At 38.8% G+C, this 282,191-nt stretch overlaps 2 protein-coding genes, 2 long non-coding RNA genes and 2 pseudogenes across 11 annotated transcripts; 2 read left to right on the top strand and 4 right to left on the bottom strand.

Annotated features, from left to right (window-relative positions):
* The first annotated feature begins 59,559 nt into the window (after positions 1-59,559).
* Positions 59,560-220,653, top strand: LOC114288856 (uncharacterized). Of its 6 annotated transcripts, none has more exons than XR_014357351.1 (4): positions 59,560-60,129; positions 65,433-65,492; positions 217,871-218,131; positions 220,331-220,653. It is a non-coding gene; the product is annotated as an uncharacterized LOC114288856 (long non-coding RNA). The 6 variants fall into 6 exon arrangements; XR_014357350.1 differs by lacking the exon at positions 59,560-60,129 and adding an exon at positions 64,545-65,275; XR_014357353.1 differs by lacking the exons at positions 59,560-60,129; positions 217,871-218,131; positions 220,331-220,653 and adding exons at positions 64,545-65,247; positions 75,097-78,090 and having other exon boundaries at positions 65,356-65,492.
* On the bottom strand, positions 130,758-144,089 carry LOC145813811 (uncharacterized; annotated as a pseudogene). The gene is made up of 4 exons (XR_014357190.1): positions 144,059-144,089; positions 143,710-143,858; positions 143,486-143,595; positions 130,758-130,955 (listed from the first exon to the last, which is right to left on the bottom strand). The product of XR_014357190.1 is annotated as an uncharacterized LOC145813811 (transcript).
* On the bottom strand, positions 165,303-167,347 carry LOC114289023 (F-box protein At1g47056 pseudogene; annotated as a pseudogene).
* On the top strand, positions 178,837-202,477 carry LOC145813924 (uncharacterized). Of its 2 annotated transcripts, XR_014357357.1 has the most exons (4): positions 178,837-179,004; positions 200,257-200,367; positions 201,728-201,785; positions 201,997-202,477. It is a non-coding gene; the product is annotated as an uncharacterized LOC145813924 (long non-coding RNA). The 2 variants fall into 2 exon arrangements; XR_014357356.1 differs by lacking the exon at positions 201,997-202,477 and having other exon boundaries at positions 178,846-179,004; positions 201,728-201,895.
* Positions 220,654-222,936: 2,283 nt separating the features above from the next.
* LOC145813218 (disease resistance RPP8-like protein 3) lies at positions 222,937-223,828 on the bottom strand. Its single transcript, XM_082908500.1, has 2 exons — positions 223,776-223,828; positions 222,937-223,687 (listed from the first exon to the last, which is right to left on the bottom strand). Exons 1-2 carry the CDS (start codon positions 223,826-223,828, stop codon positions 222,937-222,939), a joined length of 804 nt encoding a protein of 267 aa, XP_082764626.1.
* Positions 223,829-224,097: 269 nt separating this feature from the next.
* On the bottom strand, positions 224,098-250,197 carry LOC145813217 (putative disease resistance protein At1g50180). The gene is made up of 5 exons (XM_082908499.1): positions 249,786-250,197; positions 248,242-248,334; positions 246,078-246,695; positions 224,528-224,677; positions 224,098-224,414 (listed from the first exon to the last, which is right to left on the bottom strand). The coding sequence occupies exons 1-5, from the start codon at positions 250,195-250,197 to the stop codon at positions 224,098-224,100; spliced, it is 1,590 nt and encodes a 529-aa protein (XP_082764625.1).
* Between the last annotated feature and the right edge of the window lie 31,994 nt (positions 250,198-282,191).

The raw sequence follows: 282,191 nt of genomic DNA, 5'->3' as shown, positions 1-282,191 counted from the left end.
TGAAAATGGAACCTTTTTGTGAATTATGGTAATTTGCCCTAATTGGTTCAATTAATTAATGCCTATACTTAATTGAAGAAAGCGAGGAATAGAATTGAGAATGTTGAAATTGGGAATGTATGGGATTAAAGAGTGTAGACGAATCTTCTATTGCTCGTCTAGTTGTAATGTTGATATATTATTTGTGCATTTATTTCCTGTTTAGAAATAATTGCTTTGGGCTACCGGTGGAGGGTAGTGTTGACTGTTGTAGACAATGCATGATGATTAGGCAAATTAAAACTAATCAATCAGATGTGTCATAGAGTATGACGGTTGATAGAATGCATTAACTTTATGTATTGAGTGATTGTGTATATGACCAATGTGCTTATATGCATTATGTGTAGACGTACGTATTGATCGATGTGTGTATGATTCTGTGTTTATATGCATTGCTTGTTTAGAGGAGGAGATGGGGGATGTACTCCGCGGTTTAGGGGAAGATGGGGGATGTACCTCTAAACCGGATAGGATTGGGAGGAGATGGGGGATGAACTCCGTAGACACAGCTCATATGCTTGTCTAGAGAAGTGAAGATACAGCTCATATGCTTATCTTTGTGAAGTGTAGATATAGCTCATATGCTTGTCTAGAGAAGTGAAGATACAGCTCATATGCTTATCTTTGTGAAGTGTAGATATAGCTCATATGCTTGTCTAGTGAAGTGTAGATATAGCTCATATGCTTGTCTAGTGAAGTGTAGATATAGTTCATATGCATATCTGTTGGGAATGTGGGTACAGCTTATATGCTTATCTGTGAATGTGGGATATAGTTTTTATACATATCTGTTGAGATGATGATAGAGCTAACATGCTTATCTGTTGAAAAAGGGAAAATGATAGGTAACTTGGACTCATGAGTTGTATGACATAAATATGTGATTTATGTGAAAGTATCAGTGTTGGCCATCTATCAATTGCTAATCTTTTAGTCATTGTTCATGGTTGGTTTAGTGTATTTCTACTGGGCTGTGGCTCACCCTATATGGGAATATCATTTTCAGGTACAGGTAGCATGCCACCTCCAAGGACATAGCTTGGGAGGCTAGAGGCGGACATACTTTTGCCGTTTTACTTTTGATGTATTACATGTAAATTCAAGCCAAGGGCTTAATGTGTAAACGAGTTAGTACTCTTTTGTTGTAACCAAGTGTTAACTTGGAAAGCTGTAAGCCCGTAGGGCATTTTGCTTTTGTTGTTAGCATGTAATACTTCTGTAATGAAACTCTGATGAATAGAAGAATGTGGTTATTTCATATGTTAATGAATGTCTTACTTGATGGGTTTAAATGTTATTTTTTTGAGGGCGTTACAACTTGGTATCAGAGCGTACCGGGTTCGAATACTTTGGGTACGTGGGAAGTGATTAGTATCACAATGGGTTTGTCTCGCTTGATAGAGATTTTGATGTAGTGTCATATGTTATGTGTTTAACTGATACCATGTTCATGTGTTTATTTGGGTATGGGATTTAGTTTCTCGGATGTTGATTGGATCCTTGGGTTTCTGGGAGTCTTGTTGGAAAGGCACTTGATCAATGCTGTTTCTGACCGGAGCTCTAGTAACGCCTCGGGACTATCATTATCCGGAAATGAAATTCGTAAGTGCTTATGTGTTTATGTGCTTACGTGGAATGAATTACAGTTGTCCATGTATTAGGACGTGAGTGTTTAGCTTCGGCACATGTATGAGTGCGCTAACGTGTCTCTGTTACTTTTACTAGGATGCCTAGGCGAGGAAGTTGTGATTTCCCTCCTTCCGCTCGGGAAGAGTTGCGGAAACAGTTTGTGGAGTTACGCCAAGGTACTACACCTTTGGTGCGATTCGAAAGATGGTTTGCTAACCTGTCGAGGTTTGCTCCAGAATTGGTGGAGACGGAGGACTTGCGTTGTTTTGAGTTTGAGAGTAAGTTACGTGACGACATCCGTGTGAGGATAGCGGGGTCTTGGCAAAAAAAATATAGTGTGCTTGTTGAGGCGGCTGCTCATGTTGAGGCAGCGGTGTTAGCTATGGGACAAGATAGGGAGGAGCCCAAGGTGATGGGTGTTGGCCAGGTTAGGAAGGAAACCATCGTGGGGACTCCTACGGTTTATAGGTATTCTAGGCCCAGTAAGAGGCAGAAGGGTTTTAACCCACTACAATTTCAGAGAGCTCAGTCTGGCTCTACTCTTCTAATACCAAGTCCAGATTCGGGAAAGGGTGAACGAAAGGTTGTTGCTTGCTTCAAGTGTGGTCAGCTGGGCCACAAGGTTACGGATTGCCCACAGAGGAAGGGGGCAGGGTTAACAGTTCAACCAGGAGTTGTACCACCAGGATCATCTCACCAGCCGGATTTTGGGCCGATCAAATGCTTAGTGGGGAGGCAGTTGTTGGGGTCTTCATCAGCCCAGAGTCTGAACTAGTCTCGTGCTCAGGCACCGCCTATATGTTGGATGTGTAATCAGCCGGGTCATATTCGGCGTTTCTGTACTCAGCCGGGGGCTTCTTTAGGGGTTTTACAACCTAGCCAGGCTCAGTTTCATTCGACTGGGCAGGAACAGTATCATTTTGGTGGACTAGCAGGCCAGATTGCGAGGGCCTCGGTAGGGTCGAGTTCCCAAGCCCTAGTTGGGGAAGTTTGTAGTTGTTCCAGGTGTGGACAGAGGGGGCACATCAGTAGTTCTTGTCCGTGGTTAGTAAACTCGTAGGTTGTCTTGTGTTTGGAGATGACCAGTTTTGGCGGTCCAGCGAGGGACGGCAGTGGTGGTAATACCGAGGGGTTGGTTTCTTTTTGGCTAATCCGTTTTGTAATTGGTGAATTATCGTTTGTAATCATTGGGATCTGTTGTGTAACCAACGTGTTTTGGGAATGTTGAAACATCTAAACTGTTTGTTTATATATATGTATACATATATGCTTGGTCTGTTAATTTCCTCGGATTGGGTGACTTGGAGCATTGTGTAGCTTTAAAGTTTTATTGACGTGATAAGTTGCTGTTATACCATAAAATCTTTGGTAAATGCATTCTTGTGCGTGTGTTTTGGTTTGGGAAAAGTGAGGACCGTTGAGCTGTGTTTTTACATTTAGAAGGATCACAGAGGGATGTATATCTTAACCAGAAGTGCAAGGAGGGTGAGATTAAACTAGATATAGTATGAACTTAACATGGTGTTTTGCAAGGGCATAGCGCATAATCTTGTTAGAATTAGACTTGTATTTTCGTGGTGGGTAACGTTGCCAAATTGGCATGTGTTGTGATTGGTCATCCGATAGAGGGAGTGTTAGTCCCTATATAAGGGTGTGACTGTTAACATCGGGAGTGGTGCGTTTTGAGCAGCTGGTGCTATATCTCGAGTAGTAGCTTGGGTGCTTCCTAAGTTTCTGGACTTCCTTACTTTGATCGAAAGTGGTAGGTTTGTACCTTAACACTGGTTGGGTCGGGAGGTGCTGTCGTGAGGATTGATTGGGTGTATAACCCGTAGTTTGGGTGTGGACCGTGAGTCGAGTCACCGTAGTAAAGTCTTTGCGGAAAAAGGTTTGGAGATATTAATGAGAGGGCTGGGGGCTTTTGCTCCTCTGGGAATTTAGAGTAGTGCATCTTTGGAAGCCTTGTCGACAACATGCGGCAGTGTCGGGATTGGTTCATGGTGGTTGTCTAGTGGTAACATTGGCTAGTGGCGTGGCACGGAGACTGGGTGTCTTGATGGTACTCTCGAGATGAGTGACGAGTAAGATGTAGAGTAACGAGTGGACCCTATGAGTTATTGAGGAACTCGGTGTGGGAGTGAGAGGGCTTGCAAAATAAGGAGGTTTTACCTAGTATGGTTGAATGTGTTAGATGTGATGGTTTCGAGAGTTGCGCGGTGTTGGTAAGACTATGTGAGATTTGTATCTCGGGTTAGTAGAAATGGTACCGGTACGTTGGTTCGTGTTTTAGGTCTTGCTAGTCAGTGAGCCCGTGGTGACCCCATCGGTTGTATAGGGGTAGTGTTCGTATTATGATTGGTTATCAATTGTTGCGTTTGGATTGTGAGTGGATGCTTGCAGCATTCATTGAAGGTAGAGCAGTTCGTGTTCTAAAGTAATGAGTATAGCGTTGGTCAAAGTGGTCTTTCGTGTTTGGGTTGTTGTGATTGAGGGTGACCATGTCGGTCTTTGGTCAAGGAAGTGAGCAGGCATGCTAGATAGCCATGGTGGGGGATGGTGATTCCCTTAGACGCAGTGTTGATGTGGTTCGATTTTTGGGAGGTCCGGTGAGATTCCAAAATTTGTGGTTTGTGTAGAGAACTCCGTGATTGGAGTCAGTGGCTAGAGTGGCACATCAGTGTGTGGATTACTGAGTGTAGAGTTTATTGAGTTGATTAGTCAGCTTATCGGTAACGGGTTTCGGGTTGGCATTGGTCACCTTGAGTTTAGTCTCGTTGGTTGTAAACTTTGTATGTTGATTAGAGAAAACTGAAACTAATCAAACATGTTTTGTCGTTGAATCTGACGGTTGGGATAATACATCCAATATATGTGTTGATTGATCATTGTGAATGATTGGCCTTTATACATTCTGTATGTATGATGTTTGGTTTGATATTGATACAGCACTAAAATGTATATCATTTGTGTGTTAAAGGGGGGTATTGTGGGGATGAGATGTGATCTCATTTGGTTGTTGGCCAGGTCCTGAGCCGTATTTATGACCTTCTTTTTGTAAAGGGAGGCGGGATAAAATTGCAAAATCATGAATTTCTTATACCTTATGTGTTGATAATACTGCTATTATTTCTATTAACTATTATTATAGAAATGTTGTGTTCCATGTTGGTTGTGGCATCACCATGTGAGTTATGGTTGTTGATAGTGTTATTTTGGAAAGAAATGGAAAACAAAATCTTCCTAGTGTTTGGGGCCATCTAAATGCATTGTTGAAAAGTTGATTCAAATTCAAGGATTTTAAAGAATTTCAGATTAATCTTTTTGGCAAATAAACTGTGGATAACTCCGCATTCTGGGTAACACCGTATTTGTGACAAAGGTTTACAAAGCTTTTGAGTTTTCGTGTGAAAAATGCAAGATTTACTCTGGAATGTTAATGTTGAAAATTTAAACATCTTTGAGAAATGCCTCTTGAATAAGAAAATGTTTTCTTATTATCTACTCTAAAGATTTGCTTTGGTCGTGTTGTTGAGTAGTGACTTAGCTTGGGGTGCTAGTCGGTTGTTGGTGAATTGTTTCGGGGGAGATTTGGTTTGTTGAGGCTTGCGTACCTAAGGTGTAGTCGTTTAGAATGTGTTCCCTTGGTTAGTATCTCTTCCTTAGTAACAGTGAGTTGGAGGTTGTTGTGAAAGTAATTTCTTTCCTTGGGGCTCGGTCGTTGAATGCTCTGTGATCAATTAGCCTTCTGTTGTGGCGTATCCTCAATTTCGGGACGAAATTCTTTAAGGGGGGGAGGTTATAGCGATCCCGGGTTTACCCTTGTTGTACAGTGATCCGGACATGTGTCCGGAGATGATAGTAGTTGATTATTACCTGGTGTACATCCTTTCTTACTTTGTATTTGAGTTATAGGATGTGTTGGGCAGATTTGTTACAGGTTGGTTAAGACTAGAAACCAAAACTAGTTGCCCAGATTTTGGCCTGTCCGCTCGAGCGGGGGTTTTGGCGCTCGAGCGGGAGTTTCACCCATCCAGTATTTCCTGTGCAGTGTTTGACGCTCGAGCGTGGGATTGGCCGCTCGAGCGGGATTGTGTGAGTGCCGCTCGAGCGGGGAGTTGGAAGCTCGAGCGGGAGACCTGTCTGCAAAAGTTCAGGGAGCGTGCATCCGCCGCTCAAGCGGGATTGTTGACGCTCGAGCGGGAGTCTGTGAGTGACGCTCGAGCGGGGAGTTTGATGCTCGAGCGGGGCGACTTTTATATAAATCCGAGATCCGACTTTTGGATCACTTTTTCAAGATCTTTTCTCTCTCCTACTTTTCCAAAAAGCCATTTTCAGAGCTTCTCACTCTAAAACCGGTCCTTCTCTCTTAGATTTGATCTAGTAGGAGATGTTTTCTCACCTTGGGCCTTTACAAAAGTTGTGTTGATCGTTGAGGGCTATCTTTTAATCTGAAAATTTTGAGTTTTGGAGCACGTTGGGTTTTGTCATCTTCTCCTTTGGGGCTCCGAATTTGAGGTAGGGATATCCTACTCCTCTCTATGGGTTTTGTCTTTAAATTTTAGTATTTTGAGATGTTGGGTTGGTTTGGTAATTTTGTGAAAGTTCGGGGCTTTTGTGTAATTTTACAAAAGTTGGGGTTTTATTCATAACAAACCTAGATGCATGTTTGGCATAGAGAAATGGAGTAAATATTGAATCATTGATGAAAATGGAACCTTTTTGTGAATTATGGTAATTTGCCCTAATTGGTTCAATTAATTAATGCCTATACTTAATTGAAGAAAGCGAGGAATAGAATTGAGAATGTTGAAATTGGGAATGTATGGGATTAAAGAGTGTAGACGAATCTTCTATTGCTCGTCTAGTTGTAATGTTGATATATTATTTGTGCATTTATTTCCTGTTTAGAAATAATTGCTTTGGGCTACCGGTGGAGGGTAGTGTTGACTGTTGTAGACAATGCATGATGATTAGGCAAATTAAAACTAATCAATCAGATGTGTCATAGAGTATGACGGTTGATAGAATGCATTAACTTTATGTATTGAGTGATTGTGTATATGACCAATGTGCTTATATGCATTATGTGTAGACGTACGTATTGATCGATGTGTGTATGATTCTGTGTTTATATGCATTGCTTGTTTAGAGGAGGAGATGGGGGATGTACTCCGCGGTTTAGGGGAAGATGGGGGATGTACCTCTAAACCGGATAGGATTGGGAGGAGATGGGGGATGAACTCCGTAGACACAGCTCATATGCTTGTCTAGAGAAGTGAAGATACAGCTCATATGCTTATCTTTGTGAAGTGTAGATATAGCTCATATGCTTGTCTAGAGAAGTGAAGATACAGCTCATATGCTTATCTTTGTGAAGTGTAGATATAGCTCATATGCTTGTCTAGTGAAGTGTAGATATAGCTCATATGCTTGTCTAGTGAAGTGTAGATATAGTTCATATGCATATCTGTTGGGAATGTGGGTACAGCTTATATGCTTATCTGTGAATGTGGGATATAGTTTTTATACATATCTGTTGAGATGATGATAGAGCTAACATGCTTATCTGTTGAAAAAGGGAAAATGATAGGTAACTTGGACTCATGAGTTGTATGACATAAATATGTGATTTATGTGAAAGTATCAGTGTTGGCCATCTATCAATTGCTAATCTTTTAGTCATTGTTCATGGTTGGTTTAGTGTATTTCTACTGGGCTGTGGCTCACCCTATATGAGAATATCATTTTCAGGTACAGGTAGCATGCCACCTCCAAGGACATAGCTTGGGAGGCTAGAGGCGGACATACTTTTGTCGTTTTACTTTTGATGTATTACATGTAAATTCAAGCCAAGGGCTTAATGTGTAAACGAGTTAGTACTCTTTTGTTGTAACCAAGTGTTAACTTGGAAAGCTGTAAGCCCGTAGGGCATTTTGCTTTTGTTGTTAGCATGTAATACTTCTGTAATGAAACTCTGATGAATAGAAGAATGTGGTTATTTCATATGTTAATGAATGTCTTACTTGATGGGTTTAAATGTTATTTTTTTGAGGGCGTTACAATTATTAATAAGGATGGAGAGATTGGAGATGATGTGGCTCATAAACTAAAGTAGGTTGGTTAGAGTGGAGGAATACTTTTGACATATTATGTGATTGACGTGTACCGACATATTTGAAAAAAAAAATTATAGAACAGTTATAAGGTCAACAATGCATCATGAGACAAACGTTAAGAAACTAAGAAATAACACATAAGTAAAATGAATGTAACTAAGATGAGAATGTTGGAGGTAGATGTGTGGTAAGACCATGAAGGGTAGAATCAGAAATAAATTTGTTTGTGAAATGGTAAAAGTAGCACCAACTGAACATAAGTTGAGAGGGAACAAATCATAATGGTTTTGTCATGTATAATCGAGACCGATGGAGGCAACAGCGGGGATGTTTGATAGGATCATGGTTCATGGAAACGCTTGGGAGGAGGGAAAGACCTACGTTGACATGTGATAGCATCGTAAATAAGGATAAGAATTTACTTAATTTAAGAGAGCATATGGCCCTTGATAGAGTATAACAGAGAAAAAAGATTCAGGTAGGTCACCTAATGTCATGACATTGAAGTCCAATCACTACCAAGATTACCAATATAGTATCTGAATTTTCACCAATCAAATAACACCTAGTCTCAAATCTTGTAATCATAAGTAAATGCTAGATGAAAATATCCCAGTTCATAAGAAACATTACTAGCAATTATAGCAATATGAGGAATTCTACCTTCATAAAAACATATCTCTGTGTGAACATTGTCACTTTTAAAATTAAAAAAAAAAAGAAAAAAGAATGTCCTTCACATCTAATAATTGCCACATTCAATAACTACTAAATGGTTTTTTTCATTCATCAAACTGCCCAAAATTGCAAAACAATTTACTTCATTCATCTGTCCAAAAACTTAAATTTAAAATTATAATCGCATAGCATTTGCACCTACCACTAGTATATATGTATATATACATCTAGCCCCCAAATTACAAGTTATTCCAGTATCCAGAAATGCCCAAATCCCAAACATTTGGTCACTTTGGACAGTTCACTTCATTCCATGAATTAGCATAGGAAAAACATAGCCAACAAGTAATCCAATTTAACAAAATACACAAACAATGACAAGCTTTCTCATAGAAAAAACATATGATGCAAATCAAATCACACAATGGAAAATGGAAATGGAAGAAAAAGGGTAGAATTCAGAATCAGTGATGAGATCAGTGAGTTGGGCCTTTACCTTTTGATTCGATTTTACGGTTCTGGCAAGAAAGCTAACACCACAGCCACACGAGAGCTATGTCGTCCACCAAGAACTTGATTCATCTCCCTCCATTCAAAGCTCAAATTGTAGATTTGCCCTTCGTCTCTTATTCTTATGTCCTTCATTCACACTGCAGTATGGTTTACCAACGTATATATTTTAGGGTTTATAAATTATGGGTACATTAGTATTGATTTATTTTTTTATTACCAATATAAGGATATAATTAATGAAGGTAATTGGTGAAAAGTCCACTATCATATGTTTTTTGATTTTTATTTTTTGTTTTTGGTTATTTGTTTGTTTGTTTTTTTTTAAGTTGGTTATAAAACAACATGAGTTTGAAAAATTACCAAAAAAATTGTCAACGATTGAAAAGCTATTGAAAAATCATCAAAAAGTGACTGGTGGCCGGCAGACAGATGATAGTGGGTGGTTTGTGGAGATGAGTGAACACAAAGATGAATAGATAGGTGATATAAGACTACAAAAAATAGACATTTGGACAGATAATTGAACAGACGTGTATAAATAAGTAATATTTGGATAAGTAAGTGCTTTAAACAAATAAATATCCTTTTAGAAATATAAATGTTCTTTTAACTCAAAAAGATTTAAATTTGAACATGTTGATCTAAAAGTTTAAAAAATGAAACTCTGATGTGTTTTTAATAATAAAATATATATAAATTTTTTAAAAAATCCATTTTTTAAGCACTAATAAAAATTCAAATTTTAACAATAACGTATTGTACGGGCATGAAATATTCTTCCCGTATAATCCTGTTGATCAAGTCTGCGCTCCTCCGTACGTCGTCGCTTTACTCCCTGAAAACACAAACGTGAGCTAGCCGGCGGGTGTGTGCCGGATACCTCTCCGATGCCTAAGTCAATAAAACAAATAAATAGATAAAAGCTCTGTGTATTTGGGAATCAAGGTTGTGTTACCTCTCCATAGGTGATGTTATGAGCTTTTATAGGTTCCGCGTGGCACAATCCTAATAGGATTCTTACTCCTCCATGTAGAGTCCTCCTAGGATTCATACTCCTGAAAGATAATGCTTATCCTTTAGCACCCCCCTCATTGCTTAAACCAAGTGAGATGGTTTTACCATGGCCAGACTCCAACATGACCGAGGTAAGCATGGCTATGCTAAGCCGCAGACTAGACCGAGATAACACTACCTCGGTTCTTCCATTCACTGCTCCTACCATGGTTTTCCCAGCATTGACCATAGTATTGCTTAGACCGTGCTAACCATTAGCTAGGTCCGATAGAGCTGGCTGCGCTATACCGTGACCGGGCTAACTCTGTGTGCGGCATCCTGGCGACCGAGCTACCCGTAGTACTCTCCCGGACCGAGATAACAATAGGTTCTCTAGGTCCGGATTAACTTTAGGGCCATCTGGAACCGGACTAACTTCAAGGCTCTGGGATCGGACTAATCTTCAAGGCCTTTTTACTCTGCCCTTCGTATTGTGGCCCACAACCCAGCTCGGCCCACTTTTCATAGAAGTTTCCCTCTCAATTGCCCCTTAATTCCATCTGCGCAGCATGATAGGGATTACCTTGTTCTACGAGCCGAGCTAAAAACTTTAATCTTACTACTGAGCTAAGCTTTTAAGCTTTTCCAGCCGAGCTAAAACTCTTTTAGCCTTTCCAGTTGAGCTAAATTCATTCCGGGCTGTAGCCGTCCGGACAAAACGTCTCTTCAATCACAGTAACTGAATCGCTTCTCATTTCTATGACACATGGCCCCCTCTGATTGGCCCAATGCAGCTGTCACGTCGTCTTCGCACTCCGTGAATTTTGAACAGTTCCCGCCTCTGGTCCTTGCATCAAAACAAAACTCTTTGTTTTTTGAATCACTCACCACACTATTCATTTCCTCTTCTCTCTCTCTCGTTCCTGAGCTTCTTCAACCCTGAACTTGCTGAGCTCGTGTTCTTCATTGCCGTTGCTGCCATCCCTGATTTCTTCCTCTTGACCTGGTAAGTTTACTTAAATCTACCTTGTTTTTGTTGTTTTCGCATTTTCTTTTACAATACATTTATTTTGTGTGTTTTTTCAAAACACATACCTTTCTTTCGTGTAATAGAACCTCTGGCTTTTCACAAATAAACTGAAACATTGATTTTGATCCAAAATCACAGTATAACCGAACCAAAAAGTCGTTTGTAGTTGATGTCACTCTAGCCAGACCATTCAACCGAACTAACACTTCACGTTATAACAATAGTTTCAACAAGTCAAACCACCTTTTGTTTTAACTCAACCGAGTTAGCAAACCGCACTAAGTCTGCATAATAGTGCATCTGTTAGTCTCAACCACGGCCGAGCTATAACTTGGGGCTAACCCAGCCTTCGTAGTTAAAACCGAACTAAGAGCGCTGCCCCTAGAGGTTCAACCGGGCTAACACTAACCTTTGCAAAAACCAAGATACCAAATCCCTTGTGCAAACCGAGATAACGAAACCCTTGCTCAAACCGGGCTAAGACACGTAGCATTTCACATAGCTGAGCTAAGACTTGATATATCTTGCCTTTATTTCTTTTTAGCACGGTCCAACAGTCTGCTTAACACCTTTGTTTTTTCACTTTGCAGACTTTAGGTTGCCCAAGCACTCCTTTGAGCGCTCAACCGAATTACTCAGCACCTTTCTCTGACCGAGCTATCGCAAGCTTAATTTATTCATAACTTAAAAGAGAATGGGTAAATATAGGTTCTTAGTAGATACACCTGGTGGCTTGGCCGAATTCCGAAGGGAGTATAATATCCCGGACGATGTCCATCTCACCTTAGCCAAACAAGATATCACACCATGGGGAAACCGTGGCTTTGTATCCTTTACCCTTTTGTCCATAATAGAAACCGGACTAAGATTCCCTATGCAGCCTTTACTTTGTGAATTCCTTAGGCAAACTAGGATATGCCCTACCCAGCTTTCCACGAACTCATACCGTATAATAAATGGCATAGCCGAGCTAAACCGCCGGGCTGGCATTAACCTCGACTTGGCCGAACTATTCCACCAATACTCCATAGGATCAAAAGAAGATGGTTGGGTCTATTATCTAAGAATACGCCGCCGTTGAGAGAAAATAATAAAGGATACACCGGACAAAGACTTGAATGACGATAATTTTTTCTGGGTATCTGGGAATTTTGAAGACCACCAAGCCCAGATCCCTGGTGACCGAATAAACTGAAAAAAAGGAACCCCCGGTATAATTATCTCGGCTCTTTTGCATGCTTCTCTTTATTTTGGTCTCCTATTTCTGAACCGAACTAATAGTTGCCTTCTTTATGCAGATTCAGCCCACCTTAAGTCATTATACAGTTACCCCAACCTAGACACAATTCGCGCCGCACTACGATACCCTGAAAGAAGTTGGGCCAAACTACTGAATTTTGAGCTGACGTATAGATATAGCAGCCGACGAAAAGCCAGAGTAACAAATTTTTTGCTAGAGGCCTCTCCTGAACCGGACCCGACCTTGCCACAAATCAACCTAGTTCGTACTACTGTTGAAGAAGAAATGGCGAAGAGGAACAGAGTGAGGGCCCTCCTAACCGAAGCACACCCAGCCGAAGTACCACCAACCACCCAGATTCAAGAGACCGTGGTGGCTCTTCCATCTCAACAACCCTCCTCATCTCGCTCCAGCAAGCGTGCCTGGACTACCCAAACCGAGCAACGCCTTGTTGATGAAGATGAAACCACTCTTCCACCGAGCCCTCAGCCGGAGCGTTCTAACCGGGCTAGCTCCTCCAAGTGGGCTCCAAAAATGTCTTTCCAAAACCGCGCTATCCGTGATACTGACTCAGTGGTGGCTGACAAAGACCATATGCTAGCCTTCAATCTAGCTAAGAGTATATGTCTGCCCCCTGATATGGAGCATCACAACCATTTGACCGAGCTCAAGGCCATTCGGTCTGCAACGAAATCGATGATCCTGGTAAGCAGCCCCTCTGGTTTCTCTAATTTTTCCAATTTTTTGCACGGTTTTGTCATTAGTTTCTTTCCATTCTTCTTCAGGCCATGCAAAAGAGTCAAATTACCCACAAGCGTGTGTTGGAGCTCCGAAAATCAGCCAGGTAAGCCGTGGCTGAAGTAATTGAAAAAACTACCGAGCTAGAAGAAACTAGGAAGCAGCTAGCCGAGCTAAAATCTGGGAACGGTCGTCTGGCCGGTCTTGTTAGCTCGGCTGACACAGAAAAACAAAAAGCTACAGCCGTGATCAAAGACAAATATTTGCGCGAACTTGCTAAACTAGAAGGAAAGAAGAAAGCCGAAATTGAGGAGATGAAGAAGAAGCTGGAGGGTGCTGAGACCCGTGGTTTTAAGGAAGGTGAAGCCCTTTATATTAAGCAATGTGAAGCTGCAAAGGACCTTTTCTTCAAGTGCGGTTGGAGGGCGGCCGTGACTCAGCTTGGTCATCAACCAGAGACCGAGGTCTACAATCCTTCGCCATATTTCATACCGGGCTCAATGGCGGAGTATGCTGCGACCGTTCAACAACAATTTCTTGAAGAATCAGATGAGGAAGAAGAAACTGTGCCCAACGATACCTCGGTCGTCAATGACCCTGCTGATCAGCAAGCTCGGCTGGAGCCAGTGGTGGAAGACCTGACTGACGAGCTGCCTACTGAAACCGTGCTCGTAACCGGGACTGTGCTGCCAGCTGAAACCGGTCTTAGAGTTGATCTTGACGCCGATCTAGACGCCGAAATAGATGATCTGTTTAACTGACTTTGTATTTTCTCTTCTTTTCTGCTTTTGGACAATTGTAACTCGGCTGAAGTAACATCCTTCTGTACTTGTGAACTTTGAATGAATGCTTCTTTTTTGTTCAAACTCTTGTTTCGGTTGATCTTTATGCTTATACCTTTGCTTTCTAATTGATGTCTTGCATGAGGTACAACATTCTCTTGCCGAGATACTTTATCTCAGTCTTGATCATTGTATCTATAAGTATACCTGCCAATCATTCTTTAGCCGAGATCCCTACCTCGGCTAAAGAATACTAAAAGTTGGTTTAATCCAGCCAACCACTCTTTAGCCGATGTCCTTACTTCGGCTAAAGAGTACCAAGAGTTAGTTTAGTCCAGCCAACCACTCTTTAGCCGATATCCTTACTTCAGCTAAAGAGTACTAAGAGTTGGTTTAATCCAGCCAACCACTCCTTAGCCGATATCTTTACTTCGGCTAAGGAGTACTAAGAGTTGGTTTAGTCCAGCAACCATTCTTTAGTCGATGTCCTTACTTCGGCTGAAGAGTACCAAGAGTTGGTTTAGTCCAGCCAACCACTCTTTAGCCGATGTCCTTACTTCGGCTGAAGAGTACCAAGAGTTGGTTTAGTCCAGCCAACCACTCTTTAACCGATATCCTTACTTTGGCTAAAGAGTACTAAGAGTTGGTTTAATCCAGCCAACCACTCCTTAGCCGATATCCTTACTTCGGCTAAGGAGTACTAAGAGTTGGTTTAGTCCAGCCAACCACTCTTTAGTCGATATCCTTACTTCGGCTAAAGAGTACTAAGAGTTGGTTTAATCTAGCCAACCTCTAAATTGGTTATTCCTGCCAATTTAGAATAAAATATTTGGTTATTCCGACCAAACGTCCTGCAGCCTGGATCCTTATCCTGGGCTTAGGAGGGGTGTTGGTTTTTCTAGCTAACCTCTAGATTGGTTTTTCCAGCCAACCTAGAGTAAAGTGTTTGGTTGTTCCGACCAAACGTCCTGCAGCCTGGATCCTTATCCTGGGCTTAGGAGGGGTGTTGGTTTTTCCAGCCAACCACTCTTTAGCTCATATCCTTACTTCGGCTAAGGAGTACTAAGAGTTGGTTTAGTCTAGCCAACCACTCTTTAGCTGATATCCTTACTTCAGCTAAAGAGTACTAAGAGTTGGTTTAATCCAGCCAACCTCTAAATTGGTTATTCCTGCCAATTTAGAATAAAATGTTTGGTTATTCCGACCAAACGTCCTGCAGCTTGGATCCTTATCCTAGGCTTAGGAGGGGTGTTGGTTTTTCCAGCCAACCTCTAGATTGGTTTTTCCAGCCAACCTAGAGTAAAGTGTTTGGTTGTTCCGACCAAACGTCCTGCAGCCTGGATCCTTATCCTGGGCTTAGGAGGGGTGTTGGTTTTTCCGGCCAACCTTGCTGTTGATGTCCTTAACTCACTAATACAATCTCGTTTTACAGAATAAAACATTTATGCTGAAAAGAAAACTACTTGTTTTATTGGGGAAAAGAGAAAATTACAAGTATTTTGAAGAAAAGCTAAAAATAAAATAGTTTGAGATTGGCAGTGTTCCATGGCCTGGGAATTGCTTTGTTGTCCTTATCTTCTAAGTGGTATGCCCCCTTGCCAGCTAATCCGGCCATTCTGTAAGGTCCTTCCCAATTAGACCCTAATTTGCCATCTCCTGGGACCAAGGTGTTTCCCATTACTTTGCGCAGTACCCAATCTCCGATTTTGAATTGTCTTGGATGTACCGTCTTGTTGTATTTCCTGGATAACTCTTGTTGGTATAAGGCGATGTGAACCAGTGCTTTTTCTCTTCTTTCGTCAGCGAGGTCGAGTTCTAATGCTATGGCTTCTCCATTCAAGTTTGGATCAAAATTTTCGCTTCTAATTGTGGGGAGGCCAACTTCCAGTGGGATTACTGCTTCCATGCCGTAGGCTAAGGAGAATGGTGTTTCTCCTGTTGATCGTCGAGGTGTGATGCGGTAAGCCCATAAAACATGAGGAAGTTCCTCAGCCCACTTGCCTTTTGCCTTCTCTAACCTTTTCTTCAGTCCATCAAAAACTACCTTGTTTGATGCTTTTGCTTGGCCATTTGCCTGAGGATATGCCGGTGTAGAATTGTAGAACTCTATCTTGTATTCTTCACAAAAGCCTCTAAAGATTCTGCCATCAAAGTGAGTGCCGTTGTCTGATATTAAGGCTTTAGGTATGCCGAACCGAGTAATGATATTCTGCCAGACGAACTTCTTCACATCCTTTTCCTTGATTGATGCCAATGCTTCTGTTTCCACCCACTTTGTGAAGTAGTTTGTTGCTGCGAGAAAGAACTTCCTGTTTCCGGGTGCTGTTGGAAGTGGTCCTACTATGTCCAAGCCCCACATTGTGAAGGGCCATGGGCTGGTTAATGGTAGGAGCTCTCTGGCTGGCTGATGTATTTGGTGTGCGAACTTTTGACATTTCTCGTACTTCTTCACATACTTCTCCGAGTCTGCTTGCATGTATGGCCACCAGTATCCTTGTGAAATCGCTCTGTAAGCCAACGATCTTCCTCCTTGGTGGCTGCCGCACACGCCTTCATGTATTTCGAACAAGAATGCTTCTACTTTGCTGAGATGGACACACTTTAGATAAGGTCCTGAGAATGACTTTTTGTACAATGCCATAGATGGGGAGAGCCAAAATCGCTGCGACTTTGCTCTAATTTTGTTGGCTTCGTTTTTTTTTCTTCCGGTAAGATGCCGTCTTTTAAGAACAGTATGATGGGATCCATCCATGAGGGGCCTAGTTCGGCGCAACACACCTCTTCTACTTCGGGGTCCTCAATGCTTGGTCTTGGTAGGTAGTCAATTAGTAGTGGATGCGGGATGGATGTATTTGCCATTGACGTAAAGCCTGCTAGTTCGTCTGCTCTGCTGTTTTCCTCCCTGCCAATTTGTTCTATCCTTACTACTTCAAATTTCTTGATCTCTGTTCTGACCAATTCTTGGTACTTGGCCATCCTGTCATCCTTTGCTTCATAGTCGCCAGAAATTTGGTTTACCACCAGCTGTGAGTCGCTGTAGACCATTAGTTCGGTGGCCTTCATGTAGAATGCTGATTTGAGTCCTGCAAGAAGTGCTTCATACTCCGCATCGTTGTTTGATGCTGGGAAGCCAAGGTTGATTGCTTGCTCCACAACTAGGCCGTCTGGTGAGATGAGGACTATGCTAAGTCCTGCACCATGCCGGTTGGATGCTCCGTCCACAAAGAGCTTCCACATTTCTCCAACGAACAATTTCCAGCAAGTTGAGGGATCAGATGATGCCGTGGGGTCAAGAATGTTGTGGGTGTTTTCTTCAAGGTTCATGCTTGTTGTTTGTCCTTCGCTATTTGATTGAATCCAGTCTTTATTTGTTGGTGAGTCTTGGCTTGGTGTAGCATGGTTCGCTTCTTCCTTGCTTTCTTTACTTCGGTCTGCCTTGGGATCTAACTGAGTATTCTGCACCGGGGGTTGTGCTATTCCTGCGTCAACTTCTATCCCTAGTTCGGTTGTGTCGGTCAGGTCGACTGGGCAAATGTAATGACTTCCTGGGGTGAATTCTGCGACAAAGTCTGCCAAAGTTTGAGCCTTTATTGCGGTTCTGGGCTGAAACTTGATGTCGAATTGTCCCAACTCTACTGCCCACTTCAAGATTCGCCCAAAAAAGTTCGCCCTCTCAAACAATGCTTTTAATGGGAAAGCTGTGAGGACGACTATGGTGTGGGCGTGAAAGTAGTGTGATAACTTCCTTGAGGCCATCATCAAGGCCAATGCCAGTTTTTCCAGTGGCAAGTACCTTGTTTCGGCGCCCAGCAATGTCTTGCTGACATAATAGATGGGCAGATGTTGGATTCCTTCCGCACGGACCAACACTGCGCTAATTGCGTGCTGAGAGACTGCCAGGTACATGAAGAGTTCTTCTCCAGGTATTGGGGTGACAAGCAGTGGTGGAGAAGATATGTATTCTTTCAAGTTTTCCAGAGCGCGGTCGCATTCTTCGTCCCACTCGAACTTGGCTTTTAATGCTCGAAAAAATGGTCGTAGTCTGTCTGATGACTGGCTAATAAATCGTTTGAGTGCAGCTGCCATGCCGGTGAGATGCTGTACTTTTTTTACTAAGTTTGGCCTCTCCAGATCCTAAATAGCTTTGATCTGGGAGGGGTCTTCCTCTATACCCCGGTTGGTCACCAGGAAGCCTAGGAATTTGCCTGATCCTACGCCAAACACACACTTGGATGCATTAAGACGCAACTTGTGCCTCTTCAGAATCTGGAACATCTCACCTAGGTCCCTTAGATGGTCATTCTTATCCTTGCTCTTGACCACCATGTCGTCGATGTAAGCCTCCATTGTTCTGCCTAACAACGGCTCAAATATCTTGGTGACCATTCTCTGGAATGTTGCCCCTGCGTTCTTTAGGCCAAAAGGCATGACCTTGTAGCAATACAATCCTCTTGGAGTTGTAAAGGACGTGACCTCCTGGTCTGGTTCGTGCATGGCGATCTGATGGTAGCCTCTATACGCATCAAGAAAGCTAAGTCGGTGGTGTCCCGCCGTTAGGTCTACTAGTTGATCTATCAGTGGTAGGGGAAAGCTCTCCTTTGGGCATGCTTTGTTGACTGTGTTGTAGTCGACGCAGACACGCCATTTGCCATTCTTTTTTGGCACCACTACTGTGTTAGAAATCCATCTGGGGTAGTGCACCTCTCTGATAGCTCCTACCTCTAGCAGATTTCCCACTTCTTCTGCCACTATCTCGGCGTGGTGAAGTGCTAATCTGCGGGTGCGTTGAATGATTGGTCTGGTGGATGGGTGGACATTGAGTTGGTGACAGATGAAGTTTGGATCAATGCTTGGCATGTCGTAGGGTGTCCAGGCAAACACTTCGATGTTAGAGGTTAAGAATTCCAAGACCTCTAATCTCTCAGTGCTGGACAATGACGAACCGAGCAAAAAGAACTTATCCGGGTTCTGTTCATCTATTCTTACTTCTACCAAGTCTTCCACTGCTTTTTGATCAGCTGCTTTGCCGACATCTGCGAATAGTTCATTGCTCTCAGGTTCTTCCACCGAGTGAACATATCCCTTGGTAGCGTGGCTGCCATTAACCGTGACGAAGCATTGCTTGGACATAATTTGATCTCCCAAGACCTCTTCAATTACTCCGGCTTCATTGGGGAACCGCATTACTTGATGGTAGGATGATGCTACTGATTTCATGGCATGGAGCCATGTTCTTCCCAAGATTATGTTGTAAGTGGAAGGGACCTTCAACACCCAAAATTCCACTTGTTTTGTCATGCTTCCTGCCCTGACTGGTAGGATAATTTTGTCGACTGGTCATTCTGGCATTAAGTTGAATCCGATCGGGGGGGATACAGCTGGTGCTAGGTCTTTGTCCTCCAACTTCAGTTGTTTGAAGGTGTCGTAGTACATTATCTCACACGAGCTACCTTGGTCTATCAGAATTCGCTTGACGTCGTAGTCCTTGATGCGGAGGGTGACGACTAGTGTATCGTTGTGAGGGCAATATATTCTTTCCAAGTCTCTATTTGAAAAGGTCATGACGTTCGTGGCCTCTGTTCTCCCCTTTTTGATGGTAGGTTGGGCACTTAACACCTCTCTTAAGTGCTCAGCCTTCTTTATCATGCCCTTGAGCTCGCATACGCGTTTAGGTTCGAATACTCTATGTATCACATTGATTACGCCTTGAGGTGGGGCGTCAATTGACGTCCCGTTGGGGTTATTGTGGTCCTGGGGGGCTGGTTGCGTCCCTCCTTCAATGTATTTATCCAGGTGACTGGCTGCCACCAACTCCTCCAGATGCTTTCTCAATGGCGTGCAATTTTCAGTGCGGTGCTCCTTTTCTTTGTGGAAGGTGCATCGCGATCTTTCGTTGTAGTCCTTCTGTGCTTCTCCTAGCTTAGCTGGCCATCTGACGAAAGGCTCATCGTGTATTTCGCTTAAAATCCGATAGATTGGTTTCTTGAATACCGTGGTTATGGCAGTGCGGACTCTCAACCATCTTTTATCCTGGTCCTCTCCGTTGTCTCTCCTGCCTCGTTCGTTTCTGCTCGGACGGTCTACTGCGTTGACCTTTGTCGATGCCTTTTTCTCTGGTACTGCGGTGGTGCCAGATTTTGTTTTGGCACGGGCGCCATCCTCTTCCATGCTGATGTGCTGATGCACTCTTTCCATCAAGGCCTCCATGGTGAGGGGCGGTGTCATGGTGATTGAGTCCCTTAGTCTGTTCCCGACTAGAAGGCCTCTTTTGTATTGGGCAATGGCGAGATTGGTGGGGCAGTCCCCAATCTGGTTGAATGTCTCCCAGTAGTGACTATTGTAGGATCTTAGTGTCTCCTTTTCGCCCATGTCGATGGAGAGTAGCTGGTCAATCTCCACCGGGGTTTTGGTGTTTGTTCTGAACCTTGTGACGAATGCCTCCGCCAATTGCGCCCAGGAGGCTATGCTGCCTTCTGGAAGTTTCTCGAACCAAGTCAAGCCTAGCTCGCCAAGGCTTGACGGGAAGAGGATGCACATCAAAGCCTCGTTTCGCCGATATATTGCCATAACCTGACGAAAGTAGCTTAGGTGCATGTAAGGGTCTATCTTCCCTTCATACGTGGTAAATTTAGGCTCGATGAAGCCTGAAGGTAACGGTGCGTTCTCAATCGCCGGAACGAATGGCGAGCTATGTAGTCCTGCCAACGCTTTATCTGTTGGTTCGTAGGTAAGATGTGGTATTGGCATTCCAACCTCGACGCTTCCATGCGACCGAGGAGCCAACCGCCGAAGGGCTGAAACTCTGTGTGGGTCGCGTGCCCTAGCATTCTCCTTCTGTCGCGCCCTTTCTTCAAGTACAGTCCGTAAGTCGAACGATCTAGGCAACTCCGTTTTCCTGGATGATGAATGGTGCGTGTGTGCGGGCCGATAGGTACTTCCCTCTGTGTAAGACCTCAATGATCTCGTTCTCTCAGACCTGGAGTAACGAGTTCTGTAAGTCCTTGATTGAGTGTCGCCTGTTCTGAGGCTCCTACTCTCTGCCAGTGATGGCGCGGTATGCCTACTGCGATCTTCTGGGTGGCGAGGGGGCGCATTGCCTTTGCGCCCCTCTCCTGTCGCCACCCCTTCCCCCTTGATCTGTCGTTTCATGGCCTCCATGTCCGCCGCCATCTTCCTTATTAATTCATCTTGCTCCTTCACGCGGTCCTCTAGAACTTGAGGATCAATCCTCCGCCTTTGTCTTTTAGGATTTCGTGAACGAGAGTGACGGGGGCTGTTAGTCCACCTCCTCCCCCTTGCATCCCTCCTGGGATTTTGTCGCTGGGGCTCCAAGTCCGCCATGGGAGGGATAGAAGGTAGGCCTTCGCGCCTTGCACCCCCCTCTGGTGTTTGTCCGTCGATGGTAGACTGCGGCAAATCTTCGTTGTGCGCCATTGCTTCTAAAGAGGAAAAGCTTGATCAAGAGGTTTTGTTCTAGTCTGATTTTCCCATAGACGGTGCCAATTGTAAGGGCAGGAAATATTCTTCCCGTATAATCCTGTTGATCAAGTCTGCGCTCCTCCGTACGTCGTCGCTTTACTCCCTGAAAACACAAACGTGAGCTAGCTGGCGGTTGTGTGCCGAATACCTCTCTGATGCCTAAGTCAATAAAACAAATAAATAGACAAAAGCTCTGTGTATTTGAGAATCAAGGTTGTGTTACCTCTCCATAGGTGATGTTATGAGCTTTTATAGGTTCCGTGTGGCACAATCCTAATAGGACTCTTACTCCTCCATGTAGAGTCCTCCTAGGATTCATACTCCTGAAAGATAATGCTTATCCTTCAGCACCCCTCTCACTGCTTAAACCAAGTGAGATGGTTTTACCATGGCCAAACTCCAACATGACCGAGGTAAGCATGGCTATGCTAAGCCGCAGACTAGACTGAGATAACACTACCTCGGTTCTTCCATTCACTGCTCCTACCACGGTTTTCCCAGCGTTGACCATAGTATTGCTTAGACCGTGCTAACCATTAGCTAGGTCCGATAGAGCTAGCTGCGCTATACCGTGACCGGGCTAACTCTGTGTGCGGCATCCTGGCGACTGAGCTACCGGTAGTACTCTCTCGGACCGAGATAACAATAGGTTCTCTGGGTCCAGATTAACTTTAGGGCCGTCTGGAACCAGACTAACTTCAAGGCTCTGGGACCGGACTAATCTTCAAGGCCTTTTTACTCTGCCCTCCGTATTGTGGCCCATAACCCAGCTCGGCCCACTTTTCATATAAGTTTCCCTCTCAACTGTCACATCAATTAACAAAAACAATTATAATTAAATATTTGCTAATGTTGATATTAATAATTTTTTATTTATTTTTATAGAATTTTTAAAAATTATAAACAAAACTTGATTTGTTTTGGTTTTAAAAAATTATAAATAGTTTACAAAATTTACTAAACACAAAAAAAAAATCACTTATTTATTTTAAATTTTTTTCTCTTCCTTCTACTTTCCCCCCCCCCCCCAACAACCAACTATTGCTCATTGATACGAGCTACGTTATTGATAAACTTCACTGTCAATCACTTCCAACCATTATCTTCCACCACCACTAACCACATTTTGGCCACCAACTCTTGTTGAATACCACCTTTAGCTACCACTTTAGGCAACCAATCAGCCATCATTTTTTACTATCGACAATCACTTTCGCCCACTACTTCTGTAGCCAACAACCACCTTCGATTACCACCAACCACCTCCTATGGCCAACAACTACCTCTGGCCACCATTTTTAATTGTCAACAACTACCTCCTATAATCACCTATTTTCACTTGTTTTCAAAATATATTTTTTAAAATCTTGTGTACCAAATATATTTTTATTTTTGTTTTTAATCAAAATTAATATAAATATATTTAATATTTTTTATAAACTAAAAACAAGAAATTATAAATGTTATCAAACAGCACCATACATTACTCAAATAAAATTTTTCAATGGAGTCTATAATTTAAGCATGTCCATTCAATTACACAATTATGTAATTATTTTAGAGAAATATTATATATTTATAATTTAGACTCACAAACTCGGGAAGTTATTAGTTGGTTTTGGGACACCGCCATGTGGTATTCCAATGGTGTTGTAATTGGTGAAGGGAGTGGAGTCCATGAATTTGCATTTGGTGATTGGAGAACTTGAGGAGATATGATAAATTATGATTGATGTGAGACATGGCAATGTGACGTCCCAAAGCCAATCAATAATTTTTCCATAAATTCACCCACAATGATGAGACAAGAAAGTTGGGCATTATATAATTAGGTATGTGACAAATCAAAAACTGGCACTTATTATGTCATTTCATTGTGGATCAAATTTAAAAAACTTTTTTAAGAATCTTAAACATTTTCTATTACTTTATTCTATTTTTTTTTACTATATTCTTTAATAAATAGAGAGATAACATTTGATGTTTATAAAAGAGCTCACATTAGGCAATCTTTAGCTTTTCCTCAAAATTTTATTCAAATTTATAAATTTGAGTCACACAACAGTCCTGAAAATTTTAGTTAAACATTTGAGTCTCTTTGTTTTAAAGCAAAAATTTGAGTAAAATTTTATTTGGTATAAATTGAGTCCATGAGTAAAGGATATATATATACATATATATATTTTTAAATTTATTTAAATTTAAGTTTAATATAAATTTAAGTAAATGAAAATGTTCAATTTCTGCATAATAAAAAATAAAAATAAAAATTTGGCAAATTAAAAATATACCTTTTGAGGTTTATCAAAAATATAGATTATTGCATTCGGAAAATTACATCAAATCTCTTGAGATTTTCAATCATATAACAAATAACATTTTTCATTAATCAACCTTTCACTAACCGTATCTATGATATAAGCAACAATTTTTTATTTTAAATACTTATATTAACTTTTATGAAGTTAAAAAATTTATTTTATTTTTTATTTGTCCTACTCTACCTTCATTATTCCTCATTTTTTCTCAACTAGTAACCCTATTCTCTCCTACTCTCAATTAACACTATTGCAATTATTGCCTATAAATAATTGGTGCATCAACGGAAAGAGTTGAAGACTATCATAATGGCATGAAGAGAATGATTTGGTGAATTGTGGATTGAAATGAAAGTAGTATAATAATTTTCATTTTGTTACTCGAGGATATTTGGGCAATGAGAAATGCTAAAGATTCACAATAATTCACCCATAATGATATAACAATAGAGTTGGGTTCAATATAGTTAAGTGTGTTGAAAAACCTGAGTGATTCATTATTAGATTAAGATTTAATTGTACCAGTTTCCAAACAATTAAAACTAACAATCTAAATCATCAAGCACGTACGAACGTGATTTAAATTGTTGTTTCAAAAAGTAATAAATCGATACAAACGATTTTTACGTGGAAAAACCACAATTGGAACACTTCCAATAGTGATAAAAAAAACCACGGGCGAAACACCGTAAATCAATCCACTATTGAAGAAAGAAAGATTACAAAGATACCAAACAAATTACCCAAACGCTTCCAATTTGTCTTCAAATCTTCTGTATATCTTTCACCGCAACTTTTGTAACGCCCTCAAAATAAACCCAAAAAAACAGACATCCATGATACAAGAAAGAGATATCACATTTCATAAATCAGAGTATTCTTACAGAATGTATTACATGTTGACAACAAAAGTAAATGCCCTACGGGCTTACAACTTTCCAAGTCAACACTTGGTTACAAAAAGGAGAGTACTAACTCTACACAAAATAAGCCCTTAGCTTGATATACATGTAATACAAAAAGTAATCAAAAAGGTCTCTTAGCCACTAAGCCTCCCAAGCTACGTCCTTGGAGGTGGCATGTCACCTGCACCTGAAAATGATGTCCCAAATAGGGTGAGCCAATGCCTAGTAAAGATATGCTAAACATAATATGAGCAATAACTAAAAACTTAGCACTTGATAAATGTTTAACTCATATAAACCAGCATACAGTACAATCCAGTTCCATAATCCTTTACTTATCCAATTCTCAACTTATAAACACGGCTCAAAACCTGGCCAAACAAGTTAGATGAGACTATATCTCATGCCAACAATACTCCAAACTACCATTTTACGGAAATTGCATCTGCGGGATTCAGCACCCATGTGTAATTATTTTCTTGTGGCCATTTTACGGAAATTTCATCTGCGGGACTCGACACCCATGTATAGATAATTTCGAATTGCCATTTTACGGAAATTTCATCCGTGGGATTCGGCACCCATGTATTCAAATACTAAATGACATACTCAAATTGATTAGTTTTAATTCACCTAATCATCATGCAGTGTCTACAACAATCAAGACTATCCTCCACCGATAGCCCAAAGCAGTTATTTCTAAATAGATAATAAATGCACCAACAGATAAATTATCAATACTTCTCGAAGGTGAGTGATTATTAAGTCCAACTCCACCATTCTACTACATAATGAGCCAATTTCATTATTCCCAACTCAATTTCATATTTCTATAACATTCCCAAATTAATTATATAAATTAATTCATAACAAAAATTAGGGCTTTCTCCAATTTTTCTCAACATTGACCAAAAGGCTTGAATATCAACAATGACCTTACTTGAGACCCAAAATACACATGTAATGGCCCAAAGAACAAAACCCCTCTTTAAACAATTGAAACCCTAATATCCATAGTTACCCAACTTCAACATCATATCAAAATGACTAAAAGTTTATATCAAAGACCATAAAAATGAGTAGTTATCCCTACCTCAAATTCGGAGCTCAAAGGAGGAGGTGAAGAAAATCGAAAGTGCTCCAAACCCCAAGATTTTCGGATTGATAGAAAGCCCAAGCCAAGCTTTACACTTTTTACAAAGGGACAAGGCTAGAAACACACTAGAACTAGATCAAACCTTAGAGAGAAGGTGAAATGTAGTGAGAGAAGCTCTCAAAATAGGTTTTTGAAAAGTAAGAGAGAGAGTGAGAGTTGAGAAAGTGATCTAAAATGACCCAGCTGCCAACTGATATACGTATGACCCGCTCGAGCAGAGGATAGGACGCTCGAGCGTCAAACACAAAAAACTGGACCCGCTTGAGCTCAAGAATACTCGCTTGAGCGCCAAGACACAACTGCAAACTCCACCCGCTCGAGTGCAAAAGAGCACCCGCTCGAGCGTAGATTACACTCTTTCAATACTTTTACAGACATCGAACACCCGCTCAAGCGCAAGGATACCCGCTTGAGCTCGACCCGCTCGAGCGTAAAGAAATCAGCTCGAGCGTGAAAAACGCATCTGCAGTATTTTTGCAGATGGACAAACTACTGAAGGTATGCAAACTCTGCTCGAGCGCAAGAAGACCTGCTCGAGTAGATCACTAAAATCTGGGCAACAAGAGTTGGGACAAAAACTCAACCAACCTGTTTGAAACACGTCCAAGACAATTCTAAACTCAAATGCAAAGAGTTAAAGAACGAAAATGAAGTACAGACAACAACAACTATCAACGGAACCGAGTTCGGAATACAGTAAACATGAGAGGGAAAACCGGGATCGCTATAATCTCCCCCTCTTAAAGAATTTCGTCCTCGAAATTAGATACAAGTTTCAAAAACATGTTTTTCTTTCTCAGTTATCAACAATATTACAATTCAATATATATCAACCTGACCCATCACCGGTCATACCATCGCTTCTCAAGGGGCAAATTGCAACATATTCTACAACATGCATTATCAACATGCATTTCCTTGAAATTCATCAATTTCAACGCATATTTCACAATTCAATTACATACCCAATGCCAATAATATATTTGCATTTCTAAAACAGAATTAACATATGCAATGTTAAAATAAACTTCCATTTCCCAAGCATATTCAACAATGCTTCCATAAATTAAAACATATGCCATGTTTTACAACTTAAGAAATATTCAACACTCCTAAGGTTTATCAATACAAAACAAAACTCCCATTACATAATTAAATGCTAACAAACAAGTCCGGATATTTTTCTTGGACCTCCAACTCACGTTCCCAAGTGGCTTCTTCTACTCCGTGATGTTTCCACAAAACCTTTACCAAGGGTATCGTCTTGCCTCGCAAGACTTGGTCCCGCTTATCCAAGACCCGCACCGGTCTCTCCTCATACGAGGCATGCTCATCAACCTCTAAGTCGGTCCAATCCAATACATGTGATGGATCCGGCTCGTACTTCCGAAGCATACTAACATGAAACACGTCATGTATCCTGGACAACTGCGGCAGTAAAGCTAAACGATAGGCGACCTCACCAATCCTCTCAAGGATCTCAAAAGGGCTTATAAACCAAGGGGACAACTTCCCACTCTTCCCAAACCTCATCAAACCCCGCCTAGGTGATATTTTTAGAAAGACATGATCACCCGCCTCAAATGCCAAAGGCCTCCTCCTACGGTCGGTATAACTCTTTTGGCGACTCTGGGCTGTAACAAGCCTTCTACGGATAAGCTCAACTTTCTCCGTCGTTTCCCTCACTAACTCTGGGCCCAACAAAGGTGCATCACCCACCTCGGCCCAAAAAACTGGAGACCTACACGGTCGGCCATACAAGGCCTCAAACGGTGCCATACCAATACTGGATTGAAAACTGTTGTTGTAGGCAAATTCCACCAAGGGCAAGTGCCTCTCCCACGACCCACTAAAGTCAAGGACACAACCTCGAAGCATATCCTCAAGGATCTGAATAGTACGCTCGGACTGCCCATCAGTCTGAGGGTGATAAGCCGTGTTAAAGGTCAATCTAGTGCCCAAGGCACTCTGCAAACTTTGCCACAACCTAGCAGTGAAACGCGAATCTCTATCTGAGACGATCGTCACTGGGACACCGAATCTCTATGTCCCGAATATACAAGTCGGCAAGATGATCTACCGAATCTCTCACGCGCATAGGAATGAAGTGCCCCGACTTAGTCAACCGGTCTACAACCACCCAAATAGCATCACTACCTCGCTGAGTCCTCGGAAGACCTACAACGAAGTCCACAGTGACATGCTCCCACTTCCACTCGGTAATAGGCAAGGGTTGCAACAAACCCGCTGGCCTCTGATGTTCGGCCTTCACTTGCTGACAAGTAAGGCACTTAGACACAAAAACTGCCACATCTCTCTTTATACCCTGCCACCAAAACTGGCGACCCAGATCACGATACATCTTAGTGCCTCCAGGATGCACCGCAAGGCATGAATGGTGAAACTCTCGGAGTACTTCCTCTCGGCAAGACTCCGGCACAAACAGACGGTCTCGATATCTCACACTTAGGTCGGGATACACAGTCAAACCTTTCTCAGCCTTCCCGTTGGAGATCTTCTCTCGGAGGGATTCTACCTCAAGGTCACTTCCTTGTGCCTCTAACGCTCGATTCACAAGTGTAGGCTGCGCAACTACAGAAAACAAGGCCGCAGCCTCAACGGATTCGCTTAGAAGCAAATCGAACTCGCCAAGTACACCCAACATCTCCCACTCCCGGATGGCTATACAAGCTACATCACTAATGAATTTCCTGCTAAGGGCATCGGCCACAACATTGGCCTTTCCTGGGTGATAGTGCAACTCAAAATCATAATCCTCAATAAACTCCATCCAGCTCCTCTGCCTCAAGTTCATGTCTCTCTGAGTAAATAGATACTTCAGACTCTTATGATCCAAGAACACCTCGAATCTCTCACCATACAGGTAGTGCCTCCAAATCTTCAAGGCAAAAATCACGGCTGCTAACTCAAGGTCATGTGTAGGGTAGTTCCTCTCATGTATTTTCAACTGACGTGAGCCATAGGCTATCACTTTCCCCTCTTGCATTAACACACAACCCAAACCCTCTCGTGAGGCATCACAATAAACCGCATAACCCAAACCTCTCTCCGGAATAATCAACACTAGAGCGGTGGTAAGTCTAACTTTCAACTCCTGGAACGACTTTTCACAAATCTCACTCCACACAAATTTGATCCCTTTCCGCGTCAATCTAGTCAACGGCGAAGCTAGCCTGGAGAAATCCTTCACAAACCGACGGTAGTACCCAGCTAATCCTAGAAAACTGCGGATCTCAAAAACACTCTTAGGCTATACCCAATCCTACACTACCTCTATTTTGGATGTATCAACAGACACCCCTTCCCCGGAGACCACATGGCCTAAGAATTTGACCTCTCTTAGCCAGAACTCACACTTCCCAAATTTGGAATACAGCTTATGGGCTCTAAGCAACTCAAGCACCACTCTCAAGTGTTCCTCGTGCTCCTCCTCAGAAGGTGAATAAATGAGGATGTCGTCCGCAAAAATGACCACAAAGCGATCTAAGAATTCTCGGAAGATCCGGTTCATCAAATCCATAAATACTGCCGGTGCATTGGTGAGCCCAAATGGCATCACCAGAAACTCATAGTGGCCATACCGCGTACGGAATGCCATCTTCGAAATATCCTCCTCCCTGACCCTCAACTGGTGGTAACCCGATCTCAAATCTACCTTGGAGAAACAACGGGACCCCTTCAACTGGTCAAACAGATCATCTATACGGGGCATAGGGTATTTATTCTTAACCGTAGCCCGATTCAATTTCCGATAATCGATACAAAGTCTCAAGACACCATCTTTCTTTTTAGCAAAGAGGGTTGTGCTTCCCACGGCGAAACACTAGGGCGAATAAAGCCCTTATCTAGCAACTCCTGGAGTTGGATCTTCAACTCACTCAACTCGGCTGGGGCAAAATGATAAGGTGCCATGGAAATCGGTGCCGTGCCAAGCACTAAGTCAATAAAGAACTCGATCTCTCGATGGGGTGGCAAACTAACAAGATCCTCGGGAAAGACGTCCGAGTACTCACACACCACTCTCGGCAATACAGTCTGGGTCTCATCACACTCACTACTCATAAAGCTAGCGAGAAGACCACTAAGCTCACTCCGCCCTCGCGGGTTATATACTGGTGGTAACACACTACCAACCCGATCCCCTAAGAAATGGAAACAATCCCCGCTCAAGGTACAAACAGTGACCCTCTAGCGGTAACAATCAATAACTGCCCGGTATGACGATAACCAGTCCATACCCAAAATCACATCAAAACTCGACATAGCCATAACTACAAAAGAGAATGGAAGACGGTGGTCGGCGACCTCTATGTCACAACCTCTACATCCTTGTTTCAAAATCAATTCGCCCCCAACAGGCGATACAACACAAATAGGAGATGCTAACTGTGCTAACTCCAATCCCAAAACAGATGCAAATGCAACAGATATAAAGGAATGAGATGCACCCGTATCAATCAACACATTGGCAATCGAGTTGCAAAACAAAAAGGTACCTCTCACAACAGATGGAGCCGGTACAAGATCCTGCGCGGTAACAGCACACACGCGCCCAGTAGGTCTCTGGTCAACCTGCTCAACTCTCGGAGCAAAAGGCTGCTGCACAGACTAAGACGATGAAGCCCTCTGATTGGCCCTCGAGGCCTGAACAGACTATGCTGGCTGCGAACTCTGCGTCTGTCTCGAACCAGACGCACCGGGTGTACCACCCAACTATGGGCAGAACCTCTTCAGGTGCCCCGCCTGCCCATACTGGTAACAGGAGGACGACCGGCCTCTGCCCTGACTTTGGCTCTGAGGTTGAGCCGAAGATGAAGCTGCTTCTTGACCTCCTCCCCTCTGCGGGCAAGCTGGAGACTTGTGGCCCAGCTGACCACACTTGAAACAGGTAAAGTCTCCCTAGCTGCCTCTTCCAGAACCCGAACTCGGTACTAGAAAGGTAGATCTCACCAAAGCACTCTGGGACTGCTGAGGGTTAGAATCCCTCTACCTCCTACCATCTCCCTGGCCATCCTGACTCCTCTTGGAGCCCCTCATCCTCTCCTCCTCCTGCTGCATCATAGTCTCCATATGGGTCGCGGCATCCACAAGATGCCCATACTCCCGGGTCATGGATCCCCCAACTCTGGTCTTGAGCCCATGCCTCAACTTCTTCTCGAACTCAAGACAACGACGTTCCTCAGACGTTACAAACTTAGGAGCAAACCTGGATAAACTGGTAAAAGTGGCCTCAAACTCGGCCACTAGCATACTCAGTTGCTTGAGCTGACAAAACTGGTCCCTCAGCTTCTCCCTAACAGCTGGAGATAAGAACTTCTCCTGGAAAGCATCTACAAAGGCCTCCCACGTGCCACCAATACGACCCCTCATGAACTTCCACCACTGACCAGCATCCCCCTTAAGCTGGAAAGATGCCAAGGTCACCTTCAATGCCCCATCTTCGATGCCAAGCATCTCAAACATCTTAGTCATCTGTTTCAACCACTCATCAGCCTTAAGTGGCTCTTTCGGATCACCGACAAACTCATCCGGATTTGACTGGAAAAACTCCCTCTTTAGAAAAGAAGGCCCTGCCTCAACAACCTGGGCTGGGACTTGATTCTCAGCTCTGGGAATGCCCATAGATTCCCTCAAAGCTCCTACTATCTCGCAGGCTAAGGCGCCCATGGCCTGCTGCCCTACTGGCTCGGCCACATTGGCCTGACCAACACCCTCCTGCTGCGCCGGAATCTCCTCCGGTATAGGCATCTCCTGCCTCCTAGGCCTACCTCGCCTACCACCACGTCCTCGTTCTGACATCCCAATAAAGGCAACGAAGAACATTAGCACATTCACAAATGTGCCGAAGCAATAACACTCGCGTCCTAATGCAATGGACAACTGTAATTCACTCCACGTAAGCACATAATCACATAAGCACTTACGAATTTCATTTATGGATAATGATAGTCCCGAGGCGTTACTAGAGTTCCGATTAGAAACAGCATTGATCAAGTGCTTTTCCAACAAGACTCACAGAAACCCAAGGATCCAATCAACATCCTAGAAACTAAATCCTATACCCATATAGCCACATAAACATGTTATCACATAAGCACATAACACTACATCTAAGTCTCTAACAAGCGAGACAAACCCATTATGATACTAATCACTTCCCACGTACCCAAAGTATTCAAACCCGGTACGCTCTGATACCAAGTTGTAACGCCCTCAAAATAAACCAAAAAAAAACAGACATCCATGATACAAGAAAGAGATATCACATTTCATAAATCAGAGTATTCTTACAGAATGTATTACATGTTGACAACAAAAGTAAATACCTACGGGCTTACAACTTTCCAAGTCAACACTTGGTTACAAAAAGGAGAGTACTAACTCTACATAAAATAAGCCCTTAGCTTGATATACATGTAATACAAAAAGTAATCAAAAAGGTCTCTCAGCCACTAAGCCTCCCAAGCTACGTCCTTAGAGGTGTCATGTCACCTGCACCTGAAAATGATGTCCCAAATAGGGTGAGCCAACGCCCAGTAGAGATATGCTAAACATAATATGAGCAATAACTAAAACATTAGTACTTGATAAATGTTTAACTCATATAAACCAGCATACAGTACAATCCAGTTCCATAATTCTTTACTTATCCAATTTTCAACTTATAAACACGGCTCAGAACCTGGCCAAACAACTTAGATGAGACTACATCTCATGCCAACAATACTCCAAACTACCATTTTACGGAAATTGCGTCCGCGAGATTCGGCACCCATGTGTAATTATTTTCTTGTGGCCATTTTACGGAAATTTCATCCGCGGGACTCGACACCCATGTATAGATAATTTTGAATTGCCATTTTACGGAAATTTCATCTGCGGGATTCGGCACCCATGTATAATTATTTTCGAATTGCCATTTTACGGAAATTTCATCCGCAGGATTCGACACCCATGTATTCAAATACTCAATGACATACTCAAATTGATTAGTTTTAATTCACCTAATCATCATGCAGTGTCTACAACAATCAAGACTATCCTCCACCGATAGCCCAAAGCAGTTATTTCTAAATAGATAATAAATGCACCAACAGATAAATTATCAATACTTCTCGAAGGTGAGTGATTATTAAGTCCAACTCCACCATTCTACTACATAATGAGCCAATTTCATTATTCCCAACTTAATTTCATATTTTCATTCCCAAATTAATTATATAAATTAATTCATAACAAAAAATTAGGGCTTTATCCCCTCTTTCTCAACATTGACCAAAAGGCTCGAATATCAACAATGACCTCACTTGAGACCCAAAATACATATGTAATGGCCCAAAGAACAAAACTCCTCTTTAAACAATTGAAACCCTAATATCTATAGTTACCCAACTTCAACATCATATCAAAATGACTAAAAGTTTATATCAAAGACCATAAAAATGAGTAATTATCCTTACCTCAAATTCGGAGCTCAAAGGAGGAGGTGAAGAAAATCGAAAATGCTCCAAACCCCAAGATTTTCAGATTGATAGAAAGCCCAAGCCAAGCTCTACACTTTTTACAAAGGGACAAGGCTAGAAACACACTAGAACTAGATCAAACCTTAGAGAGAAGGTGAAATGTAGTGAGAGAAGCTCTCAAAATAGGTTTTTGAAAAGTAAGAGAGAGAGAGAGAGTGAGAGTTGAGAAAGTGATCTAAAATGACCCAGCTGCCAACTGATAAACGTATGACCCGCTCGAGCGGAGAATAGGACTCTCGAGCGTCAAACACAAAAAACTGGACCCGTTCGAGCTCAAGATGTAACGCCCTCAAAATAACAACATTAAACCCATCAATAAAGATATATGCATTGATATGTAAAAGTTCCACATTCTTCCATTTTATCAGAGTTTCATTACAAAAAGTATTACATGTTAACAACTAAAGCAAATGCCCTATGGACTTACAGCTTTCCAAGTTAACACTTGGTTACAACAAAAGAGTACTAACTCATTTATACATTAAGCCCTTGGCTTGAATTTACATGTAATACATCAAAATAAAATGACAAAAGTATGTCCGCCTCTAGCCTCCCAAGCTATGTCCTTGGAGGTGGCATGCTACCTGTACCTGAAAATGATATTCCCATATAGGGTGAGCCACAGCCCAGTAGAAACACACTAAACCAACCATGAATAATGACTAAAAGATTAGCAATTGATAGATGGCCAACACTGATACATTCACATAAATCACATATTTATGTCATACGACTTATGAGTCCAAGTACCTTTTCATTTTCCCTTTTTCAACAGATAAGCATGTAGCTCTATCATCATTTCAACAGATATGTATAAAAACTATATCCCACATTTACAGATAAGCATATAAGCTATATCCACATTCCCAATAGATATGTATAACAACAATATCCCACATTCACAGATAAGCATATAAGCTGTATCCACACTTCACAAAGATAAGCATATGAGCTCTATCTTAACTTTTCTAGACAAGCATATGAGCTGTATCTACGGAGTTCATCCCCTATCTTCTCCCAACACTATCCGGTTTAGAGGTACATCCCCCATCTCCTCCTCTACACATAACGTATACAAACACATTGGTTCTATATACAATCACTCAATACATACAGTTAATGTATTCTATCAACCGTCAAATTCCATGACACATTCCATTGATTAGTTTCCGTTTGCCTAATCATCATGCATTGTCTACAACAATCACGACTATCCTCCACCGATAGCCCAAAGCAGTTATTTCTAAACAGAAAATAAATGCACAAATGGATATTCAATCAACATTTCTATTCGGTGAGTGATAAATAATTCAACTACACCCTTTAACCCTTTGCATTCCCAATCTCAACAATCTCATTTCATTTTCTCATTTCTTACAATTAATTATTCCAATTAATCAAACAATGTAATTAGGTCATTTTTCATAATTAACATTTCAACCCTTAGGTTCCATTTTCATCAATGATTCAACATTTATTCCATTTCTCTATGCCAAACATGCATTTAGGTTTATTATAAATAAAACCCCTACTTTTGTAAAATTACTCAAAAGCCCCGAACTTTCACGAAATTACCAAACCAAGCCCAACATCTCAAAATACTAAAATTTAAAGACAAAATCCATAGAGAGGAGTAGGGTATCCCTACCTCGAAGTTTGAGCCAAAAAGGAGATGAAGACTCGAAGATCAATGTGCTCCAAATCCAAACTTTTTCAGATTAAGTCGAAGCTCTCAACACCCTCTATCTTTTTAACAAAGGCCCTAGGCTGGATTCACACTCTAGGGAGATCAAATCTTAGAGAGAATGTAAGTTTAGAGAGAGAGAGAGTCTCGGATCTAGGGTTGGAAAGAAAAAGAAAGTGAAAAACTGATGTTCAAAAACGCTACTGTCCGCTGATATAAAACACGCTCGCTCGAGCGAAGCCTTTGTCGCTCGAGCGACCAGACACAGAAAACTCTCGCTCGAGCCAAGAAGTTCTCGCTCGAGCCGAAAACTCAGAAGTGCGCTCGAGCGAAAGAATGCTCGCTCGAGCCAACAACTCAAACCCTCAGGTCCAGAACTAGACGCAATCGCTCGCTCGAGCGAAGCCACTCTGGCTCGATCCACCAGACATGAACTCAACTTTCGCTCGAGCGACTAACTCCTCGCTCGAGCGAAGGTCCAAAAATCTGGGCAGCAGCACTAGGCTCCCACACAACCAACCTGTAACAAACCTGTCCAACACATCCTATAACTCAATATACAAAGCAGTAATAGATGTAAACAAGACAATAATCACTTACTATCATCCACGGACACATGTCCGGATCACTGTACAACAAGGGTAAAACCGGGATCGCTATAACCTCCCCCCCTTAAAGAATTTCGTCCCCGAAATTAAGCACAAGTTTTCAAAAAAAAAACAGGTTTTCCTCCATTTTAGATAATGTTACATTTTAACATTCAACTATTCGACCCATTACCGGTCATCCCATCCCTTTAACAAGAGGCATTTCACAATATGTAAACAACATATGTACTTTCAACATGCATCAACATTATGCACAATCTTTCCAATTTCAACAATATATTCAACATATATAATGTTACATTCAACTTCCATATAAGGCAAGTTCCAATAAACCAAACATTTTCAATGTTCCACAACTTAAGACATATATAAAAGCTCTTAAGTTCAACAATAGTTCAAAATCTAAATACAAGATTACATATCAACAAACAAGTCCGGATATTTCTCACGGACTTCCAACTCACGTTCCCAAGTGGCTTCCTCCACTCCGTGATGTTTCCACAAGACTTTCACCAAAGGAATGGTCTTGCCACGCAGGACCTGATCCCGCCTATCCAAGACCCGAACCGGTCTCTCCTCATACGAGGCATCCTCACCTACCTCTAAATCGGTCCAATCCAACACATGAGATGGATCTGGCTCATACTTCCGAAGCATACTCACATGAAACACGTCATGCACTCCGGACAATTGCGGCGGTAAGGCTAATCGATAGGCAGCCTCGCCAATCCTCTCAAGGATTTCAAAAGGCCCAATAAATCGAGGGGATAACTTCCCACTCTTCCCAAACCTCATCAAACCTCGCCTAGGTGATATCTTCAGAAAGACATGATCACCTACCTCAAACGCCAAAGGCCTCCTCCTACGGTCAGCATAAGATTTCTGACGACTCTGGGCTGTAACAAACCTCCTACGGATAAGCTCAACTTTCTCCGTCGTCTCCCTAACCAACTCCGGACCCAACAAAGGTGCATCACCCACCTCGGCCCAACAAACTGGAGACTTACACGGCCGGCCATACAAGGCCTCAAACGATGCCATACCGATGCTAGACTGAAAACTGTTGTTGTAGGCAAACTCTACCAAGGGTAAGTGCCTCTCCCACGTCCCACTGAAGTCTAGGACACAACCCCGAAGCATATCCTCAAGGATCTGGATAGTACGCTCTGACTGCCCGTCAGTCTGAGGATGGTAAGCCGTACTAAAGGTCAACTTAGTGCCCAAGGCACTCTACAAACTCTGCCACAACCTAGCAGTAAAACGAGGATCTCTATCTGAGACGATCGTCACTAGGACCCCGTGCAATCTCACTATGTCCCGAATATACACGTCGGCAAGATGATCTACCGAATCTCTCACGCGCATCGGAATAAAGTGCGCCGACTTAGTCAACCGGTCTACAACCACCCAAATAGCTTCACTACCCCGCTGAGTCCTCAGAAGACCTACAACGAAGTCCATAGTGACATGCTCCCACTTCCACTCGGCAATAGGCAAGGGTTGCAACAAACCCGCTGGCCTCTGATGCTCGGCCTTCACTTGCTGGCAAGTAAGGCACTTCGATACGAAAACAGCCACATCTCTCTTCATACCCCGCCACCAAAACTGGCGACCCAAATCCTGATACATCTTAGTACCTCCCGGATGCACCGCAAGGCGCGAATGGTGAAACTCTCGGAGTACCTCCTCTCGGCAAGACTACGGTACAAACAAACGGTCTCGGTATCTCACACTCAGGTCGGGATACACCGTCAAACCCTTCTCAACTTTCCCACTGGAGATCTTCTCTCGGAGGGATTCTACCTCAAGGTCACCTCTCTGTGCCTCTAACACTCTAGTCACAAGCGTAGGCTGCGCAACAACAGAAAACAAGGCCGCAGCCTCAATAGATTCGCCCAATAGCAAATCAAACTCGCCAAGTGCTCCCAACATCTCCCATTCTCGGATGGCTATACAAGCTACATCACTAATGGACTTCCTACTAAGGGCATCGGCCACAACATTGGCCTTTCCCGAGTGATAGTGTAACTCAAAATCATAGTCCTCGATGAACTCTATCCATCTCCTCTGCCTCAAATTCAAGTCTCTCTGTGTAAACAGATACTTCAAACTCTTGTGGTCCGAGAACACCTCGAACTTCTCACCATAAAGGTAGTGCCTCTAGATTTTCAAGGCAAAGATCACAGCCGCTAACTCTAGGTCGTGTGTGGGGTAATTCTTCTCATGTATTTTCAATTGACGTGAGCCATAAGCTACCACTTTCCCCTCTTGCATCAACACACAACCCAAACCCTCTCGTGAGGCATCACAATAAACCGCATAACCCAACCCTCTCTCCGGAATAATCAACACCGGAGCGGTGGTCAATCTAACTTTCAACTCTTGGAATGACATTTCACAAGTCTCACTCCACACAAACTTGACTCCCTTCCGAGTCAGTCTAGTTAACAGTGACACTAACCTGGAGAAATCTTTCACAAACCGACGGTAATACCCAGCTAATCCCAGAAAACTGCGGATCTCAAACACACTCTTAGGCTGTGCCCAATCTTGCACTGCCTCAACCTTGGATGTATCAACAGACACCCCTTCCCCGGATACCACGTGGCCTAAGAATTTGACTTCCCTCAGCCAGAACTCACACTTCCCAAACTTGGCATACAGCCTATGGGCTCTAAGTAACTCAAGCACCACTCTCAAGTGTGCCTCGTGCTCCTCCTCAGAAGGCGAATAGATAAGGATGTCGTCCACAAAAACGACTACAAACCGATCCAAGAATTCCCGGAAGATCCGGTTCATCAAGTCCATAAAGATTGCCGGTGCATTGGTAAGCCCAAATGGCATCACTAGAAACTCGTAATGGCCATACCGCGTACGGAATGCCGTCTTAGGAATATCCTCCTCCCTGACCCTCAACTGGTGGTAACCCGATCTCAAGTCTATCTTAGAGAAACAACGGGAACCCTTCAACTGGTCAAACAAATCATCTATACGGGGCATAGGGTACTTATTCTTAACCGTAGCCCGATTCAACTTCCGGTAGTCAATACACAATCTCAAGGCACCATATTTCTTTTTAGCAAAGAGGGCCGGTGCTCCCCACGGTGAAACACTAGGGCGAACAAAACCCTTATCTAGCAATTCCTGGAGCTGAACTTTCAACTCAACCAACTCTGCTGGAGCAAAACGGTAAGGTGCCATAGAAATCGGCGCCGTGCCAGGCACTAAATCAATAGAGAACTCTATCTCTCGGTGAGGTGGAAAACTAACAAGATCTTCGGGAAAGACATCCGAATACTCACAAACCACCCTCGGCAACACAAGCTGGGTCTCACCACTCTCACCACTCTCAAAGCTGGCAAGTAGACTACTAAGCTCACTTCGCCCTCGCGAATCATACCCCGGTGGCAACACACAACCAACCCGGTCTCCCAAGAAATGGAACCACTCCCCGCTCAAGGTACATAACGTGACCCTCTGGCGGTAGCAATCGATAACAGCCCGGTATGACGATAGCCAGTCCATACCCAAAATAACATCAAAACCCTTCATGGGCATGACAACAAACGGAAAAGGAAGCCTATGGTCGGCGACCTCTATATCACAACCCCTAACACCTTGTTTCAAGATCAACTCACCACCCAAAGGCGATACCACACAAATAGGAGATGCTAACTGTGCTAACTCCAATTCCAAAACAGATGCAAATGCAGCAGATACAAAAGAATGAGATGCACCCGTGTCAATCAACACACTAGCAACCGAGTTGCAAAACAGAAAAGTACCTCTCACTACTGATGGAGCCGGTACTAAATCCTGCGCGGTAACAGCATACACGCGCCCCGTAGGCCCCTGGTCTACCTGCTCACCTCTCGGAGCAAAAGACTGCTGCACAGACTGGGATGACGAAGCTCTCGGATTGGCCCTCGAGGCCTGCACAGACTGAGCTGGCTGAAAATCCTGCGTCTGCCTAGAACCAGACGCTCCCGAAGTGGCACTCAACTGCGGGCAAAACCTCTTCAGGTGCCCAAGCTGTCCACACTAATAACAAGACAAGGGCTGCCCCCTGCCCAAACTCTGACTCTGCGGTCTAGCTGAAGAAGAAGCAGCTCTCTGACCCCCACCCTTCTGCGGGCAAACTGAAACCTTGTGACCCAGCTGGCCACACTTGTAACAAGCAAACTCCCCCTGATTGCCTCTCCCCGAGCCTGCACTCGGCACTGGAAGGGTCGATCTAGAAACTGCTCCCTGAGACTGCTGAGGGTTATAACCCCTCTGTCTCCTGCCATCACTCTGACCATCCTGGCTCCTCTTGGAGCCCCTCTGTTCTTCCTCCTCTTCCTGCATCATAATTTCCATATGAGCGGCAGCATCTACTAGGTGTCTATACTCTCGGATGTAAGACCCACCAACTCTCAACTTGAGGCCCTGCCTCAACTTCCTCTCAAACTCATAGCAACGGCGTTCCTCGGACGCCACTAGTTCCGGTGTAAACTTGGACAGACTGGTAAAAGTAGCCTCAAACTCGGCCACTGACAAGCCCTGCTGTTTAATCCGGCTAAACTGGTCCCTCAGCTTCTCCCTAGCTGCTGCAGACAAAAACCTCTCCTGAAAAGCATTCATAAACGCCTCCCAAGTACCACCAACACGAGCCTTCTCGTATTTCCACCATTGACCCGCATCTCCCTTCAGCTGGAAGGATGCCAAGGTCACTTTCAGTGCTCCGTCCTCGATGCCAAGCATCTCGAACGTCTTACTCATTTGCTCTAGCCACTCATCAGCCTTTAGTGGCTCCTTCGGATCCCTGATAAACTCATCCGGATTAGACCGGAAAAACTCCCTCTTCAAGAAAGAAGGCCCTGCCTCCGCTGCCTGATTCCCAGCTCTAAGAATACCCAAAGCTCCTGCTATCTCTCTGGCCAAGGCACCCATAGCCTGCTGACCTGCCGGCTTGGCCACATTGACCTGGCCAACCCCCTCCTGCACTGCCGGAATCTCACCCGATAACAGTACTTCCTGCCTTGCAGGTCTACCACGCCTAGCACCTCTTCCTCGTCCTGACATCCTAATAAAGGTAATACAGAACGTTAGCACATTCACAAATGTGCCAAAACTAAACAATCACGTCCTAATGCATGGACAACTGTAATTCACTCCACATAAGCACATAAACACATAAGCACTTACGAATTTCATTTCCGGATAATGATAGTCCCGAGGCGTTACTAGAGTTCCAGTTAGAAATAGCATTGATCAAGTGCTTTTCTAACAAGACTCCCAGAAACCCAAGGATCCAATCAACATCCTAGAAACTAAATCCCATACCCACATAGTCACATAAGCATGTTATCAATTAAGCACGTAGCATATAACACTACATCTAAGTCTCTATCAAGCGAGACAAACCCATTGTGATCCTAATCACTTCCCACGTACCCAAAGTATTCGAACCCGGTAAGCTCTGATACCAAGTTGTAACGCCCTCAAAATAACAACATTAAACCTATCAATAAAGATATTCATTGATATGTAAAAGTTCCACATTCTTCCATTTTATCAGAGTTTCATTACAAAAAGTATTACATGTTAACAACTAAAGCAAATGCCCTATGGGCTTACAGCTTTCCAAGTTAACACTTGGTTACAACAAAAGAGTACTAACTCATTTACACATTAAGCCCTTGGCTTGAATTTACATGTAACACATCAAAATAAAACGACAAAAGTATGTCCGCCTCTAGCCTCCCAAGCTATGTCCTTGGAGGTGGCATGCTACCTGTACTTGAAAATGATATTCCCATATAGGGTGAGCCACAGCCCAGTAGAAACACACTAAACCAACCATGAATAATGACTAAAAGATTAGCAATTGATAGATGGCCAACACTGATACATTCACATAAATCACATATTTATGTCATACGACTTATGAGTCCAAGTACCTTTTCATTTTGCCTTTTTCAATAGATAAGCATGTAGCTCTATCATCATTTCAACAGATATGTATAAAAACTATATCCCACATTTACAGATAAGCATATAAGCTATATCCACATTCCCAACAGATATGTATAACAACAATATCCCACATTCACAGATAAGCATATAAGCTGTATCCACACTTCACAAAGATAAGCATATGAGCTCTATCTTAACTTTTCTAGACAAGCATATGAGCTGTATCTACGGAGTTCATCCCCTATCTTCTCCCAACACTATCCGGTTTAGAGGTACATCCCCCATCTCCTCCTCTACACATAACGTATACAAACACATTGGTTCTATATACAATCACTCAATACATACAGTTAATGTATTCTATCAACCGTCAAATTCCATGACACATTCCATTGATTAGTTTCCGTTTGCCTAATCATCATGCATTGTCTACAACAATCACGACTATCCTCCACCGATAGCCCAAAGCAGTTATTTCTAAACAGAAAATAAATGCACAAATGGATATTCAATCAACATTTCAATTCGGTGAGTGATAAATAATTCAACTACACCCTTTAACCCTTTGCATTCCCAATCTCAACAATCTCATTTCATTTTCTCATTTCTTACAATTAATTATTCCAATTAATCAAACAATGTAATTAGGTCATTTTCCATAATTAACATTTCAACCCTTAGGTTCCATTTTCATCAATGATTCAACATTTATTCCATTTCTCTATGCCAAACATGCATTTAGGTTTATTATAAATAAAACCCCTACTTTTGTAAAATTACTCAAAAGCCCCGAACTTTCACGAAATTACCAAACCACGCCCAACATCTCAAAATACTAAAATTTAAAGACAAAATCCATAGAGAGGAGTAGGGTATCCCTACCTCGAAGTTTGAGCCAAAAAGGAGATGAAGACTCGAAGATCAACGTGCTCCAAATCCAAACTTTTTCAGATTAAGTTGAAGCTCTCAACGCCCTCTATCTTTTTAACAAAGGCCCTAGGCTGGATTCACACTCTAGGGAGATCAAATCTTAGAGAGAATGCAAGTTTAGAGAGAGAGAGAGTCTCGGATCTAGGGTTGGAAAGAAAAAGAAAGTGAAAAACTGATGTTCAAAAACGCTACTGTCCGCTGATATAAAACACGCTCGCTCGAGCGAAGCCTTTGTCGCTCGAGCGACCAGACACAGAAAACTCTCGCTCGAGCCAAGAAGTTCTCGCTCGAGCCGAAAACTCAGAAGTGCGCTCGAGCGAAAGAATGCTCGCTCGAGCCAACAACTCAAACCCTCAGGTCCAGAACCAGACGCAATCGCTCGCTCGAGCGAAGCCACTCTGGCTCGATCCACCAGACACGAACTCAACTCTCGCTCGAGCGACCAACTCCTCGCTCGAGCGAAGGTCCAAAAATCTGGGCAGCAGCACTAGGCTCCCACACAACCAACCTATAACAAACCTGCCTAACACATCCTATAACTCAATATACAAAGCAGTAATAGATGTAAACAAGACAATAATCACTTACTATCATCCACGGACACATGTCCGGATCACTGTACAACAAGGGTAAAACCGGGATCGCTATACAAGAATACCCGTTCGAGCGCCAAGACGCAACTGCAAACTCCACCAGCTCGAGCACAAATGAGTACCCGCTCGAGCGTAGATTACACTCTTCCAGTACTTTTACAGACATTGAACACCCGCTCGAGCGCAAAGATACCCGCTCGAGCTCGACCTGCTCGAGCGTGAAAAACACATCTGCAGTATTTTTGCAGATGGACAAACTACTGAAGATATGCAAACTCCGCTCGAGTGCAAGAAGACCCGCTCGAGCGGATCACTAAAAATCTGGGCAACAAGAGTTGGGACAAAAGCTCAACGAACCTGTTTGAAACACGCCCAAGACAATTCTAAACTCAAATGCAAAGAGTTAAATGACGAAAATGAAGTACAGACAACAACAACTATCAACGGAACCGAGTCCGGAATACAGTAAACATGAGAGGGCAAATCGGGATCGTTATAACATTCGTCTTGGAATTGATTAGACTGATGTTGAATCCATAACATCCATTGTCGAATTAACAACTGCACACAACATCAAACTCCTTTGATTACTCTGTGCTTGAATCTTCGGATTCCACCGAAGAAGAATACTCTTAAAGAAGATCAACCAAACTCCTTGATGTGTGCTTATCAGAACATGAGTTCAATACTCAATCAAATATCAAGGAAAACCAGAAAAACATCCCCAAACAAAAACCCTAAAACCCTTGAAGAAGATCTAGAAAATGTAACCTAAGATTTGGAGCAACCTGCAGCTTTATAGCTATTGAAGTCGCAAGGTCCACTCGAGCGTAGGAATGGATGCTCGAGTATGCTCGAGCGGGGACTCTACAATGCGTGTTCCAAACCAGGGTTCACGCTCGAGCTTAAAATCACACCACTCAGTATATTTTGCAAACAAGCCAAAATACTGCAATGGTGGAAACTCCACTCGAGCGGGAAGAATAAAAGCAAAGGAAAATTACAACTCAATGAAACCCAAGTTTGTTCACAGAATTTGACAATAAGTAGGGTCGCTCAAAGGTAGCGACCATTTTTTGAATGATCAAGGTGGCAAGGTCGATAGATCGGTGGTGAGCAGTGCAATAAAGGACAAAACCTTCTTCTTGATTTATTTCAGAGCTGTGATTGGTCACTATGATGTTGGCACAAACAATGAGGTTGAGTAAACGGAACTGGAGAAGAAGCTCATTTTGTCTGATCAAAGAGCCCTGGATCCACGAACGAGACGTACCACACAAAGCAGTGGCCAACTCGTTGAAATCACAGGTGGGTCAAACGGGAAAAGGATAAAAACAAGGAAAGACTTGACCAATACCCAAAAGCTCATGAATAAGATCAGGTGTAATAGTGATAGACTTAGACCTGACCCAGGTCTTGAAAGAAGGGCCAACATCGTTAATCCCCTCAATATTACAATAAAATTCCCTCACCTAATCAAGATTTTGACGGCCGGAGAAGAAAAGAACCAAATCTCCCTCCAAAGGATCAAACAAAGGGCGAATGTGGATGGACTCAAAAGTGTTTGGCTGTACATTCCACTCTAAATGAACTATCCTAGAGGGGTAAGACTCTCTAAACAACTTGGCTTTGTCTGCCGAAGGAAACCGATCGATATTATAGGAGAGGTGAGTGGTAGTTGACTTCTTACGTTTAGAGATGGACATGACTAAACCAAGGATAACCAAAGGAGACAACCACAAACCCTCCCGACCCAAGACAAGAACCAAAACCAAAACACACAAATAAACCATTAGAAGCAGAGGTCATATAGATAAAGATCAGATAGCCAAGATTAGTAACCAAATCATTAGTAAATAAATAAAAAAAGACAAAATCCAATGAGTAACATTTAGTAACAAAATCCAAATAGGCATAATGAATAGCACAAAAGAACAGAGATCAGTGGGAAAACCAATCCGTACAGCCCAATATCCCACAACCCATTAGAGCATAAAACCAAAGAACCAAGAGAGTGACAAAATAGAATCACATTGCATACAAAAATGCCCAAACCAACCCCATGAGAAACTCAACAGGTACAACCTACTGTGAAAGTGTGTAAACAAGTGGAGAACAACAACTAAACACATAGATAAAATTACCACACCCAATGCCTCAATCAGTTGAGAGAAAAACAAATACCTAAAAAAAAAAAAAAAAACAAAGTACCAAAGAGGAAGAAGGAGACAAACCTAAGATGGAAGAAGAGCACACAAAAGCAAGGAAAGGCACGCACGCAAAGCAATCCAAGTTGCCAGAGGAAGGCAAGGCACCACTGACGAAGCCCTAGGAGAGAGGAAGTGGTTTTGGGGAAAAATGGACTGAAGAGTCGAGGGTTGAGATTTTAAAGCAAACCGGTCCGCTTGAGCGAGGGTTTGAACGCTTAAGCGTGAGCCTCAACACGCGTAGCTACGCTCGAGCAAGGAATCATGTGCTCGAGCGTCAAAAACAATCGCTCAGAAGTTTGATAACTTTGCAAAAATGCTAGAAGAAGGAAATCTACACTCGAGCGGGGAAGAAAAAACAACAATGACCAAAAAACCACATTTTCTGAAATAAAACCAACTCGTACTGGGAAGTATGACTTGAAACAAGCAGAGGTAAGCATAATAGCAAGAATGTGACACTAAGATGGGATGATCCACAAACCATGAAACCAGCAAACTTGCAAAGCTGACATTATGAAGCACAAAATATGAGCAAATCAAGAAAAAATTAATCAACGATCATAAGCTACATGGGAATGCACAACTCAAAAACAAACATGGGAGCTCACATAATGAATGTGTGTGTGTGCAATCCTTGAGAGGCCACAGAGCTAAAGTTAATCCTCGTAGTGATCGGATGGCTAGACCTCCGGCAAGAGTAACGAAACATCACAGAGAAAAGTCAAACCACTAGGAATCAAGAGGTATTTGTTGAGTAAACGCGGCCGACTCCCCCTCAATCAATGAGTCCTTTTTTTCTTTTGTGACTTTTCTTTTCTGTGGGCACTCACTGGTGGCTTGCACGCTCAAGAGTATGGAGAGCAAACTAGAGAAGCATGAAAATCAGAAAGGATGGCCTGGTTGGTGCCTCTGAGGTAGCCTTTTTCTAATGCCCGGACTTCAATGAACTGAAGGAGGAACCGTGAAAGTGAAAAACGATGATAGATGGTTAAGAGACTCAACATCACCCACGGTATGCTAGTATAGGTCAATTCCTCCAATAATGTAAAAGATACACTGTTAGTGGTCCATAGAGAACTTTGATCACTTGTGCGGAAACCCCTGCAATAGTTTATCTCAAGAATGTATACAGAATGAGATCATGAAGTCAATGAGCATGGGCATTCAAAATGAGCTATGAACAAAGAAGAATGAAATCTTGCAAGCAGCATGAGAGGTGTTCATATGAGTCTAAATGTAGGGATGACCGGAATCAATGAAAATGAGATTGTAGCATCTAAGTACACATAAAAACAATTACTCACACCCTCTCAAGTAACAGGTAACACTCTAGTAATTGAGCACTACACCCAAGGTCTTTCTAAGGAACTCAAACCTAAGAAGATCAAGGGGTTTTGTAAAAATATCAGCATTTTGATGCTCAGTGGGTACATGTTCAAGAACAACAAGGCCTTCTTCCACTAACTCTCGAATAAAATGATGACGAATGTCAATGTGTTTGGTGCGAGAGTGTTATACAGGATTTTTAGAAATGTTAATGGCACTTGTGTTATCATAGAAAAGAGTGAGAGTGTTATGGTCTATTCCATAATCATGAAGCATTTGTTTCATCCACAACATTTATGCATAACAACTCCCTGCAGCAATGTACTCAGCCTCAACAGTCGAAAGAGAAATGGCATTTTGCTTTTTGCTATGCCAGGCAACCAAATTATTCCCAAGGTAAAAACACCCCCCAGATGTGCTCTTACGATCATCAGCACACCCTGCCCAGTCGACATTAGAAAAACCAGTGATTTCAGCTGTAGTGTCGGTGGAGAACCAAATCCCATAACCCAATGTCCCATTCACATACTTAATGATGTGTTTGATTGTAATCAGATGAGACTCTTTAGGACAGATTTGGTAATGGGCACAAACACCTACACTAAATACAATGTCAAGACGACTAGCTGTGAGGTACATGAGACTCCCTATCATACTCCTATAAAGGGTAGGATCAACATCAGTACTAGATGAATCTTTAGAAAGGTGAAGACTGGTGCTCATGGGAGTGCGTGCATGTTTGGTTGACTCAAGACTGAACTTTGACATAAGGTTTTTGGCATACTTAGTCTGAGAAACAAACATACCTGAAGGGGGCTGTTTAATTTGAAGACCTAAGAAATAAGACAACTCTCTCATCATGCTCATCTCAAACTCATGTGTCATGCAATCCGAAAAGTATTTAACAAGAAGATCAGCAGTGGATCCAAACACAATATCATCAACATAAATCTGAGCAACAAGTATATGAGACTTAGTATGTTTCACAAATAAAGTCTTGTCCACACTACCCCTTTGAAATTCATTATCAAGTAGAAATGTAGTAAGTCTATCATACTAAGCCCGATGGGCTTGTTTCAACCCATACAAAGCCTTATCTAACTTGTAGACATGGTTTGGACATTTAGGGTCCTCAAACCCTTTTTGTTGCTCAACATAAACCTCTTCTTTCAAGTACCCATTCAAAAAGGCACTTTTCACATCCATTTGAAACAATTTGAAACCAAGAAAGCATGCAACACTAAGTAAAATACGAATAGATTCAAAACGTGCAACTGGGGCAAACGTCTCATCATAGTCAATGCCCTCTACATGAGTATAGCCTTGAGCAACCAACCTAGCTTTATTTCTAACTACAGTACCATTCTCATCAGATTTATTCTTAAAGATCCACTTGGTACCTATCACATTCATGTCTCTAGGTCTGGGAACAAGAGTCCAAACATTGTTACGTTCAAATTGACCTAATTCTTCATGTATAGCATTGACCCAACTATCATCTATTAAGGCCTCTTTTATATTCTTAGGTTCAATTAATGAAACATAACACATATGAGATACCTCCTCCCGAATTTGTCTTCGGGTTTTCATTCGATCAGAGACATTTCCAATCACCTGTTGAGCTGGATGATTCAGTTTCACCCTTGCTGATGGTTTGAACTCTGAACTTGTGGTGACAGAGGCATCAGGAGTGGTGTCTCTTTGTGCACTCTTTGGACTCTAACTTACCTGAGAAGTTGGTGCTGTCTCACCTTCTTGTGCTTAGACCTCAGCTTTTCTTTGACTTTGTGGTTTAGTATTCAGGATTGGAGACTCACAATTTTCTTCCTCATTTATCACTGAAGTAAGAGAACCTGTGTCATCTATAACCACATTGATTGATTCCATTAAAGCTAAAGTTCATGGGTTATAGACACGAAATGTTGTACTAGTGGTTGAATACCCTAGAAAAATACCTTCATCATTTAGGGAGTCAAATTTGCCCAAAGGCTCTCTATCTTTGAAAATGTAACATTTACTCCCAAAAGTTTTGAAGTATTTTACATTAGCTTTCAATCCCTTCCATAATTCATATGGAGTTTGTAAAGTGCCGGGCCTTAAATACACACGATTTATGACATAAATAACAGTATTTAAGGCTTCAGCCCAAAACTTTGGAGGAACTTTCTTACTAAGGAGCATGACCCTAGCCATCTCTTAAACAACTCTGTTCTTCCTCTCAACAACTCCATTTTGTTGTGGAGTAATCGGTGCAGAAAATTCATGCTTAATTCCATGCATATCACAAAAATCTGAAAACAAACTATTTTCAAACTCATGACCATGATCAATTCGGATTCTTATGAAACGCCCAATAGAAACACCCTGTTCAATTTGAATTTTAAAGACTAAGGCCTGGAAAGCATCAAACGTATCAGATTTTTCTCTTAAAAAATTTACCCATGAAAAACGAGTAAAATCATCAACGGTTAAAAAAATGTATCTTTTACCTCCAATGCTTTCAGTGCAAGTAGATCCCATAAGATCCATATGAACCAATTCAAGAGGACGTTTGGTTATAAAGATGTTCACCTTTTTATGAGGGGCACGGGTTTGCTTCCCAAGTTGACATGATCCACACACATGGTTTATATTCTTACCCAGTTTAGGTACTCGTCTCACAAGCTCTTTGTTGGCTATCTTAGTTAGGTCTTTGAAATTAATGTGACCTAATCTTTTATGCTACAGATCAATATTACTTATGATGGCTGAGTGGCAAGTGAGATTATTAGTGGTAATAGTCCCATAGCAGTTATCAGATGTGCGAACCCCATGCATAACATTATTTCTCTTTTTATCTAAAATTTCACATTTATTTTTTGAAAATAATACTTCATGGTGGGAATCACGCATTTGACTGATGCTCAGAAGATTTGCTTTAAGACCATCAACAAGTAATGCATTTTCGAGCTTGGGAAGACTAGCCACACTTATAGAGCCCTTACCAATGACTCTAGAAGTGCCACCATCACGAAAGGTAACAATTCCTACTTCATATTTTTCAAGGGAGGTGAAGTAGCATTTGTCACCTGACATGTGATGAGAGCACCCACTATCAAGGTACCACATGTGTGAGTCACGTGCTTTTAGAGCAGTGTGAACAACAAAGCAAGTCAAGTCACCCTTTCTCACCCATATCTTTTTGGTCTTAACAAACTCAGGACTGGCGGTCTTGGTAAATGTCTTAGCGTTGTGAACACTCTCTTGAATCTTGGTGTTCCACCTAGACATGTAAGGTTGTCTCTTAACCCAAAAAGTATTAGAATTTCTACCCTTTTGAGACACTTTACTAAACAACTCAAAGCAATAAGGAAGAATGTGGCCATACCTACCACAATGATGACAAACAAAAATAGGTTTTACCTCCCTTTTGTTGATCTTACCCCCGTTAGGTAGATGAAGAGAGAGATCACCCTGTTGCATCTTCAGCTTTCCCTTTGTTTGAGTCTTCAGGTCATGTGATGTGGAGGCCTGTTGTAACAAGCCCGTGGGGGACCTCGCTACAGCTCGGACTCGATTTGTGTCGCGGTTCTTAAACTTGAACCAAAGAGTCCAAATCTGGCAAATCGTTTTTGAGAAAACTGATTTTTGAAAGAAGTGCCAAACATGGACTGCTTTGCCAGAATACAGAGTCGCCACCTAAATATTTTATTTTGGGAAATTTAGGAAACCCTGACTCGATGCCAAGAGGCCACGTGTCCGTCATCACCAAAGTTGCCTCGGCTCGGGAACTTGGGTACGATTGGGGAAGGTCACTTCGTGAGCACCCCCGCTCGCCCGGTCATAGACCGGCCTCTACTAACCATGATATCAATTTTTGAAAACATTGTGAGTTCTTATTCCGGTTTATTAGCCTAGGTTACTATGTGATGCACACAGCATATAAGTATAGACTGGATCGTCTGAATTGGGACGGAACATTTTCATGAATTATTCCAATTCAGATAACCCAACCTTCACCCACAGGCATTCAGACAGATATATCATATAAGCACATAGCCTCATGGTAAGCATGCTATTCGTGGCAGCACTCACACGCATGCAAGGATGCTAAAGCATAAAACTTACCTAGTACTCCAAGCCAAAATAGACATTCATTAGAAATCCATGCATGAATCCTAAGTATACAGAAGTGCTTAATGCAACACATGCAAAATGCAATTATAGCAGGCTCGGCTATTCTAAGATGGTATATGAAATGCTACAACTATCATGTATTCAATTTGGAATTGAAAATACAATGCAGTTAGTATGATGCGCCGAGCCCGGCGCATGCAATACAGATGAATGAATGCAAACATGCTGTCATACTGTATGCTATTTTAAATATGCCCTAATCTAACCATCAAAAGCGGATAAATAAAAGGGAGAAAGACGTGGGGTTGGAAGACATACATCACACTCACCCACACTTATTACAGTTGTGCCCTCACTCGGAGGGTCCGAATAAATAATACAGTCCAAATATTACAGTCCAAATATTACAATCCGAAAAATATACAAATTCTTACTTAATTAACTAAGAAAGCAAATAAAACTGGCGTGCAAGCCAGGGACTGCCTTGCTTCTGATGGATGATGCATGTCCGGGTTGTCTTGCGCGGAAATCCACCGGAATGCCCCAATTAGCCTCTGTTTAGCAGTTATCCTTGAAATGCGTGTCGAATCCCGAAAAATTGCTGATTCCTGATTTTGCTGCAACAGAGAGCAGGAAAGGGGCACAGCAATGTATTTGCACAGATATATGCATGTCTCGATCCTCGTGCCACCAATCACGCATACCGAGGCATGATGGCCGAGGAATCGAAATGCACAACTCAATATAGGATGAATGCACATGAAACTACAGCTAAAACCTAACTCCATCATGGATGATCCGGAGTGTCGGCGACTGGGGAATTGAGACACATTCCGTCACTCGGAGTACGAAATGTACCTCGTTTCCCGTGCCCGGGCTAACTCCTATTCCGGACACGATGCAATATGCATGATATGTATGAAATGCAACTAAGATACAATCCTGACATACATAATGCTATGAAAATGAGATGCCTCGAAATGCGTGCACACGGGTACGCAAACCGAGAAAATGACAGAATGTTATGAAAATGAAATGCCTCGAAATGCGTGCACACGGGCACGCAAACCGAGAAAATGACAGAATGCAATCTAAGATACAACCTAGTATGCACAATGCTATGAAAATGAGATGCCTCGAAATGCGTGCACACGGGTACGCAAACCGAGAAAATGACAGAATGTTATGAAAATGAGATGCCTCGAAATGCGTGCACACGGGCACGCAAACCGAGAAAATGACAGAATGCAATCTAAGATACAACCTGGTATGCACAATGTTATGAAAATGAGATGCCTCGAAATGCGTGCACACAGGCACGCAAACCGAGGCAATGGCATACGCGATGCAAATGACATGGAAATGCAACATGGACTTACACTAACATGAGAGAGCCTCAGCCACACTCACATAAGAGGCCGATGAATGAAAATGAAGTGCCTCGAAATGCGTGCACACGGGCACGCAAACCGAGGCAATGGCATATGCAATGCAATATGGCAAAAATGGCATATAGAATGCAACATGGACTTATACTAACATGAGAGAGCCTCAGCCACACTCACATAAGAGGCCGATTGATGAAAATGATGTGCCTCGAAATGCGTGCACACGGGCACGCAAACCGAGGCAATGGCATACGCAATGCAAATGACATGGAAACATGATATGGACTTATACCAACATGAGTGAGCCTCAGCCACACTCACATAGGATGCCGTCGGATAAAAAATGAGGTGCCTCGAAATGCGTGCACACGGGCACGCAAACTGAGGCGATGATAAAATGCGATGGAATGGCATGGAAATGACAAATGGGCTTATACCAACATGAGTGAGCCTCAGCCACACTCACATAGGGTGCCGTCGGATAAAAAATGAGGTGCCTCGAAATGCGTGCACACGGGCACGCAAACCGAGGCGATGATAAAATGCGATGGAATGGCATGGAAATGAAAAATGGGCTTATACCAACATGAGTGAGCCTCACCCACACTCACATAGGGTGTCGTCGGATAAAAAATGAGGTGCCTCGAAATGCGTGCACACGGGCACGCAAACCGAGGTGATGATAAAATGCGATGGAATGGCATGGAAATGACAAATGGGCTTATACCAACATGAGTGAGCCTCAGCCACACTCACATAGGGTGCCGTCGGATAAAAAATGAGGTGCCTCGAAATGCGTGCACACGGGCACGCAAACCGAGGCGATGATAAAATGCGATGGAATGGCATGGAAATGACAAATGGGCTTATACCAACATGAGTGAGCCTCAGCCACACTCACATAGGGTGCCGTCGGATAAAAAATGAGGTGCCTCGAAATGCGTGCACACGGGCACGCAAACCGAGGCGATGATAAAATGCGATGAAGATGACAAAAATGATATGCAAGCATGCTAATTGAATTTCAGCAACAAAATATGGGGGAAAACAGTCCCGAAATGAAGCAAAATGATATGAAATGCAAGGAAATGTCCCGAAATGCAACATTAGGCACCCGAAATGGCCTATAGCTATGCTAAACATGCACAATATGGACATGCAATGCAGAGACAGAAGCTAGAAAGTCCCAAAATAAGCACTTTTCCAGTTTATAGCATGGCCAAACAGTAAGTATAGATATGGCAAAAATGGCATATAAGAATACGGTATTTTCAAGGGGTAATGAAGCAAGTAATATAAACAAAACCCAAACTGAAAAATTTCCTTCTACAACACTGAGGATGGACCAAAAATATGAACATTTACAGTATATGGAAGCCTCAAAATCAGTATACAAATATGCTAAAAATGTGATGCAAAACAAGGCTCAAAAGGTGCTATATCATGAAGTATACAAAATAATCACCAAACAGAAAAAAAGTGTTAATGAAACTTGAAGTATAGGCCAAAATAAGACTATCTCTAGGCCTGTAAAATGGCCGAAAACAAAAGCATGGTAGGCTAACAAAACATGCAAGAAAACGAACCGAAAGTGAGATATAACATGAAGTGGCTTATGGAGGTCTCAAAACATGAAAGACCCTAAACAAAACATGAAGAATGGACCAAAATAAGGAATTTTTCAGAACTGTAAAATGGCCAAAAACCTAAGCATGGTAGGCTGCCATTGCATGCAAGAATGGGGAATAAAAAAAGATAAAGGGTAGGTATAACATGGAAGTCGCAAATGGTGTTGAGCCCTTCTTCAATGTTGGAGAGGGGCTCAAAATAAGCCTATTCACAGTTTATAACATGCTCGAAAACAGATTGCTCATGGGCCAAAAATAGCATGCAAGAAAACGGTATTTTCAAGGGGTATTGAAGCAAGTGTATTATGGAGGGCTCAAACAGGGTTGAGCCCTTAATGAAAAGTGAAGATGAGCTCAAAATATGGCCCTTTTCAGTTAGGGCCGGAGCTTGAAACCCAAAACAAGTGGGGCTTAGAAATATATCAAGAAAAAGGTTCAAAAGGGTAAAAGTGTTACTTACCCTTGAAGATTCAAATTTTTGTTGCTTCTTGGATGGATTTGCAGCTTCTTTAGCCTTCAAGAATCCTTCCTTGTTGCTGGAAATGAGATGGGGGTGGTAGAGCTTGGTGGTGTAGAAGGAATGATGGTTAGTGACTTAGGGTTTTTTGAAGAATTGAGAAGGAAGAAGATGGAGATGGCTATGGAAGCTTGGAGGTGAAACTTTCTAACACCAACAAAGAACAAGGTTTGCTTGCTAAATAGGCCAAAGAAGGGGTGTAATGGTGGGGGAAAAGGAGAGTAAAACTCCCCCACAAAATATCCCCCGGATACAGAAAATATCTGGGGGATATTGCCCCACAGCTGTAAAGTGCACAGTGCAAGGAAGCAGGCCGGCCTATCACTTTTGCTCGAGGTGGCCGGCCGGCCACACCAACTAGCCGGCCGGCTAGGGGTCAAAAGGGTCAATGTGATTTTCTGGCCGGCCAGCTACTGGAGAGGTACCCCTATGTGTGTACAACACAACCATGTGGTTAAAAGTCCGAGAAAGTGGGTCCAAGGGGTTCAACATTGGCTCGGAAAGAGGGGGTCAAAAGGGTCAAGTTGAATTACTGGCCGGCCATGAACTTTTAGGGGCCTCTCAGGTGTGTACATCACAGATATGTGGTTCAAAGTTCGAGAAAAAAAAGTCCAAGCGGTTCAACATTAGCCCGGAAGTGCGAAAAACGGGCGCCGGGAGGCTCCGGAGGAGAGATAACTGGCTGCTGCAACAATTGCTGGCCTCCCACCCTTCAGTGACCTTCCTTATGATAAAACAGAGGTACCTGCCAAAAATGAGCAAAAACCGTTGCAAAACGAATGTTCCGGGGCCAAAACACGCAGTTCGGGGTCCCGAAAATGGGCTGTTAAGCACCGAAAATGGTATTCGACCTCGAAGTGGGTTTCTCAGCCCCCAGTGTCCCTCAAAAGGGAGAAAAAAGGAAGTATGCCAAAAAAACAGAGCAAACGGAGACGGTTAAGCGGTCCCGAACCGAGGCACACGGCCTGACGGCTCCGAAAACCGGGAACCGGACTCCGAAATGGGCAAAATGGCCTACGGCCACCAAATGTAGCCTACGGACATTGAGAGATGGTCTACGGGACCTCTCCCTCCCCTCAGGAGAAGAAACAGATAAAATCGAGTCTGGTTCGCAAACCGAGACAAAGTATAGAAAAGGGTTCGGAAGTCCGGAGGTAGGGCTCACGGCGGCGACTCTGAAACTTCTGAATGAGCACATTATGCAACATCACCAAGCGCTCAATTAGTGACGTCTGAGTCTTAAGGTCGGTCAAAAATGGGGTGTCTACACCTGTCCCTTATGAACTGTCACATCACCATAGCCTAGACCACTTTTGTCACAACCCATTTGTTGAGACCCGAGGATGTCTTTTAATGTCTCGAAACCTTTGTTCCACATGGCAATTGTGGCTCTAGCATCTCTGAGTTTTTCATCTTTTTGACCAACCATCTCTTCCAATGTAGCTTTTGACATCTCAAGGTTTTCAATCTTCTCTTCATATGTGGCATATATTTTCAGAAGTTTATTCCTTTTAGTCTCACAAGATAGAAGTTTCCCACATAGGTCTTGCCTGTCATTAGAGATCTTGATGACATTCTGTTTTGCTGTTGCAATTTCTCATTTTAGCTTGACATTCTCGCTTTCACATGCTTTGAGCTTGAGAGTGAGTTTGTCATTGATCTTGGACAAATTTAGGGATTCATCATGAAGCTTTTCATAAGCTTGTTATAGGTCATCACCATCAATCTTATCATTGTCTTCCGAGGTCGCATCATCTTCTTTTTGCTCCTCTTTCTTTTAGACCTCATCTAGTTGAGCAACTAAAGCATGAAGATAGATAGATGGTGGTGAAGATGACTCGCCTCTTTCATGAAATTGACTCAGAATGTCCCATGCATCTTTGGCCTTTGTGTAGTGGGCAATCTGTTGCTGTTCTTCATCAGAAATTGCTTCACGAATGGTAGACAGAACTCTTTGATTGCTCGGATTGTTAGTGCTCTCAACATCCTCTTCAATGACTTGCCAACCCTCAAGGTCGTTAGCTCTCAAAAACATTCTCATTCTGATATTCCAGAACAAGTAATTACTCCCATCAAAGGTAGGAGCATGGTGCAGATTATGACCACGAGCAAATTCCACTAGCTTTGAAGGAGGTTAAGTGAGAGTGGAACAGAATGTCATGTAAGTACTATCTCCGTCTTCACCGAACTCGGTTGCTTCGGGTTCTTCCTCTGACTCGCTTTCATCATCCCAAGTCATTGTATAGACTTTCTTCCAATTCTTTTTCAATGGACATTCAAGAGCAATATGTCCAAACCCCTGACATTCATAACACTTGACCTCTTGCCCCTTCACAATCTTCTTTTCAGTTTTTGGAGCAAGTTTTGGTGGAAAAGTTTTGAGTTTTTCATTACTTTTATCTTTTGAAATAGGGTCCTTGAAATTAGGCTTCTTTTTCTTTAAATTTTTTTTGAACTGTTTAGTAAACATAGCCGTCATCTCAGACTCTAGATCAAACTCAGTCTCTGGAGTTTTTGTAGTCTCATGAGCATTAGTGAAAGCTACACTATCTTTTTATTTTTTCTTAGAAATCTGGTGGGCTTCATAAGTTTGGAAGTTTCCAACCAACTGATCAAGCTTGCGGGTATCAACATTCTGAGCCTCCTCAATAGCTGTCACTTTTGATTGGAACCTCTCGGCTAAGACCTCAAAATTTTTCCAACAACTTTAGCTTCAGGGATTTTTTCATCGAGTGTGAAACAGGAATTCACGATGTCACTAAGTTTAGCATAAAAATCATTAAACGTCTCATTATCACGCATAAAAAGAGTTTCAAAGGCTGAGGTGAGACATTGAAGTTTTGACCTTTTAACAGAAGTAGTACCCTCGTGAATTGTTTCAAGAATGTCCCAAGCCTTTTTTGTTACCTCACATGTGAAAATATGATGAAACTCTTCAGGTGTGACGGAGGAAAAAAGGGAATTAAGACCCTTACTATTTCAACTTGAGTTTTGATAGTCGAATGTGTCCCATTTATCAAGGGGTTTGGAAATATCAACACCATCAATGGTGACAATAGGTTCACTCCATCCATAGATCACACAGTGCCAAACTTTCTCATCGATAGATTTTAAAAATGCTCTCATATGAGCTTTCCAATAAGAATAGTTTGTACCATCAAGTAACGGAGGTCTATGGGTCGAGTAACCTTCGCGAATTGAATCCATATCACCAATCACACAAAATCACACTCCTATAGTTTTGATAAAAACAAAGAGTAACCTGCTCTGATACCAATTGAAAAACCTAAGTGATTCGTGATTAGATCAAGATTTAATTGTACCAGTTCCCAAACAATTAAAACTAACAATCTAAATCATCAAACACGTATGAACATGATTTAGATTGTTGTTTCAAAAAACAATAGATCGACACAAACGATTTTTACGTGGAAAAACCACAATTGGAACACCTTTAATTGTGATAAAAAACCACGGGCGAAATGCCGCAAATCAATCTACTACTGAACAAAGAAAGATTACATTGGAATTGATTAGACTGATGTTGAATCCACAACATCCATTGTCGAATCAACGACTGCACACAGCATCAAACTCCTTTGATTACTCTGTGCTTGAATCTTCGGATTCCACCGAAGAAGAATACTCTTAAAGAAGATCAACCAAACTCCTTGATGTGTGCTTATCAGAACATGAGTTCAATACTCAATCAAACATCAAGGAAAACTAGAAAAACATCCCCAAAAGAAAACCCTAAAACCCTTGAAGAAGATCTAGAAAACGTAACTCTAGATTTGGAGAACCTGCAGCTTTATAGCTACTGAAGTCGCGAGGTCCGCTCAAGTGTAGGAATGGACGCTCAAGCAGGGACTCTACAATGCGTGTTCCAAACCAAGGTTCACGCTCGAGCGTAAAATCACATCGCTCAGTATATTTTGCAAACAAGCCAAAATACTACAATGGTGGAAACTCCGCCCGAAGCCACAATCCCTGCTCGAGCGGGAAGACCAAAAGCAAAGGAAAATTACAAAACCCAAGTTTGTTCACGGAATTTGACAATAAGTAGGGCCCTAACATGTGTGATAAATCAAAAGTTTACACTTATCATGTCATATCATTGTAACTTAAAATTAAGGGACTCTTTTAAGGATCACAAATATTTTCTGTTGAGTAATTTTATTTTTTTATGTTAGATTAGTTGAATTGAAGGATAAATTCTCATAATGAGACATTTGTAATTTTCAAAATATAAGGAGAGAATCTGTATTTTTGACAAATCTTTGGAGACATAAATTTATAATTTATCGAAGGAAACTCAGGTCATAAGTCAAATTTTAAAACTTTTGAAATAATTTGACCATATTATTCTTACCTATCTATATATATTACTATCAACATCACTTATTTATTCAAATATTATCCATCTGTCTACATATTCATCCACGTGTCATCGTCATATTTGTTCATATACCACCTATATATTCAACTAGTTTGTCTATTTGTCCATTTAATGTATTTATATGTCCAAATAACCACAACCAACGATTGCCGCATCAACAACTTTACAGCGCCTTGTCAATGACTTTTTCGACCATTTTCCAGAGGCATTCTGACGATCTAGCGGCAATAGGATACTCATAGAAAAAATATTTTTTAAAGCAATAATTTGTCACTAAATTTCATTATTATTATTATTATTATTATTTACTCACGGGCTGGAATTTTGGTTACAGGTAGAGACTAGAGAGACGGAAAACAAAAGCATCAAACTTCCTCTCACTACCTAACCGTTAACGCCTCACCCACCCATTCTTGTGAGAGAACGAAAGATTTTTAGATAGAGAATGGCAACAGCTTCGTGGAGTTCGTCAACTCTTGTCCAGTCCCAGATTATTGGGTTTAGTGGAGGTCTTAGGCAATCCCGTTCTCATCCCAAATTCTCTCACCTTTACAAGGTACCATATTGGGTATTTCACATTTTGATGATATCTTGATGCTCCTAGTTTACATACATATATATATATATACATATATATATATATATATATGTTTGAATCCTTTTTTGAATTTTGCTGAGAAATTTGAATATATTGATGTACAGGAGTTTTTTTTTTTTTTTTTCTTATAGCGTAAAACATGGGGAGCATCCCCTTGAGAGTATATGAATCTAGTTGTGTTCTGGTGTCCTTGGACATAAAAGGTTTGATGAACTTGATAGTTCAACACATGCAGGCACCTGATACCCGTTTCAGAGTGCATGTAACATAGCTTTGAAGTTATATGAAGATATAACTATGTCTATATTCCTATGCCTATAATACATACCTGTTGGGATATATTTACATATACATGTATAACACAACCCCAGATTATACATTCTAAGATTTTGTGAATCTCCGTTCCTTATTTTGGAGCTGGGTTGTGATGCCCGTGGCTATTCTCGTGCTGGAAATGAAACAGCGATTTGGTACTGTGTTATTCTAGCAGGAAGATCAACCAGAACTCAACAAAATGCATGCAGTGAGTTTGTTTGGCCTGCTTGTTATGTTAAATTAAATCCCTACTTGGTAGTTATTTCCTAGAAATGATTTAGCTACTTTGTTGGGAAATCATTGTCTAGTGATATCAGCTCATTTTTCTAAACTTTGAAGACAAATTTTCATAAATTAATATAGACAACTACCTAAGAAAGAATAGAAAAGGTAACTCGAAAAAAAAATTAGTAGAGAAAGCGGTTAGAAAGAAAACACAGAATGTGAAAGAACTTTATTTGTTGAATCCTGGCAAAGATCCTGATGTTCATTCGAAGTTATGACACAGAATGCATGCCCAAATTCTAGTATATTCTTCTAGTTTACTAAGTGGAGTAAATTACTATGATAAAGACTCTGCGCAGGATCCAAGAAGCACTGTCCACAGTTGATAAAGATCAGCCGTCATCGCTAGCGGCTGTTGCATTGAAGGAAAAGCGGTTGATATTTACCTGGCTTGATGGGGAAGCCCAACAAGTGTCACCTTTTGTTTGTCAGGCATGTCAATGTTTTCCAAGTTTAGTTGTAGTTCAATTCACATTTGTCGTAGTGAATGGATTAATTAATTTGAGGGTCATGTATGTGATGTGTATGGTACTTGGTCACAATTTATTCTGAAATATTATTCTCTGTCAAACTTAGTTGGAATTACTATTGGCATTGGAATATTTTTGCCAAAGTGCCAGTATCTTAATCCAAATGGTGGCCTAAGTTGGAAAAGGTAGTCAGTGATTATTTCTATTATAAATTCTGACAGTCTTATACTGCCATAAAATAATGTGAAATTATTTACATTATAAATCATTCAATCTAATAGCAGGATTAATTCTGAAACATAAAATGCTAAAACCACATGTGACCTTTGGCCTTGCAAATGCAGGGTATCAAAAAACATGGTCACAACTTCCTTATGCGCTATACACTCGTGCTGTAAGCAGCTGGGAATTTCTACTTGAAACTTTTGGAAATGTCCAAGAATCCGATTGCATTCATAAACCTTTTGACATCTGCATATGGTTTTTTTAGAAGATTAGAGAGGCTTGTCACTGATTTGGAATTTTAAGATGTAATTCTCATTTTCATGGCTCTTTTATTTTCCTTTTCTTTAAATTTTTTTTAAAAAAAATCAAGTACTTTTTAATAATCTTTCAAAATATGTGTTATTAATCTTAGAAAGCTAACGTATGATTTGAGCCTCAAATCCTACAATATGTCATGTTTATATGGATATATTGTGTATTTAAAAGATGTATAGCTCATTTCGAGGCAAGGCTAAGGTAAAATGCATTGAGTTTTTTATTTTTTATTTTTGGGCCAAACTCTCCAAAGACTTGCACATCACAGTTTGAGGCGTGCAACTCATGTGCACCTTGTACTTGTTTTGCACATAAATATGACGAGCTGTGTTACATGGACTCTTTTATTTCCCCCATAGTACTCGTGGCCACTAGATATGACATGGGTAAGGGTGTAGGATATGTGTTCGACACTCGTACCCAATTTAAACACCCAGATCCTTTAATTTGCGACAATACATAAAGAAAAAAGTGACATTTGTTAGTAAAGCAATATTTTTAGCCTCTCACATAAATTAGATATAGAAATTTCATATGCTTCCTGTATCCTATTTAATTTCTACTATATTTCTACACAATTTACAACATCTCACCCGAGAGTATCATATAATATGCAATATATATGTGCATATGACGTGTTCCCATACCCATATCCAATTATCCAATTTTGGATATGTATCTCAAGATTCAAATTTATGACGGTCTGACGCTTGGATACACACCTGCACCCAATACTCATACATGAGTCTATGTAACTGTACGTATATGGGGAGCTTGTCTTGGGTTGTTATTAAGCTTATTATAATACCTAGTGTTTTTATTTTTTTTTATTTTTTTTTTATTTTTTTTTATTTTATGATCTAATACCTAGTTTAAATTTAAACATAAAAATAAGAACCTCTTTTGTAACAATCAAATTCCGGGGAAAAAACCAAGAAAAAAATATAAAGTTAAGACTCAAGTAAGAAGTTCAATAATTGAAACGAAGAATGTCAAGTTCATCTTCGATGAGGGCAAGTTTCATATTCTGTAATGAAATGTTCAACAACACCTTGAGGAGAAAAGTATTTATACATACATTTATATTTAATTTTAAATAACTTTTTCTCACTATATATAAAAATTTTAAATTTTAAATGCTTGTGTGTTGATTCTTGGTCATTTTAAAAACTTACACATTCACATTTGAAAGCTTTGGTAAATACAAATTTAGCCACGACTTGTCTAGTGCAAAGCATATCAATTGTTTGGTGTATTAGACAATGTTCTCCATGTGAGGCATGGCCAATTAAAAGTATTCATCATTCCTTGCTATCCTATTTGAGTTCAAACCAACTTTTGGAACTCAATATTGTTTTTGAGTTTTTTTGTTTTGTTTCATTTTGTCTTTAGTGAATTTTTTTCTTCATATTTTAGTTTTTTATTTTTTATTTTTTTTAGATCTGCCTATTTTAGATGCACTTAAAATTTAAAATATTTATAAAAAAATCTGAAAAAAGTTAATTGAAGACAATTTCAAATTTTTGTACAAATATTTTATTTTTTTAAGTGCATCTAGATTAGACGCATCTAATACACCAAAGAACCCCCCTCCCCCCCTCCAAAAAAAAAAAAAAAAATTGAAAAACAAAAAATCTCAAAAGCAATTCATAAACTAAACCAAAGAAGGTGAAAGTTTGTCATTATGATTCTTGATCATTTTAAGAACTTTGGAGGTTATCTTTCACAAAAATTTTGTACTCTTGTTGGTTGATTCTATTCTGTGGATCGAGCTATATGTACAGGATTCATCTCAAAGAATGAAATTGTAACGCCCTTAAAAATAAACCCATCATAACATACATTCACGATAAATAGAAGAAATTTTATATTATAATCATCAGAGTATTCTTACAAAAGGTATTACATGTTGACAACTAAAGTAAATGCCCTATGGGCTTATAACTTTCCAAGTCAACACTTGGTTACAAAAAGGAGAGTACTAACTCTACACCAATAAGCCCTTGGCTTGATATACATGTAATACAACAAAAAGTAGTCTGACAGCCTCAAGCCTCCCAAGCTACGCCCTTGGAGGTGGCATAACACCTGTACTTGAAAATGATGTATCATATAGGGTGAGCCAACGCCCAGTAGAGATATGCTAAACACAATATGAGCAATAACTAAAACATTAGCACTTGATAAACGTTTAACTCATATGAACCAACATACAGTACAATCCAGTTCCATAATTCTTCACTTAACAAAACTCACTTACAAACACGGCTCAGAACCTAGCCAAACAACTTAAGTAAGACTATATCTCATGCCAACAATACTTCAAACTGCCATTTCACGGAAATTGCGTCCGCGGGATTCGGCACCCATGTGTGATTATTTTCTTATGGCCATTTTACGGAAATTTCATCCGCGGGACTCGGCACCCATGTGTAGATATTTTCGGATTGCCATTTTACGAAAATTTCATCAGCGGGATTCGATACCCATGTATAATTATATTCGATTTGCCATTTTACGGAAATTTCATCCGCGGGATTCGGCACCCATGTATAATTATATTCGAATTGCCATTTTACGAAAATTTCATCCGCGGGATTCAGCACCCTTGTATTCAAATACTCATCATATACAATGACTAACCAATACACAAATTCGTTGTATTATTCCAACCGTCATACTCAATGACATACTTAAATTGATTAGTTTTAATTCACCTAATCATCATGCAGTGTCTACAACAATCAAGACTAACCTCCACCGATAGCCCAAAGCAGTTATTTCTAAACAGATAATAAAGGCACCAACAGATAAATTATCAATATTTTCAAAGGTGAGTGATTAATTAATCCAACTCCACCATTCTACGTCATAATGAGCCAATTTCATTATTCTCAACTCAATTTCATATTTCCATAACATTCCCAAATTAATTATATAAATTAATTCATACCATCAAATTAGGGCTTTTCTCCCTCTTTCTCAATATTGACCCAAAGGCCCAAAATATCTTCAATATTATCAATACCCTCATTTTATGACCCAAGATACACAAGTGTGGGCCAAAATAACAAAACCCCTCTTTCTCATTTGAAAACCCTAACACCCAAAATTACCCAATATCAACATTATATCAAAATGACCGAATGCTTATGTTAAAGATCATATACATGAGTAGTTATCCCTACCTCAAATTTCGGAGCTTAACGGAGAAGATGATGAAAACTCAAAGTGCTCCAAATCCCAAGATTTTCAGATAGAAATGTAGCCCAAGCTAAGCTCTACCGCTCGAGCGTGGAACTCCTCGCTCGAGTGTCAGACACAGACTCACGCTCGAGCGTCAAAAGCGCCGCTCGAGCGCCGGATGCACACTTCCAGAAGTTTTGCAGACCATGGTCCCCGCTCGAGCGTTAGACTCCCCGCTCGAGCGGAGGAACAAAATCAAAGGGCCCACTCGAGCGTCAAAACTCCTGCTCGAGCGCACGACGACCTGCAGAGCAAAAATGCTGAGAGATGAAAAACCACACTCGAGCATCAAAACTCCCGCTCGAGCGGAGAAACAAAAACGAAGGGCCCACTTGAGCGTCAAAAGCCCCGCTCGAGCGTGAAGGCCAAAATCTGGGCATCAACTCTAGGTTTCTAAACACAACCAACCTGTTTCAAACCTGCCTAACACAACCCAAGACTCAAATACAAAGAGTAAAGGATGTAAATGAGAATAAGACAACAACATAACCACGGAACCAAGTCCGGAATGCAATAATCAAAGGAAAGGAAAACCGGGATCACTATAGAAATACAAAGAAGTGTAGAAAGTACATAGAATGAATTTCTGTGATCAAGCCATATGTACAAAGAATGTGATTCCTCTCCAGCTATACAAATAATGCTATTCTGTAGGTCAAGCTATTTAGTGTAGGAAACGGAAGGTGGTATATAATAAAAATTAAACAAAGTTCACCAGGTACCGTATGTGAGGCATGTAATATTATATTGCAAAGGCGAAAATTATTCATAAACTCCAATAGTAATTGTGTAAGATGTCATTGCAGCAACATTGTACATATGATTAGAGGTTGTTTGCTTCTGCTTTATGCAGTTGAAGGAATGATCTTTCTATCTCTCCACTACTATTTCTAGAACCATTTGTAGGTTTTTTATTTTTTATTTTTTATGTAGAAGTATGTGTGCTTACTAATTATGGATTATAATATTTTAATTAATAATGATCATGATGGACTATTCTATGCTGGAACATTTAACAAATGATCTTTTGCAACTGTATTAGTCACTAAATTTCTCTTCTCCAACGATATTGTTTTTCCACACTCAAAAGGAGAACAACTATGAAACATGTGAACCTAGGAGGGATATAACAAATGTACCATAGTTAATTATTGTACGTTACAAAAGGAATGCTACCGAAGATAGTATTAAAATTGAGGGGAAAAAAGCCAAAAAACATGTTGGAGGCATTTCTGAATGACGATGTGGATCCTGCATCACAACTTCTTGTGAGGTACAATGGTTTTGAAGAAAGTTTAGAGGTTTGGCCTTCGATCTGTTGTGAGATGGATTTTACTACATGTTTTAATTATTGAGATATGTTCCACTCTGTATTGAGCAGTTAATGCAAATGCAACATTCTTTGTGGTTTAGTGCACCTTTTCACATTGAGTTGTTTCTATTTTATTTGGTTGGCAGATCATCAAGTGGATCTCTCAAATAATCGAAGATGGTGACTCTAGGGAGCTCCCCTTTTTTGTAAGTTAACATAGACAAGTTTTTTTTAGAATTAAGCTTCCTTTTGGTGCTTGAATAGATGAATTTGTATATTTTGCTGAGGGGTTTAATTACCTTCACTCCATTATGTTGGATTTATTTTTCAAGTGTGGCCCAATAGCCTACATATTTTCTACATTTTTTAATTTATTTGGACTCCACAAATAGATAAAGCCAATATTTGAGATCAAGTTCAGTAAATAGAATTTTAATATAATCACTCTTCTAAGATAAGAAGGAAACCTTGATGGATTAGGAATTCTTCTGATAGAGTTTATCTGGCCCTCTTCTCTCCTCTATATAAGGATGGGTGACTCCCTTTCATATCATGAGTATTTTTCCATCACTTTAAGTTTTATAGTCATCCTAATTAAGAGAGACAGAGAGAAGAAGGTGAGCCAAAATTAAAGGTTCAACTCTAAGGGGTATTTTCTCAACTTCTCTAATTCAATGACTGACAAATGTATATTCGTTTTATTCTTGAGTTGTATTTAATTCAAGATCCTGTAAAGTTTAATTTCGCATTATTATTATGGTTACATGTATTATTAAATCTTACATGTGGTATCAGAGCTTTAGTTTGTGAATCAATACACCTTGGAATAATAATATATTTATGAATATTGTTATTATATTATAATTATAATTATTCATAACAACATATTTTTTGTTCATAAGGTTTGAACTCTCGGCATGTGTTGGTTATCTTGAATATACGCTGTATGTTCAACCTTGTAAGCTGCATGCCATATTTATTAGGCAGTGTCTGAATGGTACATCTAATCTCGTTCATATTCATTTTGCATCAAAGAAACTCTTTTTGTGTTGTTAAAAGTCAAAGGTTGTGTGAAAGAAGATTTCATTCCTGATTTCTAAATCGTAACTAAGTATGCACATCATGGACTCCCTCACTCACTTTGTTTTGTGATATGTTAGGTGCAAACTTTTATGTAATTCTATATGCTGTTCATATGCATGTTTTGATTTATTATCAATTTTAGTGATAATAATTTTTATAATCATCATAATATGTTATTAAATTGAGTGTATTGCTTGCCGTTATGATAAAGTGCATAGATTAAAAGCAATTTTAGAATTTTGCTGAATCAATTTTGCTGAATCGTTCGGACTATTAAATAAATATATTTATTTAATTGTATCACATTAGAGGATTATGTTTTTGCTTTGTTTAAATTATGCACACTTATTGTCTATTATTGTTAAATATTTATATATTTTCATGATTTAAAATTGATATCATGATATAATTTTATGACATTGAATATTAAATATTAAAGTGGTTAATTCATATTAGGTGTAATTCTTATTAACCATTATTTTAGATATTCATGATTGTTATAATACATATATAAATATTCCTGTTCATCCAGAGTTATTATTATTATATTGGTAATAGCAATCACATAAAAGAAATTTTAGAAATCATAAAAAATAGTGATCTCATTAAAATTGTGATTGAATTAATGATAATTAAATAACTCAAAATTAATGAATAGAGAATATTGTTGGTTAGTTCCGTATTCATAGGGTTTACTAATTTAGTAGCTGCCAAAGTGGCCTAGATTTGTAAAACTTATGAATATAGAACTACATAAAAGAATTGTTAAAAAGGGTAACATTAAGGTCGATAATATTCTCAATTGCAGTTATAATTAGGAGATTGAGACTAGCCCAAAGGAGAGTCACTTTCAAATAATTATAAACTAGGTAGGATAATGTAACTTATGTAATTTGACAGATTAGAATTAAATACCTAAAGGTAACATGACTAACTGAAAAAAAATTGCATAAATTACTTTAGACCTACATAAGTGATTCTTGACGAGTGGACAATAGATATACCTAAGTTTTGCCCAAAGGAAAAACTTATGTGATATCAATAGTTCATCATAATTCTCAAAGCTTTAATATGTATATTGTTTATGCCTTTTTCCGTGTTACTTATGAGATCTTGTGTTAATACCTCTTAAGATCTGTCAAAAAGATAGCTTGCTATCTAAGGTGGTTGGACTTAGAAGGGAGGCTATATTGACTCCTCCGACCTTCCTGGGATCTTACTTGGTTATTGACCAAAGGACTCTTTAGTGACATTACCCTAACGCTTAAAGTAAAATTTGGTTAAAGGCTGTTGAAGATCGACAAGCCACTTGCTGGAATTATTATGGCTGAATTGACAACAATGAAATATAATGGCCACCGAGGAGTTTATGATCACATCCTCAATATGGTGACAAAGCTACAAAGCTTACAACTTTAGGAATGCAAGTTGATAAAACTTTCCTCGTGCAGTTTATTCTCAACTCACTTCTATCACAATACAGCGCATTCAAAATTCACTATAACACCAATAAGATAAGTGGAATTTCAATGTGCTGACTAATATGTGTGTTCAGGAGGAAGTGAGATTGAGGGAGGAAGGACGTCAAACTGCATTGGCTGTAACTCATGGAGCTATAAAGAAAAAGATGGGTAAGGTTGTAAAATCAAAGAAAAATCCACCAAAGAGAATGAATGAACCTGGGGAAGAAAATCAGGCTCAGAATGGTTTCACTGTCAAGTGCTACTTTTGTGGTAAGAAAGGACATGTGAAGAAAGACTGTAGCAAGCGAAAGGCTTGGTTCGAAAAGAAATATAAGAAATTTTCTTTTGTTTGTTATGAATCAAACCTTGCTGAAGTACCTTCTAATATGTGGTGGATTGACTCTGGGCCACGACCCACATTACAAATGACATGCAGGGATACCTCTCAACCAGGAAACTGAAGAAAAGTGAAAGATTTGTTTATATGGGGAACCGTCTCAAAGCTGAAGTCGTAGCTGTAGAAACTTATCGACTGATCTTAGAGACGGGTCATCAGATGGATCTAGAAGACACTTTTTATGTTCCTTCAATTTCTAGGAATTTAGTTTCGTTATCCAAATTAGATCGTGTTGGATATTCAGTTTTATTTAATTGTGAAAAACTCAATTTAATGTTTTTGGTTTTGGTAATTTATGTGATGGTTTATATAAAATTACCTTAAATCATGAGTTTGCACAATCATTAGCAACTTTGCATTCGAATATTGGTTTAAAACGTGGTCTAATTAATGAAAAAATCATCAATCTTGTGGCATAGACGGTTGGGGCATATCTCTAGAAATAGAATTGAAAAATTGGTGAAGAATGAGATTTTGGAAAACCTAGACTTCACTAATTTTCAGATATGTGTGGATTGCATTAAAAGAAAGCAAACCAAACACACCAAGAAAGGTACCACAAGAAGTAATGAGCTTCTTGACATAATTCATACAGATATTTGCGGGCCACTCAACATCCCATGTCTTAGTGGTGAAAAATATTTTATCACATTTATAGATGACTTCTCACGTTATGGATATGTGTATCTAATTAATGAAAAGTCTCAGGCTGTTGACATCCTTGAGGTGTACATAACTGAAGTCGAGAGACAATTAGATAGAAAGGTTAAAATAGTGAGATCAGACAGGGGTGGTGAATATTATGGTAAATATGATGAGTCAGGCTAAAATCCTGGCCCATTTGCCAAATTCTTAGAAAAGAAAGGCATTTGTGCTCAATATACAATGCCTGGTACGCCACAGCAGAATGGAGTTGCTGAAAGGCGTAATCGTACACTTAAAGATATGGTTAGGAGTATGTTAAGTTACTCAATTGTACCTATTTCAATGTGGGGTGAAGCTTTAAAAACTGCAATGTATATCTTAAATAGGGTTCCTAGTAAGGCGGTCCCAACAACTCCTTTTGAGTTGTGGACTGGTAGGAAACCTAGTTTGAGACACTTACATATTTGGGGTTGTCCAGCAAAGGCAAGAATCTTCAACTCACAAGAGAAAAAGTTGGACTCAAGAACAATATCTGGATATTTCATTGGTTATCCAGACAAGTCTAAAGGGTACAAATTTTATTGTCCTAATCACAGTACGAGGATAGTGGAGACTGGTAATGCTAGATTCCTAGAGAATGGTGAAATCAATGGAAGTGAGAAAACACGAGTGGTGAATTTCGAGGAAATTAGGGTAGATGTGCCAACATTTGACCCTTATCGAAAAGTTGTTGTTCCTCAGACTATTCCACAGGCTGAGGAAAACGAACAACATGATGAAAATCCTTCACCACCTCATGTTTCACCACTTCATGAAGATACCACCATTGAAAATATTGTAGAACCACCACAACCGGCAGTTCTGAGAAGATCTCAGAGGGAAAGAAAGCCTGCCATTCCAGATGATTATATGGTGTATCTAAAGGAATCTGATTTTGATATTGGGATTAACAAAGATCCAGTCTCATTTTCACAAGCCATGAATAGTGATGATTCTTCTAAATGGGTCAATGCTATAAATGAACAGTTAAAATCCATGGAACAGAATAGTGTTTGGGATCTCGTCGAATTGCCTAATAACTGCAAAAAGGTCGGGTGTAAATAGGTCTTCAAGACCAAGCGTGACGCAAAAGGCAATATCGAACGATTTAAAGCCAGACTTGTTGCCAAAGGTTTTACTCAAAAAGAAGGCATAGACTATACAGAGACCTTCTCTCCAGTATCTAAGAAGGACTCGCTTAGAATCATCCTAGCATTGGTAGCTCATTATGACTTAGAGTTGCATCAAATGGATGTGAAAACTGCTTTTTTAAATGGGAATTTGGATGAAGAAATTTATATGGAGCAGCCCGAAGGATTTGCAAAGAAAGGTAAAGAATATTTAGCTTGCAAATTAAAAAAATCCATATATGGCCTTAAACAAGCTTCTAGGCAATGGTATTTAAGGTTTAATGATACCATTACCTCTTTCGGATTTAAGGAAAATGCAGTTGATCAGTGCATATATCTGAAGGTTAGTGGGAGCAAGTTCATTATGTTGGTGCTATATGTGGATGACATTTTGTTAGCTAGTAATGACCTTGGCTTATTGCATGAAACCAAGGAATATCTCTCCAAGAACTTTAAAATGGTCGATATGGGTGAGGCTAACTATGTTATTGGCATAGAGATCTTTAGGGATCAATCTCGAGGATTGCTAGGACTATCTCAAAAAGGATATATTGATCGTGTTTTGGAGAGATTCAATATGCAGTTTTGTTCAGTCGGTGATACACCCATCACGAAGGGTGATAAATTAAGTGAAAAACAGTGTCCAAGAAATGACCTGAAAAGAAAACAAATGAAGGACATTCCATATGCTTTGAGGCTACAAATCATGCTTTATGGTTGCGAAATTTCATCTCAGGACTTGGTGTTGTTGACTCAATTGCCAGGCCGTTGAAGATATATTGTGACAATACCGTAGCAGTTTTCTTCTCTAAGAATGGAAAGTACTCCAGTGATTCCAAACACATGGAAGTAAAGTACTTAGCTATTAGAGAAAGAGTCCAGAAACAACAAGTGTTAATTGAAAACTTAAGCACCTCTCTTATGATTGCTGATCCATTCACAAAGGGATTGCCACCAAAGACATAGAAATAGCATGTTATCAGGATGGGTCTTTTAAGCAACCCTTGATGTGTATGGTTAATCATGAGTGCTTATTTTTTGACACTATTTGCGCAATAATAATTTTGTTTCTGTTTTTCCTGTTTCTAAAAGTGTGTGTACACATTATTTTGAATATTGATAAACAGGAAATGTCTTAACAAGACAAATTACAGGGGCCTTTCAGGCAAATAATTATATATCCCAATAAAGGACTGGGTTGGTGAAGGTTATCAATGGTGTAGTGCATAGAAGGAAATATGACATAAATGTTCTATAACCGCTATGACTCACATTGGTGGTCTGAAGTAATCACAGTATTATAGTTTCTAATATATCTGAACTTATTGGCTATTTTTTTAAAATTCGTGATCATGTGTCAAAGTTTTTAGTGTGGAATCCAATGAGTCAAAATTTTTTAAGTTGCATATTTTTGAAAAAACTCATAATTGCATCATAATCGGCTTAATGGGCTAAGTGGGAGAACGTTGGATTTATTTTTCTAGTGTGGCCCAATAGCCTACATATTTTCTACATGTTTTAATTTATTTGGACTCCACAAATAGATAAAGCCAATATTTGAGATCAAGTTCAGTAAATAGAATTTTAATATAATCACTCTTCTAAGATAAGAAGGAAACCTTGATGGACTAGGAATTCTTCTGATAGAGTTTATCTGGCCCTCTTCTCTCCTCTACATAAGGATGGGTGACTCCCCTTTCATATCATGAGTATTTTTCCATCACTTTAAGTTTTATAGTCATCCTAATTAAGAGAGACAGAGAGAAGAAGGTGAGCCAAAATTAAAGGTTCAACTCTAAGGGGTATTTTCTCAACTTCTCTAATTCAATGGCTGACAAAGGTATATTCGTTTTATTCTTGAGTTGTATTGAATTCAAGATCCTGTAAAGTTTAATTCCGCATTATTATTATGGTTACATGTATTATTAAATCTTACACATTATTGATACCTGAGAAGCACAAACACGTGACATGACATTGATGCACCGACATGTAAATTTTTAAAAAATGTAGGACACGACACGTTCAGGACTATAGCGACCCCGGTCTTTTCCCATTTGATTATTGTGTCCGGACTTAGGTTCCGTATATTCTGTCATTGTATAATTGTTGTTGTCGTCCTTTATTTTCTCATTTGGAGTTATAAGATGTTTTGGGCAGGTTTGTTTCAGGTTGGTTGGGTTCGTAAACCAAGTGTTGCTGTCCAGTTTTTGGGTTGGTCGCTCGAGCGAGGGCTTGGTCGCTCGAGCGAGGGTTGTATTTTGTGTCTGGTGGCTCGATCCAGCTTTTCTTCGCTCGAGCGAGCGATTGCGTCTAGTATAGACCTGAGGGCAATGTTTCTTCGCTCGAGCGAGATTTTCTTCGCTCGAGCGAGCGAGGTGTTTGTTTTTCGAGTTCCTAGCTCGAGCGAGAATTCTGTCGCTCGAGCGTGCTCCTGGGTTGCAGACCTAAAGCATTGCATTCTTGGCTCGAGCAAGATTTTCTTCGCTCGAGCGAGGTTTTCGTGTGTCTGGTCGCTCGAGCGACCAAGTGTTCGCTCGAGCGAGCCTGTCGGGTTTATATACGCAGCAGCGGTTTTTAAAACGTTTTTTTCACATTCTTTTGATCCTAAAACCCTAGTTCCGAGTTCTCTTTCCCTCTACTCACCTTCTCTCTTAGGTTTCATCACCTTTTAGGGTGTTTCTACCCTAGTTGCTTTATTAAAAAGATAGAGTGAGTCGAGGGCTTCCATTTAATCTGAACGTTTGGTGGTTGGGAGCACTTTGGAATTTGGGTCTTCATCTCCGTCTTCTCCATTCGGGTTATTTTCTTCGAGGTAGGGAATTCCTACTCCATTTTATAAGTTTTGTTCTAAGTTTTGGTATATTGATATGTTGGGGTTACTTTGGTAATTTTGGGAAAAACCCTAGTCGTGTTAATAAATTAATTTGTATAATTAATTTAAGGAAATTGGGGAATTTAGTTAAATTCATGAAATTGAGGAATTCATTGATTAAATGGTGTTGGACAATTCAAATCACCTGCTTATTGAATTGTTGATATATTTATTTCCAGTCTAGAAATAACTGTTTTGGGCTATCGGTGGAGGATAGTCGTGTTTGTTGTAGACATTGCATGTGGATTAGGGAAAATTGAAACTAATCAATTTGTTTAAGTCATAAATTTTGACTATTGAATTAATACAGAAAATACATGTATTGATTGAGCATTGCATATGCATATTGTTTGGGAGGAGATAGGGGATGTACTCCACGGTTTAGGGGAAGATAGGGGATGGACCTCTAAACCGGATTTTGTTTGGAAGGAGATAGGGGATGGACTCCATTAGCATCACTATTATGTGTGCTTATTATATTGAAGTGTTTTTACATGTCATTGATACAACACTAAAATGTGTATCAAACGGGAAGTATGAAGTGTTTTGATATGAGCCTGAGTCTCATTTGTTTGTTTGATATTGGAAGTAATGGGAATATAACATATATAGTTCACTGTTGTAAGTTTGGCCAGGTTTTAAGCCATATTGATAATAAAGAAAAGTGAAACGTGTCATAGACATTAGTGTCATGAAACTGTATAATGATGTAATTGATTATCTTGGTTAACCATCTATTGAATGCTATAGCTTTATTCAATGCTTATATTTGGTTTAGTATTTTTCTACTGGGCTGTGGCTCACCCTTTATGGGAACATCATTTTCAGGTTCAGGTGATAAGCTACCTCCAAGGACTTAGCTTGGAAGGATTTGGCTTTTGGATTTGAAGAAGACTATCTTTAGTTAACTGTTTCTATTTGTTAGTACATGTAAACATTCAAGCCTAGGGCTTTACTTGTATTGAGTTAGAACTCATATTTTTGTGTCCAAGTGTTGGCTTGGAAAGATGTTAGCCCATAGGGCATTTAATTTGATGTTACATGTAATGCTTTTATTTAGTAATACTCTGATGAATGAATTAATAAATTGTTTTCCTTAAATAATGCATGTCAATGATATATATATATATAATGGGTTTATTTTGAGGGCGTGACAAGGACTTTTGCAAAATATATGATTTATTTATTTATCAACCCTATGTCATATATAATGATAAATAATTATCATGTCATATATATGAATATTTAAGTAAAATATATTCATTTTTGAAGTATAAAGGAGGAGAACATGTATAAATTTACTTAATTTTTGTTGTATCATTATATTCCAAGTTATTTATTCAAACTCGTAGTATGTTTCATTAGTGTCTAAGTGTTGGAAAGTGTCTGGCTATAAAGCAAGGGTACTCCGAAAATATTGCCATACTCATACCAAGTACTTACAGGGTACTGGTACGTGTACTATTAGGGTTGCATGCGTATTAGGGTACTTGAAATACTTACTGGGTTTGTAGGTACATGATGGGTACATCGGGGGTACACCAAGCTATGGGACATTGGTGGTGATACATTTAATTTATTAGAGAGTTATGATTTACTTGAAATTGCAAATCTTTTACTTGATATGTCAAAGATGAAAGATATAGTATTCAATGATGAGGTTAATGAAAGTGTAAATTGGTGTTTCAAGTTTCCAAATTTTCGTAGTTTGCTTTTGGAATGAAACTTTGTTTTGTAATTTCTCATATTTAATGGCATTAAAATAGCTTATAGACTTTGCTTTGATATTGGTATAGTTGAATTGTGATTTCTCTTTTGGTTTTGTAATTTCGCTTTTTAGTTTTGGTATTAAACTTTGATTTGTAGTTGAATCTCAAACTATAAATTATGAAAAATAAAAAATTTGTTGACGTACTCCAGCCGTACCCGTATTCTTTTTTTTTCTTTTTTTTTTTAAGGTTTTGCCATATCAGCATACCAGTACCCGCACCTGTGCTACTTAGGTGTCCGGTGAGTGTCGGAGACGGCACGCTACATTCTTAGAAGTGTCCGTGCTTCTTAGATTGATACTCATTGAACTTTGTAGTTTTTTTAAGGAAGTATACACTCTGGAGCTTAGAGTTGCATCTCTTTCATACAAGATGTCTGCTCAAACCTTTTCTGTTTATCTCATCGTAGAGAACAAAAACTCCTGCACTTGTTCCTGAAGATGCAGATCCTATTTGGTAAGTAGGTGCCAAACCATTCTATCTAAAGGGACAGGAATGAAATAGAGAATTGGTAGCATCATGAATGGAATTCACAATCATGTGGGAGATCCAAGGATTGGCCCAGTCTTCCTCTTGGAAGCATTGATGTCTTTTGGTAGCATCTGGCTGCGAAGGAGCCAATCAACTCACCCAAGTCAATTAAATAATGAAACTCAACTGAGCAAAAAAGTAAGTCATGGCATATTGTGCTCCTAGGAGCATTGTTATTGTTTTTTTTTTTTCCCAGCCATTATCTTCATCTCCAATCCAATGAGATTTCATTGATATTCTTATGACTCATGATTAGTCCTTTCTTTTATTTCCCTTTTCTACTTTTCAGCATCATTTTTTTCCTTCTAATTATTTTTTATATATGTGATGTCTTGGTTGCATAATATTTTACTTGATTAATTTAGTAACTTCTATTGATATTCTGTTAGGATAAGTCCACCCATGTGATATATGTGGGTCCCATACATTTGTTAGGTTAGTTTAAACATGTATTTGGGTTAGGATAGTAGAGTCCGGAATCCATTGGGGATCCCAATGCGTAGGTTTTGGTTACTTAATTTTATGGAACTAGTTTTTTTGTGGATAGACTATTATAAATAGTCAGGGAGACTATATGTTTTGGCGAGATTAAGAGAAGGATAAAATAGAGATGTAAGGGATGACAAAAAATACCGTGAAGGCACTGGAGTGATCAAGGGCTCAACTACTCTTGACCATGGGGTTCTAGTAGTGATATGGGTTTTGAGTGTGTTGACCATCTCACATGTATTATCTATTTTTTATTCACAGTGGAATCTCTCTTCCATTGATGTTGGCAATTGGCGCCGAACTACAAAAATCTGTGTCTAATTGTTTTTCTCTTTGGTGTTTGCATTGTGTGCTTCCATTCACATTGATGGATGTGGTATAAATCCCATTCCCAACATTTTCTTCAAAGTTTCCCTTCATTTAGTTCAAATGCAGTCACATATACCTTGTAGGTAGCAGCCTTTTTTGTTTTTGTTTTTGTTTTTGTTTTTGTTTTTGTTTTTATATTTATTTTCTTGGCAGCCATGTTATTGCCTATTGATTGTCATTTTATTTCAGCCCCTAACAGATTATTGTACTAAGTGATAGCTTTGAGCATATCTCTGAATCATCTCATTGAACAATTCACATTTTCCAGCTTTGCAATTTCTAGACTTGTCATTCTCATTGAAAAAGCTACACCCCACCCCAAACTCATAGACACTAAATAAGAAAAAAAAAAAAAAAAAACAAAACAAAAACCCTAAAGAAGGATTTTTCTGTCTCCCTCACCACAAATTCATTCTTGTATGATTGTTCCTTTGTTGGGAATCTATTGCTTGCTAGTTGAACTTGTTTCCCTTACCACCAATCATTCCTGTATGATTGTGTTCCTTCATTGATATTCTCTAATAATTTTCTTTAACAGTTATCCCCCACCATTTTTCAAGGACATATTGATTCAATGGCTCCTTTGGAAAATGAAATTGTGTTTCACTTTGTGTTGAACTTCCTGGAGGCTATTGATATTATGTGTTATATAGTTCCCAACCTCAAAACCTGAATAATTTTGGAAAATACTGCCAACATTCCTCCTTTTGGCACCTCTTACTATTACTTACCAAATTTTTTAAAGGCAAATGCGTAGCGTGAGGCATTTTTTCCCTTGTGAGGAGAGGCATAACCCTCAAGGCATTGAGTTGAGGCATTAGAATTTTGAATTTTATATTAAAATAGTAAAAAAAATATTAAAAATTAAATATGATGTAAATATTTTCGTCAAAAACTTTCATTGTAGAGATGGAAGCTTGCCCTCATCAAAGGTAAAATCGGCATTTTTAAGCTTAAGTTATTGAGTTTTTCACTCTTAGTAGCAAAAAAATTTCCTTCTTGGTTGACGTTTCTTACTCAGAAATGCGATTCTCTACTCCCAAGGAAGAAACCTGTAAGAAACTCGCTTCCATTGAGGAAGAAACTCACACCCAACTGAGATAGAACCTCTCAAATGTATAAATTTCATAGAAATGAAAGAAAAACTACTCAAATTTTTTCTCGACTTCTTATTTATACTTAGTAAAGGCAATTTACAGTTGACATCAATCTCCGATATTAATTCCTATTTTAACACATAATTACAACTAATAAACATAAACATCAGTGATCTTAATTTTGGTATGCATACATGACTGCCCAATTCACTGTAGGACTTGCATAAGCATTTTGTACGTTAAAAAGTATTTATTTTATGCATTTTTATTTTCCTAAGCTTTCTATATGTTTTCTCAATCACCATATGAAAATTTCCAAAGATGATCAAGATAGACCAAATCAAAGACACAAGAAGAGAGCGGTGTCAAACCAAGATCGTCCTCCTTCCATCACTGACATAGAACCAAAAGAAGCTTACCAGATGCCACTATCAGATTCTGACTCCGAGTAATCGATGGTGTTCAAAGGAATCAAGGTTTGACATTAAGCAAATTAAGCACATGGGGTTTTCGAAGTAAAGATCAAAGTTTTATCTCCATTGTGATTATACTGATTTGCTCACAGGGTGTTACAAATAACTAGCAAATGGCTGCCCAACATATATGCATTGATCGTTTAGAAATTATACCATGAATTTTGGGAACCTATTTGAATTGATAGTTTGTCCGTTTTAGTCTCAATGTGTGACTAAATCATAACTTTGGGATAATTTTCGATTTACTTACAATTGTGTTACCTCCAGGAGCTGCTTTACCTTTCTTATCTGGAAAAAGAAGCACATATGTGATTGTATCACTAAATTGTAAAATTTTAGTGAAAATTTTCTCATGAAGATTAAGGAGATATGTAAAATTTTAGAAGGTTAATTCCCATTAAAGAAAATTTTCAACAAGTTTAGATTAATATATTGTTCAAACTTAACAGAGTCTTGAGGTTAATTTCATATTCCTCCCTGAGATTTGGAAAGATAATATCTAGCCCCCAAAGGTTTCTAAGTAGGAAGGTTGACCATAGGTTTCTCCATTGAGTCTTGTTAAAATATTAAAGTTGTCTTTGGATCATAAAATTGAAAAAGGAACGAGAAAAGGTGGGTGAAAGTAAGTAAAATGTAATTATATTTTATCTAGTTTTTCATTCTGTCTGTTCAAAATACTAACCCAAGTCCATGATCCAAACACAGCTTAACAAAATAAATATGTTCCTTTCATGATTTGGAACAAGGACCTCTTAACCAAAATGGCCACACATTGAAATTTTGATTTACCAAGTTCAATTGAATGTTGATTTATCTGTTAGAAGGGTTGTGTGACACATGCATTACATGTGCACTGATTGGTAATTTAAAAAAATATAAAAAAAATTTCGTTCAGTTCTTTTATGATACTCTCTATATACACATATATGTATGTACATAATAACGTGGATATCAGATTGTTATCAAGTCCTATTCTTCATGGCTATCCAACATCTATCTATTCTAATATATAAAAAGGAAGGCTATTGTAACGCCCTCAAAATAATAACATTAAACCCAACAAATAAGACAAGCGTTAATAGATAAACTAACCACCTTCTATCATTCATTAGAATTCCATTACATAAGTATTACATGTTAATCTCATAACAAAATGCCCTACGGGCTTACAGCTTTCCAAGTTAACACTTGGTTACAACAAAGAGGTCTAACTCGTTTACACATTAAGCCCTTGGCTTGAAATTACATGTAATACATCAAAAGTAAAACGACAAAACTATGCCCGCCATTAGCCTCCCAGCTATGTCCTTGGAGGTGGCATGCTTCCTGCACCTGAAAATGATGTTCCCATATAGGGTGAGCCACAGCCCAGTAGAAATACACTAAACCAACCATGGACAATGACTAAAACATTAGCAATTGATAGTTGGTCAACACTGATACAATCACATAAATTACATATTTATGTCAACGACTTACAAGTCCCATTTACTTTTCATTTTCCCTTTTTCAACAGATAAGCATGCTAGCTCTATCATCATTTCCACAGATATGTATAAAAACTATATCTCACATCCAGATAAGCATAAAAGCTATATCCACAATCTCAACAGATATGTATATCAACAGTATCCACAGATAAGCATACAAGCTGTATCCACATTCTACAACAGATATGTATATCAACAATATCCACAGATAAGCATACAAGCTGTATCCACACTTCACAAAGATAAGCATATGAGCTCTATCTTCACTTCTCTAGACAAGCATATGAGCTCTGTCTACGGAGTACATCCCCTATCTCCTCCAAATACCTATCCGGTTTAGAGGTCCATCCCCTATCTTCCCCTAAACCGCGGAGTACATCCCCTATCTCCTCCTCTACACACAACATATATAAACACATTGGTTCTATATACAATCACACAATACATACAATTAATGTATTCCAGCAACTGCCAAGTTCCATAACACATTCCATTGATTAGTTTCAGTTTGCCTAATCAACATACATTGTCTACAACAATCACGACTATCCTCCACCGATAGCCCAAAGCAGTTATTTCTAAACAGAAAATAAATGCACAAATGGATATTCAATCAACATTTCATTTCTCACCAATTAATTATCCCAATTAATTAAACAATGTAATTAGGCCATTTTCCATAATTACCATTTCAACCCTTAGGTCCCATTTTCTTCAATGATTCAGCAATCATTCCATTTTTTCATGCTAAACATGCATCTAGGTTTATTATGAAGAAAACCCCAACTTTTGTATAATTGCACAAAAGCCCCAAACTTTCACAAAATTACCAAACCAAGCCCAACATCTCAAAATACCAAAATTTAAAGACAAAACCCATAGAGAGGAGTAGGTTATCCCTACCTTGAAGTTTAAGCCAAAAAGGAGATGAAGACTCCAAGATCAACTTGCTCCAAATCCAAACTTTTTCAGATTAAATTGAAGCTCTCAACGCCCTCTATCTTTTTAACAAAGGCCCTAGGCTAGATTCACACCCTAGGGAGATGAAATCTTAGAGAGAGTGCAAGTTTAGAGTGAGAGGGTGTCGGATTTAGGGTTTAATCAAAGAAAAGGACTGAAAAAGTGATGTTTTAGACGCTGCTGTCCGCTGATATAAAACACTCTCGCTCGAGCGAAGGATTGGTCGCTCGAGCGACCAGACACAGAAAACTCTCGCTCGAGCCAAGAAGTTCTCGATCGAGCGAAGAAAAACCCAGACCGCTCGAGCCACGAAAAGCTCGCTCGAGCCAGAAACTACAACTCTCAGGTCCAGAACCGGGGCAACACTACTCTCGCTCGAGCGACAAACTCCTCGCTCGAGCGAAGGACCAAAAATCTGGGCAGCAACACTTGGTTCCCAAGCACAACCAACCTGTAACAAACCTGCCCAACACATCCCAAAACTCAAAATACAAAGTAAAGAGGATGCAAACTAGGAAATAAACAACTACCAACATTCACGGACACATGTCCGGATCACTGTACAACAAGGGTAAACCCGGGATCGCTATAACCTCCCCCCCTTAAAGAATTTCGCCCCCGAAATTAAGCACAAGTTTTCAAAAACAGGTTTTCCTCCATTTTGAACAATGTTACAATTTAACATTCAACAATTCGACCCATTACCGGTCATCCCATCCCTTTAACAAGAGATATATCACAATATGTACACAACATATGTATTATTAACATGCATCAACATTATGCACTAACTTTCCAATGTCAACAATATACTTAACACCTATAATGTTACATTCAACTTCCATATGAGGCAAGTTCCAAACATACTTCCAATAAACCAAACATTCTCAATGTTTCACAACTTAAGACATATATAAAAGCTCTTAAGTTCAACAACATGCAAAATTTAAATACAAGATTACATATCAACAAACAAGTCCGGATATTTCTCTCGGACTTCCAACTCACGTTCCCAAGTGGCTTCCTCCACTCCGTGATGTTTCCACAAGACTTTCACCAAAGGAATGGTCTTGCCACGCAGGACCTGATCCCGCCTATCCAAGACCCGAACCGGTCTCTCCTCATATGAGGCATCCTCATCTACCTCTAAATCGCTCCAATCCAGCACATGTGATGGATCTGGTTCATACTTCCGAAGCATACTCACATGAAACACGTCATGCACTCCGGACAACTGCGGTGGTAAGGCTAACCGATAAGCAACCTCACCTATCCTCTCAAGGATCTCAAAAGGACCAATAAACCGAGGGGATAGCTTCCCACTCTTTCCAAACCTCATCAGACCTCGCCTAGGTGATATCTTCAGAAAGACATAATCACCTACTTCAAACGCCAAAGGTCTCCTCCTACGGTCAGCATAAGATTTCTGCCGACTCTGGGCTGTAACAAGCCTCCTACGGATAAGCTCAACTTTCTCCGTCGTCTCCCTAACCAACTCCGGACCCAACAAAGGTGCATCACCCACCTCGGCCCAACAAACTGGAGACCTACACGGTCGGCCATACAAGGCCTCAAACGGTGCCATACCGATGCTAGACTGAAAACTGTTGTTGTAGGCAAACTCTACCAATGGCAAGTGCCTCTCCCACGTCCCACTGAAGTCCAGGACACAACCCCGAAGCATATCCTCGAGGACCTGAATAGTACGCTCGGACTGCCCGTCAGTCTGAGGATGATAAGCCGTACTAAAGGTCAACTTAGTGCCCAAGGCACTCTGCAAACTCTGCCACAACCTAGCAGTAAAACGAGGATCTCTATCTGAGACGATCGTCACTGGGACCCCGTGCAATCTCACTACGTCCCGAATATACAAGTCGGCAAGATGATCTACCGAATCCCTCACGCGCATAGGAATAAAGTGCGCCGACTTAGTCAACCGGTCTACAACCACCCAAATAGCATCACTACCCCGCTGAGTCCTCGGAAGACCCACAACGAAGTCCATAGTGACATGCTCCCATTTCCACTCGGCAATAGGCAAGGGTTGCAACAAACCCGCTGGCCTCTGATGCTCGGCCTTCACTTGCTGGCAAGTAAGGCACTTCGATACAAAAACAGCCACATCTCTTTTCATACCCCGCCACCAAAACTGGCGACCCAAATCCTGATACATCTTAGTACCTCCCGGATGCACCGCAAGGCGCGAATGGTGAAACTCTCGAAGTACTTCCTCTCGGCAAGACTCCGGTACAAACAAACGGTCTCGGTATCTCACACTCAGATCGGGATACACCGTCAAACCCTTCTCAACTTTCCCACTGGAGATCTTCTCTCGGAGGGATTCTACCTCAAGGTCACCTCTCTGTGCCTCTAACACTCTAATCACAAGTGTAGGCTGCGCAACAACAGAAAACAAGGCCGCAGCCTCGACAGATTCGCCCAGTAGCAAATCAAACTCGCCAAGTGCTCCCAACATCTCCCATTCCCGGATGGCTATACAAGCTACATCACTAATGGTTTTCCTACTAAGGGCATCGGCCACAACATTGGCCTTTCCCGGATGATAATGCAACTCAAAATCATAATCCTCGATGAACTCCATCCATCTCCTCTGCCTCAAATTCAAGTCTCTCTGTGTAAACAGATATTTCAAACTCTTATGATCCGAGAATACCTCGAACCTCTCACCATAAAGGTAGTGCCTCCAGATTTTCAAGGCAAAGATCACAGCTGCTAACTCTAGGTCATGTGTGGGGTAATTCTTCTCGTGTATTTTCAACTGACGTGAGCCATAAGCTACCACTTTCCCCTCTTGCATCAACACACAACCCAAACCCTCTCGTGAGGCATCACAATAAACCGAGTAACCCAACCCTCTCTCCGGAATAATCAACACCGGTGCGGTGGTCAATCTAACTTTCAGCTCTTGGAACGACTTTTCACAAGTCTCACTCCACTCAAACTTGACTCCCTTCCTAGTCAGTCTAGTCAACGGTGACGCTAACCTGGAAAAATCTTTCACAAACCGACGGTAATACCCAGCTAATCCCAGAAAACTGCGGATCTCAAACACACTCTTAGGCTGTGCCCAATCTTGCACTGCCTCAACCTTGGATGTATCAACAGACACCCCTTCCCCGGATACCACGTGGCCTAAGAACTTGACTTCCCCCAGCCAGAACTCACACTTCCCAAACTTGGCATACAGCCTATGGGCTCTAAGTAACTCAAGCACCACTCTCAAGTGTGCCTCGTGCTCCTCCTCAGAAGACGAATAGATAAGAATGTCGTCCACGAAGACAACCACAAATCGGTCTAAGAACTCCCGGAAAATCCGGTTCATCAAGTCCATAAAAACTGCCGGTGCATTGGTAAGCCCAAATGGCATCACCAAAAACTCATAATGGCCATACCGCGTACGGAATGCCGTCTTAGGAACATCTTCCTCCCTGACCCTCAACTGATGGTAACCCGATCTCAAGTCTATCTTAGAGAAACAACGGGAACCCTTCAACTGGTCAAACAAATCATCTATACGGGGCATAGGATACTTATTCTTAACCGTAGCCCGATTCAACTTCCGATAGTCAATACACAATCTCAAGGCACCATCTTTCTTTTTAACAAAGAGTGCCGGTGCTCCCCACGGTGAAACACTAGGGCGAACAAAGCCCTTCTCGAGCAATTCCTGGAGCTGAACTTTCAACTCAACCAACTCTGCTGGAGCAAAACGGTAAGGTGCCATAGAAATCGGCGCCGTACCAGGCACTAAATCAATAGAGAACTCTATCTCTCGGTGAGGTGGCAAACTAACAAGTTCTTCGGGAAAAACATCCGAATACTCACAAACCACCCTCGGTAACACAATCTGAGTCTCAACACACTCGCTACTCTCAAGGCTAGCAAGTAGACTACTAAGTTCACTTCGCCCTCGCGAATCATACCCCGGTGGCAAAACACTACCAACCCGGTCTCCCAAGAAATGGAACCACTCCCCGCTCAAGGTACACAATGTAACCCTTTGGCGGTAGCAATCAATAACAGCCCGGTATGACGATAACCAGTCCATACCCAAAATAACATCAAAACCCTTCATGGGCATGACAACAAACGGAAAAGGAAGCCTATAGTCGGCGACCTCAATATCACATCCTCTAACACCCTGTTTCAGGATCAACTCACCGCCCAAAGGCGATACCACACAAATAGGAGATGCTAACTGTGCTAACTCCAATTCCAAAACAGATGCAAATGCAGCAGATACAAAAGAATGAGATGCACCCGTGTCTATCAACACACTAGCAACCGAGTTGCAAAACAGAAAAGTACCTCTCACCACCGATGGAGCCGGTACTAAATCCTGCGCGGTAACAGCATACACGCGCCCCGTAGGCCCCTGGTCTACCTGCTCACCTCTCGGAGCAAAAGACTGCTGCACAGACTGGGATGACGAAACTCCCGGATTGGCCCTCGAGGCCTGCACAGACTGAGCTGGCTGAAAACCCTGCGTCTGCCTAGAACCAGACGCTCCCGAAGTGGCACACAACTGTGGGCAAAACCTCTTCATGTGCCCAGGTTGTCCACACTGATAACAAGTCAAGAGCTGCCCCCTGCCCAAACTCTGACTCTGCGGTCTAGCTGATGAAGAAGCAGCTTTCTGACCTCCACCCTTCTGCGGGCAAACAGAAACCTTGTGACCCAGCTGGCCACACTTGTAACAGGTAAAATCCCCCTGACCACCTCTCCCGGAGCCTGCACTCGGCACTGGGAAGGTCGATCTAGCAACACCACCCTGCGACTGCTGAGGGTTAGAACCCCTCTGCCTCCTGCCATCACTCTGACTATCTTGGCTCCTCTTGGAGCCTCTCTGCCCCTCATCCTCTTCCTGCATCATAAGCTCCATATGAGCTGCAGCATCCACCAGGTGTCTATACTCTCGGATATAGGACCCACCAACTCTCAACTTGAGACCCCGCCTCAACTTCCGCTCAAACTCATAGCAACGGCGTTCCTCAGACGCCACCAGTTCAGGTGCGAACCTGGACAGACTGGTAAAGGTAGCCTCAAACTCGGCCACTGACAAGCCCTGCTGATTAAGCCGGCTAAACTGATCTCTCAGCTTCTCCCTAGCTACTGCAGACAAAAACCTCTCCTGAAAAGCATTCACAAATGCCTCCCAAGTCCCACCAACACGAGCCTTCTCGTACTTCCACCATTGACCCGCATCTCCCTTCAGCTGGAAGGATGCCAAGGTCACTTTCAGCGCTCCGTCCTCGATGCCAAGCATCTCAAACGTCTTCGTTGTCTGTTCGAGCCATTCATCTGCCTTAAGCGGCTCTTTAGGATCCCCAATAAACTCGTCCGGATTACACCGAAAGAACTCCCTCTTCAAGAAGGAAGGCCCTGCCTCAGCTGCCTGATTCTCAGCCCTAAGAATACCCACAGCTCCTGCTATCTCTCTGGCCAAGGCACCCATAGCCTGCTGACCCACTGGCTCAGCCACATTGGCCTGACCAACTCCCTCCTGCACTGCCGGAATCCCACCCTGTAACGGTACTTCCTGCCTCGCAGGTCTACCACGTCTAGCACCTCTTCCTCGTCCTGACATCCTAATAAAGGTAACACAGAACGTTAGCACATTCATAGGTGTGCCGAAACTAAACACTCACGTCCTAATGCATGGACAAGTGTAATTCACTCCACATAAGCACATAAACACATAAGCACTTACGAATTTCATTTCCGGATAATGATAGTCCCAAGACGTTACTAGAGTTCCGGTTAGAAATAGCATTGATCAAGTGCTTTTCCAACGAGACTCCCAGAAACTCACGGATCCAATCAACATCCCAGAAATTAAATCCCATACCCACATAGTCACATAAGCATGTTATCAAGTAAGCACATAGCATGTGATACTGCATCTAAGTCTCTATCAAGCGAGACAAACCCATTGTGATACTAATCACTTCCCACGTACCCAAAGTATTCGAACCCGGTACGCTCTGATACCAAGTTGTAACGCCCTCAAAATAATAACATTAAACCCAACAAATAAGACAAGCGTTAATAGATAAACTAACCACCTTCTATCATTCATTAGAATTCCATTACATAAGTATTACATGTTAATCTCATAACAAAATGCCCTACGGGCTTACAGCTTTCCAAGTTAACACTTGGTTACAACAAAGAGGTCTAACTCGTTTACACATTAAGCCCTTGGCTTGAAATTACATGTAATACATCAAAAGTAAAACGACAAAACTATGCCCGCCATTAGCCTCCCAGCTATGTCCTTGGAGGTGGCATGCTTCCTGCACCTGAAAATGATGTTCCCATATAGGGTGAGCCACAGCCCAGTAGAAATACACTAAACCAACCATGGACAATGACTAAAACATTAGCAATTGATAGTTGGTCAACACTGATACAATCACATAAATTACATATTTATGTCAACGACTTACAAGTCCCATTTACTTTTCATTTTCCCTTTTTCAACAGATAAGCATGCTAGCTCTATCATCATTTCCACAGATATGTATAAAAACTATATCTCACATCCAGATAAGCATAAAAGCTATATCCACAATCTCAACAGATATGTATATCAACAGTATCCACAGATAAGCATACAAGCTGTATCCACATTCTACAACAGATATGTATATCAACAATATCCACAGATAAGCATACAAGCTGTATCCACACTTCACAAAGATAAGCATATGAGCTCTATCTTCACTTCTCTAGACAAGCATATGAGCTCTGTCTACGGAGTACATCCCCTATCTCCTCCAAATACCTATCCGGTTTAGAGGTCCATCCCCTATCTTCCCCTAAACCGCGGAGTACATCCCCTATCTCCTCCTCTACACACAACATATATAAACACATTGGTTCTATATACAATCACACAATACATACAATTAATGTATTCCAGCAACTGCCAAGTTCCATAACACATTCCATTGATTAGTTTCAGTTTGCCTAATCAACATACATTGTCTACAACAATCACGACTATCCTCCACCGATAGCCCAAAGCAGTTATTTCTAAACAGAAAATAAATGCACAAATGGATATTCAATCAACATTTCATTTCTCACCAATTAATTATCCCAATTAATTAAACAATGTAATTAGGCCATTTTCCATAATTACCATTTCAACCCTTAGGTCCCATTTTCTTCAATGATTCAGCAATCATTCCATTTTTTCATGCTAAACATGCATCTAGGTTTATTATGAAGAAAACCCCAACTTTTGTATAATTGCACAAAAGCCCCAAACTTTCACAAAATTACCAAACCAAGCCCAACATCTCAAAATACCAAAATTTAAAGACAAAACCCATAGAGAGGAGTAGGTTATCCCTACCTTGAAGTTTAAGCCAAAAAGGAGATGAAGACTCCAAGATCAACTTGCTCCAAATCCAAACTTTTTCAGATTAAATTGAAGCTCTCAACGCCCTCTATCTTTTTAACAAAGGCCCTAGGCTAGATTCACACCCTAGGGAGATGAAATCTTAGAGAGAGTGCAAGTTTAGAGTGAGAGGGTGTCGGATTTAGGGTTTAATCAAAGAAAAGGACTGAAAAAGTGATGTTTTAGACGCTGCTGTCCGTTGATATAAAACACTCTCGCTCGAGCGAAGGATTGGTCGCTCGAGTGACCAGACACAGAAAACTCTCGCTCGAGCCAAGAAGTTCTCGATCGAGCGAAGAAAAACCCAGACCGCTCGAGCCACGAAAAGCTCGCTCGAGCCAGAAACTACAACTCTCAGGTCCAGAACCGGGGCAACACTACTCTCGCTCGAGCGACAAACTCCTCGCTCGAGCGAAGGACCAAAAATCTGGGCAGCAACACTTGGTTCCCAAGCACAACCAACCTGTAACAAACCTGCCCAACACATCCCAAAACTCAAAATACAAAGTAAAGAGGATGCAAACTAGGAAATAAACAACTACCAACATTCACGGACACATGTCCGGATCACTGTACAACAAGGGTAAACCCGGGATCGCTATAAAATCACTTCTAAAGACACACCAAAAATAATTTACAAAAATAAATATTTTTCTCATCACACACCACAAATTTATATATTTACCCGTACTCACACACCTACCCACAACAATATATGCACAAAGTTCCATCTTTTCCCCCACACAGCCACACACCCCACACCTACGATATTCATCACCGCCTCCATTCTCTATTCACACCGTTGAACACCATTGCTGAATACACTCATCAAGACGTCGTCGGTGGTGTTGCTCAACACAGTTGGAACTTCACATTGGAGATTTATTAGGTGAGTTATTATTTATTTTAGGGTTTTATGCACTTATCTCCATTGGCATGAAGTTTGCATTTGAGTGAATCGTTCAACACTGGGTATTCGGACATGAGACTAATTTTCATATTTGAGACTACCTCATTAGTAATAAATTGACTCGTGTAGTCAACAAGACCCCCAGATCCAACATTATTGCATTCTACGGATGCGCAGTTCTGAGGAAAAAAAAAATTATAACTGTTCGGCAGTACAGAGTTCAATTAAATGAAAAAGTTCGACCGTAGTAATCTGAACAAATTGCACTTGTTCGATTGTAGTCTGTTGGACAGATGTAAGTTGTTCGATTGTAATCTGTTGAACAGATGTAATTTGTTCGATTGTAGTATGTTGAACAGATATAAGTTGTTCGATTGTAGCCTGTTGAATAGATGTAATTTGTTCGATTGTAGTTTGTCGAACAATGATATATCATTCGCCTCTGGTTAACTGAACAACGATTTACCACTCATAAATGAAAACAAAGACGAAAACAACAACAACAAAAAAAACCTTTTCATTGCTCCATTGTTCCGAATGAGAATTGTTAGATGCATCCTTCATTGAATCCAATCAAAATCTTCAATAATACTATATTTTTGATTATTTGTTGAAGGGTTTTTTATTTTGGTTTTAGGGTTTTTGGATTCTTGACAGAGAAGATACGTAAGGAACAAGTTTGAAATTGATGATTTATATTATATTGATTCTTGTCCTTCATGGTAAATACACGAATGGGGAGTATCATAACTTGTCCTTTATAGTTATTTCACTTAAGGTTAAAATTGTAATAAAAAATAAATTAATTAATAGTTTACCTTGAGAGGGAAAGTGGTGTGCAAATAGAATGACCCATATATCTCTCTGCTTTTTTGCCTTTATATTGGTTTAGGGGTGGACAAATTACCATAGAATTAAAAAACTAAACCAAACCGACATCTTTAGATTGGGTTGGTTTTTTTTTTTTTTTTTTTTTGAATACATTAGTTTAGTTTTGAGTCTTCAATTTGTCAATTTGATAGGATTGGATTGATTTTTGATTTACCCTTTATCTAAATAGAACAAACTTGATAACCCAATATTTATATATATATATATATATGTATATTATGAGATTCAATTTATATCGGCATGCTTTTGCCTAATTGGTTTATTCTAATGGACTTGATTGCAACTAATCATTTCTCTCTATTTATTTTGATTTTCAGTCAATATGAAGAAAAAGAACGGGAAGTGAAAGAAATTTTCTGTCGATATGAAGAAGAAGAATGGGAAGTGAAAGAAGAAGAAGAAAAATGGTAAGTGTAAGAAGAAAATACTGGAAGTTAGAGTTGGAATTCATGGTACTTAATTTTATTTTATTAGTTATGTTACTAGTTTTGATTTGCGTAGGTTGTATTTAGTCTTCGTTTGGCATTGGCTTTTGCAGCTGGTTTTTTTGTGTTGGGACTTTTTTAGCTTGGTTTCTTTTAGCCTCGTTTAGGCTTTTTTTTGGATTTTTTGACTTTTGTGAGAGAAAAAGTATAATGATTATGGTTTGGATGTGATATTTTGTCTTGTTGGCTTATGTAGACAATTTTGTCTTTATGTGCTTTTTTAGCCAAAAATCTAAAACCGAACAAAGCTTTAAGCTTTCTGATTAAAAAAAAAAAAAAAAAAAAAAACAAACAAACAAACAAACAAACAAACAAAGCTTTAAGCTTGAGTTAGATTTCACTATACTATTCACAGCTGTTGACTTGTATTAAACAATATTTATTTTATGTTTGCGTTATATTTAAGTATTAAAGACTTATTTATTTTAATTATTTATTATTGATTAATTCATTTTTTTGAATTGAATTGATTTGGTTTCATTTAAATTGGTTCTAAATTTAATGTCAACTCAAACCAAACCGGTCCAATCACACCCCTATATTGGTTCATATCCATTGAGATTTTTTTAATACATGACCAGAGCAATAAAAGTTGAGATTTTTATAATAGACCTCTTATAATAAGATTTTTTTATAAGAACACAAACGAGCCCATAAGTTTTACTGTGAGGCGGACAACACGTGCAGAAAACACAACCCAATTACTGAATAGCTAATTTTATTTTTTAAACTTTTAAATACTAACTATTAACTTAAATTTTTATTTTTTTAAAGTATTTTTTGGAATATTCTTATAGCGATCCCGGGTTTTTCCCTTTATGTACAGTATTCTGGACTTAGGTTCCGCGGTTGAGTATTGTTGCATTTGTTTCATTTCAGTCCTTTAATTCCTTATATTTGAATTTTAGGATGTGTTGGGCAGGTTTGTATCAGGTTGGGAGTGTTTTGAAACAAATGGTTGCTGCCCAGATTTTGGTGTCTTTGCTCGAGCGAGACTTTTGTCACTCGAGCGAGCTTTGTGTTTTAGATCCTTCGCTCGAGCCAGGGTTCCTTCGCTCAAGTGAGAATTGGGTGATGTGTCTGGTGGCTCGAGCGAGAAGTCTTGCGCTCGAGCTTGCGTCTGCGTCTGGTTCTAGACCTGAAGGTTGCAATTATTCGCTCGAGCGAGCTTTCCTTCGCTCGAGCGAGCTTTCGAGGTCTATGTTTTGGGTTTCTTCGCTCGAGCATGCTTCTGGGTTGCAGACCTGAAGCTTCGATTTGTTGGCTCGAGCAAGGCTTTCTATGCTCGAGCGAGGTTTCTTTGTGTCTGGTCGCTCGAGCGACCACTCCTTCGCTCGAGCGGGCCTCGAATATATCAGTTGGCAACAGCGGGTTACACTTCACTTTTTCATCATCTTCTTTTATACAAACCCTAGACCAGCTGCTCTTTCTCTCTCTACATACCTTCTCTCTAGGGTTTCATCTAGTTCTAGTGGTCTTCTACCCTAGTCCCTTTGGAAGAAAGGTAGAGCTTCGTGAGGGCTTCGCTTTAATCTGAAAAGTTATGGATTTGGAGCACTTTGAGTTTCACCTCTCTTCTCCTTTGAGCTCTGAAAATTAAGGTAGGGATAACCTACTCTATTCTATGAGTTTTAACATAAATTTTGGTCATTTTGATTAGATGGTGTTGCTTAGTCATTTTGGGAAAGTTAGGGTTTGATTTGAGGTTATAAAAAGGGGGGTTTTCACATGTTAAAACCTATGTGTGTATGAGACATTGAAAAATGAAATTGTTGTTGTTAAATCGATGAAATTGAGCCTTTGGGCTAATATTGAGAAAAGGGAAAAAATGCCCTAATTATGTTGAATAATTAATTTGGGAAAATGTGAAATTGAAGTGAAATTCATGAAATTGGAAAATTGTGGGAGTAAATGGTGTAGTTGGATAATTTAATCACTCACCTATGAAAATGTCGATATTTTATCTGTTGATAAACTTATTATCTGTTTAGAGATAACTGCTTTGGGCTATCGGTGGAGGATAGTCTTGATTGTTGTAGACATTGCATGATGATTAGGGAAAACTAAAACTAATCACATTGAATATGACGGTTGGAATAATACAACAAATGTGTGTATTGATTGATCATTGTTTATGATAAGTGTTTAAATACATTATATATGTATATTGTTTAGGAGGATATAGGGGATGTACTCCATGGTTTGAGAGGAGATAGGGGATGGACTCTCAAACCTGTTTGGGAGGAGATAGAGGATGGACTCCACTGATACAACAAATCTGTGTATCACTTGAAATATGGAAGTGTTGAAGTATGGAAGTGTTTTAATATGAGTTATATTCTCATGTGAATTGTGAAGTATGGAAGTGTTTTAATATGTGTTATAGTCTTATTGAATTGTTTGGCCAGGTTCTGAGTCATAATTATGAATCGAAACTGTATAAGTGAAGGAAACTAAAATGAAAAATGGATGTGCTTGATGTTGAATTGAAAAGTGTTGTAATTTGGTTTATAAGTGTCAACCATATATCAAATGCTATTGTTTTAGTTATTTCTCATACTTTGTTTAGTATATCTCTACTGGGCATTGGCTCAGCCTATATGGGACATCATTTTCAGGTTCAAGTGATATGCCACCTCCAAGGACATAGCTTGGGAGGCTTAGAGGCTGAAGATCCCTTTTTATTGTTTACCTTTTTGTGTATTACATGTAAATGCAAGCCGAGGGCTTAATGTGTATGAGTTAGTACTCTCTTTTTTGTAACCAAGTGTTGGCTTGGAAAGTTGTAAGTCCGTAGGGCATTTACTTTTGTTGTCAACATGTAATACTTTTGTGATAAATACTCTGATAAATAGATGTACACTTTATTCTCTTGAATATATTGTCAATTTCTTATATCATGAATGTATGAATTATGAGTTTATTTTGAGGGCGTTACAATTCTCGTTGAAATCTATTTAGTAGGAGTTCATATTGAATATGCAATATTGAAGAAAATGTTATTTATTTTCAAATAATGAAATTTTTATTATTTATAAATTATCTTATATAAATAGAGAAATTTCAAATTAAAAGCTAAAAATCAAGAATTAAATGCTACAAAATGAAAAACCATATCTCATTGTTTGTAAATTAGAAAAAAAGTTCACTGTCTAGTGACATCAAATAGAAAATTTTAAACTAGAGGCAAAATTAGCATTAGTTGTTAAAAAGATTGCGATAAAAAGACGCCTCATGCTCACTATCAAGGAGAAACTTTTGTTATGTATGGTGTTCTTTTCTTTTTTGTTTTGTTTCCTCCTATGCTCATAGTTATTTGTTTTTTACGAGCAATAAATATAAGTGATGGACTAAAAATATATATATATATATATATACTAGCAATCTGCACATGCAATGCGTGTGCAACTCGAAAAAAAAAATATATATATATATATATTATAAGAATAATGATAAAAAAAAATGCACATGCTTTACTCAAGTGGTGAGAGCATTTATTATTAAATCCATGGTCATGAATTTGAGACTTGTCCTCTTTACTTAATTTTTATAAAACTCCAAATATAGGGGTATTTTGAAAAAAAAGAATCAAAATATGTGACAAAAAGTGTCAACACCACTAATAGCTATAGCGATCCCGGGTTTACCCTTGTTGTACAGTGATCCGGACATGTGTCCGTGAATGTTGGTAGTTGTTTATTTCCTAGTTTGCATCCTCTTTACTTTGTATTTTGAGTTTTGGGATGTGTTGGGCAGGTTTGTTACAGGTTGGTTGTGCTTGGGAACCAAGTGTTGCTGCCCAGATTTTTGGTCCTTCGCTCGAGCGAGGAGTTTGTCGCTCGAGCGAGAGTAGTGTTGCCCCGGTTCTGGACCTGAGAGTTGTAGTTTCTGGCTCGAGCGAGCTTTTCGTGGCTCGAGCGGTCTGGGTTTTTCTTCGCTCGATCGAGAACTTCTTGGCTCGAGCGAGAGTTTTCTGTGTCTGGTCGCTCGAGCGACCAATCCTTCGCTCGAGCGAGAGTGTTTTATATCAGCGGACAGCAGCGTCTAAAACATCACTTTTTCAGTCCTTTTCTTTGATTAAACCCTAAATCCGACACCCTCTCACTCTAAACTTGCACTCTCTCTAAGATTTCATCTCCCTAGGGTGTGAATCTAGCCTAGGGCCTTTGTTAAAAAGATAGAGGGCGTTGAGAGCTTCAATTTAATCTGAAAAAGTTTGGATTTGGAGCAAGTTGATCTTGGAGTCTTCATCTCCTTTTTGGCTTAAACTTCAAGGTAGGGATAACCTACTCCTCTCTATGGGTTTTGTCTTTAAATTTTGGTATTTTGAGATGTTGGGCTTGGTTTGGTAATTTTGTGAAAGTTTGGGGCTTTTGTGCAATTATACAAAAGTTGGGGTTTTCTTCATAATAAACCTAGATGCATGTTTAGCATGAAAAAATGGAATGATTGCTGAATCATTGAAGAAAATGGGACCTAAGGGTTGAAATGGTAATTATGGAAAATGGCCTAATTACATTGTTTAATTAATTGGGATAATTAATTGGTGAGAAATGAAATGTTGATTGAATATCCATTTGTGCATTTATTTTCTGTTTAGAAATAACTGCTTTGGGCTATCGGTGGAGGATAGTCGTGATTGTTGTAGACAATGTATGTTGATTAGGCAAACTGAAACTAATCAATGGAATGTGTTATGGAACTTGGCAGTTGCTGGAATACATTAATTGTATGTATTGTGTGATTGTATATAGAACCAATGTGTTTATATATGTTGTGTGTAGAGGAGGAGATAGGGGATGTACTCCGCGGTTTAGGGGAAGATAGGGGATGGACCTCTAAACCGGATAGGTATTTGGAGGAGATAGGGGATGTACTCCGTAGACAGAGCTCATATGCTTGTCTAGAGAAGTGAAGATAGAGCTCATATGCTTATCTTTGTGAAGTGTGGATACAGCTTGTATGCTTATCTGTGGAAATTGTTGATATACATATCTGTTGTAGAATGTGGATACAGCTTGTATGCTTATCTGTGGATACTGTTGATATACATATCTGTTGAGATTGTGGATATAGCTTTTATGCTTATCTGGATGTGAGATATAGTTTTTATACATATCTGTGGAAATGATGATAGAGCTAGCATGCTTATCTGTTGAAAAAGGGAAAATGAAAAGTAAATGGGACTTGTAAGTCGTTGACATAAATATGTAATTTATGTGATTGTATCAGTGTTGACCAACTATCAATTGCTAATGTTTTAGTCATTGTCCATGGTTGGTTTAGTGTATTTCTACTGGGCTGTGGCTCACCCTATATGGGAACATCATTTTCAGGTGCAGGAAGCATGCCACCTCCAAGGACATAGCTGGGAGGCTAATGGCGGGCATAGTTTTGTCGTTTTACTTTTGATGTATTACATGTAATTTCAAGCCAAGGGCTTAATGTGTAAACGAGTTAGACCTCTTTGTTGTAACCAAGTGTTAACTTGGAAAGCTGTAAGCCCGTAGGGCATTTTGTTATGAGATTAACATGTAATACTTATGTAATGGAATTCTAATGAATGATAGAAGGTGGTTAGTTTATCTATTAACGCTTGTCTTATTTGTTGGGTTTAATGTTATTATTTTGAGGGCGTTACAACTTGGTATCAGAGCGTACCGGGTTCGAATACTTTGGGTACGTGGGAAGTGATTAGTATCACAATGGGTTTGTCTCGCTTGATAGAGACTTAGATGCAGTATCACATGCTATGTGCTTACTTGATAACATGCTTATGTGACTATGTGGGTATGGGATTTAATTTCTGGGATGTTGATTGGATCCGTGAGTTTCTGGGAGTCTCGTTGGAAAAGCACTTGATCAATGCTATTTCTAACCGGAACTCTAGTAACGTCTTGGGACTATCATTATCCGGAAATGAAATTCGTAAGTGCTTATGTGTTTATGTGCTTATGTGGAGTGAATTACACTTGTCCATGCATTAGGACGTGAGTGTTTAGTTTCGGCACACCTATGAATGTGCTAACGTTCTGTGTTACCTTTATTAGGATGTCAGGACGAGGAAGAGGTGCTAGACGTGGTAGACCTGCGAGGCAGGAAGTACCGTTACAGGGTGGGATTCCGGCAGTGCAGGAGGGAGTTGGTCAGGCCAATGTGGCTGAGCCAGTGGGTCAGCAGGCTATGGGTGCCTTGGCCAGAGAGATAGCAGGAGCTGTGGGTATTCTTAGGGCTGAGAATCAGGCAGCTGAGGCAGGGCCTTCCTTCTTGAAGAGGGAGTTCTTTCGGTGTAATCCGGACGAGTTTATTGGGGATCCTAAAGAGCCGCTTAAGGCAGATGAATGGCTCGAACAGACAACGAAGACGTTTGAGATGCTTGGCATCGAGGACGGAGCGCTGAAAGTGACCTTGGCATCCTTCCAGCTGAAGGGAGATGCGGGTCAATGGTGGAAGTACGAGAAGGCTCGTGTTGGTGGGACTTGGGAGGCATTTGTGAATGCTTTTCAGGAGAGGTTTTTGTCTGCAGTAGCTAGGGAGAAGCTGAGAGATCAGTTTAGCCGGCTTAATCAGCAGGGCTTGTCAGTGGCCGAGTTTGAGGCTACCTTTACCAGTCTGTCCAGGTTCGCACCTGAACTGGTGGCGTCTGAGGAACGCCGTTGCTATGAGTTTGAGCGGAAGTTGAGGCGGGGTCTCAAGTTGAGAGTTGGTGGGTCCTATATCCGAGAGTATAGACACCTGGTGGATGCTGCAGCTCATATGGAGCTTATGATGCAGGAAGAGGATGAGGGGCAGAGAGGCTCCAAGAGGAGCCAAGATAGTCAGAGTGATGGCAGGAGGCAGAGGGGTTCTAACCCTCAGCAGTCGCAGGGTGGTGTTGCTAGATCGACCTTCCCAGTGCCGAGTGCAGGCTCCGGGAGAGGTGGTCAGGGGGATTTTACCTGTTACAAGTGTGGCCAGCTGGGTCACAAGGTTTCTGTTTGCCCGCAGAAGGGTGGAGGTCAGAAAGCTGCTTCTTCATCAGCTAGACCGCAGAGTCAGAGTTTGGGCAGGGGGCAGCTCTTGACTTGTTATCAGTGTGGACAACCTGGGCACATGAAGAGGTTTTGCCCACAGTTGTGTGCCACTTCGGGAGCGTCTGGTTCTAGGCAGACGCAGGGTTTTCAGCCAGCTCAGTCTGTGCAGGCCTCGAGGGCCAATCCGGGAGTTTCGTCATCCCAGTCTGTGCAGCAGTCTTTTGCTCCGAGAGGTGAGCAGGTAGACCAGGGGCCTACGGGGCGCGTGTATGCTGTTACCGCGCAGGATTTAGTACCGGCTCCATCGGTGGTGAGAGGTACTTTTCTGTTTTGCAACTCGGTTGCTAGTGTGTTGATAGACACGGGTGCATCTCATTCTTTTGTATCTGCTGCATTTGCATCTGTTTTGGAATTGGAGTTAGCACAGTTAGCATCTCCTATTTGTGTGGTATCGCCTTTGGGCGGTGAGTTGATCCTGAAACAGGGTGTTAGAGGATGTGATATTGAGGTCGCCGACTATAGGCTTCCTTTTCCGTTTGTTGTCATGCCCATGAAGGGTTTTGATGTTATTTTGGGTATGGACTGGTTATCGTCATACCGGGCTGTTATTGATTGCTACCGCCAGAGGGTTACATTGTGTACCTTGAGCGGGGAGTGGTTCCATTTCTTGGGAGACCGGGTTGGTAGTGTTTTGCCACCGGGGTATGATTCGCGAGGGCGAAGTGAACTTAGTAGTCTACTTGCTAGCCTTGAGAGTAGCGAGTGTGTTGAGACTCAGATTGTGTTACCGAGGGTGGTTTGTGAGTATTCGGATGTTTTTCCCGAAGAACTTGTTAGTTTGCCACCTCACCGAGAGATAGAGTTCTCTATTGATTTAGTGCCTGGTACGGCGCCGATTTCTATGGCACCTTACCGTTTTGCTCCAGCAGAGTTGGTTGAGTTGAAAGTTCAGCTCCAGGAATTGCTCGAGAAGGGCTTTGTTCGCCCTAGTGTTTCACCGTGGGGAGCACCGGCACTCTTTGTTAAAAAGAAAGATGGTGCCTTGAGATTGTGTATTGACTATCGGAAGTTGAATCGGGCTACGGTTAAGAATAAGTATCCTATGCCCCGTATAGATGATTTGTTTGACCAGTTGAAGGGTTCCCGTTGTTTCTCTAAGATAGACTTGAGATCGGGTTACCATCAGTTGAGGGTCAGGGAGGAAGATGTTCCTAAGACGGCATTCCGTACGCGGTATGGCCATTATGAGTTTTTGGTGATGCCATTTGGGCTTACCATTGCACCGGCAGTTTTTATGGACTTGATGAACCGGATTTTCCGGGAGTTCTTAGACCGATTTGTGGTTGTCTTCGTGGACGACATTCTTATCTATTCGTCTTCTGAGGAGGAGCACGAGGCACACTTGAGAGTGGTGCTTGAGTTACTTAGAGCCCATAGGCTGTATGCCAAGTTTGGGAAGTGTGAGTTCTGGCTGGGGGAAGTCAAGTTCTTAGGCCACGTGGTATCCGGGGAAGGGGTGTCTGTTGATACATCCAAGGTTGAGGCAGTGCAAGATTGGGCACAGCCTAAGAGTGTGTTTGAGATCCGCAGTTTTCTGGGATTAGCTGGGTATTACCGTCGGTTTGTGAAAGATTTTTCCAGGTTAGCGTCACCGTTGACTAGACTGACTAGGAAGGGAGTCAAGTTTGAGTGGAGTGAGACTTGTGAAAAGTCGTTCCAAGAGCTGAAAGTTAGATTGACCACCGCACCGGTGTTGATTATTCCGGAGAGAGGGTTGGGTTACTCGGTTTATTGTGATGCCTCACGAGAGGGTTTGGGTTGTGTGTTGATGCAAGAGGGGAAAGTGGTAGCTTATGGCTCACGTCAGTTGAAAATACACGAGAAGAATTACCCCACACATGACCTAGAGTTAGCAGCTGTGATCTTTGCCTTGAAAATCTGGAGGCACTACCTTTATGGTGAGAGGTTCGAGGTATTCTCGGATCATAAGAGTTTGAAATATCTGTTTACACAGAGAGACTTGAATTTGAGGCAGAGGAGATGGATGGAGTTCATCGAGGATTATGATTTTGAGTTGCATTATCATCCGGGAAAGGCCAATGTTGTGGCCGATGCCCTTAGTAGGAAAACCATTAGTGATGTAGCTTGTATAGCCATCCGGGAATGGGAGATGTTGGGAGCACTTGGCGAGTTTGATTTGCTACTGGGCGAATCTGTCGAGGCTGCGGCCTTGTTTTCTGTTGTTGCGCAGCCTACACTTGTGATTAGAGTGTTAGAGGCACAGAGAGGTGACCTTGAGGTAGAATCCCTCCGAGAGAAGATCTCCAGTGGGAAAGTTGAGAAGGGTTTGACGGTGTATCCCGATCTGAGTGTGAGATACCGAGACCGTTTGTTTGTACCGGAGTCTTGCCGAGAGGAAGTACTTCGAGAGTTTCACCATTCGCTCCTTGCGGTGCATCCGGGAGGTACTAAGATGTATCAGGATTTGGGTCGCCAGTTTTGGTGGCGGGGTATGAAAAGAGATGTGGCTGTTTTTGTATCGAAGTGCCTTACTTGCCAGCAAGTGAAGGCCGAGCATCAGAGGCCAGCGGGTTTGTTGCAACCCTTGCCTATTGCCGAGTGGAAATGGGAGCATGTCACTATGGACTTCGTTGTGGGTCTTCCGAGGACTCAGCGGGGTAGTGATGCTATTTGGGTGGTTGTAGACCGGTTGACTAAGTCGGCGCACTTTATTCCTATGCGCGTGAGGGATTCGGTAGATCATCTTGCCGACTTGTATATTCGGGACGTAGTGAGATTGCACGGGGTCCCAGTGACGATCGTCTCAGATAGAGATCCTCGTTTTACTGCTAGGTTGTGGCAGAGTTTGCAGAGTGCCTTGGGCACTAAGTTGACCTTTAGTACGGCTTATCATCCTCAGACTGACGGGCAGTCCGAGCGTACTATTCAGGTCCTCGAGGATATGCTTCGGGGTTGTGTCCTGGACTTCAGTGGGACGTGGGAGAGGCACTTGCCATTGGTAGAGTTTGCCTACAACAACAGTTTTCAGTCTAGCATCGGTATGGCACCGTTTGAGGCCTTGTATGGCCGACCGTGTAGGTCTCCAGTTTGTTGGGCCGAGGTGGGTGATGCACCTTTGTTGGGTCCGGAGTTGGTTAGGGAGACGACGGAGAAAGTTGAGCTTATCCGTAGGAGGCTTGTTACAGCCCAGAGTCGGCAGAAATCTTATGCTGACCGTAGGAGGAGACCTTTGGCGTTTGAAGTAGGTGATTATGTCTTTCTGAAGATATCACCTAGGCGAGGTCTGATGAGGTTTGGAAAGAGTGGGAAGTTATCCCCTCGGTTTATTGGTCCTTTTGAGATCCTTGAGAGGATAGGTGAGGTTGCTTATCGGTTAGCCTTACCACCGCAGTTGTCCGGAGTGCATGACGTGTTTCATGTGAGTATGCTTCGGAAGTATGAACCAGATCCATCACATGTGCTGGATTGGAGCGATTTAGAGGTAGATGAGGATGCCTCATATGAGGAGAGACCGGTTCGGGTCTTGGATAGGCGGGATCAGGTCCTGCGTGGCAAGACCATTCCTTTGGTGAAAGTCTTGTGGAAACATCACGGAGTGGAGGAAGCCACTTGGGAACGTGAGTTGGAAGTCCGAGAGAAATATCCGGACTTGTTTGTTGATATGTAATCTTGTATTTAAATTTTGCATGTTGTTGAACTTAAGAGCTTTTATATATGTCTTAAGTTGTGAAACATTGAGAATGTTTGGTTTATTGGAAGTATGTTTGGAACTTGCCTCATATGGAAGTTGAATGTAACATTATAGGTGTTAAGTATATTGTTGACATTGGAAAGTTAGTGCATAATGTTGATGCATGTTAATAATACATATGTTGTGTACATATTGTGATATATCTCGTGTTAAAGGGATGGGATGACCGGTAATGGGTCGAATTGTTGAATGTTAAATTGTAACATTGTTCAAAATGGAGGAAAACCTGTTTTTGAAAACTTGTGCTTAATTTCGGGGGCGAAATTCTTTAAGGGGGGGAGGTTATAGCGATCCCGGGTTTACCCTTGTTGTACAGTGATCCGGACATGTGTCCGTGAATGTTGGTAGTTGTTTATTTCCTAGTTTGCATCCTCTTTACTTTGTATTTTGAGTTTTGGGATGTGTTGGGCAGGTTTGTTACAGGTTGGTTGTGCTTGGGAACCAAGTGTTGCTGCCCAGATTTTTGGTCCTTCGCTCGAGCGAGGAGTTTGTCGCTCGAGCGAGAGTAGTGTTGCCCCGGTTCTGGACCTGAGAGTTGTAGTTTCTGGCTCGAGCGAGCTTTTCGTGGCTCGAGCGGTCTGGGTTTTTCTTCGCTCGATCGAGAACTTCTTGGCTCGAGCGAGAGTTTTCTGTGTCTGGTCGCTCGAGCGACCAATCCTTCGCTCGAGCGAGAGTGTTTTATATCAGCGGACAGCAGCATCTAAAACATCACTTTTTCAGTCCTTTTCTTTGATTAAACCCTAAATCCGACACCCTCTCACTCTAAACTTGCACTCTCTCTAAGATTTCATCTCCCTAGGGTGTGAATCTAGCCTAGGGCCTTTGTTAAAAAGATAGAGGGCGTTGAGAGCTTCAATTTAATCTGAAAAAGTTTGGATTTGGAGCAAGTTGATCTTGGAGTCTTCATCTCCTTTTTGGCTTAAACTTCAAGGTAGGGATAACCTACTCCTCTCTATGGGTTTTGTCTTTAAATTTTGGTATTTTGAGATGTTGGGCTTGGTTTGGTAATTTTGTGAAAGTTTGGGGCTTTTGTGCAATTATACAAAAGTTGGGGTTTTCTTCATAATAAACCTAGATGCATGTTTAGCATGAAAAAATGGAATGATTGCTGAATCATTGAAGAAAATGGGACCTAAGGGTTGAAATGGTAATTATGGAAAATGGCCTAATTACATTGTTTAATTAATTGGGATAATTAATTGGTGAGAAATGAAATGTTGATTGAATATCCATTTGTGCATTTATTTTCTGTTTAGAAATAACTGCTTTGGGCTATCGGTGGAGGATAGTCGTGATTGTTGTAGACAATGTATGTTGATTAGGCAAACTGAAACTAATCAATGGAATGTGTTATGGAACTTGGCAGTTGCTGGAATACATTAATTGTATGTATTGTGTGATTGTATATAGAACCAATGTGTTTATATATGTTGTGTGTAGAGGAGGAGATAGGGGATGTACTCCGCGGTTTAGGGGAAGATAGGGGATGGACCTCTAAACCGGATAGGTATTTGGAGGAGATAGGGGATGTACTCCGTAGACAGAGCTCATATGCTTGTCTAGAGAAGTGAAGATAGAGCTCATATGCTTATCTTTGTGAAGTGTGGATACAGCTTGTATGCTTATCTGTGGATATTGTTGATATACATATCTGTTGTAGAATGTGGATACAGCTTGTATGCTTATCTGTGGATACTGTTGATATACATATCTGTTGAGATTGTGGATATAGCTTTTATGCTTATCTGGATGTGAGATATAGTTTTTATACATATCTGTGGAAATGATGATAGAGCTAGCATGCTTATCTGTTGAAAAAGGGAAAATGAAAAGTAAATGGGACTTGTAAGTCGTTGACATAAATATGTAATTTATGTGATTGTATCAGTGTTGACCAACTATCAATTGCTAATGTTTTAGTCATTGTCCATGGTTGGTTTAGTGTATTTCTACTGGGCTGTGGCTCACCCTATATGGGAACATCATTTTCAGGTGCAGGAAGCATGCCACCTCCAAGGACATAGCTGGGAGGCTAATGGCGGGCATAGTTTTGTCGTTTTACTTTTGATGTATTACATGTAATTTCAAGCCAAGGGCTTAATGTGTAAACGAGTTAGACCTCTTTGTTGTAACCAAGTGTTAACTTGGAAAGCTGTAAGCCCGTAGGGCATTTTGTTATGAGATTAACATGTAATACTTATGTAATGGAATTCTAATGAATGATAGAAGGTGGTTAGTTTATCTATTAACGCTTGTCTTATTTGTTGGGTTTAATGTTATTATTTTGAGGGCGTTACAGATTTGCCTTGAGAGGGAAAGTGGTGTGTAAATAGAGCCTCCCGAGATATATGTATATATCAATAAATTTTATGATGAGAATTAATGAGGGGGATGTGAAAGAAATGATCAGAGACCCAACAGTTGTTTCATCTCTTGTGAAAGGATTATCTAGAATTGAAAATTTTACCCAATAATGTTGAGGGAAGACATATGTCGCACTTTGTAAAAATCTTCTCCTTCTTCACCATTGACCCATCGAAGCTTGTTATTGAATTTATCGTCCGCTCATCTAATTGTAAATCGTTGGAGGGTAGCAATGAATCTCAGTCCCTCTGGAACCATTTCTAATCCTTTGCAATAAGCGATTTTTAAATTAGGGAGATTAGGCATCGCTCCTTTTCCACCTCCCACTCTTTTAAGAGTATCAACTGATAGAGAGATAGGGTTTTGAGTTGGGGGAAACCATTAGCTGAGCAAACCATTTTGTCCCCCATAAAGGCACCACTACCTAAATAGAGATATTGTAGGTTAGGTAGCCTCTCCAATGTTGGCATAGGGTCTTCTTCAAGTTCACATCTAAACAAAATTAACTCGATGAGGTTGGGAGAGAAACCCTGGCAGTACTCTGGTAACTCGGGAATAATTCCACTAATACTCAATTTGTAAAGATGGTGACACCCTAACAGTTGTTTTTTGAGAAGAGTCAACTCTTCTTGTTTTTTGTAAAATTCAACTGATAAGGATGTATGTTGAAGGTGGTTGGCACTGATGTTTAGGTAGTTGATGAAAGCCGCTAAGTCCTGATTGTCCTCCTCGAAGAAAGTTGCATCTTCTAGTTGCCGAAGATTGATCAATTTACACAGATCATTGACACCACAAGATCTTGTGTCAAACCCTCCTAATGTTTTGAGGTTGCTTAACCCATCAAATTTGAATTTAGCATTGCGAGGAATATACAAATGCCTCAATTGTTCCATTCCATGTAAGACTATTACTTCACCTGGGTTGAACTCGCAATGTTGTAAATCCAAGGTTTGCAAGTATTTCAACTTGCAGATAGACGAATGCCACTTAGGTATGAAACAACTTCTAAAACTCAAGTACCTCAAGCTAATTAGGTTACCTATTGATTCGACTGACTTTTCATCAAACTCAATTCCTTCAAGATCCAAATTCCTAAGCAATTTGAAGTACTTGACATGGAAGTTCAACTCTATTGAAGACTTTTCGTCACTAGATAAAGGCCACAAGTGAATTCTTGGATCGTACAACAATATTGATCTTAGCTGTTTAGTTGTCTCCAAGTCAGGGAGGACAACTCTTTCGACATCCCTACTCAAATGAATTACAAGTTTGCGTATTTTAGGAGTAGTGGTTGTTGATGTGGTGGGAAAGCAATAAGCTAGATCAGTTTCGCGTTGGAGATGAATGATCTCGAGAAAATCATTCATTTTTGCCTTTGATAAACACAAATCCAGCATAAGGTCATGAATGCGGCAATAATTGATCCTTTGAGTATACATGTCTACATGTACTTTAACCATGCACCTCTGTGCAAGTGCACCCAAGCAACGTTTTGCCACATCCATTATTATTTCATCCCCCACTGTAACGCCCTCAAAATAATACATAAAACCCATTACTTTAGACATGCATTGATATAAAAGAAACCAACAATTTCTATTCATCAGAGTAATTCTTACAACTGTATTACATGTTAACAACAAAAGCAAATGCCCTATGGGCTTACAACTTTCCAAGTCAACACCTGGTTACACAAAAGAAGAGTACTAACTCTATACAAAATAAGCCCTTGGCTTGATATACATGTAATGCAAACAAAATAAACAAAAAAAAGAGTCTTCAACTCTCATCATCATCCAAGCTATGTCCTTGGAGGTGGCATACTACCTGTACCTGAAAATAATGTCCCATAAAGGGTGAGCCAACGCCCAGTAGAGATATGCTAAACGCAGTATGAGCAATGACTAAGACATTAGCAATTGATAAATGTTTAATTTCTATAAACCAATTCATAATCCATTTCCATTTCATGACCACTATGTTCATGTTTCATTTCAACTTCCATTTCTTATCAATTTCACAATCTACATCAACGGCTCAGAACCTGGCCAACCACTTATATGAGACAGTGACTCATATTAAACATTTCCCATTTTACAATAGATAAACATACTAGTTGTATCAACATCTCAACAGATAAGCATACAAGTTGTATCCACATTTCAACAAATATGTATATTAGCTATATCAACACTTCCAATGATAAGCATATGAGCTATATTAACACTTCCAAAGATAAGCATATGAGCTATATCAACACATTATCTGACAAGCATATGAGCTGTATCAGTGGAGTCCATCCCCTATCTCCTCCCAAACAACATCCGGTTTAGAGGTCCATCCCCTATCTTCCCCTAAACCGTGGAGTACATCCCTTATCTCCTCCCACTCACACAACGTATATACACTAAGGTCATATACATAATCAATCAATACATAACGTTAATGTATTCTACCAACCGTCATACTCTATGACTTATCCAATTGATTAGTTTTAGTTTGCCTAATCATCATGCATTGTCTACAACAATCAAAACTACCCTCCACCGGTAGTCCAAGCAATTATTTCTAAACAGATAATAAAAGCTCCAACAGATAAAATATCAATGTTTTCAAAAGTGAGCGATTAATAAATCTAACTCCACTATTCTACCATATAATGAACCAATTTCATTATTTCCAACACAATTTCATATAGCTACAATTTTCCCAAATTAATTACACCAATTAATTTTAAACAACAAATTAGGGCTTTTACCCCCAACTCTCAATATCGACTCAAAGGTTCAAATATCACCAACCAACAACTATATCATCATTTTGAAACCCAAAATACATATTATGAGCCAAAATCACAAAACCCTCTTTAACACATTTTGAAACCCGAAGTCCCAAAATCAACCATTTAAACAATAAGCTCAAAATCTAGGTTAAAACCCATAAGAGTAAGTAGGAATCCCTACCTCAAATTCAGAGCTCAAGGAAAGAAGATGAAGAAACTCAACGTGCTCCAAAACTCAATATTCTCGGAACAATGTGTAGCCCTTGACGATCAACCCAACTTTTACAAAGGCCGAAGGAAAAAGGAAACACTCTAACTAGATCAAACCCTAGAGAGAAGGGAGTTTCTAGAGAGAGGAACTCTCAAAATGGCTTTTTAGAAAGTAAAAGAGAGAGAGAGAAAGTAAAAAGTGAATTTAAAACGCCCAGCTGCCAACAGATATACGACATTCCTGCTCGAGCGGAGAACACAACGCTCGAGCGTCAAGAACAAAAACTAGGTACGCTCGAGCGCAAGAAGACCCGCTCGAGCGCCAAGACACAAGAATAAAGCACATCCGCTCGAGCGCGAAAACCAGTCCGCTCGAGCGTAGATTTCCCCCTCCCAGAACTTACACCAAAAAGGTACTACCCGCTCGAGCGCCAGAGTACCCGCTCGAGCGCCACCGCTCGAGCGCAAAGAAACCTGCTCGAGCGTGAAAAACATGCTTGTAGAAGTTCTGCAGAGCACCAAAATACAGGGAGCGTGCAATCTCCGCTCAAGCGCAAGAAGACCCGCTTAAGTGGACCTCCAGAAAACTGGGCAACAAAGAATTGAAACCAAAGCCTAACCAACCTGTAACAACTCTGCCCAATACATCCTAAAACTCAATCAAGCGGAATTAAAGGATGACAACAAGATAGATACAACTACCAACTTCACGGAACCGAGTCCGGAATACAACAGAATAGTAAAGGGACAACCGCGATCGCTATAACCTCCCCCCCTTAAAGAATTTCGTCCCCGAAATTAAACACAAGTTTTTCAAAAATAGGTTTTCTCCATTCTCAACAATATTACAACATAATATTAAACAACCCTACCCATTACCGGTCAATCCCATCTCTTTTCAAGAGGCATATCACATTATTCATAACAACCTGCATTATCAACATGCATTCTTTTGAAATTTACCAATTTCAACTCATTTTCCACCATTCCATAATACATGCAACATTAACTACATGCCTGCATTTCCACAATACATTGAACATATGCAATGCTATAACAAATTTCCATTAACCAAAACACTCACAATGTTTTACAACTTAAGACACATATAATGTTCTTAAAGTTCAATGATATTACAAAATTACCAATACATGGTTGCACATCAACAAACAGGTCCAGATATTTCTCGCGGACTTCCAACTCACGTTCCTAAGTGGCTTCCTCCACTCCGTGATGTTTCCACAAAACCTTCACCAAAGGAATGGTCTTGCCACGCAGGACTTGATCCCGCCTATCCAAGACCCGAACTGGTCTCTCCTCATACGAGGCATCCTCATCTACCTCCAAGTCGGTCCAATCTAACACATGGGATGGATCCGGCTCATACTTCCGAAGCATACTCACATGAAACACGTCATGCACTCCGGACAACTGCGGCGGTAAAGCTAAACGATAAGCAACCTCGCCTACCCTCTCAAGGATCTCAAAGGGACCAATAAACCGAGGGGATAACTTCCCACTCTTCCCGAACCTCATCAAACCTCGCCTAGGTGATATTTTCAAGAAGACATGATCACCTACCTCAAACGCCAAAGGCCTCCTCCTACGGTTAGCATAACTCTTTTGGCGACTCTGGGCTGTAACAAGCCTCCTACGGATAAGCTCAACTTTCTCCGTCGTCTCCCTAACCAACTCTGGACCCAACAAAGGTGCATCACCCACCTCGGCCCAACACGCTGGAGACCTACACGGTCGGCCATACAAGGCCTTAAACGGTGCCATACCGATGCTAGATTGAAAACTGTTGTTGTAGGCAAACTCCACCAAGGGCAAGTGCCTCTCCCACGTCCCACTAAAGTCAAGGACACAACCTTGAAGCATATCCTCAAGGATCTGAATAGTACGCTCGGACTGCCCGTCAGTCTGAGGATGATAAGCTGTACTAAAGGTCAACTTAGTGCCCAAGGTACTCTGCAAACTCTGCCACAACCTAGCAGTAAAACGAGGATCTCTATCTGAGACGATCGTCACTGGGACCCCGTGCAATCTCATTATGTCCCGAATATACAAGTCGGCGAGATGATCTACCAAATCTCTCACGCGCATAGGAATGAAGTGCACCGACTTAGTCAACCGGTCTACAACCACCCAAATGGCATCACTACCCCGCTGAGTCCTCGGAAGACCTACAACGAAGTCCATAGTGACATGCTCCCACTTCCACTCGGCAATAGGCAAGGGTTGCAACAAACCCGCCGGCCTCTGATGCTCGGCCTTCACTTGCTGGCAAGTAAGGCCCTTCGATACGAAAACAGCCACATCTCTCTTCATACCCCGCCACCAAAACTGGCGACCCAAATCCCGATACATCTTAGTGCCTCCCGGATACACCGCAAGGCGTGAATGATGGAACTCTCGGAGTACTTCCTCTCGGCAAGACTCCGGCACAAATAAAAGGCCTCGGTATCTCACACTCTGGTCGGGATACGCCGTCAAACCCTTCTCAACTTTCCCACTGGAGATCTTCTCTCGGAAGGACTCTACCTCAAGGTCACCTCTCTGTGCCTCTAACACTCGAGTCACAAGTGTAGGTTGCGCAACAACAGAAAACAAGGCCGCAGCCTCAACAGATTCGCCCAGAAGCAAATCAAACTCGCCAAGTGTACCCAACATCTCCCATTCCCGGATGGCTATACAAGCTACATCACTAATGGATTTCCTACTAAGGACATCGGCCACAACATTGGCCTTTCCCAGGTGATAGTGCAACTCAAAATCATAGTCCTCAATGAACTCCATCCATCTCCTCTGCCTGAAATTCAAGTCCCTCTATGTAAACAGATATTTCAAACTCTTGTGGTTCGAGAACACCTCGAACCTCTCACCATAAAGGTAGTGCCTCCAAATCTTCAAGGCAAAGATCACTGCTGCTAACTCTAGGTCGTGTGAAGGGTAATTCTTCTCGTATATTTTCAACTGACGTGAGCCATAAGCTACCACTTTCCCCTCTTGCATCAACACACAACCCAAACCCTCTCGTGAGGCATCACAATAGACTGCATAACCCAACCCTCTCTCTGGAATAATCAAAACTGGAGCGGTGGTCAATCTAACCTTCAACTCTTGGAACGACTTTTCGCAAGTCTCACTCCACACAAACTTGACCCCTTTTTGCGTCAATCTAGTCAACGGCAAAGCTAACCTGGAGAAATCTTTCACAAACCGACGGTAATACCCAACTAATCCCAGAAAACTGCGGATCTCAAAAACGCTCTTAGGCTGTGCCAAATCTTGCACTGCTTCTACCTTGGATGTATCAACAGACACCCCTTCCCCGGATACCACATGGCCTAAGAATTTGATCTCTCCTAGCCAGAACTCACACTTCCCAAACTTGGCATACAGCCTATGGGCTCTAAGCAGCTCGAGCACCACTCTCAAGTGTTCCTCGTGCTCCTCCTCAGAAGGCGAATAGATAAGAATGTCGTCCACGAAAACGACTACAAATCGATCCAAGAATTCCCGGAAGATCCGGTTCATCAAGTCCATAAAGACTGCCGGTGCATTGGTAAGCCCGAATGGCATCACCAGAAACTCATAATGGCCATACCGCGTACGGAATACCGCCTTAGGAATATCCTCCTCCCTGACCCTCAACTGGTGGTAACCCGATCTCAAGTCTATCTTAGAGAAACAATGGGAACCCTTCAATTGGTCAAACAGATCATCTATACGGGGCATAGGGTACTTATTCTTGACCGTAGGCCGATTCAACTTCCGGTAGTCTATACACAATCTCAAGGCACCATCTTTCTTTTTAGCAAAAAGGGCCAGTGCTCCCCACGGTGAAACACTAGGGCGAACAAAACCCTTATCTAGCAATTCCTAGAGCTGAATCTTCAACTCACTCAACTTGGCTGGGGCAAAACGATAAGGTGCCATAGAAATCGGCGCTGTGCCGGGCACTAAATCAATAGAGAACTCTATCTCTCGGTGAGGTGGTAAACTAACGACATCCTCGGGAAAAACATCCGAATACTCACAAACCACCCTTGGCAATACAATCTGAGTCTCATCACACTTACCACTCATAAAGCTAGCAAGTAGACCGCTAAGCTTATTCCGCCCTCGCGAATCATACATCGGTGGCAACACACTACCAACCCGATCCCCCAAGAAATGGAAACACTCCCCGCTCAAGGTATAAACCGTGACCCTCTGGCGGTAGCAATCAATAATAGCCCGGTATGACGATAGCCAGTCCATACCCAAAATAACATCAAAACCCTTCATGGGCATGACAACAAAAGGAAAAGGAAGCCTATGGTCGGCGACCTCTATATCACAACCTCTAACACCTTGTTTCAAGATCAACTCACCACCAACAGGCGATACTACACATATAGGAGATGCTAACTGTGCCAACTCTAATTCCAAAACAGATGCAAATGCAGCAGACACTAAAGAATGAGATGCACCCGTATCAATCAATACATTAGCAACCGAGTTGCAAAACAAGAAGGTACCTCTCACAACTGACGGAGCAGGTACAAGATCTTGCACGGTAACAGCATACACGCGCCCTGTAGGCCCCTGATCTACCCACTCACCTCTAGGAGCAAAAGACTGCTGCACTGACTGGGATGACGAAGCTCCCGGATTGGCCCTCGAGGCCTGCACAGACTGAGCTGGCTGATAACTCTGCGTCTGCCTAGAACCAGACGCTCCTGAAGTGGCACTCAACTGTGGGCAAAACCTCTTCAGGTGCCCAGGCTGACCACACTGATAGCAAGACAAAGGCTGGCCCTTGCCCTGACTCTGGCGCTGAGGTCTAGCTGAAGAAGAAGCAGCTCGCTGACCCCCTCCCTTCTGCGAGCAAATCGAAGACTTGTGACCCAGCTGGCCACACGCAAAACAAGTCAAGCCTCCCTGACTACCTCTCCCAAAGTCCGCACTTGGCACTGGAAAGGTCGATCTAGCCAAACCTCCCTGAGACTGCTGAGGGTTAGAACCCCTCTGTCTCCTGCCGTCACCCTGACCATCTTGGCTCCTCTTGGAGCCTCTCTGGCCCTCGTCTTCCTCCTGCATCATAATCTCCATATGAGCAGCAGCATCAACCAAACGTCTGTACTCTCTGATAAAGGACCCTCCAACCCTCAACTTAAGTCCACGCCTCAACTTCCGCTCAAACTCAAAACAACGGCGTTCCTTTGACGCCACCAGTTCAGGTGCAAACCTGGACAGACTAGTAAAAGTAGCCTCAAACTCGGCCACTGACAAGCCCTGCTGTTTAAGCTGGCAAAACCGCTCCCTCAGCTTCTCCCTAGCAGCTGAAGATAAAAACTTCTCCTGGAAAGCATTCACAAACGCCTCCCATGCACCACCAACACTGCCTTTCTCGTACTTCCACCATTGACCCACATCTCCCTTCAGCTGGAAGGATGCCAAGGTCACCTTTAAAGCCCCGTCCTCGATGCCAAGCATCTCGAACGTCTTCTCCATCTGTTCCAACCACTCATCAGCCTTAAGTGGCTCCTTCGGATCCCCAACAAACTCGTCCTGATTGGACCGGAAGAATTCCCTCTTTAAGAAGGAAGGCCCTGCCTCAACAACCTAGGCCTGAACTGGAGCCTGAATTGGATTCTCAGCTCGGAAAATACCCACAGACTCCCTCAAAGCATCGGCTATCCCTCGGGCTAAAGCGCCCATAGCCTCCTAACCTGCTGGCTCGGCCACATTGGCCTGGCCAACCCCCTCTTGCTGTGCCGGAATATCATCCGGTAAAGGCATCTCCTGCCTACCACGTCTGCCTCGTCTACCACGTCCTCGTCCTGACATCCTAATAAAGGTAATGAAGAACGTTAGCACATTCATAAATGTGCCAAAACTAAACACTTGCGTCCTAATACATGGACAACTGTAATTCACTCCACGTAAGCACATAAACACATAAGCACTTACGAATTTCGTTTCCGGATAATGATAGTCCCGAGGCGTTACTAGAAATCCGGTTAGAAACAGCATTGATCAAGTGCTTTTCCAACAAGACTCCCAGAAACCTAAGGATCCAATCAACATCCTAGAAACTACATTCCATACCCACATAGTCACATAAGCATGTTATCAATTAAGCACATAGCATATGACACTACATCTAAGTCTCTATCAAGCGAGAGAAACCCATTGTGATCCTAATCACTTCCCACGTACCCAAAGTATTCGAACCCGGTACACTCTGATACCAAGTTGTAACGCCCTCAAAATAATACATAAAACCCATCACTTTAGACATGCATTGATATAAAAGAAACCAACCATTTCTATTCATCAGAGTAATTCTTACAACTGTATTACATGTTAACAACAAAAGCAAATGCCCTATGGGCTTACAGCTTTCCAAGTCAACACCTGGTTGCACAAAAGAAGAGTACTAACTCTATACAAAATAAGCCCTTGGCTTGATATACATGTAATACAAACAAAATAAACAAACAAAAAAAAGAGTCTTCAACTCTCATCATCATCCAAGATATGTCCTTGGAGGTGGCATACTACCTGTTCCTGAAAATAATGTCCCATAAAGGGTGCGCCAATGCCTAGGAGAGATATGCTAAACACAGTATGAGCAATGACTAAGACATTAGAAATTGATAAATGTTTAATTTCCATAAACCAATTCATAATCCATTTCCATTTCATGACCACTATGTTCATGTTTCATTCCAACTTCCATTTCTTATCAATTTCACAATCTACATCAACGGCTCAGAACCTAGCCAACCACTTATATGAGACAGTGACTGATATTAAACATTTCCCATTTTAAAATAGATAAACATACTAGTTGTATCAAAATCTCAACAGATAAGCATACAAGCTGTATCCACATTTCAACAAATATGCATATTAGCTATATCAACACTTCCAATGATAAGCATATGAGCTGTATCAACACTTCCAAAGATAAGCATATAAGCTATATCAACACATTATTTGACAAGCATATGAGCTGTATCAGTGGAGTCCATCCCCTATCTCCTCCCAAACAACATCCGGTTTAGAGGTCTATCCCCTATCTTCCCCTAAACCGTGGAGTACATCCCCTATCTCCACCCACTCACACAACGTATATACACTAAGGTCATATACACAATCAATCAATACATAACGTTAATGTATTCGACCAACCGTCATACTCTATGACTTATCCAATTGATTAGTTTTAGTTTGCCTAATCATCATGCATTGTCTACAACAATCAAAACTACCCTCCACCAGTAGTCCAAACAATTATTTCTAAACAGATAATAAAAGCTCCAACAGATAAAATATCAATGTTTTCAAAAGTGAGCGATTAATAAATCTAACTCCACTATTCTACCATATAATGAACCAATTTCATTATTTCCAACTCAATTCCATATAGCTACAATTTTCCCAAATTAATTATACCAATTAATTTTAAACAACAAATTAGGGCTTATTTTGTATAGAGTTAGTACTCTTCTTTTGTGTAACCAGGTGTTGACTTGGAAAGCTGTAAGCCCATAGGGCATTTGCTTTTGTTGTTAACATGTAATATAGTTGTAAGAATTACTCTGATGAATAGAAATGATTGGTTTCTTTTATATCAATGCATGTCTAAAGTGATGGGTTTTATGTATTATTTTGAGGGCGTTACAACTTGGTATCAAAGCATGTCTATAAGTGATATAGTCAGTTTGGTATCCTCATCTACAATTATACCGTCAGCTATCCATAAGTGATATAGTCTTTCAGCATCCCATAATCCTCCGGAAAGTGACCAAAATATAGAAAACATGGCTTCAATTGATAAGGCAAGTCATGGTAGCTTAAAGCTAACACCTTTGATACTCCATTGTCATGTTGTGTTGGGTCGTCATTCCATTTATGCGAATGAACATTTTGGTATACCATCTCCCATTCCCTTAATGTATGCTTTCTTGCCAAAAGTCCACCAGGCACAATGATTGCTAACGGTAAACCAGCACATAGATATACCATTTTCCTCCCTAATGCCTCCATGTTTGTGTCAAGCACTCTGGAGTCTACAACAACAACAAAATGCAAAATTTAAAAATAGCAAAAAAAATAGATTATTGCCTAGATTCTATAAAACAGCAAAAATAAAAATTCTAATGAATGCTTGCGTGAATAAGCAATAAAAAAGGGAAATTTGCCGACTTTTTTGAGACCCAAATCAAGTTTTTAATATGGGCCTTTTATACATATATAGATAGATAATTCTAAAGCAAGCTTGTAATGTGAATTGATTTTTAAAGCTTTTTTTTTTTTTTTTGGCAAAATCAAATCGGTTGGTAATTTAAATTTTATTTTAAAAATTTTGAACTTTTGTATTCTCAAGTATAAAACTCAAATTATTAGTTGTGAAATTACTAATCAAACTTGCATAATTCAATTTAACAATCAAATCTATCGAATCTTTTTTGTGACAAAGTTGACCAAAGGTAAGATTTAATCAATTTCAGTTTTAATAAGTTGATTTCCCCAAGAACAACTGTAACAGGGATAGTATATAACATTTTATACGCAAACTATATATTTAGAAATTAATCATCCATTAGTTTTAAATAATTTACTACATCAACAAGCTTTTTTGTTTCTATTTAAGGGATAATTTTTTAGAACCCTTTTTTTCAACCAATTTTTGAATTCCAAAATAGCCGTTTCCTTAACTTTGCCTCAAAGTCAGCACTGTTTACACTAATACTTGAATCATCCATTAGTTTTAAATAATTTACTACATCAACAAGTTTTTTTGTTTCTATTTAAGGGATAGTTTTTTAGAACCCTTTTTTTCAACCAATTTTTGAATTCCAAAACAGCCGTTTCCTCAACTTTGCCTCAAAGTCAGCACTGTTTACATTGATACTTGCATCTTTTCAATCAAAAGTTCTATATCAACAAAGAAGAAGAAAAAGGATTTCTCAAATTCATGCATACATTTGGTGCAGAGAGAGTGATGTTAAGGGCAAGAAGTGGACTGTGGCCCCTTTTGGAAATTTGCTATTTTAGTTGATTTTTAACTTTTTATAAAAAGGCATACAAAAACGTAGAAAGAGTGATGTATGTACCCGTAACCTTCTTTCAGATTCCATTCTCTAAGCTAGTATTACAAAGTCGTCATGCATGACATAAGTCATTCAAATTTTAATGAATAATTAGTGACTAGTCTTAGAATATTATGTGTCATTGTCTATATGGTGTTTCAAATTATTTGCATAGCAAAAAATTTTATGAATGAAACATGTTAAGTCATCTTTGTAGGGTAGTTAGGAGACAAATGATGACTATTTAGTGTGTTGCGGTTTCTCATTGGCCGATACTAGATCATGTAGATAATATAGTACTTTGGCAGTATCTAATATTTGTGTAAAATTATACAGATGCAAGTGAAAAGTTATGGAGATGCAAGCATGTTTGTGTAAAATTTTATTTTCTGTCTCACTGTAAAGTAATCCCTAAGTTTTCAATTTTATGTAGTTTTCGTAAATGGATATTCTAAATACATTTGATACGACCCTATGGCCAGTAGAGCTAGAGTATTTTCCATATCTTTCCCAAATTTCAACCCATGGGTCATTAATCTTTTTGGATGATAATAGACCACACAGATGATATGAAAACTAACATTGAAATAATTTAATTTTTATCAAGATATATAGCATTGTGGACTAATTAATATTACCTTTACCATCTCTTCTTAGTAATGATTTTTTTTGAAGTAGATACCAACTTTCCTTGTCATTTAAACACTAGGGTTCATGGATGATAGGGTATGGATCTATCTATGAAGGCAATATTTTATTACGAGTCGTTAGCGATATTTTGCTACCTGTGTTTCCATTTGGAAAGGTCGGTTCCAAGCTCTTCCAAGCCTCTATTGACCAAATATCATCCAGTACAACTAAGCATTTTTTACTCTGCTGGACTTTATAAAGTTGCTCAAACAACTCTTTATTTGTCATCGTAACAACATCTTCCTTCCTCTCTAGAACAAGATTGATGAAGATTTCTTGCAGAATATCTCTTCTTTTAAACTGTCGAGATATGCACACCATGCCAAACCTTCAAAGTGACTCTGGACATCTTTGTGATGATATACTTTTTTAGCTGGAGTGGTCTTCCCCAAACCACCCATGCCGCAAATAGAGACAACTCTACTAGGAGTATAGTCATCAACTTGCACCAAATGTTTCATAACCTTGTTCAAGTCTTCCTCAAACCCAACAAAATCCTCTTCAACAACATGCTGATACGATTGCCTCAATTCTTGTTGCTTCTCAATTGCCAAACTTCTTATGCCTTCACCTATAGCAATATTAGTTTAGTCTTTCTAGCGGTTGATATTCAATAATAATGTTCTAGAAATAGAATTTTCATACAAAAAACTCAAACAAAATGATTTTTTTTTTCTTTTGTGACCATTTTGAAGAGGAAAAAAACACTCATTTATGGTCCAAAAATAACAGTGCCACATAATTTGTATGAATTTTGTATATAAAAATTCTATTTTATGAATCATTTTTCACCATATAACAAAACATCCTTTATAAAATATATATTAAAAAAAAGTGGAGGTCAAAATTGTGAAATATTATTTTTATATGTTTCTATAAACTTACAGGATTTTTTGCTTATTATTTCTAGTAATATTTTTTTTGAAGAATAAAGACAACATAATTTTTTATAATAATAATATAGGTCCTCGAAAATATACAGTGACAAAAATACTCCCACTATACCGCTTCATGTATCACCTATTACTTTTTTAACTCATTTAAAAATTTCAAAATTATGCAACTTTTTTTTTTTATTTTTTTTTATCAGCAAATGTTAGTTGTTAGTTGTTAGTTGTTAGATTAGTACCTATGGCAGAAAATCTCCCCACCCTTGGCAAAGCACCTAAGTGCTTGCACTCTCTTAATTCAATCCTCCTAAGGGGAATTGAACCCATGACCTCCTTGGGCAAAAATATGCAACTTTTGATCTATACTTTTTTTATTTATAAAATTTGTGTTTTTGAAATCGTTTCATCAAAATCTGTAAAATAAGATCCATGATGAATACAAAATTTTAAAAAACAAAAAAAAAAAGTTGATGAAATTTTATTGACATGAGATAGGCTGGTAAAATTTTGGTTAGAGAAATTTCGATAACCAAGTCAGACTATGTTAATGAAATTTCTAAAAATATAAATTTTACAAAAAATTTGAGATATAAATCAAAAGTTATTAAATTTTAAAATTTTGATATCACTTCAACAACGTAAGAAGGTCACACGAAAGAGAAACGACGTTCTGAGAAAAATTAGGATTTTTGAGATCATGAGGGCATTTTGGACTATATATGTTAGAGTTGTCATTATTATTTTAAGATTTCAAATCTCAAGAATTTTAACTAGTAAGCAAATTGTTGTTATCCTTAAAGGGTGAAGCACCAATAAATCTCAAAATATGATTTTTTGAACTGTTTAGTCTTCTCTTTTTCCTTATGAATCAAAAGATCCCATTAAAATAGAAAAATCTAAGTTATATGTTTGGGTTTAATTTTTCAGAGATAAAAGTAAATTTTTTCAAATGTAAAATTATACATTTGGGCAATTCGCACCATAGAAGTTTTGAATTTTCCCTTATTTTGGAACAAATCTCACATTACGAACAAAAACGTAAAACTCTAACATAACACTTCAATATAACATATTAAAAATTCATTGGTGTACTTTTCTTAAACGTAACAACATAATACTAAAAAAAACTCCTTAGTGTATTTTTTCCAAACGTAACGTACTCCAATGTAATACACACAAAATATTCAAAACTCTTTAGTGTACTTTTTCCAAATGTAACACTCACGGTTTGAAATTATACATTTGCCTAAATTTACTAAGAAATTTTTATACTCATTTTTGAACAGTTTGAAAAATCTTTCATCCTTTTGAAATACTTTGAAGAATCCTACATATTTTTTTGGAGTGTTACGTTTGATAAAAGTGTTACACTACGGAGTTTTTTTTGTGTGTTACATTAAAGTGTTATACTAAGAAGTTTTTTCAGAGTGTTATATTGAAATGTTATATTTGGAAAAAATACATTAAGAAGTTTTTTTGTGTGTTACATTAAAGTGTTACACTAAGAAATTTTTTTGTGTGTTTGTTACATTAGAGTGTTACATTAAGAAGTTTTTTTAGAGTATTATATTAGAGTGTTATGTTTGATAAAGGTACACTAAGATGTTTTTTTATGTGTTAAATTAGAGTGTTACACTAGTTTGAGAAAAACACACTAAGAATTTTTTTTTTTTTAGTGTTATATTGGAATATTACAGTTTGAAATTATACATTTGTTGAAAGCTTACTAAGGAATTTTTGTACTCCTTTTGAAATGTTTGAAGAATCTCACATCTTTTTGAAATATTTGAAGAATTCTATATTTGAAGTCATTTTTGTACTCCTTTTGAAATGTTTTCCAAATAAAAAAGATTTTCATACAAAAATTTATCCCAAATTTAATTCTCATAAATTGTATACCTCCCCTTTCTAGCACAAAAGAAGAAAATAAAAAAGAAAAAGAAAAAGATAAGGAAACATAATAAAAATAAGAGTATAACTGTAAATTCAATTTTCAAATGATATATTAAATTTACATTTCCAAAATCAATGAAACTAATTGGTCTATAAAAAAAATCTTGGGATTAAATAGATCACCATTCCTCAAAAGAAAATTTATAAGTAAATTTTCCATCCTAAAATCTTACACAAACTTATAGAGACGTCTTTTAAATTTTCCCTAAATTTAACTGAAAAATTAAAATATAAAATATTATCCTTTCCTAAAATTGGTTAAAACTGGTTATGTCAAATAAAAGATTAATGGAATATATTAACACAATTTAAATTTCAAATTTTAACTAGTAATAATTTTGCATATCAAAAGAGAGAAAAATGTACTTTAAATAAAAAATTTTATAACAATAATTGAAATTATTAATAAATCAATAAATAAAAACTTAAATTTAAAATCATAACTTGAAATGGCTCACCGATACTTTTCAAGCCGTAAGTATGTAAACTAGCGGTGAGGTGAGTGATCTTGTTTATAATGGCACCGATCTCACTTCCGACCTTGTGAAGGTCTAGCCATTCGTTGAAGATGCATGCGAATCTTTTAAGGGTGTTTCGGAAACCCCTTTTGTTCCTTTTAGATGAAACTTTGATGACATAAGTTTCGAGGATGTCTTCGATTTCATAAGCAAGTTTTCTGATTTCCGCAACCCAGTTGTTGACCCTCGCATCTACATGATGATCAGATTGTATTTCATAATCTGCGTCTTGTAAGAAGCATTGCATTCGCTTTAACTCGGCTTGGATTTGTTCAACTTGTCCGCTTACTCCGTCTAAGAATTTAGCTTCTTCAGTTAACAAAACTCCGAGTCTGTTTACAATGAAGGATACAACAGGCATTTCCATTCTGATCTGAGGTCAATTCAATTGAACTCACACCAGTCTCCCTCGACAAAAAAATGTGTTCAAAAGGATGAGTGGATGAAGGGTGGAGAAGAGGTGCCTTTGGGGTTGGAGACTGGACTGAACTGATTGAGAATCTTGATAAAATGGTGGTTGCCAGTTGGGTTAAGACTAGAGAGAGAGAGAGAGAGAGAGAGAGAGAGAGAGAGATTGATTTAATTAAGAGAGACAAGAGAGATTGATAAATGTGTGGAATCATTCTCATTTTATCTACTTTGTCTATGATTAATAAATCATCCGCACAATTTTTGTCACTAAATATTTTCGAATGAAATGTTTAATTGAGATATTTTGAAAGGTAAAAACAAATAAGTAAAATATAACTAAAATATATTTATATTTTATTTAATTTCACATAAATTTTTTTTTTTTAAAAATTTCTCCTTAAATTTCTCAATCAAACGCAACCTTATTAATAAGAGTCTAATTTCTTACCTGTCATGCCCCAACATTTTAATTAATCTAAAACATTATCAAAGCCTTTAAATTAGGTCCATTTTTTTATTTTTTTTTATTTTTATATATCTATTACCCTTGGGTGATAGAAACATAATAATACATGTTCTCTCTCTCTTTGAAAACAACAATGTAATAATGCATGCCAAGCTTCTGCCGCGGAGCTACAAATAAATAATTACAAACCACATGATACATTTTTCATTCCTTTAACATCTTTGCTAAAATTATATACATAAGGTACAAAGAATCCATACTCTTCAACTAATGAATCTGAAATTCTCTTCTTGAAAAAGAATAAAACGAGGGGTGAGCACTAATGCCCAGTAGGAATCTCATAGGTCTACTACAATAGCAGCCACATAGATAGAAATGATCATGCATGCAGAGTGATATCATATAGTAAGATGGCATTTTGTAAGCTCAAAATATTATACTGAAAAGTATCTTTTCTTAAAATTTCGCTTGAACCTTTTAAGAAAACTCCTTGCCATAAATGTAGTCTCTCATCATTAAGAAGCCATAAATTTTCTTTGAAAACAAGTACACTTAAGGAAGAACATCATCTTAAATTCATTAACCCAATTCCAAATTATTCCTCATTTTGTTTCCATTTTAATATTCCACATTTTGTTTCCATTCTAACATTACACATTTTATTTCCATTTCTAATTACCATACTCCATAACATCAAAATCCAAAGGATTAGAGTTCAAACATAACACAAGAATCACAAACCCTTTTTAATTCAATTTCCCAATTACTTACAAAACAAAGCTCATAGTCTTCCCTTTTGTCACGAGCAATTTGAAAAATCTAGAAATCCTTTAGATGTTGATTTGTGATTATGTATCAATTTTAAGCAATATAACAATCCCAATCAAACAATCAAGACAAATCGACACAACAATTTTAACGTGGAAAAACCACAATTGGACACCTCCAATTGTGATAAAAAACCACAGGTAACAACCACAAAACAATCCACTAAGAAGATATAAAGGAATTACACAGGTATACTTTCAATTACCTAGCGAATCCACGCCCGAATTGAACCAACCTCTATGTGTCTCTTCCAACCCCGTCTTCACCTCGGAATTGTCTTGAGGATGAGCCACTCCGGAATCCACCAAAGCTTCAGGCTTGAATTCTTTAGAATCCACCGAAGAACAACTCTCTCTTTTGTGTAGAATTAAACAAACAATCCTTTGATGTAAACTTCTAAAACCATGAGTTGAATACTCAATCAAAACATCAAAGAAAACTAGCAAAATATCCCCAGATATAAACCTTAGAATCCAAAAAGAAGATCTGGAGGACTTGTCCAAGTATAGGGAGAAACCCAACTACTTATAGAAAAACCAAAGCAATCCTAGTTTTGGAAGAAAACCAATTCCTTATAGAAATCCACGAATCTGTGTTCGCGCGGTCCGCTCGAGCGTGAGACTTCCCGCTCGAGCGGAGGCTTCAAAATTGTGTGATTCATATAGGCTTCACGCTCCTTCCCGCTCGAGCGGAAGTTTCCACGCTCGAGCGTTGAATCACACCATCCAGTACTTTTTCAAGCGAAGCAGAGATGCTGTGAGCTTGCAATACCCGCTCGAGCGTCACTGTCCCCGCTCGAGCGGGACGACCAAAATTGGAAAATTTGGAAAACTAGATCCTGTTACAACCTCGGTTTTGATCCATGGAAATTGACAAAGGCACGATTCGGGTTGGATTCGCATCTAATAAACTCATAGCCTCACTGAAATAAAAGGTGCGAAAACAAATACAACTGAAAGGAGTTTTGTCAAACGGGGTTGCCAAGAATAAAACCTAACACAATCCATTGAGTTCATCATCACTAGCCCTTAATCCAATTACCCACATAATGCCAATTTCAATCCTTAATCCATTTTCCTTCAGTTCATTTTCAATTCATTTATTCTTCTCAATTCATGAGTAAATTTCATTATTTCACAACAACCAAACCGAGACTACACCTCAGTGGTTTTCCCAATCATACAAAATATACATAAATACTTCAAATTGTCATTTTACGAAAATTTCGTCCGCGGGATCGGCATCCATGTATAAATTTCGGGACTTTCACCCAGGACACTCCGGCCAACTTAGTTATAATGGAGTCCATCCCCTTTTTCCTCCCAAACAATGGAGTCCATCCCATTTCTCCTCCCAAACAAACATACATATACAATGTATTTAATCACACAATCACACATGGAGTACATCCCCTTTCTCCTCCCAAACAATCATACATATACAATGTATTAAAACACATAGTCATATTCAATAACAACCATTTCTTAGACTTATCATATTATTTACTCTTTTCAAATAGCACAATACATGTGATCCAAAATATGATTTACAATGCTCATAACAAATTTCATTCGCAAATTTTAAACATAATTTTCAAATATAACCAAATTCCAACTAAACTTGTACATATATAATTCAACCTACCAATTTCATGATTCTACTTTCAATTTGGGCCAAATCATTGATTATCATCATGAATCAACCTAGGGTTTCTAGAAAACCTAGAAATTTCAAGAAAAAATTCAAATTTCTTAACCTATTACTTTTTATTCCAACTTTCCCATTGATTATACACCTAGGATTCATAATCCACCATTTTAACCCATCAATTGAACTCCCAACATCTCAAACCCTAAACCCCCAATTCTCATAATATACTCTAGATGCCCAAAAATGTAGGTTTTGTATGTATATAATCAAAATACCACAAATCTATCTATTTATGGAAGTATTGAGGAAGAACAAGAACCCCTACCTCAAGAATCAAGAAAAGGAGCGAAGCTTTGATGAGAATCTGTCACAAATCCGAGCTTCAATCGGTTGAAAATGTTGATCTTCTCTTGTTCTCCATCCTTGATGCAAGATCCATGGTGGATTTGTTGATAAAAGTGGAGGAAATCAAGGTTTTAGGGCTAGGTTTTCGGACCTAGAATGAGAGGAAAGAAGAGGGGAAAAGAAAATGTAAGAAATGATCTAAAAATAATGTTTTTAAGCTGCTGAACTCACGCAGTCCGCTCGAGCGTCCCTTTTCCCGCTCGAGCGTACCTACTTCCAAAACAAATTCCGAAACTTCGAACAGGTATAACTTTCCCATCCAAACTCCGTTTTAGGTCGTTCTTATGTCCAAATCGAAACCCAAAAAATAAGCTTTCCAATGGTTCTAGCCTCATACCCAAATTCAAAGTGTGGAATAATAAAAGGGCAAAAGAGTGACGGTTGTTCGTAGGAAGATTATTCGATTTAAAGTTTTTGGTCCAATCTTACTTTACCATCATGTTACCACTTCAATCAATGATCCAAAATAAAATATGGAGGCTCCAAACATAATAATAAAAGGTCAAAAACAATCCCACTAGCCTCAGAAATTCAAACTCAACCAGGCAGACCACTCGAGCGCCTGATCTCGCACTCGAGCGTGCAGACCAACAAAGTCGGCCGCTCGAGTGACCACTCCTACGCTCGAGCGGGAATTCACAACTCTCAGAATTTCGGACAAACTGCAAAAATACTGGAAGCCTCACAAGTCCGCTTGAGTGTCAACTCCCCCGCTTGAGCGGAAGGAAAAATTCTAGATTGCTACATTACCAGTAAAAATCTTGTTTGAAAGGATTCGAAAGAAAAAAATTGTGCGAATGAATCATTGCTATTTTTCTATCTAGTTAAATCTTATTACTTTTATATAAAATTACTTTTTTGCATATGTGTATATCCTATTTAAATTATGAATTTAAATAAAAATTTAAAATGAATATAATAAAAAAATTATTTTTTATTTTATTTTATTTTAATATTTTTTAGCCCTCATTTGAGAAAGGATTATTTTAATTTACTTTTTTAGTAAAAACTACCCTTGCCAAATTGGGGCCTTAGGCCTCATTTGGCAAGTGGCTGTTTTAGCTTAAAAGTCAAAAAGTTATTAAAAAAATCAAAAAGCTAACAACTTATACCAAAAAGTCAAATATTTTACTTTCTCTCTACTTTTTGCACATCTTTTCGTAAAAAGTCAAAAAGTTATCCCAAACATACTAGTTTTTTTTTACCTCATATTTTAGCCAAAAAGTCAAAAAATTACTAAAATAGCATGTTCCCAAACGAGGCCTTAATTTTAATTTTGGATCAATTACTTGTCAGTTAGGTCAGATAAAAAATATATATAAATTAATAAATAATTTATAATATTAATTATTAATATTTATTATATTTTTTAATTTTACGATAGATAAGTTTTGATGACACATTGTCAGTGTAGTTCTACATTTAATTTTTTACCAGAATTTACTATCCAATCACACCTGTAAAGTGTTATTTGTACGTGCGATGACGAGGGGAATCAATGGCAATAAAGAAATTGCCTTTAACGGTCATCTGTATGAGAATGGAGGAATTATGGGACTGAAAAAAAAAATTTACACAAATATAAAAGTGTATGAGTCAGACTTTATATCCCAGCAACACTTTATTTACAGTAATGCCATGTAGCTCGAATCTGTCTTTCCCCGAATCCCTCCGAAATCAAAACGACGTCGTTTCGTCGTTTTGATTTTTTTTTTTTCAGAAGAAGAAAATCAAAAAAGAAGAAGGAAGAAGAAGAAGAAGAAGAAGAAAATTAGGCTGGGCATCAACCATCAACCATTTCAGATCCAAAAAAAAAAAACAAAACAAAATCGGGCTGGGCATCAACCATTCATCTTCATCATCAACATCATCCACCATTTCAGATCCAAAAAAAAAAAAAAAAACAAAATCGGGCTGGGCATCAACCATTCATCTTCATCATCAACATCATCAACCATTTCAGATCCAAAAAAAAAAAAAAAAAAAAAACAAAACAAAATCGAGCTAGAGGCTCGATCGGCGGAGGTGGAGGCGGCGGCGGCAATCGGCGACGGCCTCGCTCCATTCTCTCTTTCTCTTTCTCTCCCTCTCTCTCTTTCTCTTCCTCTCTGCGTTTCATACAGAAAGGAGGGAAGAAAAAAAAAATGGAAACTTCCTAAAATGACGTCGTTTTGGGCAGTCGGGGGGATTCAGGGAAGAAAATTTCGGGGGAAAAATCATTTTCCCTTTACTTATTCCTATCACAAAATTATTTACACTTCTTATATCTTTATAATTTTTTTTTCTGTCCTACTGTAAAATAATTCCCCCTATGAGAAAAATGATTTATTGATTAGTTTATTCTTATGAGTTTGGAACCCAACTAATTTTGATTTTCAATATTTTTTATTTTTATTTTAAGGATATGGAGGAGTGCCATTCCTCTCTCCTAGAACATCTTGGCGTAATTTAATATTGGAAAACTTAATGGTGTGTATCATATGTATCCTATTACAATTGGCATAATTTTATTACAAAATTTATAATATCAATTACAAAATGCGTAATTTCGTCACAAATAAGCGTAAGAAAATGTTTAAAATTTTATGGTTCATGTAATAAAAGTTTATGGTTTAGTTACGATATTTTTTATTACATCAGTTTGTGGTGAGGTTATGTATTTTATGGTTAATGTTACTAAATTTTGTAGTAAAATTATGTCAATTTATGATAAGGTGCATATGGTACACACTATTGCAGTGGTTTTTGAAAATAAATAATCTTTTGAAATGGGGGATAGTTCACGTGCTAGTGCATTAGAAGACAGTTTAATTATACTTTACTCCCTTCAACTATATTGTCATGTATCACTTTATGCCCCCTGCCCCCCACAATTAAAAATAGGGGAATTAATTGTTAATAGGATAAGGAAAAAAATTTACTAAAACATGGAGGGTGCAAATTGTTTTGTGGTGGGGTATAAGTGAAAATATGTGAAGTGTAGACTTTCACCCCTTCATGTTTGTGTATATTTTTTTTGGATAATTCCATTTACACACCGCACAACCTCTCTGTACATACCATTTTCTCGATACACACAATGCAGATTTTTAATACTTTGATTTTTTCTCACTGCATACCATTAATTTTTGAAAAATCCTAAATTACCCTTATCTTCTTCAACTCTGTAACGCCCTCAAAATAAACCCATAATAACCATAACATTAACATGCATTTATAAAAGAAAACGAATCATTTGAGTTATTCATCAGAGTATTCTTATTGAAAGACATCACGTGTAACATCCTGCAACATCAAAATAAATGCCCTAAGGGCTTACATCTTTCCAAGCTAACACTTGGACACAAAAGGATGAGTACTAACTCATTTACAAGTTAAGCCCTAGGCTTGAATGTTTACATGAAATCTCAAAATAACAAAATAAAACATATAACTAAAGACAAGTCTTCAAAATCCCAAACATCAAATCCTTCCAGGCTAAGTCCGTGGAGGTAGCTTATCACCTGAACCTGAAAATGATGTTCCCATAAAGGGTGAGCCACAGCCCAGTAGAAAAATACTAAACCAAATATAAGCATTGAATAAAGCTATAGCATTCAATAGATGGTTAACCAAGATAATCAATTTTATCATTAAACAGTCTCATGACACTAATGTCTAAGACACATTTCACCTTCCATTATTATCAACATGGCTCAGAACCTGGCCAAACTTACAACAGTGAATTATATATCATATTCACATTACTTCCAATATCAACAAAACAAATGAGACTCATGCTCATATCAAAACACTTCATACTTCCCATTTGATACACATTTTAGTGCTGTATCAATAATCATGTAAAAACACTTCAATATAATAAGCACACATAAAAATGGTGCTAATGGAGTCCATCCCCTATCTCCTCCCAAACAAAAATCCGGTTTAGAGGTCCATCCCCTATCTTCCCCTAAACCGTGGAGTACATCTCCTATCTCCTCCCAAACAATATGCATATGCAATGCTCAATCAATACATGTAATTTCTGTATTAATTCAATAGTCTAAATTTATGACTTTAAACAAATTGATTAGTTTCAATTTTCCCTAATCCGCATGCAATGTCTACAACAAGCACGACTATCCTCCACCGATAGCCCAAAACAATTATTTCTAGACTTGAAAAATAAATACACTATCAATTCATTAGGCGAGTGATTTATATTATCCAACTACACCATTTAATCAATAAATTCCCCAATTTCATGGATTTAACCAAATTCCCCAATTACCTTAAATTAATTACTCAAATCAATTTAGCAATTCAACTAGGGTTTTCTTTTCCCAAGATTTTCAAAGTGTCCCCAACCTATCAAAATACCAAACTTAGAACAAAGCATATAAAATGGAGTAGGAAAATCCCTACCTCGAAGAAAATAACCCGTATGGAGAAGATGGAGATGAAGACCAAAGACCAACGTGCTCCAAATCCCAAGTTTCTCAGATTAAAACGAAGCCCTCAACTCACTCTAACTTTTTAATAAAGGATCTAAGGTAGAAACTCACTCTAAGTAGATCAATCGAAAGAGAGAAGGTGTGTAGAGGGAGAGAGAGATAAAAAAACACTCCAGGGGCGGTTTTTAAAAAGTTATGAAGGAAAAGTAGGTCAAAAAGTGATCCAAAAAGTGAAATCACGGACTGATATAATCGACTCTACGCTCGAGCATAGAAATCCCCGCTCGAGCGTAAGACACAGAATCATGCTCGAGCGTGAGAAAGCCGCTCGAGCGTCGATTGCACCCTTCCAGAAGTTTTGCAGGCGCTGCACCCGCTCGAGCGTCAAACTCCCCGCTCGAGCGGAGGAGCAAAAACAAGGGATCACGCTCGAGCGTAAAAACTACCGCTCGAGCGGAAGAACTGCAGAGCAAAATACTGGGAGATGGAAAATCCCGCTCGAGCGTCAAAATTCCCGCTCGAGCGGAGAAGCAACAACGAAGGGACCGCTCGAGCGTTAAAACTTCCGCTCGAGCGTGAAGACCAAAATCTGGGCATCACCTATCGGCATCTAAAATCAACCAACCTGTAACAGACCCGTCCAACACAACCTATACTTCAAATACAAAGAGATTAAAGGACAACAACAACCAATAAGTAATGACAGGATCCACGGAACCTAAGTCCGGATACAATAATTTAAAGAGAAAAGACCGGGGTCGCTATAAACTCTCTATTCCAAACCGTCGGCCACCACTCTATCTCCAGTCGTCTGCCTTCCTCGCTATCACCTACTCAAAGAGATGAAAAGTTAAGAATCAATTCTCCCTCTGCGATAGAAGAGCAAAGAATTGATTTAATGATTCGAGATGAAGAAGAAGAAGAAGACGGATTTGTCAAAGACCAATTAGATTGAGAAAAATGAGAAAAGAGCCTGAATCGACGAAGTTGAACCAGTCTTGATAGATTTTCTGGTGTTCTCTCCGCCACCCACCTACAATCTCTCTCACACTTTCTCTAACCCACTTGAAATTTCTCGTACTCCCTCTTTCTCAATCGTGATTGTGAGATCGCGATCTACTCTCTTCGTCAGGCTGTGGCAACGCTAGAAAACGGCTCACGGAGGGGTGTGGAGAATGAAAGGGGTGGAAGAAGGAGAGTGCTAGAGAGGGAAGGTAGTTGGTAGAGGTAACAGAGAGGGTGGGAAGGTGATGTGAGGGTTGTAGATGACGTTTTTTTTTTTTGAACAAGGGTTGTAGATGACGTTGCCGGTGCCAAATTTGTAGAGAGAATAAAGATGTGTAGGGTTTAGAAATATGTTCAAAATGGTAATTTGATAAAGGGATATAAGTGTAATAAAAAAAATTATGAAAATGGTGTATATTGAGAAGTTTGGTGGTGTATAAATAGAATCACCTTTCTTTCTTTTTTTTTTTTTTTCTTCTGTTCCATTATAAAGTAATTCCCCCATTAAAAATTGTAAAAACTGACCATCCTCATCTATTAATTTTTTAAATTTTTTTTTTTTAATTTGGACTGTCATGACTAAAATACGTCAATTGGATAAATTACACTCTATCTGCTTAAACTATCACCTCATATCACTTCACTCCCTTGAACTATCACATAATATTTAATTTAGACTTTCTAATTTTTTTTTTCATTTTATAATTTTTAATTTTTTAGAAAAACAAATTGAAAACCAAACATCAAAATATTTATGATTAAATTTAATAAATGTTCACTAAAGCTAAGAAATAGAAAAGCATGTCAATTTTTTTTATGTTTTTTAATTTTTTCATCTTTAGTGATTTTAAAAAAAAAAATTCTTCACAAATATTTTTTTAATATTTTTTAAATTTAATATTTTTTTTAAATTTTAGGTGCATGTAAAAATTTAAATTTTTAAACTAAAATATGAAAAAAATTACTCAAAATAAATTATATGAAAAATTATTTTTTTAAAAAAGCTAAAAATTGTATTTTAAATTAAAATCAAACATTTTTTTGAAATTGATTAGTAGAATGATATTGAGTGATAATTTCTGACTTTTGCAGTCTTCTTTTCTCCATGTTCTGAGGCACAACTTTCTTCATTCTTTTACCAGACAACCATCCTCCTCTTTTGTTCAACTATCTGCAAATGTCAACCATCCTCTTCACAACAAAACAAAACACAAACCCATAAACCAAGAAAGATAGTTCATTTGACCAATCACATGACAAGATCCCAAATAGATATAGCAAAATCAGTATGAGGTATGCTTTGGTATGTGTTTTCAAATGATGACATTTTCTTTTTCAAACATAATCTCAGGGAATCATGATAGAGAAAACAGAAGAAATAAAAGAAGTGGTTTTTGTTAAGAAAGGAATTTGCCAAACAAAACACGTAGGATAAGAATCCTAACAAGACGGTTTGATTAATTAAGGAGCATCCACAATGGATGCGTTATTGAGTGTGTTAGTGTTAGGTGTTAGTTTTTGGCTAGCCAAAAACACTGTTGGGTGCTGCAACGGATGTGTTAGTGGGTGCATTAGTGTTGTATGTTAGTGTCAGTTGTTAACTTGTGTGTTAACTGTGACCAGCCTTCTAGCCAACCAAGAAAGAGAGAGAAGAGAAAGACGAAACACTTTGTAAAGCAGTAGGTCGACTCCCAAGTTGACCCCCAGTCTACTGGCCAAGGGCAATTTTTTTTTTTTTTACTTGTTGGGCATTTTTTCTGCGCTTAAAATTTTTGATTAAATTAAATTATTTATTTATTTCTTTTTATTATATATATACATATCCACACTTTACCACACATCTTAACACACTCCTTAACATATCCATTGCACCACCACTCACTCTCTAAAATTAACAAACTCTTAACACACCTTAACACACATTTTTGGGCCCTACTTTTTATCACTTTTTGTCATATAACACACCTTAACACACTTTTTTAGCCATCCCATTGTGGATGCTCTAATGTGTGTGTGTGTGTGCGTGAGAGAGAGAGAGAGAGAGAGAGAGAGAGAGAGAGAGAGAGAATTCTGTATACTCTGGAATGTGCATAAGGTGTTATGTTCCCCTTATCATGTTTGTAGAATTTTAAGGATCAGTGGATTGCATGCCCAACCTTTGATTATCAAGTGATTTTTAACAGAAAGTATACTACAATGAAGACCAAAACCAATATCTAAGAAGGTGAAGCATCATCAAGTCAATTATGTTCTAAATGCCATGCCAACATCAAGCCAAAGTCTCGAATAGAAGAATACAAAATGCTTACTTCGATTTCATGGTTGATAATCCAACAGAGCCTAACTTCGAATGCCAAGTTCTATAAATTCTTCCTCCCTTCGGACAATCCATGCCTGTACCATCAATAGTGTAACAGAGTTAGCTGGTCTGAGCAACATGAACATCATAAGATAGAGCTTAGCACATGGTTAGCAGGTTTGCAGAGCAAAAATCAGGAATTAAAATAGCATACGTTGATTTAAACGGTGCACTGGTAGCTCCAACAGGTGTACTAAAGGCAACATCCTGAAATGGACCAGCCATCTTGCCTCGCTGAAACCATCCCAAGTCTCCACCCTTCTTCCCTAGTGGACACTCTGAATATTCTGCTGCTAGCTGGAAGAAAAAGACAAAAAATGAGCACAAAGATGTCAGTGTTATGTATAGCGATCCCGACTTTCCCTTTCGTGTTTAACTATAGTCCGGATTCGATTTCGTAAGGGTGCCGTTGTCTTATCCTCTTTCCATCCCTTCCTCTATGTGTTCGAGCTTTGGGTCGTGTTGGGCAAGTTGGGAATAAGTTGGTTGTGTTTTAAAACGTAAAATCTTCGCCCAGTTTTTAGTCTCTCCGCTCGAGCGGTGATTTTGACGCTCGAGCGGGACTCTGTTGTTGCTTGTCCGCTCGAGCGGGGGTGTTGGCGCTCGAGTGGGGAAACCAACCATCCAGTATTTCGTTCGCAGTGGTAGACGCTCGAGCGGGGGATTGGCCGCTCGAGCAGGAGTTTGTGTCTGACGCTCGAGCGGGGAGTTTGACGCTCGAGCGGGAACCACGTCTGTAAAAGTTCTGGGAGCGTGCATCCGCCGCTCGAGCGGGGCGACTTTTATATAAAGCCGAGATCCGACCTTTTTGTTCACTTTTCAACATCCTTTCTCTCTCTTACTTTTCCAAAAAGCTGTTTTGAGAGTTCCTCTCACTAAAACCCTAACTTCTCTCTTAGGATTGATCTAGTAGGAGTTGTTTTCTCACCTTGGGCCTTTACAAAAGTTGTGTTGACCGTCGAGGGCTATCTTTTAATCTGAAAATTTCGGGATTTGGAGCATTTCTGTTTCTTCACCTCCTTCGTTGGGTCCCATTACTTGAGGTAGGGATAACCTACTCCATCTTATGAACTTTGTCTTTGAATTTTAGCATTTTGATATTTTGGGGGTTGTTGGGTAAATTTTGAGAAAGTTTGGGCCTTTGTGAAATTTTACAAAAGTTGGGGTTTTAGATATATAAACCTATATGCATGTTAGGCATAGAGAAATGAGATTTATGTTGGGACATTGATGGAAATGAAACCTTAGGGTTGTTTTGTGAATTATGATAATTTGCCCTAATTGGTTTAATTAATTAATGCATTTAATTAATTGAAGAAAACGAGGAATTGAATTGAGAATGTTGAAATTGGGAATGTATGAGACTAAAGAGTGTAGTCAAATCTTTTATTGCTCATCTAGTTGAAATGTGATATATTATCCATTTGTGCATTTATTTCCTGCTTAGAAATAATTGTCTGGGCTACCGGTGGAGGGTAGTGTTGATTGTTGTAGACAATGCATGATGATTAGGCAAACTAAAACTAATCAATTGGATGTGTCATAGAGTATGACGGTTGATAGAATACATTAATTTTATGTATTGATTGATTGCGTATGTGATTCTGTGTTTATATGCATTACTTGTGTATGGGAGGAGATGGGGGATGTACCTCTAAACTGGTTAATGGTTTAGGGGAAGATGGGGGATGTACCTCTAAACCGGGTATTGGAATGTTGATACAGCTCATATGCTTATCTATTGAAGTGTTGATACAGCTCTTATGCTTATCTATTGAAGTGTTGATACAGTTCATATGCTTATCTATTGAAGTGTTGATACAGCTCATATGCTTATCTGTTGAAGTATTGATATAGCTCATGTGCTTATCTGTTGTAGTAGTGATATAGCTCATATGCTTATCCATTGAAAAGTTTGTTTGATTTGATATAGCACTAAAATGTATATCATCATTGTTTGTGAAGTATGGAAGTAATTTATGTGTTATTGATACAACACCAAAATGTGTATCCACCTTAGATTTTGAAAGTGTTCTAGTGATGAACTATAATCTCATCAAATGTTTTGGCCAGAGTACTGAGCCTTGTTTTCAAAATGAAAAGTGAATTGTAACATAGACTTGGCTGTCATGGAATTTTAATAAGATGTAAATGGAAGTGTAAGTATTGACCATCTATCAGTTGCTAATCTTTTAGGCATTGTTCATAGTCGGTTTAGTATATTTCTACTGGGCTGTGGCTCACCCTATATGGGAACATCATTTTCAGGTACAGGTAGCATGCCACCTCCAAGGGCATAGCTTGGGAGGCTAGAGACGGACAGAATTTTGTTGTCTTATTTCCTTTTGGATGTATTACGTGTAAATTCAAGCCAAGGGCTTAATGTGTAATTGAGTTAGTACTCTCTTTTGCAACCAAGTGTTAACTTGGAAAGCTGTAAGCCCGTAAGGCATTTGCTTCTGTTGTAACAATGTAATACTTCTGTAATGAAATACTCTGATGAATAGATGAATGTGGACTTTTATGTATCAATGCATGTCTCTATATGGATGGGTTTAATGTTGTTATTTTGAGGGTGTTACATTATGACTCCTTCAAATGTTCCTGAGACAATATCTTGGCCAAAAACTCTCTTTGGAAGAATGTATAGAGAACACTCGAACCATTTTCTTATGCTCCATTTATTTCAGCGGAAAACATTTTCTATGTTTGGTAGCTTCCTTGAAACTAGTGTACTAAAAGGTTGTACTAGTGATCTAAAAGGTTGTACTAGTGATGGTGGGGTGGTGGTGGCAGGGTGTAGGGGAGGTGGTAATGTGGTGGAGGTTATGGCAGTGGCAGTGATGGTGGCGGTGGTAGTGTGGTGGTGCTAGTGCTAGTGTGGTGGCATTGGTAATATAGCGATCCCGGGTTTACCCTTGTTGTACAGTAATCCGGACATGTGTCTGTGGATGTTGGTAGTTGTTTATTATCTTGTTTGCATCCTTTTTACTTTGTATATTGAGTTATGGGATGTATTGGGCAGGTTTGTTACAGGTTGGTTGTGTTTGGGAGCCTAGTGTTGCTGCCCAGATTTTTGGACCTTTGCTCGAGCGAGGAGTTGGTCGCTCGAGCGAGAGTTGAGTTCGTGTCTGGTGGGTCGAGCCAGAGTGGCTTCGCTCGAGCGAGCGATTGCGCCTGGTTTTGGACCTGAGAGTTGCCTTTCTTGGCTCGAGCGAGATTTCCTTCGCTCGAGCGGTCTGGTTGCTCTTCGCTCGAGCGAGAAGTCTGTCGCTCGAGCGTGCTGGTTGCAGACCTGAGGGTTTGAGTTGTTGGCTTGAGCGAGCATTCTTTCGCTCGAGCGCACTTTTGAGTTTTTGGCTCGAGCGAGAACTTCTTGGCTCGAGCGAGAGTTTTTTGTGTCTGGTCGCTCGAGCGACAAAGGCTTCGCTCGAGCGAGCGTGTTTTATATCAGCGGACAGTAGCGTTTTTGAACATCACTTTTTCACTTTCTTTTCTTTCTAACCCTAGATCCGAGACCCTCTCTCTCTAAACTTACATTCTCTCTAAGAATTGATCTCCCTAGAGTGTGAATCTAGCCTAGGGCTTTTGTTAAAAAGATAGAGGGTGTTGAGAGCTTCGATTTAATCTGAAAAAGTTTGGATTTTGAGCACGTTGATCTTTGAGTCTTCATCTCCTTTTTGGCTCAAACTTCGAGGTAGGGGTACCCTACTCCTCTCTATGGATTTTGTCTTTAAATTTTAGTATTTTGAGATGTTGGGCTTGGTTTGGTAATTTTGTGAAAGTTTGGGGCTTTTGTGTAATTTTACAAAAGTTGGGGTTTTATTCATAATAAACCTAGATGCATGTTTGGCATAGAGAAATGGAATAAATGTTGAATCATTGATAAAAAAATGGAACCTAAGGGTTGTAATGTTAATTATGGGAATTGACCTAATTACATTGTTTGATTAATTGGGATAATTAATTGTGAGAAATGAGGAAATGAAATGTTGATTGAATATCCATTTGTGCATTTATTTTCTGTTTAGAAATAACTGCTTTGGGCTATAGGTGGAGGATAGTCGTGATTGTTGTAGACAATGCATGATGATTAGGCAAACGGAAACTAATCAATGGAATGTGTCATGGAATTTGACGGTTGATAGAATACATTAACTGTATGTATTGGGTGATTGTATATAGAACCAATGTGTTTGTATACGTTATGTGTAGAGGAGGAGATGGAGGATGTACTCCGCGGTTTAGGGGAAGATGGGGGATGTACCTCTAAACCGGATAGTATTGGGAGAAGATAGGGGATGAACTCCGTAGATACAGCTCATATGCTTGTCTAGAGAAGTGAAGATAGAGCTTATATGCTTATCTTTGTGAAGTGTGGATATAGCTTATATGCTTATCTGTGGATGTGGGATATAGTTTTTATACATATCTGTTGAAATGATGATAGAGCTAACATGCTTATCTGTTGAAAATGGGAAAATGAAAAGTAACTTGGACTCATAAGTCGGATGACATAAATATGTGATTTATGTGAATGTATCAGTGTTGGCCATCTATCAATTGCTAATCTTTTAGTCATTGTTCATGGTTGGTTTAGTGTATTTCTACTGGGCTGTGGCTCACCCTATATGGGAATATCATTTTCAGGTACAGGTAGCATGCCACCTCCAAGGACATAGCTTGGGAGGCTAGAGGCGGACATACTTTTTTCGTTTTGTTTTTGATGTATTACATGTAAATTCAAGCCAAGGGCTTAATGTGTAAATGAGTTAGTACTCCTTTTGTTGTAACCAAGTGTTAACTTGGAAAGCTGTAAGCCCGTAGGGCATTTTGCTTTTGTTGTTAACATGTAATACTTATGTAATGAAATTCTGATAAATAGAAGAATGCGGTTATTTCATATGTCACTGAATGTCTTATTTGATGGGTTTAATGTTATTATTTTGAGGGCGTTACAACTTGGTATCAGAGCGTACCGGGGTTTGAATACTTTGGGTACGTGGGAAGTGATTAGGATCACAATGGGTTTGTCTCGCTTGATAGAGACTTAGATGTAGTGTTATATGCTACCTGCTTAATTGATAACATGCTTATGTGACTATGTGGGTATGGGATTTAATTTCTAGGATGTTGATTGGATCCTTGGGTTTCTGGGAGTCTTGTTGGAAAAGCACTTGATCAATGCTGTTTCTAACCGGAACTCTAGTAACGCCTCGGGACTATCATTATCCGGAAATGAAATTCGTACGTGCTTATGTGTTTATGTGCTTATGTGGAGTGAATTACAGTTGTCCATGCATTAGGACGTGAGTGTTTAGTTTCAGCACATTTGTGAATGTGCTAACGTTCTGTGTTACCTTTATTAGGATGTCAGGACGAGGAAGAGGTGCTAGGCGTGGTAGACCTGCGAGGCAGGAAATACCGTTACCGGAGGAGGTTCCGGCAGTACAGGAGGGAGTTGGTCAGGCCAATGTGGCCGAGCCAGTGGGTCAGCAGGCTATGGGTGCCTTGGCCAAAGAGATAGCAGGAGCTTTGGGTATTCTTAGAGCTGGGAATCAGGCAGCTGAGACAGGGCCTTCTTTCTTGAAGAGGGAGTTTTTCCGGTCTAATCCGGATGAGTTTATTGGGGATCCGAAGGAGCCACTGAAGGCTGATGAGTGGCTAGAGCAATTGAGTAAGACGTTCGAGATGCTTGGCATCGAGGACGGAGCACTGAAAGTGACCTTGGCATCCTTCCAACTGAAGGGAGATGCGGGTCAATGGTGGAAGTACGAGAAGGCTCGTGTTGGTGGTACTTGGGAGGCGTTTGTGAATGCTTTTCAGGAGAGGTTTTTGTCTGCAGCAGCTAGGGACAAGCTGAGGGACTAGTTTAGCCGGCTTAAACAGCAGGGCTTGTCAGTGGCCGAGTTTGAGGCTACTTTTACTAGTCTGTCCAGGTTTGCACCTGAACTGGTGGCGTTTGAGGAACGTCGTTGCTATGAGTTTGAGCGGAAGTTGAGGCGGGGCCTCAAGTTGAGAGTTGGTGGGTCTTATATCCGAGAGTATAGACACCTGGTAGATGCTGCTGCTCATATGGAAATTATGATGCAGGAAGAGGAGGAAGAACAGAGGGGCTCCAAGAGGAGCCAGGATGGTCAGAGTGATGGCAGGAGGCCGAGGGGTTATAACCCTCAGCAGTCTCAGGGAGCAGTTTCTAGATCGACCTTTCCAGTGCCGAGTGCAGGCTCGGGGAGAGGCAATCAGGGGGAGTTTGCTTGTTACAAGTGTGGCCAGCTGGGTCACAAGGTTTCTGTTTGCCCTCAGAAGGGTGGGGGTCAGAGAGCTGCTTCTTCTTCAGCTAGACCGCAGAGTCAGAGTTTGGGCAGGGGGCAGCCCTTGTCTTGTTATCAGTGTGGACAGCCTGGGCACCTGAAGAGGTTTTGCCCGCAGTTGAGTGCTACTTCGGGAGCGTCTGGTTCTAGGCAGACGCAGGGTTTTCAGCCAGCTCAGTCTGTGCAGGCCTCGAGGGCCAATCCGGGAGCTTCATCATCCCAGTCTGTGCAGCAGTCTTTTGCTCCTAGAGGTGAGCAGGTAGATCAGGGGCCTACCGGGCGCGTGTATGCTGTTACCGCGCAGGATTTAGTACCGGCTCCATCAGTAGTGAGAGGTACTTTTCAGTTTTGCAACTCGGTTGCTAATGTGTTGATAGACACGGGTGCATCTCATTCTTTTGTATCTGCTGCATTTGCATCTGTTTTGGAATTGAAGTTAGCACAGTTAGCATCTCCTATTTGTGTGGTATCGCCTTTGGGTGGTGAGTTGATTCTGAAACAGGGTGTTAGAGGCTGTGATATAGAGGTCGCCGACTATAGGCTTCCTTTTCCGTTTGTTGTCATGCCCATGAAGGGTTTTGATGTTATTTTGGGTATGGACTGGCTATCGTCATATCGGGATGTTATCGATTGCTACCGCCAGAGGGTCACGCTATGTACCTTGAGCGGGGAGTGGTTCCATTTCTTGGGAGACCGGGTTGGTTGTGTGTTGCCACCGGGGTATGATTCGCGAGGGCGAAGTGAGCTTAGTAGTCTACTTGCCAGCTTTGAGAGTGGTGAGAGTGGTGAGACCCAGATTGTATTGCCGAGGGTGGTTTGTGAGTATTCGGATGTCTTTCCCGAAGATCTTGTTAGTTTGCCACCTCACCGAGAGATAGAGTTCTCTATTGATTTAGTGCCCGGCACGGCGCCGATTTCTATGGCACCTTACCGTTTTGCTCCAGCAGAGTTGGTTGAGTTGAAAGTTCAACTCCAGGAATTGCTAGATAAGGGCTTTGTTCCTTGAGATTGTGTATAGACTACCGGAAGTTGAATCGAGCTACGGTTAAGAATAAGTACCCTATGCCCCGTATAGATAATTTGTTTGACCAGTTGAAGGGTACCCGTTGTTTCTCTAAGATAGACTTGAGATCGGGTTACCACCAGTTGAGGGTCAGGGAGGAGGATATTCCTAAGACGGCATTCCGTACGCGGTATGGCCATTACGAGTTTCTGGTGATGCCATTCGGGCTTACCAATGCACCGGCAGTCTTTATGGACTTGATGAACCGGATCTTCCGGGAATTTTTGGATCGGTTTGTAGTCGTTTTTGTGGACGACATTCTTATCTATTCGCCTTCTAAGGAGGAGCACGAGGAGCACTTGAGAGTGGTGCTTGAGTTACTTAGAGCCCATAGGTTGTATGCCAAGTTTGGGAAGTGTGAGTTCTGGCTGAGGGAAGTCAAATTCTTAGGCCACGTGGTATCCGGGGAAGGGGTGTCTGTTGATACATCCAAGGTTGAGGCAGTGTAGGATTGGGCACAGCCTAAGAGTGTGTTTGAGATCCGCAGTTTTCTGGGATTAGCTGGGTATTACCGTCGGTTTGTGAAAGATTTCTCCAGATTAGCGTCACCGTTGACTAGACTGACTCGGAAGGGAGTCAAGTTTGTGTGGAGTGAGACTTGTGAAAAGTCGTTCCAAGAGTTGAAAGTTAGATTGACCACCGCTCCGGTGTTGATTATTCCGGAGAGAGGGTTGGGTTATGCGGTTTATTGTGATGCCTCACGAGAGGGTTTGGGTTGTGTGTTGATGCAAGAGGGGAAAGTGGTAGCTTATGGCTCACGTCAGTTGAAAATACACGAGAAGAATTACCCCACACACGACCTAGAGTTAGCAGCTGTGATCTTTGCCTTGAAAATCTGGAGGCACTACCTTTATGGTGAGAAGTTCGAGGTGTTCTCGGACCACAAGAGTTTGAAGTATTTGTTTACACAGAGAGACTTGAATTTGAGGCAGAGGAGGTGGATGGAGTTCATCGAGGATTATGATTTTGAGTTGCATTATCATCCGGGAAAGGCCAATGTTGTGGCCGATGCCCTTAGTAGGAAATCCATTAGTGATGTAGCTAGTATAGCCATCCGGGAATGGGAGATGTTGGGTGCACTTGGTGAGTTTGATTTGCTACTGGGCGAATCTGTTGAGGCTGCGGCTTTGTTTTCTGTTGTTGCGCAGCCTACACTTGTGACACGAGTGTTAGAGGCACAGAGAGGTGACCTTGAGGTAAAATCCCTCCGAGAGAAGATCTCCAGTGGAAAGGTTGAGAAGGATTTGACGGTGTATCCCGACCTGAGTGTGAGATACCGAGACCGTTTGTTTGTACCGGAGTCTTGCCGAGAGGAAGTACTCCGAGAGTTTCACCATTCGCGCCTTGCGGTGCATCCGGGAGGTACTAAGATGTATCAGGATTTGGGTCGCCAGTTTTGGTGGCAGGGTATGAAGAGAGATGTGGCTGTTTTCGTATCGAAGTGCCTTACTTGCCAGCAAGTGAAGGCCGAACATCAGAGGCCAGCAGGTTTGTTGCAACCCTTGCCTATTGCCGAGTGGAAGTGGGAGCATGTCACTATGGACTTCGTTGTAGGTCTTCCGAGGACTCAGCGGGGTAGTGATGCTATTTGGGTGGTTGTAGACTGGTTGACTAAGTCGGCGCACTTCATTCCTATGCGCGTGAGAGATTCGGTAGATCATCTTGCCGACTTGTATATTCGGGACGTAGTGAGATTGCACGGGGTCCCAGTGACGATCGTCTCAGATAGAGATCCTCGTTTTACTGCTAGGTTGTGGCAGAGTTTGCAGAGTGCCTTGGGCACTAAGCTGACCTTTAGTACGGCTTATCATCCTCAGACTGACGGGCAGTCCGAGCGTACTATCCAGATCCTCGAGGATATGCTTCGGGGTTGTGTCCTGGACTTCAGTGGGACGTGGGAGAGGCACTTACCCTTGGTAGAGTTTGCCTACAACAACAGTTTTCAGTCTAGTATCGGTATGGCACCGTTTGAGGCCTTGTATGGCCGACCGTGTAGGTCTCCAGTTTGTTGGGCCGAGGTGGGTGATGCACCTTTGTTGGGTCCGGAGTTGGTTAGGGAGACGACGGAGAAAGTTGAGCTTATCCGTAGGAGGCTTGTTACAGCCCAGAGTCGTCAGAAATCTTATGCTGACCGTAGGAGAAGGCCTTTGGCGTTTGAGGTAGGTGATCATGTCTTTCTGAAGATATCACCTAGGCGAGGTTTGATGAGATTTGGGAAGAGTGGGAAGTTATCCCCTCGGTTTATTGGTCCTTTTGAGATTCTTGAGAGGATTGGCGAGGTTGCTTATCGGTTAGCCTTACCGCCGCAGTTGTCCGGAGTGCATGACGTGTTTCATGTGAGTATGCTTCGGAAGTATGAGCCAGATCCATCACATGTGTTGGATTGGACCGATTTAGAGGTAGATGAGGATGCCTCGTATGAGGAGAGACCGGTTCGGGTCTTGGATAGGCGGGATTAGGTCCTGCGTGGCAAGACCATTCCTTTGGTGAAAGTCTTGTGGAAACATCACGGAATGGAGGAAGCCACTTGGGAACGTGAGTTGGAAGTCCGTGAGAAATATCCAGACTTGTTTGTTGATATGTAATCTTGTATTTAAATCTTGAACTATTGTTGAACTTAAGAGCTTTTATATATGTCTTAAGTTGTGGAACATTGAAAATGTTTGGTTTATTGGAACTTGCCTCATATGGAAGGTGAATGTAACATTATATATGTTGAATATATTGTTGAAATTGGAAAGTTAGTGCATAATGTTGATGCATGTTGAAAGTACATATGTTGTTTACATATTGAGAAATGCCTCTTGTTAAAGGGATGGGATGACCGGTAATGGGTCGAATTGTTAAATGTTAAAATGTGTAACATTGTCTAAATGGATGAGAACCTGTTTTTGAAAACTTGTGCTTAATTTCGGGGGCGAAATTCTTTAAGGGGGGGAGGTTATAGCGATCCCGGGTTTACCCTTGTTGTACAGTAATCCGGACATGTGTCCGTGGATGTTAGTAGTTGTTTATTATCTTGTTTGCATCCTTTTTACTTTGTATATTGAGTTATGGGATGTGTTGGGCAGGTTTGTTACAGGTTGGTTGTGTTTGGGAGCCTAGTGTTGCTGCCCAGATTTTTGGACCTTCGCTTGAGCGAGGAGTTGGTCGCTCGAGCGAGAGTTGAGTTCGTGTCTGGTGGGTCGAGCCAGAGTGGCTTCGCTCGAGCGAGCGATTGCGCCTGGTTCTAGACCTGAGAGTTGCCTTTCTTGGCTCGAGCGAGATTTCCTTCGCTCGAGCGGTCTGGTTGTTCATCGCTCGAGCGAGAAGTCTGTCGCTCGAGCGTGCTGGTTGCAGACCTGAGGGTTTGAGTTGTTGGCTCGAGCGAGCATTCTTTCGCTCGAGCGCACTTTTGAGTTTTTGGCTCGAGCGAGAACTTCTTGGCTCGAGCGAGAGTTTTCTGTGTCTGGTCGCTCGAGCGACAAAGGCTTCGCTCGAGCGAGCGTGTTTTATATCAACGGACAGTAGCGTTTTTGAACATCACTTTTCACTTTCTTTTCTTTCTAACCCTAGATCCGAGACCCTCTCTCTCTAAACTTACATTCTCTCTAAGAATTGATCTCCCTAGAGTGTGAATCTAGCCTAGGGCTTTTGTTAAAAAGATAGAGGGTGTTGAGAGCTTCGATTTAATCTGAAAAAGTTTGGATTTTGAGCACGTTGATCTTCGAGTCTTCATCTTCTTTTTGGCTCAAACTTCGAGGTAGGGGTACCCTACTCCTCTCTATGGATTTTGTCTTTAAATTTTAGTATTTTGAGATGTTGGGCTTGGTTTGGTAATTTTGTGAAAGTTTGGGGCTTTTGTGTAATTTTACAAAAGTTGGGGTTTTATTCATAATAAACCTAGATGCATGTTTGGCATAGAGAAATGGAATAAATGTTGAATCATTGATAAAAAAATGGAACCTAAGGTTTGTAATGTTAATTATGGGAATTGACCTAATTACATTGTTTGATTAATTGGGATAATTAATTGTGAGAAATGAGGAAATGAAATGTTGATTGAATATCCATTTGTGCATTTATTTTCTGTTTAGAAATAACTGCTTTGGGCTATAGGTGGAGGATAGTCGTGATTGTTGTAGACAATGCATGATGATTAGGCAAACGGAAACTAATCAATGGAATGTGTCATGGAATTTGACGGTTGATAGAATACATTAACTGTATGTATTGGGTGATTGTATATAGAACCAATGTGTTTGTATACGTTATGTGTAGAGGAGGAGATGGGGGATGTACTCCGCGGTTTAGGGGAAGATGGGGGATGTACCTCTAAACCGGATAGTATTGGGAGAAGATAGGGGATGAACTCCGTAGATACAACTCATATGCTTGTCTAGAGAAGTGAAGATAGAGCTTATATGCTTATCTTTGTGAAGTGTGGATATAGCTTATATGCTTATCTGTGGATGTGGGATATAGTTTTTATACATATCTGTTGAAATGATGATAGAGCTAACATGCTTATCTGTTGAAAATGGGAAAATGAAAAGTAACTTGGACTCATAAGTCGGATGACATAAATATGTGATTTATGTGAATGTATCAGTGTTGGCCATCTATCAATTGCTAATCTTTTAGTCATTGTTCATGGTTGGTTTAGTGTATTTCTACTGGGCTGTGGCTCACCCTATATGGGAATATCATTTTCAGGTACAGGTAGCATGCCACCTCCAAGGACATAGCTTGGGAGGCTAGAGGCGGACATACTTTTGTCGTTTTGTTTTTGATGTATTACATGTAAATTCAAGCCAAGGGCTTAATGTGTAAATGAGTTAGTACTCCTTTTGTTGTAACCAAGTGTTAACTTGGAAAGCTGTAAGCCCGTAGGGCATTTTGCTTTTGTTGTTAACATGTAATACTTATGTAATGAAATTCTGATAAATAGAAGAATGCGGTTATTTCATATGTCACTGAATGTCTTATTTGATGGGTTTAATGTTATTATTTTGAGGGCGTTACAGGTAAGACTTCAGTCTAGAAAACGTTTTGCACCTTTTAAAAGTGCCAACATTTTTCGCCAGATTAGATTTATTTTTACCACATAAAACATTTTCCATTGATTTTCATTTTTGCATTGTAACAAATGCCAGAAAACGAAGAAAACAATTTCCCGCCCAAACAGATAGACCAATAGTTAACTTATGAGCATATTGTCATTAAGCTGAAGAGATCATGATTAATTAGCACATTTTAGAAACCAAGTAGCTAAGTGAAAATGACGAGCCAACTAAATACAATTGAATCAGGTTCACCATCAAGATCATTAATTATTCAAAAAATATGAAAGAGTAAACAATGATCCCCTCAAAGGTCAAAACCAGAAATTGCTACTTGCACAACCTTGCCCAACAATTGTAAAATTTTTAAATAAAAGAAGAAAATGGACAATGAAATAGGGAAATCACCTTTGCGAACTCAGCAGGTGGAACCTTATCTCCATTACTTTTCCAGCAATCTTGTAGCTTCTTGTATGCTTCATTAATCTTCCCTTGCTTCTCACATAAGATATGCCTTGCTAGAAGCAAAATCCAAAACCCAGAGTCAAATCAGGAGACTTAACATACTAGATAAATTGTAGTTAAAATAACATAGAAGCTCCTGAAAAACAACATTAAGGGGAAGAAACAACCTTTGACATATGTGCAGGTGCCAAGCCCATCTGTCTTCGCACCTTTTCCTTTACTTTTTGAAGCACTATCGTCACTCCTCCCACTGCCTGTTTTCCCTTTCCCTTTCCCTTTCCTCCTGACTCCTTTGCCTTTGAGTCCTTACCTGTGACTGTTTAACCTTCTACATAAAACCACAATATGAAGACCTTAATGAACAGGGAATGAGTACTGCAAGAGCATAAAATCACACTCCACAAAACAACAATTGCTTAAAAGCAAGCCAATTAAGAGGACCATTATCACATACAAAACAGATATGTTTAAAATAAAGTAACATTTGCTTGATCTCAATCCTAAGAAATATATTACCTTTGGGCAATGTTCGGATTTTGTATTCCATGTGGATTTATAATTTTGGACCAACACCTTGCATGCTGTTTGGATTGCTGAAAGCCACATGGATTGGAAATTCAAACAAATCTCTCTCTCACTCCCTCTCTCTATATATGTATGATTTTCTACAAATCCACAACCCTAGCTCAAACATTATATACCTATATGTATGTACATATTGTGTGTGTATGTTCCCAAATTCATCTACTAATTCTTAGCATTGAAAGAAAAAATTTAAAATCTAAGAATTTTCACTGTTTAGATTTTAAATCCTTAGAATTTAATCCACATCCAAACTCAAATCCATGTTTCTAGTGCAATCTTAGGAAAATGGATAACAAACTACAAGAAAGAATGGGGTAGGAAATATGGAAGTGCCTGAGCTAGCAAGGTAACAAAAATAAGTATAAGAACAATCTATGAAAAACAAAAAATAAAAATAAAAAAGAGTGCATTTTACTACAAACAATAGAACAATGAAAAACTTTGCAGTTGAGCTGGCCAAGATATTAACACTTTTGAGGTAATTTATGATCTTTGATTTCTAATAATGAGGAGAAGTAAGATTGAAAATCAAGAGATAGTTAAAGAGTAAACAATTCCGCTATCTAGATTTGATTATTAATAAAGATGGAGAGATTGGAGATGATGTGGCCCATAAAACTAAAGTAGGTTGGTTAAAGTGGAGGAATGCTTTTAGCATTGACATATACTAACATAATTGAAAGAAAATTTTATAGAACAGTTATAAGGTCAGCAATGCATAATGAGACAAATGTTAAGAAACTAAGAAACAAGAAGTAAGTAAAATGAATGTAAATGAGATGAGATGAGATGAGACAAGGATGTTGAGGTGGATGTAGGTCACCCAATCTCATTGTCATGACATTGAAGTCCAATCACTTTCAAAATTTCCAATACATTATCTGAATTTTCACTAATCAAATAATACCCAATTTCAAGTCCTGTAATGTAATCATAAGTAAATGCTAGACAAAAGCATCCCAGTTATTAAGAAACATTACTAACAATAATAGCAATATGAGGAATTCTACATTCATAAGAACACCTCTGTGTGAACATTGTCATTTTTTTTAAATTATTCAAGAACGCCTTCACATCTAATAATTGTCACATTCAATAACTACTAAACAATTTTTTTATTAATCAAACTACCCAAAATTGTAAAACAATTAACCTCATTCATCTGTCCAAAAAACTTACATGTCAAATTACAATCACATTGCGTTTATAGATACATGTTTTTCTTGTTGTCTTCACAACTAGCCCCCAAATTACAAGTTATTCCAGTACGGATAAATGTCCGAATCCCAAACATTTGGTCACTTTGGACAGCTCACTTCACTCCATGAATTCTGTAATGCCCTCAAAATAAACCCATAAACCATACAATCTTGACATGCTTAGACATAAGAGAAAAAAGCATAATTTCATTCATCAGAGTATTCATTACAAAAGGTATTACATGTTGACAACAAAAGTAAATGCCCTATAGGCTTACAACTTTTCAAGTCAACACTTGGTTGCAAAAGGAGAGTACCAACTCTACACAAAATAAGTTCTTGGCTTGATATACATGTAATACAACAAAAATAAACAAAAGAGTCTTCAACTCCCACAGCCATCCAAGCTAAGATCTCGGAGGCGGCATAATACCTGAACCTAAAAATGATGTCCCATATAGGGTGAGCCAACGCGCAGTCGAGATATGCTAAACATAATATGAGCAATAACTAAAACATTAACATTTGATAAATGTTTAACTCACACAAATCAATTCATAATTCATTTCAATTACATGACAAATATGTCCATGTTTCATTTCTCTTTCCTTTACTTAGCCGATTCTCAATTCATAGATATGGCTCAGAACCTGGCCAAACAATTCCCATGAGACCACAGCTCATGTTAGAAATTGGGCACCCATGTGGCATGACCCTTAGAACCTTTTGAACCTCATCCAAATGGGTTTTGAATTTGAATTCAAACCTATTTGGATAGCCACTCAGGATATATATCTATCATATCATGATATGGATAGATGATATAGATATCAGATATTATCTCATTTAACAAATGGATAAATGAGATAAATAGATTATATATCTAATATATGGGATATGGGTGATTAAGTGGGAAAACAACGTATGTTTGTTTCTTTTTTTCCAAGATATTGGCTCTCTCCCAAAATAACGATCAAAAGCCATTTGCACTGTGGTTTGTGTAGGTGATATTCAATATTGTAATATCACTTCACTGCTGGGTTGATTGACTAGATTCAGGAAGCACGTGATTTATCCACGAGGTTTTAGATCAATAAAGGTATGATCTAAACATTTTATTCCGCTGCATGTTTTTATACTTTGATTTACATTGGTATCAGAGCCATTGATGGATATTTTCGTGTTTCCTTTAATCATGTGTATATTTTTACATGTGTATGTTTACAATATATACATGAATGTTTGTAAAAAAAAAAAAAAAAATCTACTTTGATTAGATTAAGAGCATAAATATTTTTTTTATGTTCATTAATGTCTTTTTTAAGACCATAAACGGTTTTATTTTGAAAAAAAGAGTCCGGCAGTACAAAAATCGGACCAGAAAACACCCGGGAAGGCGGCACGTGTGATACACGCGCTGTATGACGCCTCCCAGCGGCGCCACGCGCCACCACGCGCCGGATGCCCTGCTAACGCGCCTGCACGCGCCATCACGCGCGCGTCGGCGGCGCTGTCCACGCACGCGCGTCGTCCGCGCCTCGCACGCACGCCGCGTGCTGGAGCCGAGCACCGAGCCGCGAGCTGAGCCGCGCTCTGAGCCGCGCCAAGCCGCTCGTTGAGCCGACTCGTGCCGAGTTGCGCTGAGCGGCGGCGAGCCGAGTCGAGCCGTTTTTCCTGCCTGGCTTGGCTCTAAGGCTCTGTTTGTTTGTTTTTAATTCTGAATTGCGTTAATTGGCCATAATTTATTCGTTATAGCTTTGTTTTAAGTATGGTTGGTACCGTTACACTCAGAATTAAATTTTATATCTTCTGTAAAATTTTGAAAATTTTACGAAAATAAAAAATATTTTTTCTGTGTTAATAATTCATTTTTTATGCTTTAAAATGATTCTGGTATTGCATAATTAATTTTCTGGGGTTGAAATTTTTATTGTGGACTTCTGAAATGTTTTACTATCTACTGGTAATATTGTTTCAGTTTATCAGTTTCTGGATTTTTTATTTCTAATTTTATGTGTGTTTATTAGTTATTTAAAATTCCAGAATATTTCAGAAAAATTCCAGAAAATTCCAAAATGATGTACACTTTAATTATGGCATAATCTGAATATTGAATACAACATATTTTTTTTTTGGATTTGTAATATGTTGTAATTAGAAGAGCATGATTATTTATTTATTTATTAGAATTCCATTATTAAATAAATATAGCATGAGTTATTTGTAGATTTGCATTAAAATGCTATTGTATGGAATTTATCATGCTTTGTATATGCCATAGTCAGTGGGAGGTTATTCGGTTGAGAGAAATCTTTGTAGATTAACTCTCGAAAACCAATATTTTGCGCATAAATTAAACTAAATTTTGGATAATTGTTACTTGTGGCGCAAGAGATGATTACGAGCATAGCGGATTTTCGATCTTGCGACTTGTGTAATATTGTTACTATTTAATTTAGATTTTTGCGGCAAAATTATATTATGCTAATCAAATTAATCCCAATGCGAATTTCTCTCTAAATTGATTTAGCTTATGGAAGTTAATTTGGTTGACCTAGACTTAGTAGAGATGTTCAAATGTGAACAAACTAATCCCCATTCTTTAGATGAGCAAAAGTCTTGGAGACTTTAGGTCAAACCTTAATTGAGCCAAAGTAAGGAAACATGACTCAAAGTCGCCGTGGTTTTGTTGCCTTGTTTGGCACAATAAAAACTAATGTGTGCGCTATAGTTAGCGGCACGCTACATAGTTTTGGTTGGCGAGTTTTGGAGTTATAAAATTAGTAAGCCCTCAATAGATCTGTATATGATCTTGACTAATGAGCTGCGCGGATTGACTTTGTAATTTGACTTGTAAATAATGTTACATCATTGGATGAAGTAACATTCAAGAGTCACGTCATCCAAGAAATGCGAGCTTAAATAAATTAGTCATTAAGTGTAAGACGAGTAGCCAGTACGAGCAGTGTTTTGCTCTCTACCCAATTATTGGGAGTGGATTGAGCGAAATTTCATGCACTATAATAGTGTGCGTTGAAATATCACGTGAAGTTAAAAGATTAGCGCTTAGAAGCTGCAAAATCTATTAACACTGAGTGAAAAGATTAGCGCTTAGTGGCTGCAAAATCTATTAGCATTGCCAACTTGTCTAAGTCTGGACACTTACTGCTTCCACACTTGAGTGTGAAACATGGATGAGGTGCTTCTTTGTGTGATTCCTTTACTAGGCTAACGTTTTGAATAACATTTACCACTAAGCGCAAACGTTGCAGCATAGTAATGAAAAGGTTAAGGCTGACAAGGTTGTTATGACTCTAAGAATTTAACGCATCGCTTGTAAGAGCATTGTGTTGAATTAGACTCTTTAGCCTAATTCGCGCTTAAGTTACTTCAGGAGCTGTCATAGTTGATAGCTTATTCTCTCCTTCTTGTGGATAGTAGAATTAATTGCAAGTAACTGTAACGCCCTCAAAATAATAACATTAAACCCATCAAATAAGACATGCATTGACATATAAACTAACCACATTCTTTTATTCATTAGAGTCTCATTACATAAGTAGTACATGTTAACATCAAAACAAAATGCCCTACGGGCTTACAGCTTTCCAAGTTAACACTTGGTTACAACAAAAAGTACTAACTCGTTTCACATTAAGCCCTTGGCTTGAAGTTACATGTAATACATCAAAAAGTAAAGCGACAAAAGTATGTCTGCCTCTAGCCTTCCAAGCTATGTCCTTGGAGGTGGCATGCTACCTGTACCTGAAAATGATGTTCCCATATAGGGTGAGCCACAGCCCAGTAGAAATACACTAAACCAACCATGGACAATGACTAAAATATTAGCAATTGATAGATGGCTAACACTGATACATTCACATAAATCACATTTTATGTCACACGACTTAAGAGTCCGAGTTACTTTTCATTTTCCCTTTTTCAACAGATAAGCATGTCAGCTCTATCATCATTTCAACAGATAAGTATAAAACTATATCCCACATTTACAGATAAGCATATAAGCTATATCCACATTCTCAACAGATATGCATAACAACAATATCCCACATTCACAGATAAGCATATAAGCTATATCCACACTTCACAAAGATAAGCATATGAGCTCTATCTTCACTTCACTAGACAAGCATATGAGCTGTATCTACGGAGTTCATCCCCTATCTTCTCCCAACACTAACCGGTTTAGAGGTACATCCCCTATCTTCCCCTAAACCGCGGGGTACATCCCCTATCTCCTCCTCTACACTTAACGTATACGAACACATTGGTTCTATATACATTCACTCAATACATACAGTTAATGTATTCTATCAACAGTCAAATTCCATGACACATTCCATTGATTAGTTTCCGTTTACCTAATCATCATGCATTGTCTACAACAATCACGACTATCCTCCATCGATAGCCCAAAGCAGTTATTTCTAAACAGAAAATAAATGCACAAATGGATATTCAATCAACATTTCATTTCCTCATTTCTCCCAATTAATTATCCCAAATTAATTAAACAATGTAATTAGGCCATTTTCCATAATTACCATTTCAACCCTTAGGTCCCATTTTCATCAATGATTCAACATTAATTCCATTTCTCTATGCCAAATATGCATTTAGGTTTATTATGAATAAAACCCCGACTTTTGTAAAATTACACAAAAGCCCCAAACTTTCACAAAATTACCAAACCAAGCCCAACATCTCAAAATACCAAAATTTAAAGACAAAACCCATAGAGAGGAGTAGGATATCCCTACCTCGAAGTTTAAGCCAAAAAGAAGATGAAGACTCGAAGATCAACTTGCTCCAAATCCAAACTTTTTCAGATTAAATCGAAGCTCTCAACGCCCTCTATCTTTTTAACAAAGGCCCTAGGCTAGATTCATACTCTAGGGAGATCAAATCTTAGAGAGAGTGTAATTTTAGAGTGAGAGGGTCTCGGATCTAGGTTTAGAATGAAGAAAAGAAGTGAAAAAGTGATGTTTCAAACGCTGCTGTTCGCTGATATAAAACACGCTCGCTCGAGCGAAGCCTTCGTCGCTCGAGCTACCAGACACAGAAAACTCTCACTCGAGCCAAGATGTTCTCGATCGAGCGAAGAAAAACCCAGACCGCTCGAGCGAAGGAAGCTCGCTCGAGCCAAGAATGGCAACTCTCAGGTCCAGAACCAGACACGAACTCAACTCTCGCTCGAGCGACCACTCCTCGCTCGAGCGAAGACCCAAAATTCTGGGCAGCAACACTAGGCTCCCAAACACAACCAACCTGTAACAAACCTGCCCAACACATCTTGTAACTCAATATACAAAGAAAAAAGGATGCAAACAAGATAATAACAACTACCAACATCCACGGACACATGTCCGGATCACTGTACAACAAGGGTAAAACCCGGGATCGCTATAACCTCCCCCCCTTAAAGAATTTCGTCCCCGAAATTAAGCACAAGTTTTCAAAAACAGGTTTTCCTCCATTTTAGACAATGTTACAATTCTAACATTCAACAATTCGACCCATTACCGGTCATCTCATCCCTTTAACAAGAGACATTTCACAATATGTAAACAACATATGTACTTTCAACATGCATCAATCATTATGCACCATCTTTTCCAATTTCAACATTATATTCAACATATACAATGTTACATTCAACTTCCATATGAGGCAAGTTCCAAAACATACTTCCAATAACCCAAAACATTTTCAATGTTTCACAACTTAAGACATATATAAAAGCTCTTAAGTTCAACAAAATTTCAAAATTAAATACAAGATCACATATCAACAAACAAGTCCGGATATTTGTCGCGGACTTCCAACTCACGTTCCCAAGTGGCTTCCTCCACTCCGTGATGTTTCCACAAGACTTTCACTAATGGAATGGTCTTGCCACGCAGGACCTGATCCCGCCTATCCAAGACCCGAACCGGTCTCTCCTCATACGAGGCATTCTCATCTACCTCTAAATCAGTCCAATCCAACACATGTGATGGATCTGGCTCATACTTCCGAAGCATACTCACATGAAACACATCATGCACTCCAGATAACTGCGGTGGTAAGGCTAACCGATAAGCAACCTCGCCAATCCTCTCAAGGATCTCAAACGGACCAATAAACCGAGGGGATAACTTCCCACTCTTCCCAAACCTCATCAAACCTCGCCTAGGTGATATCTTCAGAAAGACATGATCACCTACCTCAAACGCCAAAGGCCTCCTCCTACGGTCGGCATAACTCTTCTGTCGACTCAGGGCTGTAACGAGCCTCCTACGAATAAGTTCAACTTTCTCCGTCGTCTCCCTAACCAACTCCGGACCCAACATAGGTGCATCACCCACCTCGGCCCAACAAACTGGAGACCTACACGGTCGGCCATACAAGGCCTCAAACGGTGCCATACCGATACTAGACTGAAAACTGTTGTTGTAGGCAAACTCTACCAAGGGTAAGTGCCTCTCCCACGTCCCACTGAAGTCAAGGACACAACCCCGAAGCATATCCTCGAGGATCTGAATAGTACGCTCGAACTGCCCGTCAGTCTGAGGATGATAAGCCGTACTAAAGGTCAACTTAGTGCCCAAGGCACTCTGCAAACTCTGCCACAACCTAGCAGTAAAACGAGGATCTCTATCTGAGACGATCGTCACTGGGACCCCGTGCAATCTCACTACGTCCCGAATATACAAGTCGGCAAGATGATTTACCGAATCTTTCACGCGCATAGGAATAAAGTGCGCCGACTTAGTCAACCGGTCCACAACCACCCAAATAGCATCACTACCCCGCTGAGTCCTCGGAAGACCCACAACGAAGTCCATAGTGACATGCTCCCACTTCCACTCGGCAATAGGCAAGGGTTGTAACAAACCCGTTGGCCTCTGATGCTCGGCCTTCACTTACTGGCAAGTAAGGCACTTCGATACGAAAACAGCCACATCTTGCTTCATACCCCGCCACCAAAACTGGCGACCCAAATCCTGATACATCTTAGTACCTCCCGGATGCACCGCAAGGCGCGAATGGTGAAACTCTCGGAGTACCTCCTCCCGGCAAGGCTCCGGTACAAACAAAAGGTCTCGGTATCTCACACTCAGGTCGGGATACACCGTCAAACCCTTTTCAACCTTCCCACTGGAGATCTTTTCTCGGAGGGATTCTACCTCGAGGTCACCTCTCTGTGCCTCTAACACTCGTGTCACAAGTGTAGGCTGCACAACAACAGAAAACAAGGCCGCAGCCTCAACAGATTCGCCCAGTAGCAAATCAAACTCGCCAAGTGCTCCCAACATCTCCCATTCTCGGATGGCTATACTAGCTACATCACTAATGGATTTCCTACTAAGGGCATCGGCCACAACATTGGCCTTTCCCGGATGATAATGCAACTCAAAATCATAATCCTCGATGAACTCCATCCACCTCCTCTGCCTCAGATTCAAGTCTCTCTGTGTAAACAGATACTTCAAACTCTTGTGGTCCGAGAACACCTCGAACTTCTCACCATAAAGGTAGTGCCTCCAGATTTTCAAGGCAAAGATCACAGCTGCTAACTCTAGGTCGTGTGTGGGGTAGTTCTTCTCGTGTATTTTCAACTGACGTGAGCCATAAGCTACCACTTTCCCCTCTTGCATCAACACACAACCCAAACCCTCTCGTGAGGCATCACAATAAACCGCATAACCCAACCCTCTCTCCGGAATAATCAACACCGGAGCGGTGGTCAATCTAACTTTTAGCTCTTGGAATGACTTTTCACAAGTCTCACTCCACACAAACTTGACTCCCTTCCGAGTCAGTCTAGTCAACGGTGACGCTAACCTGGAGAAATCTTTCACAAACCGGCGGTAATACCCAGCCAATCCCAGAAAACTACGGATCTCAAACACACTCTTAGGCTGTGCCCAATCTTGCACTGCCTCAACCTTGGATGTATCAACAGACACCCCTTCCCCGGATACTACGTGGCCTAAGAATTTGACTTCCCTCAGCCAGAACTCACACTTCCCAAACTTGGCATACAGCCTATGGGCTCTAAGTAACTCAAGCACCACTCTCAAGTGTGCCTCATGCTCCTCTTCAGAAGACGAATAGATAAGGATGTCATCCACAAAAACGACCACAAACCGATCCAAGAATTCCCGAAAAATCCGGTTCATCAAGTCCATAAAGACTGCCGGTGCATTGGTAAGCCCGAATGGCATCACCAGAAACTCATAATGGCCATACCGCGTACGGAATGCCGTCTTCGGAATATCCTCCTCCCTGACCCTCAACTGGTGGTAACCCGATCTCAAGTCTATCTTAGAGAAACAACGGGAACCCTTCAACTGGTCAAACAAATCATCTATATGGGGCATAGGGTACTTATTCTTAACCGTAGCCCGATTCAACTTCCGGTAGTCAATACACAATCTCAAGGCACCATCTTTCTTTTTAACAAAGAGGGCCGGCGCTCCCCACGGCGAAACACTAGGGCGAACAAAGCCCTTATCTAGCAATTCCTGGAGCTGAACTTTCAACTCAACCAACTCTGCTGGAGCAAAACGGTAAGGTGCCATAGAAATCGGCGCCGTGCCGGGCACTAGATCAATAGAGAACTCTATCTCTCGGTGAGGTGGCAAACTAACAAGATCTTCGGGAAAGACATCCGAATACTCACAAACCACCCTCGGCAACACAAGTTGGGTCTCACCACTCTCACCACTCTCAAAGCTGGCAAGTAGACTACTAAGCTCACTTCGCCCTCGCGAATCATACCCCGGTGGCAAAACACTACCAACCCGGTCTCCCAAGAAATGGAACCACTCCCCGCTCAAGGTACATAACGTGACCCTCTGGCGGTAACAATCAATAACAGCCCGGTATGACGATAGCCAGTCCATATCCAAAATAACATCAAAGCCCTTCATGGGCATGACAACAAACGGAAAAGGAAGCCTATAGTCGGCGACCTCTATATCACAGCCTCTAACACCCTGTTTCAGAATCAACTCACCACCCAAAGGCGACACCACACAAATAGGAGATGCTAACTGTGCTAACTCCAATTCCAAAACAGATGCAAATGCAGCAGATACAAAAGAATGAGATGCACCCGTGTCTATCAACACATTAGCAACCGAGTTGCAAAACAGAAAAGTACCTCTCACTACTGATGGAGTCGGTACTAAATCCTGCGCGGTAACAGCATACACGCGCCCCGTAGGCCCCTGGTCTACCTGCTCACCTCTCGGAGCAAAAGACTGCTGCACAGACTGGGATGACGAAACCCCCGGATTGGCCCTCGAGGCCTGCACAGACTGAGCTGGCTGAAAACCCTGCGTCTGCCTAGAACCAGACGCTCCCGAAGTGGCACTCAACTGCGGGCAAAACCTCTTCAGGTGCCCAGGCTGTCCACACTGATAACAAGTCAAGGGCTGCCCCCTGCCCAAACTCTGACTCTGCGGTCTAGATGAAAATGAAGCAGCTTTCTGACCCCCACCCTTCTGCGGGCAAACTGAAACCTTGTGACCCAGCTGGCCACACTTGTAACAAGTAAACTCCCCCTGACTGCCTCTCCCCGAGCCTGCACTCGGCACTGGAAAGGTCGATCTAGAGACTGCACCCTGAGACTGGTGAGGGTTATAACCCCTCTGTCTCCTGCCATCACTCTGGCTATCCTGGCTCCTCTTGAAGCCCCTCTGTTCTTCCTCCTCTTCCTGCATCATAATTTCCATATGAGCAGCGGCATCTACCAGGTGTCTATACTCTCGAATGTAAGACCCACCAACTCTCAGCTTGAGGCCCCGCCTCAACTTCCGCTCAAACTCATAGCAACGGCGTTCCTCAGACGCCACCAGTTCCGGTGCAAACCTGGACAAACTGGTAAAAGTAGCCTCAAACTCGGCCACTGACAAGCCCTGCTGTTTAAGCCGGCTGAACTGATCCCTCAGCTTCTCCCTAGCTGCTGCAGACAAAAACCTCTCCTGAAAAGCATTCAGAAACGCCTCCCAAGTACCACCAACACGAGCCTTCTCGTATTTCCACCATTGACCCGCATCTCCTTTCAGCTGGAAGGATGCCAAGGTCACTTTCAGTGCTCCGTCCTCGATGCCAAGCATCTCGAACGTCTTACTCATTTGCTCTAACCACTCATCAGCCTTCAGTGGCTCCGTCGGATCCTCGATAAACTCGTCCGGGTTAGACCGGAAGAACTCCCTCTTCAAGAAAGAAGGCCTTGTCTCAGATGCCTGATTCCCAGCTCTAAGAATACCCAAAGCTCCTGCTATCTCTCTAGCCAAGGCACCCACAGCCTGTTGACCCACTGGCTCGGCCACATTGGCCTGCCCAACTCCCTCCTACACTGCCGGAATCTCACCCGGTAACGGTACCTCCTGCCTCGCAGGTCTACCATGCCTAGCTCCTCTTCCTCGTCCTGACATCCTAATAAAGGCAACACAGAACGTTAGCACATTCATAAATGTGCCAAAACTAAACACTCACGTCCTAATGCATGGACAACTGTAATTCACTCCACATAAGCACATAATCACATAAGCACTTACGAATTTCATTTCCAGATAATGATAGTCCCGAGCCGTTACTAGAGTTCCAGTTAGAAACAGCATTGATCAAGTGCTTTTCCAACAAGACTTCCAGAAACTCAAGGATCCAATCAACATCCTAGAAATTAAACCCCATACCCACATAGTCACATAAGCATGTTATCAATTAAGCACATAGCATATGATACTACATCTAAGTCTCTATCAAGCGAGACAAACCCATTGTGATACTAATCACTTCCCACGTACCCAAAGTATTCGAACCCGGTACGCTCTGATACCAAGTTGTAGCGCCCTCAAAATAATAACATTAAACCCATCAAATAAGACATGCATTGACATATAAACTAACCACATTCTTTTATTCATTAGAGTCTAATTACATAAGTAGTACATGTTAACATCAAAACAAAATGCCCTACGGGCTTACAGCTTTCCAAGTTAACACTTGGTTACAACAAAAAGTATTAACTCGTTTCACATTAAGCCCTTGGCTTGAAGTTACATGTAATACATCAAAAAGTAAAGCGACAAAAGTATGTCCGCCTCTAGCCTTCCAAGCTATGTCCTTGGAGGTGGCATGCTACCTGTACTTGAAAAAAAGTTCCCATATAGGGTGAGCCACAGCCCAGTAGAAATACACTAAACCAACCATGGACAATGACTAAAATATTAGCAATTGATAGATGGCTAACACTGATACATTCACATAAATCACATTTTATGTCACACGACTTAAGAGTCCGAGTTACTTTTCATTTTCCCTTTTTCAACAGATAAGCATGTCAGCTCTATCATCATTTCAACAGATAAGTATAAAACTATATCCCACATTTACAGATAAGCATATAAGCTATATCCACATTCTCAACAGATATGTATAACAACAATATCCCACATTCACAGATAAGCATATAAGCTATATCCACACTTCACAAAGATAAGCATATGAGCTCTATCTTCACTTCACTAGACAAGCATATGAGCTGTATCTACGGAGTTCATCCCCTATCTTCTCCCAACACTAACCGGTTTAGAGGTGCATCCCCTATCTTCCCCTAAACCGCGGAGTACATCCCCTATCTCCTCCTCTACACTTAACGTATACGAACACATTGGTTCTATATACATTCACTCAATACATACAGTTAATGTATTCTATCAACAGTCAAATTCCATGACACATTCCATTGATTAGTTTCCGTTTACCTAATCATCATGCATTGTCTACAACAATCACGACTATCCTCCATCGATAGCCCAAAGCAGTTATTTCTAAACAGAAAATAAATGCACAAATGGATATTCAATCAACATTTCATTTCCTCATTTCTCCCAATTAATTATCCCAAATTAATTAAACAATGTAATTAGGCCATTTTCCATCATTACCATTTCAACCCTTAGGTCCCATTTTCATCAATGATTCAACATTAATTCCATTTCTCTATGCCAAATATGCATTTAGGTTTATTATGAATAAAACCCCAACTTTTGTAAAATTACACAAAAGCCCCAAACTTTCACAAAATTACCAAACCAAGCCCAACATCTCAAAATACCAAAATTTAAAGACAAAACCCATAGAGAGGAGTAGGATATCCCTACCTCGAAGTTTAAGCCAAAAAGAAGATGAAGACTCGAAGATCAACTTGCTCCAAATCCAAACTTTTTCAGATTAAATCGAAGCTCTCAACGCCCTCTATCTTTTTAACAAAGGCCCTAGGCTAGATTCATACTCTAGGGAGATCAAATCTTAGAGAGAGTGTAATTTTAGAGTGAGAGGGTCTCGGATCTAGGTTTAGAATGAAGAAAAGAAGTGAAAAAGTGATGTTTCAAACGCTGCTGTTCGCTGATATAAAACACGCTCGCTCGAGCGAAGCCTTCGTCGCTCGAGCTACCAGACACAGAAAACTCTCACTCGAGCCAAGATGTTCTCGATCGAGCGAAGAAAAACCCAGACCGCTCGAGCGAAGGAAGCTCGCTCGAGCCAAGAATGGCAACTCTCAGGTCCAGAACCAGACACGAACTCAACTCTCGCTCGAGCGACCACTCCTCGTTCGAGCGAAGACCCAAAATTCTGGGCAGCAACACTAGGCTCCCAAACACAACCAACCTGTAACAAACCTGCCCAACACATCCTGTAACTCAATATACAAAGAAAAAAGGATGCAAACAAGATAATAACAACTACCAACATCCACGGACACATGTCTGGATCATTGTACAACAAGGGTAAAACCCAGGATCGCTATAGTAACTATGAAGCGAGAAATAGAGATGGCAAGAGGAGTATCGTCATCTTTCAACTAGCTGTATTAAAGTGTATGGAGAATAAAATTGACTTGAAGGTGCAGGGGATTAGCACTTACTAGTTAAATTTGCGACTTAGGCGCAGTTGATATCTCCATGACATCCTTTTTATGATCTAGTGAATATGACTTAGTCGTGAGTCATTACCTAGTTGGGCCTAAACCTTTAAAACTTGTCTTCGAGAACTCACACATTAAGATGATAGGAATTAGTTTATGACATTGGTCATGAACCAGTGGCTTATTATACTTAATCACATTAATGAGATGATGACACGATGGTTTGAGTAGGCCTTCTCGGGCCCACTCGCTTATGACATCCTGCTCTCATGTGAATGTGTAACTTTGTTCGCAATGGGTGCGCACAAGTAAGTAGGAAAGCCATAGAAGGTCATTTGTATTGGCGCATTTAGTCCACTATGATATTTGTGACTAGATATGTGTGAGGGTATGATAGCTAAGCCTCAATCTCGACACATTTATAGATTACGATACGCATCTGAGTCAAGACTATTTGATCTCCCATAAGTCAAAAGTTTTGAGATGATTTTTGACATTGCACATATGAGGTTGAGATCAATTAGATAACAACATTCATGCTTTTAGTTTTGACCAAGGTGGCGAGTATCTATTTGAGTTATTTTTAGAAAACTCTGTGAAGAGAGATGGATGCTTAGAAAATTGATTATTCCTAGTACTCAACAACACAATGGTGTAGTAGAGAATAAGGAATTAAATATTGTTAATGTTAGGTGGATAATGGCGCAAAATGTTTCCCAATTGGAAATTGCACTAGTTTGTTGCCTATATCCCTAACTAAGTGCCCTCCATATCAGATTTTACACTCCAATTTTGAGTAATAGGTTAGTCGAGAGCCATCTATGGGCGATCTGTAACCGTTAAGCAGCTTATCTTTATGTTACTTCTCATAAGATTGTGAAGTCAAGACAAAGGGTCGTATGGCGCATTATTGTATGCGGTCATACAAATCCTCCGGGTCATATGCATATAGGTAAGCAGCTTTGTGGTAGTGTAACTAAGTCACATAAAGTTTTATTAGTAAAGGTGACGTGAATAGAGTTTTCGAAACTCTATAAGATGGAGAATTCCAAGCATAGCGCTCTATGTAGCCTAGTTGAGAATGGAAAGAAATTTCCAATATCCTAGGGACAGTGGGAGCGATGTGCCTACTAATGGATTACTCCATTAGAGAAGAATGCTCTACATTCTTAGTTGCGTGGTAGCAAATGTGAAAATTTTCCACGTCATCACTGGGTGATTGAGAGGGAAAACATTCATGATTGCTCCGCAAGATAATAAAGAGCCTAGGATAATGCCCAAGGCTCTAGTCCCCTATTTTAAAAAAAGTGGATCAATGTTGCGCAGTTTAAGACAAAGTCTTTGAGGATTAACCATTTTTTATAATTTGGTTGACTTTCCATTGTGACGCAAAACTGTTATAAAGTTATGCGTAATTTGGATAGTCATTGTTGAGGCATAAGGCTCGCTAGATACCGAAAAGTCGCACCATTGAGGAAAGTGTAGACCATGAGAACACTTCCTCCTGGGGAGTGAGGTTATTTTGACTTAGGCTATAATTGACATAAGTTCGGAACATTGATTTGTGGACATTGTGACCCGATTTCTCATTAGAGAATTGGATAAGTAGATCCGTAGGGATTTACCTTCTGCTTTTATGGTGAAAAGTTAGGAGTGCAAAAAGGTTGCTAGTTCCAATAAATCTTTTACAGCCTAAAGCAGTTATCCAAACAGTGGTTCTTAGATTTCGTCAAGCCATGATAGGGCAACGATGATCGATGAAGACCACTGAGGCATGATCAATGGTCCAAAAAGAAGTTTTTCCTTACTTAGTCATTATGAGCCAGGAATTTATAAGGTTGTCGCCACCTAGGGTGGGCAGTCCTCTATTTTAGATATGATGGACATGGGTGATGTAATTTTATATGCTCGGATGTACGATCCTTAGGGATTGTTTTAGGAAAATTCTCGGTTTGTCTTTGATGACTTACATAGAAAATATCCTAGAATGATTCTAGATGCAAAATTACAAATCCATTGACTTACCTATCGGTAAAAAGCTAGAGCCTTAGCTATTGAGTGAATCCACGGATTGTCTTTGGGAGGACCTATATTCCTTGATTTTCTTTGTTGTGGGAGCCTAAAGTATGCTATGTGGGCGTATTCGGCATGATAAGTGTTAGCTTTGGTAAATGGTCAACTGAGTTGTTTAGACATTGACCTTGCTCATTAGACTGCGGATAAAATGCTTTATTAGAAGCATATTAATTTGCTCATTGTAAAATTCAATGCGCTAGTTGGGCGCATTAAGAATGAACGCAAATTGGTCACCAAAAATATCTTTAGAGAGGTTATTGCGCAAGAGGTAGTGATCTTAAATCATTTCATGTGAGGTGCACATGGTGGATTCCGTTGTATATACTTATCGCAAGAGGTGCTGATAAGGCTTATGTTTGGAATCTATAATTGCGCAAGCTGTGGTCATTTTTTTTTTTAATCGATCACTTATTTTGAGATGATGGGATGTTGACACTATTATGGTTTGTGTCATAATGATTAGCAAATGATGATGTCAGCAGGCAAGATTGGCTCACTCACACGAGCAATCGCCCTTGGCGCTTGGGAGCGAGCAAGGATGAGACTGGTGGTTTATTTTTATTCGGAGCCAAGAGAGGCTTAAATCATCCACTATGTATGTCGCCTCGGTTATAACCAAGATGAGGTCGTGTTAAGGACCAAACATGGATGTTAGTACCCACTTTCCATGTTGTGCCTGTTATGATTAGCCAGATTCGAGATCTCATTTGGCGCCTAGAAGGCGAGCAAATAGAGAATTCGGGTTAGGCGCTAGAAAGCGACTAGACTAATATATGTACGGTGTATCGAGTATGACGTCACTCTTTATGGAAGAGTTACTCCACCGTAGCATGTATTCATACTATATGTGCTTGGCGACCGAGTAATGAGGTGAGAGAATGGATCCCTGCGTCCTCACCGTGTGAGTCTTACATGTCATTATTGATATGACTTTCATTTATGTACCCTTTTGTGACTTTTGACAATGTCATAAGGTAAGGGGTTGATGTTCTGCTACTTTGGTATGTTGCCTGCGGTCATGTATGATTCGGCCTTAAGGGACATCACTGGGAAAGCGGTCAATCCTAAACTAAATGGCATGAGGGCAAAGGGAAGATCATCTAGTATTACACCACTGCTGTATATTCACTGCCGGCAACTCACATCGCTCTGTATGAGAGGCGAATTGAGTGTGAATATATTGCAAGAATTGAGAGGGTCAAACATGCTCTTTTTTAGGGATTAGAGATGTTTTTTTTTGGACCGGTGTAATTAGATGGGTCTGGGGTATATGAGACACTATTTCTTTTCTTTTTGGGTTGATGTCTCTATGCTGGCTCATTTTGAGTTTCTAGTATAGAGCTCCCACATGCAGGTGTTCTCAGCAGTCGCACGGTGCAGTGGCTAGTATGAGATTGTTTATTTTTGGGGAGATTGAGATTGAGACGTGGCAGTGTCATGCCAACTCATGTCCGAGTGGGAGATGTTAGAAATTGGGCGCCCATGTGGCATGACCCTTAGAACCTTTTGAACCTCATCCAAATGGGTTTTGAATTTGAATTCAAACCTATTTGGATAGCCACTCAGGATATATATCTATCATATCATGATATGGATAGATGATATAGATATCAGATATTATCTCATTTAACAAATGGATAAATGAGATAAATAGATTATATATCTGATATATGGGATATGGGTGATTAAGTGGGAAAACAACGTATGTTTGTTTCTTTTTTTCCAAGATACTGGCTCTCTCCCAAAATAACGATCAAAAGCCATTTGCACTGTGGTTTGTGTGGGTGATATTCAATATTGTAATATCACTTCACTGCTGGGTTGATTGACTAGATTCAGGAAGCACGTGATTTATCCACGAGGTTTTAGATCAATAAAGGTATGATCTAAACATTTTATTCCGCTGCATGTTTTTATACTTTGATTTACAGCTCATATAAACAATACTTCCATAATTCACAATAGATACACATATTTGTTGTATCAATAACGCATTTAAACACTTCCATACTTCATAATAGATACACATATTTGCTGCATCAATGGAGTCCATCCCCTATCTCCTCCCAAATAATATCCGGTTTAGGAGTCCATCCCCTATCTCCTCCTAAACCGTGGAGTACATCCCCTATCTCCTCCCACACAACACAATGTATATAAACACATATCATATACATAATCAATCAATACATAAATTTAATGTATTATTCCAACCATCATATTCAATGACATATTCTATTGATTAGTTTTAATTCGCCAAATCATCATGTATTGTCTACAACAATCAAGACTATCCTCCACCGATAGCCCAAGGCAATTTATTTCTAAACATATAATAAATGCATCAACAGGTAATTTGACAACAATTTCAAAGGTGTGTGATTAATGAATCCAACTCCACCATTCTACCCCAAAATGAGCCAATTTCATTATTTCCATAATAAATGTCATTAATTACACTAATGACCCAAATATACCCAAACATGGCATTTTTCCCCTTTCCTCTACATTGACCCAAAGGTCCAAAAATTACCAACAACATTAATAACCTCCTTTTTAGACCCAAAACACAAATGTTTGAATCAAAAGAATAAAACCCCTCTTTCCAATATAACACATCTCAAACCCTAACTTCCCAAATCAAACCATTTATACAAAAAGCTCAACATTTAGGTTAAAGCTCATAAAAATGAGTAGTTATCCCTACCTCAAGAGATGAAACTCAAAGGAGATGATGAATAAATCTCGAAATGCTCCAAAACCCAAGATTTTCGGATTGATAGGAAGCCCAAGCCAAGCTTTACACTCTTTGCAAAGACACTAAGGGAGTAGATCACTCAAGCTAGATCAATCCCTAGAGAGAAGGTATATTCTAGAAAGAGGAGCTCTCAAAAGAGGGTTTAGAAAAGTAAGAGAGAGAAAGGAAATGTGAAAAGTGATTCAAAATCACCCAGCTGCCAACTGATATACGACTATCCCGCTCGAGCGGAGAATAGGACGCTTGAGCGTGAAACACAAAAACTGGACTCGCTCGAGCGCAAAAAGACCCGCTCGAGCGCCAAGACACAAAATCAAAAAGCACCTGCTCGAAAGCAAAGGGAAACCCGCTCCAGTGTAGATTACCCTCTTCCAGTATTTTTACAGACATTGAACACCCGCTCGAGCGCCAAGAGGCCCGCTCGAGCGTGACCCGCTCGAGCATAAGGAAATCCGATCGAGCGTGAGAAATGCACCTGCAGTAGTTTTGCAGAGGAACAAAATGCTGAAAGTGTGTAAACTCCGCTCGAGCGCAAAGGGACCCGCTCGAGCGGACCACCAAAAATCTGGGCAACAAGGAATGGGACTAAAGCTCAACCAACCTGTTCGAAACACGCCCAATACATCCTAAAACTCAAATATATGGAATTAAAGGATGACAACAAGACATATACAATAACCAACTCCACGGAACCTAAGTCCGGATACAACAATCAAAGAAGGAAGAACCAGGATCGCTATAAATTCCATACTAAGTTAGCATAGGATAAACACGGCCAACAAGTAATCCTATTAAACAAAATATACAAACAATGATAACTTCTCTCATAGAAGCATTTTATGCAAATCAAATCACACAGAGAAGGTACATATGACTGTGTTCAAACATAGCCAAACAAAGAACCCAGAATTAAAATCGAACACAGAATTGTTCAACCATATCAAGCACACACCCATGTATTATACATACACATACAAGGCTTAGAGAAGCGAAACCCAGAAGAAGAATTTAATCACAGTTACTAATTCAATAATCATAACTCTGCCTTTTTTATTGGGTAAGTACATTTTCCGTCTGCCTGGCGGTCAGTCCCTTCCTTCGACCTTCGGTTGTGCTAAACCTGATGATTAACTAATTACGGGAATCAGGTAGCGTCTTTTTGGTGTAAAATATCTGCCCTCCTCTCTTAGTCCGTTCTTCATTCACACTGTAGTATGGTTTACCAACGTATATATTTTTAGGGTTTATAAATTAGGGGTGTTGTGTATAGCTATTAATAAGTTGATTTATTGTTGAATAGATCTTATAATAATTAATGATATTTTTTATTAAATATTATTAAAAAATGTTACTAATTATTAATTTTCAGTAACAGTTTAAAAATTTTGTCATAAAAAATATCACTAATTATAAGTTTTAGCGATAATTTAAAAAAAAATTGTCACAAAAAAACTAAACTTTCAGAGACAGTTTGAAAATTTTCTCATAGAAAAATGTCACTAATTATAAGTTTTAGCGACAATTTATAAAAACCGTAACAAAAAAGTTATTAATTAACAATTTTTAGCGACATATGCAAAAAATCGTCACAAAAATTTATTTTTAACAACTATTTTATTATAACTTATTTTGAATAGGACTTCATGGAAATTAAGTCAACTATTAGGACCTATTGGTATTTTACCTTATAAATTAGGAGATGTTTTTTAGGGTCCTTGATATTAAGATTTTATTGCATAAAGGCTATCCAATACTTTCATAATATCTAAGGTCTCTTAAATCGATCCAGAGAAAATTTGATTCAGAAAATTTCTCGGGACATTCCAGAAAAATTCTCTCTAAACCAAAGAAATTTGCCTTATTACATGCAGAGAATTACTCTAGGTTCAAACCAGAGAAAATTAAAATTTCTCTGAATTCAAACTAGAGAAATTCATAGAAAATTGAAAATTTCTCTGGCTTTATTTAGAAATTTCTCTAGCTTTGTTCAAAGAAAATTGAAATTTCTCTGACGTTGTTCACAAAGAATTTCTCTGGCTTTCTTCACAAATTTCTCAGTGAAGAAAGCCTCTGTCTTAGCTTATCCAACAATTCTACTCCAAAATTTATACCTATCAAAACAATTCACACAATAACCAACTAATCACAAAATTCAAAGGCCATCCATATAGTGAAACAAATTGAAAGTAATATCTTCTAGAACTCAGTCATATGATCAAAGTCACAATTCGAAATAGCCAAAAGACCAGCATCACTCACCTGAAACCTCTCTAAATGGATTTCAACCAAAGAGTTATTTCAATTTGCGATCATTTCCAAAAGCCTATCCCAATCACCTAAACATCGCAACAATTTCAAAGTTTTCAGACTCTTCGCTCCTACGATGAGCGGTCCAAAGCATTGTCCATTGTAGAGCTCCTTGAGACATATGGTTTTCAGAGACAAAACAACGATGCCGGGACCAATAGGCTAAGCAGCAGTGGCCACGCCTCCGCTGTTGTTGATACCACGGAGGCGCTTGACAGAGAGCTCTTCAAGAGAGGTGTTTAGCCCCAAGGTTATGCAATTCTAAATTTCTATTGATTTTGATTATGACAAATATTTTGAACTTATTTTGTTATTTGAAGTTTTCAAAATAAAAATATAAAAAATTGTGCTTCATAAATTCTAGAAGTCATATGACTCAAAAGTATCATTTTTAATGATTTTTGGGGCTTCAAAACATGAGCATCAAAACTTGGTTGCAAAACTCTATCTATACTTAAAACAAGTCTAAGGGTCGACACCAAGATGGCAAAGGTCGACACCAGAATGAGGCTCAAAATGCACAAGTGTTCTAGCTGCAAGAATCGACACCAAGATAGCAAGGGTCGACACCAAATTTCAGAATGCAATTCAGCAGCAAGGGTCGACACCAAGAACTGCAAGGGTCGACACCAAGAACTGCAAGGGTCCACACCAAATTTCAGAATGCAATTCAGTAGCAAGGGTTGACAACAAGAAAGATAAGGGTCCACATCAGAGACATTTGAGACTCAACACAGAGAAGAGAGAAAAGCAAATGGTCGACACCCAAATCTGCAGGGGTCGACACCTGTAATATCTGGGTTTAAAAATTCAACCTACCAAATTAGATCCAAACTGCTGCAGATCATTTCTCAGTCACTTTTTCAGAGTTTTGTGTGTAATATGTCATCTTTTCTGACCTCTGAACAGATCTTCTGGAACCATATCCCCTCCAAGAAGTTGACCTATGAAGAAGAGCATTAAATAAAAACCATGTGCATTAAATGATCCTTCCCTTCCCAAGACCTATCCACAGTCTACAACTCACCATACTCTGATCAAACAACAGCTGGAATATATCATGCTTAATTTTCTTCAACAACTAGAAATTTCAAAACCTCTCTCTTTCCAACGATGAAGCCATTAATGCTATAAAGATGAAGCTCTTCCTGTTCATTCAATACACTCTTTGAACACAACAAGCCTAGTGCATTTAAGAGCTTTTATTATACTCCATTTGTACTTCCACTTTCATATTTGAGTGAGACTTAAATTACTTGAGAGCTTACATTTTCATATCCATCTCTTGTGAGAGAATATTTGTAAAAGATGACAGTTGTACATCTTATTCTTGCTCCTTATTTTCTGAGTGACACACCTGTAAGGTAAGGCATTTAGTTAAGAAGTCCTCAACAGATTGAAGTAAGTCCTTGTAAAATCCACAAGCTAGGGGAAGCTTGGTGGTGCATCTATTCAGAGTGAAGAAATTCTCAAAAAGGTGTCTTGAAGAGTGGACGTAGGCCGGTGAGCCGAACAACTATAAAATCCTTGTGTCAAGCTCTTGTTTCCTTTTCTTTCATTTTCTATGCATTCATTTATCATCTTTTTAAATTAGTCTTTGCTAATTTATTCTTGGACCAAAATTTTAAATTATCCAATTCACCCCCCCTCTTGGGTTGCCTACCTACATAACAAGAGGAACAGTGATCGAGCACTGCGTTTATGCCTTTGACTCTGAACATGCAGGATCCAAACGAGAACTTCTTTAAACCCTTGTCTTTCTTGGCAAAAACGGCCATGCCGAGGTCGATGCGCTCGCGGTAGCCGCGAAGCTTGAGGTGCGTGAGGTTAACGCAGCAGAGCAAGATGAGAATCTGGGCATTGTCATCTAGGTTGACGAATTACCGGTCGCATCAGAGAGCGAGCTTTGTGATGGCGTCAAAGCAAGAGAAGAGAAAGGGAATGAGAGGAAGAGAGAAATGAGGTTTGATTTGAGAGAGTCAAATTTCTCTATGATATATAGGTGTAAGGTTGAGGGACCTTAGACATCACAAAATAATATTGTGAATCTCTTTCATTACTAAAAATGGGAAAAGGGATCTTAGACTAATTTTCTCTATAAATTATGGGTAAGAAATACATTAGTATTGATTTTTTTTTTTTTTTTACCAAGATAAGGGTATAATTAATGAAGTTAATTGGTGAAAAATCAACTATTATCATCGTATCTTATTTGGTTTAACAAAAAAAAAAGGTTTAGTACACTTTCTACTCTTAAATTATTGTTAAATTATTTATTTGGTCCTTAAATTATCAATTAAATCTATTTAGCCCCTAAAGTATATAAATTAAAATCTATTTAATCCTTAAACTATCGATTGAATTTATTAAATCTCTAAAATATTTAATTCAAATCTATTTAGTCCGTAAAAGGATTACAAAAATAAAATATATACCCATACGTATTATAAATTAATAAAAGACCCTCCCCAATTAAGATTTTGTTATAGAAAAATCTTTTAAATTTTTATTTTGTTTTTAAAATGTATATTGTTTCGTTGTGTGTTCAAATTAATATTATAATCTAATTTTTTAGTCTTGCAAATTAAATTATATGAATATTAAATATATTGAAGAAGTAGAATTAGATAATTTAAATAATAACACTTCTCTACAAATAGTAATAGAACAAAACAATACATTAATTAAGTGACAAAGAGAATTTAGCAAAAAATTTAAAAACAATCAATTAAAAATTATAAACGAAATCTGGCATATAATATTAGATAAAGGCAAGCACGTATTCATTGTAAAAGATAAAAAAGAAAATATTATAGATAATTATCTTTATCCTTATAAAAAAAATTCAATATATGGATTGATGCCCACTTTTGAAAAACAGAATCAAAATTTAAGGTTTTTTTGAAATAAAATTTTAACTAGATAGAATCATTTACTAATGTATAATATTTATGGGTTTATATTTTATTTTTATAATCGTTTTATGGACTAAATAAGTTTGAATTAAATACTTCAGAGACTTAATGGATTTAATCGATAGTTTAGGGACTAAATAAATTTTGATTTGTATACTTTAAGGATATAATAGACACAATCGAGAGTTTAAGCATTAAATAGACAATTTGACGATAATTTATGGGTATAAAATGAATGAATCCCAAAAAAAATTGGTGGTAAATGACATGAGTTTGAAAAATGACTGAAAAAGTTGTGACACTTCAAAGGTTAATGAAAAATTGTTGAAAAGTCACTAGTGGCCGGCATATGGCAGTTGGCCATTGGTGGAGATGAGGTGAACAAAAAGATAAATAGATAGGTGATAGGACTACAAAGAAGTGACATTTGGACAAATAGTTGGACAAACAGATGACATGTGTACAAATAAATAATATTTAAATAGATAAGTAAGTTTTAAACTAATAGATATCCTTTTGAACAGATCAATATTCCTTTCACTCAAAAAGATTTAAACTTAGAACCTATTAATCTAAAAGTTTAAAAAATGGAGCTCTGGTGTGCTTCCAATAATAAATTGTATATAAATTTTTTTTAAGCACTAATAAAAATTCAAATTTTGACAATAGTATTATAATAATATACATGTGTTTAGTTTCAATTTTTTAGAAATTAAAATTTTTGTTTTTCGCATTTTTTTATTTTTAGTGAATATTTTTATAATTTTACACAATTTTTTTTTTGGATACACCTTACTTAGATGTATCTAAAATATAAAATATTTGTAAAAAATCAATAAATACACAAGAATACGAAAAATGTATTGAATTCTCTTTTTTTTTTTTTTTTTGCATTTTTTGATATTTAGTGAATTTTCTAGAGATTTTTTTTTCCACAAATATTATACTTTTTAAGTGTATTTATGTTAGGTGTATCTAAAAATTAAAAAAATTGCTTAAAATATTAAAAAATTCAGTGAAAACAAAAAAATACGGAAAACAAAAAATTTTAATTTTTTGAAAAATGAATTCTGAAAATCCAAACCAGACAATCTGATAACAACTATGAACAAAAAAAAAATTTATAAACCTTACTTACACATGTTGGTTACGTTTATATTAACAAATTTTTATTTATTTTATAAAATTTTTAAAAATTATAATAAAAAACTTGTTTTTGTTTTTGTTTTAAAAAATTGTAAATAGTTTACAAAATTCACTAAACACAAAAAAATAGTTTCACTTATTTAATTTTTCCATATTTATTTTTAAATTTTTTTCTCTTTCTCTTACCTTTTTTTTTTCAACCACCAACCATTACTCATCTCTATAGGCTACATTACTGATAAACTCCACCACCAACCACTTTCCGCCATTACCTGTACCACCAATAATCATATTTGGCCACCACCTCTTGTTGAAAACCACATTTAGCTACCGCTTTAGGCGACCAACCAGTCACCATTTCCGACCATCGACAATCACTTTCGCCAACTACTTTTGTAGCCAACAACCACCTCTGGTTACCACCAACCATCTCCCATGGCCAAAAACTACCTCTTGCCACCATTTTTAATTGTCGACAACCACCTCTCATAATGATCTATTTTTATTTGTTTTCAAAATATATTTAAAAAAAAAACCTGTGTATCAAATATATTTTTATTTTCGTTTTTACTCAAAATTAATATAAATATATTTAATATTGTTTTATACACTAAAAACAAGAAATTATAAATGTTATCATACAGCACCATAACATTACTCAAATAAAAATTTTCAAGTTTATATATTTTAGGCATGTCCATTCAATTACACAGTCGTGTATTTCAGAGAAATATTATAAATCTAATCACAATAATGTGACAAGAAAGTTGGGCATTATATAGTTAGGTATGTGATAAATCAAAAGTTGATATTTATTGTGTCATTTCACTGTAGATCAAATTTAAAAAACTTTTTTAAGAGTCCTAAACATTTTTTATTATTTTATTCTTTTTTTTTTTATACTATATTCATTAATAAATAGACAGATAACATTTGATGTTTATAAAAAACTCTCACATTAGTCAATCTTTAGTTTTTCCTCAAAATTTTATTCAAATTTATAAATTTGAGTCACAAAACAGTCATGCAAAGTTTTAGTTAAACATTTGAGTCTCTTTGATTTAAAGCAAAAATTTGAGTAAAATTTTATTTGCTACAAATTGAGTCCATGAAATATTTAAATATAAGTTTAATATAAATTTAAGTAAATGAAAATGCTCCTTTTCTGCATAATAAAAAATAAAAATAAAAATTTGGCAAATTAAACATATACCTTCTGAGGTTTATCAAAAATAGAGATTATTCCATCACACTCGGGAAATTCTATCCAATCTTTTGAGATTTTCAATCATGTAACAAATGACATTTTTCGTCAATCAACCTTTAACTAACAGAATCTATAATATAAGAAACAATTTTTTTATTTTAAATGTTTATATTAATTTTTATGAAGTTAAAATTTTTATTTTATTTTTTATTGGTTCTACTCTGCTTTCATTATTCCTCATTTTTTCTCAACTAGTAACACTATTCTGGCCCCGTTTGGTAGAGTTATGGAAAATGATTATAGATTATAGCTTAACATATTATAGCTTAACAGATTATAGCTTATAGCTTATAACTGTGAACATAAGCTGTTAATCTGTTTGGTGTAATTGTAAGATTATCGATTTAAGCAGCAGAGTAGTTTTGGTTGATAAGCTGTAAAATAACTTTTTGCTATGTAATTGTCCTTTTTGCCCTTATATGATATAAAAATGATTATTTTGCCATTTTTTCAGTTTTAATTTTAAAAAAATTATTTCATTAACAAAAGTTAATATAATTAGTATTACAAAAATTATTATTTTCATTTTTTCATTATAAATTAATTAGTATAAAATTATTTCATTTTTTCATTATAAATTAATTAGTGTCAATTAATGGCTTATTTTCATTTTTTTATTATAAATTATTATTTTCATTTTTTTCTGTATAAATTATTATTTCCACTTTTTCATTATAAATCAATTAGTATAAAATTATTTCATTATAAATTAATTAGTGCCAATTAATGGCTTATTTTCATTTTTTCATTATAAATTATTTTTTTCATTTTTTCATTATAAATCAATTAGTATAAAATTAATTCATTATAAATTAATTAGTGTCAATTAATGGCTTATTTTCATTTGCTCATTATAAATTATTATTTTCATTTTTTTCATTATAAATTATTATTTTCATTTTTTCATTATAAATCAATTAGTATAAAATTATTTCATTATAAATTAATTAGTGGCAATTAATGGCTTTTTGTAATCAATTAATACTAAAATTATTAATTAGTATTAATTAATATAAAATTTATTTTAGTAATGGCTAAAATGCTTAATTATTATTTTTTTTTATTAAAAAAATACTGAAAACCTCGAGAAAAGAGAAAAAAAAAGGTGAAAACTGTAACGCCCCAAATTTCTAGCCCAAATGATAATGCAACAATCATGACTCTCTTAAAGGAAAACTAAATATAATTTCCCATACTTGCATTACATAATAATAATAGTTCCTCATGCAATATTACATTGATTCAACAAGTAAATAACCAAATAAGCACCCCCAAGGGTTTACAATCTTCCAAGGCTTAAGCTGTAACGCCCTCAAAATAATACATATAAACCCAACATTCATGATATACAAAGACAAGAGAATAAAACATATTTCCATTCATCAGAGTATTCTTTACAAAAAATATTACATGTTGACAACAAAAGTAAATGCCCTACGGGCTTACAACTTTCCAAGCCAACACTTGGTTGCAAAAAAATGAGTACTAACTCGAATACACATTAAGCCCATGGCTTGAATTTTCATGTAATATAAAAAAGACAATAGAAATAATCACAAGAGTCTTCAACTCCCAAGACCTCCCAAGCTACGTCCTTGGGGGTGGCATAACACCTGAACTTGAAAATGATGTCCCATATAGGGTGAGCCAACGCCCAGTAAAGATATGTTAAACATAATATGAGCAATAATTAAAACATTAGCATTTGATAAATGTTTAACTCATACAACAAACATATATATATCTCTGTCCACTCCATTACCCAAACCAATTCAAAGATATGGTTCTCAATTCATCCAGACAGTTTATAACGAGCCTCCAACTCATATGAATAACACTTCAACAATTTAATTTCAAATGAGACTACAACTCATATTATGATCATTTCAATACTTTAATTCATCTACGTTATGCAAACGCAATTAGGATTTCGGGACTTTCACCCTGGACACTCCGACCAACTTAGTTATCACTGGAGTCCATCCCCTATCTCCTCCCAAATCCGGTTTAGGAGTCCATCCCCTATCTCCTCCCAAACCGTGGAGTACATCCCCTATCTTCTCCCAAACAACATACTTATACAATGTATGTAAACACTTATCATATACAATGATCAAGCAAAGCACATATTCAATGTGTTATTTCATCCGTCATATTCGATGACATACTCATATGATTAGTTTTAATTCACCTAATCATCATGCAGTGTCTACAACAATCAAGACTATCCTCCACCGTTAGCCCAAAACATTTATTTCCAAACAGATAATGAATTATCCAACAGATAAATTATCTACAATCTCAAAGGTGAGTGATTAATTAATCCAACTCCACCATTAAATCTCATAATTACTCAATTTCATTATTTCCAACTCAATTTCATATTTTCATAACTTTCACAAATTAATCATACCAATTAATTCATTACAAATAATTAGGGCTTTTCTCCCCCTTTTCTCAACATTGACCCAAATGTCCAGATATCATCAATAACATATATAACCTCATTTTAAGACCCAAAATACACAAGTATGGGTTAAAAGAACAAAACCCCTCTTTATACATTTTGAAACCCTAACACTCAAAATTTCCCAACTTCAACATTTAATCAAAATGACTACAAGTTTATGTCAAAGACCATAAATATGAGTAGTTATCCCTACCTCAAATTCCGGAGCTCAAAAGAGAAGAAGGAGAAAACTCGAAGGTGCTCCAAACCCAAGGATTTTCGAATCAAAATGTAGCCCGCACCAAGCTCCACACTTTTTACAAAGGGACTAGGGTAGAAGATCACTAACACTAGATGATTTCTTAGAGAGAAGATGTATTCTAGAGAGAAGAGCTCTCAAATGAGGGTTTTGAAAAGCTAGAGAGAGAGAGAGAGAGAAGGTAGAAAAGTGATCCAAAAATGGCTTTTCTCGGACTGATATATCACACAGTCCGCTCGGGCGTGGAACGCCCCGCTCGAGCGTCAGACACAGACTCATGCTCGAGCGTGAAAAGCGCCGCTGGAGCTTCGAATGTATACTTCCAGAAGTTCTGCAGACGAAGGTTCCCGCTCGAGCGTGAAAGTGAACGCTCGAGCGTCCGACGACCTGCAGGGAAAAAATACTGAGGGTTGAATAATCACGCTCGAGCGTCAAAATGCCCGCTTGAGCGGAGGAACAAAAGCAAAGGGCCCACTCGAGCGTCAAAAGTCCCGCTCGAGCGTGAAGGCCAAAATTTGGGCATCAACTCTTGGTTTCCAAACACAACCAACCTGTTTCAAACCTGCCCAACACAACCCAAGACTCAAATACAAGAGTAAAGAATGGGAACGAGTATAAGACAACAACCAACATCCACGGAGCCGAGTCTGGAATACAATTAAACAAATAAGGAAAAATCGGGATCGCTATAACCAGCCCGATACACAAAATGGTTATTCAAATCCACACATACATAGCCCTTGCTTACAAATAGGATCACAGCAAATGAGAACTTTAGTGCTCTCAACACACACATTTCCACGCCCTCAATTAGGCGGATTCACCACATCTTTTCCTGCACAAAAATCCGGTAGGGTGAGCATAAAGCCTAGTAGGAAATCCTTAACAAAGTATATACATTTTATATAGATCTCAAGAGATGAATGCACATGTCATGCTATGCCTTTTTGAAAATAAAACACATCTTCATCTTTTGAAAACCATCATGCTCAATGATGTTATGCAACTTCAACTGTTCAAAATTTATCAATTTAATTAAAGGGGGCAGTAAATACAACTCTGGTAATCCCTAGATCGGTGTCTGCAAGTAGACTATATGAGTACTACCAATTGTCATTTTTACCGGTATTAACCGGAAGGCTCGACACCTATCCACACGACTTTTGGGTCTTTCACCAAGGACACTCAGGCCAACTTAAACAATTTCATCTGCACCACCTATCAAGACTTACCACCGTATTTACCCCAAACCATTTCATGAAAACCCATTTCCGAACATTCTTTTCTCAATGCAAATTTCCAAAGCTTAACATGGTCCAATGAATTGAAATGCCAATGTATGCTTAATAATGCAATGCAACATTACTTCCATATTCAATTGTTTCACACAATATACCATTGTGATCCAAATTCCCAATCCTTTTTTCAACACGATTCCACAAGATGTATATATATATATATATATATATACTTTTATACCCAATTCATTCAAGAGAATAACGTAATTCCCACATTTCGAGCAATCTCAACAATTTAGTCAATTCAAGACTAAATCAACATTTTGACAACAACTTCCAAAATAAACAACATTTCTCATTTTTTTCACAAAATTCGTCATTTATATATAAATAAACAATTTTCAAAACATCCATTTATTTTGGTACACAAAATAAATATGACAACATCTTTCAAAGAAAAGACCCAATTTCTAGGTTTTCTTACCAAAACCATTCATCTCCAAGATATTTAGAAGAATCTCCCCAAAATCATCTTTCTTTAATCAATATGGTTCAAAACCTTCAATTTCTATTTTAAAAGGAAAAGAAATTAAACCCTCTTTCAAAATCACTCATCTTCTTGAAATCAACAATCAATTTTTCAAAGCTAATCAAAGGATGATTTCGAAAATCATCTAGATCTTGCAAAAATATATATATAACTCTAAGAAAATCCCTACCTCAAGTTTTGAAGAAGAAATGAGATGAAACCCCCAAAATCAACGGTGTCGAAACTCGATCTTCACCACACACAACGAAGCCCTCGAGATGATAACCAACTTTGGTGAAGAACTTAGGTCTAAATCTCAATGGATTTGGAGAAATCAAAGAGAGAAGATGATTTCTAGAGAGAGAAACTCCCGATCAGGAATTCTGGAGAGTTTTAGAGAGAGCGAGAGGACTAAAAAAGTGATATGAAATATCAGAATCACGAACTGATATAATGTGGTCCGCTCGAGCGTGGAATGTCCCGCTCGAGCGTCAAACACACTAATCCAGTACTTTTGCTAACAGGGCAAACTTCTGGAACCAAACATTCTCCGCTCGAGCGGACAAGCAACTTCGAAAGCATTTTGCATTTTTGTTTTTGGGGCGTTGTCCCTCAACCCCGTCAGGGCTCTGCCCTAGGACTTGCCAAGGGGCACTGCCCCCTGGATCCTCGCGAGCTGACCAGGTAGCTCAACCCCCGCCAGGGCACTGCCCTTGGATCCGCCAAGGGGCGCTGCCCCCTGGACTCCCATGAGCTGACCGGGTAGCTCGACCCCCGACCAGCCCAGTCAAAGTGGCAAAATATGAAAGAAGGATCGAAATTGGGATCGCTACAAAAACCCTAGCTCGGGCAATCACAGCGGCGACGTGGCGATGCTAGGGTTTTGTCACGCCGGTAGCCCCTTCTTTTTCTCTCCCTCATCCTCTCACTGCCGGCAGCCTTTTGCAAAACCCTAGCCGCAATTGCGAAGAGAGAGAGCTGGAGTTTTGTCACGCCGTCGATTGTGAAGAGGGAAAGAGAGCTAGGGTTTGTCACGCTGTCGATCTTGAAGAGAGAGAGAGAGAGAGAGAGAGAGCTAGGGTTTTGTCACGCGATCGTCACCGTCAGGCTATCTCGTAACGCCAGAGATCGCGGAGAGAGATACATAGAGAGAGCTAGGGTTTAAGAGAGCTAGGGCTTCACTGCCTCTGGTTCGTGGGAGAGAGAAGAGAGAAGAGAGAGAGCTCTGGTTCACTAGTTCGTGCAAGAAAGAGAGGAGAAGAGAGAGAGAGCTTTGGTTCGCCGGAAATCACCTCTCTTTCGCCGGAAATCGCCTCTCAGAGACGTACGGAAGACAGAAATGAGTTGTGTTTGGTTTATATACATGGCACACTTGTAATAACTTGAAATTATGAGGGGCATTTAAGTAATTTTGCCCTTCAAATGGCAGCTGCGCGCTTAAGCTGTTTGGAAAAGCTTCTCCTCTCCCACTTAAAGAAAAAGCTGATTTTTGGCTTAGAAAAAGCTATAATCTGTATTATTAAGCTGAACCAAACACACCAAAATAGCTTAAATTAAGCTAAAAGCTAAAATAAGCTGAAAATAAGCCCTACCAAACAGGGCCTCTCTCTCACTCTCAATCAGCACTATTACAATTATTACCTATAAGCATTTGGTGTGTCATCCAAAAGAGTTAGAGAATATTATAATCGCGTGAAGAGAATGATTTGGTGAATTGTGGATTGAAAAGTAGTATCATAATTTTCATTTTGTTACAAGAGAATATTTGGATAATGAGAAATTCTAAAGATTCACAATAATTTACCCACAATGATATAGCAATAGAGTTGGGTTCAATGTAGAGTTAAGTGAATGACAAATAAAAGATTGACACTTATCATGCCATATCATTGTGGGGTTGCAAATATTTTCTTTTGAGTAATTTTATTTTATTTTTTTCTGTTAGATCAGTTGAATTGAATGATAAATTCTCACAATGAGGCATTTGTAATTTCCAGAATATAAGGAGAGAATCTATATTTTTGACAAATCTATGAAGACATATTTGTTATTTATCGGAGGAAACTCCGGTCACAAGTCAAATTTTAAAATTTTTGGAATAATAGCTCCAAATTCTATATTTTTGAGGGTCAAAAAAACAATAATTTGAAAGATCATATTATTCTTATCTATATATCTATCTGTTACCGTCAATATCACTTATTTATCCAAATACTATTTATTTGTCAACTTATTTGTCCACATGTCATCGTCATATTTGTTCATATATCACCTATATGTCCAACTGATTTGTCTATTTTTTCCATCTAATCTATCTATTTGTCTGTCCAAATTGCCACCACCAACGGCTACGTTAATAACTTTATGATGACTTTTCCAACCATTTTCCAGCAGTAGTCTGATGATCTAGCGGCAATAAGATACAAATAGAAAAAAATAAATAAATTTAAACAATAAATTTTCACTAAATAATTTCATTATCATCCTTATTATTATTTATAGGGTAAATTACAAACACACGCCCTAAGGTTTACTTAAATTACAAATTACCCCTGTGGTTCTAGAAATTACATTATGCCCCTTAAGGTTTCTAAATTTATAACAAATAGGTCCTTTTATTAATAAATCATCAAGTTAATTAACAGTTTTTAATAATGTTAAAATTTTATTTCAATTAATTATTTAGATAATTTTATTATTATATAGGTGAACAGTTAGAAATTTCATTATTTCAATTAATTCTGTTAAATAAAAATTTTTAACAGAGAGGTATTTGTAATTTTTCAAATTATAGGGGTTAATTCGTATTTTAAGCAAATTTCAGAGGGTGTATTTATAATTTACCCTTATTTATATTAGGGGTGTTTGGAAAGATGGTTGAACTAAAATAGCTCACTAAAAGACAAAATATGTTAAAATAATTAATAAAATAAAATGTCACATATAACTCATAATCATTTCATTTTTTCTCTCACAACTATCAAATCAATTACAGAAAAAACGGCCAACTAATACTCCAAATACAACTTTTTTAACCAAATTAAAATAACCAAAAAATACCCAACTAAAATAATCAACTATCCAAACAAGGCCATAATTTATTCGGGGGCTGAAATTTTGGTTACTAGAGAGACAGAAAATAAAAGCACCAAGGTCTCGTTTGTTTTGGAAGATAGAGGTGAGATTGAGATTGAGATAGAGGTGTGGCCCACTATATGTTGTGTTTGTTTTGGGAGATGGAGAGGGGATTCATAATCCTATGGGATTAGGAATGGACGTTGGTGTTAGGATTGAGATGAAGGAGGTGGAAATAATATTAAGAAATTAGTCCCATGAGATTAGGTTTTTTTATTTTTTATTTACCTATTGGATATTTTTTTTAACATTAATGTTAAATATTTTTGTATTTTTTATTAAGTAAAATCTTAATTTTATTTATTTTAATATTTTTTATTTCTTTTATAGGGTAATAATTTAACAATCCCTACATTAACAATTACCATTAAAATAAATATAATTTTACTTAATCCCTTCGCTAACCATTGCCGCTATCAATCTCTCCCATTCTATTTTGAAAACAAACGGGCCCACAAAAAAAAAAAAAAAAATTTCTAACTACTGCCTAACCGTTAACGCCTCACCCACCCATTGTTTTGAGAAGAGAGAGGTTTTTGGAGAGAGTGGCAAGCTTCGTGGAGTTCGTCAACTCTTGTCCAGTCCCAGATTAGCGGGTTTGGTGGAGGTCTTAGACAATCTCGTTTTCATCCCAATTCTCTCTCATTTACAAGGTACTATATTGGGTTTTTCACATTTTGATGATATCTGGATGCTCCTTGGATTTTGATTCCTAGTTTATATATATACATATATGTATTCATATGGATACTAGTCCTATGGAGTTTTGAAGATTGAAACACCATATTGATTATGTTCTGATTTTCAAAACCCCAGTAGAGAAATCAAATGGGTTCTTTTGACCTTGCGTTGAATTGATTGGATTATCCAGCTGATTATTGCAGTATGTAATAGTATTAGGTAATAATCAATGAAGGTACTCTGCATTTTTGGGGATTAATGGGTTTGTTCTTAATGAATTGTAATTTATCATTGAGTAAATTCTGCTCTGCCCCCTTGTGGTTTTACCTTAAAAGCACTTTACCTATGCATAAATTGAACTAAAATAACAATGTTTTCAAAAAATTGCAAAAAGAATTGAACACCCTCAACTCAATACTATAACACTGTCTTACTCCCTAGTACCCATTGTAACACCCAGCCAAAATCATGGTTTTAAGATCCAGCAATCCCACTGCATCACATGATACACATTTGATTTTGGGTTTGAATTTCAACCCACTATAACAACCAGCCTAAATCATGGTTTTAAGATCCAATAATCCCATTATATCACATGATACACATTTGAATTTGATTTTGAATTTCCAATTTAAATTTGAAATTCAAACCAAGGAAATTATGTATATATATGTTTAATGTATATATAGAGTGATCTGTATGTAGATATGCATGTGTGTTGTTTATATGTATATTGTTTACTTCGAAATCCAAATAACTTGAAGAGATTGGTTGAAAAAAGAAAAAAGGAAAACAAAGATGATTCAGGTGCAGTGATCTACACTTTGTTTTGTTTTGTCGATTCTTTTCCTTAAAAAAAAATTTAAAAAAAAAAAAAAAGAACAAAATATTTCTTTGCTTCAAGCTCACCTCCATTTTGTCAGAACTTGCTTACGTTTCTATAATTAGTGATTTTGAGACAATTTTTGCAATGAATGTTGTAAATAAATGAAAGTTATTCGTGAAAGAAATTTGTGAAACCCGAGTAGTGCTGGAGAGGAGGTGGTGGGCGTGGTAGAGAGGTGGGGGATGGTGGGAGAGATGGGGGGGATAGTTCTGATGTAACGCCCTCAAAATAATTCATAAATCCAACATCTAACAGTTCTATATAAATGAAAGATAGGTCACTTTTCCATACATACATCAGAGTTAATATTACAAAAGAGTATTTCATATAAGTAACAAATGTTTACAACAATAATAAAATGCCCTACGGGCTTACGTCTTTCCAAGTTGCTACTTGGTTACACATAAGAAGAGTTTTAACTCTTTTACCAGTAAAGCCCTCGACTTGCATTTATATGTAATCAATAAAACAAATAGCAAAGTGGTTCAATTCCGAAAACTTCCTAAGCAAAGATCTTGAACTTGGCACGTCTCCTGCACCTGAAAATGGTGTCCCAAGAAGGGTGAGCTAAAGCCCAATAGAGATAAACTAAACCCAATATGAGAAATAACTAAAACATTATCATTCGACAAATGACTAACACGTGCAGACCAATTCATACCCTTCTCATCTCCTGACAACAAATACATCCATGCCACCATCCACTTCCCTTATTTATCCAATTCAATTCCTCAATATGGTTCATTATCGAACCAAACAATTTAGGTGAAACTACAGCTCGACTCATTAATACTGTAACGCCCTCAAAAAATAACATTTAAACCCATCAAGTAAGACATTCATTAACATATGAAATAACCACATTCTTCTATTCATCAGAGTTTCATTACAGAAGTATTGCATGCTAACAACAAAAGCAAAATGCCCTACGGGCTTACAGCTTTCCAAGTTAACACTTGGTTACAACAAAAGAGTACTAACTCGTTTACACATTAAGCCCTTGGCTTGAATTTACATGTAATACATCAAAAGTAAAACGACAAAAGTATGTCCGCCTCTAGCCTTCCAAGCTATATCCTTGGAGGTGGCATGCTACCTGTACCTGAAAATGATATTCCCATATAGGGTGAGCCACAACCCAGTAGAAATACACTAAACCAACCATGAACAATGACTAAAAGATTAGCAATTGATAGATGGCCAACACTGATACTTTCACATAAATCACATATTTATGTCATACAACTCATGAGTCCAAGTTACCTATCATTTTCCCTTTTTCAACAGATAAGCATGTTAGCTCTATCATCATCTCAACAGATATGTATAAAAACTATATCCCACATTCACAGATAAGCATATAAGCTGTACCCACATTCCCAACAGATATGCATATGAACTATATCTACACTTCACTAGACAAGCATATGAGCTATATCTATACTTCACTAGACAAGCATATGAGCTATATCTACACTTCACAAAGATAAGCATATGAGCTGTATCTTCACTTCTCTAGACAAGCATATGAGCTATATCTACACTTCACAAAGATAAGCATATGAGCTGTATCTTCACTTCTCTAGACAAGCATATGAGCTGTGTCTACGGAGTTCATCCCCCATCTCCTCCCAATCCTATCCGGTTTAGAGGTACATCCCCCATCTTCCCCTAAACCGCGGAGTACATCCCCCATCTCCTCCTCTAAACAAGCAATGCATATAAACACAGAATCATACACACATCGATCAATACGTACGTCTACACATAATGCATATAAACACATTGGTCATATACACAATCACTCAATACATAAAGTTAATGCATTCTATCAACCGTCATACTCTATGACACATCTGATTGATTAGTTTTAATTTGCCTAATCATCATGCATTGTCTACAACAGTCAACACTACCCTCCACCGGTAGCCCAAAGCAATTATTTCTAAACAGGAAATAAATACACAAATAATATATCAACATTACAACTAGGCGAGCAATAGAAGATTCGTCTACACTCTTTAATCCCATACATTCCCAATTTCAACATTCTCAATTCTATTCCTCGCTTTCTTCAATTAAGTATAGGCATTAATTAATTGAACCAATTAGGGCAAATTACCATAATTCACAAAAAGGTTCCATTTTCATCAATGATTCAATATTTATTCCATTTCTCTATGCCAAACATGCATCTAGGTTTGTTATGAATAAAACCCCAACTTTTGTAAAATTACACAAAAGCCCCGAACTTTCACAAAATTACCAAACCAACCCAACATCTCAAAATACTAAAATTTAAAGACAAAACCCATAGAGAGGAGTAGGATATCCCTACCTCAAATTCGGAGCCCCAAAGGAGAAGATGACAAAACCCAACGTGCTCCAAAACTCGAAATTTTCAGATTAAAAGATAGCTCTCAACGATCAACACAACTTTTGTAAAGGCCCAAGGTGAGAAAACATCTCCTACTAGATCAAATCTAAGAGAGAAGGGCCGGTTTTAGAGTGAGAAGCTCTGAAAATGGCTTTTTGGAAAAGTAGGAGAGAGAAAAGATCTTGAAAAAGTGATCCAAAAGTCGGATCTCGGATTTATATAAAAGTCGCCCCGCTCGAGCGTCAAACTCCCAGCTTGAGCGTCACTCACAGACTCCCGCTCGAGCATCAACAATCCCGCTCGAGCGGCGGATGCACGCTCCCAGAACTTTTGCAGACAGGTCTCCCGCTCGAGCTTCCAACTCCCCGCTCGAGCGGCACTCACACAATCCCGCTCGAGCGGCCAATCCCACGCTCGAGCGTCGAACACTGCACAGGAAATACTGGATGGGTGAAACTCCCGCTCGAGTGCCAAAACCCCCGCTCGAGCGGACAGGCCAAAATCTGGGCAACTAGTTTTGGTTTCTAGTCTTAACCAACCTGTAACAAATCTGCCCAACACATCCTATAACTCAAATACAAAGTAAGAAAGGATGTACACCAGGTAATAATCAACTACTATCATCTCCGGACACATGTCCGGATCACTGTACAACAAGGGTAAACCCGGGATCGCTATAACCTCCGCCCCTTAAAGAATTTCATCCCCGAAATTGAGGATACGCCATAACAGAAGGCTAATTGATCACAGAGCATTCAACGACCGAGCCCCAAGGAAAGAAATTACTTTCACAACAACCTCCGACTCACTCTTACTAAGGAAGAGATACTAACCAAGGGAACACATTCTAAACGACTACACCTTAGGTACGCAAGCCTCAACAAACCAAATCTCCCCCGAAACAATTCACCAACAACCGACTAGCACCCCAAGCTAAGTCACTACTCAACAACACGACCAAAGCAAATCTTTAGAGTAGATAATAAGAAAACATTTTCTTGTTCAAGAGGCATTTCTCAAAGATGTTTAAATTTTCAACATTAACATTCCAGAGTAAATCTTGCATTTTTCACACGAAAACTCAAAAGCTTTGTAAACATTTGTCACAAATACGGTGTTACCCAGAATGCGGAGTTATCCACAGTTTATTTGCCAAAAAGATTAATCTGAAATTCTTTAAAATCCTTGAATTTGAATCAACTTTTCAACAATGCATTTAGATGGCCCCAAACACTAGGAAGATTTTGTTTTCCATTTCTTTCCAAAATAACACTATCAACAACCATAACTCACATGGTGATGCCACAACCAACATGGAACACAACATTTCTATAATAATAGTTAATAGAAATAATAGCAGTATTATCAACACATAAGGTATAAGAAATTCATGATTTTGCAATTTTATCCCGCCTCCCTTTACAAAAAGAAGGTCATAAATACGGCTCAGGACCTGGCCAACAACCAAATGAGATCACATCTCATCCCCACAATACCCCCCTTTAACACACAAATGATATACATTTTAGTGATGTATCAATATCAAACCAAACATCATACATACAGAATGTATAAAGGCCAATCATTCACAATGATCAATCAACACATATATTGGATGTATTATCCCAACCGTCAGATTCAACGACAAAACATGTTTGATTAGTTTCAGTTTTCTCTAATCAACATACAAAGTTTACAACCAACGAGACTAAACTCAAGGTGACCAATGCCAACCGGAAACCCGTTACCGATAAGCTGACTAATCAACTCAATAAACTCTACACTCAGTAATCCACACACTGATGTGCCACTCTAGCCACTGACTCCAATCACGGAGTTCTCTACACAAACCACAAATTTTGGAATCTCACCGGACCTCCCAAAAATCGAACCACATCAACACTGCGTCTAAGGGAATCACCATCCCCCACCATGGCTATCTAGCATGCCTGCTCACTTCCTTGACCAAAGACCGACATGGTCACCCTCAATCACAACAACCCAAACACGAAAGACCACTTTGACCAACGCTATACTCATTACTTTAGAACACGAACTGCTCTACCTTCAATGAATGCTGCAAGCATCCACTCACAATCCAAACCCAACAATTGATAACCAATCACAATACGAACACTACCCCTATACAACCGATGGGGTCACCACGGGCTCACTGACTAGCAAGACCTAAAACACGAACCAACGTACCGGTACCATTTCTACTAACCCGAGATACAAATCTCACATAGTCTTACCAACACCGCGCAACTCTCGAAACCATCACATCTAACACATTCAACCATACTAGGTAAAACCTCCTTATTTTGCAAGCCCTCTCACTCCCACACCGAGTTCCTCAATAACTCATAGGGTCCACTCGTTACTCTACATCTTACTCGTCACTCATCTCGAGAGTACCATCAAGACACCCAGTCTCCGTGCCACGCCACTAGCCAATGTTACCACTAGACAACCACCATGAACCAATCCCGACACTGCCACATGTTGTCGACAAGGCTTTCAAAGATGCACTACTCTAAATTCCCAGAGGAGCAAAAGCCCCCAGCCCTCTCATTAATATCTCCAAACCTTTTTCCGCAAAGACTTTACTACGGTGACTCGACTCACGGTCCACACCCAAACTACGGGTTATACACCCAATCAATCCTCACGACAGCACCTCCCGACCCAACCAGTGTTAAGGTACAAACCTACCACTTTCGATCAAAGTAAGGAAGTCCAGAAACTTAGGAAGCACCCAAGCTACTACTCGAGATATAGCACCAGCTGCTCAAAACGCACCACTCCCGATGTTAACAGTCACACCCTTATATAGGGACTAACACTCCCTCTATCGGATGACCAATCACAACACATGCCAATTTGGCAACGTTACCCACCACGAAAATACAAGTCTAATTCTAACAAGATTATGCGCTATGCCCTTGCAAAACACCATGTTAAGTTCATATTATATCAAGTTTAATCTCACCCTCCTTGCACTTCTGGTTAAGATATACATCCCTCTGTGATCCTTCTAAATGTAAAAACACAGCTCAACGGTCCTCACTTTTCCCAAACCAAAACACACGCACAAGAATGCATTTACCAAAGATTTTATGGTATAACAGCAACTTATCACGTCAATAAAACTTTAAAGCTACACAATGCTCCAAGTCACCCAATCCGAGGAAATTAACAGACCAAGCATATATGTATACATATATATAAACAAACAGTTTAGATGTTTCAACATTCCCAAAACACGTTGGTTACACAACAGATCCCAATGATTACAAACGATAATTCACCAATTACAAAACGGATTAGCCAAAAAGAAACCAACCCCTCGGTATTACCACCACTGCCGTCCCTCGCTGGACCGCCAAAACTGGTCATCTCCAAACACAAGACAACCTACGAGTTTACTAACCACGGACAAGAACTACTGACATGTCCCCTCTGTCCACACCTGGAACAACTACAAACTTCCCCAACTGGGGCTTGGGAACTCGACCCTACCGAGGCCCTCGCAATCTGGCCTGCTAGTCCACCAAAACGATATTGTTCCTGCCCAGTCGAATGAAACTGAGCCTGGCTATGTTGTAAAACCCCTAAAGAAGCCCCCGGCTGAGTACAGAAACGCCGAATATGACCCGGCTGATTACACATCCAACATATAGGCGGTGCCTGAGCACGAGACTGGTTCAGACTCTGGGCTGATGAAGACCCCAACAACTGCCTCCCCACTGAGCATTTGATCGGCCCAAAATCCGGCTGGTGAGATGATCCTGGTGGTACAACTCCTGGTTGAACTGTTAACCCTGCCCCCTTCCTCTGTGGGCAATCCGTAACCTTGTGGCCCAGCTGACCACGCTTGAAGCAAGTAACAACCTTTCGTTCACCCTTTCCCGAATCTGGACTTGGTATTAGAAGAGTAGAGCCAGACTGAGCTCTCTGAAATTGTAGTGGGTTAAAACCCTTCTGCCTCTTACTGGGCCTAGAATACCTATAAACCGTAGGAGTCCCCACGATGGTTTCCTTCCTAACCTGGCCAACACCCATCACCTTGGGCTCCTCCCTATCTTGTCCCATAGCTAACACCGCTGCCTCAACATGAGCAGCTGCCTCAACAAGCACACTATATTTTTTTTGCCAAGACCCCGCTATCCTCACACGGATGTCGTCACGTAACTTACTCTCAAACTCAAAACAGCGCATGTCCTCCGTCTCCACCAATTCTGGAGCAAACCTCGACAGGTTAGCAAACCATCTTTCGAATCGCACCAAAGGTGTAGTACCTTGGCGTAACTCCACAAACTGTTTCCGCAACTCTTCCCGAGCGGAAGGAGGGAAATCACAACTTCCTCGCCTAGGCATCCTAGTAAAAGTAACAGAGACACGTTAGCGCACTCATACATGTGCCGAAGCTAAACACTCACGTCCTAATACATGGACAACTGTAATTCATTCCACGTAAGCACATAAACACATAAGCACTTACGAATTTCATTTCCGGATAATGATAGTCCCGAGGCGTTACTAGAGTTCCGGTCAGAAACAGCATTGATCAAGTGCCTTTCCAACAAGACTCCCAGAAACCCAAGGATCCAATCAACATCCGAGAAACTAAATCCCATACCCAAATAAACACATAAACATGTTATCAGTTAAACACATAACATATGACACTACATCAAAATATCTATCAAGCGAGACAAACCCATTGTGATACTAATCACTTCCCACGTACCCAAAGTATTCGAACTCGGTACACTCTGATACCAAGTTGTAACGCCCTCAAAAAATAACATTTAAACCCATCAAGTAAGACATTCATTAACATATGAAATAACCACATTCTTCTATTCATCAGAGTTTCATTACAGAAGTATTACATGCTAACAACAAAAGCAAAATGCCCTACGGGCTTACAGCTTTCCAAGTTAACACTTGGTTACAACAAAAGAGTACTAACTCGTTTACACATTAAGCCCTTGGCTTGAATTTACATGTAATACATCAAAAGTAAAACGACAAAAGTATGTCCGCCTCTAGCCTCCCAAGCTATGTCCTTGGAGGTGGCATGCTACCTGTACCTGAAAATGATATTCCCATATAGGGTGAGCCACAGCCCAGTAGAAATACACTAAACCAACCATGAACAATGACTAAAAGATTAGCAATTGATAGATGGCCAACACTGATACTTTCACATAAATCACATATTTATGTCATACAACTCATGAGTCCAAGTTACCTATCATTTTCCCTTTTTCAACAGATAAGCATGTTAGCTCTATCATCATCTCAACAGATATGTATAAAAACTATATCCCACATTCACTGATAAGCATATAAGTTGTACCCACATTCCCAACAGATATGCATATGAACTATATCTACACTTCACTAGACAAGCATATGAGCTATATCTACACTTCACTAGACAAGCATATGAGCTATATCTACACTTCACAAAGATAAGCATATGAGCTGTATCTTCACTTCTCTAGACAAGCATATGAGCTATATCTACACTTCACAAAGATAAGCATATGAGTTGTATCTTCACTTCTCTAGACAAGCATATGAGCTGTGTCTACGGAGTTCATCCCCCATCTCCTCCCAATCCTATCCGGTTTAGAGGTACATCCCCCATCTTCCCCTAAACAAGCAATGCATATAAACACAGAATCATACACACATCGATCAATACGTACGTCTACACATAATGCATATAAACACATTGGTCATATACACAATCACTCAATACATAAAGTTAATGCATTCTATCAACCGTCATACTCTATGACACATCTGATTGATTAGTTTTAATTTGCCTAATCATCATGCATTGTCTACAACAGTCAACACTACCCTCCACCGGTAGCCCAAAGCAATTATTTCTAAACAGGAAATAAATGCACAAATAATATATCAACATTACAACTAGACGAGCAATAGAAGATTCGTCTACACTCTTTAATCCCATACATTCCCAATTTCAACATTCTCAATTCTATTCCTCGCTTTCTTCAATTAAGTATAGGCATTAATTAATTGAACCAATTAGGGCAAATTACCATAATTCACAAAAAGGTTCCATTTTCATCAATGATTCAATATTTATTCCATTTCTCTATGCCAAACATGCATCTAGGTTTGTTATGAATAAAACCCCAACTTTTGTAAAATTACACAAAAGTCCCGAACTTTCACAAAATTACCAAACCAACCCAACATCTCAAAATACTAAAATTTAAAGACAAAACCCATAAAGAGGAGTAGGATATCCCTACCTCAAATTCGGAGCCCCAAAGGAGAAGATGACAAAACCCAACGTGCTCCAAAACTCGAAATTTTCAGATTAAAAGATAGCCCTCAACGATCAACACAACTTTTGTAAAGGCCCAAGGTGAGAAAACATCTCCTACTAGATCAAATCTAAGAGAGAAGGGCCGGTTTTAGAGTGAGAAGCTCTGAAAATGGCTTTTTGGAAAAGTAGGAGAGAGAAAAGATCTTGAAAAAGTGATCCAAAAGTCGGATCTCGGATTTATATAAAAGTCGCCCCGCTCGAGCGTCAAACTCCCAGCTCGAGCGTCACTCACAGACTCCCGCTCGAGCATCAACAATCCCGCTCGAGCGGCGGATGCACGCTCCCAGAACTTTTGCAGACAGGTCTCCCGCTCGAGCTTCCAACTCCCCGCTCGAGCGGCACTCACACAATCCCGCTCGAGCGGCCAATCCCACGCTCGAGCGTCGAACACTGCACAGGAAATACTGGATGGGTGAAACTCCCGCTCGAGCGCCAAAACCCCCGCTCGAGCGGACAGGCCAAAATCTGGGCAACTAGTTTTGGTTTCTAGTCTTAACCAACCTGTAACAAATCTGCCCAACACATCCTATAACTCAAATACAAAGTAAGAAAGGATGTACACCAGGTAATAATCAACTACTATCATCTCCGGACACATGTCCGGATCACTGTACAACAAGGGTAAACCCGGGATCGCTATAAATACTTCCGCTATCCATGATTCAAAATGAGACTACATCTCATGTAATTAATACTCCAATTAACAATTCTATTCATGCACTTCAATTTATAAGGTTTCGGGACTTTCACCCCGGACATTCTAGCCAGCTTAGTTATCTATGGAGTCCATCCCTCATCATTCCCCAATCAAGGATACATACGCAATGTATTTAAGCATATAACCACATATGGAGTACATTCCCCATCTCCTCCCAAACCAAGATACACAAACAACGTGTTAAAATATATGAACACATATGGAGTACATCCCCTATCTCCTCCCAAACAAAAATACATAAATAATGTGTTAAAGTATATGAACACATATGGAGTACATCCCATATCTCCTCCCAAACAAAAATACATAAATAATGTGTTAAAGTATATGAACACATATGGAGTACATCCCTTATCTCCTCCCAAACAGAAATACATAAATAATGTGTTAAAGTATATGAACACATATGGAGTACATCCCCTATCTCCTCCCAAACAAATATACATAAATAATGTGTTAAAGTATATGAACACATATGGAGTACATCCCCTATCTCCTCCCAAACAAAAATACATAAATAATGTGTTAAAGTATATGAATACATATGTATGTGGAATGCATCCCCTATCTCCTCCAACACACTGGAGTACATCCCCTATCTCCTCCCTAACAAATATACATATATAATGTATTTCAGCACTTCATCACATACAATAATCAATCAATACACATATTTGCTGTGTTAATCTAACCATCATATTCAATGACATAACAAGTTCGACTAGTTTCAGTTCTCCCTAATCAACATGCAGTGTCTACAACAATCAAGACTATCCTCCACCGATAGCCCAAATCAATTATCTCTAAACAGATAGTAAATTTATCAACCGATAAAATGTCGACATTTTCATGGATGAGTGATTAAATTATCCAACTACACCCTTCAATATCATAATTTTCCCAATTTCATGGATATCAACTCAAGTTCATATTTCCACATTTTCCCTAAATTAATTATATTTCAAAAATTAGGGCATTTTCCCTTTTTCTCAAATATTGGTCCTAAGACCAAATTTCACCAATTTAAATCTCAAACTCAAATTTCCAAGTCTGTAAATACACGTGGAGTTATTAAACACAAAACCCCTCTTTTATAAATTACAAACCAAACCCTAACTTTTCCAAAATTACCCAACAACACCAACAAATCAAAATGACAAATATTTAAGTCAAAACCCATAAGAAGGAGTAGGATATCCCTACCTCGAAATTAGAAGCCCAAAGGAGTAGATGAGGAAAAACTAAAGTGCTCCAAATCCACTATTGTTCAGATTAAAACAAAGCCCTCGCGACCCTCTACCTTTCTTACAAAGAACTTAGGGTAGAAACACACTAAAAATAGATGAAACCCTAGAGAGAAGATGTATATATAGAGAGTGAGAGGTCAGATCTAGGGTTTGAGTGAAAAAAGAGATGAAAAAGTGAAGTGTAATCCCGCTGCTGTCTACTGATATAACACAGGCTCGCTCGAGCGAAGGATTGGTCGCTCGAGCGACCAGACACAAAGAACCCTCGCTCGAGCGAAGAAAGTGTCGGTCGAGGCAACAATTCAAAGTTTCAGGTCTGCAACCCAAAAGCACGCTCAAGCGACAGAATGCTCGCTCGAGCGAAGAAACCCAAAACATAAACCTCGCTCGCTCGAGCGAAGAATTGTAACCTTCAGGTTCAGAACCAGATGCAGATGCAAGCTCGAGCGAAGGACTCCTCGCTCGAGCCACCAGATACAAAACTCAACTCTCGCTCGAGCGAAGGAACCCTGGCTCGAGCGAAGGATCTATAACACAGAGCTCGCTCGAGCGACAAAAGGCTCGCTCGAGCGAAGGACCAAAATTCTGGGCAGCAACCATTTGCTCCCAAACACACCCAACCTGTAACCATCCTGCCCAAAACATCCTATAACTCAAATACAAAGTATCGAAGGACGAAAAGAAACAAATACAACAACTGACATCTACGGAACCAAGTCCGAATTACAATAACCAATGGAGGGAAAACCGGGATCGCTATAGGTGAGAGAGAGTGGGTGAGTTAGGGTTAGGGTTTTCAAACAGGGAAGAAGAGAATGAAATGAAAATTTTGTCTTTTTACACTAAAATTTGACTTTTGACTCTTTGTTTTTCATGCCAACTCTTAAAATAGGCTCGTGTGACACAAAATCTGTCAATTTGGACAAAATTAGTAACAGTAGGGAGGTAAAGTACAAACTGGGTCAAAATCACATGAGGGCACTTTGCATATATTTAAATGTCAGAGGATAAAAATGCCGTAAGCCAATACCATAAATAACATTTAACTCTTATAATTTTTACTTAGCTAAAACCCAAAAAGTAGAATTGATGTATTGAATTTAGGAAATTTCAAGTGGAAAGCTTTGTGCTTAAAAGAGTCACGTTGGTGGAGTGTGTTAGCCTCTTACTCGTTTAACATGTTTGTGTCAAATTGATGAATGGTAATTTTTGAGTTTTGCTCATTAAATGTTTGTTAATATACTATACTAAACTGTACTTCAGTGTAATAGCTGGTTAGGCCATGATTTTCCTCAAGAGCTAGACAAACATTGCCATAGGGCTTGATCCACGTAATAGAGCTGCATAACCCAATACAACCATACTTGCGTTGCGTGCATTATTAACCACTCAGATTGAATTTTACTTGAAGTCATTAACAAATTCTTAGGGCTCTTTAACCATTTTATGGTTTTTTTAAACATATTAAAAAAAATTAGAGGTATATCGAACTTACTTCTCAAACTATTTGAAAATATAGTTTCTAAACATGTTTTTCTTGAAAGCATGTTTAGTAACCATGCGTTTTAGTTTCCTATTTATATTCAAACTCTGGTGGAAACATGATTACTAACCACGTTTCTAATAAAAAGTGTGGTCAGCAACCACGCTTTCTCTACACTTCAATTATTAGCACACTTCTCCAAATCTAATTTCAAATGAGGAAATTTAAAAGCATGTTTAGTAATGGCGCTTTCACATAGTTTGGGACTTAATAGCACAAAACTCCTATGGGGGCCTTGCTCATCATTCGGAACCCTGCTCCCACCCCCGTCCCGGCCCCCCACTACTGCCCCGCTTCTGCTCCCAACAAAAAACTCTTCTATAGGGCCTTTGCTCCTCCACTCACATTCCTGCCCCCGCCCAAGCCCTCGCTTCGGCTTTGTGCAACTATGGTTTGGGAATAAACTGCAAAAGATCCCTAGTTTTTTAAATAAAGTTTTGGAAAAACATAAAATTGTTAAAAAGCCAATTCTTAGCTGCATGATGAAGTAAAAAAATAATAATGTTGCTCCCTTGAATTTACCTTTTATTTCCATTATTTTGGTGGTTGAAAGCGCTATGCAAAACAATATTTTAAAATTTTCATTGAACATTTGCCCAACTTCAGTTGGCTGTTAAATTTTTTCTTTGTAATGAATTCCTAAAATCCATAAAATTACACTTAAATATTATCAGAATCAAAGATCCATTGATTTTGATAATATCATAACCTTAAAATGTAGATTGGTGATTTAACCAAAGTTATACCTTGAAAGAGTGGAATGGTTAAGTGGAACTTACATACCCATCCGACACAAATGGCACAAGGCTTTGTTGAGTTGGATAAGTTGAATTGAGTTGTGTTTGAGAGGGGGTTGGGGGGAAACCTGAGGTGGTACTTGAAATAGTGTCTCACATATCAACCAAGGAGTTGAATGCTACTAAAGGAGTGCCCTTTCATGTGGATGCCCTTTTTACCATTTGTCCATGGTTCTTGTATAACATCATATCAATTATCAATGTTCAATCCAACATCCATACACATTTTTGCTAACTATTCTACAACATAAAAGAGAGAAAATATGAAAGAATTCCTTGGCGTCATTCGGCTTTTTCCTTTAATTGGGAAAGAATCAATGAGTTGCTCTGTTTCAATCCTAATACTATGATATGATTTTCTAGAAGGATATAACTTGAGGATAGGAGATTATTTCACGTTATGGTGTTTGGCACAACAAACATAACATGAAATAAGGCAAGTAAAATTCTTGATACAACTCAATGCATATTATATAATTGGACCACTTTGAAATTAGGAATTTTGAAATTTTTTAAGGTTCATGCAGAAGTTGATTGCTATGGAAAACCAACCTGAATTGGCAGGTCATAGTGTCTCATTTTGTGTTTATGAAAATGGCCTAGAAGGGGGTGATAGGACAGTTCTTTTGTTTTTTCTTCACTAGTCCTCAATGACCAATCTCAATTTTTCTAACTATTCAGTATGTTTAAACTTAGAAAGTGATTCAATGTGTCTTACACCCCATGAGTTTATTACTTACGCTTATGATATCTGATTGAATTATAGAAATATATCTATCAAAGGGTCAAGTTGTGCTTACTTTTCTAATTAATTTATCTCAAATATCTTTAATTTGCTTTAGTTGATTAATTAGAGCTAGGTTTTATTGTTAAGTCTAATGTAAAAGTACTTATGTGAAATCAAGTTCAGTGGAAGGATGCTGACTCCATTCTGAATTGATCACAATTGTACACACACATGATCTTTTGAAATATATGATCATTCACATAAATAATTATAGAGATTTATATGATGGCTCAAATGCATACATTCATCTCATACATAGAACATATTTAAAATAAAGAGCAAGATTGTAAAGATATCAACAAATAATATATAGTGGTTTGGCCACTCTTCTCCAACCTTCTTGGGTGAAGCATCCATGATTTTGTAAGATTTCTGAATGTTTTCTGTATATTCAATTGACTCAAAAAACAAAGGATACATCTGATTATATAGTACTCCTAACCCTAAGACTAAAAAGGAAACGAAAATATTCACCTAATCTCAATATATGCACACTACACTACACTACCATATATATATATATATACATATATTCACAATATTTTCACACTCTCAAGGTGTTTTAGCAGAAAATACGGACGGTTTACCGAGAAGAAATTGAAATCGGGCAGCAGTGTGAGTCTTGGTAAAGAAGTCAACAAGTTGCAGAGCCGAAGTGACGAAAGAAAGTGAGATAGAGCAAGACTATAGATGCTGACGAACAAAGTGACAATCAATCTCAATGTGCTTGGTTCGCTCATGGAAGACATTGTTATGTGCATTTTGAATAGCACTGTGGTTGTCACAATAGAGGAAGGTCGGAGAAGACTGAGGGACGCCTAAGTCAGAGAGAAGACAACGAAGCCAGACAACTTCAGTAGTAGCATGAGCCATAGCACGATATTTAACTTCGGCAGTGGAGCAAGCAACAACAATTTGTTTCTTGCTTTTCTAAGAGATCAAGGAATCGCCAAGAAACATACAGAAACCAGATGTGGACTTGCGATCAGTAACATCACCAGCCCAATCAGGATCAGCATAGGCCATCAAATCCAGAGAGGAAGTAGAGGACAATAGTAAACCTTGAAATATAGTACCTCAGAGATAGCAAAGAATCCGAACCAACGCAGCCCAATGTGTGAAGCGAGGAGCAAAGACAAACTGGCTAACCACATGAACAACATAGGCAAGATCAGGACGAGTAACCGTTAGATAGACTAAGCAACTCACGAGCTCTCGATATAAAGTAGGATCATCCAGAAAAACACCATCAATAGTGTTGAGCTTGACATTAAGCTCAATGAGAGTATCAGAAATCTTAGTGTCAGTAAGATCGGCCCGATGAATAACCTCATTAGCATACTTGGGCTGAGATAGAAAGTAGCCCTTAGGAGAAGAAGCGCCCTCAATACCAAGAAAATACCGCAATGGGCCCAGATCCTTCATTTTAAAGGTACGAAAAAGATGTTGCTTGACCTTAAATATAGCAAAAGAGTCAGAACCAGCGATGATCATATCATCCACATACAACAATAACGCAACAAATCCAGCAGAGGTGTGGAGAAGAAATAAAACAAAGTCTTGGGCACAAAGATGAAACCCCAGCTCAGTACTAGCAGTCTGAAAGCGATCATACCAAGAACGAGGAGACTGCTTCAGACCATACAGAGCACGCCGAAGGTGACAAACTTGTCCGGCTAGAGAGAGGACGCATGTAAACCTCCTCAGTGAGATGGCCATTAAGAAAAGCATTCTTAACATTTGTCTGAGAAAGAGGCCAAGAACAAACAGTAGCGACAGAGATCAAAGTATGAATAGTAGTTATCTTGGCAACAGGAGCAAAGGTCTCTTCATAATCAGTACCATACTCCTGTGAGGAGCCTTTGGCAACCAGACGAGCTTTGTAGCGCTCAACAGAACCATCAAAATGAGTCTAGACTTTGTAGACCCATTTGCAACCAACTAGATTCTTACCAGCAGATAAAGGAACCAACTTCCAAGTACTAGTTTTCTGTAAAGCAGACAACTCATCCTCCATAGCTTGAACTCAATGAGGATCCTAACAGGCCTCCTTATAAGACTGAGGTTCTGAAAAAGAGTGAATAGCAGACAAAAAAGTACGATATGAAGCAGAAAAATATGTATTAGACTAACTCAACCTGTTTGGAGGATGACGCGCTCAAGTAGGATATCGGGGTGCAGTAGGATCAGAGTCGTCAGAAGCAGAAGGATCAACAGTAGGGGCAGAGACAACTGGTGGAGGAGGAGCTTTGCTATGAGAATAAACTAAAAACAGAGGAGGAGGAGAAACCAAAGAAGGAGAAGCAGCCAGAGGTGAAGCATGAGGAGAAGATGGAACAAGTTCAGGAGGAACGGTGGAGATGTACTCATCAGATGGGACCTCAGAAGGAAACAGATCAATATGAACCAAATCCTTTTTGGAAACTGGGGCGGTGAGCGGAGGAAGCTAAAAGTAAGGTAGACGTTCGAGAAAGGCAATATGGCAAGAGACATAAAGGCGATGGGAAACAGGGTCATAACAGCGATAGCCATTCTAAGTGAGATTATAACCCAAAAAGATACATAGGACAGACCGGACACTAAGTTTGGTCCTATCCTTACGGGGTAAAAGGACAAAACAAGTAGACCCAAACATGAAGGAGGGAGTAATTAGGAAGTTGAAAAAATAGAGCCGTATAAGGAGACCGACCAAAAAGAAGAAGGGTAGGCATACGGTTGAGAAGAAAAGCAGCAGTAAGAACTGTCTCACCCCAAAACGGAGCCGGAACAGAGGCAGAGAGAAGGAGAGATCTAGTTGTCTCAAGGAGATGACGGTGTTTACGCTCCGCTTGACCATTTTGGGCAGGTGTGTCAGTACAAGAAGTTTGGTGAATGCTACCCAATTTGGCCAAATATTCACAGAGTTCAGTTTTAAAGTATTCGTCGCCCAAGTCAAACCGCAACAATTTAATAGTGGACCCAAACTGTGTAGTGACCATAGACTGGAAAGTACGGTATATCTGGTAGAAATCTGACTTATGAGTCATAAGATAAACCCAAGTGCAACGGGTGCAGTCATCAACAAATGACACATAGTATGCAGAACCCCCTTTAGTGAGAATAGGTGAAGGGCCCCAAACATTAGTATGAATTAAAGAAAATAGTGTATCAGATATAGAAGCACTTTTATGAAAAGATAATGCTGTCATGTTGGTAAGTTTACACCCCGACATTCAGTAAGTTCACTAGGAGAAACTTTACCCAATATACCAGACTGAGTTAAAGACCGTAAATGATCAATAGATAAATGCCCTAATCTAGAATGCCACAAGTAGAAAGGACTAGATAAAGAACCTAACTAAAATGAGGAAAAGGTAGTCATAGACAGATGCAAGCTCTCCACCACATAGAGGTCTTTAACTCTACGGCTAGTCCCAATTTGCTGCTTAGACATCCAGTCCTGCACAGAACTGATAGATGAAGAAAAGATAACATCAAAACCGAAGGTATCAAGCTGATTGATAGAGTCGGAGCAGATACAATATAAACGACGAAAGGAGCTCGGAAGTGGTTCTGAGATTGCTGAAAAGACGAGGTAGGCATACGTCCCTTCTTGGGACAGTGGTACTTCCAATGGCCCCTCTGATGGTAGAAGGCACACTCATCTAATGCTAGTGGCCCCTTCTTGGGCTTTGCAAAAGATTGAAGCTGATGGGTAGATGCAATCAATGACAGTGGAGGCTGAGTAGAAGCCAATAAGACAAATGAAGAAAGAGCTTGAATCTTATCATTTGACATCTTCATGAACCAAAAACAGAGAACCAATTGGGCTAAGTGTAATAAACAAGAGACTGATGGGTCAAACTCTAATAATCCAAAACTAGAACTGGAAAGGTCACAGTGTAATAAACAGAAAGCTTATAGGCCATAACGTAATAAACTCAAAACAAAGTTGATGGGTCAACCATAATATAAGCAAAACAAAACCTGATTTAGATGGTCAAATATGACCATAGAGAGAAGGGAGAAGCAGTCACGAATCAGAGGAGTGAGGAGTCGACCAAGACGGAGACACGATGAGCTGCGAGGACAAACTGCGAGGAGGAGTTGACTAGATGAGTCGAGCAGCTCGATGGGTCCACTGAGACGACTCACTCGCGAGACGAAGAATCCAGACGAAGCACTCGTAGACGAAACAAATGGATCACCCAAGTCATGAACAAAGATCGAACCAAAGGAGTTTGATCATGTACTAGACCAATTGAGAAAGAGAGAACTCGATCAAACAAATGAATCATGAGCAAGTTGAACCAGTTCAAGTGTAACCCTAGCCACCACAAAATCAGAAACTGCAAAGCTCTGATACCATGTATGATTTCTGAATGTTTTTTGTATATTCCATTGACTCAAAAAACAAAGGATACATCTGATTATTTAGTACTCCTAACCCTAAGATTAAAAAGGAAACGAAAATGTTCACCTAATCTCAACGAAAATATTCACCTAATCTCAACGAAAATATTCACCTAATCTCAATATATACACACTACACTACCATATATATACGTATATGCACAATATTCTCACAGATTCATCCAAACAACTGGTGACTTACAATGGGCATGTTAGCACCCACCTAATTTCTCCTCATAAAGGCAATCTCTAGGATTTGAAGAATGTTTCTCCTAGCCTAATCTAAAACCCACTAATCTACCTATTGTCTCCTATTCAAGTACTACACTAGGATTTGATGAAGGTTTCTCCTAGGCTAACCTACAACCTACTAACCTCCCTAATATTTTGTCTTGAAGAACAACACTATGATTTTTTCTAGGTTTTCACACAAAGGGCTCACCTAAAACCCACTACTTCAAGTCTATACCTAGAACCCACCACATTGGGTTTTACAAGGTCACCCTGAGCCTCTTCCTCAATTCAGAATTCAATAAGTTTCTAGGATCACCTACAACCTCAACCACAATCCTTAATTCACAATGGGTTCCCCCACAACCTTTTTCACAATGCACAACTCACAATGGGTAGCCTACTACCAGAAACTATAAGAGTCAAACAAGCATTCCAAGTCTTACCCCCAACCTTTGCAATTTGCAAAATAAATATCAATGTGTGGTAAACTTGTCTCAACAATACACTAACAGGAAAAATTTATACAATCCCAAGGGGTTGGCCTAGTGACAAGGCCTTGGGTCTTGGGGGTGTGCTCTCTCCCCGGTGCCAATCAAAAAAAAAAAAAAGAAGGAAGAATTTATACCTTAAATTGAAGCCCAAAAGTTGTCCAAAGTTTGGTTTTCAAGATTCTCAAGCTTGGGCCAGTTGTTGATAGTTAGTGCATGATGAATACTTTTTCTAAGCTCTCTCAAATCTCTTAAGATATGTTCTAATTTATATACATAATATTAGGTCTCAAATCATCAAGTTCTGTGTTTAAAATGAAAGAAACTTATGTATGATGCGTGCATTCCAATGGCTAGATAATGACTAGTTTATTTTTTTCAAATTGCACCCAGTTTGGCTGGCCAGAATAGTTCATCATTCAAGTCGGTTGGATTTTTACCACCAGCAACATCGGGCCAACTTCAAAAGACTATTAACTCGCTTATTTTTAACAATGTTTTGGGTGAAAATTGTGCTCAAATTGAAACTCCGTAAATGTAGTTTCATTTGAAATTGGTCTTACTCAAGGATTAAACTAGAACCTAAGTTATGGTTTTTGGAAGGCTGGGAGATCATACTTCATTTACCAAAATGGTCACCAATCTTGACCAAGACCAGCATAAATGTCTTCTAAAGTCTTGACCCTAGGTGGTTCTATTTAATACATTTTGGTCTTCTTGTCACTTGGACATCCTTCTTGTTGATGACTTGAGTTCATCCTTCCTTGACTCTTTGATGCCTCTTTGAAATTGTCAAGTTCTTGAGGCTTGTATGTGTTTTCCCTTTCCAAAACCCTCTATGGATATTGGATTACACTTCATCCTTGCTACAATATAAGTCATGAAATTGCCAAACCCTATGGTTCTAGACTTAACTGTTTCTCCATGTTATAGATTGGAAGTTAGCGTTGTGATTGGAAAGCATAAAACGAGATCAACATGTTTAAAAACAATAAATTATGATCATTGATTTAAAAGAATGCCAACGCAGTTCTTGACTTTTTTTTTTCTGATGCAAGTTTGGAAGCAAAAGCATATGCATTTCGTCTTTTGTACTTGTGAACATTGAGAAAGGAGTTGTTCTGCTATAAGAATCTAAGTAACAAATTACTTACCTTGGTTATTTTGCTATAAGAATATAAGTAACAAATTGCTTACCTTGGTTGAATGTTTGTTTTCTTGTATCATTCTTTATTCTTCTCTCTCTCTCTCTCTCTCTTTTCTTTTTCTTTTTTTCATGTTTGGACTGATCAACTTGGTTCTATTTCATTTTCTCTATGATTTTTTATGTTTCTAGATACCTTGTTGATAGAAGTGGTATTTGTTTCTTTGTTCAGCTTCTCTGTTGGATGGGATGGCAAATACTGGAATGGTTGAACTTGGAGAAGTTCAGCTTGCTACTTACCTTTTCGAGAAGACATTTATAGGGTAGCCTTCGTTTCACAATGGTAAATATTTTATCAGATATTTTTAATTTCAATTTCAGAATAATTACCAAGAAACTAAAAAAAACTAGGACTCTTTGCCTCTATACACCTCCAAAATAGTGCATTGAGCAATCTATGGGATTTTACAGCACAAAATCTCACCCAACAGATATTGATATCCTAAGCTATGGACCAAATATTTGCTATCTTCCATATAATGTACACAAGTTATATGCAATATGAAGATGATTAAGCACTGCAAACTAAATTTTCAAAAAACTGCAAATGAAACCCAAAAAGATAAGACTACATCCTGACATAAATGAGTTGCACAAAAATATACTGAGTTAATTGTGAGGGCTTGGGATGTAGAAGTATTTTTATGGCCGAATTTGGGATGGTTAGATTAGGCCTGAGGTTGGGCGGGCCTTGGGATAATACATATATTCTTACCATAAAGTGCAAGCCTATCCCAACCCAGTTGATGCCCATCCCTAGTAGAACGTAAATCTGGATATATGGCTGAAATGATTGTCATGTGATTTTCTCCCTAGTAAGAACTTTCTCTCATTTTCTAGAATCTAGTCATGCTTTCAATTGAATGAAGTCAATAAATTTCTCAGATACATTATCTTATCAGTGTTGTCAGTATCTTACAATTCACGATATGTATCTTACGATTCAATACCTTTCAGAAGGAAATCGATAATATCATCAATACGTACCTTAAGTTAAATGTATCTTATGACACATATACGATACGTGATGCAATATATGATATGCGATACATAATGCGATGTGAATGTTACATAAATACTTAAATTTCTTTAGCAAATTAGAAAAAAAAAAATTCAAATTATTTGAAGTAAATTAACGTTGCCGAAAATTTTCATTAACTTACTAAAAAAAAAAGCTATTTCTGAGATGTAGTACCTTTTAGTTTATTTCTCTACCTTTTTGACATATCTATTATGTGGTTTTAGAATCTTGCATTATTAATCTATGCCTTGTGAAGATAATATGTATTTTTCCATGTATATATTTAATTTAAGGAACTTTACTTTTACAATTGATAGAATTATACATTGTCTAGTGTTTATTCTCATAAGATATTTGTTTTTTATAACTATATTTATTTTTCTACCTATTTCTAAAGGTATTAAACTATCTTACGCTACACGATATGATACAATACGCGATTCAAAAAAATTAAAAAACAATACATGATTCGGATCCTGATTTGACAACAATGTATGTTATAATTTCTTGTTCGCCATTTATATTGTTTGATTATGCTTGTTAAAGAGTAGGGAGAACAACTATTATTGTTATAAGCACTTGACTTCTTCCCCTATTTTAACTTCATTTGATATGCTTACAGGCTTGCCTTCACTCATTGCATTTCCCTCTGGATGCAACACTGCAAATTGTCTAATTAGGTGAGTTTCCGCTTGAGGTTTAAATTTTGAAGCTGCGCTCATGCTGCATTGTGAGTTTTAAAGTCAACACACAAGCTTTATAAGCTTTGCACATTTCTATTATGCCCAATGCAATCTATATATATTATATATTTTGTGGGATTTGTCTTCTAATTTGCTACTTGATGGATTCTATAGGAAATTTTAACATCGTGTTGATTGTTTGATGCAGGTATGAGGGAGAGCTTTACGTTGATGCTGTTACTAATTGGTTTGCAACCATAAGTTTTCCTTGCATTCTATACTACTCAAAGGATTCAATGGTAACAAACACACTCTTTGCTGGGTCCATATACACATTTTTTTATGACTAAATTATGACGTAGGATAGTTTGGGAAATGTGGATGATGCTGTCCACACTTGATTTTTTACCAGTTTTAGGACCAAGAAAGGTTGTGGATTTAGAGTTCAATAAGGTTGGATGGTTCTAGTGTTTGTGACCGTAATGGATTATAACTGTCTTGCATTTTGAAGTTAATTTGTGGAGAATAAGGTAGAAGGAATGAACTTTTGTTAGGAACAATTGACTAGGCTTGCTTTACATTGTAATGCTGGAGTGGAATTTCATATATTGATCCATTGAAAAAGCAACATGAAAAGAAATCATTATTAAATTAGGAGTCTTTTCTAATAGACCAATTATTTATGTTCATTTTGCTTTTCTGGCATTGGACCAATTGTTAGAATATGTTAGAATATGAAATAATATTTGCCATATTTTATTCTTATTTGATTTTATTTTCCCTTGATTGATGTAATGGGCTAACCCATAATTTATGCCTATTGGCACTCTTGTTGTTACGTATTATTATCAATATAAAAGGGGATGAGGTCTCACTCATTCCCTATCTCTTTCTCTTCTCTAAACTTACATGGTATCAGAGCCACAATAAGAGGACCCTACCACCAATCACAGATTCACAGCCACCTCACTTCCACCGAAGGCCACTCAAACCCAAACCTTAGACTGCCCAGGCTACCCAAACCCTTGTCTGGGTCAGTCGGACCCCACCCAGCTTATCTGAAGGTTAGTCGGCCCTCTACCAGGGCAGTCGAAGCCTCATCTGCTCTCCTCTAGGTCTGTCGGCAGCCCTAGCCTGTCCTTATAGGTCTGTCGGTACTTCTGGAGTCTCTGTAGACTGCTTCCAATCGACTTGGTTGGTTGATTGGTGTCTCCTGGTTGGTCGACTGGTGTCTAACGAATGGATTGAACTCTTGTTGTGGTACATACAGCTATAACACCTTCTTCTCTGTTCTCTTTTTCTTAATATATATATAGTAGTAAAAAAAAAAAATCTATATGAGTTCTTAGTCTGATATGCTTTCATAGTGGTAGTTGTGTTTTTCCTTCCACTATTATCTTCCGAGTTTGTGATTGGCATTGTGTTTGAGAGTTACATAGGAGAATCCATGGTAGATTCCCTTAGTGAGTTCACTACTTCTCAGCCACCTAAGAGTGAGAGTTCCATTATGCCTCCTACTATGACTGATAACCTCAACCCTAACCTAAAAATTACCACCTCTCTATTCAATGGTCAGAACTATCTAGGGTGGTTGTAAAGTTTGACTATTTTTTTGAAGAGCAAAGGGAAGATGGGGTATGTTGATGGAAGGATACAGGCATCCAGCACTACGTAGTTATGATCAGTGGGAGATCACCAACTCCTTAATCATAGGTTGGTTGATACATTCTATGGTCTCGGAGATTGGAGAGGGCTATCTATCTATGGACATTGCACAGGATATTTGGGTGGCTACTACTTACTCTTGTAAGGGGAATTTCTCTCAGGCTTTCGAGTTGTGCCGGTCCATTGAAAGGTCAGTACAAGGTGAGATGTCTATCCTCAAGTATGTTACCTTCCTTAGCAATAGGTGAAAGAGAGTTCACCATCACCGGGATTACAAGCCTGTCTGTCCCACAGATTTTGCTGGTTACTAGAAGTTTGTGACGTAGGAGCGGGTCTTCAAGTTCTTGGAAAACCTAAATGTGGAATATGATCTTGTTCGAAGTAGAGTACTTGGTATGGACGTGCTTCCTTCTCTCCAGGAAGCCTTCTCTTATGTACAGAATAAGGAGAGTCGCCGCTCTACGATGTTGCCTTCTACCACCACTGATCGTTCTGCCTTGGTTTCTGCACCTCCACAAGATAGTGAGCATGTGTCTCGTGGTTCTCGTCCTTCATCTGAGAAGGATAATCTCTTTTGTAACTACTACCGTAGACCTCGACACACACGAGAGACTTGCTGGAAACTGCATAGGACTCCTTATGGTGGTTGAGGAGACCGTTCTGGTACTCGAGGAGGTAGGTCAAGCCAGTCTTAAGGCTGAGGGACCAATGCTTGGGCCCATCTTTCTAACATGGTTGAGCCACCATTTTCAGTTCCTGTTGTCGCACCGGTTGCTGAGGTTTCTGGATTATTTGCTTCAGAGTTTGAGATTGTTGTTTGCCACTTGCTAGACCACCTAGCCTTTGCTATTGTCTCAGGTGCATTCTCTTCTTCCTTTGCCAAATCAGGTAACTTGGCTTCCTCTACAAGTGCATTGCTATCTCATAAGACTGTGCCTTGTATTATTGATTATGATGCGCCCGACCATATGTCTGGTTCCTCTAATTTGTTCTCAGAATATATACCCTCCTCAGGTCAGGAAAAAGTGCATATTGCTAATGGCACTATTTCATTTATGTCAGGGAAAGGTTTAATCCATGCCACCTCTTCCCTTCCTTTATCATCTGTACTTCATGTTCCCAATTTTAGTGTTAAATCTGTTGTCCTTGAGTCGTATTACTCGTGATTTGAATTGCAGTGGTGACATTTTTTCCTGATCATCGTTTTTTTCAAGACCTTCTCACGAGGAAGAGGATTCGTAGTGATAGAGAGGAACATGGTCTTATATCTTGGATCAAACAGACAAGTTGGCTCATACATCCCTTTAGTTACCATCCACCAAGGAAGACCTTTGGTTGTGGCACCGTTGCTTAGGACATCCCTCTTTTTTGCTACTTAAGCATCTTTTTCCTTATGTTTTTGAGAAAAATAATGTGTCTGATTTTTAGTATGAGTCATGTCAACTTGGAAAACAACACAGCTACATTTGCTCATACTTTGAATAAAAGTTTAGTTCTATTTTCTTTGATTCGTTCTGATGTATGGGGTCCCTCACGTTTGTGTCTTTAAAGGGTCAAAGATGGTTTGTCATTTTCATAGATGATTGTTTTAGGGCCACTTGGGTGTATCTTATGGAAGACAAGAGTGAGGTGTATTTTATTTTTCAAAATTTTCATAGAATGGTTTGCACCCTGTTTGGGGCGGTTGTGAAAATCCTGCATTCTGATAATGGGAGGGAATACATTGATTCTGGTCTTGCTAGTTATTTTGTTACTCATGGTATTATTCACCAGACTTCATATTCTAATGCCCCTCAACAAAATGGTGTTGCTGAACGCAAAAAACGCCATCTTCTTGATGTGGCTCATTGTTTGTCTTTTGAAATGCGTGTCCCTCGTTCTTATTGGGGGGAAGCTGTTCTCACTGCAGCTTATTTGATTAATTGCCTTACCACCCAAGTCCTTCACAAACAAACCCCTCTTCAGGTTTTGTTCGGGTCTACATCTTCTAGATTCTCCATTTCACCTAAGACCTTTAGATGTGTTTGTTTTGTCCAAAATCATTCTCCCACTTGTGGGAAATTGGATCTTATGTCTCTTAAGTGTGTTTTTCTGGGTTACTCTGCAACCTAAAAGGGTTATAAGTATTATCGTCCTCCCACTTGGAAATGGTTTGTCTCCATGGATGTCACCTTCTTTGACTCTCAGTCTTACGTTCTACTCTCCCCAGTGTCACAGTCATCCTTTTAGGGGGAGCCTTAGTGTGAAGAGATTCATGTTTCACTACTGCCAGTGGTTGAACAGATACATGATGATGAGGCAACGGTTGTTGTGGAAAAGGAAGCAGGAAAAGTTTATGTTAGGGACAAGGATAGACTGAAAGTCACCTGGATTCAAGAGACTACTTTCCCTCATTTACTGCCAACTTCTTCTCTGGATGAGTGTCCAGCGTCACCATCCTCTTCTGAGAGTCTAGGTAATTCTGATCCTAATGCTCCTATTCTTGAGTTTTCAGATCTTGATGTTCCCATTGCTAATAAGAAGGGTCATATACTCAACATCCTATTACTAATCATGTCTCTTATTCTAATCTGTCTCCCTTATATAAAGCTTTTTTGTCCAAGATTTATTCTGTGAGTCTGCCTAACAATTTTCAGGATGCTCTCTTTATTTCTGAATGGATACATGCCATGATGGAGAAGATGAGAGCTCTCAGCAAAAATGGCACTTGGGAGTTAGTGGAGTTACCTAGAGGTAAAAATCCAGTTAGTTGTAAATGGGTGTACATTGTAAAACACAAAGCAGACGGTTCCATAGAACGGTACAAAGCAAGACTGGTTGCTAAGGGCTTCACTCAGACTTATGGGGTAGATTACCAGATACGTTTGCACCGGTTGCTAAGATGAACTCTGTGTGAATACTACTTTCTCTTGTAGCAAATTTGGATCGGCCACTTCATCAGTTTGATGTGAAGAATGCCTTCCCTCATGGAGTCCTAGAAGAAGAGGTCTATATGGATATTCCCCATGGTTTGAGAATGCTAAGTCCAAAGGTAAGGTGTGCAGGCTCCGGAAGTCACTTTATGGGTTAAAGCAGTCCCCTAGGGCTTGGTTTGAAAGGTTTGCTCAAGCTATACTGAGATATGGGTTCAAGCAAAGTGAAGCTGATCACACCTTATTTGTGAAACATTCCTCACACGGTAAGACCATAGCTCTTATTGTTTATGTTGATGATATTGTTCTGACAAGGGATGATGGTGAGGAGATCCCTTGGTTGAAGGAATAGTTAGTCAAGGAGTTTGAAATCAAAGACTTGGGTAATTTGATGTATTTTTTGGGCATCAAAGTAGCTCAGTCCAAGGATGGCATCTTCATATGCCAGAGGAAGTATGTACTTGACTTGCTAAAGGAAACTGGAATGCTTGGAAGTAGACCATGTGATATACCTTTAGAACCAGGCTAGAAACTAAGTGAGGATCAAGGGGGAGATCCAGTGGACAGGGGGAGATACCAGAGCCTAGTGGGTAAGCTCATATACTTATCCCACTCATGTCCAGACATTGCCTTTGTAGTGAGCATGATTAGCCAGTTTATGCATGCTCCTAGACATTCCCACTTAGAGGCGGTTATGAGAATCTTGAGGTACTTGAAGTCTTCTCTTGGAAAGGGTCTCTATTTATCAAAACATGGACATCTCAGTGTGGAGGAATTTACTGATGCGGATTGGGTTGGATCAGTCACTGACAGACGATCAACTTCTGGATATTACACATTTATTGGAGGCAGCCTAGTCACATGGAGAAGTAAGAAACATAATGTGGTTGCTAGATTTAGTGTTGAGGCAGAATTTAAGGTTGTGAATCAGGGTGTATGTGAGTTGCTATGGATTAGACTATTGTTGGGAGACTTGGGGATCCGTCAGACTAATTCCATGAGACTGTATTGTGACAAAAAGGCGGCGATCAATATAGCTCATAATTCAGTTCAACATGACAGAACCAAGCATGTGGAGATTGATAGGCACTTCTTCAAGGAAAAGCTCACTACCGACACCATATGTACTCCATTTGTGAAGACTTGGGACCAACCAGCAGATGTTCACACCAAAGGAATAGGGAGCAAACTATTTCATGGCATTCTCAACAAGCTGGGCATGAGAGTTATCTTCGCACTAGCTTGAGGGGGAGTGTTAGAATATGTTAGAATATGAAATAATATTTTCCGTATTTTATTCTTATTTGATTTTATTTTCCCTTGATTGATGTAATGGGCTGGCCCATAATTTATGCCTAATGGCACTCCTGTAATTAAGTATTGAAAAATCTAGAAATCCCCTATATGTTGATTTGTGATTATGTATCAATTTTAAGCAGAATATAACAATCCCAATCAAACAATCAAGACAAAGAGACACAACAATTTTAACGTGGAAAAAAACCACAATTGGACACCTCCAACTGTGATAAAAAAACCACGGGCAATAGCCACAAAACAATCCACTAAGAAGATTTAAAGGAATTACACAGGTATACTCTCAATTACCTAGCGAATCCACGCCTAATTGAACCAACCTCTATGTGCCTCTTCCAACCCGTCTTCACCTCGGAATTGTCTTTACGATGAGCCACCCCGGAATCCACCAAAGCTTCAGGCTCGAATTCTTCAGAATCCACCGAAGAACAACTCTCTCTTTTTTAGAACAAACAAAACCTTTGATGTATATTCTTTAAAACATGAGTTGAATGCTCAATCAAAACATCAAAGAAAACTCACAAAGTATCCCCAGATATAAACCCTAAAAGCCAAAAAGAAGATCTGGAGTAGTTATAGTAAAATCTGACCCAACACGCGAATTTATAGAATCTGTCCCGCGATCTCCGCTCGAGCGCCCAACAGCCCGCTCGAGCGGCTTCAGCAAAATATGCGCGTGATATAACAAAGGTCCGCTCGAGCGCTAGATAACCCGCTCGAGCGCGAAATCACACATCTCAGTACTTTTGCAGGCGACCAAAACTGCTGGAACCAGGGATTCTCCGTTCGAGCGCTGGTATGTCTGCTCGAGCGGACAGGCAATTTTGAATCCCAGTCATAATCAGCGAAGTGGCAATCTTGAAAGCATTAGCATCACAAACTTCTCTGAAAAGGCACAATTCGGGTTGGATTCGCATCTAAACACTCATAGCCTCACTGAAATAAAAGTGCGAAAATAAATACAACTGAAAGGAGTTTTGTCAAACGGGATTGCCAAGAAATAAATCCTAACAATCTCCCCCTTTGGCAATGCCGTGACAAAACACACCTAACAAATAAAATCCTAAACACCCCAACCCATTACAGCCAACAAAAGCCAACTTCTTTCTCAAGGTCATGATCTGCAAAACAGTTATTAGTGCCACAATCTCCAAAACAACTATTAGTCCCACAAGAGAAAAAAAAAAACAATAGACATATGACACGATTATCTTGAAACATGAGATGGAAAACATGAATAGATGAAAACTAAGACTCATGAAAAACAACTCTCAAACAACAAAAGCAAGATCATAAACCACACAAGCAATGATATGACAATGTAAATACCATGAACATACAAGAAGATAAAATAGTGCATAGCAACATGCAAAACATATAGCTAATCTCCCAAACATATCAAAGTGTTCATGCTAACAAACTCTTGCAATGATAAATCAAACTCCCTTACCAACCCAAATCAAGATGAACCAAACTTCCCCTTACTAAAAGCAACCACAAACACTGAAAACAGTGAACAACAAGAAACCGACAAAAATGATATGGTGGAGCAAGCAAGGAATTTCAGATAAGTACCTTAAAACACATAAGATTATCCAAGAAGCACCATTACAAGAAAACACAATGTGCACAGTCTGTAGAAAATTCCTCATGAAAGAAAGTGATGCATTTGTGAACAGCATAGATCCCATGAGAAAAGTGTGTGTGTGAAACTTGGAGTTCGACAAACACTAGATTCAATCCTAGTAGTGATATGAAAGCTGGACCTCCGACAAGAGAATCTTAAGCACGACAAAGGAAAGTCAAACCACTAGGAATCAAGGGGTATTTGGTGAGTAAAGGCGGAGGCTCCCCCTCAATCAATGAATCTTTTCCTCTTTTTTTTCTTTTCTTTTGCACATTTTTTTTTTCTTTCTTTTGCATATTTTGTCTTCTTCTCTTTCTTTTTCTTTTTCCTTTTTTTTTTCTTTTTCTTTTTTTTTCACAATCATTGGTGGCTGACACGCTCAAGAGTATGGAAACCGAACTAGAGAAGCATGGATATAATAAGGATGGCCTGGTTGGTGACTCTGAGGTAGCCTTTTCCTCATGGCTAGACTGCAAAGAATTAAGGGGAAAGCCATGGAGATGCAAAAGGATGATAGGTGGTTAAGAGACTCAACATCACCCAAGATATGCTAGTATAGGTCAATTCCTCTAGAAAAGCAAAAGATACAATGCCAGAAGTCCATAAAAAAATAATCACTAAGGCGGAAGACTCCAAAATTTGCTAATCTAAGAGTGTGTACAGAATGAGACATACTAATCAAAAAACACACACTCCAAAATGAGTAATGACCACAGAAAGCACACATATATTAACATGTAATGGATATTCTCAACAAATCCAATATGCACCAAGGACCACTCAAAAAATTTCAAGCTTGCAAAACCATACTAAGAAAATCTTTTTGGGATTTTTTTTTTTTTTGTCAAAAATAAAGCAAGACAAAAAAATGAACAAGCACACATGCTTTTTTTTTTTTTTTTCATTAAAAACACCACACAAAAATCCGAAAGCTAAAACAAATAAGCAAATTAACACAAGTCAAGTTTTCTCACCCAAACTGCTTTAGTACGTACAAAGTTGTGAGATTTGCAGTTCTTGGGTGGTGTCTTGACGTTGTGGTTCCTTTCCCCTACAATAGGAACCTGTCTCGACATGGTTTCCAACTTTCTATTCCTAGGTCTAGGCAAATACACTCTCCCATGCAACTTATAACAATAAGGGCGAATATGACCATGCATACCACAATGATGACAAATAAAAACAGGGTGTACCTTCTTTTCTTTTACCTTACCAACTCTAGAAAGTTTGAGAAGTCCATCCTTATGTTGAATTTTTTGTTCTCCCTTTCCTTGAGTTCTTGTATCATGAGATGTTGAAGCACTCTGTTTTTGCTCTTTCTTACCACCAAAGCCAATGCCACTCTTGTCACAACTCATTTGTTGAGACCCAATGATATTCTCCAAAGTCTTTGATCCTTTGTTCCAAAGACCAATGGTAGCCATAGCACACTTGAGCTCTTCCTCTTTCTTGATCATTAGTTCTTCCAAAGTAACTTGTGACATCTCGAGAGATTCAATCTTTTCTTCATACATGGCATGGGTTTGCAGCAGCTCATTCCTCTCTGTCTCACAAGTCAACAGTTTTGCACAAAGAACTTGTCGATCATCAGCTACCTTGATGGCATTAATTCTGGCCTCAGAAATCTCCTCCTTAAGTTTGACATTCTCACTTTCACATGTTTTGAGTTTCTTTGTGAGTTTGTCATTCAATTTGAATAAGTTAAGAGATTCCTTATACAACTTTTCATAAGCTTGCTCAAGCTCTTCATGATCACTCTCCGAGGATTCATCATCAGTGATATTCTCAACTGACCTCTTCGTAGAATCTGATTGTCCTTCAGCTTCGGAAGCCGCCATGAAAGCAAGAAATTGTTTATGTCCCTCTTCACCTTGATCTTCATTGTCACTTTCATCTTTATCAGATTCTGATTCATCATCCCAAGTGATAGCGAGGGCTTTCTTCTTCCTCAACCGAGTGGGGCATTCTTGAGCAAAGTGGCCAAATCCTTGGCATTCATAGCATTGGAGTCTTTCAGAGTTTCCTTGTATCTTTCCTTTCTCCTTCTTGGCTATAGAATTAATTTTGAGTTTATCTTTGCCTTTAGATTTATGAGAATGAGTAGATTCCAAAAGATGAGGATTCTTTTTCAAAAAAGATTTTTTAAATTGTTTAACAAAATCAGCCGTAATCTTGGAATCTATATCACAATCCTCATCAGAATCCTCTCTAACTTTATGAGCACTAGTAAAAGCAATATCTTTTTGTTTCGTTTTGAAATTCCTGTGTGCCTCATAAGTTTGGAGATTTCCAACCAATTGATCCAACTTGAGGTTGTCAACATCTTGAGCCTCCTCAATAGCCGTAACTTTTGGTTGGAACCGATTGGGCAAGGATTTCAAAATTTTTCCCACAACTTTGGATTCTGGTATTTTTTCACCTAAATTGAAGCTGGAATTTACAATGTCACTCAACTTCGCATAAAATTCATCAAAGGTCTCATTATCTTTCATTGAAAGGTTTTCGAAACTAGACGTGAGCCTTTGAAGTTTTGAGCGTTTAACCGAAGGAGTACCCTTATGAATAGTTCGTAAGATATCCCAAGCCTCTTTTGCGACTACACAATTGCAAATACGACTAAACTCTTCAGGTGTGACAGCGCAAAAGAGAGAATTGATGGCTTTACTATTCCAGCTACTATTTTGGTAATCAATTGTGTCCCACTTATCAATTGGTTTGGGGATTGTAACTCCATCAATGGTAATTGTTGGTTCAGTCCACCCATTCATAACGGATTGCCAAACTTTTTCATCAATAGATTTTAAAAAAGATCTCATCCGAGCTTTCCAAAAAGAATAATTGGATCCGTCAAGTAGGGGTGGTCGTACCATAGAATTTCCCTCACGAATTGAATCCATTATCACAAATCAAACAAGATCTCGTTCTAAAAGAATTTTTTTAAAAGAAAATAGAACGACCTGCTCTTATACCAATTGAAAAATCTAGAAATCCCCTAGATGTTGATTTGTGATTTTGTATCAATTTTAAGCAGAATATAACAATCCCAATCAAACAATCAAGACAAAGAGACACAACGATTTTAACGTGGAAAAAAACCACAATTGGACACCTCCAACTGTGATAAAAAAACCACGGGCAACAGCCACAAAACAATCCACTAAGAAGATTTAAAGGAATTACACAGGTATACTCTCAATTACCTAGCGAATCCACGCCTAATTAAACCAACCTCTATGTGCCTCTTCCAACCCGTCTTCACCTCGGAATTGTCTTTACGATGAGCCACCCCAGAATCCACCAAAGCTTCAGGCTCGAATTCTTCAGAATCCACCGAAGAACAACTCTCTCTTTTTTAGAACAAACAAAACCTTTGATGTATATTCTTTAAAACATGAGTTGAATACTCAATCAAAACATCAAAGAAAACTCACAAAGTATCCCCAGATATAAACCCTAAAACCCAAAAAGAAGATCTGGAGTAGTTATAGTAAAATCTGACCCAACACGCGAATTTATAGAATCTGTCCCGCGATCTCCGCTCGAGCGCCCAACAGCCCGCTCGAGCGGCATCAGCAAAATATGCGCGTGATATAACAGAGGTCCACTCGAGCGCTAGATAACCCGCTCGAGCGCGAAATCACACATCTCAGTACTTTTGCAGGCGACCAAAACTGCTAGACCCAGGGATTCTCCGCTTGAGCGCTGGTATGTCCGCTCGAGCGGACAGGCAATTTTGAATCCCCGTCATATTCAGCGAAGTGGCAATCTTGAAAGCATTAGCATTACAAACTTCTCTGAAAAGGCACAATTCGGGTTGGATTCGCATCTAAACACTCATAGCCTCACTGAAATAAAAGTGCGAAAATAAATACAACTGAAAGGAGTTTTGTCAAACGGGATTGCCAAGAAATAAATCCTAACAAGTATTATTATCAATATAAAAGGGGATGAGGTCTCACTCATTCCCTATCTCTTTCTCTTCTCTAAACTTACACCAATATCATGCAATATTCTCTTGAATTTATTATTTGCATAATCATGACTAAGTTCGCTCTTTCATTGGTAGGGGACTCCGCTATTTTTTTTCCTTTTCTAAACCCTTCTTTTTGTCTCACTTACGCTCTCTATTAAACTGTTATTGGTTTGGGCAAGATGGGTAACAATTTGACCATGTCCTTTTCACTTAAAAAGGAAAGGTAAAAGAGTTTTTTTATGGCTAAAATTACATTGACCACTCCTAAGGTTTGGCTATAATACTCTCATCGACCCTATCATATAAAAAATTACATTGACCACCCTTATCACACTTTGTTGGAAACGTTATTAACAGATGATGTCAATTTATTTTTTAATCCTAATAAATTAAAGCCCTTACTGTTTCTGCCAATTTATCACTCAAAACCTTTTTTTTTTCTCAACATAACCATCACAACCCTCTCTTGCATTTCCCACCCCTTCAAATGAAACTTCGACAAAATCGTCTTTGACGACTCACTTCCACCACCAGGTCCAAGACCCATATTTCTCTAGCCTCTTTCCCTCTGTCTTCTATCTCTCTTTCTGATAGATCCACAATAATATGAGCCATAATGAATGCCAAGCCCTCCACCTTTGATCTAAACTACCAATCAACAATGCACGCAATGGGCACACATTCTAAATCCCGAATCAACTTCAAGATCTCTGGTGAGCTGAACTTTGCAATCTCTAACTTTTAGGCCCATCTGTAAGCTCTTAAACCCATTCAACCTGCATATTGTCCAACAATAGCTGAATGATTGTTATATTGGAATCAATGGCTGAATGATTGTTATATTGGAATCAATGGAGGAAATAGGCAAAAGAATATAAAATATATGGCCATGCTTTATTGGTGGACCTGGTGGCTAATTCATGTTGCTTATCTGGAGTAGATTTAGATGGAAATGGTGTTGATTTGTAACATCAACAAACCTTGTCTTGCATTAGTGGCATTTTGATTAGTTTACAACTACTATAACAATACCCTTGTTGAAAAGTTTTTTCATCGCCAAGCCTTTTTCTTATTTTTGGTCAATAATCCTTCTCAGAGCATATCTTTTATCAAGCTAGGCTTTGGGTTGTGTATGGTATCTGATAAATGATGGATGATAGGGGTTTGATTTTGGTGGTGGTGGTGGAGGCATCGGCAATGTTTGTGGTAGTTGTGGTCTTTTTGGCCAGCGAAGTGTGTGTGCACCCACCATTATGGCCATTAGCAAGTTGGACATTGATGGCAAAGATTAGTGGAACTGAAATTCTGCATATTGTGATCCATTGCATTGGGTCTGTCATTGCAAAGCTTCTCTAAATCGAAGAGAAATACCTCTCGTGTTTGGCTATTTGGAAACTCTATGGTGATTCATGGATGATTGTGTTGTTGTGGATGTTTAAGGTCGAGTGTGGTGGTAAAGTAGGTAGTGATTGGAGATTGTGAAACATGGGGTTGGAATTGGGTTAGATGATGGTGGTGGTGGTTGATGATCAAGGTTTTAAAAAGTGGCTGCAATTGTTACATAACGCCATTACGTAATGGTTGTGGTGGTTACCGCTAGCCGTTACGGCCGCTATGGCGGTGTGACGGAAATTTTCGACCATAACAGCCGCTATCGTTTTGTAAAGGCCGTAGTAGCCGTTACATTGCTGCTACAGCACCGTTACGACCGTTACAACCGTTACACTTCTATATATATATTTTTATAAATTTTGTAGATATTGCAATTTTCTCTTTTTATTTTCTAGTTACATAGAACTTAAGAAAAAATGTTATCTATACATGTTTTGAATGTCCAATCTTCAAGTTCTACAAGATTTCATTACTTTTTTACTTAATTATAATTGAATATGAACTTAATTTAATTTCATGTTATATACTTTTACATTATTATGTTGACGTACATTTTGTATTTTGAACTTCTATTTATGAGACTATTGCTTTTAATATTCATTTTTTTTCCTTAACAAATCAAAAAATTATCCATAATTATAATTAGTAAAGTAAAGAAAATTAAATAAATTCAACAATAGGATAATTCTCCATAGCAACTTAAAACTAATATAAAAATTAGTATATATGTTGGATCATGTTTTAAAACTAAAGAAGAATACTAAAAATCATTTTGAGCCTCACTAAATGTGATTCTGAAATAAAAACATGCATATCGGTATGTTTTCCTAAAGTTGTGCGAATAATTAAAAAAATTCACGGTTTCAGTTGCCGCCACCATTACGCTACAACCGTTACACATCGCAACCGCGTCCGCGTTACCGCTACTGTTATGGTAACCGCCGCTGTTATTTAAAACCTTGGTCCTATGTGATTGTCAATTTTTCTGGAAGGCTGTTATATCTTGGATAAGTGTAGTTATCAATTTTCTTTATTTATTGCAGTAGTAGGGGGTAGAAAACGTCTGTGGTCATGTTACCCACGACAATAATAAAGTGTTATCTGTGAACAAATAACCTCCTACTTATGTTACGATGGAAGAAGAATGACAAGCTCAAATTTGGTAGTGAAATTTTTTTTCTTGTCTCACATGGAAAGACTTATACAAATTTTTTCTTTCAACGATATCCTATTTAAATTTCACTATGTTCAATTATATCCTTAAAGGGGATAACAATTTTCATTTCAGTATTATATGAAATATAAGGCATTTGACTGTGTATGATGTTTCCCTGTAGCTTTACCCATCCCTTGTACATATTTTGTGCCAAGTCCCATCATAAGATCTGGGTTTCTGGAAGAGGCTTGATAGTTAGATCCGATATATCTACCCGAGTCCATGCTACACAGTTTTAAAGCTGTTAGGGTCTGATTATTCATATTTCAAATCCTTTGAAAAATCTTGTGCAAACTTTTAAAATTTGCATTTCATGCTTCTGTCTGTAATCTCAATTAGGATCACAAATGTTCTGTATCATTTCATGCTTTTGTTGGCATCTCCTTAAATTTTTATGTGAAGATTAGGAAATCGACCTCTAGGCATATTTGCTTCCTCTATTTTGCTTTTGACTATTAAATTACAGCATAAGTTTTTAGATGAAAATCAAGTGAGGAAATTTCTTGCCATTAGTGTTGTTGAATACATGTCATGTATTGTTATATCTCTTTTGTGCATTGTGCATTGTGTATCATGTCTCATGTCATATCATGTATAATAAAATACATTGACATATATGACTATAGATGAATGAATAAATAAAAAGTACTTTCATATGATAAATAAATATATTGAAAAAATGAAATACTAATGCATATAACCAATGACATGAAAAATTATCTTTAAAAACTTACAAATTGGACAAAAAGGTAAATATGCATTCATTAGAAACCCAAATATTCAACTCATAAGAAATTGAAAAGAAAATTCAAAATTTAATATAACAGAAGAATTAATGAGATTTCATTGCAAATAAAAAAATAACACAAAAGGTTTTTGTTTTTCGATTGGGCCCAACTTCTTGATCGCTAGTTCGTTTGGTTCCCAGTTTGCAATCAATGACATGCTTTAGGACTTGTTTGGATGAGTAGCTTAAACATACTTGTTATGAGGTATATGGTCATAATCTTGGGTCTCAACCGAAATCCAAATGGACAGTGTGTAAGCTCTTTGTTTCTTTCATCTGAATTAGATCCATGATAGTTGTTCAATTTTTTGTGGCGAAGGAAGTATGGGAATCATTTTTGCTTGCGGGTTTATTTGGATTTGGGTTTGTTCAATGAGTGCGGGCAATGGCAATTGACATTGCAAAATGCTGTTAATAGGGCAAAAGGTCAAAGAGAAGGTATTGATATCTAATCACAAAATACATGTTGAATTGTGATACAATATGAAATTGATACAATACAAAACATATTTCACAATTCAATCTACCAACATATGAATCTGCAATACATATATTTTTCATAACGATTCTGACAACATTGCTTTTCATATTTAATCTGCATTTCTTTTCTGAAATTTTCTTTTCCTTTTTCTACTTTTTTTTTCCCTTTTTTTTGGTAGGCATCAATTTTTTTGGTTCCTTATTAAATAGTTCAGAGAAGAATCAACTGTTCCTCTTTGTTTTTTTTTGTCAATTTTGCTTTAGGCTAAGGTGTTGTTGGCTAGAAAGATTGGTTGATCTAGCCAGCATATTGGCCTGTACTTTTATTTGTTACAATTTACGTGTCATATATAAGGCTAAATAATTATTATGTCATATATATGAATATTTAAGTAAAATATTCATTTTTGAAGTATGACAGAGGAGAATAGGTATAAATTTACTTAATTTTTGTTTTATCATTGGATTCCAAGTTATTTTGTTCAAACTTGTAATATGTTTCATGTGTGTTTAAGTGTTGGAAAGTTTCCAGAGAGTGTTGTGTCATGTTAGTGGCAGACATAGCACGTTACCTTCTTAGAAGTGTTCGTTCTTCTTAGATTGATATTCATTGAACTTTGTGGGTTTTTAAGGATCTATACACTCTGGAGCTTAGAGTTCTCTTTCATACAAGATGTTGTCTGCTCAAACCTTTTCTGTTTATCTCATTGTAGAGAGCAAAAACTCCTGCACTAGTTCCTGAAGATGTAGATCCTATTTGGTCAGTAGGTTCCAAAACCATTCTATCCGAAAGGACATGAATGAAACAGAGAATTGGCAGCATCATGAATGGAATCCACAATCGCCTGGGAGATCCAAGGATTGGCCCAGTCTTGCTCTTAGGAGCATTGACGTCTTTTGGTAGCATCTGGCTGTGAAGGAGCCAATCAACTCATCCAAGTTGATCAAATAATCAAACTCAACCGAGCAAAAAAGTAAGTGATGGCTTATTGCGCTCCTGGGAGCATTGTTGTTGTTTGTTTTCCATCTGTTATTATCTTTATCTCCAATGTGATTTCATTGAGCAACAAACAATATATGTGCATTTTTCTTTGTCATTGTTCTTATAATGTTTTTTTTTTTTTTTTTTTCGAGTTGCTTGTGTGGGCCACTAGTCTATATATATAATTATTATCATTGTCTTTATTTTTATATATGTGATGTCTTGGCTGCATATCATTTTACTTGATTAATTTAGTAACTTCTATTAATATTCTGTTAGAATTAGTCCACCTCTGTGATATATGTGGGTCCCATATAGTTGTTAGGTTAGTTTAAACATGTATTTGGATTAGGGTAGTAGAGTCCGGAATCTATTGGGGAACTCAATGTGTAGGTTTTGGTTACCTAATTGTATGGAACTAAGTTTTTTGTGAGTAGACTATTATAAATAGTCATGGAGACTATAGGTTTTGGTGAGATAAAGAGGAGGATAAAATAGAGATCTAAGGGGTGACAAAAGATACCGTGAAGGCACTAGGGTTAACAAGGGCTCAACTACTCTGGAGCTTGGGATTCAGGTAGTGATGTGGGTTTTGAGTGTGTTGACCATCTCACATGTATTATTTATTTTTATTCATAGTGAAATCTCTCTCCCGTGGATGTTGGCAATTGGTGCCAACCACATAAATCTGTTTGATTGTTTTTCTCTTTGGTGTGTGCATTGTGTGCTTCCATTCACATTGGTGGGATGTGGCATAAATCTTAACATATTCTTCAAAGTTTCCCTTTATTTAGTTCAAATGCAGTCACATATACCTTGTGGGAAGCAACCCTTTTTGTTTTTATTTTTGTTTTTTTGCTTGACAGTCAGGTTATTGCCTATTCATTAGCATTTTATTACTGCCCCTAATAGATTATTGTACTGAGTGATAGCTTTGTGCATATCTCCGAATCATCTCATTGAACAATTCACATTTTCCAACTTTGCAATTTCTAGTGACTCGTTATTCTCATTGAACGGCCCACCCCAAACATTAAAAAAGACGGAAAAAAAAAACCTAAAGAAGGATTTTTCTGTCTCCCTCACCACGAATCATTCTTGTATGATTGTTCCTTCGTTGGGAATCTATTGCTTTCTAGTTGAAATTGTTTCCCTCACCAAGAATCATTCTTGTATGATTGTTTCTTCGTTGGGAATCTATTGCTTGCTAGTTGAAATTGTTTCCCTCACCACGAATCATTCTTGTATGATTGTGTTCCTTAATTGATATTCTCTGACAATTTTCTTTCACATTTCTCCCCCACCATTTTTTTTTGGTATGGAATCTTTAAAAAGATTTTGTTCAAGGACAATATTGATTCAGTGGCTCCTTTGGAAAAGGAAATTTTGTCTCGCTTTGTGTTGAACTACCTAGAGGCTGGTGGTGTTATGTGTGCTATAGTTCCCAACCTCGAAACTCAAATAATTTTTAATGCCACTGCCGACATTTCTCGTTTTGGCACCTCTTACAACTATTAATCAAAGTTTTCAAAGGCAAATGTGTAAAGCGAGGCATTTTATCTGTTGTGAGAGGGAGGCATAAGCCTCAAGACATTGAGGCATATGAATTTTGAATTTTAAATTTTGTATTAAAATAGTGAAAAAAATTAAAAATTAAAAATGCTATAAGTACTTTTCTCTTTAAGGCATCAAAATATTTCATTGTAGAGATGGAAGTTTGCCCTCATCAAAGGTGAAATTGGCATTTTTAGCTTAAGTTATCTAGCTTTTCACTCTTAGTAGCAAAAAATTCCTTCTTGGTTGATGTTTCTTGCTCAGAAACACGATTCTCACCTCCCAAGGAAGAAACCTGTAAGAAACTCGCTTCCATTGAGGAAGAAACTCACACCCAACTGAGATAGAACCTCTCAAACATACAAATCTCAAAGAAATAAAAGAAAAAATAACTCAAAACTTATTGTCAACTTTTTATTTATACTTAGCAAAAACAATTTACAGCTGACATAAATCTCCAATATTAATTCATATTTTAACACATAATTACAACTAACAAACATAAACATCAGTGATCTTAAAAAGAATTAACTGCAGTGGGACTTGCATAAGTATTTTGTGCTCTTTTTTTTTTCATGCATTCTTATTTTCCTCTACTTTCTATATTTTTGCTCAATCACTGTATGAAAATTTCCAGGATGACGAAGATAGACCAAATCGGAGACGCTTGAAGAGAGCAGTGTCAAATCAAGATCGTCCTCCTTCCATCACTGACACAGAACCAAAAGATGCTTACCAGATGCCACTATCAAATTTTGACTCCGAGTAATAGATGTTCAAAGGAATCGAGGTTTGACATTAAGCAAATTAAGCACATGGGGTTCTTGAACTAAAGATCAAAGTTTTATCTCCATTGTGATTATACTGATTTTTGGTCATAGGTGTATCAAGTAACTAGCAAATGGTTGCCCAACATATATACATAGATCATTTAGAAATTATACCATGAATTTTGGGAACCTATTTGAATTGATAGTTTGTTTGTTTTAGTCTCAATGTGTGACTGAATCATAACTTTGGGATAATTTTTGATTTACCTACCATTGGGTTACCTTCAAGAGCTGCGTTACCTTTCTTATCTGGATAAGGAAGCGCACATGTGCTTGTATCACTAAGTTGTATCAGTGGAGTCTTAAGGTTAATTTCATGTGCCTCCTTGAGATTTGGCAAGATAATATCTAGCCCCCAAAGGTTTCTAAGTAGGAAGGGTTGGACATGGGTGTCTCCATTGAGTCTTGTTAAAAGAGAAAGGTGGGTGAAAGTAAGTAAAATGTAACTATATTTTATGTATATTTTACCTAGTTTTATTATTATTTTTTTTAAATTGCTACTCAAATTTATGATTCAAACACAACTTAAAAATATAAGTATGCTCTTTTCATGAATTGAAATAAGGACCTTTAACCATAATGCCCATGCATAACAAATCATTTTTACATTTGAAATTTTGATTTACTAATTTCAATTATGTGCTGATTTATCTGTCAGAAGGGTCATATGGCACATGCAATGCATGTGCATTGATTGATAATCCAAAAAATATAAAAATTGCTGTTTAATTCTTAGTGATACTCTTTGTATATAAATATACGCATGTATATTATAACGTGGATATCAGATTTTTATCTAGAGGTTGTTTTGATGACAATGGATAAAAAGTTGAGTAGTGACATTTATTTGCACTTTATAAAACTATGATTTATCTTTGGTAAAAAGTTGAAGAGTAACATTTATGAAGAATGTTAATAAAGATGAAAGAAAGTGAATTTATCTTATTTTAGTTTTTTTTATTAAATCAAGTCCTATCCTTCATGGCTATCCAATATATCTATATATATTTTTTAATCCATCACTTGAATTTATTGGTGGTAAAAAACAAATTAATGAGCATAGGAGGAAATAAAATAAAAAAGAGAGAAACCCTATACATAACAAAAGCTTCACATTAAGCGTGAAGCCTCTTTTTATCACAATATGTTTAGCAACCAATTCTAATTTTACATTTTATCCCTCTAATTTAAAATTTTCTACTTGATGTCAGTAGATAGTTAAATTTCTTTGTAATCTACAAACAATATGAAATATGTTTTTTTTTTTTCATTTTGTAGCATTTAATTTTGGTTTTTTAGCTTTTAATTTTAACATAGATAATAAAAATTTCATTGTTCAAAAATAAATAACATAGTGAAATTTTGTCATTTTCTTCAAAATTTCATATTCAATACGAACTCTTATTAAATGGATTCGACAAGCGTAGTCTAAAAAATATTATTTAAAAAAAAAGAAAATTTAAATTGTGAGTAATAATATTTTAAAGTTAAAAAAATGAAATTAGCTATTTCAGTAATTGGATTGTGTGGGTTGCACGTGTCGTCTTTTTCACAGTAAAACTTATAGGCTTGTTTGTTTCTTATAAAAAAAATCTTATTACAAGGGTTGGTCTATTATAAATATTTCCAACTTTTATTACTCAGGCCTTTTATTAAAAAAATCTCTATGGATATAAACCAATATAGGGGTGTGATTGGGTCAGTTTGGTTTAAGTTGACATTACATTTAGAACCAACTTGAATGAATCATGCACTTGAACCAAATCAATCCAATCCAAAACAAAATCAATTAATAATAAATAATTGAAAGAAACAAGATTTTAAGATTTAAATATAACGCAAACATAAAATAAATATTATTTAATACAAGCCAACAGTTGTGAATAGTATAGTGAACTCCAACTCAAGCTTAAATACAACCTATACAAAACAAATCCAGTAATAAAATAAAATTAAGTACCGTGAATTCTAAATCTTAACTTTTAGTATTTTCTTCTTACACTTCCCATTGCAATATCCTTTCGACTGAAAATCAAAATAAATAGTGAGAAATGATTAGTTGCAATCAAGTCCATTAGAATGGACAGATTAGGCAAAAACATGCCAATATAAATTGAATCTTATAACTAAAAAACAACCCAATCCCATTGGATTGAAGAATTGAAAACTCTAAACTAAACCAATGTTTTCAAAAATTCAAACCAGTCCAATCTAAAGGGGCTGGTTTGGTTTGGTTTAGTATTTTGATTCTATGTAATTTGTCCACCCCTAAACCAATATAAAGTAAAAAAAGCATAGAGAGATATATCAACAATTTTTATGATGAAAATTAATGAGGGGGATGTGAAAGAAATGATAAGAGACCCAACTGTGCTTTCGTCTCTTGGGAAAGGATTATATGAAATTAAGAAATTTATCGAATGTTGACGGAAGACACATGTCGCACTTTGTAAAAATCTTCTCCTTCTTCACCATTGATCCCTAGAAGCTTGTTGTTAAATGTTTCGCACATTTCTTCAATTGTAAATTCTTGGAGGGTATCAATGAATCTTAGGCCCTCTGGAACCATTTCCAGTCCTTGGCAATAATGAATGGCTAAAACAGAGAGATTGGGCAGGGCTCCTATTTTCACCTTCCACTCTTTAAAGTGCATCAAACAATGGAGTTGTAGGGTTTTGAGTTGGGGGAATCCATGAGCTGAGCAAATGATTTTGTCCCCTACAAAGGCATCAAAATCTAAATTGAGGAATTGTAGGCAAAGTAGCCTCTCCAATGTTGGCATAGGGTCTTCTTGAAGTTTGCATGAGCACAACTGTAACTTGATGATGCTGCGAGAGAAATCTTGGTACTTTGGTAACTCGGGAATAAATCCAAATATAGACAATTTGTAAAGATGGCGACACCCTAACAGTTGTTTGAGAATAGTCAACTCTTCTTCTTCAAAGGAAAAATAAACTGATAAGAATGTTTGTCGAAGGTGGTTGGCACTGATGTTTAGGTGGTCGATGAACGCCACAAAGTCCTGACTATTGTCTGTCTCCAAGAAAGTTGCCTCTAGTTGCTGAAGATTGATTGATTTGAATAGATCATTGACGTCACAGTCCCATGTGTTGAACCCTTCGAATGTCTCGAGGTTGCTCAACCCAGCCAATTTGAATTTGTTTCTGAAATTCAAGTTCAAAGAAATAAACAGATGTCTCAATCGTTCCATTGAATGTAAGACTATTTCTTCACCTAAGTTGAAGTTGCAACCTCGTAAATCCAAGGTTTGCAAGTATTTCAACTTGCAGATAGACAAATGCCATTTCGGTATGAAACAACTTCTTAAACTCAAGTACCTCAAGCTAATTAGGTTACCTATTGATTTGACTGACTTTTCATCAAACTTAAATCCTTGAAGATCCAAATTCCTAAGCAATTTGAAGTTTTGAAATGGGAGTTCAACTCTATTAAAGACTCGTTGTCACGTCTTGGATTGCAAAACAATATTGATCTTAGCTGTTTAGTTGCCTCCAAGTCAGGGAGGACAACTCTTTCGACATCCCTATTCAAATGAATTGCAAGTTTGCGTATTTTAGGAGCAGTAGTTGTTGATGTAGTGGCAAAAGCAATCAGCTAGATCAGTTTCGCGTTGGAGATGAATGATCTTGAGAAAATCATTCTTTTTTGCCTTTGATAAACACAGATCCAACATAAGGTCATGAATGCGGCAATAATTGATCCTTTGAGTATACTTCTCTACTTGTACTTGAACCATGCACCTCTGTGCCAGCACACCCATGTAACGTTTTGCCACATCCATTATTGTTTCATCCCCCTCTCTATCATCATCTACAATTATACCATCACTTATGCACAAGTGATATAGTCGTTCAGCATCTATCTCAAAATCTTTTAGAAAAGACCAAAATATAGAAAACATGGCTTATATCGATAAGGCAAATCGTCGTAGCTTAAAGCTAACACCTTTGATACTCCTTCGATGTCGCTCCACTTTTGCGAACGAACATTTTGGTATACCATCTCCCATTCCTTTAATGTATTCTTTGCTACCAAAAGTCCACCAAGCACAATGATTGCTAACGGTAAACCAGCACACAGCTTTACCATTTCCCTCCCTAATGCCTTTATATTTGTGTCAAGCGCTCTGAAGTCTACAAAAACAACAAAATGCAAAATTTAAAAACAACAAAAAATATCTTATTGCCTAGAGTCTACAAAGCAACACAAAGGAAAATTCTAATGAATGCTTGCGTCAATAAGCGATAAAAATGGAAAATTTGCAGACATTTTTGAGACCCAAAATAAGTTTTTTAACACGGCCTTCTATACATATATAGATAAAAAAATTCTAATGCGAGCTTGTAATATGGATTGATTTTTAAACTTTTTTTTTTGGGGAAAAATCAAATCGGTTGGTAATTTTATTTTATTTTTTGAACTTTCGTGTTCTCAAGTATATAAAACTCAAATTATTAGTTGTAAAATTACTAATCAAACTTGCATAATTCAATTTAACAATCAAATCCATTGAATCATTCTTGTGACAAAATTGACCAAAGATAAGATTTAATCAATTTCAGTTTTATAAAGTTTATTTTCCCAAAAGCAACTGTAACAAGGATAGTCAATAACATTCTATACACAAACCATATATTTAGAAAAGGGAAAAGTTATGGATCATGAAATTTTTTTCATGAAAATGGTCATGAAAGATTTATGATCCTTGGATTATCTTAATTAATGTGTGGTGCTTTATTCTAAGTGTAATTCAAGGGTTACAAAGCTTTCATGATTATTTTCATGATACCTAGAATTGCTGTTTAGAAAATAATCATCTATTAGTTTTAAATAATTTACTACATCAAGATGTTTTTTTTTGTTTCTATTTTAGGGATAATTTTTTGAGAACCCCTTTTTTCAACCAATTTTTGGGGTTTAAAACAGCCGCTTCCTCGACTTTGCCTCCAAGTCAGCATTGTTACATTGATACTTGCATCTTTTCAGTCAAAAGTTCTGTATCAACAAAGTAGAAGAAAAAGTGCAAATTCATGCATGCATTTGGTGCAGAGAGAGTGATGTTACGGGGGCAAGAAGTGAACTGCCGCCCCATTTGAAAACTTGTTATTTTAATTGATTTTTTATTTTTTTATAAAAGACGTACAAAAAACAAAAAAAAGTAATGTATGTACTCCTTAATCATCCTTTCAGATTCCATTCTCCGCGCTAGTATTACAAAGTTGTCATACATGACTTATGCCATTCAAATTTTAATGGATAATTAGTGACTAGTCTTAGAGTATTATGTGTCATTCTCTATTTGGTTTTTCAAATTAATTGCATAGTAAAAGCTTTTATGAATAGAACATATTGACTCATCTTTGTAGGGGTAGTTAGGAGACAAATAATGACTATTTAGTATGTGTTGTAATTTTTCATTGGCGGAGAGTAGATCATGTAGAGAACATGGTACTCTGGAAGTATCTAATAATTTTTAATTTTAGATACTCATTCACCTATCTAAACAGAGATATTTGTATGATATTTTAAAATTAAAAGGTTTAACTGTACAATTTTATAGTTTAAGAGGATATTAATATTCAGTACTAGTTCACGAGATGTTATTATGATTAACACTAAATTTTTTAGCATCCAATTAATTTGAGTTCTTTTAGATCAATAAATTACACAAAAGAAGTAGCTTTTCTTTCTAAGTGAAATGCTTGGACACATTTTCTTTTTTCTTTTTTTTTCGGGGGGGTGTATGGAAATGCTATTTTATCATTAATTTATACAAAATATTTAATCAGAATAATGTGGCAGTTATATTTTTGAAATAAAGGCCACTTCAAATGGGGGAAATTCTACTTTCGAGGTTTGTATTATATGTTCTATTTATAATTTTTGTAATATTTAGTTATGACCTATTGGGTTGTTAGTTATAATTTGGTTATGACTTGGTTATAATTCATTGTTGTGTTAGTTATGATTCACTGTAATTTTGATTATGACATTATTTTAGATATGATTTAAAATGTCTGTAGTTATACCTTGTGTGATGTTTAGTTATGACTTTTTCTTTTCCTTTTTTTTTTTGTAATTATAATTGAAAATAATCTAGTTATAACATTTTTGTTAATCAAAATTACAAATGTCATAACTTGCATATAACATGACCCATCCAATAGGTCTTTTGATTTAAAAGAAAAAAAATTTAAATATGTCACATCATATATATGTACTAGCGTATGCCCGTGCCTAAAGGCACGGTGTAAATAATTTTAAGATTAAAATGCAGTTATAATTTATACGTATTATGTTGAAATTTATAAAGTTTGTGTCATTTTTTTTATAAATATACTAAAAAAATATATTGAAATATTTTTCTTCTTAAAGAACTTATAACAATTTTGCTTGTATTACACGCTCCACAAAACTCAAATAAAATAACAACTCCCCCTAATCTTAATGTAAATTAAGAAACAAACATATAAGATTTAAAGTTATATTGCATATCAAAATATAAAAGGCAGTAAAAAAAAGTGTAAACATTGAACAAAAAACAGAAATAAAGTTATATTTGAAAAATCTAGAAATCCCCTAGATATTGATTTGTGATTATGTAATAATTTTAGGCAGTATATAACAATCCCAATCAAACAATCAAGACAAATCAACACAATGATTTTAACGTGGAAAAACCATAATTGGACACCTCCAACTGTGATTAAAAAACCACGGGCAACAGCCACAAAACAATCCACTAAGAAGATTTAAAGGAATTACACAGGTATACTCTCAATTACCTAGCGAATCAACGCTTAATTGAACCAACCTCTATGTGCCTCTTCTAACCCCGTCTTCACCTCGGAATTGTCTTTATGATGAGCCACTCCAGAATCCACCGAAGCTTCAGGCTCGAATTCTTCAGAATCCACCGAAGAACAACTCTCTCTCTCTTGTGTATAACAAACAAAACATTTGATGTACTCTCTTTAAACCATGAGTTGAATACTCAATAAAATATCAAAGAAAACTAACAAAATATCCCCAGATATAAACCTTAAGAACCAAAAAGAAGATCTGGAGGAATTCAGGAGTCGTATAGTTTTTGGAGAAAACCAACTACTTATAAAAAACCAAAAATAATCCTAGATTTGGAAGAAAACCCAATCCTTATTGAAATCTGGAAAACTGTGTTCGCGCGGTCCGCTCGAGCGCCCAACATCCCGCTTGAGCGTCTTCAGCAAAATATGCATGTGACAAAACAGAGGTCCGCTCGAGCGCTAGAGAACCCGCTCGAGCGCGAAATCACACATCTCAGTACTATTACAGGCGACCAAAACTGCTGGAACCAGGGATTCTCCGCTCGAGCGGGGAAGTGTCCGCTCGAGCGGACAGGCAACTTGGAATGCATTTTTGCATTTTGCTTCGGGGGCACTGCCCCTCAACCCCGCCGTGGCGTTGCCTCGAACCTGCCAAGGGGCGCTGCCCCCTCGACCCCCGCGAGCTAACCGAGCAGCTCAATCCCCGTCATAATCAGCGAAGTGGCAATCTTGAAAGCATTAGCATCACAAACTTCTCTGAAAGGTACAATTCGGGTTGGATTCGCATCTAAACACTCATAGCCTCACTGAAATAAAATTGCGAAAATAAATACAACTGAAAGGAGTTTTGTCAAACGGGGTTGCCAAGAATAAAACCTAACAATATTGTCATACACCAAAAGAGTAGGTTAAAACTTTACAAAAAGTGGATTAAAGTTTTACAAAAGATGTGTCACTAACATGTCATACACTAAAAATTATATTGTCATACACCAAAAATATGGTATGCTTTACAAAAGATGTGTCAATAACATGTCTTCAAATATGTGTTTGCCCAAACTTCCTCCTCATTACTTTCCAAAAAGTCTTTGTATCAACTTTTACGTATCCCCAATGAGGAATATGCACAACAATCTGGTAATTTGTGGAAACAAAATAAATATAGCGATCCCGGGTTTACCCTTGTTGTATAGTGATCCGGACATGTGTCCGTGGGTGTTGGTAGTTGTTTATTATCTTGTTTACATCCTTTCTTACTTTGTATTTGAGTTATAGGATGTGTTGGGCGGGTTGGTTTCAGGTTGGTTGAGTTTAGAAACCAAAACTAGTTGCCCAGATTTTTTTGGCCTGTCCGCTCGAGCGGAGGTGTTGGCGCTCGAGCGGGGAATACATCCATCCAGTATCTTGTTGTGCAGTGTTGTGAGCTCGAGCGTAGGGTTGGGAGCTCGAGCGTAGGCCTGGTTCTGCAAAAGTGCTGGGCGAGTGCATTCTGCGCTCGAGCGGGAGGTTGGCCGCTCGAGCGGAAGTCTGTGAGTGTACGCTCGAGCGGGGTGTTTTACGCTCGAGCGGAGACCTGGGTTAAAGTCCCGAATTTGTGACTCTTCAAATCACTTTTTCACTTTATCTTCTCTCTCTTACTTTTCCAAAATCACCATTGTTGAGCCTCTCACTCTAGACTCTACCTTCTCTCTAGGTTTTGATCTAGTAGGAGTGATTTACTCACCTTTGGCCTTTACAAAAAAGTTGTTGATCGTCGAGGGCTTCATTTTAATCTGAAAATCTCGGGTTTTGGAGCACGTTGGGTTTTGTCGTCATCTCCTTTGAGGCTCCGGGTTTGAGGTAGGGATAACCTACTCCTCTCTATGGGTTTTGTCTTTAAATTTTGGTATTTTGAGATGTTGGGCTTGGTTGGGTAATTTTGTGAAAGTTTGGGGCTTTTGTGTAATTTTACAAAGGTTGGGGTTTCATTCATAATAAACCTAGATGCATGTTTGGCATAGAAAAATAGAATGATTGTTGAATCATTGATGAAAATGGGACCTAAGGGTTGAAATGGTAATTATGGAAAATGGCCTAATTACATTGTTTAATTAATTGGGATAATTAATTGGTGAGAAATGAGGAGATGAAATGTTGATTGAATATCCATTTGCGCATTTAATTTCTGTTTTAGAAATAACTGCTTGGGGCTATCGGTGGAGGATAGTCGTGATTGTTGTAGACAATGTATGTTGATTAGGCAAACTGAAACTAATCAATGGAATGTGTTATGGAACTTGACAGTTGCTTGAATACATTAATTGTTTGTATTGTGTGATTGTATATAGAACCAATGTGTTTATATGCGTTGTGTGTAGAGGAGGAGATAGGGGATGTACTCCGCGGTTTAGGGGAAGATAGGGGATGGACCTCTAAACCGGATAGGTATTTGGAGGAGATAGGGGATGTACTCCGTAGACAGAGCTCATATGCTTGTCTAGAGAAGTGAAGATAGAGCTCATATGCTTATCTTTGTGAAGTGAAGTGTGGATACAGCTTGTATGCTTATCTGTGGATATTGTTGATATACATATCTGTTGTAGAGTGTGGATACAGCTTGTATGCTTATCTGTGGATATTGTTGATATACATATCTGTTGAGAATGTGGATATAGCTTTTATGCTTATCTGAATGTGAGATATAGTTTTTATACATATCTGTGGAAATGATGATAGAGCTAACATGCTTATCTGTTGAAAAAGGGAAAATGAAAAGTAATTGGGACTTGTAAGTCGTTGGCATAAATATGTAATTTATGTGATTGTATCAGTGTTGACCAACTATCAATTGCTAATGTTTTAGTCATTGTTCATGGTTGGTTTAGTGTATTTCTACTGGGCTGTGGCTCACCCTATATGGGAACATCATTTTCAGGTACAGGAAGCATGCCACCTCCAAGGACATAGCTGGGAGGCTAGTGGCGGGCATAGTTTTGTTGTTGTACTTTTGATGTATTACGTGTAATTTCAAGCCAAGGGCTTAATGTGTAAACGAGTTAGAACTCTTTGTTGTAACCAAGTGTTAACTTGGAAAGCTGTAAGCCTGTAGGGCATTTTGTTATGAGGTTAACATGTAATACTTATGTAATGGAACTCTAATGAATGAAAGAATGTGGTTAGTTTATATGTAAATGTATGTCTTATCTGATGGGTTTATTGTCATTATTTTGAGGGCGTTACAACTTGGTATCAGAGCGTACCGGGTTCGAACACTTTGGGTACGTGGGAAGTGATTAGGATCACAATGGGTTTGTCTCGCTTGATAGAGACTTAGATGTAGTATCATATGCTATGTGCTCAATTGATAACATGCTTATGTGACTATGTGGGTATGGGATTTAATTTCTAGGATATTGATTGGATCCTTGAGTTTCTGGGAGTCTTGTTGGAAAAGCACTTGATCAATGCTGTTTCTAACCGGAACTCTAGTAACGTCTCGGGACTATCATTATCCGGAAATGAAGTTCGTAAGTGCTTATGTGTTTATGTGCTTATGTGGAGTGAATTACAGTTGTCCATGTATTAGGACGTGAGTGTATAGTTTCGGCACATTTATGAATGTGCTAATGTTCTGTGTTGCCTTTATTAGGATGTCAGGACGAGGAAGAGGTGCTAGGCGTGGTAGACCTGCGAGGCAGGAAGTACCGTTACCGGGTGAGATTCCGGCAGTGCAGGAGGGAGTTGGGCAGGCCAATGTGGCCGAGCCAGTAGGTCAGCAGGCTATGGGTGCCTTGGCCAGAGAGTTAGCAGGAGTTTTGGGTATTCTTAGAGCTGGGAATCAGGCAGCTGAGACAGGGCCCTCCTTCTTGAAGAGGGAGTTCTTTCGGTGTAATCCGGACGAGTTTATCGGGGATCCTAAAGAGCCGCTTAAGGCAGATGAATGGCTCGAACAGACAACGAAGACGTTTGAGATGCTTGGCATCGAGGACGGAGCACTGAAAGTGACCTTGGCATCCTTTCAACTGAAGGGAGATGCGGGTCAATGGTGGAAGTACGAGAAAGCTCGTGTTGGTGGTACTTGGGAGGCGTTTATGAATGCTTTTCAGGAGAGGTTTTTATCAGCAGCAGCTAGGGAGAAGCTGAGGGATCAGTTTAGCCGGCTTAATCAGCAGGGCTTGTCAGTGGCCGAGTTTGAGGCTACTTTTACCAGTCTGTCTAGGTTTGCACCAGAACTGGTGGCGTCTGAGGAACGCCGTTGCTATGAGTTTGAGCGGAAGTTGAGGCGGGGCCTCAAGTTGAGAATTGGTGGGTCTTATATTCGAGAATATAGACACTTAGTGGACGCTGCAGCTCATATGGAGCTTATGATGCAGGAGGAGGATGAGGGTCAGAGAGGCTCCAAGAGGAGCCAGGATAGTCAGAGTGATGGCAGGAGACAGAAGGGTTATAACCCTCAGCAGTCTCAGGGTGCAGTCTCTAGATCGACCTTTCCAGTGCCTAGTGTAGGCTCGGGGAGAGGCAGTCAGGGAGAATTCACTTGTTACAAGTGTGGCCAGCTGGGTCACAAGGTTTCTGTTTGCCCGCAGAAGGGTGGGGGTCAGAAAGCTGCTTCTTCTTCAGCTAGACCGCCGAGTCAGAGTTTGGGCAGGGGGCAGCTCTTGATTTGTTATCAGTGTGGACAACCTGGGCACATGAAGAGGTTTTGCCCACAGTTGAGTGCCACTTCGGGAGCGTCTGGTTCTAGGCAGACGCAGGGTTTTCAGCCAGCTCAGTCTGTGCAGGCCTCGAGGGCCAATCCGGGAGCTTCGTCATCCCAGTCTGTGCAGCAGTCTTTTGCTCCGAGAGGTGAGCAGGTAGACCAGGGGCCTACGGGGCGCGTGTATGCTGTTACCGCGCAGGATTTAGTACCGGCTCCATCAGTAGTGAGAGGTACTTTTCTGTTTTGCAACTCAGTTGCTAATGTGTTGATAGACACGGGTGCATCTCATTCTTTTGTATCTGCTGCATTTGCATCTGTTTTGGAATTGGAGTTAGCACAGTTAGCATCTCCTATTTGTGTGGTATCACCTTTGGGTGGTGAGTTGATTCTGAAACAGGGTGTTAGAGGATGTGATATAGAGGTCGCCGACTATAGGCTTCCTTTTCCGTTTGTTGTCATGCCCATGAAGGGTTTTGATGTTATTTTGGGTATGGACTGGTTATCGTCATACCGGGCTGTTATTGATTGCTACCGCCAGAGGGTTACATTGTGTACCTTGAGCGGGGAGTGGTTCCATTTCTTGGGAGACCGGGTTGGTAGTGTTTTGCCACCGGGGTATGATTCGCGAGGGCGAAGTGAGCTTAGTAGTCTACTTGCTAGCTTTGAGAGTGGTGAGAGTGGTGAGACCCAGCATGTATTGCCGAGGGTGGTTTGTGAGTATTCGGATGTCTTTCCCGAAGATCTTGTTAGTTTGCCACCTCACCGAGAGATAGAGTTCTCTATTGATTTAGTGCCTGGTACGGCGCCGATTTCTATGGCACCTTACCGTTTTGCTCCAGCAGAGTTGGTTGAGTTGAAAGTTCAGCTCCAGGAATTGCTAGATAAGGGCTTTGTTCGCCCTAGTGTTTCACCGTGGGGAGCACCGGCCCTCTTTGTTAAAAAGAAAGATGGTGCCTTGAGATTGTGTATAGATTACCGGAAGTTGAATCGGGCTACGGTTAAGAATAAGTATCCTATGCCCCGTATAGATGATTTGTTTGACCAGTTGAAGGGTTCCCGTTGTTTCTCTAAGATAGACCTGAGATCGGGTTACCATCAGTTGAGGGTCAGGGAGGAAGACATTCCTAAGACGGCATTCCGTACGCGGTATGGCCATTACGAGTTTTTGGTGATGCCATTTGGGCTTACCAATGCACCGGCAGTCTTTATGGACTTGATGAACCGGATTTTCCGGGAGTTCTTAGACCGATTTGTGGTTGTTTTCGTGGACGACATCCTTATCTATTCGTCTTCTGAGGAGGAGCACGAGACACACTTGAGAGTGGTGCTTGAGTTACTTAGAGCCCATAGGCTGTATGCCAAGTTTGGGAAGTGTGAGTTCTGGCTGGGGAAAGTCAAATTCTTAGGCCACGTGGTATCCGGGGAAGGGGTGTCTGTTGATACATCCAAGGTTGAGGCAGTGCAAGATTGGGCACAGCCTAAGAGTGTGTTTGAGATCCGCAGTTTTCTGGGATTGGCTGGGTATTACCGTCGGTTTGTGAAAGATTTCTCCAGGTTAGCGTCACCGTTGACTAGACTGACTCGGAAGGGAGTCAAGTTTGCGTGGAGTGAGACTTGTGAAAAGTCGTTCCAAGAACTGAAAGTTAGATTGACCACCGCTCCGGTATTGATTATTCCGGAGAGAGGGTTGGGATATGCGGTTTATTGTGATGCCTCACGAGAGGGTTTGGGTTGTGTGTTAATGCAAGAGGGGAAAGTGGTAGCTTATGGCTCACGTCAGTTGAAAATACACGAGAAAAATTACCCCACACACGACTTAGAGTTAGCAGCTGTGATCTTTGCCTTGAAAATCTGGAGGCACTACCTTTATGGTGAGAGGTTCGAGGTATTCTCGGATCATAAAAGTTTGAAGTATCTGTTTACACAGAGAGACTTGAATTTGAGGCAGAGGAGATGGATGGAGTTCATCGAGGATTATGATTTTGAGTTGCATTATCATCCGGGAAAGGCCAATGTTGTGGCCGATGCCCTTAGTAGGAAAGCCATTAGTGATGTAGCTTGTATAGCCATCCGGGAATGGGTGATGTTGGGAGCGCTTGGCGAGTTTGATTTGCTACTGGGCGAATCTGTTGAGGCTGCGGCCTTGTTTTCTGTTGTTGCGCAGCCTACACTTGTGATTAGAGTGTTAGAGGCACAGAGAGGTGACCTTGAGGTAGAATCCCTCCGAGAGAAGATTTCCAGTGGGAAAGTTGAGAAGGGTTTGACGGTGTATCCCGACCTGAGTGTGAGATACCGAGACCGTTTGTTTGTACCGGAGGCTTGCCGTGAGGAAGTACTCCGAGAGTTTCACCATTCGCGCCTTGCGGTGCATCCGGGAGGTACTAAGATGTATCAGGATTTGGGTCGCCAGTTTTGGTGGCGGGGTATGAAAAGAGATGTGGCTGTTTTCGTATCGAAATGCCTTACTTGCCAGCAAGTGAAGGCCGAGCATCAGAGGCCAGCGGGTTTGTTGCAACCCTTGCCTATTGCCGAGTGGAAGTGGGAGCATGTCACTATGGACTTCGTTGTAGGTCTTCCGAGGACTCAGCGGGGTAGTGATGCTATTTGGGTGGTTGTAGACCGGTTGACTAAGTCGGCGCACTTTATTCCTATGCGCGTGAGAGATTCGGTAGATCATCTTGCCGATTTGTATATTCGGGACGTAGTGAGATTGCACGGGGTCCCAGTGACGATTGTCTCAGATAGAGATCCTCGTTTTACTGCTAGGTTGTGGCAGAGTTTGCAGAGTGCCTTGGGCACTAAGTTGACCTTTAGTACGGCTTATCATCCTCAGACTGACGGGCAGTCCGAGCGTACTATTCAGATCCTCGAGGATATGCTTCGGGGTTGTGTCCTGGACTTCAGTGGGACGTGGGAGAGGCACTTGCCATTGGTAGAGTTTGCCTACAACAACAGTTTTCAGTCTAGCATCGGTATGGCACCGTTTGAGGCCTTGTATGGCCGACCGTGTAGGTCTCCAGTTTGTTGGGCCGAGGTGGGTGATGCACCTTTGTTGGGTCCGGAGTTGGTTAGGGAGACGACGGAGAAAGTTGAGCTTATCCGTAGGAGGCTTGTTACAGCCCAGAGTCGACAAAAGAGTTATGCCGACCGTAGGAGGAGGCCTTTGGCGTTTGAGGTAGGTGATCATGTCTTTTTGAAGATATCACCTAGGCGAGGCCTGATGAGGTTTGGGAAGAGTGGGAAGTTGTCCCCTCGGTTTATTGGTCCTTTTGAGGTCCTTGAGAGGATAGGTGAGGTTGCTTATCGGTTAGCCTTACCGCCGCAGCTGTCCGGGGTGCATGACGTGTTTCATGTGAGTATGCTTCGGAAGTATGAGCCAGATCCATCACATGTGTTGGATTGGACTGATTTAGAGGTGGATGAGGATGCCTCGTATGAGGAGAGACCGGTACGGGTCTTGGATAGGCGGGATCAGGTCCTGCGTGGCAAGACCATTCCTTTGGTGAAAGTCTTGTGGAAACATCACGGAGTGGAGGAAGCCACTTGGGAACGTGAGTTGGAAGTCCGTGAGAAATATCCGGACTTGTTTGTTGATGTGTGATCTTGTATTTAAATTTTACATTATGTTGAACTTAAGAGCTTTTATATATGTCTTAAGTTGTAAAACATTGAGAATGTTTTGATTATTGGAAGCATGTTTTGGAACTTGCCTCATTTGGAAGTTGAATGTGACACTATATGTGTTGAACATATTGTTGAAATTGGAAGGATAGTGCATAATGTTGATGCATGTTGAAAGTACATATGTTGTTTACATATTGTGATTTGTCTCTTGTTTAAGGGATGGGATGACCGGTAATGGGTCGAATTGTTGAATGTTAAAATATAACATTGTTTAAAATGGAGGAAAGCTTGTTTTGCAACTTGTGCTTAATTTCGGGGGCGAAATTCTTTAAGGGGGGGAGGTTATAGCGATCCCGGGTTTACCCTTGTTGTATAGTGATCCGGACATGTGTCCGTGGGTGTTGGTAGTTGTTTATTATCTTGTTTACATCCTTTCTTACTTTGTATTTGAGTTATAGGATGTGTTGGGCGGGTTGGTTTCAGGTTGGTTGAGTTTAGAAACCAAAACTAGTTGCCCAGATTTTTTTGGCCTGTCCGCTCGAGCGGAGGTGTTGGCGCTCGAGCGGGGAATACATCCATCCAGTATCTTGTTGTGCAGTGTTGTGAGCTCGAGCGTAGGGTTGGGAGCTCGAGCGTAGGCCTGGTTCTGCAAAAGTGCTGGGCGAGTGCATTCTGCGCTCGAGCGGGAGGTTGGCCGCTCGAGCGGAAGTCTGTGAGTGTACGCTCGAGCGGGGTGTTTTACGCTCGAGCGGAGACCTGGGTTAAAGTCCCGAATTTGTGACTCTTCAAATCACTTTTTCACTTTATCTTCTCTCTCTTACTTTTCCAAAATCACCATTGTTGAGCCTCTCACTCTAGACTCTACCTTCTCTCTAGGTTTTGATCTAGTAGGAGTGATTTACTCACCTTTGGCCTTTACAAAAAAGTTGTTGATCGTCGAGGGCTTCATTTTAATCTGAAAATCTCGGGTTTTGGAGCACGTTGGGTTTTGTCGTCATCTCCTTTGAGGCTCCGGGTTTGAGGTAGGGATAACCTACTCCTCTCTATGGGTTTTGTCTTTAAATTTTGGTATTTTGAGATGTTGGGCTTGGTTGGGTAATTTTGTGAAAGTTTGGGGCTTTTGTGTAATTTTACAAAGGTTGGGGTTTCATTCATAATAAACCTAGATGCATGTTTGGCATAGAAAAATAGAATGATTGTTGAATCATTGATGAAAATGGGACCTAAGGGTTGAAATGGTAATTATGGAAAATGGCCTAATTACATTGTTTAATTAATTGGGATAATTAATTGGTGAGAAATGAGGAGATGAAATGTTGATTGAATATCCATTTGCGCATTTAATTTCTGTTTTAGAAATAACTGCTTGGGGCTATCGGTGGAGGATAGTCGTGATTGTTGTAGACAATGTATGTTGATTAGGCAAACTGAAACTAATCAATGGAATGTGTTATGGAACTTGACAGTTGCTTGAATACATTAATTGTTTGTATTGTGTGATTGTATATAGAACCAATGTGTTTATATGCGTTGTGTGTAGAGGAGGAGATAGGGGATGTACTCCGCGGTTTAGGGGAAGATAGGGGATGGACCTCTAAACCGGATAGGTATTTGGAGGAGATAGGGGATGTACTCCGTAGACAGAGCTCATATGCTTGTCTAGAGAAGTGAAGATAGAGCTCATATGCTTATCTTTGTGAAGTGAAGTGTGGATACAGCTTGTATGCTTATCTGTGGATATTGTTGATATACATATCTGTTGAGAATGTGGATATAGCTTTTATGCTTATCTGAATGTGAGATATAGTTTTTATACATATCTGTGGAAATGATGATAGAGCTAACATGCTTATCTGTTGAAAAAGGGAAAATGAAAAGTAATTGGGACTTGTAAGTCGTTGGCATAAATATGTAATTTATGTGATTGTATCAGTGTTGACCAACTATCAATTGCTAATGTTTTAGTCATTGTTCATGGTTGGTTTAGTGTATTTCTACTGGGCTGTGGCTCACCCTATATGGGAACATCATTTTCAGGTACAGGAAGCATGCCACCTCCAAGGACATAGCTGGGAGGCTAGTGGCGGGCATAGTTTTGTTGTTGTACTTTTGATGTATTACGTGTAATTTCAAGCCAAGGGCTTAATGTGTAAACGAGTTAGAACTCTTTGTTGTAACCAAGTGTTAACTTGGAAAGCTGTAAGCCTGTAGGGCATTTTGTTATGAGGTTAACATGTAATACTTATGTAATGGAACTCTAATGAATGAAAGAATGTGGTTAGTTTATATGTAAATGTATGTCTTATCTGATGGGTTTATTGTCATTATTTTGAGGGCGTTACAATAAATGACACGAACTTTTGCTTGTATTAGTACATTTGTTGGAAATATACATGTCAAAATACTTTGAGATAGAAATTACCTTATTATGAAAAATATTTATCATCTGTACAACACAGAGCACTAAAATATTTATAAAAAAATTGATAAAAATATTTATCATCTGTACCAAAAAAAAAAAAAAACATAAACTCTCTTGCCATATTACACATAAATGTTAAAATGCCAAGTCTTTCAAATTTTTCTTTTAATTAGGAACTCTAGATATTCAAAAAAAAAATTAAATGAAAAAAAACAGTCCCTTTCTTTTTAGAATCACACAACAAATATACTACATTTGAATGGTACAATTTTTGTGTAAAGGTATATCGTAGTGATGTCTCTCTCTCTATATCTTACATACATGTGTGACCTACTAAATGAAATGTTCTTTCATTAAAAGGGTGACTAAATCATGGTTGATTGCATCTATTTTTGAAAAACAAAATGGAGTATGTAGAGTTCTTCAACTGAGCATTCCAGTGATTAGTGATGCGCTTGATGGTTTAGTAAGTTGAATAGAAATGAATAGTGCATTTTTGTCAAACAATCCTATGGGCGCTTAAGCCTAGGTTTTTATTTTGGAAAGAATAAATAAATAAAAGGGAGAATAGAAGCCCACATTACATCGAAAGATATCATCACATAACTACGATGAAGCAACCCGATTATGCCTCACTAAGGGCACAATGCAAGTAGCAGTGCACACATGATTTTCAATATCAAGTTAATCTACAAAACTACCCACTACTACTATATCTAGCACTCAAGCCTCCAAGAAGAACCAAAAAATAAATAATTGTGAAGGTCCTTGGGTTAGGGTATGAGAGAGAGTACTTGACTTCTTTCTAATAATGTAGCAAAATTGACCAAATTTAAACAAATCTTGACCAAATTTTAAAAATTTAAGACAGACCAATTTTATGAATAGCGACGTAATCAACCAAATGTTTTACACTTCAATTTACCCACCGGAGTTAGGACTAAAAATTTAAGCTATTTGAAATGAAAATCATCCAAAAGCACACAACATAGAAGAACTAAATACTGTTCAAAAAATGTAAACAAATTAAAACCCATTTAAAAAATAAAACCCATCAAGTATTAATTCAAATCCAAAACCTTTTAAAAAATTAAATCCATTTAAGAAACATAATGTTAAGATTAAATTGGATAAATTACATTTTAATCCAGATGATAAATTACATTAAACTAGATAAATTACATTTTAAGATCAAGTATTATATATCTATCTATTATTGTAGATTAATCTATTATTGCAAAACATTTACAAATGATAATATTAAATTTTTTAAAAAAAAAATCGTAAACTAAAAGCAAATTGAACAATTTAATTCCCAATGGAAGCCAAGCAACATATTAAAGAAGTAGGATACCTTTAATGGTTTAGCCAATTTTCTATGAACAACAGCTGATTAAAAAAAAAAAAAAAATCAAATAGAGAGAGGAACACTAAAGATTTAGCCAATTTTCTTATTTGTATAATCAATTTTACTCCCCAAAATTACTATATGTGAGAGAGATATTTCATTTTTAAAAAATTTAAAATAAGACCTACCAAATACCCATGACCTTCTTAAGACTCAGCACACAGATTGCAAAGATCTATGTGTAAAATCAAATAGAGAGAGGAGCACTAAAGATCTTTGCAATTTTCTTATTTTTATAAATTGTCGCTGAAACTTACAATTAGTGACCTTTTTAATGATAAATAAATTCATTTCCTAACTAATTAGACAATAAACTCACTTATTATGACTTACACGTAAGTACCCCTAATTTTTTATGATGACTCTTATTATCTCTAACAAATTCAATTATAGTCATATCCTAATTTTTTATTAAATAATAATACTGTCATGTGATAGATACCACAATTATACCTAATATTTATTTCTCCCCTCCCCAACCAAAAAAAAAAATAAATAAATAAATAGAAAATCTATGCTGCCCAGAAAAATGTCTAAAAAGTAGCTATGAATTTTGAATTAATGTTGTATATTAAAAAATAGTGTTATGGGACTTTTACAGATTATTTGTTCTAGAATTATAGCATTGCTAAGGAAAAATAAAAAAATAAATAAAAAGGAGACAAAAGAATCAGTTAACATGATTAAAATTTTAACATAAGCACATGAACCTATATGATTATGTGATATGATATTCCACCTTCCTCTCATTAGAAAATATATTTTGATATGTGATCAATATTCATATATTACTCAAGCACGCATGGTAACAGTAATTAAAATACAACCATCATGTACTACAATTTAAAAGGGCTATAGAGAGGTGGAAAAGGGGAAAGAAAAAAATAATCACCACATGAGGTATAAGTAACATTTGTATTTTTACAGTCTTTCTTTTACATTCCATTAAAAACACACTTGCATCCCATATGTGGATAATTTTTTTCTCTTCTACCACCTGTATGTTGTTCCCCTAAATTAAATTAAATTAAATTAAAAAAAGAAGAAGAAACAACTTCTTTTATTTTATGATAAATTAGTAGGTGACCCGTGTAATGTAATAAAATTTATTTTTAAAATAAAAAATTAATTTTGACTCTTAATACTTTATGTGTAGACAATTTTAACAATTGAAAGTCAAATACAAATAGATTTGCTAATAACTGATGGGAATTTTTGTTACTGCATATGATCCTATGTAAAATAGGCTCATAAAAATAATTTCTTTTAAAGTTTTTAAAAAAATAAACGTGTATTTTCAACCCGAAATCAAATCCTCATCTGTGTTAATAAAATTTACCAAAAATCATGAATTCCACTTGACTACAAATCAAATCCTCATTTTCTTATTTGTATAATCAATTTTACTTCCCAAAATTACTATATGTGAGAGAAAGATTTCATATTTAAAAAATATAAAAGATTTCATATCATAAACTGAGAAAGATTAATAATATTCTCTGGTTTCTCTTTTATATTATTAGATTTCATATTATAATGAATACATTATAATATACTTCCCAAAATTACTATATGTGAGAGAAAGAATTCATTATGAATACATTATAATTCAAGATTCAGAATTCAAAAGTGGGAGTTCGAAGGGAGCCGAAGACAGCAGAATTTAACTATCACCTAAATTCTGAATTCAAGCTACAAACATATATAATTTTAACAAATTTCGGTTAGTAGTATGTATAATTTTAGAAGAAGAAGACGTATAGCTATTAGTCAGAAGAAGTATAGCTATCTATCTGCTACTGTAATCAATCAATCTGAAATTTTCTATCCAGTCGAAGGGAGAAAAATTTAGGTGAATTTAGGGCCAAAATTCAGGATTCAAAATTAAAAATATTCAAAGTTCAAAATTCAAAAACGGAAAAACACAACAGCGTCTTACCTTGCGAGTGGGAGTTCGAAGGGAGTCGAAGACAGCCAAAAACAGACAGAACCTTGAGCCAAAAACAAACCCAGTAAAATGAGATCATATACAGAATGTAGAGGAATAAAAGAACACAATGGAACACAATGTATTTGACTAAAGGAATAAAGGAACACAATAATAGAGGAGATAACACATTGTATCTAACTAAAAAAAATACAACAAAGAGTAATTAAGATAATTCGGAAAAAAATTATGAAATCAACAAAGAGTCAATATATGTAGATGTCAATGAAGGTGAGAATAAGGAGATAGCTTCCAAGGACTCACATGAGTTATTGAAATTCTGAAATTAACATGAGATAACACATGAGTTATTGAAATTCTGTTTCCTTTATTTTAGCATGAGTTATTTTAGCACTATACAGGAAATCAAATTGCTATATATAAAAGATCATGTGTAGCATTTGATGAGTTAGCTGCTGCGAAGTGATCTATATAGCATTTGATGAGTCCTACACCAACCAGATCACTTTGCAGCTAGAGAAAGATCATGAAAGATCATTCTGAAATTTTCTGAGTTACACCGTGTGATTTGATTTCAGAATTTGATTTTAGAATTTCATGACTACAGGAAGTCAAATTTGATTTTGTGATTTCAGAATTTGATGACTACAGAAGTCAAATTTGATTTTGTGATATTAGAATTCATTCAAAATTGCCATGTTAAACATGTTTCTTCTACATTTCAATTTGATTAATCAAAAAAAAAAAAAAAACATGTGGTTCACATGAGTCTTTTGTGGATTTTTTCATCTCAAATATTACCAGACAATTGATGGAAGATCACATTAAAACATAATTAAAAGTATGAAACTTAAATTGATGAAATTAAAATTATAAAACTCAAAAAAAAAAAAAATCTAGCTAAAATTAGAGAGACAGATAATGCAATTTACCTTTCTGTTTTGTTTTGTGGTTTTTTTTTTTTTTTAGGTAGAGTACAACTCAAATACATAACAAAATGAGATAAAAAAAAAGATATAAATGGATGGAGTTGGAGATAGAATTGAGATCTGCAGAAGTAGAGGCTGTTTTAATTTTTGTATCCCAAAAGGGCACAGCTATGCACAGCAAATGTTTTATCCTCTTCATAAACAAACAAACAAACACCAGCTAATCTTTTCCTCACTTAAAATGCTTTAATTGCATCATCAACCAAACAACTGTAGGTCATTCCTTCTCTTTCGTACCAACCCAACCCCTCTCTCTCTCTTTCGTACCAACCCAACCCCTCTCTCTCTCTCTAAAATCAAGCCCTTTCTCTCTCCTCTCTGTCTCTTCTTTCCCAACTCTTCCCCAATTTCAGTCTCCCTCTAAAACTTCCACAACCCACTTCGATCTTTCACAGCTTTTTCACACCCTCATTTTTTCTGGGTTTGAATCAAATAACCCAAAAAATTACTCAAAAATGGTGATTGTGGGATTGGTATGAATGAAAATTTACAAAATGGCAATTGGGTTCATGGTCAGGAAGTCAAATTCATTCAAATTCTGAAATCAAAATGGCAATTTGAATTTGATGACTACAGGAAGTCAAATTCATTCAACAACACTTTCTTTGTCTTTCTCTTAGATTGAGTTATTTTAGCATGAGTTATTAACATGAGTACTCTTTAATTTTTACTCAAGGCACAGTGTAAAAAACAGGAAATCAGTCAACCTGAAATTCATGAGTACTCTTTAAACATGAGTTATTAACATGAGTATTCATGAGTTATTAACATGAGTACTCTTTAATTTTTATTCTGAAATTCATCTCTGGAGTGATAAACTAACCCAGCAGAATTTTAAGGCACAAAGTCAGAATTCAAGGCAGCAGAGTTTTAAGACACAAAGTCACAAATGTATGAGTTTTAACCCAGCAGAAATTCATTCAGCAAAGCAGTTTTGTTATTAACATGAGTTTTAACCCAGTAGAAAGTCAGAATTCAAGCTACAAAAAAACTAACCTAGTGCCAAAGTGATAAACTAACCCAGCAGCCGAAGTGATGTCGAGCCGGAGTGAACAACGGTGAGAGTGGAACGGTGTAAGCTCTGATGAAGGCTCTGTGTAAGCTCTGATGAAGACTCTGATGAAGGCAAAAGTTGAGATTTTCAAAAAAAATCAAGAAGAAGAATGGGGAGGAAGAGAGAGATAGAGAGGGTAGGCAGAGAAATAGAGAGGGAAGGTGGGTAGACAGAGGGTAGATGGGGAGGCAAATCATTTGTGATGGGGAGACAGAGGTTAGATATTGAGAGAGAAGAGTGGAGAAACAGCCATGTTGGGCAGGAACATCAAAGGAAATGTGTAGATATTAGAATTGATCTAAACCATTGATTTAAATTTGGGATTAATCTAAGGCATTGAATCAAAATGTATCTCACATACATTTTTGACATAAATTCAAAAACCTTTGTGACTTATTATATAGATATATATTTGTATAAATTTTATGTTTCTATATGTTTGATAACGATTGAGTCGTTAGGCTGATCACTTCGTGTGGGGTAATTATTTCGATGGGTTAGGCTGATCTCTAGTTTACTTTGTGCATTGACAGTACGTTAGATTTGTGAGGTTTATGACGGATTCTGTTTTGATAATCTGAACTGTTCAATGTGTAGAGCAAAAAAAATCACATTGATCGGATATCGATAGTTACTTGATCGGATTAGATTTTGGCAACAATTTATTTTGAAAATTATATATACCATTGACTAAAATCTGATTCGATCAAGTAGCTATCGATATTCGATCAACATGATTTTTTACAGAAATAAATTACTCGACGAGCTCTACACATTGAACGGTTTGGATCATCGAAATCAGATCTGTGGTAGGCTCCCACGAGCCCAACAGCATGCTCCAATCTAATCTCGGACTAAAGAGAAGCCTAACTCTATTTCGATTATTTGAATCATTTATATTGTAAGATTTATCATTGAATCAACTATGTAAAAAATCATAATTAATTGTATATTTATAACCACATAATAATAAGATCATATTTATTTTTTTAAAAATATATGAATTTGATAATATATTATCTATTTTTTAAAAACAACTATGGATCATGTGATTTTGAATGCTTGATTAATATATATATATATATATTGTATGAGTCCTTTCCCTATTCCAACTATTGAAACTTGGAGGAATTATAGCACAGTGGGATAAAAAAATTACAAAAATATAAGAGTGCAAGTGATTAAGTGATGGAGTGCAAGTAAAAAGGAATGGAAGTGTAAGCATATTTGTGTAAAATTTTATTTCTGTCTCACTAGAAAGTAATCCCTTAAAAGTTTTCAATTTTATATAGTTTTCGTAAATGAATATTCTAAATACATTTGGTACAACCCTATGGCCAATAGAGCTAAAGTATTTTCCATCTTTTCCAAATTTCAGCCCATGGGTCATTAATCATTTTAGATGATAATAGATCACACAGATGATATGAAAACTAACATTGAAATAATTTATTCTGTATCAAACTATATAGCAATGTGGACTAATTAATATTACCTCTACCATCTCTTCTTAGTAATGATTTCTTTTGAAATAGATCCCAACTTTCCTCATTATTTCCCCATAAACAACTATAACAGGGATAGTCTATAACATTTTATATACAAACTATATATTTAGAAATTAATCATCCATTAGTTTTAAATAATTTACTACATCAACAACCTTTTTTGTTTCTATTTAAGGGATAGTTTTTTAGAACCCTTTTTTTCAACCAATTTTTGAATTCCAAAACACCCGTTTCCTCAACTTTGCCTCAAAGTCAGCACTGTTTACATTGATACTTGCATCTTTTAAATCAAAAGTTCTATATCAACAAAGAAGAAGAAAAAGGATTTCTCAAATTCATGCATGCATTTGGTGCACAGAGAGTGATGTTAAGGGGTAAGAAGTGAACCGTGGCCCTTTTTGGAAATTTGCTATTTTAGTTGATTTTTAACTTTTTATAAAAAGGCATACAAAAAAGTAAAAAGAGTGATGTATGTACCCGTAAATTTCTTTCAGATTCCATTTTCCAAGCTAGTATTAAAAAGTTGTCATACACGACATAAATCATTCAAATTTTAATGAATAATTACTGACTAGTCTTAGAGTATTATGTGTCATTGTCTATATGCTGTTTCAAATTAATTGCATAGCAAAAAATTTTATGAATGAAACATGTTAAGTCATCTTTGTGGGATAGTTAGGAGACAAATGATGACTATTTAGTGCATTGCAGTTTCTCATTGGCCGATACTAGATCATGTAGATAACATAGTACTCAGGAAGTATCTAATATTTGTGTAAAATTATGGAGATGCAAGTGAAAAGTTATGGAGATGCAAGCATGTTTGTGTAAGTTTTTTTTTTTTTTTTTGTCTCATTGTAAAGTAATCCCTAAGTTTTCAATTTTGTGTAGTTTTCATAAATGAATATTCTAAATACATTTGGTACGACCCTATGGCCAGTAGAGCTAAAGTATTTTCCATATCTTTCCCAAATTTCAACCCATGGGTCATTAATCTTTTTAGATGATAATAGATCACACAGATGATATGAAAACTAACATTGAAATAATTTAATTTGTATCAAAATATATAGCAATGTGGACTGATTAATATTACCTCTACCATCTCTTCTTAATAATGATTTCTTTTGAAGTAGATCCCAACTTTCCTCGTCATTTAAACACTGGGGTTCATGGAGGATATGGTATGGATCTATTTGTGAAGGCACTGTTTTATTACGAGTCGTCAGCAATATTTTGCTGCCCGTGTTTCCAATTGGGAAGGCCGGTTTCAAGTTCTTCCAAGCCTCTATTGACCAAATATCATCTAGTACAACTAAGCATTTTTTACTCTGCTGAATTGTATAAAGTTGCTCAAACAACTCTTTATTTTCCATATTAACAACATCTTCCTTCCTCTCAGGAACAAGATTGATGAAGATTTCTTGCAAAATGTCTCTTGTTTGATACTGCTGAGATATGCATACCCATGCCAAACCATGAAAGTGACTTTGGATATCTTTGTGATGATTTACTTTTCTAGCTAGAGTGGTCTTCCCTAAACCACCCATGCCGCAAATAGAGACAACTCGACTAGGAGTATAGTCATCAACTTGCACCAAATGTTTTACAACATTGTTCAAGTCTTCTTCAAACCCCACAAAATCCTCTTCAACAACATGCTGATACGATTGCCACAATTCTTGTTGCTTCTCAACTGTCGAACTTCTTATGCCTTCACTTATAGCAGTATTAGTTTAGTCTTTCTAACAATCGATTTTCAATAATAATATTGTACAAATAGAATTTTCATACAAAAAACTCACATAATTTTTTTTTTTCTTTTGTGATTCTTTCATTTTAAAGAGGAAAAAAACACTCATTTTATGGTCCTAAAATAACAGTGTCACATAATTTGTATGAATTTTGTATATAAAAATTCTATTTTATCAATCATTTTTCACCATATAACAATACATCCTTTATAAAATATATATTAAAAAAAGTGGAGGTTAAAATTGTGAAATATTATTTTTATATGTTCCTATAAATTTATAGAATTTTTATTTATGATTTCTAGTAATATTTTTTTAGAAGAATAAGGATAATACAATTTTTTTATAGTAATATAGGTCCTCCAAATTGTACAGTGACGAAAATACTCTTACTATACCACTTCAAGTATCACCTATTACTTTTTTAACTAATTTAAAATTTTCAAAATTATATAACTTTTGATCTAGATTTTTTTTTTAATTTATAAAATTTGTATTTTTAGAATCGTTTCATCAAGATCTGTAAAACAAGATTCATATGATGAATACAAAATTTCAAAAAAAAAAAAAAAATTGACGAAATTTTATTGACTTGAGAAAGGTCGGTAAAATTTCAGTTAGTCAGTAAAATTTCAATGACCAAGTCAGACTAGGTCAATAAAATTTCTAAAAATATAAATTTACAAAAAATGGAGATATAAATCTAAAGTTATTAAATTTTAAAACTTTAAAATCACTTCAACAAGAGAGAAATGCCGTTATGAGAAAAATTACGATTTTTCAGGTCATGAGAGCATTTTGGACTATGTATGTTAAAGTTGTCATTATTATTTTAAGATTTCAAATCTCAAGAATTTTAACTAGCAAGTAAATTATTGTTATCTTTAAATTCTACACAAACTTGTAGAGAGATGTCTTTTTAATTGGGAAAATTAGTCTAGGGTCTCTCCCCCACTTTTCATAATGGAAGAGATCCACAAAATTATTTTTTTATGTCTAAGTTCCCTAAACATATACCAGAGAAATTTGACTCTTTGCCCACGATTCCTCTCTCTCTCTCTCTCTCCCCTACAATCAAATGAACAAAAGCTTCAAGATCTTCGTCTACCCTACCCCCAAATCCCACCCCTTCGTCAACAGCGATCTCTGATGAATTCGAAGTAGACGATGGCGAGAAACACATCGGCCGAGTCGTGAATGGAAGCAGAGGAGTCGATTGAACGTTCGCGATCACGGATTCGAGGTTGATCTTCGCTGACTCTGCAGAAGCAACGTTCTTTGGTTCTATAGTTTGTTCTATCTCTTCATTGTTGATAAATGTATATATATATATATATATATATGATACATACATATATATATATACAATGTCAGCACATATATATCCAGAGATTCTACTGATTTAACTGTGGGAAATCTCATCATTTCCCTTACTTTGAGATTCTACTGATTCATCTTAGGGTATCTTGTATTCAGAATTTTCCACTCCAAGCAGTGAGACTGCACTTGAATCTTCAGATTCCTTCACATTTTCAGTTTGATGTTGGGATTGACTTTGCGAAACAGACAACGAAGGAGAAGGGTTTGCAACACCCAATCCTTTAGAAAGACAAACATAATTGAAGACAAGATGTTTGTAATTATTCAGAAGTTGTTCTACGTCATTGACTGTAAGATCACCGGCCTGAGAAAACAAATACGGGAAATCCTGAAAGATTCGACTTGCTTGATCCTCCTTCAAAGCTTGGTTATGGTTAATCTCCTGCCCCTATTGTTGCTGTTATGTTTTTGAAATGCTATGTGTAATCTTGACTCCTTCATGATACAAATTGAGCAGTGTTGTAATAATAGGCAGCATACAATTGCAACCTTCATGCCACCTTTCATGTTTCTGGCACCCTTATTTGTGGAGCAGTTTTAACATTTTTTCGATGTGGTTAACTTAGCAGCACTTGCTTTCCATTTGACAGTGCCACCATTGTTTAAGATACACCAAAACTGTGCTTCTTTGAGCAGCCAATTGTGTTATAAAATTCTGTCAATTAATGATGTTGATTGAGACAAATACATAGCTGATTGATGCACATTTCTCTGGGTGGTCCAGAGAAATTCTCAGGTTTGAACTGAAATTTCTCTGGATTGGTCCCTAGTATTAAGGTTTTTCAACAACAACCATCTTGCGTTGAATTTCTCTGGTCCAAATAAGAGAAATTCTCTCCAAACTAAAAAAATTCTCTCTGGTTTACTTAAAATTTTCTTTGATTTGTTTACCATTTTCTCTGGATTGTTCAAATTTATCTGGTTGTTCAAATTTCTCTGGGTTGTTCAAATTTCTTTGGTAGATCTTTGGTTTGTTTAAATTTCTCTGGTTGTTCAAATTTCTCTGGTAGGTCTTTGGGTTGTTCAAACTTCTCTGGAAGCTTTGTTATTGCCTCATGCTACCTCCAGTTAATCATTTGTCATGTTGTGTATTTGTGTTGATGCTATCAAAGTGCTCTTGCTTATATGGCTTTCATGGTGCTACTACAGCTACTTAATTTGAATTTTCTCTGGTTTATAAATGAACCCAAAGAAATTGGTCAAAATGAACCCAGAGAAATTTGAATTTTCTTTGGGTTGAACCCAGAGAAATTCTTTAGGAAGTCCAGAATTTCTCTGGAGCGAATTTCTCTGGATAGAATTTCTCTGGATTGAAATTTCTCTGGATCAATGTTGAGGGACCTTAGACATTATGAAAATATTGAATGTCCTTTATACTATAAAGTCTTAATACCAGGGACCCTAAAAAAAAAACCCCTTTTTAATTTGCCCTAAATTTAATTAAAAAATTAAAATATAAAATATTATTCTTTCCTAAAATTGGTTATGTCACACGAAAGATTAATGGAATATATTAACAGAATTTAAATTTCAAATTTTAATCAGTAATAATTTTGAATCTCAAAAGAGAGAAAAATATACTTTAAATAAAAATATAACAATAATTGAAAATTATTAACAAATAAATAAATAAAAACTTAAATTTAAAATTAACACTTGAACTGCCTCACCTATACTTTTCATGCCATAATCTAAATTAGCGGTGTGGTCCATGATCTTGTTTTTAATGGCATCAATCTCACTTTTGACCCTGTAAACGGCTATCCATTCATTGAAGATGGAAGCAAATCTTTTAAGGGTGTTTAGGAAACCCCTTTTGGATGAAACTTTGATGACATAGGCTTCGAGGATGTCTTTGGTTTCATAAGCAAGTTTTCTGATTTCCGCAACACAGTTGTTGACCCCCGTATCTGCAAGATCAGATTGCATTGCATAATATGCGTTTTGTAAGAAGCATTCAATTCGATTCAACTTGACTTGGATTTGTTCAACTTGGTCGCTTACTTCGTATAAGAATTTTGATTCTTCAGTTAACAAAACTCCAAGTCTGTTGACAATGAAGGACACAACAGACACTTCCATTATGATTATGTGGTATTTCAACTGAATTCAATCCCAGTCCCTCCCTCCCAACAAAATCTGGGTACAAAGAGTAGGTGGGTGAGTAGCCTAGGCTAGGATGAAGGTTGGAAAAGAAGAGCTGTTGGGATGTGGTGTGAGTGGAGAGACTGGACTAAACTGCTTGAGAAGGCTCATCATAAAATGATGCTTTAGTTGAAAGAGAGAGAGAGAGAGACAGAGAGGGGTTTATATAAGTCACAGAGAGAAAGAAGCTCTGTGGAATCGTCTACTTATGTTATTTATTTTTGAACAATGATTGAGAACCCAGTTCTATATAATTTTACAGGGTTTTTATAAATTTAAACCACTTATGATGTAAATTTTACACATATATGAGTGGGTCTCACACATGAGTCCAGATGCTCTACCGCTGTTTCCTGCCGCAATTCCTGCGGTGGGACAAAAACGACGTTGTTTTTGATTTTTTTTTTTTGGGGGGGGGGGTCTCCCCTCTTTTCTCTTCTCTGTCACTTAACCTAACCTAACAGAGAGACATGAGTTGAGAGACGAGGAAGAACGACGGCGAAGGAGATGACTCCAGTGGCGACGCCACGGCAGCAAGGCAAGAATGCGGCAGCGACGAGTTTTGTTCCACAACCCTCATCATCATTCTCATTTGTTCATGTTTTATATGTTATATATATATAGATATATGAATTCTTGAGTTGAATTTGTTGTTGATTTTTTAAATGGGTTTGATAAGTAGTTGATTTCTTGAGTTTTATGGATTTAATGATTTAGGGACATTGATATCAGATTTTTGCGAATGAGGGATTTTGATCTGATGAAAGGAAAATGGTGAATTGATTTGATAAATTTTTGCAAATTAGGGATTTTGATTTGATAATAAACTTTGTAGACAGATTCATAGAAGAATCCATAGCGATGATGGTGTCGAGAATGTTGTCGGTGTGATAAGCGAGGTCTCTGACCTGGTGAACCCAAGTTTGGAGCTCTGGATCAGTGTCTTCAATTGCATCAGCAACTCTCAAGAAGACACTTATGCTCTGAATCTCATCTCTGATGAACACAATTTCTGCCTAAACTCCACCCAATGATTTCAACACTTCTTTAACAAAGCTTGAAAGCTTTTTGAGCAAAATGGTCACTAAACTTTTTACCATTGTTAATGGAGAGAGAGAGAGAGAGAGTAGAGGAGAGAGAAGCTTCAAAGTGTTTGCCTACCCAAGTGGAGTCCAAATCATCTGTTGTTTGGAAGTGAAGAAACATTTCCAAAAGATTTGATTCAACAACTGTTTGATGAAGTCACACAACCTCTCCCTCAAAGGTTAGAGAAGAGAAGAGAAAAGAAGGAGACCCAAAAAAAAAAAAAAAATCAAAAACGACATCGTTTTTGTCTCGCGGTAGGAACCGCGGCAGGAAATAGCGGCCGAGGATCCGGACGCCTCACACATATGTGGATAGTCAAGATCCTTTTGGCGTATGGTGGTCAATCCTAAAAGGAGTTCTAAATATTTTTCTTTATTTTTTGTGGCATACATAATAAAATAAATTAAAAAAGATGATTATTAGTTTGATTTAAATGATAATCATAAAGTAAATTATTAAAAAAAACCAATAATGAGGTGGCAAGTCCAAACACGGCACATTTAATTTTTTTATTTTTTATTTTATAATTTATTGTAACGGCCACATATCAATCTATAACAACTGTAGCAAATCTTAAAAAAAGGCTATAACAACCGTGTATGAAAGGGTGATTCAAAAATTGGGACAATGACAACTGGATTTACGCCTTATTGCGTAAAATAATATGGCACTTAACCCAACGCAGTATAATATGACACCTAATCAATAAATATTAAATTGAAATACTATTTTACCCCGTTGTTAACTCGTGTAATATACGAAAATTTATTTTTGAAAGAAAAAATTGATTTTGAGTTTTAATATTTTATGTTTAGAAAATTTTGACTATAACAACTGCATATGAAAGGGTGATCCAAAAGTTGGGATAATGACAACGCGATTTACTCGTTGTTGCGTAAAATAATATGGCCAACAATGATTTAGACCACTAAAAAATACACCACTAATAGCACTAATGCATTGGAAATGATAAAAAAAAAGAAAAAAAAAAAAAAAGAAACAAGGCATAGAAAGTGGGCGGGGCCCACTGCCACATCATTAGTGGTCCTTCTAGTGCTCCATTTCTAGTGCTCCCAAGCATTTTTCATAATATGGCACCTAACCCAATGCAGTATAATATGTCACCTAATCAATAAAAATTAAATTGAAATGTTATTTTACCTAGTTGTTAATCCGTGCAATATATGGAAACTTATTTTTGAAAGAAAAAATTGATTTTGAGTTTTAATATTTCATGTTTAAAAAATTTTAATAATTGAAAGTCAGATTCAAAGAGATTTGCTAATAACTAATAAAAAATTTTGTCACTGTGTGTGTGATCATATGTAAAAGACTCATAAAAATAATTTTTTTCAAAATTAAAAAAAAAAGAGAGTATATTCTCAACCTAAAAACATCTTGGACCTCTTTTACTACACAAAATTGGAGAGATGTTTCACCAATTTTTCTTTTTTTATATTTTTATATATATGTATTTTAGCAGACTTTGTATTGAGATGCGGAATTTTCAATTTTTACTACAAAATAAATCGCACAACAGTAAAGTCCTACAAATGTGTTGCTTGGAATCTCCACAAATATATTAAAATTATAGAGTTTGTTAGAACATTAAATTTATTTGTAAATACTTTTGTTAGTTAAAAATGCATTAACAAAAAGTATAAGGAACAATATAAAGAGTGTTAGAATATTAACTGAGAGCGAGTTTTTATGTGCATTAGGGCCAAGCTAGGCCAAGGCGTGGTAATGGGCCGTTCTGTAGGCCGCGGTAAAAAAGGTTGAGGTAAAGGACCTTGTAGTTAGCTCGGTCCAAATATGGTTACAGTCACCACGGTCGAAGTGACAATTAGCTCGATCATAGTATTTGGAACCGAGGTATTTGGGCTTCTGATAGTGAACCTTGCTCTTGTTAGCTCGGTCCTAACTTGCTATATCTAGCTCGGTCTCGACAGGCAACCAAGATGCAAGTGAACAAAAGCCGAGCTATGGGTTGCATGTGAAGGTGCTGGATTAAGTATGGCAAAGAGATAGTGTTAGCTCGGTCAAGTTGTCATCCAACCGAGGTAAAACCATCTCACTTGATTTAAGCAGTGAGGGGGGGTTGAAGGATAAGCATTATCTTTCAGGAATGTGATTCCTAGGAGGACTCTGAACGGAGGAATAAGAGTCCTACTAGGATTGTGCCACGCGAAACCTATAAAAGCTTGCAACATAACCTAAGTACAGGTAACACAACTTTGATTCCCGAATACACAGAGTTTTTGTCTACTTGTCTATTTTGCTGACTTAGGCATCGGAGAGGTATCCGGCACACACCCACCGGCTAGCTCACGTTTGTGTTTTCAGGGAGTAAAGCGACGACGTTTGGAGGAGCGCAAACTTGATCAACAGGATTATACGAGAAGATTATTTCGTGCTTGTACAATTGGCGCCGTCTGTTGGAATTCCAGAAAGAACAAAACCTCTTGATTGAATTTTCCTCGCTAGTTGGAAGCAATGGCGCACAATGAAGACTTGCCACAATCAGCTATTGACGAGCAAACTCCGGAGGGGGGTGAGAGGCGCGAAGGTTTGCCTTTTATCCCTCCTATGGCGGATTTAGAACCCCAGCGACAAAACCCCCGGAGGGATGCAAGGGAGGCGGGCTGGCAGCCCCCGTTGCTCTCAAAGTCCTAAAAGACAAAGGTGGAGGATGGACCCTCAAATTCTAGAGGATCGCGTGAAGGAACAGGACGAGTTAATAAGGAGGATGGCGGCAGACATGGAGTCAATGAAGCGCCAGATAAAAGGAAAAGGGGTGGCGACAGGAGAGGGGCGCAAAGGCAACACGTCCCCTCGCTACTCGGAGGATCGTGATAGGCGTACCACACCATCGCAAGCAGAAAGTAGGAGCCTTAAAACAGGTGACACTCAATCAAGGACTTCCAAGACTCGTTACTTCAGGTCTGAGAGAACGAGAACTGAAAGGTCATATACTGAGGGAAGCACCTATCGGCCCTCACACACACACCAGACATCATCCAGGCACACGGAGTTGCCTAGATCGTCTGACTTGCGAACTGTGCTTGAAGAAAGGGCCCGATGGAAGAAGGATACCAGGGCACGTGACCCACGCAGAGTTTCAGCCCTTCAGTGGCTGGCCCCTCGGACACATAGAAGCGTCGAGGTAGGAATGCCAATGCCGCGCCTTGCTTACGAACCAACAAACAAAGCATTAGCAAGGTTACAGAGCTTGTCATTCGTTCTGGCAATTGAGAACGCGCCACTACCTTCAGGCTTCCACCAGCCCAAATTCACTACTTATGAGGGGAAGACGGACCCCTACATGCATTTGAGCCACTTTTGCCAGGTTATGGCAGTATACCGGCGGAATGAGGCCTTGATGTGTATCCTGTTCCCATCTAGCCTTGGTGACCTAGGTCTAACCTGGTTCGAAAGGCTACCAGAAGGCAGCATCGCCTCCTGGGCACAATTGGCAGAGGCGTTCGTGACTAGGTTCAGAACAAACACCAAGACACTGGTGGAGATCGACCAGCTACTCTCCATTGACATGGGCGACAAGGAGACGTTGAGATCCTACAACAGTCACTACTGGGAAACCTTCAACCAGATTGGGGATTGCCCTACAAACCTAGCCATAGCACAATACAAACGGGGCCTGCCAGTCGGTAATAAATTGAGAAACTCAATTACAATGACGCCGCCCCTCATGATGGAGGCCTTAATGGAGAGAGTGCACCAACATATAGGCGTGGAGGAAGACAGCGCCCGTGCTAAAGTGAAATTTGGCATAACAGCAATACTAGATAAAAAGTCTTCAGCAAAAGTCAACACGGTAGAACAACCCAGCAGGAATGGGCAAGGCAGGCGGGCTAACAGAGAAGACCCAGACAAAAGAAGGTTAAGAGTTCGCACTACCATTACCACAGTGTTCAAAAAACCAATCTACCAGATTCTCAGTGAGATGCGTAATGAACCTTTCGTCCGATGGCCAACTAAGTTAAGAGAAACACAAAAAGACTATGACGAGAGGTCCTGGTGCACCTTCCATGATGAAAAGGGGCACCGCACTAAAAATTTCATGCTATTGAGGCAGCATTTGGAGGAGTTAGTGGCAGCTGGGCACCTGGACCAGTACATAGAAGGAGGGATGCAGCCAGCCCTCCAGAACCACAATAACCCAAACAGGATGCCGGTCGACGCTCCACCTCAAGGCGTAATTAATGTAATACATGGGGTATTCGAACCTGAGCGAGTATGTGAGCTTAGGGGAATGATCAAAAAGGATGAGCACTTGAGGGAGGTATTAAGTGCACAACCTATCGTTAAAAAGGGGAGAACAGAGGCCACAAATGTCATATCTTTTTCAAACAAAGATTTAGCAAGGATATACTGCCCTCACAATGATGCATTGGTTGTCACTCTACGTGTCAAGAATTTCGATATCAAGCGGATTCTGATTGACCAAGGAAGCTCATGTGAGATAATGTATTATGAAACCTTCAAACAACTGAAACTGGAGGACAAAGACATGGCACCTGCAACATCTCCCCTAATCGGATTCAACTCAATGCCAGAGTGGCCAGTGGGCAAGACAATCCTCCCAGTTAAGGCAGGAACCATGATGAAACAGATGGAATTCTGGGTATTGAAAGCCCCTTCCACTTACAATATAATTTTGGGGAGGACATGGTTGCATGCCATGCGATCGGTAGCGTCAACGAAGCTGGAGTAATTGAAGAGGTCTTTGGAGACCAAATTATGTCAAAACAGTGCTTCGTCACAGTAAATGGCAGCCGCGCTGCAAAAGGGTTTGTACAGATGGTCGAAGAGCCAGAAAGCAATGAACTATTTGCAGATATCGGCAAGACAGCTGAACAGAAGGCAGTGGAAGACTTGGTACAGGTAAGGATAGATGAAAAAGACCCAGAAAAGTTCTTTTTGCTCTGGTCGTCTTTGTCCAGCACTGAGAGAATAGAGGTCATGGAATTCTTAACCTCTAACATCGAAGTGTTTGCCTGGACGCCGTATGACATGCCTGGCATTGACCCAAACTTCATCTGTCACCAACTGAACGTCCATCCAACTGCCAGACCAATTATACAGCGCACTCGCAGATCAGCATTCCACCATGCCGAGATAGTGGCAGAAGAAATGGGAAACCTACTGGAGGCAGGAGCCATTAAAAAAGTGCACTATCCCAGATGGATCTCTAATACCGTAGTAGTGCCAAAGAAGAACGAAAAATGGTGTGTCTGTGTGGACTACAAAACAGTCAACAAGGCATGCCCAAAGGACAGTTTTCCCCTACCATGGATAGACCAACTGGTAGACCTGACGGCAGGACACAATCGACTTAGCTTCCTTGATGCGTACAGAGGTTACCATCAGATCGCTATGTATGAACTAGATCAGGAGGTCACATCCTTTACAACACCTAGAGGATTATATTGTTACAAGGTCATGCCCTTTGGCCTAAAAAACGCAGGGGCAACATTCCAACGGATGGTCACCAAGATGTTTGAACCATTGTTAGGTAAAACAATGGAGGCTTACATAGATGACATGGTGGTCAAAAGCAAGAATGAAAAGGACCATCTTAGGGACCTAGGTGAAATGTTCCAGATTCTGAAGAAGAACAAGTTGCACCTAAATGCATCCAAGTGTGTATTCGGCGTAGGATCAGGCAAATTCCAAGGCTTTCTGGTGACCAACCGAGGTATTGAAGCAGACCCCTCCCAGATCAAAGCAATCCAGGATCTAAAAAGGCCCAACACAGTAAAAGAGGTGCAACATCTCACTAGCCTAGTTGCCGCACTCAACCGGTTCATAAGTCGGTCATCAGACAGATGTCGGCCATTCTTCCAAGCATTAAAAGCCAAGTTTGAGTGGGATGAAGAATGCGACCGCGCCCTAGAAAGCTTAAAAGAGTACATGTCTTCTCCACCATTGCTAGTAACCCCAATACCTAGAGAAGAGCTCTTTTTGTACTTAGCAGTTTCACAGCACGCAGTAAGCGCAGTATTGGTCAGAGCGGAAGGAATCCAACACCTGTCCATCTTTTATGTTAGCAAAACCTTGTTGGGCGCAGAAACCAGGTACCTACCATTGGAAAAACTAGCCTTAGCCTTGATGATGGCCTCAAGGAAGTTGTCGCATTACTTCCACGCCCACACCATAATCGTCCTAACAGCTTTTCTATTAAAAGCTTTGTTTGAGAGGGCGAACTTTTCTGGGCGAATCTTGAAGTGGGCGGTGGAATTGGGACAGTTTGATATCAAGTTTCAACCCAGAACCGCAATAAAAGCCTAGGATTTGGCAGACTTTGTGGCAAAATTCACACCAGGAAGTCGTCACATCTGCCCAGTTGACTTGACTGGTACAACAGCAAAGGGGATGGAAAGTGCCACTGGAACTGCGCAACCCCCAAAACAAGATGCCCAGCCACATCCCAAGGCATACCAGATTGAAGAAAGGGAGGAAGAGGCAAGCTGTGCTATACCCAGCAATGACTCATCAACAAGCAAAAACTTGGTACAGTCAGATAGTGAAGAGCAAACCCCAACAGTAGGCGTGGACTTGGAATAAAACATCAGCAACACTCATGACCCCAAAACATCATCCGACCCCTCCACTTGCTGGAAGCTATTTGTTGGAGAGATGTGGAAGCTCTTCGTGGATGGAGCATCCAATAAGCACAGTGCAGGACTAGGCATAGTCCTCGTCTCACCAGATGGCCTAATAATGGAACAAGTAGTCAACCTTGGCTTCCTAGCCTCAAACAACGAGGCGGAGTATGAAGCACTCTTAGCAGGCCTAAAATCAGCACTCTTCATGTAGACCACCGAGCTAAAGGTTTACAGTGACTCCCAGCTGGTAGTAAACCAGATTTTAGGCGACTACAAAGCAAAAGATGAGAGGATGGCAAAGTATCAAGAGTTAGTCAGAAGGGAAATCATGAAATTCGAAGTGGTGCGAATAGAGCAGATCGGCCAGAAAGAAAACAGCAGAGCAGACGAACTAGCAGGCTTTGCTTCGATGGCAGATACATCCATCCCATATCTATTACTGATCGACTTCCTACCAAGACCAAGCATTGAAGAACCCGAAGTAACTGAGGTATGTTGCGCCGAACTAGGCCCTTCCTGGATGGATCCCATTATAGTATTCTTAAAAGATAGCATCTTACCTAAAGAGAAGAAAGAAGCCAACAAGATCAGAGCAAAGTCACAGTGATTTTGGCTCTCCCCATCAATGGCCTTGTACAAAAAATCCTTCACAAGACCTTACTTGAAATGTGTCCGTCCCAGCAAGGTCGAGGCATTCTTGTTTATAGCGATCCCGGTTGTCCCTTTACTGTTCTGTTGTATTCCGGACTCAGTTCCGTGAAGTTGGTAGTGGTATCTATCTTGTTGTCGTCCTTTAATTCCACTTGATTGAGTTTTAGGATGTTTTGAGCAGGGTTGTTACAGGTTGGTTAGGCCTTGGTTTCAATTCCTTGTTGTTCAATTTTTAGGCGATCCGCTCGAGCGGGTCTTCTTGCGCTCGAGCGGTGTGCTCGAGCGGGGATTGCATACCTCCAGTATTTCGTGTTCCTGCAAAACTTCTGCAGATGTGATTTTTACGCTCGAGCGGGTTTGTTTACGCTCGAGCGGTAGCGCTCGAGCGGGTCGGTTGGCGCTCGAGCGGGTAGTACTTTTTGGATATAGGTTCTGGGAGGGGGAAACCTACGCTTGAGCGGACTGGTTTGCACGCTCGAGCGGAAGTGCTTTATTCTTGTGTCTTGGCGCTCGAGCGAGCATTATTGCGCTCGAGCGTGTCCAGATTTTGTTCTTGGCGCTCGAGCGTTGTGTTCTCCGCTCGAGCGGGTCATGCGTATATGAGTTATCCGCTGGGTCATTTTAAATCACTTTTTCACTTTTCTTCTCTCTTACTTTTCCAAAAAACCCCATTGTTGAGCTTCTCACTCTAGAACTCTACCTTCTCTCTAGGTATTGATCTAGTAGGAGTGATTTCCTCACCTTTGGCCTTTACAAAAAAGTTGTTGATCGTCGAGGGCTATCTTTTGATCCGAAAAATTCGTGGGTTGGAGCACTTTCATTTCCATCATCTTCTTGGTTGGGTGTTATTCTTTGAGGTAGGGATAACCTACTCCTTACTATGGGTTTTGTCTTTAAATTTTAGTATTTTGAGATGATGGGGTTGGTTTGGTGATGTTGTGAAAGTTTGGGGCTTTTGCATAAATTACAAAAGTTGGGGTTTTAGCTATATAAAACCTAGTTGCATGTTTGGTATGGAAAGGTGAAATTAATGTTAAAACATTAATGAAAATGGGACCTAAGGGTTGTAATGTTAATTATGGAAAATGCCCTAATTACATTAGTTAATTAATTCGTATAATTAATTATGAGAAATGAGGAATTGATTTGGAAAGTTATGGGATTAAAGGGTGTAGTTGGATTATTTATCGCTCACCTAGTTGAAATGTTGATTATATATATCCATTGTTGCATTTATTTTCTGTATAGAAATAACTGCCTTGGGCTATCGGTGGAGGATAGTCTTGATTGTTGTAGACAATGCATGACGATTAGGCAAACTGAAACTAATCACTGGAATGTGTCATTGAGTATGACGGTTGAAAGAATACATTAAACTTATGTATTGTGTGATGATGTGTATAATTATTGTTTATATGCATTGTGTGGTGTTGGAGGAGATAGGGGATGTACTCCACGGTTTAGGGGAAGATAGGGGATGGACCTCTAAACCGGATGTTGTTGGGAGGAGATAGGGGATGGACTCCATAGATAGAGCTCATATGCTTATCTAATTATGTGATGACACAGCTCATATGCTTGTCTTTGGAAGTGTGATAGTGCTCTTATGCATATCTATGGAAGTGATGATATAGCTTGTATGCTTATCTGTTGGTGTGTGATATAGCTAGTATGCTTATCTATTATGAAATGGGAAAGTGTGTAATATGAGTTACTGTCTCATATAAGTTGTTTGGCCAGGTTCTGAGCCATGGTTATAAATTGAGAATTGAAAATGGATTGTAACATAGACTTGTATGTCATGAAACCGTAAAGTGTGATAAGGGAAAGTATCAGTGTTGGCCATCTATCAATTGCTAATCTTTTAGTCATTGTTCATATTTGGTTTAGTGTATTTCTGCTGGGGTGTGGCTCACCCTATATGGGAACATCATTTTTAGGTACAGGTAGCATGCCACCTCCAAGGACATAACTTGGATGATGATGAGAGTTGAAGACTCTTTCTTTTGTTTATTTTGATGTATTACATGTAAATTCAAGCCAAGGGCTTAATATGTATTGAGTTAGTACTCTTCTTTTTGTAACCAAGTGTTAACTTGGAAAGCTGTAAGCCCATAGGGCATTTGCTTTTGTTGTTAACATGTAATAAAGTTGTAAGAATTACTCTGATGAATAGAAATGGTTGATTTCTTTTGTATCAATGCATGTCTAAAATGTTGGTTTAATGCTATTTTTTTTGAGGGCGTTACATTGTTCGAGATACACGAAGGTGTATGCGGAAGCCACCAAGGGGGAAGATCATTGGCCTACAGAGCAATTTCGCAAGGATATTAGTGGCCTTACATGCAAGCAGATTTAGAGAAGTATGTCAAGAAGTGCGAGAAATGTCAGAAGTTCGCACACCAAATACATCAACCAGCCAGAGAGCTTCTACCATTAACTAGCCCATGGCCCTTCGCAATGTGGGGCTTGGACATAGTAGAACCACTTCTAACGGTGTCCGGCAACAGAAAGTTCTTTCTTGCAGCAACAGACTACTTTACAAAATAGGTGGAAGCAGAAGCACTCGCCTCAATAAAAGAGAAAGATGTGAAGAAGTTCATCTGGCAGAATATCATCACTCGGTTTGGCATACCCAAGGCTCTAATATCAGACAACGGCACTTAGTTCGATGGCAAAATTTTTAGAGGTTTTTGTGAGAAGTACAAGATAGAATTCCACAACTCTACACCAGCATACCCCCAAGCAAACGGCCAGGCGAAACCATCAAACAAAGTCGTCTTAGATGGATTGAAGAAAAGGCTGGAGAAAGCAAAAGGCAAGTGGGCTAAGGAGCTCCCTCATGTTTTATGGGCTTACCGTACCACACCTCGGCAGTCAACTGGAGAAACACCTTTTTCCTTGGCCTATGGCATGAAAGCAGTAATCCCACTGGAAGTCGGCCTCCCCACTATTAGAAGTGAAAATTTTAACCCTGACTTAAATGGAGAAGTCATAGCATTGGAGCTCGACCTTGCAGAAGAGAGAAGAAAAAGAGCACTGGTTCACATTGCTTCGTACCAGCAAGAGTTATCCAGAAAATATAACAAGACAATGCATCCGAGGCAATTCAAAATTGGAGATTGGGTGCTACGCAAAGTAATGGGAAATACTCTGGTACCAGGAGATGGCAAGTTAGGGCCTAATTGGGAAGGTCCATACAAAGTGGTTGGCTTAGCTGGAAAATGGGCATATCACTTGAAAGATGGAGACAACAAAGCAATTCCCAGGCCATAGAACACTGCCAATCTCAAACTGTTTTATTTTTAGTTCTTCTTTAAAATACTTGTTATTTTTCTTCTTTCAATAAAACAAGTAGTTCTCTTTTCAGTATGATTCTTTCTTCTATAAAAGTTGTTTCAATGAAACTAGGGGCAATGAAAAACAGAGTTGGCAGGAATAACCAACTTTGAGCTCTCTTCAGTCAAGATCAGGATCTAGGCTGAAGAAGTTTGGCAGGAACAACCAAACACTTGGTTCTAAGTTGGCAGGAATAACCAACTTTGAGCTCTCTCCAGCCAAGATCAGGATCTAGGCTGAAGAAGTTGGCAAGAATAACCAACACTTGGCTCTAAGTTGGCAGGAATAACCAACTTTGAGCTCTCTTCAGCCAAGATCAGGATCTAGGCTGAAGAAGTTGGCAGGAATAACCAACACACGGCTCTAAGTTGGCAAGAATAATCGACTTTGAGCTCTCTTCAACCAAGATCAGGATCTAGGCTAAAGAGTGGTTGGCTGAAATAACCAACTTTAAGTACTCTTCAGTCGAGATAAGGATCTAGGCTGAAGAGTGGTTGGCTGGAATAACCAAACTTTAAGTACTCTTCAGCCGAGATAAGGATCTAGGCTGAAGAGTGGTTGGCTGGAATAACCAACTTTAAGTACTCTTCAGCCGAGATAAGGATCCAGGCCGAAGAGTGGTTGGCTGGAATAACCAATTTTTGGAACCTTTCAGCCGAAATAAGGATCTAGGCTGAAGAGGTTGGCAAGTATAACCAAACAGATTACAAGGTTAAGACCGAGATAGGTATCTCGGCCAGAAAATATTATACTTCACGCAAATCATAATAGACAATAAATACAAGCATGGAGTAAACCAGACAAATAGTTAAGGAAAACAAAATAAGATTTCATTCAAAATTCAAGTCAAAGTTACAAGAAGTGGGACTTTAGCCCGGTTACACATTCTTTCCAAGAGTAAAAAGAAGAAAATATAGGATCAAGCAAAAAGGTCGTCGAGATCTGTATCCAGATCAACTCGAAGCCCAGTTTCAGCAGGTGGCTCGGTCAAATTTTCAACCAAGTCTTCCACCAGTGGCTCCACCTGAGCTGACTGAACAACGGGATCATTGGCTACAACCGGGGCATTATTGGGTTCTGGGGACTCTTCTTCTTCCTCAACTTGAAGAAATTTTTGCTGAATAGCGTTGGCATACTCCGCCATATAGCCCGGGATGAAGTGAGGAGGGGGATTCTGGAATACCTCAGTTTCTTCACCTTGATCGAGCTTATGGACGGCTGCCTTCCACCCACACTTGAAGAAAATGTCTTTGGTAGCTTCGCACTGCAAGACGTATGTGGCTTCGTCCTCCTTGTAACCGCGGTCTTCCACGTCCTCCATCTTCTTCTCAAGCTCGGTTATCTCGGCGTTCTTCTTCTTTTCGACCTTAGCCAGCTCACGCAGATAGCAGTCCTTTAGCTTAGTCAAGGCCTTTTGTTTGTCCCCCTCCGCCGAATCTACTAGCCTGGTGAGTCGGGCGACTTCTGATTGAAGCTCGACCATTTTTTGTTTGGCTTCGTTTAGCTCGGCCGTCTTGCTATCGGGCTCAGCCACGGCCAACCTTGTCATCTTGCGCAGTTCCAACACACGTTTTTGTGCAATATGGTTTTTCTGCATGGCCTGCAAGAGGGCGGTAAGCAATTTTAAGTGAAAACCGAGCAAACAGATGTCCAAAATAGGAAAACAAAGGAAAAAGTACTCATTAGCACCATTGATTTGGTGGCCGAGCAGATGGCTTTCAGCTCAGTGAGATGGTCATGGTGTTCCATGTTAGGGGGCAAGCACACGCTCTTAGCCAGGTTGAAAGCGAGCGTGTGGTCTTTGTCTGCCACCACTGAATCTGTGTCTCTTATGGCTTGGTTTTGGTATGATAATTTCGGGGCCCATTCAGAGGAGCTAGCCCGGTTAGAACGCTCAGGCTCTGGGCTTAGCAAAGTGATTTGTGGAAGCACGGTTTCATCCTCGTCAACAAGGCGTGGCTCGGTTGTGGAAGTCCGAGCGCACTTGCTTGGCCGAGATGATGATGGCTGGGCGGTTGGAAGGGCTACCATGGCCTCTTGTGTTTGGCTGGCTTGTGGTACCTCGGCTTGATTTATTTCGGTGATAAGGGCCCTAATTGCTCTCTTCTTGGCCATTTCTTGTTCCGCTGTTAATGGGATCAGATTGATTTGAGGTAGTGTTAGATCTGGTTTTGGAGAGGGTTCCAGAAGGAAATCTGTCACCCTGGTCTTCCTTCTACTACTATATTTGTATGTCGGTTCAAAATTAAGTAGCTCGGCCCAACCTCGATCACGATATCTTAGTGCGGTGCGGAGTGCGTCAAGATTGGGGTAACTGTACTGCGACTTTAGTTGGTTCAAATTTGCATAAAGAAAAAGACAACGGTTAGTACGGTGCAAAACGTATAAACAATAAAGAGCGCACAAAGCTAAGCTGAGGTATTCATACCGGCTACTCCCTTATTCCAGTTAATACAGTCGCCCGGTATCTGGGCTTCCTGGTCTTCGAAGTTGCCCGAGACCCAGAAAAAGTCATCGTCATTTACATCTTTATTTGGGGTGTTTTTTATTATTTTCTCTCGGCGGCGTCTTATTCTTAAGCAGTATACCCAGCTGTCTTCATTTTGGCCTAATGAGTATTGGTGAAATAACTCGGCTAGACCGAGGTTGAGGCCAAGCCGGCAATTTAGCTCGGCAATGCCATTTATTATTCTGTAAGAATTGGTGCTGAGTTGAGTTGGGCATATTCTAGTCTGCCTTAGCAATTCACAGAGGAGTGGCTGTACGGGGAATCGGAGTCCAACTTCTACAATAGAAAGGACGGTGAAGGGAACAAACCCCTGTTTTCCCCATGGAGTTGTGTCTAGCTCGACCAGGGAAAGATGGACGTCATACGAAATTTGGTAATCCTTTCGGAACTCGGCTATGGCCCCTGGAGAGTTCACTAAAAATCGATACTTCCCCATGTGGACTTAAATTATGTATAATTTAGCTCGGAGTGCTAGCTCGGTGTTGAGATGACCTTCAATATCTCGGTTGAGTGTGCAAAGGTGTGCCTGGCCAACCTAGTCAGTCTGCAAAGTGGAGATTAAAAGTGTTAAGCCCAGATCGTTGGACTGTGCTAAAAGAAACAACAACAAAATAGATAGAATCCTAGCTCGGCTACGTGGGATACTATCCGATCTTAGCTCGGTTGGAGCGAAGGACTTTAGCTCGGTTAAGTGGAATGAGGGGTTCGTAGCCCGGTTGAAGCTTAGGGTGCAGCATTCTTGGTTCAGTTTTGACTAAGTCAGAGAGCTGATTTGGCCCCAAGTTTTAGCTCGATCGATTGGGTAAGGCTTTCTAGTTCGGTAGTGCACACACCTAGTACAGTTCCCTAGCTCGGCTAAATGAAACAGAAGGTTCTTAGACCAATTGAAACTTATCTAGTTCGGCTGGGTGCACACCTTAAATACAAATAGGTTGCTAGTTCGGTTGACATGTTATTTTGGATCAAAAACGTCATTTCTCAAATTGGTTGTGAATCCAGTGGGTCTATTACGTGGTTTTTGGAACAAAGTGGTTATTTCCCATGGAAACTACAAAAGAGTGTTTTTGAAAAACATATATATTGTCCTATGTATTACAATACAATGCGAAATGAACAAAAAAAAAAGGATTTGAGCCACGTACCAGTTCAAAATGAAGGAATCGAAAATGAAAACAATACCAACAGAAACGCGAGGTTGGCAGGTGCTAGGGTTGTAAGAATGAAGACTCAGAAGGAAAGAGAGAGGGAAGATGAATAGTGTAATGTTTTGTTTGAAAAGTAGGGTTTTGTTTTGTGTAAGGCATGAGTTTGGGCGGGACTGTTCAAATTTTGCGAGGTACGAGGGCGCCTATGGCAGCTGTAATTAACCAATAAAGACTTGCCACGTGTCCAAGAGAATCGTAAGCGATTCAGTTGTGCAGCAGCTGAAAAGATGTTTTTTGACCGAACCAATCGGTAGCCCGATGCTAACTTAGCTCGGTTGAAAGTCTGAAGTTTTAGCTCGGCTGGTAACAGGTAATCCCAATCATGCTACACAGATGGAATTAAGGGGCAATTGAGAGGGAGTTTTTATGTGCATTAGGGCCGAGCTAGGCCAAGGCGTGGTAATGGGCCGTTCTGTGGGCTGCGGTAAAAAGGGCTGAGTTAAAGGACCTTGTAGTTAGCTCGGTCCAAATATGGTTACAGTCACCACGGTCGGAGTGGTAATTAGCTCGGTCATAGTATTTGGAATCAAGGTATTTGGGCTTCTGATAGTGAACCTTGCTCTTGTTAGCTCGGTCCTAACTTGCTCTATCTAGCTCGGTCTCGACAGGCAACCAAGATGCAAGTGAACAAAAGCCGAGCTATGTGTTGCATGTGAAGGTGCTGGATTAAGTATAGCAAAGAGATAGTGTTAACTCGATCATGTTGTCATCCAACCGAGGTAAAACCATCTCACTTGGTTTAAACAGTGAGGGGGTGTTGAAAGATAAGCATTATCTTTCAGGAATGTGATTCCTAGGAGGACTCTGAACGGAAGAATAAGAGTCTTACTAGGATTGTGTCACGTGGAACCTATAAAAGCTCGCAACATAACCTAAGTACAGGTAATACAACTTTGATTCCCAAATACACAAAGTTTTTGTCTACTTGTCTATTTTGCTGACTTAGGCATCGGAGAGAGATCCGGCACACACCCACCGGCTAGCTCACGTTTGTGTTTTCAGGGAGTAAAGCAACGACGTTTGGAGGAGTGCAAACTTGATCAACAGAATTATACAAGAAGATTATTTTATACTCGTACAAAATGCATTTATTTGAACATGCCTTTTGTTAGTTGAAAATGCATTAACAAAAGTATAAGGAACAATACAAAGAGTGTTAGAATATTAACTTTGTAATTTGACTGGATAAAATGCTTATCTTTTCTTTTTTTTTTATTCAAATATAAAATGCTTATCAAATATAATATAAAAACATATTGAAATATTTAATTTGTAATTCAACTAGGTAAAATGCATACCAAATACAATACAAAAAGTCTTTTGAAGTGGTTTTAAGTATTTTTTTTCTTTCAATGAATAATTATTACCTATTATAAAAAATAAAAATGCCTTAAATATTTACTGAATCTTTTTAATATATAGACATAAATATAGATAAGGGCACTTCAATTTCTAAATAGAAGCAACAGTGAACCTACATTATACACCACTCAAAAATCACGAAAAGGGAAAGATATTATTAATCCACAATTGTTTTTCAAATTCTTGTTCCTAACGAAAAAAAAAAAAAGGAAAAAAAGGGTGTGTTTGTTTGGATAGATTGGATAAGGGGGAATTGGAATCTACCAAACTATTAGTCTTGTGATACATTGTCCCCCAACTATTTGGTTGAACTGGATTTGTATCCCATGTTTAATTTAGTCATAGGATTAGATGTCAAGAACTGACTATTTAGTTGGATATAATATGAATCCTATGTTTGTTTGGGATATTATGGAGAAGGATAAATGTTCAAATAACTATTTTACCCTTTTCAATTATTTACTAAGTAATAACAATATTAAACATATCTTTAATATTTTAATTATTTTTAACTAGATTAAATAAAAATTTATTTTATTTTATTTTGTACACAATTAAATAAATTTATTTTTAAAAAATTAAATAAATAAAATATCAATAAAAATATATGTTATTTTTTTAATTAAAACTTTAAATAAATTTATTTTAAAAAATAATAATAATTAAATAATGAAATTAAATAAAACATCTATTAAAATTTAAATAATGAAATCAAATAAAATTTTAAAATAAAACATCAATAAAATATCTATAAAAAATTATTTTAAAAAATTAAATAAATAAAACATTAATAAAAATTAATAAAATTATTTTATTTTTAAATTGAGACATTTAAATTTTATTGAATTTTACTGAATATAATACATAATTAAATAGTAGAGGGTCAAAATGGTCATTTCACCACCTAGTCCCATATCCCCCATTATCCCTCTATTTGTGTCCCATCCCCCCCCTCCCCATGAAACACAATAATCCAATGGATTTAGAACTATTAGTCCGGTGTCAAAAATTTAAACCAAACAACGGACTATTAGTCTATCCCTCAATACAAACACCACTTTGCATATCATCCAGATCAATTGATGGTCTGCATAAAATCCATCACAAATTTGTTTTTATTTTTTTATTATAAAGATAATAACCATATTTCATATTCCAACAATACAAAGGTATAAAATTTGGCATGTGAGAGAAGGCAAACTTGAAGGTTAATGCGTTGCATTTCTCGAATTTGCCCAACAATAGCAACAATAGAGGAGAGAGTAATAGATTGAGAAAAGGGTTGATTTTAGTGACTCTGATCCTGAAGAGAAATAATTATAAAAAAGAGAAAGACAAGATGCAAATGAAGGACAAGACTACGATCTTCACATGCACACAGATTTCTCATTGGGTTAAACATAAAAATAGAGCCAAAAACAAATAAACAAACAAACAAACAGAAAATTTTAAATCAACAATCGTTCATTAAGAACCCATCATAAATCTAATGTTCTTTGAATTGGTTTTCCATTTGTATATGTAATGGTGATGATGGGTTCAATCAGAGGAGATTCTAAGCATAAATATTTGATGGTGGTCGGTGGTCATGGGCTCTTCAGTGTCCGTTGATGGCTATTGATATGGACGATAGAGGATTTGTTAAAGGATTCAAATCATGAGGTTACAGAGGGTGTAAGTGGATTTAGGCAAGGAAGGTGAAAAAAACCAGAGGAAAAAGATAAAAGGTGGGAAAAGATACAATTGTTGGGGATCATATTTTTACTTGGGAGCATCTTGCCTCCAGTCCAAGATCGGACTGAACGGTGCTATTGGGTCCGTGAGGGTCCATAACGGGTCCCGTTTTGATAATTTAAATCGTTCAATGTGTAGAACTCGTTGAGTATTATATTCTTATCAAAAAAATCACGTTAATCGGATATTGATAGCTATGTGATCGAATCAGTTTTGTATAAAAAAAATGGACGGTGAACAAGTTAACTGTTGATAAAAAACTGATTTGATCATATAGCTATCAATATCCGATCAACGTGATTTTTTACAAGCTTATAGTACTCGACGAGTTCCACACATTGAACGGTTCGGATTATCAAAACGGGACTCGTGGTAGGCCCACACTAACCCAACAGCACTGTCCAATTCGATCTTGAACTAGAGGCAAGCTACTCCCCTTTTGCTTATATGGCACCATATAAGTAGATGCTTGTAAAAACCACATTTCTGGAACGTCCGTGAATAATTTATTCTCCAATGGGAGTTGTGTACATTTAGAGTTCATTTGGCAATGACTTTTTTAGTTAGTTTTTTGGTTTTTTTAAACTTTTTTAGCCTGGGACTTTTTTATTTGTTTGCTTTTCTAGTTTGGTTTTTTTGGCTTTTTGGCATTGGGAATGATGTTCCCAAAGTGAAATGACAAAATTGCCCTCCACTTGGAAATAATGCTTTTTTGACTTTTTGTTTGTATATGGATCAGTTTGGTAATTTTACATCTCAACTCAAGTATTTTCGTATTTTATGATTTTGTAACTTTTTTTTGTCCATATGTAATTATTTAACCCCACAACAAATGCCAAACTAGGGCTTATTTTGTCCAAAGTTGTTAATTTCATGTGAGATAGTGTATAGTTTTTAGGAAAATTCCACTTACACCATTAAATTAAATCTTTCACCCTTTTCTTTTCACATTTCACTTAATTTTAATTTGTTCTCATTACACTTTCAATAATACCAAACTTAACCTTATCTTTGCAAACCTAAACCCTAGCCCACATCCTAACCACTGCGGCTTCCAGCACCCGACTCCCAACCTCGCCCACCAACAACCATCCTCTCCGCCACTTCCTCATTTTTTTGTTCTTCTTCTTATTCTTCTTTCCAAATCTGTCTTTGACATTATATCGCACGCTTTCGGGATGTTGGAAGGATGCGAGGCTGGGAAGCACAACGGAAGGAGAGTGAAGAGCATGGCCGAGTCACCATGTTGTACAAGGTGACAGCTACAAGCAATTGAAGAGGAGATGAGTGGAAAAAAGAGGCAGCAATGGCGACGGTGTGAATCGCCATTGAAGGAAAGGGTGACTGCGAGAGGTGACAGGGGAGAAGATGAAGCTACAGGGGACGATGGTGAAGGGAGAAGGGGGTTTGGACTAGGAATTTTAAGGTGTTTTTTGGTAATTTAAAAAAAAATGAAATATATGTATATATTGAAAAATTAGAGTGTAATGAGCTCTTTTTTGTTGTGTAAATAGTTTTTATTTACGGGAAGTTACCCATAAATCCTAAATGTTGATCTTGTATTCCATTTGGTCCCAGTTTTCTTCTTGTGATTCATTTGGTCCTCCCTATTGTGGAAAAGACACAAGTGCCATTGGGTTAATCACATGCTACTTTATACAAGGTTTTTATTCGGTGTATGCTTAAAACTTGCCACGTTATATGCATTGTTGGGTGACACACAACACAAAAGTACACGAAGGCTTTTTATATTGTAACGCCCCAAATTTCTAACCCAAATGATAAGATAACAATCATGGCTCTTTCAAGGAAAACCGAATATAAATCTCCAAACTTACATTACATGATACAATAGTTCTTCATGCAACAATACATTAATCCAACAACAAGCAAATAAACAAATAAATACCCCCAAGGGTTTACAAGTTTCCAAGGCTTCAGCCTGGTTACACAAAACGGTTATTCAAGTCCACACAAACACAGCCCTTAACTTACACACAAAGTCACAACAAAATGAGAGCATTGTACTCCCAACACACATACTTCCACGCCCCTAGTTGGATGGGATCACCACATTTTTGCCTACACAAAAATCCCGTAGGGTGAGTATAAAGCCCAGTAAGAAATTCTTAATAAAGTATATACATTTTATACAAGTCTTAAGAGATGAAATGCACATGCCATACTATGCCCTTTTTAAAGATAAATCACATTTTAATTTTTTGAAAACCATCATGCTCAATGATATCATGCAATTTCAATTGTTCAAAACTTAACAATTTATTTCAAAGGCGGTAAATATGACTATGGTAATCCCTAGGTCGGTGTTTGCAAGTAGACTATACAAGTTTTACCAATTTGTCATTTTTACCGGTATTAATCAGAAGGCTCGACACCTATCCACGCGGGTTTTCGGTCTTTCACTCCGAACTCTCTGGCCAACTTATTTAATATCATCTACACCACCTATCAAGACTTACCAACGTATTTACCCCAAAATCGTACCATGAAAACTTGTTTCTCAACATTCTTTTCTGTAAATTTTCAAATCAACTTTCAAAGTTTAATGTAATCAAATGAATTGATATGCCAATAACACAAGATGAATATAAATACTTTTATTCCACTTTATCATCCAAGGAATAAAACAATTCCCTCTTCTCAAGTATCCTCAACAATTAGTCATTTCAAGACTATTTCAATGTTTTGAACAATAATTTCCAAAATGAACAACAATTCTCATATTTCCTGAAATTCATCATTTATATAAATATAAACAAGAAATTTTCCAAACATCCATTTATTTTGACACACAAAATAAATATAACAATATCATTCGTGGATTTTCAGTCTCTTTTAAAAAAAATCCCCAAATTCTAGGTTTTCTCACCAAAACTATACAACTCAAATTTTTGAAAGAAAACTTTCCAAAATCATCTTTTCATCAATTAACGAAGATCAAAACTCATAAGATCATTCTAAAAGAAAAAGAGACAAACCCACTTCAAAATCGCTCAACTTCTTAAATCAACAATTACTTTTCAAAGCTATCGAAAGATGATTTCGAAAATCATATAGATCTTGCAAAAATATATATATATATATATAACTCTAAGAAAATCCCTACCTCAAGTTCTGAAGAAGAAATGAGATGAAATCCCGAAAATCAACAGTGTCGAAACTCGATCTTCACCGCACACAACGAAGCCCTAAAGAAGTTAAACAACTTTGATGAAGAACCCATGGCAGACCTCTAATGGTTCTTGAGAAATCAAGGTTTTGATCCAATTTGGCATAGGGAAATGTAGAGAGAAGGGAGAGGAAATGTTTTTAGAGAGAGAGATATACAATAGTGATCTGAAATATTAGATTCACGTACTGATATAATACATGGTCTGCTCGAGCATGGAAAGCCCCGCTCAAGCGTCGAATGCACATTCCCAGTACTTTTGCAAACAGGTCAAACTCTAGAACCAAACACTCTCCGTTCGAGTGCATAAACGGCCGCTTGAGCAGGCAAGCAACTTCTAATGCATTTTGCATTTTTGCTTCGGGGGCGCTGCCCCTCAACCCTGCCAGGGCGCTGCCCTAGGACCCGCCAAGGGGCGCTGCCCCCTAGACCCCCGCGAGCTGACCGGGTAGCTAGATCCCTGCCAGGGTGCTGCCCTTGGACCCGCCGAGGGGCGCTGCACCCTAGACCCCCGCAAGCTGACCGGGCAGCTTGATCCCTGACATACTCAGCGAAGTGGCAAAACTGGGATCGCTACATATACTTTTTGCTTTGTGGGTAAATGCATTGCACATGACACACAGACCACTATCCCTGCTCATTACCCAACCTGTGACGTTAGAGTGTCACATTTTAGAAAAGTATACTAATTTTTTAATTTTTTTTAAAGTGTCACATTATACTCACCACGTTGGAGCGTCACATCTCACGCTTGAGAAAGGTATACTAAAGAGATTTTAATTTTTTTTTGAATGTCATATCATACCTGCCATGTTGTCACATTTGAGAAAAATATACTAAAGAATTTTTTTTTTTAAGTGTCACATCATACCCGCCACGTTATTACATTAGGAAAAGTACACTAAAGAGTTTTTTTTTTTTTTAGTAAAAGTTTTGGAGTGTCATATCATACCCGCCACGTTGTCACATTTAAGAAAAGTATACTAAGGAGTTTTTAATTTTTTTGGAGTGTCACATTAATACATGCCACATTAGAGTATCACATCATATTTGTCACATTAATAAAAGGGTATAGCTGTCCACCAAAACATTATCAAAATCAAAAATAAGATCAAACGGAGAAAAACACTCCACTAATAGGACTTAACAGATCAATAAAAAAAAATTTGGGACTAATTGGAGTACTTGTTTGTGAGATGAAATTTATTGGTAAATATCCCTTTTATTTATTATAAAAATTACTAATTGATCCTAATAATTTTGAATTTACTCAATTAGTTTTCAGTGAGAATTTTATAGACATATTAGTCCTGAAAATCATACATTTTATCATTGAGAATCATTGGAAAAATGATAAGTTTATTGTGAGAATCGGTATAAGCTGAAAATCATGGTGTTGGCAAGTTGGATTGTGTTAGCCTATTAATTTAAAGCATGACTTGTTAGGTATTAAGTCTCAACTCCCGTTTATTGTTGATACGATATGCAATAATACCGGGTCAAATTTATCATTATAAATTGTGTAGATTACACTTATTTGAGATTTGAAAAACATATAATTACTCTCATGTTTTTTTATATAATTGTATTAATATCTTTTTTAGTGTATTTTGGGAAGCAAAAAAAAAAAGCCAGCTTTTAGCTTTTTATCCATTTTGAGTCACATCACCTCTTACACTTTTTACCCACAAAAAGATAAAATAGACTAAAAAAGTCAAAAAGTCAACTTTTTACCAACTTCACAAATAAAGACAAATATACATTTTAGTTAAAAATTGATAAGAATATCATTTTTTCCATCAATAATAACTGATGAAAAAATATTTAACTACTATGTGAATTAAAATTTTAATGGAAGTTAGTGCAATTATGTCAAAAGTGTAAGATTAACTATATTTTCTTAAAATTTGAAGGGACGTGAGTGTAATTTACTCTTAAAAATTTTAAGAAAATATTTATGCTGATTTATTGAAAATTTTTGAACTATTTGATGATTTTTGAGACTTCTTGAAATTTCTGAACAATGTTTTTGTGCTAACAAGTTTAGCTAGTTGGGATTTTGAAGTTCTCTATGATACTCTTCGCACTCTCCTTCTTTTTTCTTTTTTTATTTATTTTTTATTTTATTGATGTAAACTTTTATGTTGTATATTTATTTTCATCAATAAAATTTCCTTTTTAACCAATCAAAAAAAACAAAAAAGTTTAGCTATAACTAAACTTTGCGTCAAATTTGACACAAATTATAACAATTGATAAAATACTGCCTAATCATTGGAATTTAAAAAACTGATCCTCATGCAAAAAAATAGCTATAGCAACCGAGATGGTCCAAAGAACTCAGTAAATGGGTGTTCGTATAATTAAGGATTATTTAAGCAAAGATCCCTTAAATAATTGAGAAATATCATTTTGATCTTCTCAATTATAAAAGCGTACAAATTGAACTCCTAAATTATTGAAAAATATCATTTTACCTTCTAAACTATAGAAGCGTAGAAATGTTCTTAAATTATAAAAACGTACAAATTGGACTGTTAATTTAGAGGTTTAAAGTGATACCTCTCAATGATTTAGAGAGTTGTTGTGTAAATAACCCTATAATTAACTAGTCTAGATGATCTGTCTCCTAATTGTTTCATACTTTTCGAATTATTGATCTTAATAATGTGATAATGTGATAATGTTAGAAAGACAGGATAAATGAACCATGCTACTAGATTACTATAACAATATGAGAAGAAACTAAAATAAATAAACGGATAAAATTGGAGAAATCCGATCATTAACAAAATTAAATATGATTTTAATGATCAAATGACCTCTAATTTTTATAATTGTTAGAGCTCTTTTGAGATTGAGACTGTGGGATTATTCTAAACCATTTTGGTGCCCTGAAATTTTTAGCGTCTCTCTCGAGTAGACTATTTTTTACAAAAATTAAATTGATCAATGATTGATAACTATTTATTTAAATCACATTTGGTTTATATATATATATATATATAAACAGGAAGTGTTAATGGAGGGTAAAAGACCAAAAAATATGTCAAACATATGGGTGTGCAACTCTTTGTATGATGGGGTGCAACTCAAAAGTTTTGAGAGTGCAACTCAAAATTGCACCATTCTATGCCCATATAATTTTTTTTATTAGTTTTACTGAGATGTAATTCACCCTAAAACAAAATTAACAATTTATTCTTAAAATCACATGATAAATGTCATCCAATCATCTGGCTATTAATATAAGATCAATCCAATTTTTCACATAATTGATCTTCTTGACGAGTACTAAACAGTTCAATTCAAATTACTTAAGTGGGCCAACAATTGATTGTACAATCCATTTAATATGTGAAACAAAGATTTGTATGCATCTTCAACAAAGGGCTAGCAGTTCACAGGGTCAGAAGTGAGATCAATGTCATTAAAAGAAAGATCACTGACCTCACCGCGAATTTACATGAGGAAGCTAAAGGTCTTATTTTAAATGAGATATTTTTAATATTTTTTTTAACACCGCTATAATTTTTATTTAAAATTTATTTTTCTCTCTTTTTAAATGTAAAATTACTAACAATTAAATCTTAAATTTAAGTTTTACTAACATATCTTTTTCACTAGATAATATGGCTTATTCATTTAATTTCTTCTTACATAATCTACCTATGTTCATACTACATAACTTTAAAGTTGTCAGCAATTCATAATATTTTCTTATGATCCCTATCATTATTTTTTTTCAAATATTGAAAAAAACTAAAGTATATAACCAATGACATGAAAAATTATCTTTAAAAACTTACAAATTGGACAAAAAGGAAAATATGCATTCATTAGAAACACAAATATCTAACTCATAAGAGTATCTCTAATGCTTTATCAAATTTGAGAAATAATTTGATGAAAAATTTGATCTGATGTGATGCACTCTAACGGTGAAGGGTAAGTTTTCATCAATTCGGCTGGTTGTTCGGCTAGTCATCCTGTCGATTGTCCGGTGAAATGTAAAATTCATCAAATCTTTTTACAAAATTCCTAATTCATCCCAAAACCCGATTGTCCAAAAGGTTGTCCGGTCGGTCATCCACCAACAGCCACGAGCAAAATTTAATGGAAGGATAAAAACTCCCTTAATTTGATGAAAAATATAACACTCCCTTCATTCGATATTAATTTGATGCAACAGTTGGAGTACTATTTTCATCAAATTTAAATTTGATAAAACATTTGATGAAAGATTGGAGATGGCCTAAAAAATTGGAAAGAAAATTCAAAATTTAATACAGCAGAAGGATTAACGACATTTCATTACAAAATATGAAAATAGTACAAAAGGTTTTTGTTTTTCAATTGGGCCCAACTTCTTGAGGCTAGTTTGTTTGGTTCCCAGTTTGCAATCAAAGACATTCTTTAGGACTTGTTTGGATGGTCATTTTACTTGAACTAAAAAATTATCTCAATTCAACCAACTTAAATTTTAAAGAGGGCTGCTAATTAGCACTAATCTAAATTTTTTGGACCCCCATTTTTTTGAGCCCCCACCCTAAAACTTAAATTTCAATAAGATTTCTTTGAACATTTCACTTAATATCAAATTTACCCATATTCATAATATTATCACACCCAAGGGCACACCCACCTAATTCTTCACACCCTCTCTCCTCTTTTTGATGACTGCCTATCTCCTGTTGAAAAGAGCATCGACGGTCATTGCATCAATAAACACCATTGCCTCAGTGAAAACATTGTATCGACGGTCTATCATTAAAATTCCTGTCAACTTCCAATGAAATGAGGAATCGACTCGATAGTGTCCCAAGAATACGGTCAGAAAACTCGTTAGAAATTCCTATCTACCATTGTAGAAAACTCATCGAAAATTCCTCTTAGGTAAAACCCTCACGAAACACACAATCTGGTGTTGAAGATACAAAAATCGAACCGTTCAACACACCAATACCGACTATCTGCATTATTATTAGAAACCCATATATTGAAGTAAATGTTTGTGTTTAATACTGTGTCACCCAACATAATTTTAACAGTTGGCAAACTAGTACCGAACAACTCAGACAAAACAACAACGATTGAAAACGACCGAAAATGTTAATGCAAGATAGACAAACTTACCAAGGGAACGATAGCCTCATTATAATTATTGTCATCGTCCTCCATTACTCTACAAAGTGAAATAACTAATGAAGAGTAATACATTGGACTTGAAAAGAGCTTTCTAGTTCAAGGTTTCTGGTTTATGAGGGTTTATGATGGCGATGAAAAGGATACATTTAGGGTTTAAGATGGTTATGAAGAGTAACAGGTTTAGCGTTTATATTGGTTGGTTATAAAGAGTAACAGGTTTATGGTTTAGAAAGTTGGAATACATATAGTTGGAGCTGGAGCTGGAGCTGGAGCTGGAGGTGGGGGTTGGTGTACAATATTATAGAGTATCAGTTCTTATTTTGTAGGCGGGTGTTCCATTAAATGATGTATTTTAATGTAATTTACTTCAAGATATAATTGTAATAAAAAAATTAGAAATTAGGAGGTCCAAAGAAGTTAGGCTGGTGCTAATACCAGAACTCATTTTAAAATTTTAATTCTTATTATATCCAAAGATGAATTTGCTAATAAGGATAACACATTAAATATTAAAATAATTTTTTTTCTCATGATACACCCTAATCAATTATACATGTTCTATTTATTCAAATCTTTTCATCTTCTTCTCTAAGTTTCAATTATTTTCTCTTCTTCTTCTTCTTCAAAAGGGTTTATGTTTGAACCTTAACGTTGTGCATATTGTTTTGTATTTGAAAGTAGTGGTGTTATAAAAATTTTGAGGTGGGAGTGCATGAATTAAAAAGTGGGTGATTGTTTTAGTGATTCCTTTAATTAATTGGAGTTGAAGGATAAACTAATAATGATGAAGATCGATAATCCCGTGAGGGCGTTTATCACGCAAGAAAATTGAGGATCTGAGAGAGAACAAAAACAGAATGATTCGAGTGGGTTGCAATTTCACTTGGCATGTGTGTTTATATACATCCTGGTGGCTATTGGAAATGGTCACACCTATTGAGTTTGTTTTACAATACTAACATGTACCACCTTTCATAATAACCTTTCACCAATGGTCATACCATTTGGTGTTTGAAATTCAAACACATATATAGCGATCCCGGGTTTACCCTTGTTGTACAGTGATCCGGACATGTGTCCGGAAATGATAGTAGTTGATTATTACCTGGTGTACATCCTTTCTTACTTTGTATTTGAGTTATAGGATGTGTTGGGCAGATTTGTTACAGGCTGGTTAAGACTAGAAACCAAAACTAGTTGCCCAGATTTTGGCCTGTCCGCTCGAGCGGGGGGTTTTGGCGCTCGAGCGGGAGTTTCACCCATCCAGTATTTCCTGTGCAGTGTTCGACGCTCGAGCGTGGGATTGGCCGCTTGAGCGGGATTGTGTGAGTGCCGCTCGAGCGGGGAGTTGGAAGCTCGAGCGAGAGACCTGTCTGCAAAAGTTCTGGGAGCGTGCATCCGCCGCTCGAGCGGGATTGTTGACGCTCGAGCGGGAGTCTGTGAGTGACGCTCGAGCGGGGAGTTTGACGCTCGAGCGGGGCGACTTTTATATAAATCCGAGATCCGACTTTTGGATCACTTTTTCAAGATCTTTTCTCTCTCCTACTTTTCCAAAAAGCCATTTTCAGAGCTTCTCACTCTAAAACCGGCCCTTCTCTCTTAGATTTGATCTAGTAGGAGATGTTTTCTCACCTTGGGCCTTTACAAAAGTTGTGTTGATCGTTGAGGGCTATCTTTTAATCTGAAAATTTCGAGTTTTGGAGCACGTTGGGTTTTGTCATCTTCTCCTTTGGGGCTCCGAATTTGAGGTAGGGATATCCTACTCCTCTCCATGGGTTTTGTCTTTAAATTTTAGTATTTTGAGATGTTGGGTTGGTTTGGTAATTTTGTTAAAGTTCGGGGCTTTTGTGTAATTTTACAAAAGTTGGGGTTTTATTCATAACAAACCTAGATGCATGTTTGGCATAGAGAAATGGAATAAATATTGAATCATTGATGAAAATGGAACCTTTTTGTGAATTATGGTAATTTGCCCTAATTGGTTCAATTAATTAATGCCTATACTTAATTGAAGAAAGCGAGGAGTAGAATTGAGAATGTTGAAATTGGGAATGTATGGGATTAAAGAGTGTAGACGAATCTTCTATTGCTCGTCTAGTTGTAATGTTGATATATTATTTGTGCATTTATTTCCTGTTTAGAAATAATTGCTTTGGGCTACCGGTGGAGGGTAGTGTTGACTGTTGTAGACAATGCATGATGATTAGGCAAATTAAAACTAATCAATCAGATGTGTCATAGAGTATGACGGTTGATAGAATGCATTAACTTTATGTATTGAGTGATTGTGTATATGACCAATGTGTTTATATGCATTATGTGTAGACGTACGTATTGATCGATGTGTGTATGATTCTGTGTTTATATGCATTGCTTGTTTAGAGGAAGAGATGGGGGATGTACTCCGCGGTTTAGGGAAAGATGGGGGATGTACCTTTAAACCGGATAGGATTGGGAGGAGATGGGGGATGAACTCCGTAGACACAGCTCATATGCTTGTCTAGAGAAGTGAAGATACAGCTCATATGCTTATCTTTGTGAAGTGTAGATACAGCTCATATGCTTGTCTAGTGAAGTGTAGATATAGCTCATATGCTTGTCTAGTGAAGTGTAGATATAGTTCATATGCATATCTGTTGGGAATGTGGGTACCGCTTATATGCTTATCTGTGAATGTGGGATATAGTTTTTATACATATCTGTTGAGATGATGATAGAGCTAACATGCTTATCTGTTGAAAAAGGGAAAATGATAGGTAACTTGGACTCATGAGTTGTATGACATAAATATGTGTGATTTATGTGAAAGTATCAGTGTTGGCCATCTATCAATTGCTAATCTTTTAGTCATTGTTCATGGTTGGTTTAGTGTATTTCTACTGGGCTGTGGCTCACCCTATATGGGAATATCATTTTCAAGTACAGGTAGCATGCCACCTCCAAGGACATAGCTTGGGAGGCTAGAGGCGGGCATGCTTTTGTCATTTTACTTTTGATGTATTACATGTAAATTCAAGCCAAGGGCTTAATGTGTAAATGAGTTAGTACTCTTTTGTTGTAACCAAGTGTTAACTTGGAAAGCTGTAAGCCCATAGGGCATTTTGCTTTTGTTGTTAGCATGTAATACTTCTGTAATGAAACTCTGATGAATAGAAGAATGTGGTTATTTCATATGTTAATGAATGTCTTACTTGATGGGTTTAAATGTTATTTTTTGAGGGCGTTACAACTTAGTATCAGAGCGTACCGGGTTCGAATACTTTGGGTACGTGGGAAGTGATTAGTATCACAATGGGTTTGTCTCGCTTGATAGAGATTTTGATGTAGTGTCATATGTTATGTGTTTAACTGATAACATGTTTATGTGTTTATTTGGGTATGGGATTTAGTTTCTCGGATGTTGATTGGATCCTTGGGTTTCTGGGAGTCTTGTTGGAAAGGCACTTGATCAATGCTGTTTCAGACCGGAACTCTAGTAACGCCTCGGGACTATCATTATCCGGAAATGAAATTCGTAAGTGCTTATGTGTTTATGTGCTTACGTGGAATGAATTACAGTTGTCCATGTATTAGGACGTGAGTGTTTAGCTTCGGCACATGTATGAGTGCGCTAACGTGTCTCTGTTACTTTTACTAGGATGCCTAGGCGAGGAAGTTGTGATTTCCCTCCTTCCGCTCGGGAAGAGTTACGGAAACAGTTTGTGGAGTTACGCCAAGGTACTACACCTTTGGTGCGATTCGAAAGATGGTTTGCTAACCTGTCGAGGTTTGCTCCAGAATTGGTGGAGACGGAGGACTTGCGCTATTTTGAGTTTGAGAGTAAGTTACGTGACGACATCCGTGTGAGGATAGCGGGGTCTTGGCAAAAAAAATATAGTGTGCTTGTTGAGGCGGCTGCTCATGTTGAGGCAGCGGTGTTAGCTATGGGACAAGATAGGGAGGAGCCCAAGGTGATGGGTGTTGGCCAGGTTAGGAAGGAAACCATCGTGGGGACTCCTACGGTTTATAGGTATTCTAGGCCCAGTAAGAGGCAGAAGGGTTTTAACCCACTACAATTTCAGAGAGCTCAGTCTGGCTCTACTCTTCTAATACCAAGTCCAGATTCGGGAAAGGGTGAACGAAAGGTTGTTACTTGCTTCAAGTGTGGTCAGCTGGGCCACAAGGTTACGGATTGCCCACAGAGGAAGGGGGCAGGGTTAACAGTTCAACCAGGAGTTGTACCACCAGGATCATCTCACCAGCCGGATTTTGGGCCGATCAAATGCTCAGTGGGGAGGCAGTTGTTGGGGTCTTCATCAGCCCAGAGTCTGAACCAGTCTCGTGCTCAGGCACCGCCTATATGTTGGATGTGTAATCAGCCGGGTCATATTCGGCGTTTCTGTACTCAGCCGGGGGCTTCTTTAGGGGTTTTACAACCTAGCCAGGCTCAGTTTCATTCGACTGGGCAGGAACAGTATCGTTTTGGTGGACTAGCAGGCCAGATTGCGAGGGCCTCGGTAGGGTCGAGTTCCCAAGCCCCAGTTGGGGAAGTTTGTAGTTGTTCCAGGTGTGGACAGAGGGGGCACGTCAGTAGTTCTTGTCCATGGTTAGTAAACTCGTAGGTTGTCTTGTGTTTGGAGATGACCAGTTTTGGCGGTCCAGCGAGGGACGGCAGTGGTGGTAATACCGAGGGGTTGGTTTCTTTTTGGCTAATCCGTTTTGTAATTGGTGAATTATCGTTTGTAATCATTGGGATCTATTGTGTAACCAACGTGTTTTGGGAATGTTGAAACATCTAAACTGTTTGTTTATATATATGTATACATATATGCTTGGTCTGTTAATTTCCTCGGATTGGGTGACTTGGAGCATTGTGTAGCTTTAAAGTTTTATTGACGTGATAAGTTGCTGTTATACCATAAAATCTTTGGTAAATGCATTCTTGTGCGTGTGTTTTGGTTTGGGAAAAGTGAGGACCGTTGAGCTGTGTTTTCACATTTAGAAGGATCACAGAGGGATGTATATCTTAACCAGAAGTGCAAGGAGGGTGAGATTAAACTAGATATAGTATGAACTTAACATGGTGTTTTGCAAGGGCA

This window comes from Camellia sinensis, chromosome 15 (assembly GCF_055761805.1).
Source record: "Camellia sinensis isolate YWXY chromosome 15, ASM5576180v1, whole genome shotgun sequence".
Taxonomy (NCBI): domain Eukaryota; kingdom Viridiplantae; phylum Streptophyta; class Magnoliopsida; order Ericales; family Theaceae; genus Camellia; species Camellia sinensis.
The sequence above is the reverse complement of the archived record's forward strand: the minus strand, read 5'-3'. Positions and strand labels throughout refer to the sequence as shown.

Excerpts from the sequence above, each read along its gene's own strand:
- LOC145813218 (XM_082908500.1), bottom strand. The coding sequence starts at position 223,828 with ATGGCATTTGTCTATCTGCAAGTTGAAATACTTGCAAACCTTGGATTT. Across the intron at positions 223,688-223,775 it reads GCAAACCTTGGATTTACGAG|AAACAAATTCAAATTGGCTG; the intron begins GTTGCAACTTCA and ends CTTGAATTTCAG.
- LOC145813217 (XM_082908499.1), bottom strand. The coding sequence starts at position 250,197 with ATGGAAGTGTCTGTTGTGTCCTTCATTGTCAACAGACTTGGAGTTTTG. Across the intron at positions 248,335-249,785 it reads TTATGGCATGAAAAGTATAG|GATTGGGTGTTGCAAACCCT; the intron begins GTGAGGCAGTTC and ends GTCTTTCTAAAG. Across the intron at positions 224,415-224,527 it reads GATGGTATACCAAAATGTTC|ATTTTGAGATAGATGCTGAA; the intron begins GTTCGCAAAAGT and ends CTTTTCTAAAAG.